This window comes from Trematomus bernacchii, unplaced genomic scaffold (assembly GCF_902827165.1).
Source record: "Trematomus bernacchii unplaced genomic scaffold, fTreBer1.1, whole genome shotgun sequence".
Classification (NCBI taxonomy): domain Eukaryota; kingdom Metazoa; phylum Chordata; class Actinopteri; order Perciformes; family Nototheniidae; genus Trematomus; species Trematomus bernacchii.
The window spans coordinates 119114-377270 of record NW_022987581.1 but is presented as its reverse complement, the minus strand read 5'-3'; the positions used below and the strand labels follow the sequence as shown (position 1 = coordinate 377270).

The 258157-nt window shown below is 40.6% G+C and overlaps 7 protein-coding genes across 22 annotated transcripts; 5 read left to right on the top strand and 2 right to left on the bottom strand.

The window, feature by feature from the left end:
• Nucleotides 1-7833: 7833 nt before the first annotated feature.
• Nucleotides 7834-10544, bottom strand: LOC117479905 (tripartite motif-containing protein 16-like). The gene has a single exon (XM_034127016.1). It carries the CDS (start codon nt 10358-10360, stop codon nt 8690-8692), a length of 1671 nt encoding a protein of 556 aa, XP_033982907.1. The 5' UTR covers nt 10361-10544; the 3' UTR covers nt 7834-8689.
• Nucleotides 10545-39907: 29363 nt separating this feature from the next.
• On the top strand, nt 39908-41773 carry LOC117480022 (retinal cone rhodopsin-sensitive cGMP 3',5'-cyclic phosphodiesterase subunit gamma-like). The gene is made up of 2 exons (XM_034127176.1): nt 39908-40050; nt 41656-41773. The coding sequence occupies exons 1-2, from the start codon at nt 39908-39910 to the stop codon at nt 41771-41773; spliced, it is 261 nt and encodes an 86-aa protein (XP_033983067.1).
• A 5593-nt stretch (nt 41774-47366) lies between these two features.
• On the top strand, nt 47367-58270 carry LOC117480016 (retinoic acid-induced protein 3). 2 transcript variants are annotated; one of them, XR_004555622.1, is made up of 8 exons: nt 47367-47651; nt 50089-50367; nt 51028-51415; nt 53074-53246; nt 54241-54608; nt 54899-54947; nt 56234-56289; nt 57130-58270. XR_004555622.1 is itself a non-coding variant. In XM_034127167.1 (7 exons), exons 2-7 carry the CDS (start codon nt 50162-50164, stop codon nt 57205-57207), a joined length of 1269 nt encoding a protein of 422 aa, XP_033983058.1. In that variant the 5' UTR covers nt 47368-47651; nt 50089-50161; the 3' UTR covers nt 57208-58270. The 2 variants fall into 2 exon arrangements, 1 of the variants encoding a protein (XP_033983058.1); XM_034127167.1 differs by lacking the exon at nt 54899-54947 and having other exon boundaries at nt 47368-47651.
• Nucleotides 58271-65361: 7091 nt separating this feature from the next.
• Nucleotides 65362-133095, bottom strand: LOC117479975 (RNA binding protein fox-1 homolog 2-like). 4 transcript variants are annotated; one of them, XM_034127083.1, is made up of 14 exons: nt 132304-133095; nt 114601-114651; nt 94926-95129; nt 91541-91708; nt 89099-89152; nt 88562-88654; nt 77164-77260; nt 75805-75861; nt 74626-74773; nt 72178-72220; nt 69520-69620; nt 68781-68856; nt 68594-68614; nt 65362-68441 (listed from the first exon to the last, which is right to left on the bottom strand). In XM_034127083.1, the coding sequence occupies exons 1-14, from the start codon at nt 132547-132549 to the stop codon at nt 68397-68399; spliced, it is 1404 nt and encodes a 467-aa protein (XP_033982974.1). In that variant the 5' UTR covers nt 132550-133095; the 3' UTR covers nt 65362-68396. The 4 variants fall into 4 exon arrangements, with proteins under 4 accessions (XP_033982974.1, XP_033982975.1, XP_033982976.1 ...); XM_034127084.1 differs by lacking the exon at nt 68594-68614; XM_034127085.1 differs by lacking the exon at nt 114601-114651.
• A 12638-nt stretch (nt 133096-145733) lies between these two features.
• LOC117479910 (CD81 antigen-like) lies at nt 145734-177426 on the top strand. 3 transcript variants are annotated; one of them, XM_034127022.1, is made up of 11 exons: nt 145734-145804; nt 146330-146408; nt 165491-165523; nt 166041-166119; nt 171506-171608; nt 171699-171796; nt 173308-173382; nt 173474-173575; nt 174143-174238; nt 175983-176066; nt 177101-177426. In XM_034127022.1, exons 4-11 carry the CDS (start codon nt 166054-166056, stop codon nt 177251-177253), a joined length of 777 nt encoding a protein of 258 aa, XP_033982913.1. In that variant the 5' UTR covers nt 145734-145804; nt 146330-146408; nt 165491-165523; nt 166041-166053; the 3' UTR covers nt 177254-177426. The 3 variants fall into 3 exon arrangements, with proteins under 3 accessions (XP_033982913.1, XP_033982914.1, XP_033982912.1); XM_034127023.1 differs by lacking the exons at nt 145734-145804; nt 146330-146408; nt 177101-177426 and adding an exon at nt 176287-176801 and having other exon boundaries at nt 165422-165523; XM_034127021.1 differs by lacking the exons at nt 145734-145804; nt 146330-146408 and having other exon boundaries at nt 165425-165523.
• Nucleotides 177427-188365: 10939 nt separating this feature from the next.
• Nucleotides 188366-239713, top strand: LOC117479983 (CD81 antigen-like). 9 transcript variants are annotated; one of them, XM_034127105.1, is made up of 9 exons: nt 188366-188466; nt 210953-211031; nt 224304-224409; nt 224500-224597; nt 224880-224954; nt 225046-225147; nt 227478-227573; nt 229972-230055; nt 239315-239713. In XM_034127105.1, the coding sequence occupies exons 2-9, from the start codon at nt 210966-210968 to the stop codon at nt 239498-239500; spliced, it is 813 nt and encodes a 270-aa protein (XP_033982996.1). In that variant the 5' UTR covers nt 188366-188466; nt 210953-210965; the 3' UTR covers nt 239501-239713. The 9 variants fall into 9 exon arrangements, with proteins under 9 accessions (XP_033982996.1, XP_033983000.1, XP_033983002.1 ...); XM_034127109.1 differs by lacking the exon at nt 239315-239713 and adding an exon at nt 238035-238153; XM_034127111.1 differs by lacking the exon at nt 239315-239713 and adding an exon at nt 232547-234555.
• A 5469-nt stretch (nt 239714-245182) lies between these two features.
• LOC117479985 (CD9 antigen-like) lies at nt 245183-257387 on the top strand. 2 transcript variants are annotated; one of them, XM_034127113.1, is made up of 9 exons: nt 245183-245291; nt 245534-245612; nt 247069-247174; nt 247266-247363; nt 248118-248192; nt 248284-248385; nt 248708-248803; nt 251627-251710; nt 257014-257387. In XM_034127113.1, exons 2-9 carry the CDS (start codon nt 245547-245549, stop codon nt 257101-257103), a joined length of 717 nt encoding a protein of 238 aa, XP_033983004.1. In that variant the 5' UTR covers nt 245183-245291; nt 245534-245546; the 3' UTR covers nt 257104-257387. The 2 variants fall into 2 exon arrangements, with proteins under 2 accessions (XP_033983004.1, XP_033983003.1); XM_034127112.1 differs by lacking the exon at nt 257014-257387 and adding an exon at nt 256215-256739.
• Nucleotides 257388-258157: the final 770 nt, after the last annotated feature.

Here is a 258157-nt window from a genome sequence, read left to right as displayed (position 1 = left end):
GCTTTTTTTTTACATTTTTCATGTAAAGTTTGTTATTTCATATTTAGGGTCACTTGACAGACTAATTAGGACTTTAATACATCTAGATACTTTGCCATGTCAAATTTTAACTGTCTGTCAGGACGATAGTAAAAGTTATTTATTTCCCGTTGCATGCGGGCACAAGTTACAAGGTTTTATACAACATGTATGTCATGTTATACCGACAGAATGTACCAAGAAAGAGGGTAAGAATGGCTACAAACCGTATCACCACGCAAAGGATGATAAGAGGCTTGTGATTTAAACATTAATGACGTCTTTCGCGGCTAAGCTTGAACATTAGCTAGCTGAGCAGACGCAAGGTTTGCAAACCTTGTCCCAGTTCATAAGAAAGCATGCATCTATTCATTGATGAGAAGTTTGTGATTTCACAAGATAAAAACGTAAATTCTGTCCTCCTGAGCAGTTACTAAAGAAGTAGATGAACGCTTCATTATTTGCACTGATACGGTGGGTGTAGTTCGGTTAAAGAAAATAGTTCCTGTATGAAACCTGGAGATTATCTCAAATACCTGGGTCATGATTTCTTGAAACTTACATTGATTTGAAGTGTTTTTTTTGGCCTTTTTAAACACCATTATACAGAAGTCAGACATTTCTGAACTCTGCACACCAAAACAATCCAGATCAAGTTAGAAGTTTTTAGTACACATAAAATGACACTGCATAACAAACCTCATGGTGTATATCTGAGAGTTATGTAACACCACATCACATTTGGCTCAGGTGGAGTTTCTGTGAATAGCTGTGTGGAAGCAGACCCTCGCCAACAGTAAACAAACCGGAATAAGATCGTGGGATATGCCAGGAATCAGCAGACAGACGGATAAACATCGAGACATGAAGATCAGATAAACCCCGGCCGACAGATAAGACTGAGAGGGGGGAATTCAGGATTTCAGAAAGAGAGAAAGCACATGTTGTTGCATGTTTTTTACGCTGAGGCGGCAGTGATGTGGTCTTATTAGGCTGTAAAGTGAAAAACCACTGAGCAGCGGTTTGGTCCTCTGGTGCAGATATTAAATGTCCAATTTCCTCGAGCAGATACCAACACAAAGGAGGGAAAGAAACATAAACAAGGGTATGCTTTTTTGTTTAGATTTTTAAAGACTTTTCTTAAGCTTGTTTCTAAACTTAGACACAGGCAAGAGGAAAAGGGTGAATGAGAAAAATGCGGAGTGGGTGATTGCATGGAAAGACAGAGTCGAGTAGATATTATTCACCCGTCTCCTCCCAATTTCCTCACTTGTTTGTGAACTCTCTTAAGTCGTTTTTCTGTTGTCCTCATGTCCTCTCTTTACCTCCTTTCCAGTTTGCCTCTGATGCAGTAAACACTTCTGCTTCACTAACTCCGCTTTTAAACGTTTGCCTCATTTGGGCTATTATTGGTACATGCATATTGGCATTTTGGCAAGGGTGTAGAGTGATTATTTCTCAAATGTTGTCGGTGGAACCTCCCATATTGAGTCTATAATAAAACGGTTAGCCCAAATACTTAAATCCTTAAGGGGAATTCCACATTTAAACCCATTGCAACCACTTTGACACTGCCGTCATCACAGCATAACATCAAGGCTTCTAAAACAAAAAAATGCGTTTTCTATATTTTTAATCACGTTTTTTTTCAGTCTGGGACTTTTATGCATTTTTGTGCCACTCAGATTGAAAAAATAGACCACCTATTTTCCTAATTTCATCCTTTTAAAAGTGATTTTGTTTTCACATGATGCCACTGTTTTTATGAATTCTTTTTATGGTGTTTTTTCTATTTTTAACAGTCCAGGATTTGGGTGTCGAATAAGTTTTTTAATTCATTAACGTTTAATTTAGTTTTGACCTTAGAGGACAAAAATGTTCCCTCTCTAAAAGTGCAAAAATACTTAAAACAATTATTTATTTTCCATGTTCATAAGTCCTAATCATCACTACCTTCTATCCATTTATTATTATAAAAATTGTAAAATATACAATTTGAATGTCTTATACCTTTCATAAAAACAGAAGCATAATGTAAACAAACAGGCACGGAAAGGGTTAAACTTCTGAAGATGAATGAATATTTGGCAGCTATGTTCAGAAATGTGACTCAGGGAAAGTGGATCATAATATTTATATAATAACTTTATGGCTGTTTTTTTCACCCAGACACTTTTATCCTCAGGTGACCTTCTTCGGAAGACCGGTTAGTTTCGGTGCAACCAAACTCTTGAGAAATGTTATGAATACATGGAAGAGCGCCAAAATCTTCTTTTTTTTATGAGCACAGAAGAGCGCCAGAAGCCCAGATAACTGATAAATGAAAAACAGAGGGAAGTGGGAAACAGGACGGGGAACGCCCTGAGCATGAGAGGAATAACAGAAAGCACCTGTTCAGCACATGGTCAATACAGGAGCTGGTGCTGATAAAAGGACATTTAAAGGGGACCTATCATGCAAAATGCACTTTTTGATGTCTTTTATACATAAATATGTCTTTTATACATAAATATGTGTCCCCGGTTCTCACGCAGCGTCAGAAAATAAAACCCTCTCTCTTTTCCTCCGTACCCAAATCTCTAAAAACGGGGCTACCACGGAGCTGATCCAGATTTGCGTCCGATATGACGTAATATCGGAAATGTGGACCCACGGCCCAATGCAGAAACAATGCCCGACTGTTTTGGACGTAATATGGTCAGTGTTTACATTAGCATTGCTAACACTCAGAGCTAACCTGTACTGGAGAGCATGTGTGTGAAGAAGCAGGAAATAAAAAGGAACTCACCTTGTGGTATAACCGGCAAGAGAGAAAGCCTTTGAGCTCCATACTGTTTCAGAAATAATCCTTGATAATCCATGATGTGGCGTTTCATCACGGCAGTATTTAGTTTAGACAGTAGCTGCCGGGTCCCGCATGAGATCAGCCCCCACCTTTTTTGTTATCAACTTTTTTTAAGCTTTATACCCCAAATCAGCACTTTTGAAACAGGAAGTGAAATAGAGGGATATGAGGCATGGCTAGAATGGGTGATCTGTTTGGTATTTTGAGCAAAACACTTCATAGACATGTTTTTTATATTCTTATATCTGAGACCTATGCTATTGCCTAAAAATAGCATGATAGGTCCACTTTAAGAAAGGCAGGTAGGAGGGAACAACATGACTATGGAGGGTAAAAAAAATGCAGATTCAGACTTTATAAAGTGTAGCAGGAATAAGTCCTCAGACCCGGGTAAGAGGAGTTAAGTTTCTAAACTGAAGCAGGTGTTGATCAATATCGGCTCGTTAAGAGAAGGAAGAAGTCAGCAGTACACAACTTTAAAATAGAGAGGTGCAGGAATGAGTCCGGAAACCGGCTAACGAGATAGCATTTTACCACTTCCCTTTCCCTCATCTGGAAGTCAATGGTCTTTTGAATGTGTTTTTGGTTAGATGCTTTAAATAAGGTATGTGGTTACAAGCTTAAGAGTTTTTGTTTTTTTTCAACGTTTTGAATGGCTGAAGCTTCTTTGAGTCTTAAAAATGGTGGTTGTTAACATGTGACTAAACATCATCACGCCAAACATTAGCCGCCTTTAGCTTAGGCATTAAAAAATATCATCTGTGGAAGCCGTAGTACTGTAAAAAGCACGACCAATCATTTTAGCCGACCCGGCTAAAATAACTGGATGGCCTACCTGCCTGTCAGCCTTCCATCTGTGCACAAACGTATCCCGTGCCCTCATTGGTCATGTGCGCGTTTGTGTGTGTTGGAGGAGGGGCAGATTTTTTCCGGCTGTGTATTTTCAAATTCTAGCGATCTCGAGCTGGTTTCTCCAAAATTACCTCCCCCACCTTTAATATGTGGAGATTATCCTGCTTTATAAACGGGTGTTTTCTACAGATGTTATTTTCCTGCAATAATCCAAAATCCAATGGAAAAGTCCCATTGCGCCGATGCAATACCAACTTCAGGGTGGGTCTACACAAAATGACATCATCAATGCACCACTCTATTACGCCTAAAAATCATCATAGCAAGAGTCTGTTAAATAAGTGCAGGATATGGAAGGAAATAATGAGCCTTTGGCGGGAGAATGAAAATGAGTGTTGGAAAGTACCAGCATTTCATAAAGAGGCCATGACCACCAACGTGTAAACTATCTGAATAATGTCTGCAATAACATATTTTCTAACCTGTGTGGGCTGCTGTTTCCGTCAGTGGTGGAGCAGGTGTACCTGAACCAGGACAAATACAGACAAACGTCCCATAACAACAACTCCCAAATAAAGTTGACCCATTTTAAAACACTATTTTTATGTCTCATTTCCGCTGTGATTCACTTTTTAGGAACTCTACTGTAAGGAGTGAGTGAGTTAGACAGAAAACACCATGTGAGTGAGGTGAGTTTGGTCAGACATTACTCAGAAGTGTCCTCCTTCTCTCAGCCTCTGATGGCCCTGTTGTCCTGCGGCTGTGAATTTTACCATATGAATGTCAACATGTCATCCTGCAGATTGATGCTGGTTGAAAACGCTGGCATCCTGCAGGACAAATGGACTGTTTTCTTTCTTTGTTTGGTATTGACTGATTTGATCCAAATGTGTGTGATTTGCACGTGAACATGGAGATAATTAAGTTGTGTTTTCTGGTGGGTTTTTTGTTTGCTTGTCAACAAGATCATGGAAAAACTGATGGCCCAGTTTTCATTAAATGTGGTGCAAGGGTGCAACCCCAACCAAAGTAGAACCAATTCATTTTGGGAGCACATCCGAATCACGATGTCGATAAACAACTTGTTTTTCATCTAATGCAAACCGCCTTGGCAAAAGATTTACGATCTCCGTGTTTCCTTCTAGCTATGTTTCATTTTCTGGAGTAATTTGAAGCTAAAATCATTGTTTTTTGTGGGATATTTGCCCATCAATTGTTTTTTCCTTCAGGCGGCTCATATAATATCCCTCACCTTATATCAAAATTCAAGGCACATCAGGGCCAGCCTTACCTCTCTATCAACCCTTAGCCTTTCCTCCATGCATGCTCTGTTCTAGAGAAATTATACAGGACAAAAACGTTAGTGATGAAACATTTACAACAGGCTGTGACCTGAACTTTGTTTTAGGACGGTTACATTCGAGTGGAAGGTTGTAAACCAGAGGCAAGAATGATAGTGCTTATCTGAAAAACACAAGGCAACAGTGGAAAAAGCAAAGACATACAAAACAAAACGTATGCTCTGAACCCAAAACTGACCTTGTAAAACTCATATTTGCAGGATTGCATTTATTGCCAAAATGAATAATATAACATTTTATAAGATATACTTTGGTGCTTTCTGAAGTTAGTTCAAAAGGTCAATACCACTCTAATGTAGCTTGACCAAGGAGCTAACTAACAATGCAAATACTAACCAGACCTCTGCAGTATTTGTAACAGAGCCAGACTAACTGGTTCCTTCTGTTTGCAGTCTTTATGCTAAGCTAACTGTCAGCAGTTCCATATCTACCGTGCTGTAAAAAAAACAAAAAACTGTTGCTAATATTTAGCTCCTTTGTGTGGCCTTTGATCGGAGTGAGGCTAGGTGTTTCCTTTAGTTTGCAGTCGTCATGCTAGGCTAAGCTCACTGTTAATTAGTTTGCAACTAGCTGTACTAAATCTCCTGGAAACTTAACCATATTTTCCTTAAACATAACAATGCAGTGCTAGCCAGGCCTCTGAAGTTTTTACAACAGAGCCAGGTTAGGTATCTCCATCTGTTTGCAGCCTGTATGCTAGGCTAAGCTAAGCTAACTATCATTCGTTTTATATTTACCATGCTGTATCAAAACTCTCTGCAATTTGTTTTTACAAAACTATGGCGTTTAATGTGTTTGTTTTTTAGTCATTCATATTTGCAATTTACCCATCATCCCACAAATGAACAACATTTTCCACTGCTCCTAAAATATAACCACAGCAAGTTTTAAATCTTAACGTCGCTAATGATAAAGAACAGCTGTTCAACACTGGAGACCACTTAATTAAAGCAATTCCTGCTGTTACATGACTGAGTTGAATTATATCTGGTTTGCTAATTCCTCTGGCAGCACTGATGTTTGAGTTGGATTTTGGCTCTTGAGGCACAAATGACTCATATTTAAACACTCCTCGTCCAGAGTCTCTGCAAACAAATCAAGCGAGCTAGCTGCCAAGAATAAACCCTGCAAAGTGTCTCACCTCCTTCCCTCCATTTCATTTAATCTCTCGCTCCTGCAGCCAACCTGTTATTACAGAGAGATCACATAAGTATACAGTATAATTCCAATTAGGAAAGAGCAGTGGCGGTTCTAGAACATTTTACACGGGGTGGCAAAGGGGGGGCAAGAGGTCATAACAGGGTGGCATGGGAGGGCGGACAGTACGTGGTAGTTTATACTGTATATAAAACCTATTTATTGTTAAATCATGCCCTAACACAAGTGTTCTTAATGCACAAGAGAAACAAGGTGTTCAGACAAACAAACTCAAATATAGTATAAAACAGCTCAATACTCACGATACCCTAGAACTCTGTTTACTGTAAGTACAGTAAAAGTACTTAGTTATAATGAAGTACACAAATGACATCACCCATCTCTTCAGAGAGCTAAAGGTGACCTGTGCAGCAACACATTTCAATATGTGTCAATACTAAGAGCCGCTAGATTGTGCTGCTGTGATGGAATATGTATGCAAGAAGAATAAAAACATACCATGTGGTCCAGCTGGAGTCTCCTCTGCCTCCTGATCCCTGCCTCTGTCCCTCTTTCTGACACTTCATCTTTATTCCTCACATACATTTCTTCTTCTTCACTAATGTCTTCATCTCCTCCTCTTCCTCCTGCTCTGACCCTCCTGGTCTCTTCAGTGTGCTGTCTTTTCCTTTTTCCTCTTTCTGTTCATCCTGATCACTTCTCAGATATGTCTTTTTGTTGTTGAATCACTCGAGCTACTCTGGCTTATGCTGCGCGCTTATGCGGCGCAATTAGTGTGGCGCGGCACGGTTTTGCCGCTGCGTGGCTCCACTAGCATGAGGGAGGGGACAGACAGTGATGATGAACACTGCTTTGTTTCAGGAGGAAACTCAGTTATTCAATCAGGAGAGACGGTTTTGATGTAAGAACACATATTTATTGCCAGGAATACACAATGAATGTAATGGAGTTTTGGCGATTAGGCCCCGTTGTGCAGGAGTATCATTCGGGAGGGGAGAACCGATCCGATGAAACCCCCCGGGGTCTAGACCCTGGTGGTGGTGAATGGATGGTTGGGGTCGGTCTGAAGGGGAGTGGCTTAGCTTGACCCTGGTGGTGGTGAATGGATAGTTGGGGTCGGTCTGAAGGGGAGGGGCTTAGCTTGACCCTGGTGGTGGTGAATGGATAGTTGGGGTCGGTCTGAAGGGGAGGGGCTTAGCTTGACCCTGGTGGTGGTGAATGGATGGTTGGGTTCGGTCTGAAGGGGAGGGGCTTAGCTTGACCCTGGATTCAGAGGGACAGGAGGTGAAAAGGGGTGGAGGAGGGTTGCGTCGAGTCACCTGAAATGACAGCGGAGGGGGGAGCAGAGTTAAAAGGGTTAGCGGAGCGCTGTGATAGGCTTGTGAGAATAGAGCGAAGTGATTGGTTAAGCTGGGGAGTGACGCCCCCGATCACTTATTGAGAGGAGAGAGAGTAGTAACATGGAAATAGTAAATGAATGAGTAAAGACGGTCTTCCTGGTTGAACTTGCGCTGAGCTTCATTTAGTCTCAGATCACTTCCACATGTTCTCCATCAGCTTCGTATGGCACCTTGGACATAACACAAGAAGAACATCCTGTTTTTGTTTTTGAAAGACAAACCTTTATTAATTATCCAAACATTTAATTTGATCACACATCCCATCAGTAAAGTCTGTTCAATGATTTCATGATCAGTTTCACTTTATCCACACCATACATGTGTTTCATCTCAGCTATTTCAAACAGAATCATACACGATTTCCTTATTGATTATTATCATGATAAGTTATGTTCTATAAAACATCAGAGCACCCAATTTCTATTTGGACAACAACAACAACAATTAGTCTGCAAAAAAAAGACATGTTATTTCCCAAGCAAAGACTCTAAGCTATTTACAGGAGAATAATAAATGATGTACTTATTGATTATGATCATGACAGTAAGTAATATCATTTTAAATAAACATGTGATGAAATAAGTGTTATAGCCATCTGGGAACTCATCGTTAGTTAATTTGGGCAACAATTACATTTAATCTGTCAAAATAATACATGTGATTATAAATGTCTCTATTGTTTTAGAAAGTGGCCAGAATAAAATGTGTACAATAAAAGAAGCTCTGCTGCTTTCTCTCTGAAGACTCGTGCATTACAAGAGAAACAACAACATGAATCAAAAGAAATATCCAACACATATTTAGAGCAAAGTTTACATATCAGTTCAGGTGAACAAGGATCCTCCTGAGCAGTGACAGCCTCCATGGCTACACAGACACAGGAAGGAGCCGGAAGAAAGTCCAACATCTACAGAACAACTCATGAGAAGATGTTGAAGCACACCCCATAATGTTTGATTGACAGCTGATCTCTGCGCAGTGAAGACATGGACAATCAGCTCTGATGGACACACGGTGAGTTTAAGAAGTAGAAGAGTTCCTCCAATGACTTCAGGCTATTTGAGTTTACAAAACTCAGCAGTGTCTCCAAAATCATAACAAAGCCGAAGACCAGCATGTAGCGGCTGAGTGAATGTGGTCTGGACTCTGTGGAGGAGAGTCATGGTTTTAGAGACGCTGTAGAAGGACAGAATACCTGCTCTGTGATCCAGGTACACTCCTACTCTGGAGGACCGAGGAGCTGAGACACGAGTGTTGATACTGTTGTAACAAAATGAATAACTGTTTTGGTCACAATCTAAGGACCAAGATTTGTCATTGTATCCAAATCCACTTTCCATCCCCCCTGCTCTGCTGATATTCTTGTATGCGACTGCTACACAAACTCTTCCCCCTCTCCGCTCCACCTCCCAGTAACAACGTCCAGTCAGACTCTCTCTACTCAGGACCTGATAACAATCAGTGAATCTGTCTGGGTGACTGGAATAAGACTGATGTTGTTCCATGAATGTTGCTTTTCTGCTCCCCGCAGATAATACCAGCCATGTGTTTGCTGTGTTTGGATCCAGTGTGATCTCCTGTGAATATTGTAAGAACCCAGCTCTGGTGGTGGGCTCTGCTGCTGACAGTAAAACCTCCACCTCAGTCGGTGAGACGTGTGTCCATTCCTCTCTCAGGACGTCCTGTAGTTTGTCTCTGACTGCTGACAGGGCCGCCGTCACGTCCTCAAAGTAGCTCAGAGGACGGATGTTGATGCTGGATGAGTGTGTAGGTTCACTGAGGGCTGACAGTGAGGGGTAGCTGTGCAGAAACTGGTTGTGATCCTCTGTGTGAGACAGCAGCTTCAGCTCAGCGTCTCTCCTCTTCAGCTCAGAGATCTCCTGCTCCAGCTTCTCCTGAAGCTCTTTGACTCGACTCACTTCTCTCTTCTGCTGGGATCTGAGCTGCTGCTTCACATCAGAGCTTCTTTTCTCCATGAGACGGATCAGCTCAGTGAACATCTTCTCACTGTCCTCCACTGCTTTATCAGCAGAGCCATTGACGGCCTCCACCTCCTGCTGAAGCAGCTTCACCTCCTTCTCTCCGTCCTGGATTCTCTGCTGGATGTTTTCTCGACTCCCCTCCAGCTCTTTCTGCCTCTCAGTCCTCTCTGCTGCAGCTGACACTGTGTCGTGGCCTTTGTGTTCGTCCACAGAGCAGAGATAACAGATACACTGCTGATCAGTGCGGCAGAACATCTTCATCACCTCGTCGTGACGAGAGCAGATGTTCTCCTGGAGCTTCTTGGAGGGCTCCACCAGCTTGTGTTTTTTTAATGGACCTACGTCATAATGACGCTGGAGGTGTTTGTCACAGTAAGATGCCAGACACACGAGGCAGGACTTACAGGCTCTCAGTTTCCTCCCAGTGCAGACATCACAGGCCACATCTTCAGCTCCAGCATAGCAGAGATCAGCAGGAGCAGGTGGGGGTCCAGTCTTCTTCAGCTCCTCCACTAAAGCTGCTAGCATGGTGTTTTTCAGCAGGACAGGCCTCGGTGTGAAGCTCTGCCTACACTGAGGGCAGCTGTGGATCTTCTTCTCATCCTCTCCATCCCAGAAGCCTTTAATACACTTCATGCAGTAGCTGTGTCCACAGGTAGTGGTCACCGGATCCTTCAGTAGATCCAGACAGATGGGACAAGATATTAAGGTTTCCCGGTCCAGCTGAACTCCTTTCTGCGCCATTTCACCTCTCAGTAGCAGCGAGTGTGTGAGTTTCACTTCCTGAGAGCTGAAACTAGTGTGACAGGTTATCTGAACAGGATGTGTGTGGGCGGTGAATGTGGCCTATCAGCTCTTGTGCTTTACCCACATGTTGGTTACACCCATCCTCCTCAGTGTGGATCTGAAGGGGAGGAACCAGGAAGTACAGAGTGGAGCTGGCTGTGTCTGCGAGCAGGAAGAAGAGGGAGGGCTTATCAAACTCTGAGTCATTCCAGGACTCTGACCTGTGTTTATTTACACAGAGCCTCGGTTACAACCTGCTCTTCATTTGAAAAGAGCTTTTAGTTGTAAAATAAGTTGGTAAACTTACAAAATCTGAAGGGGGTTAAATACTTGTTTCCTCCACTGTAAATGTGTAGCCTCAATGTCCTGAAATAGCTGATTGATTTAATAGTTGAATGTACAGTAAGTCGTTTTTTACTGTAAGTACTAGTAGTAATTTTGATTGCGTGGGGGGGGGGGCTGTTAGGAGCTATTATATAGAAATCCTTATCCACTAACTATGAACCTGAAAACTATATACGTCCTCTTTAACTGACACCAAAAGTATGATTTGTGGTTGAAACCTTCTTTTAAATCTTTTCTTTTTACCCTCCAACAGATGTGTTTCAATGGAGAAGAAGAAACCTCAGATTCCTTAGAGTCCATCGAGGTGAGTTCCTCCGAGGAGTCGTCTCCCGCTGTGTCCCCTTCCCAGGATCCCCCCCACAGGACCTCATCACAGAGACACCCCTACCTAACGTGATCCAGGAGACTGAACCTCCTTCCTTAGCTACAAACTGCTGAACTTAGCGGAGAAATGCAGAAAAGTGAAATGATTTGAATCAAAATGGTTACAGCTCAAATGCACTGACTTTGTTGAAAGCTTGAAAGTGAAATGTTAAACTGGAAGAGTAGGACAAATAGTGTTGAAGCTTAATATTTCAAAGAAAAGTTGAAAAGGTATAAACAACTACAGTAAATGTGTATTAAAGCAACCCTCCTGTGATATATAGCTATGCGTAAAAATATGTTTCAGTGAGGGAGGGGTCGGACTGAGTGAGGATGAACACTGTGCTTTGTTTCAGGAGGAAAACTCAGTTATAGGTTGCTGTCGAATAGTCCAAAAATCAGCTCCTATCGTCTATCCTTATCGTCTATTCCTTGACCTCTGTGTGAAACGTCACGGGGTTAAGGGATAGTGGATAGGAGATTTCAAAAGGACTTAGGAGAAGAGACTGCGGTGCTTTGAGAATCCGACTGCACTTTCAATATCCGACGTGTTTATGATGCGCCAGCAGACGTCATAAATGTGCGTCTGCTGCTGTGGGGAAACTATGGAAACTAGTTTTCTATACAGCGCGTTAGGAAAATATCACTCGACACCAGGTTGAGAATCAATAATCAGGTACTAATTTATTCTTGCAAGAAGGAGCAGAGTTAAATCACATACAAAGGATATGGTTTAACCCACACACATGGGGTATGTTGCTCAACGGAGCAGGAAAAAACATCAGGCTTATATAGTCCAAAATACAGGAGATAACAACAAAGTCGTAAATTGAGGTGGCGCTAATATCAGCCGCGGGTGTCGGAAAAGCGTCGGGTCATCTGCGATGGGTCACCTGTGACGTCTTCTGGACTTCCTTCACGCCTCATAGAAATTAGATAATGTAGGAGACAACAAGTATGTGTCTGTCTCCTCATAAAGATCAACAACCTGAAATGCCCTGCCTCCTCCTATCATAAAGAGGCCGCTGCAAGGTCGTACACAGTTCAGAGCCACACATGATATCAGTGCATTAAAACAAACCCAAAGAGGACACAACAGTTTTCTCCAACACAGCGGAGTCCACCCCCACTCAAAAAAATACCTTCCCACGCCTCTGCATGCCTATTACAGCTGAATGCGGCGATTACCATTTTGTTCAGCAAAACGCCTCACAAACTGATTAAGATCCAAAACTTTAGTGCGTTTTGATTCAATGCTGAGTCCAGCCAAACTTGACAGTCTCTTCTCTGTCATTGCAGACCGCAAATACCTCATTCCTTCCGTCTACTTGGGTCCAAATCATAGACTGTATATATAAAGCAAAAAGTGCATTTTGCATGATAGGTCCCCTTTAAGCTTTTACTCCACTACATTATGGAAGTACTTTAATACTTGACTAGTTTAATCTGACAGTTTAAGTTACTTTTCAGATTCAGATTATTAGCTTATACAAAATATAAATCATCAATAAATAAACATTAATATATAATTATATGTTCCAAACTGTACGAAAGCATTTACCATTAGCATCCAAGCTAAGCTAACAAGCTAACAGACAGCTAATAGCTTAATTTCCCTCTAAAATCAACTAATAAATAAACATTTAAATATATTTATAGGTGAAAATATCATGATGCAGTATGCAAAGTAATTAAAATAAGAATTAATCACTATCCTGTTATTAAATATATATGATTCAGAAATAGGCCATAAAGCATAACTAGTCCTTTTACTTTTTGTAGTTTAAAGGGGACCTATCATGCAAAATGCACTTTCGTACGTCTTTTATACAGGAATATGTGTCCCCGGTGTTCCAGGGAACTCACCAAGTGTCAGAAAACACAACCCTTTCTATTTTCCTCCATACCCAAATCTCTAAAAACGGGGCTGCAACGGATCTGATAAAAACTGATCCAGATTTGAACACTGTCCTGACGTCAGGACGGTGGCGCTACGGCTATTGGGCCAACTCTCCACCTATCAGGGGAATGTGGGGTTGGGCCACGGCCGGCCATTGCCGCTCGAAAGCGCTGGAGACGCTGTAGTACATATGCCAGGCCTGTAAGTGGCGCTGTAGTCTGCCACAAAAGCAGCGAAGAAGACTTCCCGCGCATGGTTGCCATGGTTGCCCTTCTGTTTATTCTCCACTGTAGCTTTCTTTCTCCCTCCCCGAGCCAAGCGTTTGCTCCCGCTGCTTTAATTCAATGCAATCCCTCCCCGTCAAGGCAAGCACTGTAATTCTCTCCGGTTAGTCCACCAGCAGATGACAAACACCCACCTCTCCGCCTCTTCCAAGGAACGAGGGGATCGTGCGGCAGAGTTTCAGTTTCAGTTTCTTTCGCCGGTCAAGATGTCCGTTAAAGTTCAAATCTTCCGGACAAAATTAGAAAAGTGCCAGTCAAAGGTCTTCTTTGTTATTTATTGAGCTTTAAAACAAATGAATAACGATTCTATATAATAATATAATAAAACACGGAGGACGGAGATCTCCCCCCTCTTCTGACAGCCCAGCAGCTGTTCAGAGCACGCTCCCCTCTCCTGCAGGGGGGCGTGGTCAGCTGCAGCTCACAGAATCAGCCCCTTGCAAAAACAGTGCTGGAAAGAGCAAATGGAGCGAAATGAGGCATGGCTAAAATGCAGGATCTGTTTGGTATTTTGAAAAAAAAACTATATTTATATACTTTATATTGGTATGGCCCTACAATATATTGTTCAAATATAGCATGATAGGTCCACTTTAAGTTAAGGCCAAAACCTTTACTACTTTACTTAGTCGTAAAATATCTTATGTAACCTCATCTTTTGGAGTAAAACTGCTCCACACCAGGGTACAAATATTTCTTTTAAATAAACTGTGTGAACACATTGTCCTGCTAGCGATTAACCTGAGCTAACAAGCTAACGAGTTTGTATAGATACATATTCCTCTGAAATATAATTTGTTGCCAAAAACGTTACTATTTTTATATTTTCGTCAAAGATCTCAGTTCTTCTTCCACCACTTGTGTTTGGCATCGAGGCTCGAGCAGTTAAATCTTTAACATCCACTAAGTAATTTAATTAGGTCTTAAATGTGTTAATAATTGGGGTAAAATCAGGAGATGTAGCACATGTGTTTTTGTGTGTTTTTGTGTGTTTCTGTGTGTTTCTGTGTGTACGTGTTTCTGTGTGTTTCTGTGTGTTTCTGTGTGTACGTGTTTCTGTTCAATCTGCCACTATTTCTCATAAGAGCCCTATCCAACTTTTTCCGTTTTATGTGCAGTTTACTTTGGTGCCCCACTGCTCTCCTGCTGTGCCAAATCTAACAAACTGACCTGCATGGCATGAACCCAGCACCCACCTACTCATGTCAGGAATCTCACACACACACACACACACACACACACACACACACACACACACACACACACACACACACACACACACACACACACACACACACACACACCACACACACACACACACACACACACACACACCACACACACACACACACACACACACACACACACACACACACACACACACACACACACTGCATCTGATAGCTCTCGCAGCCCAAACAAGCAATCAGCGGCGGCGGCGGCTTCTTTATGAGGGCAGACGAGTGCAGCGATATGAGAGCACAATAAAATGCTGTCGGCTGTGGAGGAATTTCCTCCATCAAAGATCCCCAAAATGATTGTTGTTCTCGCCCACAAACACACTAACTGCATCAATCTGTTCATCTGTAAACAAGAATCAACCCGTGCACAGTAACTAACTTTTTTGCAGAGTTCCAAATTCTTGTTCCCTTCTATCTTTCGTCCACAAAAAAGACATCTTTGCCAATCTCTTTCTTTCTGCATCGTTTCCTTTTGGCTATGTTTTCCTGCTGATTATACAACGCCAGAGACAAAGATCTTGGTGGGTTCATTTTGGGATTTCTAAACTTAAACGTCAAAGCAGGGGGTTTGAGCTGACTGTGCAGAGTCAGACTCAGTGTTTAAATGTGATATTTGGTTCAACTGGGTGAACTCCAACATGCAAATCTGCACCTTTGACCTCCTGCAGGCTGTCTTGACAGTGCTGGTGGGTCAAAATGAAGAAAGATATCCTAGCTAATTAGCTGTTTCACACTTTTTCCATCTTTATGAAACATCTTCTGTTGGAGTATAAACTGCTTTATGGACGGGGATGGTTTATGGACGTCAAACCACACACTTTTCCCGTTAGCGATCAAGCTTACAAATTAGATAGCTTTCCATTTTTGTAGAATACATGTAAATCTTTAGATGTCTATAACTATTGCATTTATAGTAACTGTAGAAAGTGAGAGGACACTTACACAGTAACAGTAACTAACAGCCAATAAAGGTATCTTACTCGCTAATCACAAGAGAAATCCCCCAAAACCTTATTAATCTTAATTTTCAATTTCAGATAAGCTGGGCATGACAAAGCGTATCCACCTATCCATAACTACAACAGTCATTAAACATGAAAATGACGTTATTCTATTAACCTTTTTCCAACATTACACACACACACACACACACACACACACACACACACACACACACACACACACACACACACACACACACACACACACACACACACACATACACACACACACACACACACACACACACACACACACACACACACCACACACACACACACACACACACACACACACACACACACACACACACACACACACACACACACACACACACACACACACACACACAGAGACTCCTTGTGCCTTATTATTATTTAGTTGAACCATAGTTGTAATCAATGTTCAACAGCTATGCAATAACATTAAGTTGGAGCCATTACTAGTAAGATTAGCACCCAACAACATAGCAAGACTACATTGTCATTGTGTAACTTTCTTTGGTTTTCCCTCGCTAACACCGTACCGTTATCATGACGTTTCCACTCAAAGGGTGTATATAGTGCCATACTTGAAAACAGCATTTACAAAAAAACATTCCTGATTTTGCTCTTAGTCAAAATACTTCTACTGAAATCTCCGCTTGTTATCTACATACGATAGCTTCTCATCTCTTTGTGTGTTTTTATCCATCGCTCTCTTTTCCATCTCTTTGTGGTTGTCAGTAGCGGTCAGTGTAATCACATGTTTTTCAGCCGGTAACACAAGCAGAGAAACCGACACATCGTCTGAAAGCGAGCAGTGACACGCAGGCAGTCGTTGGTTCGGAGTGACATGCACCCCACGACCCTTTCAGCTTCTCTGAGACTCACATCCTCTCAGCTGTCATCTTATTTTAGCACGTCTTGGAGAGAGAATCGTACAAGAGCTGTATCCTCGAATGACCGAGACAGGATGTGTAACGACAGAGATGGCAAAAGTACACACATCCTTTACTCAAGCAGAAGAAGTACAGATACTCGTGTTTAAAAATACTCTGGTGAAAGTAGAAGTACTGACTAAACTTCTTTACTCAAGTAAAAGTAAAGAGGCTTTGAAATGTACTTAAGTAAAAAGTACCCATAACTAGCAGCTGTTTTAAAGAGTACCTGACCTCCCTTTATATTAATAGAACAATAATGTCATTGTTAGCTAATGAATGTTTCCATGCTGAACAACGGCAACATGACAACGTTTTCATTGGTCCCTCTTCTTTAGAGAAGACCAGGAAATGATGGATACACGGATCGTGTTCAAATCAATAGGCACGCAATGACTCTAAATAATAATGATCACGCCACCAAACACACATTCAAACTAAAGGAACCAGCCTGTTTGGAAAATGTAAGAAGTAGAAAGTACAGGTATTTGGGTTCAACATGTAAGAAGTAGAAAGTACAGGTATTTGTGTTCAACATGTAAGAAGTAGAAAGTACAGGTATTTGGGTTCAAAATGTAAAAAAAAGTCGTGGAGTAAAGTACTGACACCAGAAAAATGTACTTAAGTACAGTAATGAAGTATTTGTACTCCACTACTTCCCACCTCAGTGTAATGATAAGGTTTTTTAATATCCTAATTGCTGAGTAGCTCGTTCCTTATCATTGAGTTGGAGATGAGATCTGGGACCAGAAAAAGTTTAGTTAACTTCAAGGAAAGACCTCAGACACATTTCAGAACGTATACAAATGTGTTTTCAGAGTTAAAGTCTTGAAAGTGACTTGAAATGTATTTATAATAGCTCTGCAAATGTTCTAAAGAAATACAGTTATTGTGCAAGTAGACCTTTCCAAATGCACTGTTTGAGTTCAATCCCTCTGTGGGGTCCTATTAGGCTTTTTGTGGTTTTCCCTCTCCCGTAGTGTGTCTTATCCCAACGTTTCTCCAGAAAATGAGCATATTAGGGCCACTTTAAGTATTAACTTAACTCACGGAGGTTCTCTATGAGATCAATGCAAACCATGTTTTTTCCCAAACCCCTTGTAAAGTTTCTGAGAAAATGTCAGCATGGAAACTTTTTTTTTTGGCTAACCAAAGCATAATTCTCTGGATCTCAAAAATGAAGCCTTGTGGTTCGTTTCGTAGGGTCTTAATTGGCGCCAATTGATTAAATGGTATACACTTCCTGTATCCTAAGTGAGTGTGGCCTAATGTCTTCATATTTGCTTTCGCTAACAACTACATATTTTCAACTAAAAGCCTTATTAGTGGTTATGAAAATGAGTTAGCAAAAACGTTTTCATACCAAGGACCACTTAACCAATAAAAACACACGGACCATCTAACTCCCCAAATATCCAAAAACAAAAGGCCTGCTTACCACTCCAACAGTTTATAACAAATGACAGCCTAATAATGACAGCTTCACTTCTCTATATCGCCTCGTTCACACAATAAATCAACAATAAAAATACAACTACAGATTTTGTTCATATGCGATTTCAAATGATCATAGGTTTTACACCTCATATGAAATGTAGACTACATTTATTACGGAGTTTATGTCCAACAGACTCACAGATCGTTGGCTACTGATGCCCCTTTCACACCAACGCGGTTCCCGTTCTAGCTCCGAAGCTTTTCTGGTTCAGAATGTTTTTTTCTTTTCAGCCCCCGCTTTGTTCACACCGCCCAGAGCCCAAGTGGTGCTGCGTCATTGCGTCATCGTTTGCGTCATGACGTAACCGTTTATATGCCTGCTTCATAAAGCCAAACCGCGCGGAAACCCCTCACATCGACAACAACAACAATGGCCGATTGTATTGAAGCGCTACTCGTTTTGGTTTTGCTCTGTTTGCTTTGTGTGTAAACTGGATAAAACGCGGGCTTTTTGTTGTTGTTCAGGAGGTTGATCCCGCCTCTGCCCCCCCCTCCAACGTAAGCGTGACGTATGCGGTTCTTGCTTCAAGACCGACCAATCTTTTTGGTTTGATTCTGATTTTCGGAGCTTAGAGGCGGCTCCGCTGCGGTGTGAACAGGAAAAACCAGTGCTTTTCAGGCTCTAGCTCCGAACCGGCCCTGGAACCGCATTGGTGTGAAAGGGGCATTAGAGAGATATGCAAAATGCACCGCATTTAGTACGACACAAACCTCCACTGTTGATTTTCAAAATAAAATACAGTAAATCTATGGTTGCAGGCCCAAGTTTAACATGAATTCAACATTAAACACAAGTTAATTATTTACACTGTTCCATTTATTTAGCATTGTTATTATTTTACCAATATACTGACGGACCACTAGGGGTCACTAGGGGTCACTCATGGACCACCAGTGTCAAAGTGTCAAATGTCATTTACTTAGGGCAGTGTTTCAGTGAAACATTAGGGCATTACTTAATGCCCAAAGTAAATGACATTTTCAGTGACAATATAAGACAAAATAATCTAGGCTCACCTTCAATTCTCCCACCGTAGTGAATAGATTCAAGAACTGTAGCTAGCTAGTCTCCTAAAGGGGAGTTCAACTTTCATCAGGCATAGAGATCTGACATGTTTAGGTCATGAAAGGAAACATAAATAATGCTGGCCTTACATTATGAAGTTACTTAACTCAACACACAAAAACTTGATAGCACATTGTCAATCATTGGTTTGTTGTTGTTTTTGTCCTAAGAGGCGTCTGCCCCCTTGTGGTCGTGGATAGAAACTCATTCTGTTGACCAGAAGAAAAACCCAGATTGTATTTAGTTAACCAAATCAATTAGAGGTTAGCGTGGTGGAATATAACATGTCATGGTCTATACCACATGTGTCAAACTCAAGGCCCGGGGGCCAAATCAGGCCCTTGGTGGATATAATTTCGGCCCACAGGATAATTTCTAATTACTATTAGATCTGGCCCGCCGGTATATTGCACGCACACCTTCACTCCATCCTGAGGGTTTCCTCAGCTCAGAGCCTGAGCCCAAACATTGATGAACTTGCACCCAAGATGAGATGCCAAGTATCTGGCTTGAACTAGCATCACAGAGCAGCACACTGAGTTTACATGGATGTTTCCTTCTGCACTTTGTTTCTTGAGACAACAGGGCATGTTTGGTTTGTTCTTTGAGGGAAATAGTTTTGTTGAAGCTGTTGTTGGCCTGTGAAGAAATGTACTCATAAGAAATGACTCTGGAAAATCTGCAGATAGAGCCATAAGAAATGAATGCAACTGATTATTTAATGTTTAATATTGTTTTTATAGGCAATCATTTAAGCTTTGTTAGTTCCAGGTTTAATATGTGCAATAAGTTCATTTCAATAAGTTTTGCAATAATCATTGAACCAGTCCGGCCCTCCACTAGTACCCATTTTTTTTATTTTGGCCCACTGTGTATTTGGGTTTGACACCCCTGGTCTAATAACATATATTAATAACATAACTACACTGTAGCTCTGTACGAATGACAATAAAAGCCTTGAATCTTGAACCTTGAAGCTGAATCAGAGGTTGTATCTGCAGAATGAGACTCATCTGCCCCCTGCAGGAGGGAAACAGTCATTACCAAAAATGCATCGTGGAAGATGAATGCCTCAACAAACACTATGGACTTGTAAAAAGACATGAAAACGTGGATTTTGCATAATAGGTGAGCTTTAACTCAGCTTCTCCCCTTATGTGTGTCTCTTCGTAGTCATTTCTTATGTCTCTTTGCAGTGATATTGTGTCTCGTTTTAGTCATTATGTGTCCTTTTTGTTGTGTCTCTATGTCTGTTTGTAGTATTTTTTTGAACATTGCAGTCTCTTTTAAGTCATTTTTCATGTGTTTGTTGGTATATTTTATGTATCGTGTGTATAAGTTGTTTAGTGTCTTGTTGTGTTATATGTATTCACACAAGTGTTACATACTCTTCAGTTCCCACTATTCTCTGAACTCTCCTCCTAAAGACTCCAGACTGTTAATCTGAGCGTCTCTGGAGCTTTCTGACCTCCCTCTGACTGCAGAGAGCCGCCAGCTAAGACTGGTAATGAGATATTAGTCCTGACAGCAGTAACAGGGGAGCCGTGCAATGTGCTACTGCCTTATCTCCCCCTCTTATCTCCCCCTCTTATCTCCCCCTCTTTTCTCCCCCTCTGTTCTCCTCTCTCTCCAGCACAGCCTGAAGATGTGCCTCCTCTCACACCATCTTTCTTTGCTGCGATGCACCTTTTAAAAGTGAGAGGGAGTGAAGTGAATCATCCACCTGGGCTCCACATGACAGAGTGTATAGGAGACTCAATGTACTGTAGCAGAGTTATGTCTGAGCCTATATATAATGCACATATAACACATTAAAGTCTCCATAGACACATTGATCTAGAAGTTAGAAAGCCAGATGGTAAAGGTTCTGGCATTTTATAATTTTCTACAGCACGTTTTTTGGACGTCATTTCTTCCAGTGTTAGGGCGTTTTGTATTCCTTCTGGTCATTCTGTATCTTTGTCTGGCTCTTATGTACCCCTTTGATTTTGTTTTCTGTCTGTCTTTGGTCAGTTTGTGTCACTTTGAAGACATTTAAGGTCATTTTGTAGTCTATCGTATATACTGTGTATTTGTTGTCATTTTGTGTCTGTCATTTTTGAAGCTGTTGTGTCTCTTTGTATTTTTTACGTGTATCCTTGTGGCCATTTTGTATATATTTGTTGTTGTTGTTGTGTGTGTAGCCATTTTGTGTCTATTTGTAGTCATTTTTTCCTTTATATCTTTGAACAAGTTGCCATGTGTCTCTTCATAGTCATTTCTTATGTCTCTTTGCACTGGTATTGTGTCTCGTTTTAGTCGCGTCCTTTTTGTTGTTGTTTTGTGTCTCTGAGGATATGTTGTGTCTCAGCCGATAGCGTTATATTATGTCTGTGTGTATTCATTTTGTGTCACTTTGCAGTTGTTTTATATCTCTTAAAACTCATATTCCATCTGTTTGTTGGTATATTTTATGTATCTTGTTGTGTGTATACGTTGTTTAGTGTCTCTTTGTGTTAATCTTGTGTATTTGTGTAGTTATTCTGTGTCTGTTTATGCCATGGTCACTTTGCATCTCTTTCACTGACATTTTGCAGATGAAGCAGAACTCTTGAAAAAAGAGGTTGCAGGTACTTACAGTATATTCTGCTGTTCTAATTTAAATCAATACTCGTTTTATTATATGAAACATAGCTTTAATGTATTGTGCAGCTGGAACATGAAGAAAATCATACCAAAAAACAAATGGGATGGATTTGGTTAGCACAGACTCATTCAAAGCAGAGATGTTAAAGTACACACATCCTTTACTCAAGTAGAAGTACAGATACTCGTGTTTAAAAATACTCTGGTAAAAGTAGAAGTACTGACTAAACTTCTTTACTCAAGTCAAAGTAAAGAGGGCTTTGAAATGTACTTCAGTAAAAAGTACCCATAACTAGCAGCTGTTTTAAAGAGTACCTGACCTCCCTTTATATTAATAGAACAATAATGTCATTGTTAGCTAATGAATGTTTCCATGCTGAACAACGGCAACATGACAACGTTTTCATTGGTCCCTCTTCTTTAGAGAAGAGCAGGAAATGATGGATACACGGATCGTGTTCAAATCAATAGGCACGCAATGACTCTAAATAATAATGATCACGCCACCAAACACACATTCAAACTAAAGGAACCAGCCTGTTTGGGAAATGTGAGAAGTAGAAAGTACAGGTATTTGTGTTCAACATGTAAGAAGTAGAAAGTACAGGTATTTGTGTTAGAAATGTAAGAAGTAGAAAGTACAGGTATTTGTGTTCAAAATGTAAGAAGTAGAAAGTACAGGTATTTGTGTTCAACATGTAAGAAGTAGAAAGTACAGGTATTTGTGTTCAAAATGTAAGAAGTAGAAAGTACAGGTATTTGAGTTCAAAATGTAAGAAGTAGAAAGTACAGGTATTTGTGTTCAAAATGTAAGAAGTAGAAAGTACAGGTATTTGTGTTCAACATGTAAGAAGTAGAAAGTACAGGTATTTGAGTTCAAAATGTAAGAAGTAGAAAGTACAGGTATTTGTGTTCAAAATGTAAGAAGTAGAAAGTACAGGTATTTGTGTTCAAATGTAAGAAGTAGAAAGTTCAGGTATTTGTGTTCAAAATGTAAGAAGTAGAAAGTACAGGTATTTGTGTTCAAAATGTAAGAAGTAGAAAGTACAGGTATTTGTGTTCAACATGTAAGAAGTAGAAAGTACAGGTATTTGTGTTCAAAATGTAAGAAGTAGAAAGTACAGGTATTTGAGTTCAACATGTAAGAAGTAGAAAGTACAGGTATTTGTGTTCAAAATGTAAGAAGTAGAAAGTACAGGTATTTGAGTTCAAAATGTAAGAAGTAGAAAGTACAGGTATTTGTGTTCAAAATGTAAGAAGTAGAAAGTACAGGTATTTGTGTTCAAAATGTAAGAAGTAGAAAGTTCAGGTATTTGTGTTCAAAATGTAAGAAGTAGAAAGTACAGGTATTTGTGTTCAAAATGTAAGAAGTAGAAAGTACAGGTATTTGTGTTCAACATGTAAGAAGTAGAAAGTACAGGTATTTGTGTTCAAAATGTAAGAAGTAGAAGTAAAAACTCGTCAGAAAATAAGTAGTGGAGTAAAGTACTGATACCAGAAAAATGTACTTAAGTACAGTAACGAAGTATTTGTACTCCACTACTTCCCTCCTCTGATTATAATAATACTCTCGGACTATTCAGATCATATTTCCTGGTTTCTACGAGGCTTAATGTAGAGTTAGACATGAACGTACCAGCAGACACTAAATGAGCTCTGCAGGTTCAAAGGGTTTGTTTTCAGTTTTGAAAGCTCCTCATGATGTTGATTTGATTATCTAACAGCCTTTCAGAACATATAGGATCTATAACAATGTGTATCCTTCCACTTCCTGTGTTTTAATGACTGCCTAAGAGCAGCAATCACTGCCATCGCATTGTTATATAGTCTCTGTAAAGTATTAATGAGTACATCACTGCACTGTGGCCTGGAAATGGGATGTTTAGCTAGCCTAGGGCTGTCTCCTGCTTGATACACACATGGGACTGAATAATGAAGCAGAACAGATGCGGACAAAGACACAAACATATAAATAAGCAATCATCTCGTTCACTAGCAGTATATTAAGGTGTGTGGCATGGAGAAAAACAGGTTTCAAAGTGTAATAAACCGTGTTTGGTTGCACTAAAACAGGGGTGTCAAACTCAAATACACAGTGGGCCAAAATGAAAAAAATGGTTACTAGTGGAGGGCCGGACTGGTTCAATGTTTATTGCAAAACTTATTGAAATGAACTTATTGCACATATTAAACCTGGAACTAACAAAGCTTAAATGATTGCCTATAAAAACAACATTAAACATTAAATAATCAGTTGCATTCATTTCTTATGGCTCTATCTGCAGCTTCATTTCTTATGATTACATTTTTCCACAGGCCAACAACAGCTTCAAAAAAACTATTTCCCTCAAAGAGAAAACCAAACATGCCCTGTTGCTGTGAGAGAAAAAGTGCAGAAGGAAACATCCATGTAAACTCAATTTGCTGCTCTGTGATGCTAGCTCAAGCCAGATACTTGGCATCTCATCTTGGGTGCAAGTTCATCAATGTTTGGGCTCAGGCTCTGAGCTGAAGAAACCCTCAGGATTGAGTGAAGGTGTGCGTGCAATATACCGGCGGGCCAGATCTAATAGTAATTAGAAATTATCCTGCGGGCCGAAATTAAATCCACCAAGGGCCTGATTTGGCCCCCGGGCCTTGAGTTTTACACATGTGCACTAAAATGTGTTTTTGGCAAATATGTTGATCACTTCTTCAAGCAGATGTCTCCGTTAAAAGCTCTCAGGATGTTTACAGCAGTAAAATTAGTTAATGAATGCTTTTATTGTCAAGGCTGAAGCAATATAAGGCATTGACAGATCAGTGATGAAACACACTAGCTTACTCACTCTTAAAAATCACTACTTTTCATTCCCATCCAGAAATGAATGCAGCATCTATTAGGTCTGCAGGCAGGGAAACATGCACAACATGAATTTAAAGAGAGAAATATAACCTTGTGACACCGCAGAATTTAAAACCACATCACATTAACTCACAGGATTAATTCCCCCTTTGAGGAAACTTCTGCACTGAACTCACTTTTTCTTTCTCCTCAATTCAACCTCTTTAATCTTTTATCTGCTTCCAATCTATCCTCTATCTGTTCTGCCCTTTTGTTCGCACCTTTTTTTACTTTCTTTCCTCCTGGTTGCCTCACAGCTCTTGCAGCAGAGTAAGTCAACTGATTTTCTGAGGCAGTGCAGGAATTTAATTACAGCAAAGCATTCGTTCTCCAGACGTGTTGCTCATGCCAAACCTCAGAGACGTACATTCATCTCTGAGCATGTTACTCCTATTATTCACTCTGTAGTGGGTTAACATAGCAGAAAATACATTGGTATATTTACAAAACATACTGTGCTTAGGTACTATTTGTCAAACACATTTCCATTTTATGTTATACTACATTTTAAAGGAACATATTGTACTGTTTACTCCACTAAATGTATTCAACATGCACAGTCAATACCTCTACATATAAAAAAACGGTTTTATTATAATGTGTTACAAAGCTTGGGAGAATACTCAATTCTGATTGGTCAATTTGGACATTCCAGAATGTTGTTAACACTCGATAACAGACCGTTGCTAAGGATAACTGACTGTTGCTATGGAGAGTCCGCAGAAAGAAGTCTGGTCTATTTAACGTCAGCTGTGGAGTTTGATATCCATCAAAAACAACTTGAAATACTTTTTTGAATATTCATTTTATATTTTTGGAGAGCTCAAAAACTTGTGTTCATAATTTACTTAAATAATACTCTATAAGAAATAAATGTTTTAATTAAAACCTCAGCATAATTTTCTTTGTTTTTAAAGTTATAATATTGGCAATAATATATTTCATATGTTTTACGAGACATAAGGGCAGGAATTCAGAGGGGAAAGTAGCCGTTTTGAGCTCTGCTACTAAAAACTGTGTTTAACGTCATGTATACGTCAAACGCGTCATATTACGTCACATAGGGGAGCAACTTTCTCGAACTCCTTAGTTGGTTTGAGCGGTTGTGATTTAGTGAGCTGGTATTTTTTCGGTAATTTTACATTGCATTTCACCATTTTTAATAATGGTGAGCTATTATTATTATATATTCCCCGGGCGCTGTACAATAGCTGCCCACTGCTCCTAGTACTAGACTCCTGGTACTATGGGTTAAAAGCAGAGGCCACATTTCACTGTGTGTGCTGTGTGCTCTGCATGTGTGACCATTACAGAGGGTTTCATCCCTCCCAATTCTATTCTATTCTATTGTGTTTGTGCAGGTCATCTTGTCCACAGTTTACAGGAAAAGGACAAGAGCTAGCTTTCGTTCCTGGGTGCGTTGTGCGAGGTGCATCCACCCCCCTGCAGCACATACTCTCCACAGCTGAGGCCATGGGCTGGCATTTCCCACACAAGCTAGCATCTATCAAACAAAACGTTTATCAGGAAACCGTATTACATCTCTCTCCCCCCCTTCGCTCCTCTCTCTCTCCCCTCCGGTACAGTGTGGAGTTGCATTAGGTAACGCGAGATACGGCTGATACTTGCGCATTAGTTTCTGTTATGGATCAGTATCAACAGTCCTGCCAGTAATGTTACTATATTATCAATACTACTTTAGTTATAGCCTGATATATGATAGCTAACTTTGCAATGTTGTGATGTGACCGACGTTAGCTAACATTAACTGTAGCTAACGCCGGTCACTCACCAAGACAGCTGCCCAGTTCTCCACTGGTTCTCCTCACACCACAGCTCCATTTCTCTCCGATGGCCGTTATTTCTTCTAATCCTTGGCTGCTCCTGGTCTCTTGGACGCCTAGCAGGCTCATAATTATAAGGTTGTGGTCCGTCATATGCATACGAATATACATTTTCAACCTCTTCGGTGTCAAAACTAGCATTGTGATCCATGTTTATTAATACGTTAGTCCGGCCGCTCTCCCTGATGTGACATCACACGCGGGTGGTCTTTTTTTATGCGGAAGTAAAAATGTCTTACAAAAACGACGCCAGATGTCACTGTCGTGTATATTTATGTATATTTTTGGGAAAATCTAGTACACATCATTTTCCTACACATTTATTCACTGGGGTCTCTAACCTGCAAGTTGCTCTTTAACTAAAAACTTAAAAGTAGCTCCTAATATGCCCAGTATTTGAAGTACCTAAAGTTGGCTCAACATGATTTAAATGTTATATGTATATTTGTAATTGTGAAACAGAATAATATAATATTAAATGACTATATAAAGAGCGATGGTGCATAACGGGTTCTCCTACTTTTGATACTTCAAGCACATTTTTCTGTCATTCTACTTAATTTACATTTTCATTTGTAAGGCTTTTAGTTGAAATAAAGTATATTCAGATTAAAGTATTGCTCCTTGAAGCAGCACTTAGTAAGAGTTACGTTTTATTTGAGATTGTTCTGTATCTTTTTAATGGTTTTAAATGTATGTATGTGTCATTTTATAAAGTGTTTCTGTCACACTGTGTCTTTATGCATTTCATATTCTTTGTAAAGCACTTTAAATTCCCTTGAAATGTTGAAACGTGCTGCATAAATACTTCTTCCACCTCTCTACATGAGTGTGTGTGTGTGTGTGTGTGTGTGCGTGCGTGCGTGCGTGCGTGTGTGCGTGCGTACGTACGTGTGTGCCTGTTACTGCATAAGGTGCATGAATGTCCGTATGTGTACATGTGCGTTTTCAAAAGAGTTCGTGTGTGTGTGTGTGTGTGTGTGTGTGTGTGTGTGCATGATGAGTGTGTGTTTCTGCTCCCTGGTTTGCCTCCGCCTCTATTAATTGCTTCTAATGCCGTTTCTATTGCTCTCAGCCAGCGAGTGTCACCCTCTATCCTCCGCCCTGACTCCTGCGTCATGACAACGTCAGACTTTCTGAATTGGTGACATCCAATTAGTCTCTGCATCCGAGGAGAAAACGCTCACCGCTCCAATCTAATAAGTGTCCCTTAATACCAAGGGAAGCCTTAAAGCCCAGATTACAGCCTAACCCTGTCTTTTTAAATCCACTGTACCTCACTTTCGCTGTTTTGCCTCTGAACCTCTTTCTACACACACCGACTACTATTTTCTCGAAGTGTGAAAGAGTTTTCCAGAAACGCTTCTCCTTGTCAGGTCAAATTTATTCCAAGCAATTACCTCTCTTCTCTTTGAGCACACATTGGCCCTTTTAGCGTCTAAAACCTATGAGTCAAATGTTCCTCAGCATTATGTCAAAACTGTTGCTGCTTGACATGTCCTCAGGGAGAGATCAGTTCAAATGTAAGTAATGTGGAATATCATTAATTTGTTACAGGGTTATAGTCGTGAAAAATGCATGAGATACCCGTGAGCTTTTGAGGAAGACTAATGAAACAACCTTTACTCAAATAATGAGATATTTTAAGCCTGTATAAGAAATACATCCATTCTTACAACCATCTGTCTCCCTGCTTTATAATTAATTTAATCTTAAACTAGAAGAAGTTTCATGAAAAGTAGTTTTTCTGTAAGCCGGCTCACAAACAGAGCAACAAACCAAATGGAAAACATACCCTCCTTTGGTCGAGGCAACAAAGGCAAGAGCAGAGTAATCCTCTTTCTGTCTTAGTTTCTCTCTCAGTTCATCTTTCTTGTGTCTTCTCTCCTCAGTCAGACTCCCTTGTGCTCAATCTTATGTTTTTATAAGCTGTTTTGTGTGTGTATAGAATTAGATTTAAGGCCAAAAGATCAAGAGGAAAATCTGTTTCTCTGCTGATTGTAGGCCTAAACCAGCAATTGAATCATCAAACATCAAAGTCAAGGTCAAGTCTGCACCAGTTTCTCTTTATTTCTTGTATTCTGTGTGAGACTGCGTTCAACTTCCCACAATAACATTCTTTACAATCACCAAGAGAGAAACCAATCATCCGTTTTGTCAAACCTCACATCCGATTGTCCGACGCATTCAGAAAATCCATTACATCTTTGTGCAAACAGTCATTTATGTGGATGGTTTTGAGGCAACAGCACGTTTTTTACCATGAAGAAATGTTCACTTGCTCTCATTCCTGATTCATATAACATCAAAGCCAAGGTCGGGTGTGAACAAATGGTATTCATCTTTTACTGTGCAGCATGAATCTCAATGTTTATTCTTCTCGTTTATATTCTGAGGTTGCAATAATGGCTGCAGGTAAGATACATTTTCCACTGCCTCAACCCTTTTATTTTGCGCAATGTTTTCCCTCCTGCCTCAAATGAAATATGGCATATTAATAACTACAAACCCTCTGACTTGATGCTGCGCATGAAGCTCGCCTCAGTCTTTGAGGTGAAAAAAGAACAGGATTTCACGGCAGAGAGGTCAAAGCTGTGACTCTTTCTTAAAGGGGACCTATCATGCTAAATGCACTTTTGTACGTCTTTTATACATGAATATGTGTCCCCGGTGTTCCAGGGAACTCACCAAGTGTCAGAAAACACAACCCTCTCTATTTTCCTCCATACCCAAATCTCTAAAAAAGGGGCTGCAACGGATCTGATAAAAACTGATCCAGATTTGAACACTTTCCTGACGTCAGGACGGTGGCGCTACGGCTATTGGGCCAACTCCACCAATCAGGAGGAGACAGCTACGGCCATTGCCGTTTGAAAGCGCTGGAGACGCTGTAGTACATATGCCAGGCCTGTAGATGGTGCTGTTCTCACAGAATCTGCCCTTGCAAAAACAGGGGTAAAAATGGTCAAATTGAGCGAAATGAGGCATGGCTAAAATACATGATCTGTTTGGTATTTTGAAAAAAAAAAAAGTATAAATATGCCTTATATAGGTATGGTCCTATACTATATTATTATAATATAGCATGATAGGTCCACTTTAAGGTACAATGCATAAGAAGTAAGATTGCTTTTGAGTTTAAGTACTTTTTGGGGTTTTCCCTTTTCCTGTAGTATATGTTTGTGTGCATGTAAATGGTCTGCAAAGGCTAAAATCCCAAAGTTGGGGTTTCTCACAACATCACTTTGTAACACTCGTGCTTCTATTGGCTAGCGCTCCAACACATTGTACGTGATATAGGCTAAGGGGCGGGACATGGCTTAGCGGTTGACCAATCACAACAGAGCCGGCCAGCTAACCAATCAGAGCAGACTGGGCTCTGGTTTCAGACAGAGGGTGAAAAGAGGTGCTGCAGCACAGGCAGTATGAGAAAAATAAAGAGCTTTTTGAACATTAAAGCTTGTAAACAAGTCACTATATGTCCTCTTTAATAGATGAAACATTTGTGTCCTAAAATGTCACAAAATCACAGACACAACGGCAGCAATTGCAGAATTTCTCACTGAGATAAATAACTGTATTAATGATTTCTATATGATTTGTACCTGAAGGATACTACTGGACAACAATGTATCTGTGATCTAGCAGGAGTGGCTAAAGCGTTCCCTGAAAAAGGTTTTGAGGAATGCCTCATGACGACAAACGATGTAAGCCAAATGAGATTCAGGTCAATCTGCGCTTCAAATAACTTTTGCCAGCGTCTGATTAGCTCAGCACTTCGGCTTCTTTAAGTCTTACATAACACTGAAACACAAAGGAACTGCACTGCAAATAACCCAGGGAGAGAACCAGATGCAAAAACAATGAAAAAGGAAAACTTGTGGATTTATTCCTGCAATGAAAATGAGCTATTTTGCAAGATATCTGTTAAGAAAAGGCCACACATTATTGAAAGCAAAGCAATTCAATGTGCTATCAACACTATGACTTCCACAGACACCAGGGTTTTCTGTGAATGCTAAATCAACAGGACGGAAAGAAATTGGAATGTTCTGAAAGGAAATATAAAGTGTGTAAAAACCTTTTAATCAAATAGAAAATGAATATGTTTACTTCAGGCAAATGCATACATAAAATAAATGTGCTAGTTGCCATGAAAGTGGAAGATTGAGGCTCAAACTGAAGGGTTTGTGCACTTCAAAGCTTAAAGAAGCATGGCAGATAGGAAATGGAAATGCATAATATGTTTGCATGAATGAGTAAAATCATTAGTTGCATTTGAAGTGAATTTCTGTAAGCCATGCCGTGGAATTTCAATCATAAAGGGAGAAGGAGAGGCCTGTGATCGCTGACTGAACTGAAATTAAAATGACTTGTGTAAAACACAAAGCAGGGTTGTTAGGTTTTTAACATATTATATTAATGCAACAACATCAATAATCTCGTTATGAATAATATATTTATGCAGCACATCTGAAAGCAAGTTACAAAGTGCTTCTTTAGCAGGAGATATGCGAAGGCAGATCAAGAAAACTATTCTGTAAAAACAGTAAAAAAAACATAATAGATGGAAATATAGAAGGAGCATCAAGGTCGTTATAAATCTATTTAATCAGATCTGGCAGATGAGACTAAATAAGAAACTTTATAAGTGGCAAATAGGTTTTAATAAGTATTTGAGCAAGTCTTTCTTTCCAACACAGTCTCACGGCATTTCGTGTTATAGTCACGAAATTAATCTATTGATTCGTGTTCACCAACACGATTTCGCCACTTTTTTCGTGTCGCAATGTAAATAATAACAACTTAGAAGGAAAAACAGATAAATAAAAATACAGATTTCAGTATTCTGACACAGAACAATTTAAGAAGCAATGTATTTCTATTGGTAGTATGTTTCGTGCCTGCACCAAATAATAACAAATTAGAAGGAAAAAAAGATGACAACAAATACAGATGTCAGTATTCTGAGGCTCTGAGCCATTTATTTTCCTCACGGACGGCAAGAAAACTCAGACATTATACCATTTTAAAATAAAAGGGATAGGGTTAGGCTTAGGGTAAGATATTGAGTAAGAACATGTTTTTATGAACCACACAGCTTCTGGTCTTCCAAGACCCGACCGGACAAAAAGACGTGTTGCAGGCACGAAACATACTACCAATAGAAATACATTGCATTTAAAATCGTTCTGTGTGACACGAAAAAAATGTGAAAATCGTGTTGGTGAACACGAATCAATAGATTACATTCATTTCGTGACTAATAACACGAAATGCCGTGAGACTGGGTTGTTCTTTCAGTGTTGCAGAGCTCTGACTAAAAAAAGCTTGATTAACCTCCAAATTGAGTCTGTAGGATCAGGAGATGCTGAAATGAACGCTCACTCAGATAACTAAAGCCAGCCAGAGGAGAACAACTCCCATCTAATAGCTGAGAGTAAAAGGCGTGCTGCAGTATTTTAAACTGACCGGAGTCACAGCGGTGTCTCATGTAAAACGAGAGCTCTTAATGAGTGTTTAACCTAAACTGCATTAAATAAAAAACCTTGATGGGGGAAATTAAAAACCCTTTTACAGGCAGCTATTGAGCAGCAGAGAGTATTCATCCAAGCTTTGCACTTGTGCTGCTTGTGAAGTGAATCACTTAGCACAATGAATCCTAATCAGGTGTTAGACTTTTAACTAACAGAAATTCAATAAGATGGCAAAAAGTAATGGCACTTTGAGCTTCACATGCTGTATGAAAAGTGCTATATAAATAAAGCTTTATTATTATAATTATAAATGACAACAAACATTACATTACATTACATGTTACTTGTTAGACGCTTTTATCCAAAGCGACTTACATACTCAATACTGTGGGCAATCCCCACAGGAGCAATTTGGGGTGAAGTGTCTTGCCCAGGGACACAACGACATGCTGACTGCAGTGGGGTTTGAACCTGATCCCAACACCAACGAACTAGTCCACTGCGCCACAGCCTCCTTCAAACATATGTATAACATGACAGCTGGTGTTAGAGGAAGGCTCTTTGAAATCATATGATCAGGCTGGAGAAAGAAAAAGGTTGGGAAGCCTGGACTATAAGTGTAGGAGTGTGCAGTACTGAGGTCAACACTGCTTTTATTATCCCGCCAGCATGTTAAAATGGGATTAGGGAGTGTTTTAGGTCGAGGGTGACCTGCTGTACATCGACTCTGTCAACACTCTTACTGTCCAACAACCATCTGATCTGATATTCAGCAGCAAGCCAGACAGTCTGAGCCTCTATTCATACAGGGCAGACATGTTAGGATATGTGTGGTTCATGCATAACACTATTATTAGACCATGTGCTACTGTAGACACTCTTATATTTTAAAGCTCAGCCCATAAAAGCTTGAACGGTGGCTAAAAAAACGATGTAGTTGCTGTCTTGACTGTGTTTTCATGGTAGTAAAAGTAGCCAAACAATCAATAAAACTCTGCTGTATTTTCTCCAATATGTCCAAACACATGCAGACAGTTGTTAAGAAAGAACAATATTTCTCCTTTCATTATTGAGCAGGGGTGTCAAGATAACGCGGTATTAATGATAAGCCTGACCGTGATATTTAAACAATGATATTTTGATATTGTGTTATATACACTGTGGTGGAACATTACGGGACATAATTCAGTGTGATAAAGTGTGTGTTGCACCACGGACCTGTTAGAGAGTGTACCGCGTGGTTGTTATCATTCTAGCTTGAGTAGCGTGTATGCAAAGTATTCTTCCCTGCTGTAAACTTAAATGGAAAATAAAGTGTGGAGTTCCATACTCAACACGCTGCCTCCGACTCCCATTCATCGGCTCTACACTGGTGACCCTGACGTTTTCGAGATAGTTTCCGAAGACTTAGTGAACATGGCTGATTGCAATGTTTATATTAAACTGCCGGAGTTTTGGGAACATGCCGCTACGGCGTGGTTCGCACACGTGGAGGCACACTTTGCCTGCCGCCAGGTCCGTGACGAGGACCTGAAGTATTTTCACGTGGTGGCGGCGCTGGGGAGCTCCACGTCGTCCAGGTTGGTCGGATTTATCGCAGATCCCCCACGCCATGTCAAATATGAGGCGATTAAAGCCCTTCTCCTTAAGACATTTAGCTTATCTGCTAAGGAGAGGGCTCGGCAGATTTTTGAGATTCAGGGTCTGGGGGACAGCAAGCCGTCCCAGCTCATGGAGAAGATGCTGAATCTGCTGGGGGGGGAAGATCCCCGGATTTTGTTTGTGGAGACGTTCCTGCGCCACTTGCCGCCCGGATTCAGACAGCGCTGGCCAACACGACCATTACTGAACCCCGCGCCCTGGCTGAGGAGGCTGACCGTTTCTTCCTGGCGACCCAGCAGCCCGGTGCAGATGTGCTGGCTGCAACGCTCAGTGCCCCCTCGCCGGTTAGGAGGGCTTGGGGGGAGCAGACCGCGGCAGCTCCAGGCCGGCGTGGGGACACGGGGGAGTGTTTTTACCACGCGCGGTTCGGGGCCAAGGCGAAGAAGTGCATCGCTCCCTGCAGCTACAAGCCTCCGGGAAACGAGAGGGACGGTGCTCGGTAGTGGCCCTGAGCGTTGGCGGCACGAGCAGGCTTCTCTTCGTTAGCGACAGTGTCTCGGGTAGCTGGTTTCTCTGTGACACGGGCGCTCAACGGAGCGTGGTTCCTGCGTCGAGGGAAGACGTCGCTCGGGGGAGGGCACGGACCGCAGTTGACGACGGCTAATGGCATCCCCATCCGCACTTATGGCGTGAGGCCTATGTGTTTATATGTTGGGGGGCAGCGGTTCAACTGGGACTTCGTCACAGAAGACATTTCTTTTCCCACTCCTCGGGCCAGATTTTTTATGTGCTCACGGGCTCCTGGTGAACGTTAAAAACAAACGCTTGGTGGATGCCTTGACGTTTTCCTCCCTCGTGTTTACGCTTGGCAAAGCGGCGTACAGCGGGCTGTCGGGCTCACTGTCAGGTGTGGACAAGTACCTCGGGTTGTTGGCCAAGTTCCCGAACCTGACGCTGCCCACCTTCTCTGCGCCCACCACCAAGCATGGGGTGGAGCACCACGTCACCACTGAGGGACCCCCAGTCTACGCCAGGGCCCGGCGTTTGAACCCTTCCAAACTCGCGGTAGCGAAGGCGGAGTTCTCAACCATGGAACGCCTGGGTATTATCCGCCGGTCTGACAGTCCTTGGGCGTCTCTTCTGCACATCGTCCCCAAGCCTAATGGTGGTTGGCGCCCGTGTGGGGACTACCGCCGCCTCAACGACGCCACGACACCCGACCGCTACCCAGTGCCGCACGTTCAGGACTTTTCGGCGCACCTGGCGGGTAGGCTGGTGTTTTCTAAGGTGGACCTGGTGCGTGGATACCACCAGGTGCCCATGCATCCCCTGGACATTCCCAAAACAGCGGTGATAACGCCATTTGGGTTGTTTGAGTTCCTGCGGATGCCTTTTGGGCTCAAGAACGCCGCTCAAACGTTCCAGCGCCTGATGGATTCGGTGCTGCGGGACTTACCGTTTGTGTTCGTCTACCTGGACGACATACTCGTCGCCAGTAATTTTGAGGAGGAACACCTGTCCCACCTCCGAGCCCTTTTCACGAGGCTCAGCCAACACAGGTTGATAATCAACCCTGCAAAGTCTTTGCAGCGTTTCCTCGCCCGCACACGGCCCGGTCGCTCCGTGAGTTCCTAGGGATGGTGACCTTCTACCACCGTTTCATCGCCCGGGCAAATTTTATAGGCTATTGTGAAAGATCTATTTAGTAGAGTTTTCTTAATTTTGACCATTTCTCCTATCTTACTGTAACCATAAACACCATATTGTAGATGTTTCATACAAACATAACATTCTGGGTTCAACTCACAACCCTAGGGTCCTTTATAATATACCTTTCTAAGAATTTCCACAATGTCCTCTGTCAAATAAATGTGGAAAAGCTACAAAATGCAGCCTATATTCTACCCTTGGTAGCAGTTGCGGGGGAATTGCCCGATAAATGTTTTAATGTAAGTGAATGTTGATGTGTCTGAGGTATTTTCATTTATATACTTAATTCTATCTTTAAGAGAAAGGTTTGTGTTTTTACGGTTTTGAACTTAAACATATAAATTAGTCTTTGAGTTCAGCGTCCAAAGTGACAGTAGAGACTGTGGTTCAGTCCTGTCTAGACCCCTTTTCATTTAAAAAAAGGTGCATTCATACACCGAGAATAGTCACTCATGGTCTCTTTGAGCTTTTTGCAGAGGGGGCAGCAAACCTCCATACATCCAGCATCATCATATGTTCTGTATGCCTGCACTGTTTACTGTATGAAAGCTCAGCTGTAAAAAGAGTATGGTTTCCTCTGAACACACACAGGAATGCATGCTTCATGAAAGAACAGATTTGTCAGGTAAAGTCATACTTAGCTGATGTTTGACATGCTGTAAAATGAGCACACACACATGCACATTTACCCTCTGCGTCATTGCTCTGGCGCTGTTCTATTTTACAAGTCCTTAGTTAATTTAATTAGTGGCATACGCATATACGCACAGACTTAAGAAGTGTAAGCTCAAAAATTGACATATTGACATGCTATAAAGAAGTCAAGTCATTGATACACGGTAGCTAGGTAAAAATAGTATAAATAAAACAATTAAAATAGTTAACTCAAAGTAATAGATCAATGGTAACAAAATAAACCAGGAAAAACTGTTGAAATTGTTAACTTTTCCCAGTACATAGACTACAGGTCTTTGAAGATCTTAGCTAAAAGGAAAGGATACATGCTTCAACTATAAGCTAACAATATAAAACTAAAGTTGACACATGCTTGCTAGCTTAAAAAGTAATAGATAAAACATTAATATTGATAACTCAAAGTAATAGATACATGGATTAAAACATACAGTAGGATAAACACATGGAATTGATAGCTTAAAGTAAACATTGTTAATAAAGCTGAGAAAGTTAATATACGATAGCTAGCTAAAAGTCCAGGCATTGTGATTACTGAGGAATATTTAGCTAATCATCCGCCTTCGTACTTTAAATAGATCACAGATAAAACATGCTTGAGTTAAATGTGTTTATTGTTTAGCACCGTTTCTGGTGGTTAGGGTTATCAACAAACATCATTAGCATGTTAGCATGTTAGCATGGCGTATTAGACTTGTGGTATGATTACATTTATGAAACCAGTGGCGATCCTAGAGTCGGTGGGGGCCCTAGGCAAACATTCACTGGGGGGGCCCTCAAACCAGCTCCCCCCCCCCCCCCCCCCCCCCCCGGGGGGGGGGGGGGGGGGGGGGGGAGCTGGTTTGCAAGGCAACAAAAGTTAAGATGAGAAGCAGCATTTTACAGCGCGCTATGCATGGGGCCGCCTTGAGGGGGTTTCCCGACATGTTGTTGCAGTAAATTAAAGGGTGTTTCATGTTGTCGTTGCTGTGGACCTTCTTAATCTACCTTCTTTGGGGGCCCCCTTCTGGTCCGGGGCCCCTTCAGTTGCCTGCCTTGCCTGTTCGCAAGGAGCGCCCCTGTATGAAACAGGCTGTTCCTCTCACTACAGACGGGTAATCCAGGGTGCAAAGACAGCAGCCTGTGTTGTTAACAAGACTACTTTCTATTAAAGAGGCTTATCCATTGTACTCTGCTTTAGGAGAAGATGCAAATGGTTACTGAAGTTGACAAATGTGCAGCATATGATCAACAACAACAACAACTATAAACCAATGTACAAAACGATTAGAAAATGCTCAGAAATGTACGGTTTCTTTAAGAACAAACTGTCTGTCCTTGTTTTTCTGAAAAACTAAAATACTTCTTATCACCATCAGTGTGAAACTTCTAATTTAACATTATTTGAAGAAAGGATATTATTGTACAAGCTTCCGAAAGGATAGATATTTAACTAGAAAGGCACTTGGAAGAGCTCCACAAAGACGAAATAAAGCTGGTAATATGTGACGCTATACCTGCTATACCCGTGTTTGTTTGGTTGGTTAATTTAAGCATTCTTTAATTAAATCCCCCAATGACGTTACTACCAATCAGCGCTCTGTGTTGTGGCGTCAGAACTTGTCCCGCTTCAAAACAACTTAATCCTCGATCCTCCCTTAGATTCACATGTTCCACACGCAGGTTCATTACAGCGAAACTTTCAGTGTCATTATTTCACCACAGTTTAGATATTCTGACCAGGCGAGGAACATTTAATATTATCCTAAATGTTAACAACACATAATTTTGGCAATTAAATATGGGCTTTTTCAGTCATCTCTTCCAAAGAAATAGTACGTAGGTAGGAAGTTTTAAGGCAACTTGACCTGCTGTTTGTTCAGATTCCTCATAAACTCCAGGTCTAGTTGTTCTGACCAGGCGAGGTACCTTCTATATTATACTAGATGTTAACACCTTGTCATTTTGGCAATTAAATGTGGGTTATTTTATTCATAATCAAGTGGGTAGGAAGTGTGAGGCAACTTGACCTGCTGTTTGTTCAGATTCCTCATAAACTCAAGGTCGAGATGCATTTGAATTTGCTTTTCTACTTACATACCTGGTGTAACTCAGTTTGAATCACTGGCCCTCCCAAATTGGTGCCAACTAAAAGTATAGGACTGTTTTTTAAGGATAGGAAGGTATTTACTTGTAAAATAACGTATACTGAAAGCTTAAAGATAATGGAAAATGTAATGTTTTGGGAAGAAAGACGACACCTACTCTTTTTGGTGTTAAAATACCATCATTTTCACCCCCAACGATGTCCTAAAGCCAAAGACCTGATCAAACTAATTATTTTCCAAAACACTTTTACAGTATTGAACCTACAATGTCTTCTAACTCAATCAAAGCTTCAACATATATACCAGAAAGAAGACGTGGCGTGTATTCACGTTCGTTTTGTTTGTTTTCTTGGTCACAGTTAATCCATATATCTATATCTATACCAGTAATAATCTAATCCCACACGTGGAAAACAGCTTCTCACATGGACTTGAGACACAACAAGCAGATCGTTGCCTCTCAAAGCTGGAGCAGGCGTGCTGAGGTTTAAGAGGAATTAGCCAGATCCTAGCAGATTAATCTTTGACATTCTCTTCTCAGTAAATTGGGTGACGTGAACAAGGACAGACTCTGGGATGGAGGAGGGGAGGTGTGAGAGGTTTTCTAGATTTTTCGGGGGGGGCCCATGTGACTGGAAAGAGGAGGATGTTGGGATTAGAGAAGATATAAAAGCACAACACAGGACTGCGCACGTCAATAACTCAAAATAGAGAATAGAGAAGCTGATCGGCGGTGGCCTCTTGGGATATCTGTGACAACAGGTGAGAGAAAACTTACTCAGGATATTGAGAGTCCAATTAGACATCAGATGAGGATGAATAAGAGTTTAACAAATGGGGAATGGCTAAAACTGTAATAACTTGAATGCAAACTGTAAAGAAGAGAAGAATGACTTAAGACTGTCTTGGCTGGCAATATGGTTTGATGTTGGACTTTAAATGGCTTAACGTGGATTGAAAACTGTTGGTTGGAGTATAGATAAAGTCAAGTTTACATGTGCAATTGAAACAAACAAAGAAAGGCAGTAGTACAAAGTTGAAGTCGGTGACAGGTGTGTGTTTTTTCTAATACCCTCGCGTAAAGAGGATTAACATTAAGGGGTTTGTTAAGAGCTTTTTTTTGTTTTCCTTATTGTGTCTCCACGCAGAATCATTGGAAGATAAATCCTCAATCTAGATCTGTTACTGCTAATGCAACCAATGCTTCTGTTTCAACTTGGGTTGGTTTTCCATCACGGACACATTGCTTTAAGGGGATTATCAGGGTCGGACGTCAAAGGAAGGGGGAAATTGTGGAGCTCAGTCAGGATCCTGCTAATGATCGGGTGGGAGATGAGGACAAGAGGGTCAGAGAGGAAGGACTTGCTCCAGATATTGGTAGCTTCGTGATACATTCAGCCGCAAAAGATGTGAACGTTTGCTTATGATCAAGTTTCAAGATTCAAGGCTTTTATTGTCATGATGTGTACAGTGTAGTTATGACAATGAACATCTTAGGTCACAGGCTCCTCCAACAGTGCAACACAATAAAACAGATAAAATAGTGCAAGTAAATAGAATAAAATAGAATATAATAGAAACAGAATATGATAGAAACTGTGCAGAATAGTCTAGTAATTGGAATATTGATATATGTGAGTTGCAAACAGATGAATGTTATGTATGTTCTTGTGACTTTATTAGCAAGTGTTATAAGTACCAAACATCATCAGGGTGTCTAAGTTGAAAAGGCTGAGGTCCGAATGCATATTCGTGATTTCTGAGAAGGGCAATTTGCCGTCTGCGCCATCAGAGCGGGATTAAAGCTAATCTGGCTGTAGGAACTAATCTATGTAATCTCCGCTGATTAGCATTGAAAGCTGGGAGGAAACAGGATTAGCAGAGGGCATCAGAGGGGGGGGGGTAGATGTAGAGTAAATGTCAGTGTGGTGACCCTTGCCTTCTGTCTTTTCAGAGACCCTCAGCAGAAATGAACAGCGCCCCCCCTGCAGGAAGTGCTCTGACCCCTGGGAGCACAACGGGCCCCACCACGCCCAAAAAGGGACCCCCCAAATTCAAGCAAAGGCAGACGCGTACATTCAAGAGCAAGGCACCAAAGCCAGGCCAGAAAGGGTAAGAGAAACAACTCATATTGAAAGTCAAAGTCAACTTTATTGTCAATCTTACAATTTGTGTGTACAGAGAGATCGAAATGCCGTTTCCTACAATCCCGAATACAAAAACAAATATATATAAAAATATGTATATACCTATATATACACAATCAAAGACACATTTATACATATGCACACATTAAGACCTAAATAAAAGCACAACAATCAGTATATACAAAATAACAGTCAAAATATTCAAAATATTCAACACAATACAGTAAATGCAACCAAATCAAGGCAAGTTTATTTATGTAGCCCCATTAAATGCTTTTGTAGTGACCACCATGATATCCATTTGTTTTAGTCTTTAGTCTGTGATTCACTGAGCTGACTGATGAAAAGTCGCTTGTTGTTTAGAGAAAAAATTAAATAAATGTCCAGATGCGATTGAAAAGTAAAATATGCTTGTTTATTCCAAAAAGGCAGTGGAAAATAAATAAATAAAGGTTTTCAAACAAACTTTTTCTCATATAAACTGATACTTCAAATAGCAGCTAGCAGCAGTATTTAAAGGTCACCTATTATGCAAAATCCACTTCTTCATGTCTCTTCTACATCAACATGTGTCCCCTCTTCTTCATGTCTTTTCTACATCAACATGTGTCCCCTCTTCTTCATGTCTCTTCTACATCAACATGTGTCCCCTCTTCTTCATGTCTCTTCTACATCAACATGTGTCCCCTCTTCTTCATGTTTCTTCTACATCAACATGTGTCCCCTCTTCTTCATGTCTCTTCTACATCAACATGTGTCCCCTCTTCTTCATGTCTCTTCTACATCAACATGTGTCCCCTCTTCTTCATGTCTCTTCTACATCAACATGTGTCCCCTCTTCTTCATGTCTCTTCTACATCAACATGTGTCCCCTCTTCTTCATGTCTCTTCTACATCACCATGTGTCCCCTCTTCTTCATGTCTCTTCTACATCAACATGTGTCCCCTCTTCTTCATGTCTCTTCTACATCAACATGTGTCCCCTCTTCTTCATGTCTCTTCTACATCAACATGTGTCCCCTCTTCTTCATGTCTCTTCTACATCAACATGTGTCCCCTCTTCTTCATGTCTCTTCTACATCAACATGTGTCCCCTCTGTGTGAAGAGACTCTGAAAGTTTCAGGAACAAAGATTCTCTCTCTTTTTGTCCTGATCCATTTATATAAAAACCTGTCTGAAAATGAGCTGATCAGATTTTGGCCACTTTGTGATGTCATAACGATGTGTTGGCTTGTGTAACCATTAGCCAATCACCAACCAAGGTAACCCCCCCCCCCACCTTATCACCTGAATCTCCTCCTAGAGCACCATTGTGTTCTTTTTAACCAAATATCTCTCGAGGGGCGTGGGGAGGGGCTCCTTATTTTCATCTAAAGTAACAGACAGAGAATCAGCACTTTGGAAACAGGGCTGAAACAGAGGGGATTATGGGATGCTGCAATGATCTGTTTGGTGTTTCAGCCAATCAGAGACATGTTCTGTATATATCTGAGACCTGTCATATATTGATGAAAAACAGTATAATAGGGGACCTTTAACTCACCTTCCTGCTTGTGTCCTGTCCTCCAGATTTGGCGATGATATCCCCGGCATGGAGGGTCTCGGCACAGACATCACGGTGGTTTGCCCATGGGAAGCCTTCGGCGACATGGAGCTCAGCGACTTGGCCAAATACGGCATCATCTAAACCTGCTGCCTTCCTCTCCTTCCTGCACCTTTCCTCCGTCTAATCCCCCCCTCCCGGCTCGGCACGCCGCGATAAGGCTGCCCGAGAAACCCCCTAATGCCCTCTCGTCTAACTACCTCATGCTTCGCTCCACTAAGTGGATAGAAAAGCATAAATATGAAGTTATTTTTCTATTATTACATGATACTGTTTATATTATATATATATATATACTTGAAATGAGAAGACGAGAAAAACCACCTCCACCTCCGTTATTCCCCTCATCCATCTTTGATAGTCCTTTCCTTTCCTTTCCACCTCTCCCCCTTCGATACTCCTCACCCACGGCAATGGACGCAAACAAAACACTAGTCATTACTAAAGTGTATTTGCTTCTAGCTGTCTATAAAAATGTAAATATTTTGTTCTCAGCATTTTGACCTCGTACTTCCATCCTACCTTTTGTACTTCCTCCTAGCTTTTAATTTGCGTTGTATTTTGTACTCCTTGTGAACACAAGGTTACTGTGAACACCAGGGGATGCAAGGAGAGCGTGCAATATTGCTGTAACGGTGAAAACTACAAAGTGTTTTTCACTTGATCATGGAGGATTAACTCCCTTTTATCCCAAGTCTATCTCCTTGCTGCTATCTGTCCCTCTCCTTAGAGCAAACAAAAGCATGTCCTGTTTGTTTTGTGCTCCAAGCACAACACCACACATAATGTACTGTGAACAGTCCTGATAGTAGATAGTAAAATGAGAATATTTTAATTAATCTTGTTGTCTGTGTCTTTTATTTCTGGAACACCTCACAATGCTGGAAGGTGTTAAACATATCAAACTATCATGACTACAAATGACTAACAAGGGCCTTGGATCAGAAACAAAATGACTCTCATTCCCGGCAGTCTTCTAACTCAAATTGATGACATTTCCTTCTGTGTCTCCTGACCACAATGATGTCTGAGTACATCTCATAATAATTACCGCTCACTTTAAGGCTTCCTGACATCAACCCACTCCGACAAGGCTCTCTGTTGGAAAAGGAAAACAACAAGAAATGATATCAACAGTTCTTTATCATCTCACATAGAACAATAAATGATCTGGTAGCAAGTGTAAGATCCATCTCACAGATCAAACCCCTGATTGTTGTCATACAGTAAGTTCTGGGACCACCGCATCACAGACATTATTAATCGTATTTTTATATAGACTCATATAATCCTTTTCTACTGTATTTTAACGAGAGTCTCCAGCTACGCTAACAGCAACAACCGAGCTAAAAGCTAACAGCAGCATGCTAGCATCCTCACAGAGACAATGCTAACATGTTTACCATTTTAGTTTAGCATGTTATTAGCTCCTAACACAGTGGAGAGTTGATGGGTGAGTCTTGAGTTTTCCAGTGTAGGTAGACACACCCTTTTTGAATGATATCAACCCAAAACATGGGGGTTAGCAGTGGATATGAGCGTTGTATACATGGTTCAGAAGAGGCCTTATACACCTATGAGTATGATCATAATGCCTTTATCATATATTCACATGGTGGCTCTCCTTTACATAAGGCAGTGATATCTAGCAGCTGTAGTTTAATGAAGAGGTCCGCTGACGAAACATAGAGATTGATAAATTACGCTTAGGGTTTGTGGGTGAAAGCGGGAAGGAATGATGAATGAGTCAAACAAAAGACTTAACTGACGTATCTTATGTGGCGTACTTTAACCCAATCCATGATCTTTTAACTAAAACTAGCCATGTAGATTTGGCTTGTAACTGAAAACTGAAACCTAATGAAACTGCCACCCTGTCATAACGTTCATAATGCACTTACTTCCCTATTGGTTAGTTTAGTTTGCCCTTTCTGAAGTTTTTAAGTAGTACTTCTAATGTCCTTTAATAGGGAAATGCATCAAACCTGCAATAACTCCAATGGCCAACAGGGGGTGACACAACTAGTCTGGGAAAGAAATACAGATTGTAGAGAAGTCTATGAGTAAGACACTGGGGGTGTTTCTCAATCGCGAGTAAAGCTGCTTCCGAGCCACTATTTCAAGCATACTACGTCATCGAGTGCCGCCGAAGTACTGTTCCAATCTCCAGTATACTTGGAAATCTACCGAGCCCGGCGTACTCCGTTTGGAGAAATATCGAGTGTGCACATGAGTAGACTTCGCGGCCTTAAAATCCCCACAATGCTTTGCGCACGGACCAATTTCCCCAAATCTGTGGCGGAAGATGTAAGGCGGGGCCTCTCATATGACGCACACCGCGATTGAGAAACACCCAGGGTGTTTCTCAATCTCGAGTACGCTTGCTTGGTAGCACATGTCTGCCGAGCATCTTGCTTCAGAAGCGAGGCAAGAATACTTCCTGGCATTCGGAAAACGAAGAGTGGAACACGCTAGCAAGTGTGCAGGTGTGCGTCATATGAGAGGCCCCGCCTTACATCTTCCGCCACAGATTTGGGGAAATTGGTCCGTGCGCAAAGCATTGTGGGGATTTTAAGACCACGGAGTCTACTCATGTGCAGCCTCGATATTTCTCCAAACGGAGTACGCCGGGCTCGGTAGATTTCCAAGTATACTGGAGATTGGAACAGTCCTTCGGCGGCACTCGATGACGTAGTATGCTTGAAATAGTGGCTCTGAAGCAGCTTTACTCGCGATTGAGAAACACCCACTCTTTCACTCGTGATTTATAACCTCAGTTAACATTTCCTGGATAACGTTATGGTCTTAATTTCTTAACACTACCATATAGCTTCTGTCAGTCTATGAAAAAGACACTGGGTGTTTCTCAATGTCGAGGAAGGCTGCTCCAGAGCCACTATTTCAAGCATACTACGTCATCGAGTGCCGCCGAAGGACTGTTCCAATCTCCAGCATACTTGGAATTCTACCGAGGCCGACGTACTTCGTAGCGAGAAATTTCGAAGGCTGCACATGTGTAGACTCCGCAGTCTTAAAATCCCCACAATGCTTTGCGCACGGACCAATTTCCAAATCTTTGGCAGAAATAGCGCTCCATTTAAGGCGGGGCCTCGCATATGACGCACACCTGCACACCTGTTAGCCTGTTCCACCATTCTTTGTTTTCTGAGGCTAGGAAGGCTTTTTGCCTCGCTTCTGAAGCAACTGACTCGGAAGACATGTGCTACCAAGCAAGCGTCCTCGACATTGAGAAACACCCACCCTTTCACTCAGGATTTATAACCTCAGTTAACATTTCCTGGATGACTTTATGGTCTTAATTTCTTAACACTACCATATAGCTTCTGTCAACATCCTTTCTATGCTTGCCATGTTTCCATTTAGATACTTTTAGCCTCATTTTGAAGTATCCCAGTAGAAGTGTATTCACTCTGAATCAGTTGATTAATACGCCAATAATCATAGTCAATTTCATAGTAGTCAAAACAACTTCTAATGTCCTTTAATAGGGAAATGCATCCAACCTGCAATACTTCCAATGGCCAACAGGGGGCGACTCAACTAGTCTGGGAAAGAAATACAGATTGTAGAGAAGTCTATGAGTAAAACACTCTTTCTCCTGATTTATAACCTCAGTTAACATTTCCTGGATGACTTTATGGTCTTAATTTCTTAACACTACCATATAGCTTCTATCAACATCCTTTGTAGCTTCTGTCAGTATCCCAGTATAAGTTTATTCACACTGAACCAGTTGATTAAGATGCCAATAATTCAATTTTCTTCCAAATGTGTACTTCAAATTCACTTAACATTGAATGAATTGGCTACTGTTGTCCTGTGGGATTGCTATGGTTTCTCTTTAAACATTATGACCCCCTATCATCACTGTCTGAGAATCTGAGCACCAACGCTTCACTTCTTTCCATTTCAGCCCGACATGATGACAGTTATTGTGAAACTTCAAATACATGACGTCATGCTTAAATTCCTCTGGGATTAGGCAACACATAAGGGAGGAGACTCTAAACTTAAAATATTTACTACATAGATATTTGTATATACTGTACACACATGCATCCATGCTGCTCCTACATATTGATGATTAAAAGAGATACAATTATGTTTCACATGACAAAGGGACGCTACAGTTGAAGAATGACTTAAGATCCAACCGAACACACCCTATTAACTCTGTGCTTGTACGGGCACGAGTGGAGGATTTTACGTATGGGCTTGTTGAGGACAACAGTTGAAAGAAATCTCTTCTTCCTGACGCAACTCCTCCCCGAGGCTGAATCACAGATCCCAAATGTTGTTGCTGTGGTATTGCAGTAACTAAGGTGACGGCAGATTCTGTTTCTGCACCCAAAGGAGACTGGGATGAGTAATCTGGACTCTCACCTGCAGGTTTGGGGAGTTACGGATTACATGTAACTGGATTAGGTAGACAAGATACAAAAATAAGTTACTGTATTCCCTTACAGTTACATTCAAAACATCAGATTACCGTTGTATTTCTAAGAAAAAGGGGATTACTTGCAGGATTACAAGCGAAAATCTATTTGTTACAGGTAGACGTACTGAAAGGTCTGAAAGCCTACTTTTTATTCTTTAGTTAAAAAATCTATACATATATAATTTATTTCGCTTTTAATACATGTTTCAAACCAAAACAGCCTTTGTAAACTTGACTATTTTGTAGACCTAGCCTTCAATTCCACACATTTTTAAATAAAATATCCAGTTTTCTTACATTATTGTTGTTTTACATAATACACTTAAGTAAAAAACACTTTATTGTTATTTATTTTCTCTTGTATTTATTTGCATTGCATTTAATCGTCAGGTAATCCAAAAGTAACGTAAAGTAATCAGGTTACATTCCTTTTATTTTAGATTAGATTACTGATTACATTTCTAAACGTGCAACTAGTAATTGTAGCCTAATTTATATACTATCCTATAAACTACATACAACAACGATTTTTATATGGGATGTGTTTCTGCTACTGTAGTATGAGAATATATTTCTGTAGTATTTCAGTTTTTATAGAACATGTATGAACACACTGCTGCATCATCTATCTGTCTGTCTGTCTGTCTGTCTGTCTGTCTGTCTGTCTGTCTGTCTGCCTGCCTGTCTGTCTGTCTGTCTGTCTGTCTGTCTGTCTGTCTGTCTGTCTGTCTATCCATCTATCCAAGTTTTAAAGTATCCCTCCCAACACTGCTCACCTGAACTCCATAACAACCAGTAGGATCTCACCTGTTATGATTAAGTGTTTCACGTTAATATTTCCTACTCGACACACTCTGGTTATCAAAATCAGGGATGCAAATTCTGATGGGAAATGGATTTATAGCTAGGGAGGGGTGAAATCTCCTGTGTGTTAGTGTGTATCATCAGCTCCAGGTGTGTGAGCCCCACCTTTATTCTGAGGGAGGGAGGACACACACACACACACACACACACACACACACACACACACACACACACACACACACACACACACACACACACACACACACACACACACACACACACACACACACACACACACACACACACACACACACACACACACACACACACACACACACACACACACACACACACACACACACACACACACACACACACACACACACACACACACACACACACACACACACACACAGACAGAGACAGAGACAGAGACAGAGACAGGAAAGCTATGAGTAGGGATGCAGGTTTCTCTGCTTTTTGCCCAACCTGTTGATGCAACACACAACCTTTTCTCCCAGTGGCTTCACACTCGATTCGTCATCTTCGAGCTCTCACTGTTAACCATCGGGCCTGCGGAGATATGGGAACATTATCGGGATAGGAGGCGCATTTAGCAGCTGTTTATTCACACACTTTCAGAGAAACTTTGAAGACTTTTGGAAGTAGATTTTTCTAAGTGTTTCCAAGTGTTAAAAGGTAAGTTTCCCTGTTTGTTTTTTTAAAGGATATTAAAGGTTTGGTCCTGCTTTGGAGATGGCATCTTATTGTCAAGTGTAGATAGTTTAAGCCAACAAACATCAACAACAATTGTCCTTATAGTACCGAATAACCAAATATCTGCACACGAATATGTCTTATAACAGCTATGGCTAATAATCTTTTTAAGCCATCGCTTTACAAGTCTGTACCTTATGGTAACATCTCTGCATTTTACATATTAAGGCGAGAGTAAGGGTAACATAATGAGGGTCATATTTACAGAGAGACAATCCCACTAAAGGTCATCTTTGATTCTCTGACGCTGAAACAAAGGCTCTGTTTCAGGCTTGGAGGAAGTGACAATCAGATGTGAATATCTCTCACTTGAATCTATGAATCACAACGCCCTGCTGCAGTGTTATGAGCTGATGCAGCAGAAAAGTTATACCTTTCATGTCTACTTCATTGTCCCAGCCTCACCTCCATGTTGCATTTATTTATTTTTGCTTGTTTCTCACACACTCACACACTCCTCTGCCTTGTTCTGGCATGTTTGTAAGCTTCTCCTCCAGCGTTGTTACGTCTCAAGCTGTCAAGCCACTCTCCCTTTGTTTTCTCCACACTGTGACCTCTGTGTTATCCTGTCTTACATTTCATCTCGCTTGTTTTTTTTACTTGTCACTCAACGAGCTGGGAATGTGCTGGAAGGCAAATATAAATAACATTTCTGCAAAACGTACTTATGGTCCCAAAAGTCTCCAACAATGTTAAAACCTAAAGAAATCTGTCTTTCTTATCAAGATAATGGTTCTGTTTCCTTTGGACGCCTGTTATTGCAATGCTTTCCCTTTGCACATGCTTCAGTGTTGTGGTTGTCGGACAGAAGTTGTTATAAATTGACTTGTCATCCAGTTTAAAGCCACAATTTAATGCTAAAATTAAGAAATCGTGGTCGTTTTTTTACTTTTATTTAATCTCAATTGAACTTAAAGGTGGGGTAGGTAATTCACTTCAGAAACACTTTTTGTTATATTCCATGGAATGCTCTTAACATCCCGATAGCAATGAATACATGAAATGCTTTGACAATAAATATATACAAATATTTCATCTGTGGAAGCCGTGGCGCTGTAAAAAGCACGACCAATCATCTGAGCCGGCCCGGCTAAAATAACTGGATGGCCTACCTGCCTGTCAGCCTTCCATCTGTGCACAAACTTATCTCGTGCCCTCATTGGTCATGTGCGCGTTCGTGTGTGTTGGAGGAGGGGCTCTGTAAGGAAGTCTGAAGGAAGGGGCAGATTTTTTTCGGTTGTGTATTTTCAAATTCTAGCGCACTCGAGCTGGTTTATCCATTCTTACCGACCCTACCTTTAAGTTATTAGAGAAACAAGGCTAGCAACTTTAGCGTTAGCGTCGGAGAAACACGCTAGAAGTTGCTTTTTTTCAGTCTTATTACAAATTGTTTATTACCACGTCTGTGTGTAGCGGAGAGGAAGAGATCTCTTTCGATAATTTACCCCCATAACAACCTTCTTGTTGTTCTTCATGTCTGTATCTTACATTTTTCTAAGAGTAACAAGCTAAGCTAACGTTAGCTGTTAGCTTGCAGCCCCTCATATGTCTGCCAAAACAGCCTTGAAGCAAGACTGATTTTTAACATGTTTGGTGTTTTAACCGTCTTATATCACCTAGTACAATTATTTTAGAGAACCTTTGTAGATAAGGTTAACACCTCCTAAACAAAGAACAATGAAGGAAATTAAACCGGGGGAAAGCCAACGAGCAATTTAGGGAATGACGTTGAACTTCACGACTCCACCCAACTTTCTCTTTTGTTTTGGTTTTAATTGAGGTAAAGCTAATGGCAGAAAGTTACATATTGTGCTTTAAAGGGGACCTATCATGCAAAATGCACTTTTGTACGTCTTTTATACATGAATATGTGTCCCCGGTGTTCCAGGGAACTCACCAAGTGTCAGAAAACACAACCCTCTCTATTTTCCTCCATACCCAAATCTCTAAAAAAGGGGCTGCAACGGATCTGATCAAAACTGATCCAGATTTGAACACTGTCCTGACGTCAGGACGGTGGCGCTACGGCTATTGGGCCAACTCCACCAATCAGGAGGAGACAGCCACGGCCATTGCCGTTAGAAAGCGCTGGAGACGCTGTAGTACATATGCCAGGCCTGTAGATGGTGCTGTTCTCACAGAATCAACCCTTGCAAAAACAGGGGTAAAAAAAGTGCAAATTGAGCGAAATGAGGCATGGCTAAAATGCATGATCTGTTTGGTATTTTGAAAAAGAAAAAGTATAAATATGCCTTATATAGGTATGGTCGTACACTATATTATTAAAATATAGCATGATAGGTCCACTTTAAAGGTAACTTTCATTTAATGTTGAAATATGTTGTGGTTTTTGTTCCAGGGGGAAACATCTTCCAACTCTAAGGACACGTAAAACCAAAGACTGAATCCCTGAGTGGATTACTAAACTGAACATGGCCTTTTCATCCGAGAAGCACAAATCCCTCTTCCCCCTCGTCCTCTTCCTCCTAGTCTTCGTCTCTCTCACCTGTTTATGCCAGTCGGCCAACACCAGCTCCTCGAATACAACCAACAAAATCCAAACCACTTCCTCTCCGTCCTCAAATGGCACCCTGAAGAGAATACCTGGCTGCAAAACAGGGCTGAACCCCATCTATAGGTAAGACTCTCACAACATTGGATAAAGGGTCTCAAAACGTACCTGTTCTCTCTTGCTTTCAACCTATAATCCTGCACTCCTACCCCCCTTCTTCTACTTATAGCTCAGGACTGTTTTTGTTGTTATTTGTTCTCTTATTTAAAGGGTCATTGAGCCCTGGGAAAAGCGCTTTATAAATACGATACGTTAATACTGTATTGTCAGATCAAGTTTGGCATTTTTTTTGCATCACAGCAGCTCCATTTGCAACATCGATAAGGACAGATATTAAAACATGACACGATCAACCGAAGAGAAACTTGCTCAAGACCCTTTAACGTACATGTTATTATTATTATCTAACAAAGTCAACTTTATTGTCAATCTTTCAGTTTGTGTGTACAGACAGAGAGATCGAAATACCGTTTTCCACAATCCCGAATACAAAACAAATATATATAAAAATATGTATACAAATATGTATATCCTATATATATATACACAATCAAAGACACATTTATACATATGCACACATTAAGATAAAAACACAACAATCAATATATACAAAATAACAGTCACTTCAATATCTTTGGGAAATGTACATTGACTTTTACTTTGTATACATTGATTGTTGTGCTTTTAGTTATGTCTTAAAATATGATGTGTTATGTTTTACTCCAGGTACCTGTGTGACCGGCGGGCAGCGTGGGGCATCGTGCTGGAGACCCTGGCCTCGTCTGGCTTCCTGTTCAGCATCGCTCTGTTCCTCGGCCTCCTCCTCTGGTCCCTCTGGCTCTGTGTCTCCTTCAAGGACCAGCGCAGCAGCATCGGAGGAACCGTGTTCTCCATGTCTCTGTTCCTGCTCGCCACCGCCGGGATCTTCGCCATCACCTTCTCCTTCATCATCAGAAACACCTCTCAGACCTGCCCCACCAGACTCTTCCTCTTCAGCATCTTCTTCTCCCTCGCCTTCTCCTGTTTGCTGGCTCGATGCCTCGCTTTATTGGGTTTTGCAGCAGCTCGAGGATGGGGGGAACCGGCCCTCGCTTTGGGACTCTTCACCGTCCAGGTCAGTGGTGTAAAGAGCAGAGATGGCAAAAGTACACACATCCTTTAGTCAAGTAGAAGTACAGATACTCGTGTTTAAAAATACTCTGGTAAAAGTAGAAGTACTGACTAAACTTCTTTACTCAAGTAAAAGTAAAGAAGAATGGGCTTTGAAATGTACTTAAGTAAAAAGTACCCATAACTACCATCTGTTTTAAAGAGTACCTGACATCCCTTTATATTAATAGAACAATAATGTCATTGTTAGCTAATGAATGTTTCCATGCTGAACAACGGCAACATGACAACGTTTTCATTGGTCCCTCTTCTTTAGAGAAGACCAGGAAATGATGGATACACGGATCGTGTTCAAATCAATAGGCACGCAATGACTCTAAATAATAATGATCACGCCACCAAACACACATTCAAACGTAAGTATTGATACAAGTCACATTTGATATGGAGCTGACGTTCAACATTACTCAATTAATCCCACTATCAGTCAGAAAATGTGTCTGAAATGGACCAAGCTGCATAATAAGTACTTTTACTTTTGGTACTTTAAAGGGGACCTATCATGCAAAATGCACTTTTGTACGTTTTTTATACATGAATATGTGTCCCCGGTGTTCCAGGGAACTCACCAAGTGTCAGAAAACACAACCCTCTCTATTTTCCTCCATACCCAAATCTCTAAAAAAGGGGCTGCAACGGATCTGATAAAAACTGATCCAGATTTGAACACTGTCCTGACGTCAGGACGGTGGCGCTACGGCTATTGGGCCAACTCCACCAATCAGGAGGAGACAGCCACGGCCATTGCCGTTCGAAAGCGCTGGAGACGCTGTAGTACATATGCCAGGCCTGTAGATGGTGCTGTTCTCACAGAATCTGCCCTTGCAAAAACAGAGCTAAACATTTTCAAATTGAGCGAAATGAGGCATGGCTAAAATGCATGATCTGTTTGGTATTTTGAAAAAAAAAAAGTATAAATATGCCTTATATAGGTATGGTTCTACACTATATTATTAAAATATAGCATGATAGGTCCACTTTAAGTACATTTTGAAGCTAATTATTTTCTACTTTTACTTCAGTACAGTTTTGAATGCAGGACTTTTACTGTAACAGAGTATTCCTACACTCTAGTACTTCTACTTTTACTCAAGTACAAGATCTGAGTACTTCTACATTTACTCAAGTACAAGATCTGAATAGATTTGGGTCAATGCATCCCAAGCCCAGGAGTGTTATTCTGTTCATCAATCTCCTATAAAGTTTTGTTGCTCACAGTGAAAGAGTGCTTCTTGGTTGGTCTGTAATCAAAGGGTTGCAACACTTTCTCTCCATTCAATAAAGTCAGAGTGAAGCATCCTCTGTGCTCCAGTCAATCCTCTCAGTAAACACAGAGCTGATCCCAGATCTAAAGCACGCTGAAGGCTCTTTGAGCAGGTTTTCTCTCACTGATCGTGCCGTTATGTTAAATGTTTGTTGTGTTTCATGTATTGTGTCTTGATATTTGTCTGTTGATGTTACACATGGAGTTGCTCTGATGCAAGGAGCATTTCAGACTTGATCTGACCATTAAAGTATTATCATATCGTATCGTACCTCCTGTTCAGTGTTTCATCTCGTTAACGTACAAGATCTGAGTTTCTTCTCCCACTTCTTGTCCAGGTTATCATCTCTACTCAGTGGCTGATCCTAGTCTTAGTTCGGGACAAGAAGCCGTGCGAGTACAGCCAGGAGGAGTTCGTCATGATGCAGATCTACGTCATGTGTATCCTGGTCATCAGCTTGATCCTCTCCCTTCACTTCCTGTGTCAATCCTGCAACACGTACACCTACAGGTTTAAATATCCTAATTCTGGGTGGTTTTAAAGGTCAAAGATGGGTTTGGGTAACAGTAAAACAGGGAACATGTGTTGTCTGGGGATGCACAATGATTGAAAGAGAAGGATGAAAGGAATATAAAAAGGTTAGAAAACTGTAAAAATAACTATAATTTCACAGGAAGACTAGGGGTAGAGGAATGTGAGAATTTGGTTAGGGGTATTGAACAAATATCTGGAACAAACTCCCAGAAACCTGCAGATCCGCTGCAACTCTGAGTACTTTTAAATCCAGCCTGAAGACTTTTCTTGTTGCCGCTGCTTTTAATTGAACTATTCACATCTCACACTGCACTGTAACTTTTATCCATGTACCTGTGTTATTCATGTTTTATTATCTTTGCTTTTTCTAATGTGTTTTATGCTCTTAAAGGTCACCTATTATGCAAAATCCATATGCATCAACATGTGTCCCCTCTGTGGAAAGAGACTCTGAAAGTTTCAGGAACAAAGATTCTCTCTCTTTTTGTCCTGATCCATTTATATAAAAACCTGTCTGAAAATGAGCTGATCAGATTTTGGCCACTTTGTGATGTCATAACGATGTTTTGGCTTGAGTAACCATTAGCCAATCACCAACCAAGGTAACCCCCCCCCCCCCCACCTTATCACCTGAATCTCCTCCTAGAGCACCACATTGAGTTCTTTTTAACCAAATCTCTCTCAGAGGGGCGTGGGGAGGGGCTCCTTATTTTCATCTAAAGTAACAGACAGAGAATCAGCACTTTGGAAACAGGGCTGAAACAGAGGGGATTATGGGTAATGCTGCAATGATCTGTTTGGTGTTTGGAGCCAAACACTTCAGAGACAGGTTTTGTATATATCTGAGAGCTATAATATATTGATGAAAAACAGTATAATAGGGGACCTTTAATGTCTTTCATTTTGTAAAGCACTTTGAATTGCCTTATGTTGAAAAGTGCTATAAAAATAAACTTCCTTTGCCTTACAGTTACACCGGTGCCGTCCGCCAGCACAGTCGATTTCACGCCACGTTGCTTTTCCTCACGCTGCTGGTTTCCGCCTGTATCTGGGTGGTGTGGATCACGATGTTGGTCAGAGGGAATCCAGAGTTGGACCGTAGGCCTCGATGGGACGACCCGGTGATTTGCATCGCTTTGGTGGCAAACGGTTGGGTGCTTCTGATGGGCTACGGCTTGTCCCAGATCGCCTTCTTCTGCCGAGGGGAGGCCAAGTCCAAGGACCTCCCTCTGAGCTTTGCAGGATGGACCAGTCCCAGCGCTGATATTCCAGGATTGAACAGCCCCAAGGAAGGGAATGAGAACGGGAGCTTTGAGAGCGATAGTGAGACCAGAAGAGGTGAGAAACTGAGTGGTGCTTAGGAGTATAAAAGGTGGTGAGGTAAGCTAAGGGGCATTTAAAAAGGTGAAGGTTGCAACAAACACATTTTCTCTTGTTGCGTTTCTATAATTTGAGGTAAAGTTAACAGCGTTTATTAACAAGATGGCACGATAAGTCTGCAAAAGTACTGGGCCGTACTCTTACCTCAAATTATAGAAACGCAACCATAATTTTCAATTTGGTTAAATAAAATGTCAGAAAAATAGGACGCAATGCTCATCACACCTTCACCTTTCTTGTTTGGTCAGAACTAATGTCTTGGAACAGATTCGAAGTATCGGAAGCGTCCTGATTTCTGTGAGTAGTTTGAGTAGACTCTTGTTAAATGCAGGTAAACAACAAAGACTTTAAAAGCAAAGACTATGTGCCTCTTTCTTAACTGTGGTTACTCCTATGTAATAAAAGCAAACGATAAAACCTGAGTTAGCCACCTGACTCCCAAGTTTGCTAACGCTAGCTCACATTATAGCCACCATAAACTAGTAGTGTTCAGAAAAGACCAAGTTAGGGTGAAGCTACAAAACCCTTAACTTATGCAATGGTTTTTAACAATTATGAATTCAACTTTTCATATAGAACAGGCACGAAATTGGCCTTTTTTTTCTCACTTTAGTTGTGATTTGAGGGGCTTTTAGTCAAATAACAACACGGCTAAATGTAGAGATCCAATGCTTCTTTACGAGCAAACAGGACAGCAAGATCTTTTATAAGTTGACTAACATTGTCCACCACTATTACTCATACAAGACCAAGTTAGGCTGTAGCAACACAGCTCTTAAATTACACAATATGTTTTAATGCTTGAATTTCACTTTCCATTTGTAAAGGGTAAGAAAACAAGTTTGTATTTCTTTGTTACCAGTTTTGCTTTAAGGGGCTTTTAGTCAAATAACAACACAGACATATGTATAAAATAATATGTTACCCTACAAGCAAGCAGCACAGCAAGATGTATTTGAAGTGTGCTATGCTAAGCTAACATTAGCCACCATAAGCTAGTGGTCATAGGGGACCAATTTGAAGAAAACGCCCAAATTATGCTTGTGTTTTAATGCTTATGAGTTCAACTTTTTTATGTATTACGGGAAAAAATAGCTATCATTATGGTTGCCATTCAATTATACTACTTAATGTCGAAATGCTATGCTAACCTACATACAAACAGCACAGCAGGATCTATCTGAAGGATGCTAAGGTAAGCTAACATAAGACACAAGCTACCTAGCCCTTAGCTATCAGTCATACGAAACCAAGTTAGGCTGTAGCAACAAAACCACTAAATTATGCAATGGTGTTTTGATACTTATACATTCAACTTTTCATTTATTAGGAGGAAAATAATGGTATTTATTTTGTGTTTGGTGTCGAATAACACAGCTGAATGTAAAAATCTTATGCTACTCTAAGAGAAATATTCACTGACAGCTGAGATATTACTCCAAGTCAGAATGAATATGGAGCGGACGTCCACGTTACTAAATGACTCCCATTATCAGTCATCCCAGCTCTCACTGCGAGCCTTTATGATGAACAGTTTATAATGAAGTGATAATTAGTGAACTGTATCGTGTGTTTCTCCGCAGGCAGGAGGACGGAGCAGTCGCTGAGATCTCCCTACGAGTCGGGATACTCCATGACAGTGAGTAATAAAACCGTTAGGATTAACAATCTCTCTTCACACACTCTGCAATTAGACCGCCGTGACCTTTCACTACTGTCAGAGAGGGCAAAAGTACTCACATCCTTTACTCAAGTAGAAGTACAGATAGCCTTCTCGTGTTTAAAAATACTCTGGTGAAAGTAGAAGTACTGACTAAACTTCTTTACTCAAGTAAAAGTAAAGAGGGCTTTGAAATGTACTTAAGTAAAAAGTACCCATAACTAGCAGCTGTTTTAAAGAGTACCTGACCTCCCTTTATATTAATAGAACAATAATGTCATTGTTAGCTAATGAATGTTTCCATGCTGAACAACGGCAACATGACAACGTTTTCATTGGTCCCTCTTCTTTAGAGAAGACCAGGAAATGATGGATACACGGATCGTGTTCAAATCAATAGGCACGCAATGACTCTAAATAATAATGATCACGCCACCAAACACACATTCAAACTAAAGGAACCAGCCTGTTTGGAAAATGTAAGAAGTAGAAAGTACAGGTATTTGGGTTCAACATGTAAGAAGTAGAAAGTACAGGTATTTGGGTTCAACATGTAAGAAGTAGAAAGTACAGGTATTTGTGTTCAACATGTAAGAAGTAGAAAGTACAGGTATTTGGGTTCCAAATGTAAGAAGTAGAAAGTACAGGTATTTGTGTTCAAAATGTAAGAAGTCAAAGTAAAAAGTCATCAGAAAAATAAGTAGTGGAGTAAAGTACTGATACCAGAAGAATGTACAGTAACGAAGGGTGAATGAAAGCACAGTTTATCAAAAGGCATTAACGGCACTGACGTGATGAATGTGTGTTTCCATGTTTCAGGACATCGACCCCGACAAGGACTACACCATCCCTCGCCCGAAGACCACCAACTACCTGGAACCTTATGATGAATATTGATTGAAATAATTGTCTGGTTCCGACACACACACATGAACATAAACTGATGTATACCAAAGACAACGCCAAGCCCAAACTCGTGCACTGATCTGTGCTTAAAGGGATACTTTAACCCCCTAAAAAAATCATTTAGATATCAATTACTCACCGAATGTTTTCTTGAATTCTTAAAAAAAGTTTTTCTTGCATGCCGACAAAAAATCTTAAAACACAGAAGTTGTGATGAAGTGAAGTAAATGGTCCAACAACAACAACAACTGCATGAAAACACGATTTACAAATGTTTGCACAATTTTCATTGTCTAAATCAAGTCATATTTATCCAAATATATGCTAATTATTTCATCAAACACATGCATTTTTTCCAAAATCTTACTTTGTGGCACACAAGAAAACACGAATATGTCTTCAAGAGTTCAAGGTAACACCGGTGTGACTTAATGATCTATTTAACGACATATTTTAATTTTTTGGGGGACGTATTCCTTTAATGTACAAAAAAAATAGTTTTTCTACATTTCATTTTCTTGTGCAAATGTAAATATTTGTCATTTAGTGTTTTAAGAAACTTTACTTTATAAATGTGTCAATATGTAAAACCCTCCGTCCCGAAAAGAAGAAAGAGACTCGAACAGAATGACTCATCTGCCCGAGTATCATCATGGAGGAGCGATGGGTTCAGCTCACGGGAAATCCATCACCAAATGCTTTGTGATGGTGTGTGTGTGTGTGTGTGTGTGTGTGTGTGTGTGTGTGTGTGTGTGTGTGTGTGTGTGTTGCTCTCAGAGTGTATATAAAAGCCCTGAGGTGATGGAGGAGGCGTGGAACTGCCACTCTGAAGGTGCCAAACTGCAGAGGAGAGGAAGGATGAAAGTATGGAGCGGGATTAGATGAGAGGAGACAGGAGGAGACAGTGCCATCAGTGATTAACATCTTCATATTCAAAGTTACTTTACAGTCGCTGGGTTTTGTTTCAGAAAACAATGTTCATAAATGACACAAAGTGGGTGTCTTTAGAGACTTTCTACACATGCTCAATAAAAGGGTTTATCCATAAAAGTTGTGTTAGCCTCTTCGTCTTTCTCAGGCAGATTATCGAATGTATTCTGACATATTCTGTATATTTTACATTGTATATTCTATGGATATGGATCTTTCAAAGACTCAAAGGATGTATTGACATTTGCACATTAGCTAAGGTGTAGTTTTAGACATAACAATTTGCAATATAATGCAGAATAAATTAAACTACTTAGGTAATTCACTTCAGAAACACTTTTTGTTATATTCCATGGAATGCTCTTAACATCCCGATAGCAATGAATATATTAAATGCTTTGACAATAAATACATTAAAACAATTCATCTGTGGAAGCCGTGGTGCTGTAAAAAGCACGACCAATCATCTGAGCCGGCCCGGCTAAAATAACTGGATGGCCTACCTGCCTGTCAGCCTTCCATCTGTGCACAAACTTATCTCGTGCCCTCATTGGTCATGTGCGCGTTCGTGTGTGTTGGAGGAGGGGCTCTATAATGCTGTGTTCACACCGGACGCGATGCGACGTTTGGGGGCGGCGCGATTACATGTAAAGTCAATGCAGAGACGTGGACAGACGCGAATTCGCTCCGACGGCGCGCATGAAGCGGTGGACGCAGCGCGAATCACACGATTGAGGCGATTGAACGGTGCCGCGTTAAACGCGAGAGTTCAATTTTCTCGAAGTGGGTGTGACGCTGTCTATCTGAAGAGAAATGTTCGTCTTATATTTTGTGCCAAATGTTTTATTTTTCTTGGTTTGCTTTTTCATACAGTGTGTGTGTACGTGTGCTTGCTCACTTGAGTGATTTGAATAAGGAAGTCTGAAGGAAGGGGCAGATTTTTTCCGGTTGCGTACTTTCAAATTCTAGCGCACTCGAGCTGGTTTCTCCATTCTTACCTACCCTACCTTTAAGAAGAAATACAAATGGAATAGTAGACACTGTTGCACTATTGGCTCCAATTTTCGACAATTCATCAATAAATTGTGGAAATGTTTTGGTATTTCATTTACTGTAGACACATGAAAAAAACAAAAAATGTAAGATGACAAGGGTGTGATTTAATGATGCATAAAAACCCATATAAAACACCACAGGAAAGGGAAAACTCCAAAAAGCACAATTGGGCCACTTTATGCAGCAGAGGTGCAGTACCGCATTTCTAACCACCAGGGGGCAGTGTTTAGACACACTCAGACAAAAACTACCCGGAAATGTAAACTGTAAGAAAGGAAAACATCTGATCTATATAGTCAGAATAATACTATACAACACAAATTGCCTTGGGTATAATTTTCACACAAAATCAATCGACAGAGAAAGGTTCCACCACTTATTTCCCCCCCGCGGTGCCCTGTAGTGACTCCACCGCCTACAAAAAGGTCAATCCCTCACTTCAATAGATCCACCCACCCTCTTCTATCAGACGGCCTTCAATCTATTCTTCCAATTAACTCAACTTCAATTACTCAGAGAGAGCGCATGCCATCAAATTGCCAATTGGCCTCTTGTGCATTCGAGCAATTAGCAGGATATGAGTTTTCCCGCCTCATTCAACCCATTTACGGCCATTAACTCCAGATGCAATTAAAGATTGTTCCAGATTGTGTTTGACCCCCCCCCCCCCACACACACACACACCACCCAACATCACCCTTGGCAACAGTGGTGTAAAGCAGAGGTGGGAAGTAGTGGAGTACAAATACTTCGTTACTGTACTTAAGTACATGTTTCTGGTATCAGTACTTTACTCCACTACTTATTTTTCTGACGACTTTTTACTTTTACTTCTTACATTTTGAACCCAAATACCTGTACTTTCTACTTCTTACATTTTGAACACAAATACCTGTACTTTCTACTTCTTACATTTTGAACCCAAATACCTGTACTTTCTACTTCTTACATGTTGAACACAAATACCTGTACTTTCTACTTCTTACATGTTGAACACAAATACCTGTACTTTCTACTTCTTACATGTTGAACACAAATACCTGTACTTTCTACTTCTTACATGTTGAACACAAATACCTGTACTTTCTACTTCTTACATTTTGAACACAAATACCTGTACTTTCTACTTCTTACATGTTGAACACAAATACCTGTACTTTCTACTTCTCACATTTTCCAAACAGGCTGGTTCCTTTAGTTTGAATGTGTGTTTGGTGGCGTGATCATTATTATTTAGAGTCATTGCGTGCCTATTGATTTGAACACGATCCGTGTATCCATCATTTCCTGGTCTTCTCTAAAGAAGAGGGACCAATGAAAACGTTGTCATGTTGCCGTTGTTCAGCATGGAAACATTCATTAGCTAACAATGACATTATTGTTCTATTAATATAAAGGGAGGTCAGGTACTCTTTAAAACAGCTGGTAGTTACGGGTACTTTTTACTTAAAGGTCCCATGTCATGGCCATTTCTACTGATCATAATTCCATTGTTGAGGTCTACTAGAATAGATTTATATTGTTTAATTTTCCAAACTCACATTGGTTTCTCATACAGCATCTCTGTATAGTATGTGTATTCACTCTCTGTCCTAAACGGCTTGTTGGAGCTCCTGCCCCCCCCCCCCCTTCCCTATGATCCCAGTGGCCGTCTGCGAGACAGCGAGACACAGCGAAACCCAGCCCGAACACACACACACACACACACACACACCCGCAGCCTGGCTGGGAGTTTGTGTGTGTGCTCACACACAGACTCACAGCCTTACTTTTACTTGAGTAAAGAAGTTTAGTCAGTACTTCTAGTTTCACCAGAGTATTTTTAAACACAAGTATCTGTACTTCTACTTGAGTAAAGGATGTGTGTACTTTTGCCATCTCTGGTGTAAAGTAACTATAGTTTTACTCAAGTACTGTACTTAAATATACTTTGAGGTACTTCTTCTTTACTTAAATGGTGTACTTTTACTCCACTACATGTATTTAATACCTTTAGTTACTTCACAGATGTGGATGAATGATGTGAAATCTAATCAAGTGTTAAATCAGACTTTAGTTCCACCTGGAGTAAATCCACAAGCTACCCTGCAGTATACAAAGTCATTCAAACTAGCTGCACCTTTACCAGCTTTGAGAACACTTTCATGATCAATCATTATAAAACATATTATATATATTATTCTGAAATGGACCAATCTGCACAATGACTACTTTCACTGTCGCTACTTTCACTATATTTTGATGATAATACTTTTCTACTTTTACTTGAGGAACATTTTGAATGCAGGACTTTTACTGTAACAGAGTATTCCTACACTCTGGTACTTCTACTTTTAATGTAGTACAAGATCTGTGTACTTCTAATTTTACTCAAGATCTGAGGAGTGTTATTCTGATCAATCTCCTGTAAAGTGTTGTGCTCACAGTGAAAGAGTGCTTCTTGGTTGTTCTCTAATCAAAGGGTTGCAACACTTTCTCTCACCTCCTGTTTCAGTGTTTCCTCTCGTTTGAGAGTGCATTCAGACGCCCTTTCTCGGCCTCTGATTGGATAACCTTGTTTCACCCAAACGCTGGAAAGAAAAATGATAAGCCGTACACAATCGTGGGAAGGAAATGCCTAAATGGTTACCAGCTGCTGAATCTAAGGGAGTGTGCTTTATCACCTCCTGATGTGCAAGGGCTCTGCTCACATGTTGAGGAGGACGGCTCACTCCAGAGTAAAATAAATATATGTTCCTTAGTGCTGTGTTGGAGGTAGAGTCGTCTCCAATATAAAGATAGCGGATGGTTTCTGGTGCTCAAAGCAACAACAATATGCATTCACAGCAATGCCTCTTTCCAAAAAGCATGACTCCGTAACTCAAGATAAAACCGCTTGTCGTGAGCAGCTTCCTGGAGGAACTACTTTCTTTCTTTGTTGTTTGTTTTACTCCTGTTTTGGTAACACTTTATATTAAGGTACACAAATTCACCATCAACTAGTTGTTAATTAACATGCATATTAGCAGTATATTGGCTCTTTATTAGTCATTATAAAACACTTATTAATGCCTTATTCTACATGACCATATTCTACAAGTAATAAGTAATTAGTTGAGTTTTTCCTCAATAACCGTCTAATTAGTGCTTATTTATTGCAAGTAAGGAAGTTGTTGTTCATGAGTTTTGGTCTTAATCTGCTCAATATGGGCCTAATAAGGAAGTAGTACCACACGAATAGTAATTATCCCATAATAACACTTAACAAATAGGATCTGTTCTTATGTTCTTAACAAGACATGAAACTATAAGTGTTATTTGTGTCAAAATAACTCAAAATGTGGTATTTCTAACTCAGAACAAGTTCCTTATTTTAAAGTCTTGTTCATAACCAATAAGCTAGCAGTTTGTCTCTAATATGTTAATTAACAACTAGTTGATGGTGAATAAGTGTACCTTAAAGGTGGGGTAGGTAAGTTTGAGAAACCGGCTCGAGATCGCTAGAATTTGAAAATACACAACCGGAGAAAATCTCCCACTTCCTTACAGGGCCCCTCCTCCAACACACACGAACGCGCACATGACCAATGAGGGCACGAGATAAGTTTGTGCACAGATGGAAGGCTGACAGGCAGGTAGGCCATCCAGTTATTTTAGCCGGGCCGGCTCAGATGATTGGTCGTGCTTTTTACAGTACTATAGCTTCCACAGATGACATTTTTTTATGGATTTATTTTCAAAGCACTTCAGATATTCATTGCTATCGGGATGTTAAGAGCATTCCATGGAATATAACAAAAAGTGTATCTCGAGCCGGTTTCTCAAACTTACCTACCCTACCTTTAATATAAAGTGTTAACCCTTGTTTTTGTGCATGTGCCATACGACCTCTGCAGCTCATCCAGAATGCAGCGGTTCGTCTGGTCTTCAACCTTCCTAAATTCTCCCACGCCGCTCCTCCGCTCGCTTCACTGGCTTCCAGTAACTGCTAGAATCCGCTTCAAGACACTGGTACTAGCGTACCATGCTGTGAATGGATCTGGCCCTTCCTACATCCAGGACATGGTTAAACCATACACCCCAGCACGTGCACTCCGCTCTGCATCGGCCAAACGGCTCGCTGCACCCGCACTGCGAGGGGGACCCAAGTTCCCATCAGCAAAAACACGTGGGTTTGCTATCCTGGCTCCAAAATGGTGGAATGAGCTCCCCATTGACATCAGGACAGCAGAAAGCTTACACACCTTCCGGCGCAGACTGAAAACCCATCTCTTTCGACTCCACTTCGAGCAATAAAATTACTAACTTATATACTAATAAAGGACTGGCTTATCTAAAACTAGTTGAGTAGCACTTGAAATGTTTTGTCTCTATGAAACCTGATGTACTTATATGATTCTGTTTTCTTCTAGTTTGTATCTTCTTGGTCGAATGCACTTATTGTAAGTCGCTTTGGATAAAAGCGTCAGCTAAATCCAATGTAATGTAATGTAATATTTTTTCTGTAAAGCAACCTTGGGTCCACTGAAAGGCGCTATATAAATATAAGTTATTATTTTCTACCAAACTACACCTTGGAAACGTATCCCCACATTCAGCAGTAATAGAAAAGACAAATCCCACAATAATGATGAATCCCACAAGAGGAGATTCAATGTTTTTAGAGTATACAGTACACCTGAAATACAGACATGCACAAACGCTTGCATTTACAGAGAGGTGTCAGAGCGAAGGAACTCTTGGTTTGGCTCACCAAGTGTTTTTTTGGTCTGTTTTGCCCCATGCGTGGACTTGAAACAGTGACCATTTGATCCAAAGCCAAGCCCCAACATTCAGAGCCATCACCACATGGTTTAGTTTGGTAGAAAGACAATGTTTCCTACATTAAACTGCTGACAAAAGTGTCTTTTAGATGTCATCGAACCAGTTACCATCCGAAACCAAGTTCAAACTAAGCAAATGCCTCCATGTAGTTTGTAGTTTGATAAATAGTCTCTACTGCAAATGCTCATGGATTCTTTTCTCGAGTAGCAGGATCATCATTTCTGGAAAGAGTAATTGCTTTACAGATTTGCAAATGTTTTTTTATGGCGCTTCAAGCATCATAAGTTAAAGGTCCCATGTCATTTCTACTGATCATATTTCCATTGTTGAGGTCTACTAGAATAGATTTAAATTGTGCAATTTTCCAAACTCACATTGGTTTCTCATACAGCATCTCTGTATAGTATGTGTATTCACTCTCTGTCCTAAACGGCTTGTTGGAGCTCCTGCCCCCCCTCCCTGTGAGCCCAGTGTGCTCTGATTGGTCGGGACGTTGCGAGGCTCGTTGCTGCGAGGAGCGGACAGGTTTCCGGGTCGGCGATACAGCGAGAACAAGCGAAACTCATCCTGAGCACACACAAACACTCACAGCCGAAGTAAAAACAATAAGTGTGGCTTGATATTGAGTAAGAAAAAGGTTGATAACGCTGTGAGCATGGGTCTGCGGAGAGCATTTCTCCGCGATCCCAACTCGTCTATTACCAGCGTTCAGGGAGCTCTATGCAAGTCAATGGGGACTCCCTGTTAGTTAGCCAAGGGATCCTGGTGTGTGAGGTGCTCCGCGGATTGGTCCATTTGGGCCAATCCGGTCATTTGTTGTTGATTTGGGTGTTCACACGTCACAGAACCCAGGAAGCAAACAATGGAAAATGAGAAATCTCCAACGAGGCGTTCTGGGGCAGCATAGACAGGTCTTTTCTGTGTTAGAGTTTTACTCGCTACAGGGTGTACTTTGAGGGGTTTTGACTCTGCACACCGTTTACATGCAGAAAAACCTTCATAACACACAAGGGGACGGGTAATAACCAGAAAAGCATGACATGGGACCTTTAAGGGCCATCTAGTTTCATTATATTGGAGCGATGGCAGACATCTCCAACACTCGACAACTCGCACCAAAACAATCAAAATGGATGACTAACACTACAGGTAAGAGGAAAAATATGCATTTGTGTTTTTAGGGCAAATCCTCCCTTTAAACCTGATAAAGGTATATAAGTATAGTTTAGGTGTGTCCTTGAGCAAGACACTTCCCCCTAAATTATCCACAGTATTCGATGTATTACACGTCTTATGCAATTCAAAGCGCTCAAATTAATAATTATTAAGCATATAGAAGTAATAAGTATTCCCAGACCAATTTAAAAACCAAACAGTTTATTTATTATATACATTCAATAATAATGGAGAGAATAAACAGAAGGCAGACACAAGGATGGCAAAATGAACATACATGTCACTTATTTAAAAAAAATAATCACTTGGATAAATGAGCTTTTAAGAGCATGTGACATTACAAAAAAAAAATCCACATGCAGTTCAAAGTCATTTATGAAATCCCTGTACAAAAACACCTCCCACTGTTCGACTCGAGGGTCAGAGGAGAACTTTGTCCCAGCATGCACCTCTGCAGCAAATCAGATTTACTACCGTTAAGAGTTAGCATCGCAAGGGCTCCCTCGACAAAAAGCCAATGGGATTTTTTATTAGCTTTTGAAATATTGCAGACATTAAAATCAGTGGCAAACACCTTTTCTATGATGCTTTGTTCAGCATGATAATATCCGTATTATACCGCCAATTTTATGATTTTTGAAATGTAGCAAAAAGCTAACGCTAGGCTATAAGTGAACACGGTTGCATGACACCGCTAAGCTAATGGCGGCTAATGTTGTTTTTCTTTGCCACTTGCTAGCAACTGATGTTTTTAGAACACCTAAAAGCTTTGGATATTTACTCGTGGGGTATTTACTGACATATTTGATGTAGAAGAACAATACGTGAGAGTTTTGTAAGCCAACGTGAGGCTATAAAGGAATTACATGACTTCACGTCACCACCGCTAAGCTAAAGGTGGCTAACGTTCAGCCCGATGTTGCTTAGTCGTCTTTTTTAGCTACGTGTTGAACAAATGATGAAAACATATTCAGTTTGTGTTAACCAGACCTTATTTTAGGCGTCTAAGCAAAAATAAATTCTAATTGAGTTTGATAAGAGGGAACCCGTGTTAAAATGCTAACTCATTCCTGGTTTTAGGACTCATTCCTGCACCACAGTGGCTGCTCGATGCACCAGAAAGGTGGCGCTAGCTTTGTTTCACCAGCGTCTTCTTTTCATCTCAAAGCCAAATGATCATTAGGTGATTTTACTGTCGGTATAAAAGAGAACCACGGGGGGTCCGCACCTCCCAAATTAAACTGGTGATTACAAACCGAGGCACAGAGCAGCCGTAACCCGGAGTATTGAAGCAAATCAACTTCCTTTCCTCCCTGGACCTTTTACTCCTCGCATCAACATCCTCCTCTTGCTCTGTAAACACCCCCCCCCCCGTCCTCCTCTCCTCCAGCACTATGATTTTGAATTCATGCACATAATGAAAACAGGATTCTGACTTCCTCTCTCACAAAAGCATGCATAGCAACACTTCTGATAATACTTGTAAGGAATAATAAAAGACCCAAAAAAGAACAAGAGGTAATGCTCGTCGAAAATACTCATTGGACCTACTGCACACAATCATACAAAAAAACTCCTCGCAATGAAATAAAAAAAACCAATAGACAGCAGGGGACGTTTGTTGTCCTGTCAGCTGATGATTAATGGCTCTCACCTTCACAATAACCCTAGGCTCTTTCCTCTTTTTCTGGACGTTTTTGGACGATTTATTTCGCCGTAATTTGGCCCTTACGGCAAAAACACAATCCATAATATCTGTCTTTCTGCATATCCCTCATGACTCCATCTGCTCTGATTTCCCTTGTCTAGGCAATAAATGAGTGGTCCGAATTTGTTTTTGTGGGTCAAAAGTCCCAAATCCTGCACCTGCTGCTGCTAACATGACATTTCCCAGGGTGCTGTACTTAAAACTATATATATAACAAAATAATAGGCACAAAGAAACACAAACAAAACTAGGAAATACATCAGGACCAAAATAAAAAATGTTTGCTTATTTCAGAATAAAAATCTTTGGAACCAATAATAGCAACAAAGTGAGAGTATATGGAGAAACATACAAACTCCGCGGACCCGAAACAATCCCAGAGTAATAATGACGGATTTAAAAATGACAAATCATGGTGTCTTTAAGAATGTTGAGTATAAATATCAGACTCCTGTTCTGTTCGATCTCTGCGTCTCCAATTTCTAATTCTTCACTAAACCCTTCTCTGATTGGCCAGGAGGGATGATGAGCTTCCCGAAATGTAGCTGTGTTTTCCCGCTTTTAAATCGGCTAATGGTTTTCGATGAGCGTTCATTTGCAGGAATGTTTCATGATGGGTTTTTTTTTGAAGAAGAAGAAGAAGAAGAAGAAGAAGAAGCGCTATGAGGAGAAAATCGAGGACGAGCCTTTAGAGAAGAGGCGGGGAAAAAAGGACGGAGATACAGGATCCCGTCTTAGTGTTGTTGGTTAAATGAGTAGAACAGGATGTCTCTGTGGCTGTTTTATATACTTATCAAATGGCAGCAAAAATAAGTAAATTAAGAGTGAGGTAATGCAGAAAATAAAAGTCATATTTATCGTCTTTTTCCTTGTCGTTTTCTTAACATGATTGTAAATTCAAGGGGAAAGTAGTGAGCAAAAACGATAGTAAATTCTCATGCCGTGTAGAGTGGTTTCTGTCAGTCAAATGCTCCCAGGTCCTTCCGGATAAATGCACAAAAAAATCATAATAATTCCTACATTTTCTTTATTTCACCATGATGATCTTCTCTGCTGCACAACAGGGGGCTTTAACGTAAGAGTACCTTTTAGAGTAGCGTCTTGTTGAAATGTAGAAGATACCGTATGCTTAAAGTGTGGATATATGAGCTCCTATAGGGATGTTGGATATACTGTCAGAGAGGGAAAAAGATGTGAAGTCTCACTCTTTCCAGGTCCCGTAGTGTAGTAAAAAAACGTCCGAAATCACGCCCTGTAGTTCAAAGTCGCAGGGTTGTTGTTTTTTTTTCGTGGCAGGTTTGTTTTTCCAGGACAGAGAGTTTGATGATGTGGCACAATGACCTCTGTCGCCACAAAATGACAAAAAAAAACACATGAGTTGTCACTATTGTCCGCCTGCAGGAGAGTGGAGGGGAGCTGCTGCCAAACAAAGAGCTGGAAAAAGGGTTTTTTTTGGGAGCGATGTGAAATTCCTCGGATGTGATTTGTGTTTTTTTTATTTTTTTTTTTAGTACGGAGCAAACCTACTGTATCCTGCCCGGTATAAACTGGCCTGGAAGAGACAAAAAGAAACAACACGTCAATAAACAATGAAGTAACAGCGCTGCATTATTCTATAAAATGTACTCTAAACAGGTAGCATTCAAATCAACAAAAGATGCATTTAATGAGACAAATGTGCACTTTTTTTTTGTTTTAACTCACTTGCAATGTGAGTGCAATGTCCTGTTGAGGACACACAAAAAAGAAAGGCCTATGGTGGATCCAAACATAACTTAACATGTGCAGACCCCATGCATCCACTTGCATTACCCTCAAAATACAGAGGGTGCCGTGCATCTTAAAAGTATAAATAGTGTGTTTTGTGCAGAGTGTTTGTCAGTTAACTCACCATTGCTCCGACTCCATAAGCAGCGGCGGCTGGATTTAAACCGTGGTACGGGTCTGTAGTGTACACTCGACCGTAACTAGGGAACAACAGACAGGAAGTTACACATTTTGGGCCAAAGTACTGATCATGTTTTTATTTTCTTCATTGTTTTGCAAGTATGCATGTATATATACAAGGCAACAGGACAGGTTTAAATAAACTGGGCTTTTTATTTACCCAAAAATCCAAAGAAAACATCATAAACCAATAATTTCTAATAACTAAGCCTATAAAAGAGGTCAACAGAAAATACCTCAAATAAACATGGCATCAACTTAACAGGTGTAAACTCAACAAACTGACCTGCTACAATGACAAACCAAGGAACCTATATAGTGGCTTGGCCAAACCAAGTTGAAACCAAGGGATAATTAATAGTAACAGAAAAGGAAACTGACAAAACCCAAACCCCCCCCATGGAAGCATTTGAGTTTGTTTTTAATTGGCTCTCCTCTTTTCCTGATTCATGACAGAATTGTGATCTTTTTAAACTCATTTCCAGTCAACATAATGTGGGCGGATTCAAAGGTCTGGACCCAGGCAACCATCAGAGTCCAAATGTAATTGGAAAGAGGAAATCTAATCGAAGGAGAAATGTGGAGAAGTCTCGACGAAAGTGACCTGGTGAACACAAGTGTAGATGGAAACTTTAACCAAGGTGTGTGTGTGTGTGTGTGTGTGTGTGTGTGTGTGTCCTCACCTGTCACTGTAGGCGGCGGCTGCAGCGGTTGCCCCGGTTACGGCGGCCGGCTGGGCGTAGCGGTAGGCGGCGGCCGCGGCAGCAGCAGCAGGATAACCTCCCTAAACACACACACAGAAAGTTAAGAGTTAATAATGTGTGTGTGTGTGTGTGTGTGTGTGTGTGTGGAGGAGACACCTGGGCTAAGGTGTGCGGATGATGGGGCGCCGTATAGAGGTGGAATATACTGACATCTCATTCTAAGAAATATTAGAGATATGGAAATATTTGTGACTTTTTATAGAATGTAATGAATTCTCGAGATATTACACCATAATGACTGTATGTTTTTACTCTGTGTGATATCTCATGCACAATGCAAAGGTTAACGTTTAGAAAGTAATATAGTTATGCAGTTATAGGCGATAGAAACTTGTATTAAATACAAAAACGTCGAATAGGGTCGAAGCTTCTTTCTTAACCTGGCTAAGCTTCTTTTGTCGTCTTTTCATTGTGTTTTAAAGCCTTAGAAAAATACATATTTGAAAGATTCTAGACATGTTTTAATCCTACAAAATATTCAGTTTTAATACACATGTGTTGGCTTTTATTCTTTAAAAAACCCAACGTGATCTCTCATTGAAAAAATGATGCTAACCTAACCAAATGAACGCCATCACGGCACCGCTCTAAAACAAAAATGTTAATATTTTCCTCAATTTTCAGGGAGATAACGTTATAAAAAAGTAGCTGAATTTTAATAAATGTACATTCTAGTACAGCCCTTAGTAAAAAAAATACATATATATGTATGACGTATTAACGCCCAAAACCTGTTTATCATACATATAGACTAGATTATATACATTCACAAAACCAATTCAGTGTCAGTATATTGCATTTCTATATGGGGGGGGGGGGGGGGGTTTATCAGAGAGACAGAGGGAGGAAATTGAACTGTCGGGGTCGCGTTAGATTGTATTATTATTACTAAAGGGAGAAAAAGGGGGAGGTAAATCAGGGGGAGACACAGTTGAGAGCGTAGAGAAAACTCAATGTAATTACAGGACATGTCGAGAGAAGGACACATTTATGACATTTGTTGTTATTGTTATTTGAAATGGATTTCAGGGAAAAAGAGAGGAAAATGTGGGGGAGAGGACACACACACACACACACACACACACACACACACACACACACACACACACACACACACACACACACACACACACACACACACACACACACACACACACACACACACACACACACACACACACACACACACACACACACACACACACACACACACACACACACACACACCCCACACACACCACACACACACACAACACACACAACACACACCACCCACACACACACACACACACACACACACCACACACACACACCACACACACACCACACACACACACACGCGCGTTTGGAGCAGAGAAGCCAGCGTTCATAGAGACAGGTGTTATTAACAGAGAGCGAGAGCAAGGGATCTCTGGGTAATAGTTGGATCAGGTGTCGCTGCATGCTTCAGTTGTATCCAGGGATTCATTCAGGAAAGAGACCTGTGTTCTCAGAGTATTCAGTATCTCACATACAGAGCTAAGCTAACCTCTCTGATCAATTGTTTCAAACATGTTTAAAGAGATGATGTCAGGGGCTGATTGTTGTACTATAAACATCTTGGGGTCTAATTTAAAACAAAAAATATTGACAATTTGTATTCCTTTCTTTGTGTGTGAAATATAGGGGGCATTTGTCATTGGGAACTGTCACATCTTTCTCTACGCAATAATTGTGACTAAAACTATTTGATAATGATATTATTGCAATATCTATAGAAACCAGAAATCACGGATCTTACAGGTTAAGGCTTAAGTTACATTTGGATCATATTAAGACGTTGCAGATGTTTAAAAACCACTCTAAATGTATTTAATTTGACATGTTACACCGCTATCTGATTCTGCGGGACGTTATTACACCTCTCACTGTCATTTTTGGCCCAAAAGAGAACAAAATAAGATGTTTCTCTAAAAGAATCCGACCAGACAAACTAGTAGGGGGAAATGTGCACACTGTAGTTGAGTTAGTAGAAGAAGACAGAAAGTAGTGAGCTATGAAAACCAACATGAACTCAAAGCAGTGGTCATTGTGTTTAATAAAAAGACAACATGTTCCAGATCAGAAGAGATGGTTTATCAGAGGAGGGGGAACAGGAAGAAGAAACACACTGTGGGGGACCCTACCTGAGGCAACCTGGGACTAAGGACTGAGTCCTGAAACACTAGTCTATAGAGAGAACAGAAACAGCTGTTGTCAACCTGGATACACACACACACACTCATACGCTCTCACACACACACTCATACGCTCACACACACACGTTCGTACGCTCACACACACACACACACTCATACGCTCTCACACACACACGTTCGTACGCTCACACACACACATTCGTACGCTCACACACACACACATTCGTACGAGCTGCGTTGAAATGACATAAGAAGGTGTGTTTACATGTTTGCAGGCAGCTCTGACTGGACACACACGTGCAGAATCAACCCCCAGAGGGAAAGAAAAAGCAGGAGAAAGCTGTGAGGGGGGGGGGGGGGAGATAGAGAGGGAGTGTCGGTGGGAGGTGAGTTTACTTACATATAAGTCTGCAGCGCCGTAAAACCCATCCTGATACACCACACTGAGAGAGGAGGAAGAGCAGGAGAGAGTGGAGGAAGAGGAGGGTGCAAATGGAGTGGTGCACAGTCCCGAAAAACCAGAGTGGAGGAAGGTCACACAGCAACATCATTATAAAGAGAGAGAGGGGGGGAGAGAGAGGGGAGACAGAGAGAGAAACGTTATTTCACACCCATGCAGCATGCAGAGGAAATACAGCTCCCACTTGAGCTCCATTACTGAAATAAAACATGGTGCATAAAGCTGGTTGTGGAGTCGTAAGAGAGACTTAATAAAGACTACATATGTAAGAAACAGTTAAATTAATGTGGAAAAATAAAAAGAATTAAATGGAAATATATATATAAATAAAATAAAATAAATAAAATAACAAAAATTATAATAATACAACAAATAATAATTAAAATAAATAAATATAAGAATAAAACATGTGAAAATATATACATTTTTATACATAAAAAAACATACAAATTAAAAATGTGGAAATATAAACACAACAAAATATGATATACAAATTACAATTTAATTTTAAGCATTTTTCATTTATATTCACATTTATTTCCTTATACTAATATTTATATATTTTTGCAAATAAATGATGATATAAACGTTTTTCTATGTATTTATTTATTTGTAATTCTTTATTATTAAAAGGCAAAAGCAAAAACGTATAAAATAAAGGCTTAAAGAATACATTTTATTATGTAAAAACAAATAATCCCAAAAATCAAACTAAATATTTTAGCTTAGAAATGTAATTTATGAGAATTTAAAAGGGGAACTTCTTTATTTATTTACATATTTATTATTTCCACATGTGTTTTCCTCATCTTCTACAGATGTCTTCTTTGTAAAGGGCACTCCTGTGACTCCATAGGTAACAGATTAATGTCCTTGAGCTGAAGTGCCACCATAAAGGTCCCCTATTGTACTGTTTTTCATCAATATATTATAGGTCTCAGATATATCCAGAGCCTGTCTCTGATTGGCTGAAACACCAAACAGATCATTGCAGCATCCCATAATCCCCTCTGTTTCAGCCCTGTTTCCAAAGTGCTGATTCTCTGTCTGTTACTTTAGATGAAAATAAGGAGCCCCTCCCCACGCCCCTCTGAGAGAGATTTGGTTACAAAGAACTCAATGGTGCTCTAGGAGGAGATTCAGGTGATAAGGGGGGGGGGGGGGTTACCTTGGTTGCTGATTGGCTAATGGTTACACAAGCCAAAACATCGTTATGACATCATAAAGTGGCCAAAATCTGATCAGCTCATTTTCAGACAGGTTTTTATATATATATATTCAGGACAAAAAGAGAGAGAATCTTTGTTCCTGAAACTTTCAGAGTCTCTACACAGAGGGGACACATGTTGATGTAGAAGAGACATGAACAGGTGGATTTTGCACAATAGGTGACCTTTAAAGCTGCTTTGATGCTCTTATGAAATCTCAGAGGTGTGCTTTGGTTTCTAGTGGAGCAGATATGGAGCGGGTATTTCATCTTGTTCAGTTTCATTTGAAACATCATCATCATCATCATCATAGTAAGAAAGGCCATTAACCAATCAATTCTGCTTTGATCTGAGCAGTCACGAGTCGACCCCATTAGCCAATCATCACAGCACGGCAACAACATGCACAGTGCACACACTGATGGACAAAACACACACGTTAACGGGGAACGTGGAATAACTCTGTGACTGCTTCTGCATAATGGCTCGATGTGCTTTGTGTCTGTTTATGCTAATCTGCTGATGGCTTGGTATCTGCGGGTTTTTATTCAAATGAAGCTCGATTGGTGCAATCCCATCAGAGCTGAAGAGCTTATGAACTGAGTGACAGGGGGAAGGGATGTGAAGTGTGAATGATGTGTGAGCACGAGCCGCTGTATTAAACAGAGAGCGGGGGAACGATTCTGTGAAGTGGTATTCATGGGGTGTTCCTCAATAGATTTACAGGCCACTGAACAAAACAATTGACTTCTAGTACTTCTCAAATGTGTTAAAACACTCAGAGCAGATATAGGGCAGCTCCAAATGTGTGCGACGTCAATAACTCTCATAGTTCTGATTTCACCATCGGCGGCTAAAACACACTTTCAATTGTGCATTTCAGAATTATTATCTTTATCAATACTAACACAGATTTGTACATATTTATTGCCGTTATATATTATTATAAATTTGCCCATTTTACTTTAATTTTATTCTATTTTGTTATCTTTTTATTTCACATTTTTACTTAATTTCTTAAGATTTTATCCATTTAAAAAAAATATTGTATAACATTTTTTTCACATTTTTACTTAACTGCCTTGTTTCTAATAATATTTAAATGTTATCTTATTCTTTATCCTTTTATAGCACATTTTATGACATTTTTTATATTTATTTAAAGCACGTCTGTTCTCACCCAGGGTATGTAGGCATGGCGGGTTGAGGCACGGCGGCTCGCACAGCGCTGTAGACAGGTCGGCCGCGGCCTCTCAGGTGAGCCCCGCGAAACGCTGCTGCTGCTGTGGTGGCTGCTGCCGCTGCTGAAGAGTAGGGGAACCCTGGGACTGAAGGGGGAGGGGGAGAGAGAGAGAGAGAGAGAGAGAGAAAAGCAGGTGATTTAGAGAAGAAGGGAGATAGTGTGGATGGAAAAAATAGGGGGAGAAACATGCTAATAAGGCATTGATACCAGAAGCTGCATTGTTGCTTTCTGGGACCTTTATTTTGAAAATTAAGCTTAAGCCTGAGCCTTCTCAAAGTATAAAGTTACTCTAGTCTAGGGGACTTTTATTTTAAAAAATAAGCTTAAACCTGAGCTTCCTCAAAGTATAAAGTTACTCTATGGGACTTTTATTTTGAAAAATAAGCTTAAACCTGAGCTTCCTCAAAATATAAAGTTACTCTATGGGGCTTTTATTTTGAAAAATAAGCTTAAGCCTGAGCCTCCTCAAAGTATAAAGTTACTCTAGTCTAGGGGACTGTTATTTTGAAAAATATGACTTTTCCTGATCTTCCAGCAAGGATACCATACAACCATGGGGCTTTTGTTTTGAAAAGCATTCATTTTTCTGAGCTTCCTGTTAAGACACAGCCATCTATTGGGATTTTTATTTTGAAAACATGCAACTTGCTGAGCTTCCATGAAGGATATAGTAACTTTATGTGAATTTTATTTTGAAAAACACGTCTCTTTCTGAGCTTCGCGAAAGGATAGTAACTCTATGGGGCTTTTACTCTGAAAAACACGTCACTTTCTGGTAAAAAAAATCCCTTTTAAACTTCCTGTAGTAATACAGTAACTTAGTTTTTTGGTTTCCTGAGCTTTCTATAAGGAAACAGGACCTTTATTTTGAAGGTGTGATAGGAAAGGGCACTGCTGACTCTACAGAATAATAGACTGTGTGTCGTTTGGCAGTCACACAGAATTAAGGAGAAAAGGGAGAAGGGGAATAATCCAATTGCTGCCTTGAGGCCTTGATATCAATAAAAGTGTCAGAGAGGAGAAATGTTCGGCAAGCAGAGCATTAATATAAATTAAAGATTGGAATGTGATTAAAATGTAAAGTAGGCAGTGGAGACAGAGAGAGTTAGTAGTTACCTGCGTAGATCTCAGGTGCGTACATGGCTCCCATCATAGGACTCAATTTCCACCCCGCTGACATTCACAAAGAGAGAGCATCGTTAAAATGGGCAGTTTGGAAAGAGCACAGTATTTATCATTTACACACACTTTTCTCTACACCTACAATGCAGTTTTTTTTGGCCCTTTTTCGTTGGTTTTCATAGTTCACCAGCTATTTAAAAAGCCAGTTTAATCACGGCGACAGAAGAGGAGATACGGGATGAGCGCCTCAGAGCAGCGATGCTTTAAAATATGGATTTTGATTGAGGCTGAGCGCTTCCTCTTCTTCATTACACAGATTCCCTCAGCCACACTGACTCTGAAGCTCTTCCCATGTGAAGCAGCACAGATGGTATGAAAAGCAGGGAGGCACGGGTAGTATTGGCAAGATGATATTTGAACCCCTCTTTTTAGCATTTCTAAGCAACATTTCATTAAGATTTTACATTGTATTCGAAGTGAAACTAGCTGAATAAAACTGTATTAATACTAACTATAGCTAAATAGGGGGACTTTAAGACATGATTCTGACCATTTTTAATACAATACATGTCAGTGAAGTCAATATCTATCACTGAATGAAGAAGAACAATGGTCAATTAGTGAATAACACATTGCAATATAATACAGGTTGCCCATATCCAACTTCTTAGCAAGATAATCGACTTCACTTTCAATAAAACTACAATAGTTTGTTAATATTTTCCCAAATAGAACTGCAGTGCTGCACGAAAACTCTTAAGACTAGATCTGACAGTAAATTATCATAGTATCGTATTGGAAATGAACATTTGAAGCAATAGATCTGGATAATCTGAGCTCAATTTGAGAGTAAACTGTCGTCATGGCTGGTAGGTGGTGTTAAAAATAATAAAATCTAAAATAAACTCCTTGATATTGTGTTTGCTGACGGCCTTACATAATGTGGTCTGCAGCTGCGGGAGGAAACACTGATTGTGTGTTTTTCATCCGCCTCTCGCTGTGAACCTGATGCTGTTTGGATTACGTGTGTGTGTGTGTGTGTGTGTGTGTGTGTGTGTGTGTGTGTGTGTCCTAGCATTACTATACTTGTGGGGACCTAAATCTGTTTACACAGTCACGTGTGGGGACTCGCCTCCCTTATGGGGACATAATGGAGGTCCCCATGAGTGGAATTATTCATTTTAGGGTGAAGACTTGGTTAGGGTTAGGGTTAGGCATGTGTTGGTTATGGTTAAGGTTAGGATAAGTCTCCAGGAAATGCATGTAAGTCAATGTAATGTCCCCTGAAGTGATGTATACATAGTATGTGTGTGTGTGTGCGTGTGTGTGTGTGTGCATGCGTGCGTGCGTTACCGTTGCCGTAGGGCAGCGCGCTCAGGGCCGCCTCTCCGTTAGGAAACGGGCTGACCATTTTCTTGTTGGTCATCACCCGGGCTGTGGCATTGTTCACCTGAAGGAGGAACGGACGGTTAAAGACCAGAAAACTCAACAAATAAAAACTAAATAACGCAAAGGGCTAGATCACGAGGCTGATGTGTGTGTGTGTTTTTTAAAAGTCATAATATATTAACCGTGTTTGCTAACATGTGCTCGTAGTGTGATTGTCTTTATTTTGTATATTTCTTGGCACACTCACGTATTTATTGTTGTTATTATTGTACAATACTTTTATAAACATATTTTTATTATATTTTATCTGTTATTCCACATTTTAATTGTTAACTTGTATGTTTATGTTAATATTATTATATTTTATTGCACTTTTCACTTGAATAAATATTATTATTATATTTTTAGTTTATTCCACATTTTACTGAACATTTTTACTTTGCTTCTTATTTTTATAAATATATAGTTAATGTATTTGATTTGATCAGTTATAGTAGAGTTACATTTGAACTTATGTTTTAATTTATATATTATTTTGGTCAATTTTATAATTTTATTCTATATTATTGCACATTTCATTTTTGAGTTTTTTTTCTTTTAAATACATTTTTGTATTTTATTTTGTTCTAAAAAACAGCAACTGTCACAAAACCCTAATTTTCCCCATTTCCCATCAGTTGTATGATAAACCTGTTCCTATATAAACCTATAAAGCAGAATATGTAATTTTTTAAAAAGACACATGTAACATCTAAGATGGCTGCTAGCTCGTTTGTTGTTCTGTGTTTGTGTGTTAAAGTGGGTCGGGCGGTTAGGGGGGATTTTTAGTCCTCATGCAATTAAGAAGCGAGTTGCCCATCAGAGATTTGATGATTCATTGTGGGCAGATATGAATGTGGCCATGGGGGACTTTGGTTATATTGCGGCCGTAAATTGCAGCAAAAGAAACGACGCTGTACTTGTATTATTTTGCATGCTCAGGTGTTTTATTTATATTTGATTTTTTAGGTGCGTGTGCGTCTTCTCCGCCTGACATTTCAGTCTAATGCTCGGGCTTTCAATCCAAGATGGCTGATAATCTCCTCTCTGAGCTTCAAAGGCTCCCTTGATCTTCCTTTGATGGGTTTTAAGAGAAGGAGATTGTAGCTCTGTGTAAAAAGCCATACTGTCGCGGTGTTGAAGCTCCACATCTGAGTGAGGCGAGAGATTAATGACCTTTTTGGCTCGATGAGGGGAGAGTGTGTGAGAGAAGGACTGAGGAATGAGAACACACACACACACACACACACACACACACACACACACACACACACACACACACACACACACACACACACACACACACACACACACACACACACACACACACACACACTACTACTAAAGAGGACTCTTTAAAGTAGAGACACTACATACTGATATACACCTGAACATCAGCAGGAGAGGACTCTTTAAAGTAGAGACACTACATACTGATATGAACCTGAACATCAGCAGGAGAGGACTCTTTAAAGTAGAGACACTACATACTGATATACACCTGAACATCAGCAGGAGAGGACTCTTTAAAGTAGAGACACTACATACTGATATACACCTGAAAATGAGCATTATATGACCCCTTTAATAACAAAAAATAAGCACACACACACACACACACACACACACACACACACACACACACACACACACACACACACACACACACACACACACACACACACACACACACACACACACACACACACACACACACACACACACACACACACACACACACACACACACACACACACACACACACACACACACACACACACACACACACACACACACACCACACACACCCACACACACACACACACACACACACACACACACACACACACACACACACACACACACACACACACACACACACACACACACACACACACCATTAAGGAGACCATTAAGGCATCGACTGCAATTCGCACCGGCTCCCTCGGTGAGTCATGTTCTTTATCTGCAGAGCTCCATTCACATGGAAATGAGGTTTACCTCATTTTTCCCTCATTGCAAATGACAAGGTCAGTGGCAAATGATTCAATTAGCTTAGCATGGTTAGCTATCTGACACGACTGTCCGCGGGTGTCTGAGTGGAGACATTTGGAAATGGAAATGTGTGTAATTAATCAAATTAATGATTATTTGTGTCAATGGGAAATGATGTCAAGGCTCATTAAAAGTTTTCGATTGACTGGTAACTTTTAGGAGTTTAGCCAGAGATGATTTACAACAGAATATGCACATTAGTAGCAGCACCATTGGTACAACAATGGTAAACACTTCCTGTGTACTAATGAATGTATGTTTTATTTTGCTAGCTTAGCATATTAACACAGCTAACAAACATGTTTAGCAATAGGAAAATGAGTTACCTAGGGTTTTTCGCTAACATTAGCTTGAAATTATGACAGTTTTATGTTAACATATATTATTTAGCTAGCATTAGATATGTAAACAGCTAACAAACCTATTTTAGCATTGGGAAAATTAGTTAGCTTGAGTGTTTTCGGAGGTTAGCTGACGTTAGCTTAAATAGTTTCCAGTTTTAAGTGAATGTCATATTTTATTTGAGCTAGCATTAAATATTTACACAGCTATTTGGTCAGCTAGGATGTTGGAGGTTTGATTTGTGTTGCCAGATCTTGTAAGAGTTGTTTGTAAAAGAATAAATAAGACAAATTGATCAATAATAAAGTATGTTTTCTTCTGATTTGACGGTCTGAGAAAAGGCCATTTTAGTGTCAGTATTTTCGGAGGATTTATGGCTTTTCATAAATGTGTGTACCTCTGTTTGTGTTATTTTGCAATCAATGAAATACGGTCGACAGGATCACATGCAAATCAACAGAATATGGAAGGCAGATCTCAAAGTGTTAATAATTAATAAAACATTCAGCCCCTCTCATCCCAATTTAACCCTCCCAAATCCAGCCTGAATCATAAACCGGGACAAAATGAAGTCACATTTCCATATGAAACCAAACTTGTGGGGTTTACATACCTAAAAAGAAATATTCCAAAAATAAAAAAATACAAAGGGAGAGAAAGAGGGGGTGCAAAAACATTTTTTTGGACAAAATTAATAATCGTATAACACAGAAATTACACGCAGCCAAATATGGGCGCAACACATGACCAAGAGTGAGTAACAAACCAAAAAAAGTAAAAAATTCAGCCAATCAGCAAGCGTCGGATGCAGCATAGAGACCAATCAAAACGATCGCAGCACTCCCACATCGAACACATACGAGACAAAGATGGGACAGGTAAGTTAAGAGGAAGGGATGCAGGTGAGAAGTAAAGAGACAGAGCCAGTCCATATACAAAAAAAAAACAGGAGAACATAAAGATGGAGTGAAGAGAAAAAAGGTACATGAGCAACACAAAAAAATAACAATTACTGTTTAAAAAAAATAACATATATCCCAAGGTGCATCATTCAAATAAAGCAATTAGATTTGGTGACCATTCTCCTGAAATCTCATTGTATGTGGTGGGTTGAGAAACAGAGCACCAAAGGATGGAGGGAACAGAGAAGAGTGAGAGATAAGAGAGAGAGAGAGAAAGAGTGAGAGAGCAATCCTCATTCCCAAAAAAGGAGAGAAATCAAATAAACATGAGACACTTTGCCAGGCATTATAACTGTGTGTCACAAACTAAGGACCAGAACACTACGACTACCACTACGACTACTAGTACACAGACAATCCACTACAAGAAAAACCAAACCAAAAAGAGAAAAAACAAACAAAATGGCAGCATAATAAGAGACCCAAACACAGTACGGTAAACCCCATATCGGTTTAGAAATGCATATGGTTACACAACACTGGCAACACTGATTTGACCACATTTGGAGCAGCGTAGTTTATTTTTTAAAGCTGTAAATGAACTCAAAAATTCAAATTTACGAGATAAATTTAGGTGTTTTTATCCTACTAAACGTACCCCTTTAATCTCAGAGAATATCCACATTTCTTTCTTGTCAATGTATGATATCTACTTGGAGCAGAATGTACAATTAATTTGCAAAGATACTGCTAAATAAGAATAGGACTGATATTTAAAAAGTCTTTGTCTAATGGTGTATTAAAGCCAATATTTTTAAGACCCTGGGAGGAAGAGAGTTTAGTGAAAAACATCTGAAATTTACAAGACAAAAAGGGATATTCTCATAATTTTTTCTTGTACATTTACCACTTCAAGTGTATCCATGATTTTTCTCACTTAAATGTCCAATATTTATCTGAAGGATTCTTAAATTAGGCTACCTAAAATTGCCTTAATCAACTGCCTCCAAGTCAAAACGGGATATTCTGTATCTGCAATACGGTTAGCCCGGATGCTAGCTAGCTACATGTCGTACATTAGCAACATTAGCTCAAAGCTTCATACTTAAACCTTTGATATCTTTTCTTTTTGCCCATTGGCTATTATTGGCCAACATATACACTAAGCTTAAAGCAGGCAGGTCAATAAAATAATACAAATTCAAAACCAGAGCAGCGTTATTTGCCCTGAAGCTCAGGCGCCTGCATTCACTCAAAGCAAATCGTAGGAAGCAACAAGGAGCAAAAGCTTCATTTCAATTTCTGTTGATTGTTTTTTTGTTTGTTTTGGTTATTGTTATTAATCAAGAAAATGAAGACTAGATATACACATTGGAGTCCAAATGGAGAATTAATCAGATGGATTGTGGATAGCCGTGTCATTGCATAGAGGAGGGTGATTACATTCGGTCATTCCCAGTGAGGTGTTAATGACATGGTGTGAGGGAGGGAGGGAGGGAGGGAGGGAGGGCATGTGGAGATAATATTACCGCTAAAATAATCGTTGAAAGACGCTGTGTCTGTTTGTGGTGCTGTGTGTACTCGTAAAATAACCTAAACAATAATATCTATCTGTCAACAGGTCACTATACTGACTAATATTGCAAATACTGTACAAACTACTTTATTAAATGCCCATTTTTTTTAGGGGTAGGGTGGGAAAAGGGAGGGGAGGGGTCAGTTCAGTGATAGATGTTTGTACACAACTTACCGTTGCCGTAGAAACAGCGAGTGGTTACCGTGGAGACTGACAACAACACACAGAAGTCGTCAGGGAAACAGAAAAAATATAATAAATAAAGGAACAAATAATCCTATAGGAACAAAAGAAACCTAAACGATATCTCCCCCCCCTTTCCCAACTGCTTTTTCTCATCGTGAAATAAAAACCCTGGTAGCAGCAGTGTTACAGCTCAGAATGGAGTATAAGAGGAAGAAGAGGAAGAGGAGGAAGAAAGAGGAAGGAAAAGGAGAGAGAGGATGCTAGCTCCCGATGACTAACCGAGCTCAGAGCATCATTAAAAACGATCAGAGCAGCGACAGGAAGTTATTCGGTGCTCAAGAGACGGAAAAGGAGAATGGAAATGTGGGGCAACCTCATCTTTAAATCAAATCTAGCCTAGTGAATGCACTGAGAAGCAGCGAATTGGAACACTTCCAAGAGAAGTGAGAAGAAACAAATTCACAACCCAACACCCTTCTTATTAACAGCAGTATTTAGCTAAAAGGGCCCTGTTATGCTAATTTCCAGGTTCATATATATAGCCGCTTTCACAACAAGTACTTTGCCGCACTTAGTACCCAGCACTTAGTGCCCCCATGGAACTAAAGAGCCGATCGCGTTCAGAACGGAATAAGTTCCCTGAGGGAGGATTAGTCAAATGAAGCCGCTGACGTCACTTCTTCTTCTGCTGCTTTGGGTTTACTGGCAGGCCGCAAACAACTTCACGCGTATACTGCCACCAGAAGTCCCCGGCCGGAAGTCCCCGGAGTTGGGGACTGGCTTCAGTAGAAGCTGCTGGGACTCCCAGCAGCTTCTACTGAAGCCTTCAGAGTAAATCGCCAGAACGCCGACACCTCCTGATCTCCACCGCTCCCATGTTTTCTTTTGTGTTGCCATAAGTTATTCTCTCTCCGTTGGTGCGCGGGGCTAATGCTAATGCTAATAATGCTAAAGCCAGCAAATACAATGGCGGCTTCAAAAAACTTTTCAGTTTTACGGGGCGTGGTTTGCAATTCGCCCAGCCAATCAGAAATTTGTACTTTTTTCTCCCCAGGAAAGTACCACCTCTCTAGCAGGCACTGAAAATGGGGGTAAAAGTTTTCATGAACCAAGTTCTCTTTTTGGTGTGAACGCAAAATTCCAGGAACTATCGGAACTAAACGGGAAAAGTACGGGTAAAAGTACTCCGGTGTGAAAGCGCCTTATATGTAGTGCCTCTCCTGTACTGTGACATGTCTCCATGCTTTAATGTTCAAAAAGCTCTTTATTTTTCTCATACTGTCTGTGCTGCAGCACCTCTTTTCACCCTCTGTCTGAAACCAGAGCCCAGTCTGCTCTGATTGGTTAGCTGGCCGGCTCTGTTGTGATTGGTCAACCGCTTAGAGAGGTCCCGACCCGTAGCCAATCACGTACAATGTGTTGGAGCGCTAGCCAATAGGAGCGTGGCGTGTGTGGGAGAGAAACTTCCTCTGGAGGGAATTTAGAGATTATAGCCTTTGCAGACCATTTACATGCACACAAACCTACATAACTACAGGAAAGGAAAACCCCCCAAAAAGCATAAAAGGGCCTCTTTAAACTTGGGCAATAAATGACTCATTCTTGTGTGGCTAGGTTAGGCCAGAAGAGAAGAGCCCATGTTCAAAAAAGTACATTTAATTATCTGTTGTGAACCGAGTGGCAGATCTTTCCTTAAAGTGTTTAGCAGTCAGTCACCACAAAATAACATACTGAAAGTTGTTTGATAGTCAAACAATAAATTAAGATGTAAAATAAACACATGACGATAAATGGAAACAGAATAAGGCAGGTAGAGATGATGGCAAAAAAGAAGTACTTTCAAATAAAACACGAAAGGACAGAAAGACAAACTTGACTGGCAACAAGAGATGAAGAGAAAGAGAAGACGACACACAGAGAGGGTTGGAAAGGGCAAAGTGCAAACTCTCTTTCCCCTTTTCGTTCAAACCGTTTCTACATTTCCACTCGAAGCAAACACACATGGATACGCGCACATTTCATTCATGAATCGATCCAAATCATGCAGTAAAAAAGAAAGTTTCGATAACAAAAACAGAACCAGTCCAATCCAAAGCCAAGGGAAGAAGAAGAATAGGAGGGGGGGGGGGGGGGGGGGTTTATGACATCGGGACACACGGAAGCTGGTAAGCCTTCAATTTAGGCTATCACCCATCCAACAACTCACAAACAGCTGAACAAAATCGCCCAAAGAGTGTATGGAAATGGTTGATTTAGGACCCAAAGTGAGCTGAGGCCAACAGTGTACCATTCAGGAGTGTGAGATGGTTGGTAAAACATGCAGAAACCCAGGCAAAAACATCTTCGTATCCTCTTCATCGCACAAATCCATGCACTGGTGACGCTCTTTATTCCCCCCTTTGCATGCAGAGCACTTATATTCTGCTTTTAAATAAGTCTGACTAAAACTCTGCGCTCGGAGGAACAGTCACTTCCTGTCACACTCGAGCCACACAACCTTAAGAGTTTGTGAACAGGAGTCTTTAAGGGTTCAGCATGGTCTCTTTGCCCGACAAAGCTCCTTATCCTTTGAGGACGTATTGGAGGTCTTTGACGTTGAGTAATTGCTTGGCTTTTGTCCATGCCGTGGCAATACTACACAGAATTTTGCAATAATCTACAGCAAGCAGAGCAGAAAGCTCTCCGGAAGGTCGATGCAAAACGAGGTAGACCTTTTGTGCAGCGCTGGTTGTTTGGTGCCGATTAATAATAAAAAAGACCAGGGTTTACGGCTTTATTTATTATGTCTTGCATCCCCAGAGACAATGGAACTATTATTGCGGTAGGTAATTACTTCTGCCAAGGAAGTTATATTTTCGGCACGGTTTGTTTTTCTGCTTGTCTGTCAGGAGGATTACTAGGAAAACAGTGGGTTCGATTTTGATGAAACTTGGTGGAAGGGTGAAGCATGGGCCGAGGAAGAACCCATTACAATTTGGAGCTGATCCCAATAAGAACAAATGATGTTTCACTTTCATTAACATTGGGAGGAAGCAGCATTAATAAGGTGTCCGAATAATCGTAAAAATGTGTTCTAGACTTGGACAAGCGAACGTCCACTAACGTTGGAAAAACATATTAAAACCTATCAGCGCATTGTTCAAACACACCTTCTTTGTAGTGTCCATTTTGTTTGCACATTATGATTTAAAGCCCTTGAACAAACCAAAGTCGTGAGAACAGCTTCCAAACTCGGGGACATTTGACCATCTGGGGAGCATCATTCGCCCTGGTGGAAGTTCGCAATATCCAAATACCATTCTAGTTGCATTTATTACAGTAAATCGAGAACATCTAGACCTTTCCAGTCATTTATGGAGAAACGACAAAACAATGTTAGTTAATTAGACCACCAGCTGATAAGAGCTGTGGGGAATTTTCAATGGGATGCAATTGTCAGCAAAAAGTCCAATTGGCGCAACCATTGACTGCTTTGTTTTTTTACTAATTGAGGTCTGTGGTTGCACAAATGAGACCATGCAAGAACCCGTAATGCACTTCCTCTACAGCCAGTATCTGTAGCATAGGAATGAAGCTATGTATCATTAGCTGGGATGTCCTAACAGTCAAAGTAACACAAGTCAATGACAGCCAAAATGTGAGGAGATGTAATGAGTGAGAGCAGCTTCACCATTTGAATGTTAGAGCATACGCACAATCATATGAGTGGGTGGAGATGCCTTTATATATAGACCTGCAGGGGTCTATATATAGAATGAATGGTGATGAGATGGGGTAGAGAAGCAGGTAGAGACAAAGTGTAGTTGAGCCACTTACATGGATACATTGGAAGCACACAGGAAACCTGACTTCTTCAAAGCGCAGAGTTTTAATCCAGACAAAGAGAAGGACATTATGCACAAAAAGTCCCTTTCTATTTCATGACATGCAGGCTGCTGAGCTGTGAGAATAAGTACCAACCGACTCCCATTGGCATGCACAGAGAATGAGAAGTGTCAGCACTCAAGTTGAGTTTTCTTTTTATAAATCATTCCCCATACAACTCTCTCTAAAAGCGAGGTCTCAGCCTTTTTCCAGTGAAGAGTGAAGACTAGAAGGCACCCAGGTGCAACTGAATTCATGCCAACTGAACAAATCCCATCACCAATTTAACAAATGGACACACGGATAAACATGCAAGAAAATACATCCAGCTGTGTCACATATTTCCATGATAAAATACCGACCATGCAGCCTACGTCGACTAATCTCATGCCAGTGAACTTCACAGTCACACACAATAACCATTATATACAGTACGCTTTAATTTCAGAGTTTTCTGAATTATTATAGCTCTCATAATTCAACATAACTCTGAAATGAAACGAGCAATTCAAGCGAGAGTTACAACATCTGCCAGAAAGCAGAACCGCCACATGGCCTTGCCTCAAATAGAAATGTTTTTTCTCCTCTGTTGAAAGAATGTATAAACACTGATCCAGTGCCAGCCTTTTGTCTCCTCAAGCCCATGCACCATAAACAGACAGAAAGAGACTCTGCCTCCATGCTACACCGCTAGTGGAGGTACAACATGCAACGTGACGCCTGAAAACAAAGACAAACTGCTTCATGATTAATCCCAGTGACTGATATATCATGCAAAACGTGTGGAGGGAAACAGAGAGTAATGCCAGGGAGGATATATGTTGTGTGTGAGACTGATGCAGTGTGAATCAACTCCATCAGTATCCATCAAGCTTGCTGATTGGCTGAGGGCGGAGGGAGATGTTGAACCAGAGGATGCAGGTGGCTGTATTTCATTCACGACCACAGTAAAAAAAAAGAAGCTTCATCCGTCATGCAGGAACTGACTCATACACACACTGACACACACACACACACACACACCACGTTGAAATCACCACAGTAAGCCCATGCAAAAATCCTGGCTTACAGCGACGTTGGTCACAGACCCAAAACTGGCTGATTGACACTCCCAAAAAACTCACATGCTTCAGTAAAAAATCAATGTTTAGGAAACCTTAACATACATGGATTCTACATACGAAAAAAAATCAGCTTGGTGCGTTCACACCGGACGCAAAGCGGAGATTCGCGGCTTTCAGTTGTGTTTACTCGTGTCACTCAAACAAAATGCGCTGGCGTGGAGGCGGGGCTTATCTACATGTAGATCCCATCAACACTACCTACCTAAGGACTGCAGATGGAAATGAGCCATTAGCTATAATCTGGCATAATTCATCTCTTCTGTTTTTTGAGATTAATGTATTTGTATGCATGGTCCTTGTTGAAATAAATACATAATATTACAACAAAATGAACATAATTTGCCTCGATTTTATTGTAATAATAGTATCAAAAAGATAGGCGAAAAACTCGGATTGGTTCGATCAGGCTAGGCTAAGCTAACATGTGGCTACTCCGTACAGACTCAAAATAGAAGCGACTGTATTCGACCATAGCCAGTCTGTGGTTTGTAGATTTATAAACACAGATACACGACTGCTGCTTTATCTTTCTGATTCAACAACGTCAGCGACAGCAGGGAGAGATTCTCTCCGCTAATTGGCTTTATTTAATTTGAATGAAGCTGAATGATGAACAAATGATTGCTTCGTTAGCGCTGCCCGGAACGAATGTGCGTCTATCCGCGTCCCTGCATTGACTTGACATGTAATCGCGACGCTCAAAAACATTCGCTTCGTGTCCGATGTGAACGCACCTAAAGAATCCAGACTTGTGAACATGCGCCGTGATTCCCAGCATGCGGCTGTTGCAGAGCCAGAAGCTTGTCACAACCACTTAGCACCGGGAGAGAGAGGGGAACACAGAAGGATTTCTACTCTAAGGAAAAGGGGTGAAATAAAGACGGCAATCTGCCATGCATCATCCTTCCACTGCGTTCCTCTCCGAGCCCTCCGGTGCCCACACATCATTCACATGTTGCGATAAAAAAACATCAGTGTGGCTACGAGTCGAGTGAGAGGGGAAGAAAAGCTTAATGTGAAAAATAAAATCTGCAGAGGAAAAGTACCCAGCATGCCTTATGTAGTGTTCTTGCACCCCCACCACAAAAACAAAAAGGAAACAAAGTCTTTTAATAAAAAAAAAAAAATGGGTCCAGGGAGTGGGAAACCAGTGGGCCGCATCAGAGCATATCACTACAGGGAGGATGGGAGCTAGCTAGCAGTCAGTGATCAAGCAGAATTACGAGAAGATAGAAGAGAGGAAGAAGGAGGAGGGAGAGAGGGAGGAAAATTACCTCAATCTTACGACCTTCCACCAACGTGCCGTGGAGCTTTTCCCGGGCTCTCTCTGCGTCCACGCCGGTCTCAAACGTCACGAAGCCGAAACCCTGCGGAACATAAACGATCGTGTTGGTGGTGAGGAAGTCAATCTAGTCACGTAAGATCAATTGTTTTGGCACGTAGGTTCAAAACCGGCCTCAAACGCGTCGTATCTTTTAAGATTCTGAATAGTCATCAAAAAACTATATTAAAGAACGTTTTGATTTATACAAAAGAAGATTTGATGGACAATTATCCCACACCCCAAGTGGAAGTTGTGTTAAACATGAAGTGGTTTTGTTGCAGAAAATCACAATAAACACCAGTTATACTGTGATTTTGTTAATTAACACAACAATATTCCTATAAAATGGCAAAAAAACACTAAAATACTCTCAAAAAAGAGCTGTTTTTGTGTAAAAGTATTACAAAGTGTGAAATACATGTACAGCTAACATCGAGTCAGAACTGTTGAGTAGTTTCAGGGAATAAAACATCATCAGTGCACTTACCTTTGAGCCCCTCTCATTGAAAATAATCTCTACATCCAGAATCTTCCCGTATTGCTGCAAACACATCAAAAGGGAAGACGTTAGCAAACAAGTATAAGCAGAGAAAACAGTCCATAACATCTTTGAGTTGTGGAAGATATCTTGTGACAGTGTGTGAGTTACAACACAAGGTGTCACTGTTACACAACTGCACACATTGCAATGAGTTTCCTTCCATGTCTTTGCATTGAAACAGAGATTTACCCCTACATGTAGCAAGAAGACATACTCTGTTACTTAAGTAAAATGTACTAAAATAGAAAATATGAATATTCCCATCAGCATTTCTTAAAAGTGATGCCTTTGGTGGCAGTGGCTCAGTCAGTAGGGGCTTGGACTGGGAGCTGTAGGGTCGCCGGTTCAAGTCCCCGACCAGACCTTAAATATGGAGTGTGGACTGCTACTTGGAGAGGTCCCATTTCACCTCCTGCCCTGCCGTGGTGCCCTTGAGCAAGGCACCGGACACCCCCCTTCCCCCCTCACTCCCATTGCTCCCCGGGCTCTGTACCAGACTCCTGGGACCAGACTCCTGGGACCAGACTCCTGGGACCAGACTCCTGGGACCAGACTCCTGGGACCAGACTCCTGGGACCAGACTCCTGGGACTAGACTCCTGGGACTAGACTCCTGGGACTAGACTCCTGGGACTAGACTCCTGGGACTAGACTCCTGGGACTAGACTCCTGGGCTAGACTCCTGGGCTAGACTCCTGGGGCTAGACTCCTGGGGCTAGACTCCTGGGGCTAGACTCCTGGGGCTAGACTCCTGGGGCTAGACTCCTGGTGCTAGACTCCTGGTGCTAGACTCCTGGCGCTAGACTCCTGGCACTAGACTCCTGGCACTAGACTCCTGGGACTAGACTCCTGGGACTAGACTCCTGGGACTAGACTCCTGGGACTAGACTCCTGGGACTAGACTCCTGGGACTAGACTCCTGGGACTAGACTCCTGGGACTAGACTCCTGGGACTAGACTCCTGGGACTAGACTCCTGGGACTAGACTCCTGGGGCTAGACTCCTGGGGCTAGACTCCTGGGGCTAGACTCCTGGGGCTAGACTCCTGGGGCTAGACTCCTGGTGCTAGACTCCTGGTGCTAGACTCCTGGTGCTAGACTCCTGGTGCTAGACTCCTGGCGCTAGACTCCTGGCACTAGACTCCTGGTACTAGACTCCTGGTACTAGACTCCTGGCACTAGACTAGACTCCTGGTACCAGACTCCTGGTACTAGACTCCTGGTACTAGACTCCTGGTACTAGACTAGACTCCTGGTACTAGACTAGACTCCTGGTACTAGACTAGACTCCTGGTACTAGACTAGACTCCTGGTACTAGACTAGACTCCTGGTACTAGACTCCTGGTACTAGACTAGACTCCTGGTACTAGACTCCTGGTACTAGACTCCTGGTACTAGACTCCTGGTACTAGACTAGACTCCTGGTACTAGACTAGACTCCTGGTACTAGACTAGACTCCTGGTACTAGACTAGACTCCTGGTACTAGACTCCTGGTACTAGACTCCTGGTACTAGACTCCTGGCACTAGACTCCTGGCACTAGACTCCTGGCACTAGACTAGACTTCTGGCGCTAGACTCCTGGCGCTAGACTCCTGGCGCTAGACTCCTGGCGCTAGACTCCTGGCACTAGACTCCTGGCACTAGACTCCTGGCACTAGACTCCTGGCACTAGACTCCTGGCACTAGACTCCTGGCACTAGACTCCTGGCACTAGACTCCTGGCACTAGACTCCTGGCACTAGACTCCTGGCACTAGACTCCTGGCACTAGACTCCTGGTACTAGACTAGACTCCTGGCACTAGACTCCTGGTACTAGACTAGACTCCTGGCACTAGACTCCTGGTACTAGACTAGACTCCTGGCACTAGACTCCTGGTACTAGGATGGGTTAAACGCAGAGAACAAATGTCACTGTGTGTGCTGTGTGCTCTGCATGTGAGACCATTAAAGAGGGGTTTCATCCCTCCCAATTCTCTCTCTCTATTCTCTTGAATGCAGTTCATAACATTTGTAATCTCATAAAACAAAGAAATGCAACAAATTATCCCAAGATTGGTGATAAGTGAACCAATAAACGTAATAAAACATGAACAATTAGTTGATTATCCGAGATTTTACGTCTATTTTCTACCAGAAAACTGCGCATAACTCGACTGATATTGTCCCACTCATGCTAACACAAATGCTAACACACATAGCAGGCAGTTGTCCCCTTAAAGCAGCAACAAAACACCCATGAGAGTCTCTCCTTTGTGGTAGTTTGATTACATCGTCTGTCATTAAACCCCCTCGTGAGCAGGTGGTCCCGCGGGGCGTCGAGACTAATTTATTGTCGCCATAAAAAATAAAATAAAAGAGGCCCCACAACATTCTCCACTTTCTTACCCCAAACATCTGCCTGAGGTCGGGGTCCCGGAAGCGGAAAGGGATGTTTGAGACGTGGAGGCGTTTGGGGGTCCCTTTGGCCTCCGAGGGGTCTCCCACAGATCCGCCTGAATCTCCTGATCCACACTGCACCCCCGCCTCACCCTGAGACACCTCCTCCGTCTTACCCTGTAGGGGGGAGAGAGGGAGAGCACATTTTAATGTATTAAACACATTTATTATCAGCCTTATCCTGCATAATAAATTAATAATACATAATTAATCTCAACTTTTTCAATTTTTCTGGGTTTTTTGGTGGTTTTTTTCTTGTTTTTGTTTTTTTAAATAAATATTCTAGTTCATGTTCAAAAAGTATATTATTTATTGTCTTGTAAAGAAAACATGTTATTCTTGCTTTTGTTTAAAATGCTATTGTATAGATGTCGTAGTTGTACAAAGCTTTGGCAATACTGTATGTCATTACGGTTTTGCCAATAAAGCTATTTGAATGTAATTGAATTGAGTATGGCTTGTGCTAATTATTTTAGCGAGTCAAAGCTATTGTACACCTTCTTTTTAATGTAACCCTAATGGATATGATGCAGAATTTACGAGTACACAATGCAGAAAAGCTATTAGCGTACAGTCTTGATATCATCTTGTAATAAAATTATCATTTCCACTGCATCTTAAAAGGAAATGTGATTATGGAGCCAGCTCTGTGAGCCTGTACTTAGGTGCAGTATTTACAGCTGTGTCACCATGCTAACATGCTAACAAAGACAACGCTAACATGCTTTTGATAAGTAAGTAGCATGGTTATCAAATGTGACCTGCTCCATCGAAATCAGTCGCATTGACCCGCAGACACAGTTTGAGTTGTATACACTGTTGGAAAGAGGAGATTCATAGCTTTCTAATGATATCAGGATGGTTGTTGTACTCCAAATATTAAGCAAAATATGTCACATTATATAATGACTAACACTGAGTCATCATTTTGAGAAAAAGGCCTTTAAAGTTTCCTCCTCTCTGGAATCCATCGATCTGATTGGTTATTAGCAAATGATCAAAATACTACGGAGGGAAGATATTTTAGTTTGGATTACTGGTCTGGGGGAAGCTTGCGAGTGCGTGTGTGTATGTATACGTGTGTTTGTGTATTTTTGCGTTTGTGTGTTTCCCGGGGAAAACGATCACGAGAAACACCGGCTGTTGTTATGCCTGCTGTGACGTTAAGTTACTCCGTTCTCCGCTTGTAATTATCCCGTTCTCCGCTTCATAGTTGTATTTATCATCTAAATTTGCCGAAACAAGTTTAATATTCTGAAAGCCAAGACTTTGTTTAATTGAAATCAGATGAAAACAAACTGTAACGGACCCTGCCGTGTTATCTATGATTACTATACGCCTTACATTCATAATGTCAGCGGGAGGGAGGGGGGGGCGGCACTGCGGAACAGCAGAGTGCGGGTGAGAGCTGTCATCTTCCCTTTACAAGCTTCAAACATGTATTTATCGTGTGGTTTTGGAAATAAAAGTTTCATATTCTGAAAGCCAAGACTTTGTTTATTTAAAATCAAACAAAACACCCGAACCCCGAAAAACTATTTTGTTTATTTTTTAAATGAGCCGTTGCGACTTCCGACTGATTTCGATAGAGCGGGTCACAAATGTATGTGGCCCAAAATCACACGCTGCACATTTGTATCGGAGATGTTACAGTTTTTCTGAAGATCAACAAAACATAAATGACACATAAAAAACATTTAAAACAAAACTATGTTTACAATCTTAGTTTGACTTATTAGCATGCTAACAATTAAAGCAATTAAAAGTGGTGGCGTGAATTTGCCCTCCCCAGAGCAAATAGCTCTCGTAAGCCAGGATTTATTGCATTAGTGAAGCACTGAAACTGCAATATTACTGAATACAAATATTACTTTATTTCACACAAAAATAAAAACATAACGTCCCATGAAGACTTTTCTTTTTGCCGCTGCTTTTAATTGAACTATTCACATCTCACACTGCACTGTAACTTTTATTCATGTACCTGTGTTATTCATGTTTTATTATCTTTACTTTTTAATGTTTCTAATGTGTTTTATGCTCTTAAAGGTGGGGTATGTAAGTTTAAGAAACCGGCTCGAGATACACTTTTTGTTATATTCCATGGAATGCTCTTAACATCCCGATAGCAATGAATATCTGAAGTGCTTTGACAAAATCCATAAAAAAATGTCATCTGTGGAAGCTGTAGTACTGTAAAAAGCACGACCAATCATTTTAGCCGACCCGGCTAAAATGATTGGATGGCCTACCTGCCTGTCAGCCTTCCATCTGTGCACAAACTTATCTCGTGCCCTCATTGGTCATGTGCGCGTTCGTGTGTGTTGGAGGAGGGGCTCTGTAAGGAAGTGGCAGATTTTCTCCGGTTGTGTATTTTCAAATTCTAGCGCACTCGAGCTGGTTTCTCAAACTTACATACCCTACCTTTAATGTCTTTCATTTTTGCAAAGCACTTTGTGCCTTGTGTTGAAAAGTGCTATATAAATAAACTTGCCTTGCACCTGACAGTTATCAAAACTACGTCTTAAAGGTCCCCTATTATACTGTTTTTCATCAATATATTATAGGTCTCAGATATATACAGAAGCTGTCTCTGATTGGCTGAAACACCAAACAGATCATTGCAGCATCCCATAATACCCTCTGTTTCAGCCCTGTTTCAAAAGTGCTGATTCTGCTGATTGGCTAATGGTTACACAAGCCAAAACATCGTTATGACATCATAAAGTGGCCAAAATCTGATCAGCTCATTTTCAGACAGGTTTTTATAGAAATGGATCAGGACAAAAAGAGAGGGGGTCTTTTTTCCTGAAACTTTCAGAGTCTCTTTCCACAGAGGGGACACATGGTGATGTAGAAGAGAAATGAAGAAGAGGGGACACATGTTGATGTAGAAGAGACATGAAGAAGAGGGGACACATGTTGATGTAGAAGAGACATGAAGAAGAGGGGACACATGTTGATGTAGAAGAGACATGAAGAAGAGGGGACACATGTTGATGTAGAAGAGACATGAAGAAGAGGGGACACATGTTGATGAAGAAGAGACATGAAGAAGAGGGGACACATGTTGATGTAGAAGAGACATGAAGAAGAGGGGACACATGTTGATGTAGAAGAGACATGAAGAAGAGGGGACACATGTTGATGTAGAAGAGACATGAAGAAGAGGGGACACATGTTGATGTAGAAGAGACATGAAGAAGAGGGGACACATGTTGATGTAGAAGAGACATGAAGAAGAGGGGACACATGTTGATGTAGAAGAGACATGAAGAAGAGGGGACACATGTTGATGAACAAGTGGATTTTGCATAAAAGTCTTCATGCTTACGTTGTTGTTGTTGGGGGAGGCAGAGGGGCTGCCTACGATGGCCCCGGCCCCCACCTCTGCTGGGCTTTGGACCCCGGCAGCGAACATGGCCGCGGGGACAAACTCTGCGCCTGGCAGCCCGTTCTGAGGAGGGGGGGGAGGGGGGAACGCTGCGAAAGGAGGGGCCACCAATCCCTCCTGTCCTCCTGTCGAATCCTGAGCGCCCTGAAGGAGAGAGGGGGGGACAAGTTAACATATGGGAGCAGTGCTTATAGGTAAGGTGCGTTTATGGCTCTGGCTTTTATTTCTACTTGAGATGTGTGTGATGTGTTCTGTTGTTATGTTTGTTCCTCTCGGGACTCCACGTGGTCTGTGTTTTGTTTTTAGGTGGACCTTACATTTCTGCCTCATGTGGTTATTGTATTCATGTTTCTAACTTTTGTTCTTTCTTGTGAAGCACTTTGTGAAATCTATTTCTGTGAAAGGTGCTATAATGAATAAACGTATTATTATTATTTATATAGCACATTTTCAGACACAGAGGCAATTCAAAGTGATTTAAATCATCATTAACACTTCATAAGTGTGTTAATAACTTCTTATTTATTTGTTTATTTTTATTTATTTTTTTTTAATAACAAATGTATTTCTTTAAGAAAATACAAAAATATATATATACCGTATATGTTAATAATTTAGTTTTTGTAGTGTAGTGTTTTTAGCCTCGACTTAAAATAACTCAGCGTTGGTGAAGAGCGTCCTGAAGGGGGAGAAAAGAGGGGGTTTAAATCCTGCCTCATTCAGAAAAGAGGGGGTTTAAATCCTGCCTCTCCCCCCCTCCCCCCTCCCCCCTCTCCCCCCATATCTCTCACAGCCATGAGTTTTCAGCCGACCATGAAATATTTACAGAAAACACATCTATTATTAAGACGGAGAAAATTCGATACACGCTTTGAGATACAAAGATGCTTACATGGTTCGAACGGGAGATAAAAACACTAACTGTGCCTCGTCACCCGTGACATGTTTACCACTGCTGCATTGTGGGAAACATGTTCCTGTTTATTTGTAGGATTTCTATTAGACTCCATCTATAATTCAGATTCCCTGCGTTCAGCCCTCAGGATCTGTTTCTGTCCGCACCGTTACAACTGTATCAGCAGCAGGATCATCTGCAGAGGCTGCCCTGAAGCACACACACCTTATCTTGCGTGTGTGTGTGTGCGTGTGCATGTGCGTGTGCGTGTGCGTGTGCGTGTGTGTGTGTGCGTGCAATGTTGCTCGCTTCAATCACTGCACACACTCAAAGGCATCTTGGACCTAACCAAGTCTGTTTGCATCAAAGCGTTAGATCGGAACATGTTCATTATTGTATTGATGTGTTTTATGTATATTTTATCAGTTATTTTCTGCACAATAATCAATAATTTATATTGTTATTGATTTTAAGAAAGGGGTTAAGAAATGGGACTGGGAGGGGGGGGGTTGTTTATGTTGAATTTGTGCAAAAATGCTTGTATTTTTTTCACTTGTAAAGAAAGTAATTTTCCTTTGTTCCACAACAATTTATTCCAAATGTATATGTTCGAAGATGTAATTAGATCTCGATATATAGTATGTGTGTTTATTCCTAGTCTTATCATTTCTATTGTAAAATGCCATGTCTTTTTATGCTGCTGCACCACAAACATGTCCCAAATTGGGATCAATAAAGTTCTTCTTATCTTATCTTAAGGAAAAGGCAAGTTTATTTATATAGCTCCTTTCAGCACAAGGCAATTCAAAAATGACATTAAGAGCATTGCTTTGTCAATACTGATGTCATTATAGTCATGCCGATGTAGCTTTGTGAACTGAACTTAAATTGAAACGAACAAGAGAAAAACGAAGTAAGGTTTAAAAGAACAAACAGCGAGGTCAAGACACACATCTTCTCCCATCAGAGCTCTAACGGGTTGAATATGGGCCGGGTGAAGCCGGGAGACAGGCGGTCTCCAGACGGCCTTTTTAATTAGACAGAATAAGTGCGATGCCGCAAAGCAAACCCTCCTCTTCCTCTAATCCTACAGCCCGACTGCTCACTCTCCTCCTGCAGAGAAACCGCCAGCTGAGGCTAAAAATCCCATCTGCAACACAGACAGCTTCTGGGGTCTGCGCCCAAAAGATAAAGCAGAAAAGAAATCTGGTAAACTCGGCCGCTGACACTTTTTATTGCGGCGAGGATGAATGTACGTTATGGAGGAATGTGTGAAAGCGGGGCATCTGCTACGGTTTCTGACGGGAAGCATCAAAAAGGCTGCTCAAAGGGAGACGGTAACACGTTGAAATTCATTGGTGAGGCATTAGCCAACAGGGCATAGAGTATATATAAGTGTTCTTGTTAGGACATGTGGGCTTTAAGCGTGCACTAGCCTGTACTCAAAGGGTGTGTCCCTTATGCAAAGTATAGCCCGGGGGTTATTTACGTACACACACATTCATACCCAAAATGCTGGGTAAAAGCAGAGGTGGGAAGTATTGGAGTACAAATACTTTGTTACTGTACTTAAATACATTTTTCTGGTATCAGTACTTTACTCCACTACTTATTATTCTGACGACTTTTTGAACACAAATACCTGTACTTTCTACTTCTTACATGTTGAACACAAATACCTGTACTTTCTACTTCTTACATGTTGAACCCAAATACCTGTACTTTCTACTTCTTACATGTTGAACTCAAATACCTGTACTTTCTACTTCTTACATGTTGAACACAAATACCTGTACTTTCTACTTCTTACATGTTGAACCCAAATACCTGTACTTTCTACTTCTTACATTTTGAACATAAATACCTGTACTTTCTACTTCTTACACTTTGAACACAAATACCTGTACTTTCTACTTCTTACATGTTGAACTCAAATACCTGTACTTTCTACTTCTTACATGTTGAACACAAATACCTGTACTTTCTACTTCTTACATGTTGAACCCAAATACCTGTACTTTCTACTTCTTACATGTTGAACTCAAATACCTGTACTTTCTACTTCTTACATGTTGAACACAAATACCTGTACTTTCTACTTCTTACATGTTGAACCCAAATACCTGTACTTTCTACTTCTCACATTTTGAACATAAATACCTGTACTTTCTACTTCTTACACTTTGAACACAAATACCTGTACTTTCTACTTCTTACATGTTGAACTCAAATACCTGTACTTTCTACTTCTTACATGTTGAACACAAATACCTGTACTTTCTACTTCTTACATTTTGAACACAAATACCTGTACTTTCTACTTCTTACATGTTGAACACAAATACCTGTACTTTCTACTTCTTACATGTTGAACACAAATACCTGTACTTTCTACTTCTTACATTTCCCAAACAGGCTGGTTCCTTTAGTTTGAATGTGTGTTTGGTGGCGTGATCATTATTATTTAGAGTCATTGCGTGCCTATTGATTTGAACACGATCCGTGTATCCATCATTTCCTGGTCTTCTCTAAAGAAGAGGGACCAATGAAAACGTTGTCATGTTGCCGTTGTTCAGCATGGAAACATTCATTAGCTAACAATGACATTATTGTTCTATTAATATAAAGGGAGGTCAGGTACTCTTTAAAACAGCTGCTAGTTATGGGTACTTTTTACTGAAGTACATTTCAAAGCCCTCTTTACTTTGACTTGAGTAAAGAAGTTTAGTCAGTACTTCTACTTTCACCAGAGTATTTCTAAACACGAGTATCTGTACTTCTACTAGAGTGAAGGATGTGTGTACTTTTGCCATCTCTCGGTAAAGGGATAAAAAACGGAGTATTTAGAGAAGGTTACAGTTGATTACACAAGGAGGGATTGAGACTTCATCATGTACAAACAAGAGTGCTAATTCATGATTTAAGTCTCACATAAACAGAGTCAAAGAGGGTTTGTTTTAATTTGATAAATAAATCAAATGTACTGGACTGGGTCTCCATGACCTAGGGATGCACCGATGTTCATGTTTTCACTTTATTAAAGCTTTTATCGAGGTTTACAAATGACGCTTTGAATGTCTTCTGTCACATTTTATAACTTTTGTAAAATTGTTGAGAAAAATCCTCAATTTCTTTGTAATCCACTTTTTTACTTTGATGAATAAAACTCATTGCGTGCCATTCTTTTGCTGTTTTTTAAAAATCTGAACACTAACAAATATTTTTTGGGGCAGAGTAGTTAGTTGGAAGTGATTATCTATCTTTTCTCAATATTTTGACATTTATTGGAGAAGTTTTAACTGCAGACAGAATAACTACTAAAGCCACAAAAAAGCTTTGCCGCATTTAATATGTTGAAAAAAACCTCATATCAACATTATGAGTGAAACTTAAAACATTGCTGTACAGCCATTAACGTACATACTTCAGAATATATACGTTACAAATATTTACAAAAACCCGGGCACACTATATCTCAATATATAACATGTATTTTATAATATTTACAGTGGTGTATTAGTATTATTAAGATATAATAGCTGGATTGCACACTTGTAAAGGATTTGGCTGCTGCTGATGAAGTCCTATTATCATCCTGTGCTCTTCAGAATATGCTTAATGGCGCCAGAGAAGCAGCTCATGGCTCATACAAGCTATTTTGTTTATTCTATTCCAAGGTTCCTAGCTGAAGAAAAAAAACTGCCATGTCTGAGCCAACTGGACTAGATGTCACAACACAATGCTCCCACATGATGTGCAAAACACATATAGAGACTGGAGGCAGTCCAGAAAAAACTGTGAGGGGCTAAACACGGGAGAAGCCCTGTGATACACAAGAATGATTCAATTTCAATGATGGTATGTGCTTTATCTCTTCTGCTTCTTGGGGGTTTCCCTTATGTGCATGCTAATGGTCTTCAGAGGCTAAAATCCCAAAGTTAGGGTTAGACTCCTTTGTTTACTTCCGTATCAAAATGAAATCACTATAGGCGCTTTCACACCGGAGTATTTTTCCCAGTATAGTTCTGATATAGTTCCGAAAATGTGCGTTCACACCAAAAAAATCCGGAACTAGAACTTAGTTCATGAGAACCTTTTCACGCCCTTTTCAGTCCCTGCTAGAGAGCAGGTACTTTCCTGGGAGAAAAAGGTTCCCATTTCTGATTGGCTGGGCGGATTGCAAACCACGCCCCGTAAAGCTGCCATTTTATTTTCCTCGCATTAGTATTATTAGCATTAGCCCAGCGCACAAACGGAGAGAGACTAACTTATGGCAACACAAAAGAAAACATGGGAGCGGTGGAGATGAGGAGGTGTCGGCGTTTCTGGCGATTTACTCGGAAGGCTTCAGTAGAAGCTGCTGGGAGTCCCAGCAGCTTCTACTGAAGACAGTCCCCAACTCCGGGGACTTCCGGCCGGGGACTCCGGGTGGCAGTATACGCCGTGAAGTTGTTTGCGGCCTGCCAGTAAACCCAAAGCAGAAGAAGAAGAAGAAGAAGTGACGTCAGCGGCTTCATTTCCCTAATCCTCCCTCAGGGAACTTATTCCGGTGTGAACGCGATCGGCTCTTTAGTTCATCAGAACTAAAGGGTTCTGATGAACTAAGTACGGCAAAGTACTTGGTGTGAAATCGCCTTATGTAACACTCGCGCTTCTATTGGCTAGTGCTCCAACACATTGTACGTGATAGGCTAAGGGGCGGGACATCTCTAAGCAGTTGACCAATCACAACAGAGCCGGCCAGCTAACCAATCAGAGCAGAGGGTGAAAAGAGGTGCTGCAGCACAGACAGTATGAGAAGAATAAAGAGCTTTTTGAACATTAAAGCATGGAGACATGTCACAGTAGAGACACCAACTACTAATAACAACAACCTTAAATGAGCATAAAAGGGCCCCTTTAAGTGTCTTAAATATAAACCATCGACCTAGAACTTCATTATCATTTAAGGGGGTTTTCTTTACCTAATCAAGTATTAACGATAATGATTTTTTGCTAGGGTAACTATAGTAACTGACAGTGGGTCGGGTGAATTTATGAACTAATAAACAGGCAGGCGGATGGAAGTCGTCAGTTGATAAAAAAAGCAGAAGATAAAACCCCGTTAAATCCACACTGGCATTCCTGACCCGCTGACTGAGGAGCAGCACGGCCATACATGGCAGCATCATATAGTCCAGAAGAGAGGGGGGAGAAAGGAAAAAAGAAATAATGGAAAAAGAAATGGGTAGGGGGGGGGGTTTAACTGGAGGGGGATTATGGGAAATCATGACACGGTGCATTAGAGTATCTGGTGCAAACTTTCCACAGATAAGAACAAGGGGGGGCTAACATGAGATAAAAAGCGAGAATTTTTTTCAATCTGATACAAATAAATAGGACCATCTGGAGGGATACCTATTCATCCATACACTCTCCCCCACAGGCAGCAGTTGTGTTACCTGAGACACCATATGTTTTTGATGATGAGGGGGAGGATGGGAGGCCCTTTTTTTTCACTGCAAACCTTTTCAAGCGTGTCTGTCTGCAGCCTCTAACCACGCAGAGTGAAGCAGACACTAACCTGCTACTGAAACTCATCAAATATGCAAATTCATAACAATTCATCTATCCATTTAGCATCTGCAAAGTTGCCTGTGTAAGTGTAGGAAAAAAAGACTCTTTTACAGCTTCTTCTCCCTCTTTTCTTCCCCTCCCCCCTCTTCTTGCCTGCCACGCTTGATGAAAGCCAGAGGGAGACATATTTTTTTTTTTAATACCCTTTTAAAAACCACACACACCCTCCGCTCAAGTCATTTAAAGATTTTTCTACAGCACTGAAATGTCAATCAAACGTAGGCCGCCGCCCACCTCCTTATATGGTCGCCTCTGTAGAGAAGCTGCTGTCTCTGCTTCCTGACTTTGAGCCAATCAGATTACACAGAGGCTGCTCCTTGGATATATGTCGATAAAGTGGTGCAGGGATGCCGTATTATGTAGGCCAGCCTGGGAGTTCAAATCAAAAGGGCTGCCTCAGCAAAAAGCCAATGAGATTTTTCCACTGGATCTCAGAATACTGCAGAAGAAAATAAGATCTGTGGCTAATGAACGTTTACGATACTAATACATTTTGTTCAGCAGGATAATCTCAACATATTGACACCACTTTTGTGATTTTTAGAGCGTTAATGCAATGTCCAGAGGTAAAAAGCTAATGTGGGGCTATAAAGGAACTACAGCACGGTCACATGACTTCACGTCACCACCGCTAAGCTAAAGGCGGCTAATGTTGGGCTATAAAGGAACTACAGCACGGTCACATGACTTCACGTCACCACCGCTAAGCTAAAGGTGGCTAATGTTGGGCTATAAAGGAACTACAGCACGGTCACATGACTTCACGTCACCACCGCTAAGCTAAAGGCGGCTAATGTTGGGCTATAAAGGAACTACAGCACGGTCACATGACTTCACGTCACCACCGCTAAGCTAAAGGTGGCTAATGTTGGGCTATAAAGGAACTACAGCACGGTCACATGACTTCACGTCACCACCGCTAAGCTAAAGGTGGCTAATGTTGGGCTATAAAGGAACTACAGCACGGTCACATGACTTCACGTCACCACCGCTAAGCTAAAGGCGGCTAATGTTGGGCTATAAAGGAACTACAGCACGGTCACATGACTTCACGTCACCACCGCTAAGCTAAAGGTGGCTAATGTTGGGCGAGATGACGTTAGCAACCTCTGTTTTTAAGATGCATAGAATCTTCAGACATTCACTAGTGGGGAATTTACGGACGTATTTTTATGTCGTAAAACAAAAATGTTAAATCTCTATAGCGTGTGGTATCAACAGACCATATTTCAGACATCTAATAAAGAAAACAGTGAATTCAAGACGACTGGATGTGCTAAAATGCTAACTAATTTCCTGGTTTTAGGACTCATTCCTGCACCACTTTATAACCGATTGTTATTAGGCAAGAAACATTTAAATGAGACCTCTATTGAAGCTCCTATTTAACCTTAAGGCAAAAACAATGCTGTCTGTCAGTGTCAGTCGCTCGGAGTCTGACGGTGCTGACGTCTGTGACACACAGCTCGTCTGTTTGTGACAGATCAGATAATCATTACCATCATCAGCGTCATAATGATAATCTCACTGACAGGACTTTCTCTGACAATACAACAACTGTAAAATAAACTAATATGCACAAATCAGATTAGTTTTTCTTTGCACAAACTACAACAGACGAAAACATATTGACACATTCAGTTATTACAATTAAAAACAAGGATTGTGTTCTTGTTGTTTTTTCGGTTTCAACATGGCTTGCTGGTGCAATAACAGAACAACAAAAGAACAAAAGAACAACAGCGCTTGCAAGGCTGTTATTGTTCTGGCTTTCCCCCACAGCTGCTCATAAAAAGACCACCCACTGTTTGTCAAACAACACAAGATATAGAAATTCTCTCAGTCTGTTACACAACTATGACTATTTTTGTGTTATTTTCTGTCATTTTAAGACCGATTTATTGTCTTATTGAGAAAATAATCAGCTGATGATTTGATAATTGATTTTAGGAGTAACTGGAATTAGTTTGCTAAGTTTTATATATATATATATATATATATATATATATATATATACACACACATATAAATAGCATATGTTGTATACATTTTGTAGGCTGGCATATCAAAAGTACTCCGATTACAATCAATTAGGAACCTGAAAAGTAGCATTACCCCCTTAAATATGAAGACTGTTTCTAATAAATGATGAGAAACTCAGACCAAACACACGAGACCTTCCTCTCAGCCAGACATCATCCAGAGGCATGATGATTCAGAGTCAGAGCTACCTCTGCAGCACTTATAACGCTAGCCATCTTTACATTGCTCATACCTAACCACTGATTGACATTCACACTTAAAGTGCAGTATGTAAACTGCAGTATGTCATTCAGGGCAAATAGAGGGGTAAAGGGGAAATGACGCCTTTGACAGGAAACTATATCAAATGCAACGCTACCTTGGATAAAATCACATCTCTTTCTCTGTGTTGAACGTTGTTGGAGACATGTAGGATGCACATATAGGATGTGGGAATAGGACTTACTAAACAGGAATTTACCCGACCATCACATCCAACACAAAAGTAGGATGAGCATTAGGGAAAGAATATTCAATTCTATTTTTTTTTTTACTAATATTGCGATTGTTTTTTGATATAAAATGTGTTGAAAAATATATCAGAATGAACATAGTGTGATTTTCTAAGAGGATTTGCATCAACAATCATTTCTTATTAAGCCACAGAATATTGTTTGTAGGAGTGGACTTCCCAGCAGCTCCAAAATACCAATTTTCAACAATTTTACATATTTTGCTTTTACCAAATATTATGCTTGCTATGTTTTGGATAATGCATTCGTCCGTGTTGCAATTACGAGAGCATTTGAATAAATGGTGCACCCTAATGAGCTTTATCCCCCTGACACCGAGGATCCATAAAACCAATACTAAAAGACAACAAAGAGACATATTGAATAATGTTATACGCATGTTGCAGTGCAGGACCCATGAGAATAATTCAGTACATTCCCATGTTGCTAATTCTGAGCATACGCAGCAAGATGGGGATTTTTTTTTCACGACATCTGCAGAAACGGATCAATTTAAACCCCAGCAGCACGGAGAGAGTGCTGCAGTGTCAGCTGAGGCTACGCTGTCAGCAGCAACAACACCATGCAGCGGAGCGGACATAAAAGATGCTGCAGACATTAACTGCACCTATACGTGTGCATTGCATCGCTAGAAATGCGTCTTTCTTCATGTTCAGTGGATCAAGGAGGTTCTAAACTATGTGAAGTTGTTAATAAAATATGGAGCCCGTTTATATCTTTCATAGACACTCTGGATATTATGCGTAACAGATCAGATGAGTCCTTTTGGTTCATATTATTCTTATTGTAAGAATATTTTAGCTTACAGTTTTCCCTTATTATTATTTATTTAATAATTGTGTTTCTTCCCTGACGTTGAGGCAGGATGGGGATGGGATGTTTAAAATAGAAAACTGAAATTGAGCATTATGTTTCTGTCCCTTTCTTATTCTGTAATTGTATATGTTGTACTTTTAATGCTCAATAAAATATATATATATATATATTAAAAAATATATAAGAAATGCGTCTTTCTGTGTGATTGTACGTGTGCTTTGCTGTGAGGTAACAGCACTGCGTTCAGCCCTGGGCGGCGGCAGTTAGAGGAGCATTAGTGTCGGACAATATCATCACGGCTGTATGAGCAGAGAGAAAACATTTAACCCTGAGGTGGAGCGGTGCCACGCAATGCATTAAGGCACCAATAGTGAGGTGTCTGCACTTTGGTTTAGTGCTTAATCTGTGCTTAGACTGTGGTTCAGTCCATTCCTAATGTAAGAGCTGCTACTCACAAGAAAACCTCCGTAAGTCCATGGAAGAAGCTAAAGGAAGTGGTGCAGGAATTAGTTCGCATTTTAGCCCTTTCTGTTCCATCTTCTCAAAGTCAATGATTTTAGAAATGAGCTTTTGGTTAGGTGTCTGAAATCTGAGGTCTGTGCTGAAGAGATTTTTACATTTTGTTCTACGACATAAAATAAGTCAGTAAATCGTCTTAAGTGTTAGTGTCTAAATGAGACGACAACTACAACGTGCATAACATTAGCCACATTTAGCTTAGCTGTGGTGACATGAACCAATGTGACCGTGATGTAGTTTATTTGTACACTAAATGCTTAACTCTGGCGATTGCATTCATACTACTTTTCTAATTATTGAAGCATAAATCAAATCACCAGAAGTAAAAGCTAATGTTAGGCTTTGAACACACCACCTCTGAGCAAAAGGTGGCCAATGCTAGCTTAACGGTTTACGCTTCAACAATGATATACGTGTTTTTAATATGCAGAGATTACCCTGTTGATGAAAATGTGGAAGTATATTAAACGTGTGTTAGCCACGTATCTTAATTTCTGCGATATTCCAGTTCTTGCAACTTCTGGGTCTGCCTAAAGAAATACATCACCTCTGCAGCACTCGATGCGCAGTTGGCAGTGTAAATCCTCTTGTTTTAACCTGACACAGCAAAACCAACAGGTACCTGTCAACATGTTATGAGAGGCAGCTGTACAACTCGGTCCCTTTCTCATGAGCTACACTCTCACACACACACACACACACACTGAACCCTGAGGGGGACGCACTTGGGTGTGGATCCCTTGTAAATTCCTTGAAGGCCTGTTGTCGTACGCTGGCTAACCAAGCAGTGTTGTTGAGATAATATGGGAGGTGTAGATATAGGCAGCCTAAGCACTCAGATGCTACTCGCTGCATTGCAAACCACTCAGTGTAAAAGCGGTAAGGATTGACTCCTTTCCTCGAGGGCTCAAAGCTAAGCAGGTGGGTTAAAGGGATGATGCGACACCTCTGGACCTCCGAAGATACACTGAGAGAATCAGCGAGAGGGGGGATAAAACGCGCTGAATGTGCACATGTGTCATCAGCAAATCAGGAACGTTTTAAGGGAAAGGAACGTTTGCAAAATCACCACATCAACAGGCTATAATCAATCTGCACAATGACGTAGATACACATCTTGTAACAACCAACATTTAACACAATATATATGTTGATGTATTAACCTGCCCTAATTCAAAGAAAGAATCATTACTAGCTTGACACGGGACATCATTGTTTAATTGACAAAGTGCAGAAATCCCTCTGTCTGGTTGCAGATGCAGAGATTGCTTACTTGCCTACATTGAGGAGGTTCTATCCACAGTGGAAATTAAAATACAGATAAGGAACCTGGTACCAAAAGTGCGTCAAGTGAAGTGAGGCACAAAGAGTAAACAGCGACTCTTATCTGAACGTTAAAGTACAGTATGGAGAGTTGTCACCCAAAACAGTGGACTGTAAAGGTTTACGTATACAATGAGCCTGGTGGTGTTTCACCTTTAAAGTGCATTCCCACATGGAACCAACACCCCTTTACACCCGTCTATTTACTACCATCAACCTCCATTTAGCGTCATTTCCTTTCAAGAGCACTCATCTGTTTACCCTAAACCGGCAGGGGGAAGAACAAATGGTAGGGGGAGGAGAGGAAGAGTTCGACAACCTCTACTACACAATGTTAAAGCAGGTATCTGTTTTAAATGTTGTTAAAGGACATGTGCAAATGCATGAAGAGGGTCTGTTACCAAAAGACTGTTGTAGCTGTGTGTTCATCAACAGCAGCTCTGTGTATCTGTTGTGCTAAAAGAAAGGGGGGTCAAAAAGTACTCCTGGCAACAACTGCTGTGTGTGTGTGTGTGTGTGTGTGTGTGTGTGTGTGTGTGTGTGTGTGTGTGTGTGTGTGCTGAAACAACTGTGCCTTGGCACCTGTCTCCCTCAATCCGCAGACAGATGAAATTTGAACTGCACGGACAGCTTGGATGACAACGTGGAATCGCTCGGCAGAACCTCGGCCTCCTCGCCCTTCTGTGTGCACTTGACGTAACATGACACACGCACAGCCATGTGGAATATAACATGACACATGTGTGCAGTCGAGCAGTACGGGATGTACATGCATGTCAACTCAGGGGAGGAGTTTGCCATCTGGTGTCTGAATGCACCTCCATAAAATCAAAGCAAGCGAGGCCCCCTGAAGGCCCAGAGGAACCCAGGCACAGAGAGGAGAACATGCTAGAACAGAGCCGGAGAACCTCAGGCTGTGTCTTAGATAAAGTAGCACAGACACACCCACTGTATGATAAGAGAAGCCTGGCACATTTTAACTGTACATCATAAATCAAAACTCATCTTTTAGAACGGTGTGTTGTTTTTATGAACGCTAGCATGTTAAGTCTCTGAAAAGCACTCTATACGTTTTTGGTGCAGGGATGATTGTAGGCTAACCTGGATGTTAGCATCGCTATGGTTCCCTCGACAGAAAACCAATTGGCTATCTCCATTGGATTTTGCAATTTTGCAGAAATAATAAAGTCTGTGGCAAACACATTTGATGATACTTACACGTTAAATATAAACGTATACATAAATGCAATCTCCAGTAGTAAAAAGTGAACGTTAAGCTATTAAGGAACAACATCACGGTCACATCCGTTACGCTAAAGGCGGCTAACGCTCAGCGTGATGACATTTGGTATTTACTGACGTTAAAAGTCAAAATATGGTAAGCTTGTGATGAACACAGATTTGTTCCTGCCCCATTCAAAAAATATTGGATTTGAGATAAATGAACCAGAAGTGGTAAATGCTAACTCATTTCCATGATTTAGGACTCATTCCTGCACCACTCCAAATGGTGCAGTGTTAAGTAACTGTTTTTTATAGAGTGACATGAATGTTGACATCAGCATACTACTCAACAGACACCTCTCTCTGACACAAGTGGCAGCATGTTGCTAAAATACAGAGCGGTATCTACATCAAGGAATTATTCAAAACACACGAGTACAAAGGGTTAAAAAAACGAAAAGTGAAAGCTGCAGGGACAAGCCCCGCTGTTTCTCTGATGCTCGGCCAAAAAAAAAAAAAAAAAGGCCTCACCTGGGCCAAGTCACAGCAAACCCCCTTTAAAAAACAGGCCATAATATAATATAAACACCAGCAATTACAGGTCCAATCAAGACAACGCCACGACATCGTTAACCACCGTTTGTTTATCTTGCGACACGTGCACGGTTTGACGTAAAGAAGCGGTGAACTTACCGGTAGCATTGCTTGGTAGTACAGCCCCATCATGGTCTGATCTAGAGGAACAACTGCTGCCCAGCTCTCCCCTTCCCTCTCGTTTTCTCCTCCTCCTCTCCCCCGCTCTAAGACCATGAGCCGACGATGGCTTCAGTCCACGTCTGTCTCACACATTCAAATTCTCCCTCGTTTCCACTCCCCTCTTCCTCCCTTTTCGGTGTCCCTTCTTGCACTCCTCGTCCAGCCTGTCACTTGTTTTTTTTTTTCTTCCTCTGATCTCCCTCGGGCCTTTTCCGTCTTTCTTTCTCTCTGACAGCTTCTCTTTGCTCTGTCACTCACACACTTCGCCTTGCTGCTTCTTCCTCTTGTTCCCGCCCACCTTTTAAAAAAAAACTTTCCCTCCCTCGCTCACTCACTCACTCAGTCCCTCCTTGTTATATATCATCCATCCCCTAAATCAGAAAGATGTTGTTTCCTTTCAAACAAGAGAGAAAAGGGAAGCAAGTAGAATCTTCAATCAGCGGATACAGGAACAAGTCTCTCCTTTGTAGATATCATCCATCCCTAAAATTAGAAAGATGTCTTCAAAAACCCCTCGAGAGAAAGAGAAAAAGGGAACCAGGAAGGAAGGAGAATCTTCTATCCACGAGTGCATGAACAAGTCCCTACATCATCCATCCCTAAATCAGAAAGATGTCTTCAGAATCCCTCCAGAGAGAGAGAGGAAGGAGAATCTTCTATCCACAGGAACAAGAAGGCGACCCCCACTGCATTGCAGCGTTTTTTTGATGATTTATTTATTGCAGCTCCAAAAAAGCAGCAGTAGGTAGGTAGGCCAGTCTGTAGCCAAGCTAGGTAGCTAGAGCTGCGTGGGTAGCCTGCTAGATCTCCCTGCTTGCACACCACAAAGATAGAAGAAGTCGCCCGGATACTAAACCTCAACATGCACATGAATTTCGCTGCATTGCGCCCTTTTTTTTTTTTTTTCAAACTGGCTCAGTTCCTCGCTTCTTCCCACCACTGGTATTGTTATAGGCGGCGCTTAATTGGCTGAGATGAGAGTGCAGTTCCTTGCGCCGCATTTTCATATGGGGGAGGGACTGAACTCTGCATGGGGGGGGAGGAAGGAAGGAAGGAAGGAAAAAACCATGATGCCAAGCTTTCAGACATCTGCTGAGGCTGGCGAGAACTGATTCCAGAGGGATGGTAGGGTAAGTGATTGGAGAGAGAGAGAGGGGGGGGGGGGGGGGGGGGGGGGGGGGGGAAAGGGGGTAAAACAGAAAAGAAGCAATATGCTGGGACGGTGGATGCTAGCGAGAGATAACAGGATAAATAGATAAAGGGCCGGGTGAAAGAGAAGAGAGGCAGGGATGACGGGATTAGGGGCTGTAAGTGAGGAGGATGAGAGGATGAATAGGGGATGATCTGAGGATTAAACACACACACTGTGATAAACACACACACATAATGTACACAGAGATGTGATCGTATTCAGGCGGCTGCACTGTGGCTGGCACTCAAACAAAAGGAGCTATATATACACAACACACACTCATCAGTTCAAACAGAGGCCTGACACACACACACACACACACACACATGTTTTTATAAAGGAGTAATCCACAAGACTTTTAGGAGGGTTGCAGTTTGCTATGTGAGAGTTATGACCGGAAGTAAGCAGCGCTGCACCGATTAGCGTTCGAATTAAACTTTAGCATGAATGTCTTTGTGATGACTCAAACTCACTGCATGTATTGTGATATACTCGTTTTTACATTTGTATTATTGTTAGAGTTTGAACAGTGTGCACATTTATACTTTACCTAATATGTTTAAATAGATATTTCTATTCTTTTTTTAATTGCTACAATCAAAATTCTACAAAAACAGTTTTTGAAGTAAAAGTAAAATTCATATTTTATTTTTATTTATTTATAGTTAATACGTATTTTTATATTAATTATTTTGAAACATTTCTTATTAATTTACCGGTACTTCCTATTTTTTTTTATAAATATCTACATTTTATTTGATTGTATCTTTTATTGGACATTTTGTACGCTAACTTTATTGTTCACTTAAAGTGGACCTATTATGCTATATTGGAAAAATATATTGTAGGGCCATACCTATACAAAACTGGTCTGTGAAGTTTTGTGCTTAACATACCAAACAGATCCCCCATTGTAGCCATGCCTCATACTGCTCAAACCCCTCTTTTGCAGCCCTGTAGAGAAACACGGATTTTGGGTCCTTAGCTTGAAAAAAAAGAAAAAAGAGGAGGCGGAGCTAATGCCTGATCAGAATTCTACCGGAGATAAAGTTAAATTCTGCTGTGATAAAACGCCATCCTGTTCTAAACCACATCAAGGATTATTTCTGAAACAGTATGGAGCTCAAATGCCTTTTCTCTTGCAGGTTTTTCACAAGGTGAGTTCCTTTTTTTATTTCCTGCTTTTTAAACACATGTGCTCTCCAGTACAGGTTAGCGCTGAGTGTTAGCGAGGCTTGCTAATGTAAACAAAGACGAGATTACGTCCAAAACACGTCAGGCATTGTTTCTGATAGCAACTCTGTGGCTCCCCCGCCGATTTGACGTCAGATCGACAGCAAATCTGTATCCGCTCGTTCTACCCCCGTTTTTAAAAGATGTGGGTACGGAGGAAAAGAGAAAGGGTTTTATTTTCTGACGCTGCGTGTGTTCCCCGACACATATTTATGTACAAAAGACATCAAAAAGTACATTTTGCATGATAGGTCCCCTTTAAGTGTGAAGCTTCTAGGTTTGTTTGTTGTTGACACGGATCATTTGTGTGACCTAAACAGCAGGAAGCTGACTTTAATGGCCCCAGGGGTCAGAGTGGACACACACACACACACACACACACACACACACACACACACACACACACACACACACACACACACACACACACACACACACACACACACACACACACACACACACACACCACACACACACACACACACACACCACACACACACACACACACACACACACACACACACACACACACACACACACACACACACACACACACACACACACACACACACACACACACACACACACACACACACACACACACACACACACACACACACACACACACACACACACACACACACACCTCCCTCTCTAAAGTGTACAGCAGCAGCAGGGACCCCCATGCGCCTGTCACCACTTAACACACTCATATTGACACAGGCAGACCTACAGGCAGCTCAAACATGCGCACGTAACACCAGACGGGCATTACCGAGACAAATGTGCTGCAGCCAGGCTGGGCTAGCCCCTGCTTTGCATGAAAACCAGCAGCCAGTGTTCGGGAGACTCCCCGTGTGTGAGCTCAGAGCAGAATACATTATCAGGGACGACTTTGAAATCTTTTATTAAACGAATGCTGCAGCGTTTGAATTGACCAGATGAGTTAAGATGTACTGTTCTCTGACCAGGTTTCTGTCTTACAGGTGAAACTGAACCTGTTTTATATGTTCCATGTCCTCTTGGACTTAAAATCACACTGTACAAATATATTCAATTCAATATTCCATCCCTCACATACTTATGGATATATAATAACGTATACTATATTTTGTTTTTGTTAATTTGTAAATTCAACATGTATATTTTCTACTTTTTTTTAAATTTGTATTGTTCAATGCCATGTCTTTTATGCTGCTGCAACACAAACAATTCCCAGATTGGGATCAATAAAGTACTATCTTATCTTATCTTATATATGTTGCTCTGTTGGAGGAGCCTGTGACTTAAGATGTTCATTGCCATGTCTACACTGTAGCTAATGTGCCAATGACAATAAAGCTTTGAATCTTGAAAATAGGCAGGACTGTATGTCGTGTTTTGATGTCAGGGGCGTCCCATTTCACATATCTCAAGGCTTTCATTGTCATAGCTACAGTGTAGTTATGACAATGAAAATCTTAGGTCACAGGCTCCTCCCACAGAGCAACACAATAAAACAGATAATAGTGCAAGTAAATACTATCAAATAGAATATAATAGAAACAGTGCAGAATAGTCTATATACAAGTAATTGGAATATTGATATATGTGAGTTGCAAACAGACTGTTAAACACCTGAACCTTTGAAAGAACATCCACAACATTCATCTGATGGCCTGTGGGATGAAATATCTCCATTCTTTCTCATGATTGTACTCCTGACTGTTTTTTTAATAGATACATGCAGCGTCCGTCTCCCTCTTGGAGATCTGTATTCCCAAGAAAGGAGATAGAGGATGTAATCAAAAAAACATGAGGGGTTGTAAGAATCTCCCTTGTTGTGATTTGGGGGGAACAGACCAACACTCCCCTCCTGTGGCACTACCAGAGAGCTACACACACACGCTCTCAGATACACACACAACACACACGCTCTCAGATACACACACAACACACACGCTCTCAGATACACAACACACAAACACAACACACACGCTCTCAGATACACACACACAACACACAACACACACGCTCTCAGATACACACACACACAACACACAACACACACGCTCTCAGATACACACACACACAACACACAACACACACGCTCTCAGATACACACACACACAACACACAACACACACGCTCTCAGATACACACACACACAACACACACGCTCTCAGATACACACACACACACACGCTCTCAGATACACACACATAACACACAACACACACGCTCTCAGATACACACACACAACACAACACACACACTCTCAGATACACACACACACTCTCAGATACACACACACACACACACACACACACACACAACACACACACACACACACACACACACACACACCACACACACACACACACACCCACACACACACACACACCACACACACACACACACACACACACACACACACCACACACACACAACACACACACACACCCACACACACACACACACACACACACAACACACACCACACATCACACACACACACACCACACACCACACACACACACACACACACACACACTACACACACACACACCACACACACACACACACACACCACACACACACACACACACACACACACACACACACACACACACACACACACACACACAGCTCACTGTGCTCTGCTGCTCGGAGGTAGATAAGGCAAGAGTCAGCTGCACACATACGGCGCTCATTACTCACGGCAATATGCAGGCAGAGAATGAGAGAGAGGGGGGGTAGAGCGTGTATTGTGCAAACAGACGGAGTGTGCAGGGCTTAGCTTAAAGAAGGTGATAGCCTAATTTCTCTTCCTCAGGGTCAGGCGTTTGATAGAAAAGCTCAGTCGCTACCAGTTCTCCTTTCATCAATTCTTCTAACTGATATCTTTTATTCGCTACCAAAAGGGTGAAGCAGAAAAGAAAAATAATGATGTCGGGTGTAACGGAGCGGTTTTAGAAATAGATGGAAGACAGATGGTTTCTAAAAGTATCCAGGTTTTAAATTTGGACAGAAAATGTCACTTGATTTTGAAGGAACCACTGATTTCTTTTTTGTATTCTTCGTTTATTCCCCTGGTTAAACACTGGCTCAGAATATTTCATATAATATTATTTTTATCCGAAGGGAATTTGTTTTCAAATGCTCCATTTAAGAATTAAATAAGAAAAATAAGAATAAATGAATAAAATATTACAAATAGAATTGTAATATCTATATGTAAATATAATAATTTTGAATAATAATGTGTAAATTAATAAATCCAAATTGACGAAGTAAAAGTAAAAATGTGGACATTTAGAGTGATTCCCCCACAAAGAAAAATAAATACAAATATGTATAAAAAAGTAAGTAAATAATAGTTATAGTAATACTTTTTTAATGTGTATATTAGAGGTTTCTATAGCGTTTCTGAAGTGACTCGAGGCTTCCGTTTGATTTTTAATTTTTCGCGACGGAGGGTTTAGCGAGCCGTCACTAATCTCTTACCTGACTGTGAGGTGGGTATCCATGGTAACCGGGGTTTAGCGGCTCGTCGTTCTGCAAGAGGAGAAGAAGAGAGCGGTGTGAGAGGTTTTTATAAAGAAGACGAGTGTATGCTGCACGAGACGGTCCAGAAACGTTTACATGTCGGGGGGGAAATGCACTCTCAGACGCAGCTTGATTTGTCCTTATTCCTAAAAGACTATTAACAAATATTCCTACTAAGCTTTTTAAAAGGTCAATGAATGAATATATATACCTGTTTACCTATATACCCTACAATACATACATGCCTTTAAACTCACTCAAGCTTTCAAACTCTGTTTCTGTTCTGATTTTATGTAACGCGTCTTTGAGCATAGAGAGGCGAAGTCCCTCCCTTTCCGGTGGAGCTCCATGGGACCTTATTTCGGAAAAAGTATATATTGAAGTCAATGGAGAGAGAAAAGTTATCTTTCGATTCCGTTTGAATTGAGCCACGAATTACACATATGATGTTTGTCAATTTAAAAGATAATTTTGCAAGTCAAGAAAATACAAATGTGTCGTAAAACTGTGAAGTAACACTTTTTGTGTGTGAAACCGCTCAATGAACTACATCTCCCGTCTCGCACCACACACCAAGACGGCCGTCACGTTGGCACATTTCACTTCTTTCTTTCAGAATGAGGCGGAAAGTATTAAAAGAGGTGAAAATCACTCCAAGTCTGGGCATGTTGAGAGCTGCACATACACACAAGGGGAGTTAGTCGGTTCCGTAAGAGCCAGCATGCAGGACCGGGACTCTGGGATTTGTAGTCTTTCTAGTTGCGTATTTTTCATAGTCTTATATTTCAACAGTTTTACGACAAAATGTGACTTTTTTCACATGGAAATTATTTTTAAAGATTGACAAACATCATATGTGTAATTCATGGCACAATTCAAACGGGATCGAAAGATAATCTTTCTCTCCCCATTGACTTCAATACATACTTTTTTGGTCACCGGAAAGGGAGGGACTTCATTATTATGATTATAAATATGTATATTTGACCTATTCCTCCAACTTACTTACATCATTATGTCGAATGCACTTTATGTCCTTTTCTGTCATGTTATAATTATAGTGTGTTGCATTGTTGACCGATTGTCAAGGCAAACCCTCTTAATCTATTGCGCATATGACAATAAAACCCTTTGAATGCTTTGAATAATAAACTTTAAATGACGCTTAGTTACACAATAAAGTCTAAAACAAGAGCAAAAAGTCACTCCCCTGAAGGAAAAAGACCTCGGAGTAAATTAAATTACCCGTAGTCTGTGTGGATGCCGTGACTGCTGAACCACTACAAGAGTTTTAATATCCAGACCTAGTAACCAATCAGAATCCACTACAGAGGGCGACCCCCCCCCCCCACATCTCATCGACCCTGCCCCAGAAACCAGTGTTGTGGTTAATTGCTCTGTAATTACTTTTAATTAGATTATTTCTGTCTCTCTCTCTTCTAACTATTATTTTCTCTCCTCCGTGTCATTGCTGCCCCGGCAAGAGCGGCGGCCATTGTTTGGAGTTAGGTGAAGGGGAAAGACAAAAGGAAGGGGGGAGGAGGAGGAGGAGGAGGGGAACAATGGAGGAAAGTTAACGAAACTATGATATTTTGACAGCAGAGAAAGAGAGGGAGGGGAGAGGGAGCGAGAGGGAGCGAGAGAGAGAGAGAGAGAGAGAGAGAGAGAGAGAGAGAGAGAGAGAGAGAGAGAGTAGAGAGAGAGATAGATCTAGATAGAGAGATGTAGAGATAAGAGAGAGAGAGAGAGAGAGAGAGAGAGAGAGAGAGAGAGAGAGAGAGCTATCAGAGAAATACAGATTAGGAACTGTTTACATGAGACCTAAAAGCAAAGAGAACAGCAAGGGACAGAAGGACAACACTTTTGGAAGGAAGTCACAAAGAAAAGGGCCAAAGAAGTAAAGAAGAGAGAAGCTAACGTGGCTAACAGCTAATGACAGTAGTTGAGAAGTGTGAAGGCTACAAGAAGCTAAGCTAGTGACACAAAAGGCTTCAGACAAAGAATGAAAGACACCGAACTCCAACAAATGCTTCCTCCCAATCTAAATAACCCGTAGAATAATAAAGTCAACGATTTGATATCCACCAGAAGTTTAAGTATGATCTCAAATGTCCTAAACGTAGCCCTGTGCTAGCTTAAAGTAGCCATAGAGGAGAGCAACATGACGTCACTTCCTGGTGAAATAGCGGCCTCGCCCACTTTCCAGTGAACACAAGGCATCGGCATTCTGATGCTAATAACACTAATGCTAATAACACTGATAAGGCTTAAGTCAATCGTCCAATTAAACAGCTGTAATGTTAAAAGTCAAAGAGGTGAATACTGCATTGACATTTACAAAACACTGAAGAGCCACTCGATCACCGGCAGACTGACAGGTTATTGATCCTCTGTTGATTTAAATTCAATCCATAAATCGACGCCCATCATCGATCTCCAATGACATTGTTTAATTGCCTTCCCGTCCGACCATCTTAATTGGCTCCTTGTAGAAAGCCCAATAAGACCGCATTATTATTTATCTTTTTATGTGATTAGCGAAAACTTCTCAATCTGTATTTACCGCCCTATAAATGAGAGTGACTGCTTTCACCCAAAAAGGGGCCCGGCCATGAGGTAGAGGTGAAGTACCCGGATGGACTGCTCTCATCTATAGGGAGCAGCAGAGAGCCGTTAAGAGGGCCATCATGACTCCTCAAAATGCAATGGGACAGTTCAGTTCCCTTTGTCCGAAACGATCGAGCAGAAGACAAAAATGCAGAGGCGAGAAAAGCGAGTAAACGCAATCAAACGTGTCTCTGTCGGCAGATATAAGCCACACAGTGAGTGTATATATTTGTATACACATTCAAACATATTTATTTGACTTAAAACCATTCAGTTTAATATGTAATGTTCCATCTGTCACATACTTATGTATATACAATACCTTCATTTGTAATTCAACATGTATATTTTATGTCTTCTCCTGAATGTTGCACGTCTCTTGTTTGTTTGTTTGTATTTTTGATGGCACTTTAAAACAAAAATAAATAGCTCTACTCATCTCATTGTACCTGTATAATGACAAGAAAGGATTCTATTCTTATTCAGAAGAAGGCCTGGTTATAACTGACAGAGAGATGACACCGTAGTGTAGCCTGCCGGCGTTCCTCGCAGAAAACATGACCGCCTGGTGAGACTCATGCTTTCTCCCCTCCAGTCTCACAAGGGAAAAAGGGGGGAGGGAGTAAAAGAGAAAGATGCATGTGTGTTTTTTTTTTAAATGGGGGATGGGGTGGCAGTCCCTTCAAGCTGCTTATATTTTCATTCTAGCGGAAAGAAATATCTTAAATCTGCCTGATTCAGCAAACAGCTTGAGAGTGGGCCGTCGTAATGAGAGCATTTGGCTTCTGAAGAGTGTCAACAGAGTTAACCTCTTGACCCTGACCCTCTGGAGCTAAACCCCCGCGGAAATCACTTCCTGATCGCCAGCCGACGGAGGGTGAGGGTCCGAGACGGAGGGTCACGCTGACACACTGTTTACAGACTAACAGCAATTAAAACGGGGCTAGGTTTAGCGACACAAAGTCTTTGTTGCCTCATCAAGAAAACCACGACCCCACTGAATCACACTCTTCCTCCTCAGACACTAAATTGTGTCTAAAGAGGTCATATTCTGCTCATTTTCAGGTGTATATCAGTATGTAGTGTCTCTACTGGGACATGTCTCCATGCTTTGATGTTCAAAAAGCTCTTTTTCTCATACTGCCTGTGCTGCAGCACCTCTTTGTTTCCTTCTTTGCGCTGTTGTGATTGGTCAAAAAGTTGTCCCGACCCTTAAGGGGCCTACACACCAAACTGACACCAAAGAACACGTCCCGACGGACCCGACTGTCGCACTGGAACACACCACAAAGACTTCAGCCGACGGCCAAGTAGCACGTACGAACTCCGCATGCGTGAGTGGCAATAACTCTCCTTACCAGCAGGCGGCGGTAGTGTGTATTCGTCATTCAAAAGAGGCAACAACCGGAAGACAGACTGCGTGATACACCGAGAGAAGAAGAACAGACTGCGTGATAGAAACAAACAACAAATAGCGTGTGCGTTCCATTTTCCCTCTACAGCGAGAAGCTCATGGGGCTTTCCCGAACCTGTGTCGAGAGCTGGAGTGAAATGAAACCTCAGATTTGCCTTCTTAATAGTTTGTTTGGGTCCCTCACTTCCGTTTCGCTTCTCATGCACTGATTCGCTAAGCTGAACAGCCAATCAGAGTGATTTATTTGGCCGACGGCCTTTAGCCGACAGCCTCCCGATTCAACATGTTGAATCGGGAGGCTGAAGGTGTCGGCACGGCCAAAAAGACGCGACGGGGCGGGACACACCAATCTGAGTAGGGCGATAGGACGCTCATCGACGGCTGAAAATCGGCTTGGTGTGTAAGGACCTTAAGTCTATCACGTACAATGTGTTGGAGCGCTAGCCAATAGAAGCGTGAGTGTTACATAGTGATGTCAAAGTAAACAAAGGAGTCCAATGGAGGCGTTTCGGGCAGAGGGGGAGTTGGTGGGTTTGATCCTTTGCAGACGACATATCAAATATTATATAAAACTGTAATAATGAGCCTTTGAAAAATAAATTCAAAGTTATATGCAGCTATTTGGGGGCAGCGCTATTTTACAACATTATGCACTTAAGCCAATTCCTTTTTTGTGTGGAAACCAATTGGCAAAGAAACCTGATTCTAAGAAACTTGGACATGTGTATTCTTATAGCAAAAACAGATGTGAGGATGACGTGCGGACGAATGAGGGAGTGTCTAGACGGAGCAGAGTGAAAGAACGAGGTTAAAACAATGTAAAGAATAAGTACAAATGGTAAAGTTATTTTCTTTTGATGCAATAAGTTTTGACTCCATGTGTGTATTTGCGTCCAGACCCTTCAGGGCCGTCCTCTTTTTTTTACCCTCGTCTGAAAACAGCCTTTTCTTTGTCTCCACTCTCCACTTCCTGTTTCATCTGGAACCAATTTCCCCCCTCGTGCCTCGTCCCCAGGGGGAACACTCTCCTTGGTGCGCCGCAATTACAGGAGGGGTGGGGGGTTGGGGGGGGGGGATGGATGGACAGGCTTATATTCAGCGAAGTACTGAGTGTGTTAAAAAGGTTCAGCAGATGGAAAGGTAGAAGGAGACGGGAGTTTAGAGCAGGATCCTTGGGCAAAGTCAACGAGACAAGTCTTCCTATTTTATGTCGAACTGAGTTGCATGTTGGGAGTTTCCGACACTCGCTGCATTTCAATAGAATTTAAAGCACCAAAATGTAGAGTTTTGACATCAAGGCCAACAAATCAGCTATGAAAGTGTGTCTAAATATACAAATATGAATGTTTATCTAGCACATTTCAGACACAAGGGCAATTCAAAGTGCTTTACACAATAGAAAACGAATCATAAAAGGTAGTTCTATTGAAATCTAAAACGGCAAAAAGGTTTAAGCCTTAAAAACTCAGCGTTAGAGCAGACGTCAGATGTTCTGGAAGTTTTCGGTGCATAACAACTACTAGCTGCTACTTTCACGACAAAGTACGTACTGTAGCAGGTGATTAAAGTGTTTTAAATCAGCGTTTCTGTCGCATTTGAAGGCAGAGTAAAGGCGGTGGATTTACTGCAAAAACTGGGAGGGAAACTGTAAAAACAAAAACCCAAAATTATACCCAGACGGTGAAATGATAGAGTGGTTCCACAGTGGATAAAGTGGAAGGAAAGAACGGGAGAAAGAGGAGGGGTTTACGTAGAAGAAGTAGAGGGAGGAGGAGGAGGGTAAGCAACATCTGGAATCAATCTGTCAGTAAGTAGAGAAGAAGGAGGGAGGAGGAGGAGGAGGAGGGAGGAAGAGGAAGGGTGGATGGATGGGGGAAGGACAAGAAGAGAAAGAAATACAATAAAAAAAATGAAAGCAAAGACAGACGAGGCGGTGGGGAGGAATGTGGGGAACAGGACGACCAAAGCCAAGAGAAAGGGAGCGAAATAAAAAAGCAAACGGAGACAATGAGTCATAAGCGAGGAATGCCATGTGATTTATATTTTCTTAACGGGGTGGGGGAGGGGATCGGGGGGTCTGAACTTGATACCTAGTTTTCAGAGAGACTCGTGTTTACCCAAACTAAAAGCACACATTCCCCGACCCCATGGCACTGCTTTTTTAAAAGTGACTTACATGCCTTGAAACGTGTACAAAAGGCACCCATTTATGCCTGCCATGAGTCTACTTTTTGTAATGGAAACTGAACATGGCATGCAGCACTAAGCCTGCAAGTTTCCATTAAGTTAATTCCATATAGTTTGGGAGCCTTTGAAGGCGCCGGCGGGCTGACGGTGAGGGTTTCAGACGGTGAGGCTAAAAGCACAGAAAAGCAGTCACACACACACACGTACATAAACACACACACACTGTATATGTCGCAGACTTGGCGGAGGGTAAAAAAAACCTGAAAGGGCGTCGCTCTTGTTTATTTTCAGTGTGTGTGTGTGTGTGTGTGTGTGTGTGTGTGTGTGTGTGTGTGTGTGTGTGTGTGTGTGTGTGTGTGTGTGTGTGTGTGTAACTAACTTGCTATTTTAGGAGAAGGGAAGAAAGTTGCCGGAGCAAACGGGTAAGAGAAGGAGAGGGAAAAAAAGAGGCAGCAGAGAGGGAGAGGAAGGCCAAATGACATGAGGTCAACAGATGGTGAGGGGAAGGGGGGAGAAAGGGGGAGAAAGAGGGGGGGAGCTGGGTAATTAAGGGGGCTGCTGCAGGCATCCAGTGGACCCTAACAGCCTGAGGAGGGGGACTGGGGGCTAATATATCATGAATCCTATCACCAAATGGAGGAAAGGTAACACCTGCTGCCACCCAGGCCGCACCAAAAAGACCCAAATCCTGCAAAAGCATTACAGAAGTTATCTTTTAGTCTTATACTGTTAATATTTACATTAATTATGTGACTGCTATGTTTCCTGTAGTTATTGAATTGCTCTTTTTACTGGACTGTTACAGTTTTATTATTATTGTGCTGCTGTGTTTATTGGATTTTTCTAACTCTGGCACATCAATTTCCTTTGGGATGTATAAAGTCCTATCTTATCATATCTTACATTACATTTCATTACATGTCACTTGTTAGACGCTTTTATCCAAAGCGACTTACATACTCAATACTGTGGGCAATCCCCACAGGAGCAATTTGGGGTGAAGTGTCTCAGGGACACAACGACATGCTGACTGCAGTGGGGTTTGAACCTGTGACCCCCTGATCCCAACACCTAAACAACCCACTGCACCACACGCCTCCATCTTATATTAACGATGGGTTTCTATAACAACTCAACCAATCACAAATGTTTACATTGACTTCTATTTGTTAAGTTAATTATGTGTGTTTCTAGTCAATGGATTCAGAAAAGTAATCGCGTATCTGACAAAACGTTTAAAATAACAGTATTTATTTATATAATAAAATAACACCTGATAGCAGTCACATGGTTTATCAATGCTTAGAGTACAACATATAGTATGGACTGAACCCGAATCTCTCCAGTACTATTTCTTATAAACAATGCCAATACAAGATTAAGAGTCTTTTACAAACAGGGTACACACACTTGTGCTAAACCCAATTCTAATACTGACTTTCAACAGTTCAGCTTACCATTAATAAGCATTTTGACAATAAAAAAAAAATACTTTATGGTCCTTGGTTAATCTTTAAAAAGGATTTCATAAATGGTTACAGTAAATTTCATTGTTTTGTATTTTCTGTTATTTTATTTGTATTTCCGCCACTGAACATGACTTTAAAGGTGTGGGTATGTAATTTTGGAGAAACCAGCTCGAGATGCGTAGAATTTGAAAATACACAACCGGAGAAAATCTGCCACTTCCTTACAGAGCCCCTCCTCCAACACACACGAACGCGCACATGACCAATGAGGGCACGAGATAAGTTTGTGCACAGATGGAAGGCTGACAGGCAGGTAGGCCATCCAGTTATTTTAGCCGGGCCGGCTAAGATGATTGGTCGTACTTTTTACAGTACTACGGCTTCCACAGATGACATTTTTTTATGGATTTTTTGTCAAAGCACTTCAGATATTCATTGCTATCGGGATGTTAAGAGCATTCCATGGAATATAACAACAAGTGTATCTCGAGCCGGTTTCTCAAACTTACCTACCCCACCTTTAAGTTCTTACCTACCTTAATCATTTTTGAAACTTGTTTATCATAAAGTTAGTAAGTTATTACGCCATAAGATCTGAGGTCTTTTATCAAAAACGATGTAATCGGATAACTCACAGGTGAGCTATTCGTTTAATTAGCTTAGCACTGCCTTCCCTCTTTAACTAACTCCGTTTTCTTGTAACTTGACTGTTAATATGAATATCTAATTAGCATAATAATGACAAAAAAACGCTAAACAAAAGGAGGGATGGAGATCTAAGAGCCAGAATCAGGCCAAACTACTTTTAACATCCTCGCTAACATCCAAACATCTGAGACCCAATCATCCGTCATGTTCACACGACATTTTTGGCAATCTTTTATTATCAGCAGCCACAAAACTCAGATGAGTCAATAAATCACTAAAGAGGGAGGGGGGGGGGGGGGGGGGGAATGGAGATGAAAAGTGGTAATGAGGATCAAACGGAGCTTCTATAAAATGCAGAAAGTGATGCGGAGGGAATGAGCAGAACAGGCCGAAAGGCACGGGACACAGAGTGATGGATGTGGAAGTGATACGCTCCCAAAAAGGTATCAAAGCCATAATGATGAGGTTGGAAATGACAAATGCAATAGAGATGGGGCGATGTAACGACAGGGAAAGAAAACTCAAAAGAGGGAAAAGGGGGAGAGAGAGCGAAGATTAATTGCAGTTTGCTCTCACGCTGAAGGCTTATTCCACAGAACCATTTTCAGAGCGAAATGTAGCCACAGAATGGGAAAGCTACACCAAGCAATTTACTTGTTGTTGGCATTTATGTCCTTCTCTAAAAGAGTGGGAGTTAGACACCTCTGATGGGATACAAGTTTTTCCAATCGGACGGCAACATAACACGTGGCCCGAGGGCTTTTCGCTGGGTGGATTTATTGATGGCTTCTCTCTGACTGCTAATAACAACAGATGACCTGCAGGAGTGTGCAGGACTGTTTACATTCCTCTCTGCTTCGGCTGCATTGTGTTAGAAAGTTTCTGGAAAATAACAATACTGTTGCAAACGTGGATTGCAGAGTTAAGTCACTTCTTAAAGGCTGCAACGAATGGTTCACAGCTTCTTTTATAGAGTTGCGTTTGAAATCTACAGCAACTTTCCAATTGAGTGGAGCGGAAATGCGTCAGCCTTTTAGCTGCGTTCCTTCTCAAAGTCTCAAAGTCAAAGGTTTTTTTTATGTGTTTTGGGTTAGATGCCTGAAATGAAGCTGACGGGATTTTTACGGTTTGTTCCACGACATAAAATAAGTCAGTAAAAACCCCACTGGTGAATGTCTGAAGCTTATGTGTGTCTTAAAAACGGGAGAATGATAACAAGTGTCCAAATGAGACGACTAAACGCCATTACGATGAACATTAGCCCCCTTTAGCTTAGCGGTGGTGAGTTAAGTCATGTGACCGTGATGCCGTTTCTTTATAGAAATGTGCAGGAATGAGTCCTTAAACTCAGAAATTACTTAACATTTAGCTCTTCCGGTTTCCTTGGTCTCAAAGTCACCTTTTTAGGGTCATGTGACCATGCTGTAGTTCCTTTATAGCCCAACATTAGCCTTCTTTAGCTTAGCGGTGGTGACGTGAAGTCATGTGACCGTGCTGTAGTTCCTTTATAGCCCAACATTAGCCGCCTTTAGCTTAGCGGTGGTGACGTGAAGTCATGTGACCGTGCTGTAGTTCCTTTATAGCCCAACATTAGCCGCCTTTAGCTTAGCGGTGGTGACGTGAAGTCATGTGACCGTGCTGTAGTTCCTTTATAGCCCAACATTAGCCGCCTTTAGCTTAGCGGTGGTGACGTGAAGTCATGTGACCGTGCTGTAGTTCCTTTATAGCCCAACATTAGCCGCCTTTAGCTTAGCGGTGGTGACGTGAAGTCATGTGACCGTGCTGTAGTTCCTTTATAGCCCAACATTAGCCGCCTTTAGCTTAGCGGTGGTGACCTGAAGTCATGTGACCGTGCTGTAGTTCCTTTATAGCCCAACATTAGCCGCCTTTAGCTTAGCGGTGGTGACCTGAAGTCATGTGACCGTACTGTAGTTCCTTTATAGCCCAACATTAGCCGCCTTTAGCTTAGCGGTGGTGATGTCAAGTCATGTGACCGTACTGTAGTTCCTTTATAGCCCAACATTAGCCGCCTTTAGCTTAGTGATGGTGACATGAAGTCATGTGACCGTGCTGTAGTTCCTTTATAGCCTGACGTTAGCTTTTTACTTCTGGAGATTGCATTTACGCTTCAACAATCAATCATGAGGAGATTATCCTTCTGAACAAAACGTGTAAGTACCATAAATGTTTGTTCACCAAAAGCCAATGGAAAGATCCCATTGGCTTTTTGTCTAGTGAGCCCTTGTGATGCAAACAAATACATCACCCCTGCACCACTATTACACCACCACTATCAGACATGTCTTCTGAACTTTGAAAACAAAGAAACAAACTTGTTAAACCCAGGAATATTTCACAACTGAATTTTTCATTATTCATGACCCGGTGGCAGCTGTGACAACACGGCGATCACAGCTGACCCCATGTGAGGGAAACACTGAATTGACATTTCGCTGTGCGTGTGGGAGGAGATGGAAGCACATGTGACAGTTTGGGGGCAGCCATGGGGAGGGAGGGGGAGTAAAAGCATGTCAGGAGGGAGGAGGAGGGGGGAGAGGTGACATGATGACCATAAAGGGAGAGCTAACATGGGAGTGTCATGTTAGGGAGCTGGCTTAGAGAGAGAGAGATAGAGGAGGTTTAGACGAGGAGATGAGAGAGAGAGAGAGAGAGAGAGAGAAGAGAGAGAGGAGAGAGAGAGAGAGAGAGAGAGAGAGAGAGAGAGAGAGAGAGAGGGTCTATTTCTTATTTTCATGAAGGGTGCTTCTTCCATTTGTCTGTTTACTTACAGCGGTGGGAGAAGATATCTTACTTAAGTAAAAGTAGAGACAATATCTGTTTTTTTTATTGCACATATTTCATATCATTCTATTTCAATGTAAATACTGCTTTATTTTACTATATTTTCTTATTTTTAATGTTTTTTTAAATAGTTCTCTTTCTGTGTTTTTTTATTTTTTATTTTAATTTTATGTACGCACCACGACACCAAGTCAAATTCCTCGTACGTGTCAACCTACCTGGTAAAAAACCCGTTTCTGATTCTGATAACAAGTAAAAGTGTACTTAAGTGCAAAAGTATCTGCATCAAAATATACTTAAAAGTACCAAAAGGAAAAGCGCAATGGCCCATTTCAGAGTCATATATATTAAATGACTTGATTTGGATTATTTATGCTTTAATGTGTTCATCCCAGCTGTTGAGAAAGAGCTCATTTGAATGAGTTTATAAACCGCTGATGGATATTTTAACCTATATTATATGTCATTGTTGATTTCTATTTTCTTGAAGGGTGCTTTTTAAATGTGTCTGTTTACTTACAGTGGTGGGAGAAGATATCTTACTTCAGTAAAAGTAGAGATAACAAATAGTACTCTGTTACAAGTGAAAGTCCTGCATTCAAAATTGTACTTAAGTGCAAAAGTAGCGGCATTAATTATACTTAAAAGTACCAAAAGTAAAAGTGCTTGTTATGTGTAATGGCCCATTTCAGAGTCATATATATTAAATTACTTGATTTTGATTATTTATGCCTTAATGTGTTCATCCCAGCTGTTAAGAAAAAGCTAATTTTAATGACTTTTTAAACGGCTGATGGATATTTTTAACCTATATTATATGTGATTGTTTATTTCTTAGTGGATTTCTTTTTTATGTTATCAAAAAACAAAAATATTAAGGTGAATTACGTCGACTTTAAGCACAGTACTTCATTACATTTCCCCACTGTTATTCCTTTTTTGCACAATAAAGCATGTTGACTGTAACTGAACACCGTGTCCACAGGAAGAAGACACAGAACACACGAGTTGAGCAATCTGTGTGTGAGGAATTATTAGCTTATCGTTGCCGGTTCAAAAGTCAAGGGTGAGTCCTCCGCTCAAAGTTTAACAGCGAGAGCTAGCTAGTATCGTGTACGAACCTCTGTAGTAAATATTAACACACCTTAGTACAAGCTTTGCCCCTCAGCAGAAATATTAACAATCTGCAGGTGTTTCTCTCCTTTCTGTGAATAATGCAGGCGGCTAACTTCTGAAGGACACTCAGATTATTAGACTTCAGTTGGACAGGTTACTGTGCTGATATACAACTTATCAGCAGCTATGAGTAAAAGCAGCATTAGCCTTTTATCTCGCTGTAGGAGAGACAATGATAATAATTTTGAGGTCACTTTGCAAAGTCAATAACATGCCAAAAATAGTGATAAATGCCTCCTTTAAAAAAAGACCAAACTGACGATTTGAAGTTTTTATTTCCACATTCTTAACTTCTTGTGTTTATATGTATTCACTGAATGATGTTACTATTTAAACAAGATATCCCAGTGAATTACGTTTTGTACACTTAACTGTACAAATATTTAACATTTTGGTTGCAATTGACTTTTACCTTACTTAAGGGAGACCTAAATATCTTTATAAAAACTAAATAACCCAATGTATATGTTTTAATATACAATTACAATGTGCACATTTGTACTATAAAAATGTGTATTCAATTTCTCTTCATCCTACATTTTTATTTCACCCCATTTTTTGCAAATGTTTCCTTAAACTTCTCATGTTTTTATAAATTACTTTATTTTAAAGTAACTGTCACAAACTGAATTTTCCTCCTTCATGAATTTCGTATTTTAATACTGAAAAGTATTAGTTAAAAGTCGGCCTCAAAACATTTTCATTTGCAACCACTGGACTAAAATGACGGATTACATTTTCTCATTTCGTTACTTGGTAGAAAAATAAGTTTTCTTAAGTGTCCAACAGAAACAAGCACAGCTTAAATGTATTGGAAAGTGATTATGTTGAGCTTTTCTGAAACCCAAACTCACTCCTGGTATAATAATCTCAGTGATCTGTCCGCTCATATCAACCCACGCTGAGCCCCCCCCCCCCCCCCCTCCCCTCTGGCCCGTTAAAGCGATCAGTGCTTAATGCCCTCTCCGAAATGAGCTTTGATCTCGTTAGCGCGACACAAAGCCTCTTTACTGCCAACGATAGGACAAATCGGCTCTGAGAGAGAGAGAGGGAGTTATCAACTGTACACAGAGTGGACCGCACCGCTGCCTCCGGGGGAAGAAGCATCCATACTACAGAGAGACGGGTCAAAAGAAAGAAAGATAGGAGGAGGAGACGAGGAAGGAAAACAAGAGATGACACAGAGGTGGATCTGGGGGGGGGGAGTGACAGAAGCATTGAAATCGAAAGAAGCTCAATATTTCTTAAAGGGGCCGTATGATGATCATTATCAGGATGATATTAGTGATCAGTATGTAGTGTCTCTACTTTAAAGAGTCCTCTCCTGCTGATGTTCAGGTGTATATCAGTATGTAGTGTCTCTACTTTAAAGAGTCCTCTCCTGCTGATGTTCAGGTGTATATCAGTATGTAGTGTCTCTACTTTAAAGAGTCCTCTCCTGCTGATGTTCAGGTGTATATCAGTATGTAGTGTCTCTACTTTAAAGAGTCCTCTCCTGCTGATGTTCAGGTGTATATCAGTATGTAGTGTCTCTACTTTAAAGAGTCCTCTCCTGCTGATGTTCAGGTGTATATCAGTATGTAGTGTCTCTACTTTAAAGAGTCCTCTCCTGCTGATGTTCAGGTGTATATCAGTATGTAGTGTCTCTACTTTAAAGAGTCCTCTCCTGCTGATGTTCAGGTGTATATCAGTATGTAGTGTCTCTACTTTAAAGAGTCCTCTCCTGCTGATGTTCAGGTGTATATCAGTATGTAGTGTCTCTACTTTAAAGAGTCCTCTCCTGCTGATGTTCAGGTGTATATCAGTATGTAGTGTCTCTACTTTAAAGAGTCCTCTCCTGCTGATGTTCAGGTGTATATCAGTATGTAGTGTCTCTACTTTAAAGAGTCCTCTCCTGCTGATGTTCAGGTGTATATCAGTATGTAGTGTCTCTACTTTAAAGAGTCCTCTCCTGCTGATGTTCAGGTGTATATCAGTATGTAGTGTCTCTACTTTAAAGAGTCCTCTCCTGCTGATGTTCAGGTGTATATCAGTATGTAGTGTCTCTACTGGGACATGTCTCCATGCTTTAAAGTTCAAAAAGCTCTTTATTTTTCTCATACTGTCTGTGCTGCAGCACCTCTTTTCACCCTCTGTCTGAAACCAGAGCCCAGTCTGCTCTGATTGGTTAGCTAGCCGGCTCTGTTGTGATTGGTCAACTGCTTAGATATGTCCCGCATCCTTAGCCTACCACGTACGTACAATGTGTTGGAGCACTAGCAAATAGGTGCGTGACTGTTACATAGTGATGTCATTATGGTCCAAAACGTTAAGGATTTAAGCCTTCGCAGCCCATTTACATGTCAAATAAAACTATATAACTCACCACATGAAAGGAGACCTACAAATAGTATACTACAAACTTAACAAAAGAACATTTTTTTTGGTACAGGCCCTCTTTAAAAATGACCATTTAAACATATTTTTAAGATGAATGCAAAAATGATCAATCCTTCCAAATTCGTAATCAAGATATCTGTCTTAAAATCGCAATCAGCATTTTTTCACCACATCTTTCAGCTCTATGTGAGTGGATTGAAAAAGAGGAAGATAATCAAAGATGGCACGAGAGGGGGGGGGGGAGAGAGAGATGGGACAGTACAGAGAAAGAGTGGAAAGGGGGGGGGGGGGGGTCTATATCACTAAAAAGGAGTCAATTAGCAATCTGGAAAAACGCTTGGGGGAGAAATCAGAGGACAGCTAGAGGGTACTGGGGTGGGGGTGTGTGTGTGTGTGTGTGTGTGTGTTGGAGGGGGGGGGGGGTCTGCGGTTTGTATGAGGCACGAGCAACTAAAGGGGGAGGAGGCTGCACTCTCATTTATTATTACAGTCCTGATTTACAGTCAGAGAGGAAGGTCGGCAATCTACTGCCTGCAGCTCTCAATGGGGATAGTATGGTAATAGGAGTGGAGTGGGAATGAGTCCTAGAACACGGGAATGAGTTAGCATGTTAGCACTTCATAAAGTTAACCTGTCACAAAGTCAAATGTTTTTTTAAATGTGTTTTTCGTGAACTGCCTGAAATAGAATCTGTGGTTAACACAAGCGGAAGATATTTCACATTTTGTTCTACAATAACAAAAGCCTATTTTTCTACAATATTCCAAAATGCCAATTGGCTTTTTGTCAAGAGAGCGCTTGCAAAACTACCTTCAAAAACATACATCATCCCTGCACCTCTGTATTGTTGCGTTGCATTAAACTATAAGGAGCATCCCATTTACATGACATGTTATTTAGCTTTTGATTCTATCCAAAGCGACTTATTTAAATGCCTCCGGGAGCAACTTGGGGTCAAGTATTTCGCCCGAGGACACTTCAACATATGGGGATCAAACCACAAAAACTCTCATTGTTAGTAAACAATACCCCAAGCCACAATCGCCCCAGAAACCACATCCCCTGAACTCCTCTTCCTCACCTCGAGCAAAGCAGCGAGACATTTCCATGTGACTACCGCGACTGCATTAGCCCTCAATGTCATTTTCTATTTTATTTACCCTTTTGCCTTAAGTGTTATTCCACCATTCATCATTCAGAGCCTATCTCTCTCCCCCCCAGTCAACTGATGGTGTCATTTCCCCCATCCATCACTTCCCTCTCCCCGTTTATCACGCTCCCTGATGGATGCAAAGTAATCCTTCTGATTCCCTTTTCTTGTCCCCTATCTCCTTGCTTCCATCCTTCATTCCTCCTCACATTAATCCATCAAGCCCGCCACATATTCCTGGTATTTTCTCTCTACTATACTTAGTGCTGCAAAATGAATCAAATCTTTATCCAAATCACAGTTAGTGCAGTATTTTGTAAATGCTAAATATTTGAAAATATCTGAATGAAGTATTGTGGAGCTGCAGAGAAGCCCTAGTAGTCTACAGACTTGTTTAAGACAGATTCTCTTCACACCATGATATTTTTTAATACATTTCTTGATAAGAAATATCGATATTATATTGATAATTTCAATAACTCCTAATATCCCGAATGAAATCACAAATGCAATATCCATTAACATCCTCACAATTTCTTATTTTTCCCCAATCCAGCAGCCCTACATATTATCCCTCAAGGCCATATGTCTGAGTCCCTTTCTTTTCCATAGTAAACCCAAATATGGTCGTCTTTGTCCTGCACCTCCTCCCCCCTTTTCTCTTATGTGCATCACCTTCCATCCATCAACTCTCCCCCCATCTCCCTGCACAATCCTCCCCCTCATATTTCCACCCTGACCCCCCGATGCCCAGCGATCAATACGACTGATGGGCAGCGAGATCCCTCCCCGTGCCACGCTGCTCATCGTCACATCATCTTTGCTGGCGGGCTGTAACCTTTCCCCATCATCAGCATCCATCCCAAAGCTGAGCATTATACCAGGGACCCTTTTTTTTGTGTGTCATTGCAGTAGGTCAGCCTCACAGCCAATTAAAAGCATTTCCCCAGTTCCCTCTGGATTCAATTACCTGCAGATGACCTCAAACCGTGCCCTTCCTCTACTGTAAGCGCCGTTTTCCCTGCACTAAAAACACCAAACGTCAGCTAAAATGTCCCCCCCCCCTCGTGCTGCTGGATTATGGACACTTGAAAGCATGTGTAGGTGTAGGAATGATGCGCGCCGTGTGAGGAATAAAAAGTGGTGGATCCAGTCAACGGGTTTACTGTAATACACACAGATTAGTACGGTGGAGGCGGTTGACGCTGCCTCAGCAGTCGAGTCATGAAAGCAGGGGAGACCTGTGTTAAGGAGGGCCCCCCTAGAGCCCCCTTCCCCAAAAAAGGCTCTGTTCTTTGTCTTTCACATGGGGTGACCCCTCCCCCAATCCATGTCTGCCTCTCTTTTTAACACCTAGCGACAATCAAGGAAGGAAGGGGGGGGCGATAGGTAGATAGATTCAAAGGCAGTGTGAATTATCATCACAAGTCTGGGTGATTTCATACATAAGAATGAAAGAAAAACACCAAGGGAAGGAGAGGGCTTACTTTCTGGAAGACATGCATGATGAATGGTCTGTCATGGCAATGGAGCCTGTATCATATTACCTTTGTCTGGCTTCTAGCAGCTGCAGCCTCACACTTTGTACGTGTGTTGTTCAAAATCTATCACAATTAAAGGATTTTCCATTTGCTGCAATGATGCATGATTACGTTGTTGATGAGTGGGGGGAAAGAAAAGGAGTTGGGGGGGGGCTGTCAAAACATTATCATCACTCCCATGCTGATGCCTGGGAACAAAAGCTTTGACTGAAGAAGGAGAAAGGGGAGGGTAGAGGATACTTTGGTGGAATAAATGCACACATGGAAGCTTAATAATTGCACTCTTACCTGCCCAATGTCGACCACAGTGGTGCCGTCTATCCTGGGTCTTTTGCACTCCGCACCGGGTAGGTCCGTCAGGGCAGCCGCTGTCTGGGCGTCGGGCTCAGGGTCTCCTCGCTTCATCCCCCGGACAGAAGCTCCCGGACCCCCGGTCGTGTTAGCGAGGGTCCCGGCTGCTGTATCAATGTCTCTCTCCATTACCCCCCGACTAACGGGCAGCATTATAGAAGCAACGTCGGTCGACATTAACATTGGACGGCAAGACAGTCCTCCAGTCAAAAAACAAACAAACGTGTATTTCTATACCTTGATATAATCACAATGGATCCCCCTAATTTACATCAATAATAATAAGCAGCTGGTTCTTCTTTTTTTTAATTCCCAACTTCAATGCTGAACATTATGACTGGCGCATTAAGTAGAAAAAAGAGTTTAAATTAAAAAAACGACGTGACCTATTTTTGAATATATGATCACACGTCTTACTCTTGGATGCCTGACAAGCTAATTAGCTAGCTAACTAGCATGCTAGCATTACATTCCGCTAGCTCCCTTTATAAATGTAGCACCGTTGCCAAAGATAGAAAACGTTGGGAATTAGCTTAGCGGGATACTTCTCCTTAAGCGAAGCAAAGCAGTCGTTTTTCCTCCTCTTCGTCGATCAATTAATGTGTGTTTTTGTTAGTAATAAACCCCTCTGTTGTTCCTTGGTCTCCAGTCCCTTCTTATCGCACCGTGGTCTGCTCTGGATGTGTCTTCTTGGCTGCGGACGGACACCGTTTCCTCTGCTCTCTGAGTCCCCGGTTGGTTGTGTGAGGGAGCCCCGGTGAGCTGGTCCAGGGTCAGTTTGTCTGCGGAGGCTCTGAGCAGAGAGGCGGGCGGTGAGAGGAGGCGGGCTGATCTGAGGTCTGTGTTTCCTCCGTCTCCTTCTCCTGCTTTTTTTTCCACGATTCCCAGAGAGACGCCCCCCTCCTCCTCCTTTATTCTCACGTATTTCAAAATGTTAGTATTTTTCTGTTCATAACACAGCCATTTCATATTTTAAAACTATAAATAATTAATAAATAAAACAACACAGACGAAAATGAACAAATTCAATGAAAAATAAATAAAAATTGGTAAGAAAGTAAACAAAATAAAAGCTAGTTTTTTTCTACAGGTCTAAATAAGATATAGGGGAATATAATAAGTATGTCAAATGCAAAAGTAGAGGACATTTTTTTTACATTTTCCACGCAGTTTAGGGTGATTCTCAATTTTAGAAATAATTTTAGGAGACTCTAATTTATTAAAACAAATTTGACAACACTTAACATATTCAGGTCTTTCTTCATATGGCCTAATTTAAAGCATATATGTAACTTTTATATGCATTTTTGTCAGGCAAAAGCACATATTTAATTGTAAATACAATAATACAATATGACTCCTGCGTGTTTATACATTTAACAAAAGCACAATAGTTTAGTAATAATTATATAAGCGTTTAATTAGGTATATACATATGAAGAAAACTCTTGACCTATTCAGGTTAACGTCCTTTTACATAGCCAAGTACATTACTAGATTTGATGTGATAATAGAAAGCAGATGTAGATAACCAAACGTTTTTGATGAAGAAATCAAATCACAAATCAAAAGAGTCTGCAGTCTCTGAATGTGATTTCTCTGAAGAGAAGATTTACAGCAGCCTTGTTTTTAATGTGTTTGCGCCCCCTGGTGGGTTTTACACGACATAGCGTCTGAAGTGAAGGGGATTTCCATCTTGAAGGTTGAGAAGCTGTGATGAATTTCAAACAAAAGCAACACAAATCAAATACAGCTGCTGTTGTGTTGCAATATTTACAGTGGAAAACCTAAAATAACTTAAAGAGGGGGAGGATACTTAAAAAGAGGAACGGTAATTGTGTCTTCGTGGTCACACACACACACACACACACACACACACACACACACACACACACACACACACACACACACACACACACACACACACACACACACACATTGTGAAGTAGAGGTGTCTTACAGTTTTTGAAGTGCACTGCAGTAAAGCAAGGCAGGTTTATTTCCATAGCACATTTCAACGAGGCAATTCAAAATGCTTTACAAAAATAAATATTAAGACATAGTGCAACAGAAACACATTATAAAATTCATTAAAAACAGTAATTTATTGTTGTAGTTGTATAGGATTTCCCGTTCCATCGGCCTACATCCTGGTAACATAGATGAATATTGTGCAGACACGGTTTTACAGTTTGCTAGATAATTTAATTACCCGGAGTCTCTGCTGGCACGTTGTGTTTTCTCATGACAGCTCATGTGTTAACTCTGTTTTCTGGGAAACACCCACTCGATCAAAGAGCATTAATAAGGTGTGATGGTGACCTGTGTCCTGTGTTCATCGCACCAACACACTGCTGGAGAAACACACCTCTTAAGTGTTCACACCTACAGGAGATATGAATAGCTGTAGGGGAAAAATACAAGTGTTTTACAAGTCTATACTTTCTAAAAACATAAATACCATTCCATGTATTTTGGCATTTACATTTCATATAGTTTTGCCAGCTCTTTATTTACTTAAAGGGGACCTATCATGCTATATTTGAATAATATAGTGTAGGACCATACCTATATAAGGCATATTTATACTTTTTTTTTTTCAAAATACCAAACAGATCATGCATTTTAGCCATGCCTCATTTTGCTCAATTTGACATTTTTTAGCTCTGTTTTTGCAAGGGCAGATTCAGTGAGAGCAGCACCATCTACAGGCCTGGCATATGTACTACAGCGTCTCCAGGGCTTTCGAACGGCAATGGCCGTGGCTGTCTCCTCCTGATTGGTGGAGTTGGCCCAATAGCCGTAGCGCCACTGTCCTGACGTCAGGACAGTGTTCAAATCTGGATCAGTTTTGATCAGATCCGTTGCAGCCCCTTTTTTAGAGATTTGGGTATGGAGGAAAATAGAGAGGGTTGTGTTTTCTGACACTTGGTGAGTTCCCTGGAACACCGGGGACACATATTCATGTATAAAAGACGTACAAAAGTGCATTTTGCATGATAGGTCCACTTTAACACTTGTGTGGTGTTCATATTTGTGTTACTCAGCCAGTGTTCGTGGGTCTGGTGGACCCGCTGCCTTTTTGGGCTTCAATTCAACACAATCAAACTATTTTATGTTAAAATACTCAACAGATGTTTACTTCATCCCAATTACAAGCAATATAAACAGCATATGGTTAATATTTGCCCTTTTACATTTGTTAGATCACATTAATTAATTAAAGCGCTACTTGTTTTTTGCCCGCTGACCGGCTGGTCCTGTGGCTCGTCTTTTTTTGGTAACTAGCTGATGCTCAATCTCATCCTCTTCTTCAAAGTCACTGTCAGACTCTGAATTCTCAGAAATGTGATCCTCACATTCTGAAACACCTTCCTCTTCCTCTACATTAGGGCCGGACTGGTTCAATGTTTATTGCAGAATTTATTGAAATGAACTTATTGCACATATTAAACCTGGAACTAACAAAGCTTAATTTATTGCCTATAAAAACAACATTAAACATTAAATAATCAGTTGCATTCATTTCTTATGGCTCTATCTGAAGCTTTTCCAGAGTCATTTCTTATGATTACATTTTTCCACAGGCCAACAACAGCTTCAAAAAAACTATTTCCCTCAAAGAGAAAACCAAACATGCCCTGTTGTCTCAAGAAACAAAGTGCAGAAGGAAACATCCGTGTAAACTCAGTGTGCTGCTCTGTGATGCTAGTTCAAGCCAGATACTTGGCATCTCATCTTGGGTGCAAGTTCATCAATGTTTGGGGTCAGGCTCTGAGCTGAGGAGACCCTCAGGATTGAGTGAAGGTGTGCGTGCAATATACCGGCGGGCCAGATCTAATAGTAATTCAACTAATTAAAATTGTTTAGCCTTAAATATTGAAGTAGCAAAGGGTCAACAGCTCATGGTGGTGGGCTGCTACAGACCCCCCTCAGCTGTCAGGGACTCTTTATCTTCATTGGCAAAACTTTTATCTCAACTTGACTACAAGGCAATAGTGCTGCTTGGTGATTTTAATTGGGACTGGTTAACTTCTGTGTCAGAGGATTTTAAAAACCTTTGTATCTCTCTGAATGTTACTCAGATTATAGACAGTCCTACTCGCCCTAACATTAAGTCCCCAAATAAATCCTCCTTAATTGATCTCATTTTAACTAATGTTCCCCATAAATACTTATCTGTGGGAGTATTTGCAAATGATCTGAGTGATCACTGTGTTGTAGCCACAATTAGGGACACAAAAGTCCAAAAGGTTAAACCTCGCATTATCAGTAAGAGAGACAAAAAACATTTTGTGGAGCAGGGTTTTGTTCATGATCTGTTTGATTTTGATTGGGGAAAAATCGATCTGTGTGCTGATGTAGAAACTGCATGGTCTTATTTTTATCTTGGTTTTATGGAAATTATAGATAGACATGCACCCTTTGCGTAAATTTAGAGTGAAGGGACGAGACAATCCTTGGTTTTCTGCTGAACTGTCTAGTCTCCTACATGAGAGAAACAAGGCCTGGGCAAAGGCTAGGAAATCTGGCTCAGAGGTAGAATGGCTACGCTTTAGGCAGCTAAGAAATAGCTTCACATCACAAATAAAAAGTGCTAAGTCTAAGTATTATCTGTCAGTTACCACAAAGAACCTGAATAATCCTGGAAAATTTTGGAAAGCCATAAAATCGATATCCACCGGTGAAATCCGTAATGAGCTACCTCCGTGCATTACCACAGCATCTGGCACTATATCGGACAGGGCCACTATGTTAAATTGTTTTAATGAGCATTTTGTGTCCTGTGGCTCTCTGTTTGATTCTGTGACTAACTCTGCTTCTGTGAACACCACAGTCTGTGATTCGGAAAAACGTGTTTTGGAAAACCCTTTTAGTTTTACTCCTTTTACTGTTGATGTTGTTCGTGAAGCTTTAACTAAGTTAGATCCTAAGAAACCGGCTGGCCCGGACAACGTGGAACCTTTCTTTTTAAAGATAGCTGCAGATTTTATTGCTCCACCTCTCACTACTCTTTTTAACCTCTCCCTCAGCACAAATACAATTCCAAAATTGTGGAAGTCAGCGTATGTTATGGAGCTAATTTCCTGCCATAACTCCACAAACAAACTAAACAGGTTTTACAAATGCCTCATGATTCACTAACAAACACAATGTGGTTTGCAAATACAAAACACCATCTACAAACTAATGAATTTAGTTTTGCAAAGAAAAAACGTATCTATCAAAAAAACACATAACATTTTTCTAATAAATCATGTTTCAGAGACAAATTCAGCATAGGTTTTACAAGTACACAACTTTTTTTTACAAGTGCACAAATTTGTTTTACAACTACAACACTTTGTTTTACAACTACAAAACTTTTTTTTACAAGTACAAAACTTTTTCTTCTCACGGCGGAATATTACTGCCAAAAGTCACGTGAGTGAGTCACGTGACTTTTGGCAGTAATATTCCGCCGTGGCTGGCTCATGCACAGTCACACATGCTCACTCACACATGCTACACGGCAGCAGGGGGTGCTACTGAGTCCATTGGGAAGACGGGAGGTTGAGCAGAGCATGGAACAGCCCTTGCCAGTCTGATGACAGGTGTTTCTCGCGATCCAGCGATCTGGGTCAGTGTTATAGTGATAATATTATAAACAAGGTGAATTTAGCGATCACAACGAAAACAGCCAAGACACATATTGAGCCCAGAAAATAAATGTTATTATGGGCTGTAAATATAATAAGCCTTTGTCTAAAATGGACAACATTGTAACTAAGGAGATTTAAACTATATATACAGCCAGGGGACGTTCGGGACGAATCCCGATGGGCCAGTACTGAAGTGGGCCGGTCGGATAAGTCACTGCTCACCCCCCCCCCCCCCCCCCGTCGACAATTTCCTCGCGGTATTTACTTGCGGCACCACCGAGGTGGGCCGCTTACTTGCGGTACCGAGGTGGGCCGGCGGTACCGAAGTGGGCCGGTCGAGAGTCCCGGGCTGATTTGTAGTCCCAGTCCGCCCCTGTATACAGCGATTCTGCACTCGGTCAATCAGCTGCTTTTCATTTGTATTCCTGCTATATTCAATGAGTGATACAAATATTTTTTACCACAAGTTCTTAATAAAACTGACACTGTTGGACTTGGTACTAGTTGACTGCAACCAGAAATAAAATGAAGTACTTTACTGTGTACTTTGTGAGTAATCCTCTGTCAGAGTCCCCTCCATAGTACATAATGCATGTTTTTTGCTATCTTTGATGAATGATAAAAATAAAATGTTACCATTAGTTCTTAATGAAATTGATACGGTTTGACTTTGTATTAGTAAGCCTACTACTAACAATACATTGAAGTACTTTTACTGTGTATTTTTTGAGAAATACTCTGTGAAAGTCCCCTCCTGTGAACAAAATCAAGCCACTTCTGCTAAGTTTGATGAGGGAATTCTTTTTTGTTGCCATTAGTTCTTCGTGAGATTGATCCTGTTGGACTCAGTACTACTGAAACTACCCCCACAAGTACTATGAAGTACTTATTGTGTACTTTTCCAGTAATCCTCTGTCAATGTCCCCTCCTGAGTACAAGAATGCATGTTTTTCTTTTAATAAGCGTTAAAAAACATTTCTTCCTGAGACTGATATTGTTGGAAAGAGGATGGTAGACATGATATCAGCAATACTTCCAGTCAGTACTCCGGCAGCAGCATTTTCACACCTTGGAAAGTCTTTAGAGTCTGGCCTGGAATGGATAGCTGGTCAAAAATATCCTTCAGCAAAGTAACACACTCTGTCACATGGTTGCCCTCTTATGATGCTGCTGTCTTTTAATATATAATTATTCCTCTGCCGCTAGTTCGTTCCTCGCAGATTCTTCAGTCTCATCAGCCTCATCCTTCCATCAGTCCCAGTTAACGCCTCCAGCCCACTTCCAGTATCTGACTCCATATGATATTGTCCTGATGCTGTAAGGGTGATGCCCCATGATCACAAAATGACCCCTCTAGAGTGCCAAGGACCTCATATTATGTCTGTCGTTAATGTTACATCACCCATTAAATCACCCAAAAAATATTTTTTTCCCTCATCAAACTTAGAAGAAGTGGCTTGATTTTGTTCTCAGGAGGGGACTTTGACAGAGTATTTCTCAAAAAATACACAGTAAAAGTACTTCAATGTATTGTTAGTAGTAGGCTTACTAATACAAAGTCAAACCGTATCAATTTCATTAAGAACTAATGGTAACATTTTATTTTTGGGTCATTCCAGAATTGGAGGACATTTCATGTCCCCCATATAAAAAATCTAATAATCCATGCCCAAAAAGCTAAGACATGCACTTGTTGTGTTAAATATACTTGTATTGAGACAAGATGCATATAAAGTTGTAGAAAAAGTGGTTTCAAAATATTATTTAAAATATCAAATAGCTCTCGAACACCCCCTAAAATTGCCCTTTTCTCTTGTCCCAGCTTCTTGGTGACCAACTTGCATGTCAACTATAACATTTAAAATAGGGTTTTTATTTACTTTTTTGGTATTATTCTATTGATATATGTGTCTTGTAATGGTAAAATCAATTTGTTAAATCATAAACACATTTTAAATAACAGTAATTTTGCACAGAAGGTGCAACATGCGCGCAACCCTACCGAAACCTTTTTAGCTTGGCAGAGGAAGTGAAAAAACTGTTTGTCGCATGACACAGTGGAAAGGACATCAGCAAGCCATGTGCTACTACCATGGGTAGACCAAAACTAAGTCCTCTCTTTTATTTGTAATATATTTCCAATCTTGTCACTCTTGAAGGAGTGTGGCACTCATACAAACGCAACCCTGTTACTCAAATTATGAGACAAAAACAAATGAATTTCAAATGTATCTTTCTTTTGTTAAATATATATAAATATAAATATAATATAAAGTGTGTCCATTCCTTGACAATAGCATTACATTGTGCAGCTAGCATTAATTCCTGAGGTAAAAGCTAAAATTAGCATTGATTTTCAACCCTGTTACTTGCAACCCTGTTACTATAATTAGAGTAACAGGGTTAATTCTTCATTGGAAAATATACATTTGATGCCTTAGCTGGGCAAATCACTTTTTTTTATGGTTTATTATCTGTTTTTCCTAAATACATAACAAAAAATAATAAAATGAAAGGTTCATTTTTCAAAAATGTTGGTGTCTAAATTGTCCTCCAATTCTGGAATGACCCTTTTATCATTCATCAAAGATAGCAAAAAACATGCATTATGTACTATGGAGGGGACTCTGACAGAGGATTACTCACAAAGTACACAGTAAAGTACTTCATTTTATTTCTGGTAGCAGTCAACTAGTACCGAGTCCAACAGTATCAGTTTTATTAAGAACTTGTGGTAAAAAATATTTGTATCACTCATTGAATATAGCAGGAATAAAAATGGAAAGCAGCTGATTGACCGAGTGCAGATTCGCTGTATACAGGGGCGGACTGGGACTACAAATCAGCCCGGGACTCTCGACCGGCCCACTTCGGTACCGCCGGCCCACCTCGGTACCGCAAGTAAGCGGCCCACCTCGGTGGTGCCGCAAGTAAATACCGCGAGGAAATTGTCGACGGGGGTGAGCAGTGATTTATCCGACCGGCCCACTTCAGTACCGGCCCATCGGGATTCGTCCCGAACGTCCCCTGGCTGTATATATAGTTTAAATCTCCTTAGTTACAATGTTGTCCATTTTAGACAAAGGCTTATTATATTTACAGCCCCTAATAACATTTATTTTCTGGGCTCAATATGTGTCTTGGCTGTTTTCGTTGTGATCCTAAATTCACCTTGTTTATAATATTATCACTATAACACTGACCCAGATCGCTGGATCGCGAGAAACATCTGTCATCAGACTGGCAAGGGCTGTTCCATGCTCTGCTCAACCTCCCGTCTTCCCAATGGACTCAGTAGCACCCCCTGCTGCCGTGTAGCATGTGTGAGTGAGCATGTGTGACTGTGTATGAGCCAGCAACGGCGGAATATTACTGCCAAAAGTCACGTGACTCACTCACGTGACTTTTGGCAGTAATATTCCGCCGTGAGAAGAAAAAGTTTTGTACTTGTAAAAAAAAGTTTGTAGTTGTAAAACAAAGTGTTGTAGTTGTAAAACAAATTTGTGCACTTGTAAAAAAAAGTTGTGTACTTGTAAAACCTAAGCTGAATTTGTCTCTGAAACATGATTTATTAGAAAAATGTTATGTGTTTGTTTGATAGATACGTTTTTTCTTTGCAAAACTAAATTCATTAGTTTGTAGATGGTGTTTTGTATTTGCAAACCACATTGTGTTTGTTAGTGAATCATAAGGCATTTGTAAAACCTGTAGTTTGTTTGTGGAGTTATGGCAGGAAATTAGCTCCATAGTATGTCCTGCCTTTGCTGAAAGGAGGGGAGGCAACTGTTTTAAATAATTATAGGCCCATCTCTAAATTATCAGTTCTGGCTAAGGTTCTTGAACGCCTAGTGAGTGAGCAGGTAAAGGTGTTTTTATGTACAAATGACATCCTGTCTAAACATCAGTCAGGCTTCAGAAAGCAACATAGCACCATCACTGCGACAATGAAAGTGGTGAATGATGTGGCGAGTATTTTAGATAATAAGCAGAGCTGTGCAGCTCTATTTATTGACCTTTCCAAAGCGTTTGATACCGTCGATCATCGCATCTTAAAGCAGAGGCTACTCAGTATTGGCATATCCAGTCATGCAGTGGGGTGGTTTGTGAACTACCTCTCTGAAAGGTCCCAATGTGTTCATTTTGATGGGCTGTCTTCTGAGTGGTTAAACATTACTAATGGTGTTCCTCAAGGTTCTGTTTTAGGTCCACTTTTATTCTCCATCTACATCAATAGTTTAGGTGAAAATGTCGATGGAGCAACCTTACATTTTTATGCGGACGATACCGTTATGTACTGCGCACGTCCCTCCATTAAGGAGGCTGTTGTTGAATTGCAAGCTGCTTTTAACATTATTCAGACTCAGCTCTCTGAACTAAAGCTTCTTTTAAATGTTGATAAAACCAAGGTAATGCTCTTTTCAAAAGCTAAAAAGACACCAGAGCCTGTTTTAGATATTTTAACTACGCAAGGAATAAAACTTGAAGTGGTTGTCTGTTACAAATACCTTGGTATCTGGCTTGATGATTGTCTCACTTTTAAACGTCATGTCAATAACCTGCTTAAAAAACTGAGGGTTAGGCTAGGTTTCTTCTACAGGAACAAGTCCTGTTTCTCGCTCGAGGCCAGAAAAAGGCTAGTCACTGTGACCTTTTTACCTGTGCTGGACTATGGTGATTTGATTTATATGAATGCACCTGCCAATTGCCTGGTCAAGTTAGATGCTGCGTATCACAGTGCACTGAGATTTGTGACAAACTGTAAAGCATTAACCCATCACTGTACCCTGTATGCAAGGGCTGGTCTGCCTTCACTAACTGTACGGAGGCTCAGTCACTGGTACATTTTTATATATAAAGCCATGTTAGGGAAACTTCCATCCTACATCTGCTCCCTGATCTCACGGCGAATTGTAAGTGGCTATTGCCTGAGATCGCATGCTGTGGTTTTATTAAATGTGCCAACTGCTAGGACTGTCTTAGGGAAGATAGCATTTAGATGCGCAGCTCCACTGTCCTGGAATAGTCTGCAATTAAAATGGAAACTGAGCAATCTGGTGCCACTAAATGTTTTTAAAGCTCGGTTGGATGCTACTCAATCGGAAGCTGTTGGTACCTGTGCATGTGGATAGTATGTAAATTGTAATCCCTGTAATGCTACTGTATGATGTCCTTTTGTTGTTCTGTTATGTTTTTAATGTTTCATGTGGAACCTACTTGAGCAGGTCTCCCTTGAAAAAGAGATCAATGATCTCAATGGGATACAACCTGGATAAATAAAGGTTTGAAATGAAATGAAATGAAACATTATCCTGCGGGCCGAAATTAAATCCACCACGGGCCTGATTTGGCCCCCGGGCCTTGAGTTTGACACATGTGCTCTACATCATCATTAAATGGTTCTCTCTCTTCCAAAATAATTTGCAAGGCCCTCTGAGCATCTTTTGGCCATCTTGATCAGTTGTGATAAGGACCCAAACTGGCGAAGCTTTATTTATTGTGTCTCGCCCCAAATGTACAGCTTGGATAGAGTGTGAAAAAAAATAAAGATTGGTTCACGCAAAACATAATGCAGGAATGTGAGAGCAGACAGGTGTCCGTGCTTGAATTCATCAACAATGTTGCAACCTTGTGCGGGAATGACACACATACACACACACACACACACACACACACACACACACACACACACACACACACACACACACACACACACACACACACACACACACACACACACACACACACACACACACACACACACACACACACACACACACACACACACACACACACACACACACACACACAGCAGAGTCATAGTACACCAGGATGCACTGCACTCTTAATGACCACAATGTGTCAAACCCTGATTTGATCACAGGGACCCTTCATGCAAATATTTTCCTCCTGGCGTAGAGGATTTTCACATTTGCCATTGGCTCATACAATAACAAGGAACCACACGGAATTCTTTTTAAAAATGTAAATGAATATGCAACAACACAACCTCTGTTTGTAGCATTTCCTCTACCATGTGGCTTGAAAAACACACATTACCCTGCATTAGAGAGACAGAGAATATATGAAACGGAACAATACTAAAGTTGTGAAATTAAGTATATTTAGGTCATATTCTGCTCTTTTCAGGTTCATATTAGTATGTAGTGTCTCTACTGTGACATGTTTCCATGCTTTAATGTTCAATGGGGGCATTAGACCATTTACATGCACTACAACCTATATAACACACTACAGGTTAGTGAAACCCCCAAAAAGTATAATAGGGACTCTGTAAGTCAAATATATGTATGTTTATACCCCCCCTACACGTTTATATTACATACAGGATGTTTGGGTCCACTGGACCCGGGGCTAACAAAAGTGTAGACATTGTGTGTGTGTGTGTGTGTGTGTGTGTGTGTGTGTGTGTGTGTGTGTGTGTGTGTGTGTGTGTGTGTGTGTGTGTGTGTGTGTGTGTTTTTCAATCATTCAATCACTAGCTTGACACGGGACATCATTGTTTAATTGACAAAGTGCAGAAATCCCTCTGTTTGGTTGCAGATGCAGAGATTGCTTACTTGCCTACATTGAGGAAGTTCTATCCACAGTGGAAATTAAAATACAGATAAGGAACCTGGTACCAAAAGTGCGTCAAGTGAAGTGAGGCACAAAGAGTAAACAACAACTCTTATCTGAACGTTAAAGTACAGTATGGAGAGTTGTCACCCAAAACAGTGGACTGTAAAGGTTTACGTATACAATGAGCCTGGTAGTGCATTCCCACATGGAACCAACACCCCTTTACACCCGTCTATTTACTACCATCATCCTCCATTTGGCGTCATTTCCTTTCAAGAGCACTAATCTGTTTACCCTAAACCGGCAGGGGGAAGAACAAATGGTAGGGGGAGGACAGGAATAGTTCGACAACCTCTACTACACAATGTTAAAGCAGGTATCTGTTTTAAATGTTGTTAAAGGACATGTGCAAATGCATGAAGAGGGTCTGTTACCAAAAGACTGTTGTAGCTGTGTGTTCATCAACAGCAGCTCTGTGTATCTGTTGTGCTAAAAGAAAGGGGGGTCAAAAAGTACTCCTGGCAACAACTGCTGTGTGTGTGTGTGTGTGTGTGTGTGTGTGTGTGTGTGTGTGTATATGTGTGTGTGTGTGAAATATTGAACGAAAGGGGGAGGAAGAGATGTCATTACCTGTCCTTTGTTTCCAATTTTGTTATGTATGATTACATTTCACATTTACACCAATTAAAAAATATCCACTACTAGTTTTTCATTTATTATTCTGCATTATAAATGATTGCAGTTGAAATGCAATGGGTGTTTGAATCCCTGAGATATTTGTGTAAATTAAATACAAAATCAAAAAATAAAAGAAATAACAATAATAGAAAAAGTAAATGCATAAAAGTGCTAGGGCTTGTTTTAAACATGTAAATCAAATATTTCTATAAAACAGACCAATTAAGTTGTATTCTTATTTATTTATAGTAGGAAAAAACTCTTAAAATACACAAAATCAACATTCACTTTCATTCACCGAGATCTAATTTCCTTAACTTTCACTCTAACCATCATGTTCATATAGCCCCGCCCACTTTGTACGCCACCGCCTGCTTATAGGTGGTCTCTCGTCCGTCAATCCTTTCATCCAATCGAATGAGAAGGGGTGGGACATGACGTTGGGGTATTAAATAAAGGCACGCTGTGTCGACTGTGTTAATCCTGTTGTGTTTTCTGTCTGATAGCAGCAAGGATTAAAGTCGTCAAAAGATATCCAGGTATTTATAACATTTTAAAGCTTATGTCGTTTTTTTGGCTGCATTACTTTGATATATTAACAAGATAAAACGCTGTTGTAATGATTTAAACGTGTTAAAAGGTCAAATGTAACACTAAATGGTTGTTATTTGTATGTATATGTGTGTTTGTTATATAGGCAAGGCAAGACAAGGCAAGGCAAGGCAAGGCAAGGCAAGGCAAGGCAAGGCAAGGCAAGGCAAGGCAAGGCAAGGCAAGGCAAGGCAAGGCAAGGCAAGGCAAGGCAAGGCAAGGCAAGGCAAGGCAAGGCAAGGCAAGGCAAGGCAAGGCAAGGCAAGGCAAGGCAAGGCAAGGCAAGGCAAGGCAAGGCAAGGTGCTTTACAAAAATGGAAGACATTCAGAAAATGGCATTTAAAATCAGTCATTAAAAAGAAAAGATAATAAAATAAACATTAAAAGAAAAAATACATGGATAAATGGTAGAAGCTTGCATTAGAAAATATATGCATAAGTGAGGAAATAATGTGGTTTTCTTGTATTTACAGTAAAATAAGCATCATGGCTCTGGACGGAAGTGGCCTCCTCTGCAAATACACACTGTTAATGTTCAACCTCATCTTTGCGGTAAGTGTGTTAATAATTATGCTACTTCCTATTTTAATTCTTCCCTTTTTTTGTTTACTTTATAGTGTTCTGTGCAACGCTGTGAAAAACTAATGGTCCGAAGGTCGTGTTAAAGTTGTTGGTGTGGTTGAGGTGGCGCACTTTAGGTTTCGTTCCTGTGAATACCAGCTTCCTGAGAATTTCACTTCCTGAGTTTTCTCTATTGTTGCAGGTGTTATCTGTGGTCACATCCAGGAAGGAGAAAGGAAAACAAAATCTTTAAAAATAGGGGTCTCCAAACTTTTCCCCCCGAGGGCCACATAAAGAAACCTATACTAATGGCTGGGCCCCTCACTACAAGTTCATTTAGTAAAAGCAATCAAATGTAGGTCAATTATGCCTGATGATTGAATAAGCCCCAAAGACCCCGTCGGCGGGTCCTTTTTTTTTTTCACAAAAAAAAAATAAATAAATAAATTATTTTTTATTTTTTTATTAATATTTTTTATTTTTATTTTTTTTCTTTGGATGGAATGAATACCTATGGTGATAATTCAATGTAATACACCATTTTTATAGTCTGGTACCTGAAAAAGGTCAAATGGCACTGATGGAACGAGATGTACCCAAATGTGCCGAAAGCATATTCCGCCTGGAACTTTCTTTTTCTAAACCTCTCTAAAAAGGTCAAATTTCACTTGTTTTGCCTCAATCTTGATACAGGGTACTTATTATATGTTATAGTTTGGATTCCTGAAGCTTATAGTCTACCATCCCATCATTCAAGGGTGGTTTTCACTATAAGTAATGTTTTTTCTTTAGGCGGAGGTAAGAATTTACCTTTTTTTGCTATGTTCCATCTGAATTTACTCTGACTGAGAAAAATCTATATTGATTCTGACACTTCTACATCCAACTCACAGATGTAACCTTGCTTTGATAAAAGAAATTATTCATATAACCCTTTTAGAAGTTAAGTTGTAGTCATTTGTTTTGGGCATGTCATTTTCGAGTGTGAAACCTGAAAAACAGGCTCGGGGCTTAACAGGTTAATAAGTGTGTTGTTGATGACGATTGAAAACAGAATGAGTAGTGATCCCCGTGTAAACAGAATGGCTGAAGTTTGTAAACTAGAAGACATTTTGGATATCGTTCATTCTGGCAGTACTATTCCGGGTCATTGGGAAACGATTGTAAACGAAACATTTAAAGTGGTACTGGAATCTTCATTTCCCGAAACATTCTGTTACATTAACGAAGAAATGAAACAAACACCAAAAGTGTATCATGTGCTCGCATTGTATGCTCTGTTTGTAGATGTAATGCATCTTTGTGTCAAAAACAGCATACACATGAATACTTTGGCCGAAGTGCAAAAACTCCATTATAATATTTCCCTTCATCTGGGGGATTCTGTGCTGGAGAAGATCCGGGGGATGTTGCAATCAGTATAAATGTATTACTGATTCCTATGGGGTGAAAACAATAAATTGTAAATATGAAATTCTGCAAATAAAAAAGTGTTTTTTTACATTTTAAAAAACTGTTGTCTTCAAATCATAGTATAGTATTTCCTACATATCATTTAAAAAAAGAGTCACAGTGTAGAATGTCTGAACATTTATTTTTAAAAGTACTAGTATAGTATGTTAAAAGTATCTTGAAAAAAAGTCCAAGTATAGTATGTTGTTAAGAATTATATTATATAGTTTGTCTGCAATGTCAGTATAGGATCTCTAAAAAAAAAAAAAAAAAAGTCATAGTATAGTTTGACAAAAAGATGTGTTGAAATGGTTTTGAATAAACATTATTTAAATTATTATTTAAAAAAGTAAAATTGTATCAAGTGCATCAGACAACTCAAATTACTCCATTTGAACCATATTATAAATAAGTAAAGAATGGTCATAGTATATAGCAGGGCTGTTTAATAGTTTTCGGTGTTTCTGTGTGTCGTTGTTTCAGTGTTTTGTGCTTCTGTGTTTTTGTGTGTCAGTGTTTTTTTAGTGTTTCAGTATTTCAGTGTTTCAGTGTTTCAGTGTTTCAGTGTTTCAGTGTTTCAGTGTTTCAGTGTTTTGTGCTTCTGTGTTTTTGTGTGTCAGTGTTTTCAGTGTTTCAGTATTGCAGTGTTTCAGTGTTTCAGTGTTTCAGTGTTTTGTGTGTCAGTGTGTCAGTGTGTCAGTGTTTCAGTGTTTCAGTGTTTCAGTGTTTTGTGTGTCAGTGTTTCAGTGTGTCAGTGTTTGTGTGTCAGTGTTTCAGTTTGTCAGTGTTTCAGTGTTTCAGTATTTCAGTGTTTCAGTGTTTTGTGTTTCAGTGTTTCAGTGTTTTAGTGTTTCAGTGTTTTGTGTGACAGTGTTTCAGTGTTTCAGTGTTTCAGTGTTTTGTGTGTCAGTGTGTCAGTGTTTACAGCCTTTCTTTGCTCTGATCAATCCCCAGGGATCCTCCTCTGGAAGGAATATAGCAGGATGAGAGAAAAACATACTTTAACATACTATACTAGTACTTTTAAAAATAAATGTTCGGACATTCTACACTGTGACTCTTTTTTTAAATGATATGTAGGAAATACTATACTGTGCCACAGAATTCCACTATAGTACTTCAAATCTGTATTAGTGCCAATGCTGTGCCACAGCATTCCACTATAGTACTTCAATTTCTTTATTCTTCCCCTTAAAATTATTAGTGCGAATGCTGTTTACAGCATTCCACTATAGTACTTCAATTTCTTTATTCTTCCCCTTATTATTAGTGCGAATGCTGTGCCACAGCATTCCACTATAGTACTTCAATTTCTTTATTCTTCCCCTTAAACTTATTATTATTATTATTTCAACCATACTTTGGCTCTCCATAACTTCAGCTTACTTTCAGCTACAGAAACCATTCAAATATCAAACTATTCAGCCTGTTCAGGAATCGATGGGAAACCTTCAACTTTTTAAAAATATTTTATACTTTTTGAAATATTCAGCTTTTTAAACTCTTTTTTTAACATGGAAGTCAATGGGAGATGCCTTCAAATCCTCTTTTCCTACACCTTGCGCCAAATGCTTCTCCTTCCTGATAATTTCAGCTAGACACTTCATTCTAACTTTCAAATGATCACAATACTTTCAGCTATAAAACTTGTTATTCAGATTCTTCATATCTTTTACACATTTTGAGATAATTAACTTTGTTTGGAGCTTGGTAAAGAGGCTTTCTTCAGATTTTAACATTAGTGTGGATGGAGCAGCTCGTTAAGTCTAGAGTGCTTTGATCTCAAAACAGAGTGCAGCAGTGCTCCCCCAAAAATGTTTTAAACTTGCCATAATTCCCAAACCCTACACTCCTCAGACATATTTTTTCATGAAAAATGTAGGAAAACCTCTCCTAGGTTGGAAAATTAAAAAAAATTAAGAAGAAATATTAAACGAAATGCCTCTTGCGGGCATGAAGAGACAAAAAGTCCAGCTAGCTCCCAATTGATTCCCATGTTAAATCTTTCCGGAACTTTCTTCAGAACAGAGAGAAGTACACTTTAGACAAACTGCTCCCATCTCCACATTTTACACACAAAACCAAAAAAAACAACATATATCAGTTCATTGGGGTTCCTTGATGCTCACGGTCTGGTAATTTTTTGATAGGAGCCATGGTTTTTGAACAGGTGGCAAAATTGTCAGATACAAACCTCAATGCATTCTTAATGGGACTCAGTGCTGCAGTGGGTAAATTGTCATAAGTCGTCACCATGGTAACCTTTCATCTCTGGGTTTACACACACAGGTGTTTGTAAACATTCATCTCTCTCTCTCTCTCTCTCTCTCTCTCTCTCTCTCTCTCTCTCTCTCTCTCTCTCTCTCTCTCTCTCGGCAAAATTGTCAGATATACTCCTCAATGCATTCTTATGGGACTCAGTGCTGCAGTTGGTTGTCTTTGATCTCTGGACACACACACAGGTGTTATGATTGGGTGTTATTAGTAGGTGCTCAGGACACTGACACACTGTACTTTAACAGACTGTCTCAGCCTATTATTTTCTGTCCGATGGAGACTTCATACTACTTACATCTGATATTTAACTCCTTCAGCCTAATTTCAGCTGCAGAAACCATTCAACTATTCAGCTATTTCAGGACATTGAGGCTATCAATGTTGTTGTTTATACCTTTTTTAAACCTTTTCTTTTAAATATTAAGCTTCTTCACAATTTTTCTTACTCTGCAATGCATTTGAGCTGTAACAATTTTGATTCAAATCATTTCACTTTTCTGCATTTCTCCGCTAAGTTCAGCAACACACATACTTGTTTTTTGTAGCTACAAGCAGCATCTAATCAGAGCAGACACGCCCACAGACAGACAGACAGACTTGCATGTCATATCTTTATTTAACTCCTTCAGCCTAATTCCAGCTGCAGGAACCATTCAAATATCAAACTATTCAGCCTTTTCAACACATGATGGGAAACTTTCAAATTTTTCAAAATATGTTATACTTTTTAAAATATTCAGCTTTTTAAAGTCTTTTTTTAACATGGAAGTCATTGCAATGCATTTGAGCTGCAACAATTTGATTCAAATCATTTCACTTTTCTGCATTTCTCTGCTAAGTTCAGCAACACACTGACTTGGTCTCTGTAGTTAAAAGTAGCTACCATTCAGCTAATAACATATTCAGCTTTTTCTGCATTTTCAGCTAAATTCAGCCACAAATGTTCACAGTTTACAGCATTCGCACGCATTTTCTGCAGGAAATGCATTTTCTAGTTCTTCCCCTTAATATTATTATTATTTCACCAATATTTTGGCTCCATAACTTCAGCTTACTTTCAGCTACAGAAACCATTCAAATATCAAACTATTCAGCCTGTTCAGGAATCGATGGGAAACCTTCAACTTTTTAAAAATATTTCATACTTTTTGAAATATTCAGCTTTTTAAACTCTTTTTTTTAACATTGAAGTCAATGGGAGATGCCTTCAAATCCTCTTTTCCTACACTTTGCGCCAAATGCTACTCCTTCCACATACTTTCAGCTAGACACTTCATTCCAACTTTCAAATGATCACAACACCTTCAGCTATTCGAAAATTATTTTTGATATCTTTTACACTTTTTGAGATAATTAACTTTGTTTGGAGCTTGGTAAAGAGGCTTTCTTCAGATTTTAACATTAGTGTGGATGGAGCAGCTCGTTAAGTCTAGAGTGCTTTGATCTCAAAACAGAGTGCAGCAGTTCTTCAAATTCTCCCCCAAAAATGTTTTAAACTTGCCATAATTCCCAAACCCTACACTCCTCAGACATATGTGTTCATGAAAACCGTAGGAAAACCTCTCCTAGGTTGGAAAATAAAAAATAATTAAGAAAAAATATTAAACAAAATGCCTCTTGAGGGCATGAAGAGACAAAAAGTCCACCTAGCTCCCAATTGATTACCATGTTAAATCTTTCCGGAACTTTCTTCAGAACAGAGAGAAGTACACTTTAGACAAACTGCTCCCATCTCCACATTTTACACACAAAACCAAAAAAAAACACATATATCAGTTCATTGGGGTTCCCTGATGCTCACGGTCTGGTATTTTTTTTATAGGAGCCATAGTATTTGAACAGGTGGCAAAATTGTCAGATATAATCCTCAATGCATTCTTAATGGGACTCAGTGCTGCAGTTGGTAAATCGTCATAAGTCGTCACCAGAGTTGGGTGTAACGCGTTACAAAGTAACGCGTTACTGTAATAATATTACTTTTGTCGGTAACGGAGTAGTGTAACGCGTTACTTTTATAATTCAGTAATCACACTACAGTTACTAACATTGCCCCGACACGCGTTACTTCGTTACTTTTATAAAATCAGTCATAATCACACTGACAGACAAGAGGGGTTTCCGCCGCAGGTTTATATGTACGTAATCTGCACGACTTGCGCGTCCACATCTCAGCGTGCAGTGCTGCATAAACATGGCAGAGTCAGCGATACATTTCGAGGGGTGGAGGTATGCCCATTATTTTGAGTTCGTCTGAAGAATAGACAGGAATGTGACGGTGAGGTGCAAACTGTGTCCAGGCCAGAAGCTGTTATACACTGCTGCAAACACCACGTCAAACCTCAACAAACACCTGCAAAGAACACATGCTAAGGTGAAGCTAATAGCTAAGGACCGGACCCCCGAACCCAGAGTGAGGATGTTGTGAGTGCGCCGCCGCAGACTCCGAAGCGGCACAAATTAGAATTTGGAGGACCGGTAACCAAAGCAGAGATGGACAGGCTTGTAGCATCCTTCATAGTAGAGGTAATGTTGCCCATTTGCACAGTGGAATCACCATCGCATCGTTCAGAGATATACTGCGCAAAATACAGATAGCAGGAGACAGAGGACAGCCATAGTCAGAGCTATCTGGATCAGTCTTATGCGACAATGGAAACTGAACTAAAGAGAACATTTGAAACTTTAGCAGTCTGCGTGATCTGCCTGTAGGGAGGGGCGGGCCGGCCCTGCGAGTAAAGTAACGAGTAAAGTAACGAGTAAAGTAACGAGTAAAGTAACGAGTTACTTTATGTAGAGAGTAACGAAGTAGTGTAATATATTACTTTTTTTTAAAGTAATATGTAATATGTAATATATTACTTTTTTTTAGTAACGACCCCATCTCTGGTCGTCACCATGGTAACCTTTGATCTCTGGGTAAACATTCATTCACTACTACTTACATTTAATGTCTTTATTTAACTCCTTCAGCCTAATTTCAGCTGCAGGAACCATTCAAATATCAAACTATTCAGCCTTTTCAGCACATGATGGGAAACTTTCAACTTTTTCAAAATATGTTACACTTTTTAAAATATTCAGCTTTTTAAAGTCTTTTTTTAACATGGAAGTCATTGTAATGCATTTGAGCTGTAACAATTCACACACTCTCTCTCTCTCTCTCTCTCTCTCTCTCTCTCTCTCTCTCACAGACAGACAGACAGACACACACTCTCTCTCTCTCTCTCTCTCACACACACACACACTCTCCCTCTCTCTCACAGACACATCAAGAGAAGAGAGAGCGCGATCAAGAGAAGTGAGAGAGGGTGATAGAAGAGTGATAGGGTGATCAAGAGAAGAGAGAGGGCGATCAAGAGGAGAGAGAGAGGGCGATCAAGAGAAGAGAGAGAGGGCGATCAAGAGGAGAGAGAGAGAGGGCGATCAAGAGGAGACAGAGAGGGCGATCAAGAGAAGAGAGAGAGGGCGATCAAGAGAAGAGAGAGAGGGTGATCAAGAGGAGAGAGAGAGGGTGATCAAGAGGAGAGAGAGTGGGCGATCAAGAGGAGAGAGAGTGGGCGATCAAGAGGAGAGAGAGAGGGCGATCAAGAGGAGACAGAGAGGGCGATCAAGAGAAGAGAGAGAGGGCGATCAAGAGGAGAGAGAGAGGGCGATCAAGAGGAGACAGAGAGGGTGATCAAGAGAAGAGAGAGAGGGCGATCAAGAGGAGAAAGAGAGAGAGGGCGATCAAGAGGAGAGAGAGAGGGCGATCAAGAGAAGAGAGAGGGCGATCAAGAGAAGAGAGAGAGAAGAGAGAGAGGGCGATCAAGAGAAGAGAGAGAGGGCGATCAAGAGAAGAGAGAGAGGGCAATCAAGAGGAGAGAGAGAGGGTGACAGAAGAGTGAGAGGGTGATCAAGAGAAGAGAGAGAGGGCGATCAAGAGGAGAGAGAGAGAGGGCGATCAAGAGGAGAGAGAGAGGGCGATCAAGAGAAGAGAGAGAGGGCGAGCAAGAGAAGAGAGAGAGAAGAGAGAGAGGGCGATCAAGAGAAGAGAGAGGGCGATCAAGAGAAGAGAGAGAGGGCGATCAAGAGGAGAGAGAGAGGGCGATCAAGAGAAGAGAGAGAGGGCGATCAAGAGAAGAGAGAGAGGGCGATCAAGAGGAGAGAGAGAGGGCGATCAAGAGAAGAGAGAGGGCGATCAAGAGAGAGAGGGCGAGCAAGAGAAGAGAGAGAGAAGAGAGAGAGGGCGATCAAGAGAAGAGAGAGAGGGCGATAGAAGATTGAGAGGGGGATCAAGAGAAGAGAGAGGGCGATCAAGAGAAGAGAGAGAGTAATGTAACCTCCTAATGTAATGTATAACTACTATGAAAATGTTCAAAAAGTGCTCAAACTTCACATGTGTGCTAACAGTCCAGCCGTGAAGACATCTACGGGACAGTTTTGAGATTTCTTAAAATGCCGTTGCCATGGCAACACAATGCTCACCATGAAACAGGGTTTTCTCATAACTTCAGTGAAAATGCTCGAAATGGCCCAAAACTTCACAGGTTTGGTAACGATGCAGCCATCAACACATCTAAGCGTATTATGGGGTGTCATCAAATGCCGTTGCCATGGCGACAGATAATTAACCATCAAGTTAGTTCAAAAGTTTGTAGTTCAAATATTCTGCTGCTTTCCCAAGCCTTTTTACTTTCTTTTCTCATCTTAATACAAATTCATTCACTACTACTTACATCTGATATTTAACTCCTTCAGCCTATTTTCAGCTGCAGAAACCATTCAACTATTACATTATTCAGCTATTTCAGGACATCAAGGCTATACATGTTTAAACCTTTTCTTTTAAATATTAAGCTTTTTCTGCATTTTTGTAGCTAAAAGCAGCTACCATTCAGCTAATAACATATTCAGCTTTTTCTGCATTTTCAGCTAAATTCAGCCACAAATGTTCACAGTTTACAGCATTCGCACGCATTTTCTGCAGGAAATGCATTTTCTAGTTAGTCTTCTTCTTCTCCATCCAGCTCGGCATGGATCTTTTCAAGTCTCTCCTTGAGGCGTCTGCAGTTTTTGAGATTGTACAGAAAAGCCTCCGAAGCGCCTTGGATCCTCCATTCAGCTGTGTAAATGTTTTTTATCATTAAGACTCTGGTCAATCACTGTAATGAAGTCGGCAAGCCAAAGTCTTTTCATTAACGCGTTGTAATTGTTTCTGAAGAAATATTCTGGAATGTCATTCAGACAATCGTGTTGCCTCTGGCCGGGGTGACTGACTCGGCATCCATTGCAGATTTTTTCTCTGTACCGATGCAGCACCCTCTCCAGAATATCAACCACCTCCGATTTCACTATATTCATAAACAGAGACGTCTTGGCCCCAGGAGTAACATCAGCAGCAGTAGTACTGCAAGATTTGGGTGTCCACAATGGTGGTGATGATAGTAGTCCAGGAGTTTGTTCCTGGCTGCAACTCGCAGGGGGGAGACTTGGTTTTTCTCAGATCCCTGGCTAGTTTTCAACGGTCGTCTTAGTGGGGTCCTTCGTTTTAGATGATTTGCTGAGTGGGGGGTGGACTTATTGCGTTGAGTGTGGGGTGGACTTATTGCGTTGAGTGGGGGGATTCATCTGTAGAATTGAGAGTTTTTAGAAAGTTCTTTAAGCGTTGTAGCTTTTTCATCTATCATTTTCAATCAAGCAGCAAGAGGTCAAATTTAAGAATAAGTAATAGTTTGTCACAATTTTACGGAAAAAGTCAGAGCGCGATGTCGCATCTTAAAGACAGCTTGAACTGGATAGATGGTTAGTCTTTTTTCAAACATACCATACGTTCTGCATGTTAGTATATTAGGCCAATCGGGTTAGGCCCTACTGCCCCACTCCCTCAATAGGGAAGTCACGCTTTGGGAAGAGGTGTTTAATTTCACAGATCTGACTTGATTGTTGTTGTGATGGCTGAAGGAAGAGGGACGGGGGAGGGAAATTCAGAGGGTGAAGAAGCAGAAAGATAACTTGTTTTGTAAAACGGACAGCACGTCAGTTTCAGGAAAGATGACACCGGTTTTATGCATGACATGCCAAATATCCTGAAGCCCTACAGAAAAAGGTACAAGTATATTGTGTTGAAAATATTGCAAAAAGTCGTAATATTGTATAATGTATTAGTTGCATGTTGTATTTTGATAAAAATCACTGTGTAGGTTTTCAAAAATATAATGGAAAAAGGAGAGAAAAACTATGTTGAAAAATATGAAAAAAGTAATGTTGTGTTAAAATAACATGAAAGAAATCAAAGTAAAGCATCTAAAAACATATATTTAAAAAAAAGTTATGTTAGTCAAGTCAAGTTATCAAAACCGCGTTGTTTCATCGAAACAGTGTTAAAATCACAAACTCTCCATTTAGAGTTTGATTCTCATTTCATTACAAATTAATGAATATTTTACCAAGTTATAAAGTTTTGCATCCATTAAAGTGTAACTATAAGTATCTTTGTAGGAGAAAAAACAAAAATCATTTAAGTTATTTCCAGAAAACTGGATTGTCTTACTAGAAAATGCCTTTAAGAGTCACAGTCTTAAAGAAAATCTGTTCAGAAAAAAGTACTACCTTAACTTTTTGTAACTCTTTCTCATAAAAAAGTCCCCTTGATCTCTTCTCCATCATAATTTTTGAGTTTGTAAACAGATGGTTGACGAGGTATGCGTTCGGACGCCGTAAATAATTCGTCGGTATAACTCTGTTCATATTTTTTATCAAAGACCCCTCTCGCCTTGGAAATTCTTACAAGTTCCCCCTCCTCAAAGTTCATTTTCGTAGCACCTTTCCCCTACTGATGCCAGTGACCCCCCTTTGTATGCTAATTACCCCTTTGTTCGAGGTGTTATCACATGTAGGTGTGTTCAGTTAAACACTGAGATTTTCAACATACTACTCTACAAAATGATTTTTTCATATTCTTTTGACAAACTATACTTGACTTTTTTACGGAAAATCATGACAAACTTTAATGTGACTTATTCTTAAATTTGCCATACTAAAGTAAGACTTGAAAATACTATATCGTTGTTTTTTAAATTATATTTCAACATATAAAACAGAACTTTTGTTTGTGTTAACATAACATTGACTGGCTTTTCCTTGATCATTTCAACATGAAATACTATGAGTTTTTTTTTAGTTTTTTTTTTAATGATATTTTAATATAGCATATTGGCGGAGATAATATTTACGGGCCCTTTGAGTAGAATGTTAAAAAGTAAGCTAGTCCCAGACTGTAGGGCCCACTCCTTAGGTTGGCTCCACTTAGGTTAAATTACTTTAGTTAAAATGAGGACATTCTAAATATGGTTAAAGTGGAGTAATTTGAGTTGTCTGATGCACACAAGCCTGTTTTTTTTGTTTGTTTGCACTGCTGTGTGCACTTAAATTGATGTTGATGGTTAAATTAGTTATTGGTTCAAATGTACTGAGTTCTGAACATGTCATCTAAATGTAGAAATGCCTTGGGCATATGGTTCTTGTTTCAAAAACAATGCAGCATTTTATTTATTTGTTTGTCCTGCTTTTACAACATACAGTATAAGCACTCCTATGTTGTTGTTGTAGTACTTTAGCGTATCTGTAGCTATTAACATGATTGCTCATATTTCAAGCCATATTATTCCTGACCCCTTATTTTGGATCAGTTTTCATCAACCAGCCACTATTCAAAACCGCATACATACATCTGTTTTTTCCCCCTCACAACACGCCTTTTCAGAATTTTAAAAACCCTAAATCTAATTTAGAGAGGACAAATAAAAGTAGTAGGTGACTTTTTTATAGATCAAGGCTAATTAGATTGACAACAAAGGGTCTGAGAGTCTCACAGTCTTGTCCTCACAACAGTGTAAAATAAATTTGATGCAGCAGTGAGCCAGAGTCATTGCAGTTCATTATGTGTTTGAATATATCAAAATGTTCTAAGAAATGTTTTAAAGCACCCAGGACTCTCATTTTTGCCAAGACATGACTTAATACACAATGCAAGTTTTAAAGCTTTTGCCTGGAAGTAGCAGATTAAGTGATTTAATGGTGGAGCAGGATTGTTAAGAAACCCAATTCCTTACAAAGTACTTTATATTCTACCAAGAAAACGACTTCCTTACAAAGTACTATTCTATCAGTTGTAAAGTGTTGCACACTTCAAAGTGTATCTAAAAGTATCCTAGTAACACAAACAAAAGCAAGGAAGAAAAAAGAAAAAATCAGTAAAGTCATCTAACAAAACATATATTTAAAAAAGTAATGTTAGTCAAGTCAAGTTATCAAAACGGCATTGTTTCATCGAAACAGTGTTAAAATCACAAACTCTCCATTTAGAGTTTGATTCTTTAAGAATCTCAATTCATTACAAATTAATGAATATTTGACCAAGTTATAAAGTTTTGCATCCATTAAAGTGTAACTATAAGTATCTTTGTAGGAGAAAAAACAAAAATCATTTAAGTTATTTCCAGAAAACTGGATTGTCTTACTAAAATCCCAAAGTGCCTTTAAGAGTCACAGTCTTAAAGAAAATCTGTTTGTCTTAGTGGGGGTCCTTAGTTTTGGATGATTTGCTGATTGGGGTGGGACTTATTGCATTGAATGTCTGTATATTCAAAAATATAATGGACACAGGAGAGAAAAAACAAATATCACAGTATGTTGAAAAATATGAAAAAAGTAATGTGTTAAAATAACATGAAAGAAATCAAAAGTAAAGCATCTAAAAACATATATTTAAAAAAAAGTAATGTTAGTCAAGTCAAGTTATCAAAACTGCATTGTTTCATCGAAACAGTGTTAAAATCACAAACTCTCCATTCAGAGTTTGATTCTTGAAGAAAACTCAATTCATTACAAATGAATGAATATTTTACCAAGTTATAAAGTTTCCCATACATAAACGTGTATCTTACAGTTCCTTTGTGAGAGAATTACGCACAAATCTGTCATATCAAAACATTCTATTGCAGTATTTTATCTGTTTTATGTGCACTGTTGGAGGAGCCTGTGACCTATGTTTTTCATTGACATATCTACACTGTAGCTAATGGGCATATGCCATAAAGCCTTGAAACTTGAAACTTAAAATGATCAGAAACTGCATTGTCTCACTGAAAACAGCTCTAAAGAAAACCCAATTCCATACAAAGTACTTAACTTTCTACCAGTTGTAAAGTGTTGCTCACTTCAAAAGTGTATCTAAAAAGTATCTTAGTAACAAAAACAAAAGCATTAATGTTAACAACGCCTCAAAGGGCGGACTCCTGAGTTCCGTAACGCCCCCCTACCATGGCACTTGGACTATTTACATCATCCAGGGCTCAACACCAGTAAATACACCTCTCTTTATCCGCTCTCCAAGCCTCCAAGGGCGGACTCCTGAGTTCCGTAATGTCCCCCTAACATGACACTTAGATTATTTTCATCATCCAGGGCTCAACACCAGTAAATGTAGCCTCATGTAACTTCATATAGGGATTCATTAATAGTTGTGTGAAGTAATTAAACATTACAAAATACAATATCAGGGGGTCATTAACATATTTTAAATTATTATTTTTCTCTCAGAGAGACTTTGTTGTAGTTAGTAAAGTAATTAAACATTAGTTCACAAGCCATACAACTTAAGAGAACATCCTTAGTTAACACAAATCATATTAAAACGAATCTAATTTAGAGAGGACAATAAAAGTTTTAGGTGACTTAGTGAGTGAAAATTAATGGCTGATAGCAAAATTAGGAGGTGACGGGCAGGGGGGAGGGGAGGGGTGGGAGGGGGTGTGAGGGGAGACAGTCTCACACATCCAGACTCCATTTTCATGAAGAGCCTCTGACGGAGGGTCTGAACCCGGGCACAGATACTGCATCCGTTTCTTGACTGGCGCTCCCGACTGTCACAGGCGTCTCGCTGATTAAACCCATATCAATGCGTCTCTTTGCCATTTTCTTTTTGAAAGTTTAGGTGACTTGGTGAGTTGAAATGAGTGGCTTTTTATTTAGTTTGCACAGATTTCTTTTTTTACCTAGCTCCACCCCCACCTCTATCAGGAAGGGGTGAGAGGGGGACGGGGTGCGAGGGGGATGGGGTGCGAGACATGTTACAACACCTCACCACCCTCACATCAAAGGACAGACATCAAAGGGCTAATTAGATTGACATCAAAGGCTTATAACACGTCGGTGTGATATCACACCTACATGTTACAACACCTCACCACCCTCACATCAAAGGACAGACATCAAAGGGTAATTAGATTAGACAACAAAGGGCAGACATCAAAGGCTAATTAGATTAGACAACAAAGGATCTACTACAAGGGGGAATATCACACCTACATGTTACAACACCTCACCCCTCACATCAAAGGACTGACATCAAAGGGTAATTAGATTAGACAACAAAGGGCAGACATCAAAGGCTAATTAGATTAGACAACAAAGGATCTACTACAATGGGGAATATCACACCTACATGTTACACCACCTCACCCCTCACATCACACCTATCTGTGATATCACACCTACACGCGATAACACCTCGAACAAAGGGGCTCATTAGCATATCAAAGGAGGTCATTAGCATAAGTAGTAGTAGGTGTGACCTGTCACAGCACCTGTCACTTTTTATGCATACTAATGTGATGGAAGGGGTATTTGTATAACTACTGAAGTCCAAAATGCTTGATCGTCACGTGGTTAAGGGAGAGTCAATAGTTCCCCGGAAGTTTGTGGCGGGACATATGAATGCATGATTACCGGAGATAGAACTACGATTTTTGGTAATAAGTAGTGAATAAAGGTCTTGATTTGCAATATTTATACAACATACCGATATGTGTATGTATTTACATCAATATGTTTTAAAAAATAAATAGAATCTGCTAATATTTATGGATAATATTAGGAATAGTGTGAACAGCTAGTTTACTTGTTAACATATACATGTTAGGCTGTTGCCTTGGTTAAAGAGCCTGTTGCTGTTGTGTATTGCTTTGAATTATTTAAAACAAATATTATCTTTTTAAACAGGTATGGTAGTCAGGTGCATCACTTCCTAATGTTTATTGATATATTTAGAGGGAGGGGATGGCAAGGAATGCTTCAAAATTTAGATTAGATTAATTTCTACCATTTTTTTAATTCATGGTGGTTTCAGTAATCCCATGGTACTTGAGGACATAAGTAATCTAAATGACTAATGTCATCTTTATGACTTTCAGAAAGGACAGGAGACCAACAGGTGACTATCAATGGACTAGCAGCAACATGATTATGACGTTAAAAGTGTTGTTTTAGGAACATCCATTGTAAATACATGGAATTCAATAAACATTGAATAGCATGTCATGCAGTTTGTCTGTGCCTTTTCCTCCGTGTTGTCTTGGCATATAGTCTCCACCATGGTTTGCTGTGCTGCCTGGGGATGCTCCAATCGCTCCGAGAAAGGAGTAAGAATCAGAATGTATGGCTTCCCCACTGACACAGAGAGGAGGAAAAAATGGCTAGCTCAAGTCAGCAGGAGCAATTTAACAATCAAAACAGACAGCCGCAACAAAATATGTGAGGTAATCATATTCAAACACTGCATTTGCACTTTTTCACAAAACGAAGACCACACCATTGGGAAGCTTAATGTTTGGTTTAATACAAATAACAGGGAAAGGCTTGAAAAACTCTGAGAGTTGAGACTCAGGGTGCAGGGTGAGGGTCTCAGTGCAGGTATTCAGGCTCTATTGAATCCCCTCTGGTTCTTGTACTGAAAGAGGGAGAAACAGACAGGAGAAAGGGTTATACACACCTATATAGCACACCTATTGGATGGGAAATTGCCTTGGGGAGATAAGGTGTGGTCTTTGTTTCCAACTGAAGTTATGGAACTTTATTATTTGTGAGTTTAACAAAGTATGACAAATGGCATCAGTAATGGATGTGATATGAATTTGTATAAAGTTGTCTCACATTCTTGGTCGTATTTTACGTACAGTATGTAATGAGTGTATACATGTCCAGTAAGTCCTCCACCTGTAACATCACTGCCCCTCCACCTGCCAGCACCCAGCCAACATCCCTGCTCCTCCACCTGTAACATCCCTGCTCCTCCACCTGTAACATCACTGCCCCTCCACCTGCCATACAGTAGGTTACTAATATACACTAACAAGATTACTTATATAATACAGTGATAGAATACATGTTTAGTATGCTTACTTATATACAACAGTAGTATTACATTTACCTTGTGTTTTCACTCTCACTTTGCCATCATTTCAAAATCAGCTGAGCTGCAACATAATACAGACAGGTAATAATCAACAGAATACACTAAAAACACTCACCCATAAATTACGTTTTTGTTTACTGTTTGGAAGTCTCAAATATGCGCTCTAAATTAATATCAATAGTGATGTATCACACAAATAGCTCTCTTCCTTATTATTGTGTAACGTTAACTTTATTATACTAGTTTGTAGGCCTACTCCAAAATGGAGATCGTAATTTCTCCACCTCCACTCCACATCACACGTGCCCCAATGTTATATTTAACTAATATTATATTCCTCCACCCCACAAAAAAATTACGTTTAGAAGCCCTTTTTCTCTAATTCCACAACGTTGGATGAAATAACATTAGGAGAACGGATTAATAGCTGTTCATGGTTAACGTGTGTTGCTAACTTTATCCGGTATCCTAGCCTAATCTGTTATCATTAAACGTTCCCTAAATCTACTGATTTAGGGATAATCCACTAACATCCTTTAATACACATGTTCATTTGACTCAGATGTGCTGATAATATCCGCAATATAAATCTTTAAACGTCTTCTTACCTTTAAAAGTCCATCACGAACGGTCTATTATGCTGCAACTCTACTGTGTTGCTGGCCGCAATAGTTCCCCGGAAGTCAGCGGCAAGCTAACTTCCGGGGAACTATTGACGGCTCCACGATCCGCCATTGCTGTAAAAAAACTGGTCCATTGGAGTGAACGGAGATGTCGTAACTCTTCTATTATACGGCTCTGCTTCATCCCAATTACAAGCAATATAAACAGTCTATGTGGTTAATATTTGCCCTTTTACATTTGTTAGATCACATTAATGAATTAAAGCCCTACTTGTTTTTTGCCCGCTGACCGGCTGGTCCTGTGGCTCGTCTTTTTTTTGTAACTAGCTGATGCTCAATCTCATCCTCTTCTTCAAAGTCACTGTCAGACTCTGAATTCTCAGAAATGTGATCCTCACATTCTGAAACACCTTCCTCTTCCTCTACATTAGGGGTGTCAAACTCAAATACAAAGTGGGCCAAAATAAAAAAATGGGTACTAGTCGAGGGCCGGACTGGTTCAATGTTTATTGCAGAACTTATTGAAATGAACTTATTGCACATATTAAACCTGGAACTAACAAAGCCTAAATTATTGCCTATAAAAACAACATTAAACATTAAAGTGGACCTATCATGCTATATTATAATAATATAGTGTAGGACCATACCTATATAAGGCATATTTATACTTTTTTTTTTTCAAAATACCAAACAGATCATGCATTTTAGCCATGCCTCATTTAGCTCAATTTGAAAAATGTTATCCCTGTTTTAGCAAGGGCAGATTCTGTGAGAACAGCACCATCTACAGGCCTGGCATATGTACTACAGCGTCTCCAGCGCTTTCGAACGGCAATGGCCGGGGCTGTCTCCTCCTGATTGGTGGAGTTGCCCAATAGCCGTAGCGCCACCGTCCTGACGTCAGGACAGTGTTCAAATCTGGATCAGTTTTTATCAGATCCGTTGCAGCCCCTTTTTTAGAGATTTGGGTATGGAGGAAAATAGAGAGAGTTGTGTTTTCTGACACTTGGTGAATTCCCTGGAACACTGGGGACACATATTCATCTATAAAAGACGTACAAAAGTGCATTTTGCATGATAGGTCCCCTTTAAATAATCAGTTGCATTTATTTCTTATGGCTCTATCTGCTGCTTTTCCGGAGTCATTTCTTATGATTACATTTTTCCACAGGCCAACAACAGCTTCAACAAAACTATTTCACTCAAAGAACAAACCAAACATGCCCTGTTGCTGTGAGAGAAAAAGTGCAGAAGGAAACATCCATTTAAACTCAGTGTGCTGCTCTGTGATGCTAGTTCAAGCCAGATACTTGGCATCTCATCTTGAGTGCAAGTTCATCAATGTTTGGGCTCAGGCTCTGAGCTGAGGAGCTCCTCAGGACTAAGTGAAGGTGTGCGTGCAATATACCGGCAGGCCAGATCTAATAGTAATTAGAAATTATCCTGCGGGCCGAAATTAAATCCACCACGGGCCTGATTTGGCCCCCGGGCCTTGAGTTGGACACATGTGCTCTACATCATCATCAAATGGTTCTCTCTCTTCCAAAATAATTTGCAAGGCCCTCTGAGCATCTTTTGGCCATCTTGATCAGTTGTGATAAGGACCCAAACTGGCGAAGCTTTATTTATTGTGTCTCGCCCCAAATGTACAGCTTGGATAGAGTGTGAAAAAAAATAAAGATTGGTTCACGCAAAACATAATGCAGGAATGTGAGAGCAGACAGGTGTCCGTGCTTGAATTCATCAACAATGTTGCAACCTTGTGCGGGAATGGCAGGGGCAGAAACACAAAGTCTCACACACACACACACACACACACACACACACACACACACACACACACACACACACACACACACACACACACACACACACACACACACACACCAGGATGCACTGCACTCTTATAATGACCACAATGTGTCTAACCCTGATTTGATCTTGATTACATACAGGATGTTTGGATGTTTGAACCTGGGGCTAACAAAAGTGTAGACAGTGTGTGTGTGTGTGTGTGTGTGTGTGTGTGTGTGTGTGTGTGTGTGTGTGTGTGTGTGTGTGTGTGTGTGTGTGTGTGTGTGTGTGTGTGTGTGTGTGTGTGTGTGTGTGTGTGTGTGTGTGTGTGTGTGTGTGTGTGTGTGTGTGTGTGTGTGTGTGAGAAATATTGAACGAAAGGGGGAGGAAGAGATGTCATTACCTGTCCTTTGTTTCCAATTTTGTTATGTATGATTATACATTTCACATTTACACCAATTAAAAAATATCCACTACTAGTTTTTCATTTATTATTCTGCATTATAAATGATTGCAGTTGAAATGCAATGGGTGTTTGAATCCCTGTGATATTTGTGTAAATTATAGGTTGTCTCTCGTCCGTCAATCCTTTCATCCAATCGAATGAGAAGGGGCGGGACATGACGTTGGGGTATTAAATAAAGGCACGCTGCGTCTCCTGTGTTAATCCTGTTGTGTTTTCTGTCTGATAGCAGCAAGGATTAAAGTCGTCAAAAGATATCCAGGTATTTATAACATTTTAAAGCTTATGTCGTTTTTTTGGCTGCATTACTTTGATATATTTACAAGATAAAACGCTGTTGTAATGATTTAAACGTGTTAAAAGGTAAAATGTAACACTAAATGGTTGTTATTTGTATGTATAAGCCTGTGACATAAGATTTTCAACTACATAATTACTCTCTAGCTATGTCAGATTGACAATAAAGAACCTTGAACCTTGAACCTATATGTGTGTGTTTGTTATATAGGCAAGGCAAGGCAAGGCAAGGCAAGGCAAGGCAAGGCAAGGCAAGGCAAGGCAAGGCAAGTTTATTTATATAGCACCTTTCAACACAAGGCAATTCAAAGTGCTTTACAAAAATGGAAGACATTCAGAAAATGGCATTTAAAATCAGTCATTAAAAAGAAAAGATAATAAAATAAACATTAAAAGAAAAAATACATGGATAAATGGTAGAAGCTTGCATTAGAAAATATATGCATAAGTGAGGAAATAATGTGGTTTTCTTGTATTTACAGTAAAATAAGCATCATGGCTCTGGACGGAAGTGGCCTCCTCTGCAAATACACGCTGTTCATTTTCAACCTCATCTTTGCAGTAAGTGGTTTAATAATTATGCTACTTCCTATCTTAATTCTTCCCTTTTTTTGTTTACTTTATAGTGTTCTGTGCAACGCTGTGAAAAACTAATGGTTTGTAGGTGTTTCCGAAGGTCGTGTTAAAGTTGTTGGTGTGGTTGAGGTGGCGCACTTTAGGTTTCGTACCTGCGAATACCAGCTTCCTGAGAATTTCTCTTCCTGAGTTTTCTCTATTGTTGCAGGTATTATCTGTGGTCACATCCAGGAAGGAGAAAGGAAAACAACATCTTTAAAAATAGGGGTCTCCAAACTTTTCCCCCCGAGGGCCACATAAAGAAACCTATACTAATGGCTGGGCCCCTCACTACAAGTTCATTTAGTAAAATCAATCAAATGTAGGTCAATTATGCCTGATGATTGAATAAGCCCCAAAGACCCCGTCGGCTGGTCCTTTTTTTTTTTCACAAAAAAAAAAAAAAAAATGTATTTTTAATTTTTTAATTTTGTATTAATTGTTTTCATTTTCATTTTTTTTCTTTGGATGGAATGAATACCTATGGTGATAATTCAATGTAATACACCATTTTTATAGTCTAGTACCTGAAAAAGGTCAAATGGCACTGATGGAACCAGATGTACCCAAATGTGCCGAAAGCTTATTCCGCCTGGAATTTTTTTTTGCTAAACCTCTCTAAAAAGGTCAAATGTCACTTGTTTTGCCTCAATCTTGATACAGGGTACTTATTATATGTTATAGTTTGGATTCCTAAAGCTTTTAGTCTACCATCCCACCATTCAAGGGTGGTTTTCACTATAAGTAATGTTTTTTCTTTAGGCGGAGGTAAGAATTTACCTTTTTTTGCTATGTTCCATCTGAATTTACTCTGACTGAGAAAAATCTATATTGATTCTGACACTTCTACATCCAACTCACAGATGTAACCTTGCTTTGATAAAAGAAATTATTCATATAACCCTTTTACAAGTTAAGTTGTAGTCATTTGTTTTGGGCATGTCATTTTCGAGCCTGAAACCTGAAAAACAGGCTCGGGGCTTAACAGGTTAAGAAACAAACAGCCTACATCAGTGTTGGCAGCTCATTCCTTAAAACAGAAGCCTCAGATTGCTCATAATAAAGGGAAATATGAAGGGCCTATTTCAAGCTTGTTATCTGAATAAGTTATTGGGCTTTTTCTTTTGAATCAACTAAGATTTGTTAGAAGATGTTTTCAACTTTAATTGAATGATTCTATTGGAAAAGTGGGCTTGGTCACACATGACAAAAAATACTTGTTTTTATTTTACCTTTATGTTGAATTGACCTTTTAAGGAAATTCAGTAGCAAATATCCACTTTTTTTTTACATGAAGGTTTATGTACAAATTCACTTAAAAATTAACAATGATAAATAATATGAAAGGGCAGGTTACGAAATCCTATACATAAACCCCATAATATGCATACACCTAACTTCCTAACCCTAACCCTTGGAGTTAATAAAGATATTAATGATAACAAATATATTATTGCTCTTTTTTACTCATATCTATATCACTTTTACTTTCTTTTTTACATTTTTAAATTCCACTGGTGTAATATGAAAAATAACATAGCGATTAAGCATGGTATTCTCTGTTTTGCACAATTATTCATATAAATTCAGATCTAATTGTGTCACCCTTTGGCTAGAAGCTGGGCCCAGCAGTCAAAACAAGATCTCAGTACTTTTATTTAGTTTTTCTGTCTCTGCTATCATGTTGCCCTGTGGTTGTTAATATTTTGTGGTTTGACAGTTGTTAGTGTTACATGAAACCTTTTATACCACACAGCGTGAACAAACCCGAAAATACATCAGCGTCCGAAACCATAAATCTGAATGTGAAACCGTGTGAAGCTTTGTGTCTGATGCACATTCACACTATGGTTATTAGGGCCCGAGCACGAGAGCGCTAGGACCCAACGGCGTCCTAGCACGAAGTGCGAGGAACCTATTGTTATTGTAGGAATTATTATACGGCTGCCGTTTCCTCTTTTTGAGGGCTTTAGGATGCGCCAAAAGTTGTATAATTTTGCACGGACGCCAGGACCGGTTAAAAATTTGACATTCTGGAGTCAATGGGTTCAAATCAAGCGACAAACTCTGGGGAAGAGCCGGGACGCCAATACGGAAGTGCCACAAACTGCAGTGCATATATTGGCCGATAGGCGATGACTGCAGAAAGGAGCAATTTCCATAGACCCCCATGTTAAAATGCCCAATTTCATAGCCCTGGATGCAATAAATATTATTATGTATATAGTTAGATTCCACCTTCATGATTATGAATCTGTGAGTGAATTGTTTTCTAACGCATTTTATTTATATTAGGTCTTAAAGTTTTTGCATAAATTAGGGCGTGGTCACATTGAGTGACAGCTCTGTCAAGTGACTGCTGCTGTTAGCTTCTTGTCTCTCTGCTAGCTGCTCCGTGAAGCTACAGGGACTCTGCCTGCTCAGTTCATCCAGGGAACACAACTTGACCCCGGCCGTGTTTGTTTGTTCTTCATGCTTATATATCGGACTATTGTGACTCGCTCTGCGGTTAAAACAGACGGTGCATGAATGCCGTTTTGCGGTAAGTGAAATTCGAGTACTTTATTTATGTGTTTATGATTTCAATCAGCTACGTAACGAATGTTAAGGCTTGGGTTTGCGTGTAAGCGAGTGGTAGCTACATCGGTGCTAACGATGCTAATTTTAGCCTCCAAGTTAACTTAAAACCATAGACTGTATATATAAAGGTTAAAACGAAATAGACAAGTGTTAAGCGTTAAGTGGGATAATACTGTAGAACAAAAGGCTTCTGTTTGAGGTTGATAAAATAAGGTCATCCTTGTAACTTAGAGAGATATTTTATTATGTAGGTAGGAACTGTATGCATCGCTAAGGTTAATTTAAATTGGCTATGCTCAAGTATGTAGACAAGCTAACGTCGATGTAGTGTATGTGAAATCAACCTCACAATAAGATGTGTGTATATTACAATTATTAATGTCATATTTCAAGATGATTACTTAGATATTACAATATGGTTGGTTGAGCTGGAGTTCATTATTGAGCTTACACGTTAACGTCACAGTCATCTGAAGAACAAACCCAAACCTTGTTGTTTTTATTAATTGCATTACCAAATTGGTATCAAATAAACAGTAAGCATTGGTAACACAACTTCCAAAGTTACAGTAAAATAAAATAAAAAGGACCCTGACTCGGGCAATATACAATCCAACATGTTCAACAGAAGATAATAAGTTATATTGTCTGTACACATGGTTCTTTACATGTATATCTGTTTGTTTAAAGTGTCCAGGTGATGCAGACAGGCTGGACCAGAGAGTGAGAGACAGCACTGGACTCCTCACAGCAGTGAACTTCAGCACAGGTACAAATACTCTTTTTTCATACTGTACAAAGAATCAAGAAAGATATTGGTTTAAATAAATGAAATATTGACTTTAATACACTGATATACATTCCATTAAACAATACTAAATACTAGATCACCTACACATCAGTGAAGTTGAGGGTTTTTTCCATGCAAAGGGTTACATTTAGATGTTAACAAGCAATATGACTGTCAGCTTTCTAATTTAATGTATTGAAGGCAAAGATATATAACGCATAGTGACAACTGCTATTTATCTCTCAATATTGTCTGTAAAAACGTGGTAAAAGTTATTCTTTCAGTGAGACAACAGAGCAAGCTTCTTTTAATAACAGTTAAATATTATTTTGATAATAAAATAAATGTCAATGTTGATGAATTTCATACTGTTCATTCATAATCTGATTGTCTTAGTAGCTCACTGTTGAAATAAAAAAAAACATTACAATTACAAAATAATTATATCTACAGCCCCTAAACACAAACACACCTCTTTCATAAATAACACACTTGTTCTGCAATAATATGTTTTATGTTTCCTGTAATTTTTGTTAGGAAAGGACATGCCTGAAAGACACGATTCAGCATCTCCTCTTTCTCCGAGGGTCAAGAAAAACATCCAATAGGAAAATTAAAAGCTGATGTTATGAGATTTTAAGACCAGTACAGGACATTCACTAAGAAACTATTTTTATTGTGAAAACACAGTCAGCTGATCGAATGCACCTATTTCCACATCTACACTCCATCAGCTGATTATTTCTATTTGCCTCACTTTATGAGCTTCACAACATGTACCTTGTACCGCAGAGTTTGCAACGCAAATAAATGGGGCCAATCTTCAGTCGGATGTGAATGTGTAATCTAACATTTTCAGTAAGAATAATGGACAAAAGGAGTGCAAATACAAATTCAATTTATTGAAATGTGAACCAAAAGTGAATCAAACATGTTTTAAATAAAAAGCACATATGGACAGAAGGTGTAAACCTATTAAATGTATAAGTAAACACATTTAGTCAAATAAAGTGACAGACTAGGCCTGATCAGGTGGTATCAGCTATGCATGGGCTCCTCCATCAGGTCTGATCCTCCTCGCTGAGGAAAGACCCTCAGTCCTCTCCGGCCAAACCAACAGACAGGACGTCCCTCCGGCCATATCCAATGTGATGCTAACTTGGGAAGAAAATAGTTGCTAGCTCAATTGGGGAGGTCGTAAGCTAACAGAGAATGTACCATGTTTGACGATTTACATGTCAGACCTGCCTGTCTGCCTGGCGCATCAACACACACACACACACACACACACACACACACACACACACGTTTGCAGGCCTGTTGACTGTTAGTCCAGCAACACCCTCTGCTGGCGGCACATTCGATTACAACAGACACCTATACACTCCACAACACACACCTACTCACTGTACAAAACACACAGCTCCTAAAGCATATAATATATATCAGGCTACAGCCATTGTACATTTTATTATGTGAAGCACTATATGGTTTCATGAAAAATATCTAGTGTTTATTTGTAGATATCTACTAAAGCATACAAATAAAGTGTGTAATGTAGGCCTGTTACATATATTATTGACTGATATATATTATACACACTGTTCTGCTTTCTGCACTGACCTCAGCAGCTGTTCTCACTGTAAACATCGCGTCACAATGAAAGCAGTTGTATAAAAAAAAGAATAGCCTAAGGGAGATGTGATTAGTGAGTAAACAAACGGTAAAGGGCAGAAAGTCTGATGCACATTTGATCATCTTAAATAACTCATAATCACAACGGGAACAGTTTGCAGAGCTGTGCTTCGTTAACATAAGTCCAGCCATGCGTCACGCCTCTTTTAAACATCACTGTTAGCTGTTACCCTCGGTTATAGCTCCTCCAGAGACACTCCTCTCTCCTCTCTCCTCTACATCAGTGTACCCAGTTTTAATTCTTTGTGTTTTTCTGTGGTTGTGCAGCTGGTGGGGTTTGTGTTCCTGGGTCTGGGCCTGTGGCTGAGGTTCAGCGATGGCACCAGAGTATTCTATGAATTCGATGACTTCTCAAGTACATTCAATATGGGTCAGTACATATGTGGCATGATTTCTCCAGAATAAACATATTGTGTGTCTGAAACATATTTAATCACAGATCTTTATATATTTTTTTAAGCGGTGACTGTCCTGATTATCACGGGCTTGGTGATGCTGATCGTCGTCGTGTTTGGAGTCTACAGCGCCTGCAACGAGAAACGATGCGCTCTGCTAACGGTGAGACTTCTTAACACAGTGACTTCTGTGTATACAGCCATTTTATGTGATTGCAAAAGCCTGCCTTACACAACTGGCTTACTGTAACTAGTGCAGAACTCACTTTTAGATATGTTGTTTCCTTTGTCTAATATGCAAACATAACAACCTGAAAAGGAGCATTATTTTCTCAGTTTCCTTTTGAGAAAGTTCCACATGCGAGCGAGGAACGGAGAATGTATAAATATTAGGGCTGTCAATAACGTTAATAACGCGTTAACGCAAAAAAACTTAACGCCACTAATTATTTGAACGCGATTAACGCATGTGTATTTTTTGTCCTCGGCCGCCCCGTAGTTTCAGAGCGCATTGAGATTAAAATACCATCTACAAGCTGATGCTGACAGCCCCGCTCCTGCCGCCCGCTTGTGGCAAGGCAAGGCAAGTTTATTTATATAGCACCTTTCAACACAAGGCAATTCAAAGTGCTTTACAAAAAATGAAAGACATTAAGAAAATGGCATTTAAAATCAGTTATTAAAAAGAAAAGATAATAAAATAAACATTAAAAGAAAAATACATGGATAAAAGTTACAGTGCAGTTTAAGATGTGAATAGTTCAATTAAAAGCGGCGACTAAAAGAAAAGTCTTCAGCCTGCAGACCACACTTCCACGCTCACCGGCAGGCCCGGACTGGCCATCGGGAGGACCGGGAGGGTGTGTGTATGTGTGGTGCGAGCGAGGCACACCTTACGTGTTGTTGTTGTTGTTAGCATCTGGTGCTAGCTAGCTGCGCTAACGGATATAAGGAGCTGTTTCAATGAAAACAGAGGAGCGACATTTCGCCGACAACTGCGCCGAGCACTTGACTTTATGCAGGTAGCCAGACAGTGGGACATTGTACGAATAGTCAGCACACTCAGCACGGATAGTGCGCGCAACATGATTGCAGCGTCCAGGCAGCTCCCGTTCGAGCATATATGCCTTGAGCTGCACATAGCTCCAACGATCCATCACAGTGTCTCCACATTCTCACACACACACACACACACACACACACACACACACACACACACACACACACACACACACACACACACACACACACACACACACACACACACTTTGTATTGTATTATTGTATGAGAGAGGTTCCAGGTTGAATAGAATATTTATAATGTTCAGGTTGTTGTGTTTAATATTCATGAGAATATTTGTAATGGTCAGAGGTTGTTGTGTTTAATATTCATGAGAATATTTGTCATTGTTCAAATGATAATAAACAAACATATAAAGCATATTTGTCCACTCATATGTTGATAAGAGTATTACAAACTTGAAAAATATCCCTCTAAGGTACATTTAGAACAGATAAAAAATGTGCGATTAATTTGCGATTAATCGCGATTAACTATGGACAATCATGCGATTAATCGCGATTAAATATTTTAATCGACTGACAGCCCTAATAAATATCCTTCAGTTTCTCAAGAAATCAGCTGGGTTTACTTTCTGCTTCCTCTCTGTGTAGTTTTCAGCACTGGTGACCATCCTGGCAGTTGCTGTGGTTGTTTTTGGAGTGATTGCTAATTCCAGGAAAGTTGAGGTAAGATGGAACGAAAACAAACAAGAGAAGAATAAATGTTTAAAATGAAAATACTTTATGTATGTTCATGAAATTGTGTTTTATTTTTCAGATTGGATTTAGCATTGCGGACTTCTACTATAGCATATATTCGCTGTGTGTGGCTAACAGCGACCCAGTTCTTGCTGTCACTCTCACATTCATCCAAAAACTGGTAAGCACTTTATTTCCTTCTTCCATTTGTTAAATGGAAGAAGATTACAACTTTAATTCAAAATTGTTGTTTGTCTTATATTGTTTCAGACTTGAGATGGCAACATGAATTACTCACACCGAACCAGAGTGTTTTTAATATAATATAAAATAAAAGACAGCATGAAATAAATGATTCGAATTGAATAAATTGTGTAAATACATAAATGAACCAACATTTTATTCAAATAATTGATTTGAAAAATAATTTAATTTAATTTAAGTGCTACTTAACTAATAAATAACCCCAAAAAAACACATGTTATCAATAAAAACTCTCCAAACATATAACTAAAATGAGTATTTAATAATATCTTTGGAGTCAGTTTTTATTCTAAAAAATCTCTTAATTCATTGTCTTATTTATATAATTGAAAATGTGTTTAAATGAGAGTAGATTTGCTTATTACTCATGTCTTTATTTACTTCCACATTGATTATATAATGTGAGATGTAAAATATGTGGTTGTGATTCTTATTTATTTAATTGTCAGTGTTTTAAATCTCCCTTCATCTCGTTCCTCTGTAGCTTCACTGCTGTGGAGCGACCGGGATACCGTCGTTAGACTTTGCCAAGGAAACCTGTCCCGACCCAGACTCCTTTTCAGATCCCTTCACGATGGATGTAAGTTAATGCCACTTAGCATTTTACTGTCGTACTTTAGCCAGCATGCTAATGTACTATGCCAAATCCAAGCTTATATGTGTCCAGTATTGTATGAATTTGAGTTACGATATTTTTTAAAGACACTTACAATGTGGGTTTACTGTCGATTAATCACTAGTCGACTAATAAAGTCTTAATCAAGCAATTTTTCATTCATCGAACATCATTTTACCTCTTCTTTCATTTTTATTTTTTTGTATTTCAACGTTTATTATCATGATTTAGCCTGTTAGCAATTAAATATGACAACACAAAGTTAGTATATCCGTCCAGTATCGTTTGATTTGAGTTATGATGTGTTCACTTAAGACAGTATTACAATGTTGGTTAACCTGTATTTGAAACGGACAAATAAATAAAAATATATAATATTCGACACGTTTACTAACATAGTTTAGCCTGTTAGCATGCTAGCAGTTAACTATGACAAAACTAAGTTTGTATATCCCTCCAGTATTGTGTAGGATTTTTAGTTAGTATGTGTTCACTTAACCTGTTAAACCCCATAACGCATCATCTGCAGGAAACAGCGTCTGAGGGCTTCTTAATATTTAATAAACTATGAATGTTTCATATCCGGCAGTGGCTCAGTCAGTAGGGGCTTGGACTGGGAGCCGTAGGGTCGCTGGTTCAAGTCCCCGACCAGACCTAAATATGGAGTGTGGACTTCTACTTGGAGAGGTCCCAGTTCACCTCCTGCCCTGCCGTGGTGCCCTTGAGCAAGGCACCGGACACCCCCCTTCCCCCCCCACTCCCATTGCTCCCCGGGCGCTGTACAATAGCTGCCCACTGCTCCTAGTACTAGACTCCTTGTACTAGGATGGGTTAAAAGCAGAGGCCAAATTTCACTGTGTGTGCTGTGTGCTCTGCATGTGTGACCATTAAAGAGGGTTTCATCCCTCCCTATTCTATTCTATTCTATTCTTCTATCCATGTAACGGGGAGAAACTCAGCTAACTGATGATATGAACAATTTTTAGCAAAAGAAAACACAAGACTAACGCTGAGCCTCTGAATTAGCCCTGAGCGAAAAAATGCTAACACCGTTAGCACAGAACTCACGGTATAAAACCCTTATTACTTATCGTAAATGCAAATCCAACCCATCGATTAGCATCGTGAGATTACACAGATTTAACACAAAAATTAACATCTATTTTTCATATTTTCCTTCTAATATTCGCCACGTTGTTAGCATGCTAGCAGTTAACTGTGATAAAAGTTTGTATGTCTTTCAAGTATCGTTTGATTTTGAGTTATTATTGTTCACTAAAAGACACTTACAATGTAGGTGTTTGAAACGGATACAAAAAACACCCCTTCCCTCCTTCTCTTAGAATATTTACCACATTTAGTATCTTTGTTGCTAGCTTATTTTAAACTGTTAGCATGCTAGCAGTTAGCTATTTTTTACGAAACTAAGTTTGTTTATCTGTTCAGTGTTGTAAGATTTTTTAAGACACTATAACATGTGGGTTTACATGTCTGACAAAAAATAAACCTATTCTTTCCCTCTTTTTCTTAGATTATTTGCCACATTTAATATCTTAGTTAGCCTATCTTAGCCTGTTAGCAGGCTAGCAATTATCTCTCCAGTGTTGTAGGATTTTGAGTTAAGATTTGTTTTAACTTTAGAAATTAGTACATTCTAGGTTTATATGTGTTAAACCGACAATAATTCCCTTTTTTCTTGGTGCTACAGGCTTGTCCTGGGGTGATTGTTGATGTCTTCATCAACAAAGCACCGCTGGTGATGGGCCTGTTCGTCGGAACTGGAGTTATTTTGGTAAGAGTAGTGAATCTTGTATATCTTGTTGAAAAAAACAGCTCCATTCACTTTCAACATTCTTCATTTTGTCGTCTCTCATTGTTCATAAAGTTATTACTTGTGGTCTAACCCCTATGACCTCCTTTCTCTCTTTTAAAAAAAACTCCTCCCCCTGTCTTGATTCCAACTAATATTTCCTTAACCTTTTTTCACTCTCTTCATCACTGCTTCCCAAAAGCTCCTGGCTTTGATTTGCAGCTCAATCCTTGCTAAAAAGCTCAAGACCCCATCCTCTCCTCAGTACATCATCCTGACTTAGTCTCCACCATCTCAGCTTGAATATATCCCCACCTCCACCTCCATTTCCTACTCGTACCCCGAACAGAAGCCGGTGGTCTTCACACCTCTGACTGTGGCCAACATCCCCATAGTTATAACTTAGAGAGCACTTTTACCACAATGCTCGGGCATAGAGGATACAGATCTGGGTTTATTTTCACATTCACATTACTTCATGTTCATCTCTTCTGTGCATGCTCACTGTGGGGTCTCTTCAGCTCCCTTTAAAGGAAAAATCCACCCTTAAAGGCACAAATATAACGGCACTTAAGTTATTGGATCTTTTATGTTGTTTTACGTTTTTATTCCATTAGATAATGGAAAAATGCTTATCTGCAAATATTTTCCAAGCACTACTAAAGAAGGGGAATGAGAAATATTTAAGCAAAAGAGCAATTATTTTTCAATACATTTTTTTTAAATGTGTTATTATTTAAATACTGCACATATTTAAGAACCTTAATTTGTTTTTAAGCGTGTTTATCTATGGTCAAAAAATACATATATCCAGGGTTGGATTTTTCCTTAAAGTGTCTTCATATCTCATTTTGCCTTCCACACAAGTCTCTTTGTGTGGCTGCATGCTAATTGCTAGCCTGGGCTGGTACCTGTCTTACATCAAAACTCATTCTGTGGCTGGTGTGACCCGGGTGAGGAAGCCTGGCTCTTATTCCCATCCCTCCTCTTCACCTCCCTCTGTGTCTGAATGACAGGTTGTTGCCCTGGTCTGCAGCATTGTCCTCCTGACACTGACCAAGAGAGAGCAGCAGGAGATCACTGCGCGATACAACCCTCCAACAGGAAGTTATCAAACCCTCCAACCAATTTTGTCCTGCAAATCCCTCGTCGGCTGGACGAGCTACTAACGTTAAGCTACGAGTGGCTACTAACGTTAGCTGCTGTCTACTTCTCCTCCCAGCTCGATCATCTGCCATGCTGTGGATCTTTCTGTGTTTCTGGCTCTTTCCCCATCTCTGGTCGGCAGGTCCAGGGACGTGTACACACAGAGTGGCGAAGTCACGCCCATCTACTTCCGGTCCATGGGACCTTATTTCGGAAAAATAATGTATTGAAGTCAATGGAGAGAGAAAACTTATCTTTCGATCCCGTTTGAATTGTGCCATGAATTACACATATGATGTTTGTCAATCTTAAAAAATAATTTCCATGTCAAAAAAGTCACAGTTTGTCGTAAAACTGTTGAAATATAAGACTATGAAAAATACGCAACTAGAAAGACTACAAATCCCAGAGTCGCGTAAGTGATGTCACAATTGTTTTTCTCCACTAAGAGATAGCTAAGATCAGCGCCATATAGATAGAATCTATCTATATGGCGCTGGCTAAGATAAGATAACTTTAACAAGATGCCTGTGTGCTTAGTACCAGGTTGTTATCATACCAGCAATGGGTCTTGCTCGTTATTTCGCTTCCCGTCTGATGAAAGGACCAGGAGTGGCTTGATCAAGTTAGATACCTAGCTAGTAGCTAGCACGTTAGTTAGCATTACAGCCTTGTCATTTTTATTAGCCTTAACATGAAGTAACATTAAGTAACCCAAAATGTTAAACAGTAGTAGTCATATTTCATGAACCCTTTGAAGAGTACTGTCACCGGTGTGATCATTCTATAATACACCATTTAAGCCCGGGGGAGAAATGCTAACGCTAACGCTAGCTTCGGCGATTGGCGATCTTTTCTAAGTAAGTAAGTAAGTAAGTAAAGCTTTATTTATATAGCACCCTTCACAACACGAATGTACAAAGTGCTTTACAGTACAGTACACAATTCACAGTACAACTAAAATGTAGAATAAAAGGCATAAAAAGGCATAAAACAACAGCAGGTAATACATAGGATAAAACACCAATAAAAGACAGCTACTAACTCACCTCCTCCGATGCCCCAAAGGCCTGACGGAAGAGGTGGGTCTTTAACTGCCCCCTAAAAATCTCTACTGAGGCAGAGGCTCTAATGGCGCGTTTCCACTACAGCCCGCAGCCCGGTTTAAGAGGGCTGTGACGTCAGCGGCCCATCTTTGGTTGCGTTTCCACTTGGCCTAGTACCGGCCGGCGGGTCCTAATTCACAGTTTTTCTGGCCTCATAAAATCGTGGGGCCAGGGCCAGAGACAACGAGGCTGAGTCGGGCTGAGTATGCTAAACTAGAGAGAGCGTTGCTGGCAAGGGGGCAACAACTACAACAAGATGGACATATTTGACCGTGATTTAATTGTAATACACGTTTCAAAATGATGCCGAAGTAACAACATACTGATACCGGTTAGTAAAAACCATGAATTAATGCTTTGTCAAGTCTGCAGACAGACGGCAGGGGAAAAACCTTTTAAAATGCTTGTTTTCTAAATGGAGATTGGCTAAGCTAACGCAGTATATGATCCGACCGTCCACACTCACAACAACGGCCTATACAGACATAAATAAAGCAGCGACTGTATTCACCATGACACAGGCAGTCTGTGGTTTGTACTTGTTTAACTTTTGTCTAGTTTCTGAACATATATGAGGAGCTGTGAGCTCTGAGTGCTAACAGCTAACGGCTGTGTTGTTTTTCTGGGGTCCTCTGAAGATCACGTCACGGCTCCGCCTACACTGCGTTACTATAGATACTGCCCCAGTTCCTAAACTGTAATGGAAATGCGCCATAAAGTGAGCCAGTCCTAACGAGGCCGAGCCATACCGAGCGGGGCCGAGCGAGGCCGTGTAGTGGAAACGCGGCATTAGTGTCTGGGGGAGTTTGTTCCAGAGCCTTGGGGCCACCACCTCAAAGGCACGGTCCCCCTTGGTTTTTAGCCTGGTTCGGGGCACCCTTAGGAGGCCTTGCTCAGAGGACCTCAGGGCCCGAGTTGTGCTATGAGGGAGGATCAGGTCATTAATGTAGGCTGGGGCTTGGCCATGGACAGCTCTATAAGTGAAGACCAAAACCTTGAATTGGGTTCTGAGATGGACAGGGAGCCAGTGCAGGGCAGAAAGGATCGGAGTGATGTGGCATGTTTTTTTGGACCGAGTGAGTAATCTTCTACTTCATGCTATCTGCACAAATGGTTGAAATTAAAAAGACCAGGCAGTTCAGAGAGAATCAAAGGAAGGCAGGCAGGCAGCTTTGCATGACTTTCTTCAGGACGTGTTTCATTGTGGTGATAGTGAGGGTAGTCAATCGTTTTGTTGACAAGACAGTAGTGACGGCCATCTTGGTGACGTGTGTTGTTGACCAGAGATGTAGTTCATTGAGCGTTTCACACAAACAAATGTGTTACTTCACAGTTTTACGAATTTTGTTTTTTTTTGACTTGCAAAATTATCTTTTAAATTGACAAACATCATATGTGTAATTCGTGGCACAATTAAAACGGGATCGAAAGATAATCTTTCTCTCTCCATTGACTTCAATACATAATTTTTCCGAAATAAGGTCCCATGGAGGTCCACCGGAAGGGGAGGGACTTCGCCACTCTATATGGTCCTTCTCAGGTCGATTAAATGGAATCCTTGCGTCCCTCACTTGCGTCGTTTCCCTGCATTTAGTCCCTCCCACCAGGGAAGCATGAAGAGACGCAAGGAAACCACGAGAAGCAGGGAAATGAGTTTTAAGAGCAATGGGACGTCCTTTCCTCCGGAGCGTCACGTGAAGCGACGTCCGTTTGTGATGACGCCGCACAGCTGTTCGTCTGACAGCAGCTCTGTCCCCGTTATTTTCACAAACACCCCCGCCTCTGTTAGTACACATTTACTGACACAAACATTTGTATCATCTGTTGTAGACCCAAATACATTAAATAAAATAAGAACTCATTCTCAAAAAAGATAAACGCCATTCTTAAAATGTATAAACGAACAATAGTTGGATTAATATTGATTAGAGTGCACAATAGAAATAAAATAATAAGAAAAAGAGATATGTTATCTATCAAAACCTTATACACTCTATGATCAAAACCCAGTTAGATTAACATTCATTGTTGCACACTTTGTTTGTGTGGATATGTAGCAAATTAACATGTTAAATAGCACTTAATGACTGACTGAATGGAAATGACAATAAATGAAAATGTAAAACGAAAAAGCGATCATGAAAATGTTTCCAATAAATGAATAAAATGCTTTTTGACCACTTTGTTGTTCAGATATATCACATATTTGTAACTGAATGATGCCTTCATTGAAACAAAACACAGTATAAACTGAGGAGTGAGTCCCGTGAGTTTCATGTGTTTTCTTCACTCCGCTGGGAAACTCTGCTCTCATGTCAAGAAGCATCAGATGCATCGTCCAATCAGTGAGTGATACACAGTAAGGGGGGCGGGGAGAGTATCTGAGGATTTCACCGGAGGATGGTCTGGTGCAGCGCCATATATGCCCCTTTCACACCGGCGCTTTTCCAGCTCCTGCTCGGAGCTGGAGCTGGAAAAGCGCCTGTTTTTCCTGTTCACACCGCAGCGGCGCGTCATAGCTCCGGAATGCGGTTCACTTCCAGCTCCAAAAAATTGTCGGTCCAGAGGCAAGAGCTTCGGAGCTATGACGCGGCGTCGCTTACGTCTCTTACGTCGAGGCGTGCAGGAAACCTTACTTTGACCATCCGTTCGCTGTTATTGATCATTGTGGAGATACATGGGCTGTACAGGTTGTCATGTCCGACAAGTAGAATCATAATGAAAAATACGCCGGTAAAATGTGCCTGTAGAAAACGGCTTAGCAAGTAGTCAGTTTAGCTTCGGTTGCTATGCTAACATCACCCATGTTATACCAGAGAAACTTTCATAACAGCGTTGTGATGCCAAACAGCGTCAATTCAGACTGACACACATTCACTTAAGGGGAACTGGGGATATGTATCAGCTGCTTGTGTGACAGTCAGACAGTGAATACTTTAGAGCCGTGTGAGCTAACCCGGAGCTAACGGGAGAATAAACTCCCGTTGAAGTGCAGCCAGCACTGCAGCGGTCGGTAAATGCCGCTGAAACACATTAATAAACAATGAACCACGGCACTCTGGAGAAAAGTATAAGGTTGGAGAAGTCGTTATTTAATTTAATCTGGCTTCGTATGATTAAAAGCAACACGATCATCGACCCGACGCAGTCCCCGGCCCGTTGTTGTTGTGGGAGAAAATCAGCGACGTAAACTGTGACGTCATGACGCAGCAGCGGCAGCTCTGGGCAGTGTGAACAGAGCGGGAGCTGAAAAGGGAAACCGGAGCTGAACCAGAAAAGCTCTCGCTAGGAGCTAGAAAGGGAAAAGCGCTGGTGTGAAAACCCCAATAGAGAGTAGAGATGGCAAATCCGGATCCTTTTACGGACTCAGGGTCTTCTGAGTCAGTCATTGAAGAGATCCGGATCATACAAGTCATTTGAGTCATATGAGTCAGCATCACCAAGACCGTAGAAATCCTATCGGTGAAACCGAAAAGTTGATGCATTTCACGAGCATATTATTATTCCATATATTTTGAATATATATATATATATATATATATATATTTGTATATATATATAATATCTGCATTTATATTTTCTATTTCGACATGTATATTTTATATTTTATATTTTATTTTATTTTTCTTTCTATTCTTGTATATTTTGTAGTTTTGTTTTATTGTAAAATGCCTTTTATGCTGCTGTAACAACAACAACTTCCCAATTTGGGATCAATAAAGTACTATCTATCTATTAAACTGACGTTATATTAACCTCCGCTACACAGTGTATTTTGCTTTAATAAAAAATGTTGATCACAAAAAAAAGGGTTATTTTGCGATTTGGCAAATCTGAGTCTGCTGTTGACTCGTGCATGAGGACGAGTCTGCTGGATCTCTGGATCTGCTGCTATATACGGCTCCGAGTCCGCACGAGTCTGCTCTGCTGTGTGTTGCACAGTGAGTCAGGATTTGCGAATCTGAGTCTGCTGTGGACTCGTGCATGACGACGAGTCTGCTGGATCTCTGGATCTGCTGCTATATGGTTACGGCTCCGAGTCCGCACGAGTCTGCTCTGCTGTGTGTTGCAGCGAGTCAGGATTTGCGAATCTGCAAATCTGCGAATCTGCGAATCTGCGAGTCTGCTGTTGACTCGTGCATAATATAGCGCGGGAGCCGGGTGCTGGAGGAGGGGCTATGCTCGTGCACATGACGAGTATGGATCGCTGGATCTGCTATGCTATTACGATTAGGAGCCGTCGGCTCCTCTGAGTCCCCACGAGTCTGTTAACATATACATGTTAGGCTGTTGCCTTGGTTAAAGAGCCTGTTGCTGTTGTGTATTGCTTTGAATTATTTAAAACAAATATTATCTTCTTAAACAGGTATGGTAGTCAGGTGCATCACTTCCTAATGTTTATTGATATATTTAGAGGGAGGGGATAGTAAGGAATGCTTCAAAATTTAGATTAGATTAATTTCTACCATTTTTTTAATTCATGGTGGTTTCAGTAATCCCATGGTACTTGAGGACATAAATAATCTAAATCAGGGGTTCCCAACCTTTATTGTGCCAAGGACCGGTAGATACATTAAAAAAAAATCGCGGACCGGTTGTCAATTTTAACTGATTTTAATATTTACTCACCACCAGCAGGTAGCAACAGAGGCTAATTGTATGTAACAGCCTGAACAAATACTATAACAATATGCATCCAAAACATATTAACAAAGTTTAAAAAGAACCGGTGTTGTTTTTTGGGTTTTTCGGAAAACCAAAAAAACGACGTTATTCAGTTTTTAAACCAAAACGAGAAAACAGATAAATCAACGTTTTGGTTTTGTTTGTATGATTTACGGATAATCCAGTGAATGCTGGGAAAACGAGGAGAAGGCGCATTATGAAGGAGATGTCCGGTCGCCAGGGGTGTGTGTGTGTGTGTTGTGTGTGGTGTGTGTGTGTGTGTGTGTGTGACACTGGCATTTGTTTTCAGAAGATATTATGATAGTGTCGTTCGTTCCGGTGCACTCCCGACAGCATAGCACTACATCGAGATTAAGATTAAACTAATTTATTTTGGGAACAGCCGCATATATGCCGGTGTCGGACAGACACAAACACACCGAACACACAGAGCTGAGCTGAGCAGAGCTGAGCAGAGCACACACACATCATGCGCCTTGGTGACTGACTGGACATCTCCTTCATAAAACTAATAAAAGGGGGAGTAATCGGGCAGTTCGATGTGTGTAGATGTGTGTGTGGTTAACACGTAGCAGCCTGCAGTCACTCTTAAACTGTTCTGATTAAGTTAAACACAGCGAAGGCGGTGCGTAAAAAGGCACAGCTCTTTACCGAGTACGTCCCGCTGCCTCCTGATGCTGCAGCCATTTCATGAAGTGAAGGAGGGTTTCCTTCTATAAAACAGCTGCGGGCAGCAGATACCGTGAGAGTCCCAGACATTAATTCATAGATCAAGGCAGACTGGTTTACTCTCCTGTTTTGCCAATCTGGTGCTTAAACAAATAGCTCCACACCCCTGGCCGACATGTCCTTAAAATGAAGTCCGAGTTTGAAATATATCTCAAATAATGTATGCACCACCATTTCCCCACATAAACATAACAGTCTGCAATCAAACGGTTGTCTCCTGTGCGCTCCTCTTCCTACTTGGCGCACCGGTACGCTCGTGCGCACAAGAGGCTGAGACCTTAGGCTGAGCCGTCGAATCCCTCGGAACATCATAAAAGCCATTTTCAACCGTTTTCTGGTGAAAGATTAACTAGCTACTGGATGAAATAATATGACTGGTGGCATAGGTGCGAAAATTTATATTATGATAAAATATTTTTATATATTTATAATTCTGCAAATATTACGATAAACTCACAGCTATTTCGCGGCCCGGCAGTAACACCTCCGCGGCACGGTACCGGTCCGCGGACCGGGGGTTGGGAACCCCTGATCTAAATGACTAATGTCATCGTTATGACTTTCAGAAAGGACAGGAGACCAACAGGTGACTATCAATGGACTAGCAGCAACATGATTATGACGTTAAAAGTGTTGTTTTAGGAACATCCATTGTAAATACATGGAATTCAATAAACATTGAATAGCATGTCATGCAGTTTGTCTGTGCCTTTTCCTCCGTGTTGTCCTGGCATATAGTCTCCACCATGGTTTGCTGTGCTGCCTGGGGATGCTCCAATCGCTCCGAGAAAGGAGTAAGAATCAGAATGTACGGCTTCCCCACTGACACAGAGAGGAGGAAAAAATGGCTAGCTCAAGTCAGCAGGAGCAATTTAACAATCAAAACAGACAGCCGCAACAAAATATGTGAGGTAATCATATTCAAACACTGCATTTGCACTTTTTCACAAAACGAAGACCACACCATTGGGAAGCTTAATGTTTGGTTTAATACAAATAACAGGGAAAGGCTTGAAAAAACTCTGAGAGTTGAGACTCAGGGTGCAGGGTGAGGGTCTCAGTGCAGGTATTCAGGCTCTATTGAATCCCCTCTGGTTCTTGTGCTGAAAGAGGGAGAAACAGACAGGAGAAAGGGTTATACACACCTATATAGCACACCTATTGGATGGGAAATTGCCTTGGGGAGATAAGGTGTGGTCTTTGTTTCCATCTGAAGTTATGGAACTTTATTATTTGTGAGTTTAACAAAGTATGACAAATGGCATCAGTAATGGATGTGATATGAATTTGTATAAAGTTGTCTCACATTCTTGGTCGTATTTTACGTACAGTATGTAATGAGTGTATACATGTCCAGTAAGTCCTCCACCTGTAACATCACTGCCCCTCCACCTGCCAGCACCCAGCCAACATCCCTGCTCCTCCACCTGTAACATCACTGCCCCTCCACCTGCCAGCACCCAGCCAACATCCCTGCTCCTCCACCTGTAACATCACTGCTCCTCCACCTGCCAGCACCCAGCCAACATCCCTGCTCCTCCACCTGTAACATCCCTGCTCCTCCACCTGTAACATCACTGCCCCTCCACCTGCCATACAGTAGGTTACTAATATACACTAACAAGATTACTTATATAATACAGTGATAGAATACATTTTTAGTATGCTTACTTATATACAACAGTAGTATTACATTTACCTTGTGTTTTCACTCTCACTTTGCCATCATTTCAAAATCAGCTGAGCTGCAACATAATACAGACAGGTAATAATCAACAGAATACACTAAAAAACACTCACCCATAAATTACGTTTTTGTTTACTGTTTGGAAGTCTCAAATATGCACTCTAAATTAATATCAATAGCGATGTATCACACAAATAGCTCTCTTCTTTATTATTGTGTAACGTTAACTTTATTATACTAGTTTGTAGGCCTACTCCAAAATGGAGATCGTAATTTCTCCACCTCCACTCATTACAATCACACGTGCCCCAATGTTATATTTAACTAATATTATATTCCTCCACCCCACAAAAAAATCACGTTTAGAAGCCCTTTTTCTCTAATTCCACAACGTTGGATGAAATAACATTAGGAGAACGGATTAATAGCTGTTCATGGTTAACGTGTGTTGCTAACTTTATCCGGTATCCTAGCCTAATCTGTTATCATTAAACGTTCCCTAAATCTACTGATTTAGGGATAATCCACTAACATCCTTTAATACACATGTTCATTTGACTCAGATGTGCTGATAATATCCGCAATATAAATCTTTAAACGTCTTCTTACCTTTAAAAGTCCATCACGAACGGTCTATTATGCTGCAACTCTACTGTGTTGCTGGCCGCAATAGTTCCCCGGAAGTCAGCGGCAAGCTAACTTCCGGGGAACTATTGACGGCTCCACGATCCGCCATTGCTGTAAAAAAACTGGTCCATTGGAGTGAACGGAGATGTCGTAACTCTTCTATTATACGGCTCTGCTTCATCCCAATTACAAGCAATATAAACAGTCTATGTGGTTAATATTTGCCCTTTTACATTTGTTAGATCACATGAATGAATTAAAGCGCTACTTGTTTTTTGCCCGCTGACCGGCTGGTCCTGTGGCTCGTCTTTTTTTTGTAACTAGCTGATGCTCAATCTCATCCTCTTCTTCAAAGTCACTGTCAGACTCTGAATTCTCAGAAATGTGATCCTCACATTCTGAAACACCTTCCTCTTCCTCTACATTAGGGGTGTCAAACTCAAATACACAGTGGGCCAAAATAAAAAAATGGGTACTAGTCGAGGGCCGGACTGGTTCAATGTTTATTGCAGAACTTATTGAAATGAACTTATTGCACATATTAAACCTGGAACTAACAAAGCCTAAATTATTGCCTATAAAAACAACATTAAACATTAAAGTGGACCTATCATGCTATATTATAATAATATAGTGTAGGACCATACCTATATAAGGCATATTTATACTTTTTTTTTTTCAAAATACCAAACAGATCATGCATTTTAGCCATGCCTCATTTTGCTCAATTTGACATTTTTTATCCCTGTTTTAGCAAGGGCAGATTCTGTGAGAACAGCACCATCTACAGGCCTGGCATATGTACTACAGCGTCTCCAGCGCTTTCGAACGGCAATGGCCGTGGCTGTCTCCTCCTGATTGGTGGAGTTGGCCCAATAGCCGTAGCGCCACCGTCCTGACGTCAGGACAGTGTTCAAATCTGAATCAGTTTTTATCAGATCCGTTGCAGCCCCTTTTTTAGAGATTTGGGTATGGAGGAAAATAGAGAGAGTTGTGTTTTCTGACACTTGGTGAGTTCCCTGGAACACTGGGGACACATATTCATGTATAAAAGACGTACAAAAGTGCATTTTGCATGATAGGTCCCCTTTAAATAATCAGTTGCATTTATTTCTTATGGCTCTATCTGCTGCTTTTCCGGAGTCATTTCTTATGATTACATTTTTCCACAGGCCAACAACAGCTTCAACAAAACTATTTCACTCAAAGAACAAACCAAACATGCCCTGTTGCTGTGAGAGAAAAAGTGCAGAAGGAAACATCCATTGAAACTCAGTGTGCTGCTCTGTGATGCTAGTTCAAGCCAGATACTTGGCATCTCATCTTGGGTGCAAGTTCATCAATGTTTGGGCTCAGGCTCTGAGCTGAGGAAACCCTCAGGATTGAGTGAAGTGCAATATACCGGCGGGCCAGATCTAATAGTAATTAGAAATTATCCTGCGGGCCGAAATTAAATCCACCACGGGCCTGATTTGGCCCCCGGGCCTTGAGTTTGACACATGTGCTCTACATCATCATCAAATGGTTCTCTCTCTTCCAAAATAATTTGCAAGGCCCTCTGAGCATCTTTTGGCCATCTTGATCAGTTGTGATAAGGACCAAAACTGGCGAAGCTTTATTTATTGTGTCTCGCCCCAAATGTACAGCTTGGATAGAGTGTGAAAAAAAATAAAGATTGGTTCACGCAAAACATAATGCAGGAATGTGAGAGCAGACAGGTGTCCGTGCTTGAATTCATCAACAATGTTGCAACCTTGTGCGGGAATGGCAGGGGCAGAAACACAAAAGTCTCACACACACACACACACACACACACACACACACACACACACACACACACACACACCACACAACCACACACACACACACACACACACACACACACACACCAGGATGCACTGCTCTCTTACAATGACCACAATGTGTCAAACCCTGATTTGATCTTAAATTACATACAGGATGTTTGGGTCCACTGGACCCGGGGCTAATAAAAGTGTAGACATTGTGTGTGTGTGTGTGTGTGTGTGTGTGTGTGTGTGTGTGTGTGTGTGTGTGTGTGTGTGTGTGTGTGTGTGTGTGTGTGTGTGTGTGTGTGTGTGTGACCTCACCTGACGCTGTTGGCGGCGGCTGCAGCGGTTGCCCCGGTTACGGCGGGATCACCGAGATCTAATTTCCTTAACTTTAACTCTAACCGTCATGTTCATATAGCCCCGCCTACTTTTTACGCCACCGCCTGCTTATAGGTTGTCTCTCGTCCGTCAATCCTTTCATCCAATCGAATGAGAAGGGGCGGGACATGACGTTGGGGTATTAAATAAAGGCACGCTGTGTTGACTGTGTTAATCCTGTTGTGTTTTCTGTCTGATAGCAGCAAGGATTAAAGTCGTCAAAAGATATCCAGGTATTTATAACATTTCAAGCTCATGCCGTTTTTTTGGCTGCATTACTTTGATATATTAACAAGATAAAACGCTGTTGTAATGATTTAAACGTGTTAAAACGTAATATGGCATCTAGACGTAAAATGTAACACTAAATGGTTGTTATTTGTATGTATATGTGTGTGTTTGTTATATAGGTAGAAGCTTGCATTAGAAAATATATGCATAAGTGAGGAAATAATCTGGTTTTCTTGTATTTACAGTAAAATAAGCATCATGGCTCTGGACGGAAGTGGCCTCCTCTGCAAATACACGCTGTTAATGTTCAACCTCATATTTGCGGTAAGTGTGTTAATAATTATTTAATTCTTCCCTTTTTTTGTTGTTTACTTTATAGTGTTCTGTGCCATACTGTGAAAAACTAATGGTTTGTCGGTGTTTCCGAAGGTCGTGTTAAAGTTGTTGGTGTGGTTGAGGTGGCGCACTTTAGGTTTCGTTTCTGCGAATACCAGCTTCCTGAGAATTTCTCTTCCTGAGTTTTCTCTATTGTTGCAGGTATTATCTGTGGTCACATCCAGGAAGGAGAAAGGAAAACAACATCTTTAAAAATAGGGGTCTCCAAAGTTTTCCCCCCCGAGGGCCACATACTGTAAAGAAACCTATACTAATGGCTGGGCCCCTCACTACAAGTTCATTTAGTAAAATCAATCAAATGTAGGTCAATTATGCCTGATGATTGAATAAGCCCCAAAGACCCCGTCGGCGGGGTCCTTTTTTTTCACAAAAAAAAAATATATATATATATATATATATATTAGGGCTGTCAGTCGATTAAAATATTTAATCGCGATTAATCGCATGATTGTCCATAGTTAATCGCGATTAATCGCAAATTAATCGCACATTTTTTATCTGTTCTAAATGTACCTAGAGGGATATCTTTCAAGTTTTTAATACTCTTATCAACATATGAGTGGACAAATATGCTTTATATGTTTGTTTATTATCATTTGAACAATGACAAATATTCTCATGAATATTAAACACAACAACCTCTGAACATTACAAATATTCGCCTCAATTCAACCTGGAACCTCTCTCATACAATAATACTGTGTGTGTGTGTGTGTGTGTGTGTGTGTGTGTGTGTGTGTGTGTGTGTGTGTGTGTGTGTGTGTGTGTGTGGTGTGTGTGTGTGTGTGTGTGTTGTGTGTGTGTGTGTGTGTGTGTGTGTGTGTGTGGAGACACTGTGATGGATCGTTGAGCTATGTGCAGCTCAAGGCATATATGCTCGAATGGGAGCTGCCTGGACGCTGCAATAATGTTGCGCGTACTATCCGTGCTGAGTGTGCTGACTTTTCGTACAATGTCACACTGTCTGGCTACCTGCATAAAGTCAAGTGCTCTGCGCAGTTGTCGGCGAAATGTCATTGAAACGGCTCCTTATATCCGTTAGCGCAGCTAGCTAGCACCAGATGCTAACAACAACAACAACATGTAAGGTGTGCCTCGCTCGCGCGAGTCGCGCCACACATACACACTCCCTCCCGGTCCTCCCGATGGCCAGTCCGGGCCTGCCAGTGAGCGTGGAAGTGTGGTCTGCCACAAGCGGGCGGCAGGAGCGGGGCTGTCAGCATCAGCTTGTCGATGGTATTTTACACTCGATGCGCTCTGAAACTACGGCGGCCGAGGACAAAAAATACACATGCGTTAATCGCGTTAAAATAATTAGTGGCGTTCATTTTTTTTTTGCGTTAACGCGTTATTAACGCGTTAACTTGACAGCCCTAATATATATATATATATTAGGGCCGTCAAGTTAACGCGTTAAAAACGCGTTAACGCAAAAAAAATTAACTGGCAGGCCCGGACTGGCCATCGGGAGGACCGGGAGGGAGTGTGTATGTGTGGCGCGACTCGCGCGAGCGAGGCACACCTACGTGTTGTTGTTAGCATCTGGTGCTAGCTAGCTGCGCTAACGGATATAAGGAGCTGTTTCAATGACATTTCGCCGACAACTGCGCCGAGCACTTGACTTTATGCAGGTAGCCAGACAGTGGGACATTGTACGAAAAGTCAGCGCAACATTATTGCAGCGTCCAGGCAGCTCCCATTCGAGCATATATGCCTTGAGCTGCACATAGCTCAACGATCCATCACAGTGTCTCCACACACACACACACACACACACACACACACACACACACACACACACACACACACACACACACACACACACACACACACACACACACACACACACACACACACACACACACACACACACAGTATTATTGTATGAGAGAGGTTCCAGGTTGAATTGAGGCGAATATTTGTAATGTTCAGGTTGTTGTGTTTAATATTCATGAGAATATTTGTCATTGTTCAAATGATAATAAACAAACATATAAAGCATATTTGTCCACTCATATGTTGATAAGTGTATTAAAAACTTGAAAGATATCCCTCTAAGGTACATTTAGAACAGATAAAAAATGTGCGATTAATTTGCGATTAATCGCGATTAACTATGGACTATCATGCGATTAATCGCGATTAAATATTTTAATCGACTGACAGCCCTAATATATATATATATATATATATATATTTTTCTTTTTTTTTTTTTTTTTTTTTCTTTGGATGGAATGAATACCTATGGTGATAATTCAATGTAATACACAATTTTTATAGTCTGGTACCTGAAAAAGGTCAAATGGCACTGATGGAACGAGATGTACCCAAATGTTGCCGAAAGCTTATTCCGCCTGGAACCTTTTTTTGCTAAACCTCTCTAAAAAGGTCAAATGTCACTTGTTTTGCCTCAATCTTGATACAAGGTACTTATTATATGTTATAGTTTGGATTCCTAAAGCTTATAGTCTACCATCCCATCATTCAAGGGTGGTTTTCACTATAAGTAATGTTTTTTCTTTAGGCGGAGGTAAGAATTTACATTTTTTTACTATGTTCCATCTGAATTTACTCTGACTGAGAAAAATCTATATTGATTCTGACACTTCTACATCCAACTCACAGATGTAACCTTGCTTTGATAAAATAAATTATTCATATAACCCTTTTACAAGTTAAGTTGTCATTTGTTTTGGGCATGTCATTTTCGAGCCTGAAACCTGAAAAACAGGCTCGGGGCTTAACAGGTTAAGAAACAAACAGCCTACATCAGTGTTGGCAGCTCATTCCTTAAAACAGAAGCCTCAGATTGCTCATAATAAAGGGAAATGAAGGGCCTATTTCAAGCTTGTTATCTGAATAAGTTATTGGGCTTTTTCTTTTGAATCAACTAAGATTTGTTCGAAGATGTTTTCAACTTTAATTGAATGATTCTATTGGAAAAGTGGGCTTGGTCAAACATGACAAAAAATACTTGTTTTTATTTTACCTTTATGTTGAATTGACCTTTTAAGGAAATTCAGTAGCAAATATCCACTTTTTTTTTTTACATGAAGGTTTATGTACAAATTCACTTCAAAATTAACAATGATAAATAATATGAAAGGGCAGGTTACGAAATCCTATACATAAACCCCATAATATGCATACACCTAACTTCCTAACCCTAACCCTTGGAGTTAATAAAGATATTAATGATAAAAAATATATTATTGCTCTTTTTTACTCATATCTATATCACTTTTACTTTCTTTTTTACATTTTTAAATTCCACTGGTGTAATATGAAAAATAACATAGCGATTAAGCATGGTATTCTCTGTTTTGCACAATTATTCATATAAATTCAGATCTAATTGTGTCACCCTTTGGCTAGAAGCTGGGCCCAGCAGTCAAAACAAGATCTCAGTACTTTTATTTTGTTTTTCTGTCTCTGCTATCATGTTGCCCTGTGGTTGTGAATATTTTGTGGTTTGACAGTTGTTAGTGTTACATGAAACCTTTTATACCACACAGCGTGAACAAACCCGAAAATACATCAGCGTCCGAAACCATAAATCTGAATGTGAAACCGTGTGAAGCTTCGTGTCTGATGCACATTCACACTATGGTTATTAGGGCCCGAGCACGAGAGCGCTAGGACCCAACGGCGTCCTAGCACGAAGTGCGAGGAACCTATTGTTATTGTAGGAATTATTATACGGCTGCCGTTTCCTGTTTTTGAGGGCATTAGGATGCGCCAAAAGTTGTATAATTTTGCACGGACGCCGAGACCGGTGAAAAATGTGACATTCTGGAGTCAATGGGTTCAAATTGACCAACATGCTCGCTAGTGCCACCTAGGAAAATCCCATTTCGGAAACATTTACAAAGTCGCACCGTAAGTCCGAATGACCTGACATTTTGCACACTTATCCGTCTCGACCTGCTCTACAAATAATCCTCTTGGACCCCTACGCTCCGCCTACTTTAATTTTATTTAATTAGCATAATGTTAAAAACAGTGAAATGTTAACTTAAATTTCAATTTATTGTTTTTCAACACCAAACTTAGTGTACAGCATCGGTGGAGTGTCAGACACATTACCGTAGGAAATGAGCATGTTCAGTCGAAAAATATGGCCGCCATTAATCAAAACGTATTCGCAAAAAGGCGGGGCTTAGAAATAAATACTCATACTCATCAACAATGTATCGAAATATCACAGATTTTGGTGGATAGGTTCAGTCTGTCTTGGGGAATTGGCACACCAAAGCGTTTTCATTTTGGACAATAGGGGGCGTCAAAAACACCAAAAATGTATAACTCAAAAACTTGTTTAAAACAGCTCAGTAGCGCCCCCTATTGTGTGGTAGTCACATATAGTTTCTCCGAACTTCACGAATCTTGGCACAGACATTCCTCATGGAATTGCGGACATATTTCTAATTTGCTTCCATTAGCCCCGCCCCCCAGAAAGTCGGCCGTTTTGAAAAATGTGCGTTTTTCATGCATTTTAATCACATTTTTGCGAACTCCTCCTAGGGAAATTATCGAAAAAATTCCAATCCAGGACAAGTTCAGCCCATATCCAATGTGATGCTAACTTGGGAAGAAAATAGTTGCTAGCTCAATTGGGGAGGTCGTAAGCTAAAAGAGAATGTACCATTTTTGACGATTTACATGTCAGACCTGCCTGTCTGCCTGGCGCATCAACACACACACACACACACACACACACACACACACACACACACACACACACACACACACACACACACACACACACGTTTGCAAGGCTGTTGACTGTTAGTCCAGCAACGCCCTCTGCTGGCGGCACATTCGATTACAACAGACACCGATACACTCCACAACACACACCTACTCACTGTACAAAACACACAGCTCCTAAAGCATATAATATATATCAGGCTACAGCCATTGTACATTTTATTATGTGAAGCACTATATGGTTTCATGAAAAATATCTAGTGTTTATTTGTAGATATCTACTAAAGCATACAAATAAAGTGTGTAATGTAGGCCTGTTACATATATTATTGACTGATATATATTATACACACTGTTCTGCTTTCTGCACTGACCTCAGCAGCTGTTCTCACTGTAAACATCGCGTCACAATGAAAGCAGTTGTATAAAAAAAAGAATAGCCTAAGGGAGATGTGATTAGTGAGTAAACAAACGGTAAAGGGCAGAAAGTCTGATGCACATTTGATCATCTTAAATAATTCATAATCACAACGGGAACAGTTTGCAGAGCTGTGCTTCGTTAACATAAGTCCAGCCATGCGTCACGCCTCTTTTAAACATCACTGTTGGCTGTTACCCTCGGTTATAGCTCCTCCAGAGACACTCCTCTCTCCTCTCTCCTCTACATCAGTGTACCCAGTTTTAATTCTTTGTGTTTTTCTGTGGTTGTGCAGCTGGTGGGGTTTGTGTTCCTGGGTCTGGGCCTGTGGCTGAGGTTCAGCGATGGCACCCGAGTATTCTATGAATTCGATGACTTCTCAAGTACATTCGATATGGGTCAGTACATATGTGGCATGATTTCTCCAGAATAAACATATTGTGTGTCTGAAGCATATTTAATCACAGATCTTTATATATGTTTTTAAGCGGTGACTGTCCTGATTATCACGGGCTTGGTGATGCTGATCGTCGTCGTGTTTGGAGTCTACGGCGCCTGCAACGAGAAACGATGCACTCTGCTAACGGTGAGACTTCTTAACACAGTGACTTCTGTGTATACAGCCATTTTATGTGATTGCAAAAGCCTGCCTTACACAACTGGCTTACTGTAACTAGTGCAGAACTCACTTTTAGATATGTGGTTTCCTTTGTCTAATATGCAAACATAACAACCTGAAAAGGAGCATTATTTTCTCAGTTTCCTATTGAGAAAGTTCCACATGCGAGCGAGGAACGGAGAATGTATAAATATTAGGGCTGTCAAGTTAACGCGTTAATAACGCGTTAACGCAAAAAAAAAAATGAACGCCACTAATTATTTTAACGCGATTAACGCATGTGTATTTTTTGTCCTCGGCCGCCCCGTAGTTTCAGAGCACATTGAGTTTAAAATACCATCTACAAGCTGATGCTGACAGCCCCGCTCCTGCCGCCCGCTTGTGGCAGACCACACTTCCACGCTCACCGGCAGGTAGGGATGGGTATCGTTAAGGTTTTAACGGTACTACTACTTTTATCGATACCGCTTATCGGTCCGGTCTTTTAACGGTACTCTTATCGGTTCTTTTGGAGAGAAAAATGAGGTAAACTAACTATATGTTGTATGTCAGGGACGACGGATGGAAATTAGCTCAAAGCTAAAATCCGGCATATTTACACTTGAAGCTAGGGTGACCAGATGTCCCGCTTTGCGCGGGACTGCACAGCATTTTCACGACTTTTGGTGCGTCCCGCAAATTGAGACGATGTCCCGCATATTTCATTTTGATTGGCCAAAACGCTTTTCTGCCATTATGATTATGTTTTAAACGGCATTATGTAAGTTGCGCTGACAGGCGACAGAGGTCCACAGTGTACCCCCCCCCCGTTGACAGTTCATGCGTCAACATTACATTTACATGTCCCACATTGTCCCACACAAATATACTCTCTGTCCCACTTGTGGCTTTCTGTCACCTGGTCACCCTACTTGAAGCATTATTTGTCTAAAGTGTTCATTAATGTGCATTGTCCTATCCCTATTCAAATAAACGATTAAATGAAAATTAACAAATTGTGAACAAAACTAACATTGCTTTTTATTTAAATGAAATGCATAATATTTCACATCAACAGAAACAACAAAGTTTTAACAAATCATATTAAATAATCTGATGACAGAACTGTGAACAGAATGGCTGAAACTTTAACAAACTAAATAACTCAGTTCCCTCTAATCATTAACCCATGTTTGAATCATTGAGTTAGCTCCGTGTGTTGCTGCTAGCATACATAATATACCTGACATGGAAACGTTACTCGTGGATGGGGCTACAGAGCTACTAGAGAGACAGTCGAACCCGGTGCATTTCTCCGTCTGAACGTGGTGCACTTTTGCAAGATGTTTAGACAAATTGCTCGTGTTACCGCCCTGACATGCTAAACTCTTATTGCACTTTAGGCAACGAGCGAGACGGGTAAAGTTTAACCACACCTCGGAGCGCGTTCTCTCCGCCATCTCCTCCGTGTGTGTGTGTGTGTTGCTGCATGTAGCAGCTGCGTGTGTGTAAACTGCCCCGCCCCCTCGCAAGCAGGCGGGGGAGAGAGATCTCTCGTCTGGATTGGAGAGATCGAAAATACTAAAAATGACGCATTTTGCAGTCTTTTTGCGTATTAGAAACGGAGTTGGCGACACTAAAACTGCAATATAATGTTTGTGTAGCAATAATACACATGACATATTTTTTAGATGTCTCCAGTACCGATAAAAAGACTGATAACGTCGGAGCTTAACGGTACCACGGTCTTTAATAATTCAGCCCCGGGGCCCGTTTAATACCGGGGCTCGGTACCCATCCCTACCGGCAGGCCCGGACTGGCCATCGGGAGGACCCGGAGGGTGTGTGTATGTGTGGCGCGAGCGAGGCACACCTTACGTGTTGTTGTTGTTGTTGTTAGCATCTGGTGCTAGCTAGCTGCGCTAACGGATATAAGGAGCTGTTTTCAATGAAAACAGAGGAGCGACATTTCGCCGACAACTGCACCGAGCACTTGACTTTATGCAGGTAGCCAGACAGTGGGACATTGTACGAAAAGTCAGCACACTCAGCACGGATAGTGCGCGCAACATGATTGCAGCGTCCAGGCAGCTCCCGTTCGAGCATATATGCCTTGAGCTGCACATAGCTCCAACGATCCATCACAGTGTCTCCACATTCACACACACACACACACACACACACACACACACACACACACACACACACACACACACACACACACACACACACACACACACACACACACTTTGTATTGTATTAATGTATGAGAGAGGTTCCAGGTTGAATTGAGGCGAAGATTTGTAATGTTCAGGTTGTTGTGTTTAATATTCATGAGAATATTTGTCATTGTTCAAATGATAATAAACAAACATATAAAGCATATGTGTCCACTCATATGTTGATAAGAGTATTAAAAACTTGAAAAATATCCCTCTAAGGTACATTTAGAACAGATAAAAACTGTGCGATTAATTTGCGATTAATCGCGATTAACTATGGACAATCATGCGATTAATCGCGATTAAATATTTTAATCGACTGACAGCCCTAATAAAAATCCTTCAGTTTCTCAAGAAATCAGCTGGGTTTACTTTCCGCTTCCTCTCTGTGTAGTTTTCGGTCCTGGTGACCATCTTGGCAGTTGCTGTGGTTGTTTTTGGTGTGATTGCTAATTCCAGGAAAGTCGAGGTAAGATGGAACAAAAACAAACAAGAGAAAAATAAATGTTTAAAATGAAAATACTTTATGTATGTTCATGAAATTGTGTTTTATTTTTCAGATTGGATTTAGCATTGCGGACTTCTACTATAGCATATATTCGCTGTGTGTGGCTAACAGCGACCCAGTTCTTGCTGTCACTCTCACATTCATCCAAAAACTGGTAAGCACTTTATTTCCTTCTTCCATTTGTTAAATGGAAGAAGATTACAACTTTAATTCAAAATTGTTGTTTGTCTTATATTGTTTCAGACTTGAAATGGCAACATGAATTACTCCTTACACCGAACCAGAGTGTTTTTAATATAAAATAAAAGACAGCATGAAATAAATTATTCGAATTGAATAAATTGTGTAAATACATAAATGAACCAACATTTTCTTCAAATAATTGATTTGAAAAATAATTTAATTTAATTTAAAAGTGCTACTTAACTAATAAATAACCCCAAAAAAACACATGTTATCAATAAAAACTCTCCAAACATATAACTAAAATGAGTATTTAATAATATCTTTGGAGTCAGTTTTTATTCTAAAAAATCTCTTAATTCATTGTCTTATTTATATAATTGAAAATGTGTTTAAATTAGAGTAGATTTGCTTATTACTCATGTCTTTATTTACTTCCACATTGATTATATAATGTGAGATGTAAAATATGTGGTTGTGATTCTTATTTATTTAATTGTCAGTGTTTTAAATCTCCCTTCATCTCGTTCCTCTGTAGCTTCACTGCTGTGGAGCGACCGGGATACCGTCGTTAGACTTTGCTAAGGAAACCTGTCCCGACCCAGACTCCTTTTCAGATCCCTTCACGATGGATGTAAGTTAATGCCACTTAGCATTTTACTGTCGTACTTTAGCCAGCATGCTAATGTACTATGCCAAATCCAAGCTTATATGTGTCCAGTATTGTATGAATTTGAGTTACGATATTTTTTAAAGACACTTACAATGTGGGTTTACTGTCGATTAATCACTAGTCGACTAATAAAGTCTTAATCAAGCAATTCTTCAGTCGTCGAACATCATTTTACCTCTTCTTTCATTTTTATCTTTTTATATTTCAACGTTTATTATCATGATTTAGCCTGTTAGCAATTAAATATGACAACACAAAGTTAGTATACCCGTCCAGTATCGTTTGATTTGAGTTATGATGTGTTCACTTAAGACAGTATTACAATGTTGGTTAACCTGTATTTGAAACGGACAAATAAATAAAAAAATATAATATTCGACACGTTTACTAACATAGTTTAGCCTGTTAGCATGCTAGCAGTTAACTATGACAAAACTAAGTTTGTATATCCCTCCAGTATTGTGTAGGATTTTTAGTTAGTATGTGTTCACTTAACCTGTTAAACCCCATCCCCGGCGGGGGGGAAAACGCATCATCCGCAGGAAACAGCATCTGAGGGCTTCTTAATATTTAATAAACTATGAATGTTTCATATCCATGTAACGGGGAGAAACTCAGCTAACTGATGATATGAACAATTTTTAGCAAAAGAAAACACAAGACTAACGCTGAGCCTCTGAATTAGCCCTGAGCGAAAAAATGCTAACACCGTTAGCACAGAACTCACGGTATAAAACCCTTATTACTTATCGTAAATGCAAATCCAACCCATCGATTAGCATCGTGAGATTACACAGATTTAACACTATTACAATGTAGGTTTACGTGTTTGTAAACTGACCAAAAATTAACATCTATTTTCCTTCTAATATTCGCCACGTTGTTAGCATGCTAGCAGTTAACTGTGACAAAAGTTTGTATATCTTTCAAGTATCGTTTGATTTTGAGTTATTATTTGTTCACTAAAAGACACTTACAATGTAGGTGTTTGAAACGGATACAAAAAACACGCCTTTCCTCCTTCTCTTAGAATATTTACCACATTTAGTATCTTTGTTGCGAGCTTATTTTAAACTGTTAGCATGCTAGCAGTTAGCTATTACGAAACTAAGTTTGTTTATCTGTTCAGTGTTGTAAGATTTTTTAAGACACTATAACATGTGGGTTTACATGTCTGACAACAAATAAACCTATTCTTTCCCTCTTTTTCTTAGATTATTTGCCACATTTAATATCTTAGTTAGCCTATCTTAGCCTGTTAGCAGGCTAGCAATTATCTCTCCAGTGTTGTAGGATTTTGAGTTAAGATCTGTATTAACTTTAGAAATTAGTACATTCTAGGTTTATATGTGTTAAACCGACAATAATTCCCTTTTTTCTTGGTGTTACAGGCTTGTCCTGGGGTGATTGTTGATGTCTTCATCAACAAAGCACCGCTGGTGATGGGCCTGTTCGTCGGAACTGGAGTTATTTTGGTAAGAGTAGTGAGTCTTGTATATCTTGTTGAAAAAAACAGCCCCAGATAGCAAAAAAGTGTTGGCCTAGATTCGGCCCACACAAAACACCTTCATCCGGCCCATATACCGCATGGAATGATGGCACTTGGGCGCTCCGCTCCTGTTTGCCAGATCTGGGCCACAAGCAAGCCATAGCAATGCCACATGTCAACCAAAAACGAACCACATAAACCAGAACTGGCCCTTATCTGGGCCACAGTTGGTTTTCATTCTGGCCCAGATCCGGCCCACATTCCATATCCTTATCTGGCCCAAATACTGCATGGAGTGATGGCACTGGGGCGTTCCACTCGTTGGCCAGAACTGGCCCTAATCTGGGCCACAGTTAGTTTTTATTCCGGCCCACATTCCGTATCCTCATCCGGCCCAAATGCGGCATGGAATTATGGCACTTTGACGGTCGGGTGATGTTTACCAGATCTGTGCCACAAGCAGGTCAAAGCATGGCCACATGTCTGCCAAGAATGAACCAAATAAACCAGACCTAGCCCTAAAAAGCCATTAAAACTTTGGTGACTCAGTAACTGAATATCAATGGCACTATGGATTCTGCAACAGCAATATTCAACATACAGTAAATACAAATTTCAAAATGGCCTCCCAAAAGTTGCATCAATAAATGTTCAAATAAGTTACAACAGATGAACCAAACGTTTTTTTAATGATTGTATCATAATTTATTAATAGTGGTGATGAACTAGCCACTGCGTCATTACATTTTAGCCTTATATCCATTTCGGAAAGGGGAATAAACATGGTCCAGTCCATGTTTCCCCCGCGCGTCGGGCCGCTGATGTGTTGGTAATATTTTGGCAAGACCTTCTTCATGTTGGCGGTGTTGAAATCTCCGGCCACAACGAACGCCGCATCTGGCCGTGAAGTCTCGGTTTGATCAATAATCCCAAACAGCTGATCGAGTGCCGTGTTGTTGTCGGCGAGCGACTGCGGGGGGATATACACTGCTGTTATCACAACAGATGTGAATTCCCTCGGCAGATGAAAAGCCCGGCATGTGATCATGAGATGCTCTAGATGAGCGGAACAGTCCGAAGAAATAATCTTCACATCTGAGCACCAGTTGTTATTAGTCATTACACACACACCGCCTCCCTTACTTTTCCCCGAGTTAGCAGTCCGGTCCTGACGAAAAATAGAGAATCCATCAGGAACAATGGCGGAGTCCGGGATAGCGGGTTGAGCCAAGTCTCAGTGAGAATTAACACGTTACAGTTCTTAATGTCCCGTTGAAAAGCAATCCGGCTTCTGAGTTCATCTAGCTTATTTTCAATGGATTGAACATTAGCCAGTAGAATACTCGGAAGAGGGGGTCGGTTCTCTCGTTTCCTCAGTCTGACCAGCAGCCCGGCCCGGCACCCACGCTTTGTCTTCTTCTTGCGTCTCTCAGGTAGAACAGCAACAGGTAGCCATGGCGAATCTCCATTGTCTGTCGGAGGGTTATTGTCCACGAAGTTTCGCAATTGAAGAAGTTCCTCTCTGCTATATTGTATGGCAGAGTAGGTGCGGTCGGCTTGCATGTTGCGAACCATGTTAAAAGTAAAACGGCAAAAGTAAAATAAATATGTACAAAATACGAAAATGGGCAAAGTTGGAGAGGAGCACAGAGACGATGCGGCCATCTTCAACGGCGCATCACACAACATCCACACAAATACACGTCACATCTGTCTCCAGAGCGGCTCAGTGAGCTAACCCTAGATTAATGTTTCTCTTTACTTACTAAGAATAAGAAAAGTCTCAGTAAAATAAGTTTGATACTTTTGTAAGTGATTATGAATTCATATTAAATTAATTATTATTAATATTTCACAAATATGCAGAAAGTTCTGGAAAGTGTATAATTTATTGCAAACTTTCTCTTCATATATGAAATCATATATGAAATCAATCATATCAAATCAACAAACTCTTATAAGAGTTTGTTGATTTGATTTGTTTTAACGGGTAAATACACACATGTCAAGAGTTCAAGGTTCAAGGTTCTTTATTGTCAATCTGACATAGCTACAGAGTAATTATGCAGTTGAAAATCTTATGTCACAGGCTTCTCCAACAATGCAACATAATAACATAACATAATAACAATAAGAGCAAGAGCAATACAAAAATAATAATAGTTATAAAAATGAAATAAAGTTATGATGTGGAATAGTGCAGTATGAGTCTATATACAAGTTATTGGAATGATATATATATATTAGGTATTAGATACATACTACTGAGTAGCAGTTGAATGTTTGAAGTTGTTTCAACAGTTCAATTTTTTAACAGTCTCACTGCCCGCGGGAAGAAACTGTCTCCGAATCTTCTTGTCCTTGCCAGGATGCTGCGATAACGTCTGCCAGACGGCAACAGAAAGAACAGTTTGTGGCTGGGGTGATGGGGGTCTTTGATAATCCGTAGTGATTTCTTCCTGAGCCGCTGGGAGTAAAGGTCCTCCATGGATGGCAGCTCCGTCCTGGTGATGTGCTGTGCAGTTTTCACCACCCTCTGTAAAGCCTTACGATCGAGGTCGGTGCAGCTGCCGTACCAGGCCGTCATGCTGCCAGTGAGGATACTCTCTATCGTGCACCTGTAGAAGTTGCAGAGTATCCTGGAATCCATTTTGAACCTCCTCAACCTGCGGAGGAAGAAGAGCCGCTGTCGAGCTTTCTTGGTGATGGTGGTGGTGTGAAGAGACCATGTCAGGTCCTCAGTGATGTGGACCCCAAGGAACCTGAAGCTTTTGACTCTCTCCACCGTAGTCCCATTGATGGCGATGGGGGGCGTGTCCCTCTCCCTGCTGCTTCCTGTAGTCCACAATCAGCTCCTTTGTTTTGCTGATGTTGAGATGGAGGTTGTTCTCCTGGCACCAAGATGTCAGGTTTTCGACCTCCTCTCTGTACGCCGTCTCGTCATCGTCTGTGATCTGGCCGATGACGGTCGTGTCATCAGCAAACTTCACGATGGTGTTGGAGCTGTGTGTGGCCACGCAGTCGTGGGTGAACAGGGAGTAGAGGAGAGGGCTGAGCACGCAGCCTTGAGGGGCACCGGTGTTGAGAATCAGGGTGGAGGATGTGATATTTCCCACCCGCACTGCCTGGGGTCTGCCCGTCAGGAAGTTCAGGATCCAGTCACAGAGGGCGCTGTTGAGCCCGAGGTCTCTGAGCTTGATGGCCAGCTTGGAGGGCACAATGGTGTTGAATGCTGAACTGTAGTCAATGAACAGCATTCTCACATATGTGTTCCTGTTCTTCGGGTCCAGGTGTGAGAGGGCAGTGTGGAGGGTGAGGGCTATGGCGTCGTCTGTGGACCTGTTTGCTCTGTAGGCAAACTGCAGGGGGTCCAGAGATTCAGGGAGGGAGGAGGTGATGAATAATTTGACTAACCGCTCAAAGCACTTCATTATGATGGAGGTGAGTGCTACTGGGCGGTAGTCGTTGGGGCAGGTGATGATTGTCTTTTTGGGGACAGGAATGATGGTGGAGTGTTTAAGACATGTGGGGACTACAGACTGCAGCAGGGACCTGTTGAAGATGTCTGTGAACACCTCTGCCAGCTGAACTGCACACACCCTGAGAACACGGCCAGGGATGCCATCAGGTCCAGGAGCCTTGTGTGGGTTAACCCTTTTAAAGGATTTACACACATCTGCCCTATTTAAAACAAAAGGGCAGTGTAGCTCCTGGTCCCTCTGTACCTCCACAGCCTGGCTCCTCTCAAAGCGTGCAAAAAAACTGTTTAGCTCATCTGGGAGAGATGCGCACGCAGACACTCCCGCAGCACCCCCCGCTGCTCCTTTGTAGTCAGTCATTGTCCTTAGTCCCGCCCACATATTCCTAGTGTTACAGCCTTTGAAGTCAGATTCCACCTTGTCTTTGTACTGTCTCTTTGCATTTTTTATTGCTCTCCGGAGATCATACCTAGACTTCCTGTACTCCTCCAAATCTCCCGCTGTGTGCGCGAGAGTGCGCACTTTCAGTTTGCCGCGCACCTCACCGTTTACCCAGGGCTTTTGATTTGGGAATGTCCGTACAGAAACCTTCGGTACCACGTCATCGATGCATTTCCCAATGTAGCAGATGACAGTGTCCGTGTGTGTGTTGATGTTATTGTCCTCAAACACACTCCAATCCGTGGATGCAAAGCAATCCTGCAGTGCTGAATCTGACTCCTCGCTCCATCGTTGTACTGTCCTTGTTATCGGTCTGTCCCTTTTAAGTTTCTGCTTGTACGCAGGCAACAACAGTAGTGAGATATGGTCTGATTTGCCGAAGGGAGGGCGAGGGAGAGCCTTATATCCATTCCGGAAAGGGGAATAAACATGGTCCAGTATGTTTCCCCCGCGCGTCGGGAAGTTGATGTGTTGGTAATATTTTGGCAAAACCTTCTTCATGTTGGCGGTGTTGAAATCTCCGGCCACAACGAACGCCGCATCTGGCCGTGAAGTCTCGGTTTTATCAATAAACCCAAACAGCTGATCGAGTGCCGTGTTGTTGTCGGCGAGTGGCTGCGGCGGGATATACACTGCTGTTATCACAACAGATGTGAATTCCCTCGGCAGATGGAAGGCCCGACATGAGATCATGAGGTGCTCTAGCTGTGCGGAACAGTCCGATGAAATAATCTTCACATCTGAGCACCAGTTGTTGTTAGTCATTACACACACACCGCCTCCCTTACTTTTCCCCGAGTTTGCAGTCCGGTCCTGACGAAAAATAGAGAATCCGTCAGGGACAATAGCGGAGTCCGGGATAGCGGGGTTGAGCCAAGTCTCAGTGAGAATTAACACGTTACAGTTCTTAATGTCCCGTTGAAAAGCAATCCGGCTTCTGAGTTCATCTAGCTTATTTTCAATGGATTGAACATTAGCCAGAAGAATACTCGGAAGAGGGGGCCGATTCTCACGTTTCCTCAGTCTGACCAGCAACCCGGCCCGGCATCCCCGCTTTGTCTTCTTCTTGCGTCTCTCAGGTAGAACAGCAACAGGTAGCCATGGTGAATCTCCATTGTCTGTCGGAGGGTTAATATTGTCCACGAAGTTTCGCAATTGGAAAAGTTCCTCTCTGCTATATTGTATGGCAGAGTAGGTGCGGTCGGCTAGCATGTTGCGAACCATGTTAAAAGTAAAACGGCAAAAGTAAAAGAAATATGTACAAAATACGAAAATGGGCAAAGTTGGAGAGGAGCACAAAGACGATGCGGCCATCGTCACCGGCGTATCTCAAGTTCTCTTTATAGTCGTTCTATAATTGTATAAATGCAACAAACTTTAGTTTTTGTACATATAGTATAAAGTATAGTGTAGTATAAATATGTTTTGCAGCTCCAGACAACATGTATTTGATGGAAGTGAGGGCAGATTGGCTCTTAAGATAGTAAAGGTTGCTGACCCCTACCCTAACCCTATCTCGGATCACACGGCAGTCCAATCCACAATTTATACTATATGTCACATGTAGGCCTTTTCAGGCTCACATCTAGATTAGCCTGTGCCAAAAGTGTTGCATCCTCGCCAAAAGTGTGCCGTATATTTACCAAAAGTGGCCCAGATATGTTTTAAGATAACCGGGCCACATTTGCTGCATCAGTTGTTGGCCACTTCAGGCTCATATCAAGATTTGCCGGTACCAATTGTGCTGCATCCTTACCACAAGTGGCCCACGTCTGTTTTTTAATATTTGGGCCATATTTTTCATGTCAAATGTGGGCCACTTTAGGCTCACACTCTGATTAGCCAGTGCTGACTGTGCCGCATCTTTGCCTAAACTGGCCCAGATATGTTTTAAGATAACTGGGCCACATTTGCTTCATCATATATGGGCCACTTTTGGTTTACACCCAGATTAGCCTTTGTCCATTCTGCCACATCTTTGCCAAAGGTGGCCCACAGTTGTTTTGTGATATTTGGGCCACATTCACCATTTCCCACATGGGCCACTTTAGGGTGACATCCAGATTACACATTGCAGGAGCACCGCATCTTTGCCAAAAAAGGCCCACATTTGCTTTGGGATATGTGGGCCATATTTGCTATTTTACAAGTGGGCCACTTTAGGCACACATCCATTTGGTCCGGGCCAGAAGAAGGCGAGCAGTGCCGCATCATTGCCTGAAGTGGGCCACATCCGCTTGCTATCTGGGGCTCCATTCACTTTCAACATGCTTCATTTTGTCGTCTCTCATTGTTCATAAAGTTATTACTTGTGGTCTAACCCCTATGACCTCCTTTCTCTCTTGTAAAAAAAACTCCTCCCCCTGTCCTCATTCAAACTAATATTTCCCTAACCTTTTTTCACTCTCTTCATCACTGCTTCCCAAAAGCTCCTGGCTTTGATTTGCAGCTCAATCCTTGCTAAAAAGCTCAAGACCCCATCCTCTCCTCAGTACATCATCCTGACTTAGCCTCCACCATCTCAGCTTGAATATATCCCCACCTCCACCTCCATTTCCTACTCGTACCCCGAACAGAAGCCGGTGGTCTTCACACCTCTGACTGTGGCCAACATCCCCATAGTTATAACTTAGAGAGCACTTTTACCACAATGCTCGGGCATAGAGGATACAGATCTGGGTTTATTTTCACATTCACATTACTTCATGTTCATCTCTTCTGTGCATGCTCACTGTGGGGTCTCTTCAGCTCCCTTTAAAGGAAAAATCCACCCTTAAAGGCACAAATATAACGGCACTTAAGTTATTGGATCTTTTATGTTGTTTTACGTTTTTATTCCATTAGATAATGGAAAAATGCTTATCTGCAAATATTTTCCAAGCACTACTAAAGAAGGGGAATGAGAAATATTTAAGCAAAAGAGCAATTATTTTTCAATACATTTTTTTTTTAAATGTGTTATTATTTAAATACTGCACATATTTAAGAACCTTAATTTGTTTTTAAGCATGTTTATCTATGGTCAAAAAATACATATATCCAGGGTTGGATTTTTCCTTAAAGTGTCTTCATATCTCTCATATCATTTTGCCTTCCACACAAGTCTCTTTGTGTGGCTGCATGCTAATTGCTAGCCTGGGCTGGTACCTGTCTTACATCAAAACTCATTCTGTGGCTGGTGTGACCCGGGTGAGGAAGACTGGCTCTTATTCCCATCCCTCCTCTTCACCTCTCCTCCTCCCTCTGTGTCTGAATGACAGGTTGTTGCCCTGGTCTGCAGCATTGTCCTCCTGACACTGACCAAGAGAGAGCAGCAGGAGATCACTGCGCGATACAACCCTCCAACAGGAAGTTATCAAACCCTCCAACCAATTTTGTCCTGCAAATCCCTCGTCGGCTGGACGAGCTACTAACGTTAAGCTACGAGTGGCTACTAACGTTAGCTGCTGTCTACTTCTCCTCCCAGCTCGATCATCTGCCATGCTGTGGATCTTTCTGTGTTTCTGGCTCTTTCCCCATCTCTGGTCGGCAGGTCCAGGGACGTGTACACATAGACATCGAAGTGGGCTTTAGCCCCTGCCCTTTTTCTTCCTCCAGAGAAAGTTATGTTTTTAAATATTTATTTTTGCTGCTGTTTGCGCACAGTGTCCCTTTCCAAAAAATATATATTGATTGAATAAAAAATAAAAATATCAGGTCGGGAGATTAGACTGTCAAGTTCCGATGCTCTCTCTACCCTCCCTCCCTCCACGTCTCGCGCACAGCGGTGCGGACAGTCATCGGCAGTCACCTCAGACAGACAGGTAGCAGCACCTCCCACCTCACAGTCCCATGTTATGCCGGCTTTTCTTGGCTTGTTTGAAGGTGAGTGGTGATGAACAAATGACTAAACTGCCAGTGCCTCTAGCTTACAGAGCTTAGCCAAAAGCCAAAAACCAAATTGTTAACTAAGGTGGTGGCTAATGGATAAGTTAGCTCATGGGCGTAGGCTAATGTACTGTACTTAAAGGGAGACACTACAGGTGAATACAGTAAAATGTGTATCTAATAACGTCATCACAATCGCCACATTGATATGCAAATTAGACGTTACATATAGCCTAATCAAATTGCGCCAATTTGCATGCAGTTACCAAGGCATTGCAGGAGAAAAGGAGAAAAAATAAATAAAAAATACATATCACCTCACAACTTCCCCAGATAGTCAAGTCAGTATTTTCCCCTGAAATGTTATGTTTAAATGCAGATTAGCTTAAAATCTATAGATGAATTCAGACAGGTAGTAAAACGAACATCATTTATATGTGTTTTTTGGAAGTTTTCTTTCCATTAGTGAAAGAAAACATTGAAGCAAAATAGACCAAAATGTACAAGTACATGAAAAAACGATATTTTTGCCTGTAATGTCCTTAAACAGTAACTTCATAATTCTGATTGTTGTCTGCTCTTGTGCGTAGTGTTAGTTGAATTATGTTGAGTATTAAACAATTGCGTGAGTGTGAGGGTATTAAAATAAATGTGTCAGTAAGTCTTTTATAAATTATTATGGGAAGTGCCCTTTTTCTCACTTGAGCTCCTGCCCCCCCCAAAATGTCTGTGCACGTCCGCAGGTCCGTGGCAAACACAAACAGCTACCAACTCTGCATCTGTCCTCCTGACCCTCAAGCACTTGATGTAAAAATCCATTAGCTCATTTAGACCTGAATAATTAGCACAACAAGGTGAAAAAGTAATCTTTATAATGCAAAAGATGCTGACAAAGACTATGTAACATTTGTAAACATATATTTAAATTATTATGACAAATATGTAAAATTAGACAATACATTTAAAAGCACAAGTATACAGACAGGACGTCACAATTAAATAAAAACATATGTTAAATAAAAAAATTAACTGAAAAAGAAGTGACGAATGAATGCAAAATCCAGGATTCGACAACCCAACCATCAAAATACGGAGCGAAAAGTGTAACCACAAGAGTCAAGACATGAGCTAGACCTACTACTAAACGACTCACAGTATAAGTCTGAAAATTACCATTAAAAAAACGCTAAAATCACAAAAAAATCGAGAGGGACAACATAGAATAGCGGACTATACGTTTCATTTTCAAATGCGCGTTCCCGTGACAAGGGGTGCATTTCACGGCGGAGGTGCATGATTTTGCACAACACCATATGACGCTGAAGTACTCCATCACGCAGCTGCTCGAGTTAAGACATTACAGCACTCCAACCTGTATCTCAGCACAGTCAACACATGATCATTTTAATGTTTCCACCACAATATTCACATTTGTATTCCTTCATGCTCTTGCAATCTAATTGTTGTGATCAAATGCATCAAGTGTCTTGTTTAGTATTTCTTGTCCTTCTCTTTGTCTTTGCCCTGTAGTTTTTGCACTATACGTTTTCTAATAAATATTCCATTCGGGGCTTTTCCCCTTTTCTTCATCAAGACTTGTGTTTCTGTTATTTCCATGAAACAAAACCAGAGTGCAGGCAGTATGGGAAAAATAAAGAGCTTTTTGAACATTAAAGCATGGAGACATGTCACAGTAGAGACACTACATACTGATATACACCTGAACATCAGCAGGAGAGGACTCTTTAAAGTAGAGACACTACATACTGATATACACCTGGACATCAGCAGGAGAGAACTCTTTAAAGTAGAGACACTACATACTGATATACACCTGGACATCAGCAGGAGAGAACTCTTTAAAGTAGAGACACTACATACTGATATACACCTGAACATCAGCAGGAGAGAACTCTTTAAAGTAGAGACACTACATACTGATATACACCTGAACATCAGCAGGAGAGGACTCTTTAAAGTAGAGACACTACATACTGATATACACCTGAACATCAGCAGGAGAGGACTCTTTAAAGTAGAGACACTACATACTGATATACACCTGAACATCAGCAGGAGAGGACTCTTTAAAGTAGAGACACTACATACTGATATACACCTGAACATCAGCAGGAGAGGACTCTTTAAAGTAGAGACACTACATACTAATATGAACCTGAAAATGAGCAGAATATGACCTCTTTAAGTACAGTATTTGAGTAAATATACTTAATTTCACAACTTTAGTTTTGTTCCGTTTCATATATTCTCTGTCTCTCTAATGCAGGGTAATGTGTGTTTTTCAAGACACATGGTGGAGGAAATGCTACAAACAGAGGTTGTGTTGTTGCATATTCATTTACATTTTTTTACAGGAGCAGAATTGGGTGTGGTTCATTATAATTGTATGAGCCAAAGCCAAATGTACAATTTGTTTAATCGTTTATTTGAACTGGGACAATGCACATTAATTAACATTTTAAACAAAATAATGCTTTCAAATGTAAATGAGCCGGATTTTAGCTTTGAGCTAATGTCCATCCGTAGACTCTGCTGTGTGTGTGTGTGTGTGTGTGTGTGTGTGTGTGTGTGTGTGTGTGTGTGTGTGTGTGTGTGTGTGTGTGTGTGTGAGTGTGTGTGTGTGTGTGTGTGTGTGTGTGTGTGTGTGTGTGTGTGTGAAATTGAAAGAAAGGGGATATGTCACTACCTGTCCTTTGTTTCCAATTTTGTTATGTATGATTATACATTTCACATTTACACCAATTAAAAAATATCCACTACTACAGTAGTTTTTCATTTATTATTCTGCATTATAAATGATTGCAGTTGAAATGCAATGGGTGTTTGAATCCCTGTGATATTTGTGGAAATAAAAAAATAAAAATAACAATAACAGAAAAAGTAAATGCATAAAAGTGCTAGGGCTTTTTTTGTAAATCAAATATTTCTATAATACAGAACAATTAAGATGTATTCTTATTTATTTATAGTCTTAAAATGCACAAAATCAACATTCACTTTCATTCAGTGAGATCTCATTTCCTTAACTTTCACTCTTACCGTCATGTTCATATAGCCCCGCCTACTTTGTACGCCTACGCCTGCTTATAGGTTGTCTCTCATGTCCGTCACTCCTTTCAGCCAATCGAATGAGAAGGGGCGGGACATGACGCACGTCGGGGTATTAAAAAAAAGGCACGCTGCGTCTCCTGTGTTAATCCTATTGTGTTTTCTGTCTGATAGCAGCAAGGATTAAAGGCGTCAAAAGATATCCAGGTATTTATAACATTTTAAAGTTTATGTCGTTTTTTTGGCTGCATTACTTTGATATATTAACAGGAAAAAGCAATGATTTAAACATATTAAAACTGGTGTAATATGGCATTTACACGTAAAATATAAGTGGTTGTTATTTCTATGTGTGTATTTGTTTAATAGGTAGAAGCTTGCATTAGAAAAGGTATGCATAAATCAGGAAATAATTTGCTTTTCTTGTATTTTCAGTAAAATAAGCATCATGGCTCTGGATGATTGTGGCCGTCTCTGCAAATATACGTTGTTTATTTTCAACCTCATCTTTGCAGTAAGTGTGTTAAAAATGATGTCCTTCCTATTTTTTTACTTTATTGTGTTCTGAAGTTTTAACGCTGTGAAAAACTAATGGTTGTAGGTTTTTCTGAATGTGTTAGGAGGGTAACATAGACACTTGGAGTTCATCTCAATTGAATATTTCACCTCCTCCTTTCCGAGAGATACGAGGAAGAGACGCGAGGACAGAGGAGTCCTCAGGTATGAGTTGGGATGTCCTCGTTGCTCGTTCACTCCAGTGTCACCATAAACAACGCCCTTTACTTCTGGTGCGCGCAGTTTTATCACCTGTCACTGGACTTCCCTCCACATAAATCCCTTCAAACCTGGTATTTAGTTTTCTCATTGAAATGATTTCGTCCATCTCTTCCATTCATCTCTTTTATTATAGTTTTCTATTTATTATTTTCGGTCCTGTACAAAATTCAAAATTCAAAAGCTTTTATTGTCATTGTACAGAATACAACGAGATGTATAGTTACTGCTCCAGCGAGTGCTTTAAAAACAGACATATTAAAACACAGATTAAAAGGTCTGACAGTTACGACCAGCAAGTAGTGCACACAGCTTCGGATCGTCATGTAGATGAGCAGGATTAATAAATAAATAAATAAATGAATAAAATAGAATTATGATAAAATATATATGATAAATGTATTTGTTTTTCCAGGTATAACATTTCATTTAAGTTATAATTATAATCATAACAATAATAATAATTGATGGATTCATTTCATTATGGTAGGCTATTTGAGCTTGTTTCAGATCAACTTCTGTATTGGATGTTGTTATTTAATTTGTCCTACAGAAGAGAGACACAAATCACTAAAATATTTATTAGTTATGCTACCCGTATTTGTATATATCCTAAATGTTTGACTTTCTGTGGGTGTACCGCATGCATCAAAAACCATAAGTAGAACTGTAAGTTATTTATTTTATAATCAAACATTATTATTGAGTTCTGTTTGCAGCGGGGTAAAAAGGCTTTAAAAAGGCTCCCGTGTATGAATCTCACCATAGACATTAATGTCTAAAAAGCGATTTTTAATTAATGTCTATGGTGCTATTTTCAACCCGGTATCACGGCAAGACGTGAACATGTGACGATCTACCATGCTGGGAGACGTGAATATATCACGGTTTCGTCCCTTCAAACGTGACAGTTACACGGTATTGTTATCATGGCCCAACCAGTGGAGAAATACCCGGAAGTGCCTAGCAAATGGTCTACCGCGCCTATTGGTCGGTTTTTATTGTCAAAATTAGATGTTTTTAATTTATTTTTTAATCGTCACACTCGATTTTGCCGATTTTCTTGTTGCCCTAGCTGGTCGACACCTCTTTTAGCAGAAACAAAGGCTACATTAATGTATTAAATCGATGTTAATCCATGTGTGTGGAGGTGAGGATGTGGAATTAACGGACGTGACGTTGTGCGATTGCGTTGCCAGGCAACGCAATTTACAAACTCTTCAACTACAACCCTAATTATATTTTAAAACATTTTAGACAGCCTCACGAAATACTTTAATGTAAATTAAAATGTAAATGTGAAGGAATGTGTGTAATGTGGTGATTGACATTATTCACCCACGGATCTATGGGTTGGGGGTATTATTCCGCACGGACATTTTAGTTAACCGGACTCCTGTTGATGTGAAATCCGAAAACATTTAAAAAAAATAAAATAATACTTTATTCCGAGTTTGCTTGCTTTTCTCTTTGGAGGTCATCACATAACGACATTGTAATACACGGTTTGGCTGCATTAAATATGACACATCTGCCGTAGTTCTGTATTTATAGAGCCCTGATGAGAAGACTTCTGGACAAACAGGAAGCACTGCCGCCAAAACTGAAAACGTGACGTGGATCATAAATATATCCGCAATTAAACAACATCTTACATTTATTTTCACACAATACGTCTCCTTGCAGTATCAATAATAATTCGGCTGACTTTTATATTTGATCCAATTGGTAGATAGGCTGTATTTACACCATAACGGTGCACAGTTGATAGAAAGGCACATCTAGTGGTTAAAGCACGTTATTGAATTTGATTATTTGATTATTTTTCACAAAAATGAAACCATCAATAGCAGAGACAGAATTAACTGTCATTAGTAAACCACCCAAAAAAAAAGATCATAAATGGTTTTGTTTTATAATATATATTTTAAGGATAATAATAGCAATGTAACACTGTCTATGACACTTACTGTATAACACTGATTTGAAAAACATACAGAAAAAACTAATTCACTGCCCTTAATAAAGTATTTAATACATTTCAGGTGTGCTGTTTTGTTTAGATCATTGACATCTGGAGCTCTTTTAATGTCCTTTTTGATTATTGTTACACCAGGTCTTGTCAAAACCTTTATTCCATATTCAATATCCATTACTAAACAAAACAGCAATTCTACTCCACTACAATTCAGAGGTTAACCTGGTATTTTTACTCCACTACATTTATTTTAGTTACTTTGCAGATTCTGATTAATGATGTGAAATATAAACAACCCTTAAATCAGGCTTTAGTTACACCTGAGTAAAATTCAGGGAAAGGTGATTGTCAAGTGCCAACAATCAGGAGAGATATTTGATAGTTGCTGCTTGAGAAGACTAAACATTTATCTGCAGATCCCTATAAAGTATATTCATTACTCGTTATTCTCTACTAATAGTTCATTAAAGACTGTATATAATGGCTATTTTGCATATCCCTTTCAAGATTTCAAGATTTTCTAAGGATCATTGACATATCATATACACAACTAATTCAATAACGTGCTTTAACCACTAGGCGGTGCACACAGCCATAATAACTTTGTATTATTAGTGTAGGACACTTGTGTATGTATAATATCTGAAGATGTGTAGTTTTATTCATGTTTTCACATAAATGTACAGGATATTGCTATATTATTTCACATGTTTTACTTATAATATCTGATTTGTAAAACATCACAGACAGAAAGGTATATCTGTCATTTAACAGTAAGCTATTGAAATTCTGAATCCATAGATGTGTCTCCCATCACCCAAATCCCCTGACTATTCTCTCAACTCAGTATTTACATTCTTATATTCAAAGAAAATCAGTAATATCTTTAAAAACGACAAGTCCTTTTATATCAGCTGTGCACCGTTATGGTGTATAACGTATTTTTTTTCGGATTTCACATCAACAGTAAGTCCGTTTAACTAAAATGTCCGTGCGGAACAATACCCCCAACCCATAGATCCGTGGGTGAATAATGTCAATCACCACATTACACACACCCCTTCACATTTACATTTTAATTTACATTAAAGTATTTCGTGAGGCTGTCTAAAATGTTTTAAAGCTCCCATGTCATGCTTTTCCGGTTATTACCCGTCCCCTTGTGTGTTATGAAGGTTTTTATGCATGTAAACGGTGTGCAGAGTCAAAACCCTCAAAGTACACCCTGTAGCGAGTAAAACTCTAACACAGAAAATACCTCCCCAAAACGCCTCGTTGGAGATACGTCACTGCCCATTTGATTCTTCCGGGTACCGCCTGATGTCATGCGGTACCCGGAACGAAATGGACCAATCCCGAAGAGCTATGGCCACACCAGCAGCGGCGTGTTCCTCCTCCAGAGGTTCGAAGAACCGGCATTTCACAGACGAAAGCTTCCAAAACATTGCCCAGTTTGAGGCCGGATATGCACAGCTTGTTTGGACCGTTTGGAGCAGGGGAAGATCTGGGTATACAACCTGTAAGTTTGCATTGTTATTTGTGTATTTATCAAACAAGACTGTTTAAATGTGTAAACTGTGTTGGACTGCTAAGCCATTGACACAGTGCTAACTGTGCTAACTAAGTTGCTAGAGTTTCCATATATCAACTCTAATATCAGCAGATGGCCTTGCATACATGTATCTCATAGCAGGAGAATGTCTGCATTCACACACAAAATACCTATTGACAGTATACTCCGGGTGATTTGCCGGTCAGTCGCGAAACATAATTACATTATAGCTGGCGTAGCGATCTAACACACGGAGCTAGAGCTAGTTTTGGTCAGAAAAACATTTTTGTGATGCTACGTTGCTAGCGTTTAAATATATCAACTACAATGTCAGCAGATGGCCTTACATGTTTGTCATGGCAGGAGAATGTCTGCAGTCACACACACGGAATACTCATACAGTATACTGTACTGTGATTTACCGTACATTGTGACCGTACATATACTGCATGTAGCTAACGAGGCTAGCTGTATGCTAGCGCAAAACAATGTATTCATGCAAGTTACATTGTATGGTAGCAGAATACCCGTATACGATTGCAATTATAAACACGTTATTGCTAGCCTAATATGAACCACTAGCTTTTGTTCATAGTAGTTTTATTACACTGCATTATAGTTGCCTTTCCTCCAAGCTAACGTTCATATCGTGTTAGCTACCAAGGTAAACAAAGCTAGGTTAGCATATTAGCAGGAAAGCTGTTCATTACACAACTACTACTAACGAATCTAAAACAACTAAGTTTCTCTAATATTTTGTGATTTGCATTTGATTTCGTCCAGCCAGATCCTGGCGGACAATCCATGACGTGCTAAAAGGCACTTCTACTACTACTGAGGCGCAGGGTTGCCAACTTTGGGTACCTGGCTGGAGTGAGATTTTGATATCATGGGTTTAATTCGGTTTAATTACACATATGCGCACGAAATGACTGCTATCGTGTCAGCAGCGGGACCTTAGCATATATATAGGATATATATACAATATATACAAATACACAATAATGGACACAGACTATAAAGTGCACACAGTTTCATTCACTAATGAAAGTCAAACATGTTTGTTTCCACTGTTTTATTGTGTGCCTGTCGCGATAAGCAATTAATTGACTTATCGTACGATAAATAAAAATGAACTCGATAATTTTTATGACCTCGATAAATTGCCATTTACATGAGGATGTGACTAGCAGTTTGAAAGGATGTACTTGAATTATTATTATATATTATCATTATGTCAGTGGTCTACAACGGTGCCGACAATATTATCGTTTATCGCAATAATTTCCGGGAAAATGTATCCAACAAAATTAATTATCGTGAGAGGCCTATACATGAAACACACACACACAAACAAATCTACAGACTTACTCCAAACTGCCAAATATTAATTAACACACTCTCACTCTCATATACTCTTTGACTCTATTTTGGCCTAGTAGAACAAATAAGACTTTTACTTTGTTATAATTTCTACTGGATCTTAGATCTGCGCATGCGCAATACGGGTCGGCAGTTGCGGCTCCAGAGTATTTTTGTTGGGTAATCTATGGTAGGGCTAACCCATACAGTGTTGGGGCTCAAGTCAGTATTTGCAATGTAATTACATACACGCTCCCCCCGACAGTGAAACGCCATGCGTGAGGTTTAGATTATTTCCCTGTCTCAATCCAAATTGAACTGTATGTAATAAAAAGGCACATTTGTCTTGTAGTAAATAAAAAGGGCGACCTGGAGCCAATCCTGCAATTTCCCCACAGGTGAAAGAGTTGACATGCTGAAGACCCAACCCCTGCAGGGGGGTCTGGGGGGATTCTTCCCCAGGAGATTTTTTGAAATACTAACATAAAATACACATTCTGATACTCTCTTGAGAAGAAAAATAAATAAATCTATTACTACACATTTAAAAAAATAAATGCCATTTTTGTTTTGTGTTACTTTGTTCTGAAAGCTGAACCTGCTGCTCCTCACAGAGAGAAGAGGGAAGAGGCTGTGTGAATTACTTTACATTGTGGATAAGGGTGGATAGCCCCCATTGTTCTGTGTGTCAAAATGAAAGACAGCCCACACACCTATCAATCATCAAACCGTGGGGTCTTATTTACGTGTTGATTTCTATCAACACGTAATGTTGTATCGATGTATAGAGATGTACTACCGCAAAAGTATTCTCCGTCGGGACTTCCTGCAACAACACCACGCCGTTATCGTGATTCTGATTGGCCAGAAGACATTATCAAAGATGTTCTATTGAGAAGACGATCACTACGTGACAAAAGTTTTCAAAACCGTTTCTAGTCTTCGGTATTCTTGTTTTTGGCGTGAGAATAGTTTGGGCAGCGTGAGAGCGTGAGATTGAGAGTGAAAGCGTGTGTCACACGCCAGATGCGTGAGAGTTGGCAACCCTGCTGAGGCGTCGTGCTAAAAGGCACCGCACCGACTGTGCGCAGGCAAGATGCAAGGAGGAGGAATGGATGATATACCGTGTATATATGTATATTTATGTTCATTTTGTACATTTCTAAAAATAAAGTTTAATGGAAATACTTAGTAGGCCTATCCTTTCTTCCCTGAATTCATATATAGCAAACCATGATTTGATTTCTCATCAAACAGTAGTAGTTTATAACGGGTAAAAATAACTTACTCTTTGTTATGAGCGGCTCGTAGGCCACAAAGACAAGGAGACATACACGAGTTTACAAAACCACGGCACATTTATTGTGATAAATGCAGAGATAGGTGGTTGAGAGGATCGCAGATGCCCCTTTCACACCAACGCAACTCCGGTTCAAGCTCCGTGCTAGAGCTTTTCTGGTTCAGAACCGGTTCTTCGGTTTAGCGCCGGCTCTTTTCACACCGCTCAGAGCCCGACTGGTGCTGCCGCTGCTGCGTCATGACGTCACAGTTTACGTCGCTGAGTTTCTCCCCAACGCCGGAGCTCACCTCACAACAACGGGCCGGGGACTGCGTTGCTTTTAATCATACGAAGCCAGATTAAATTAAATAACGACTTCTCCAACCTTATACTTTTCTCCAGAGTGCCGTGGTTCATTGTTTATTAATGTGTTTCAGCGGCATTTACCGACCGCTGCAGTGCTGGCCGGCTGCTCTTCAACGGGAGTGTATTCTCCCGTTAGCTCCGGGTTAGCTCACACGGCTCTAAAGTATTCACTGTCTGACTGTCACACAAGCAGCTGATACATATCCCCAGTTCCCCTTAAGTGAATGTGTGTCAGTCTGAATTGACGCTGTTTGGTGTCAGTCTGAATTGACGCTGTTTGGCATCACAACGCTGTTATGAAAGTTTCTCTGGTATAACATGGGTGATGTTAGCATAGCAACCGAAGCTAAACTGACTACTTGCTAAGCAGTATTCTACAGGCACTTTTTACCGACGTATTTTTCATTATGATTCTACTTGTGATAGTCGGACATGACAACCTGTGCAGCCCATGTATTGATTCCATCCGATAGCTGCTATAATAACACACAAAACGTCTGCCTGCTCTCCACAATGATCAATAACAGAGAACGGATGGTCAAAGTAAGGTACAAATAAACAGAATCACACGAAGCCTGGTTAGTGTTGCCTGACTTTATAAAGTGTGTTTTTTTTAACAAGTGTGTGGTTGCGTTCTAGTCACTTTGCTCAGCACTACTGCTTGTTACAACTTTTATTTGCCGTACTCGCCTTAAGTGTTAGCTCAGGTTAATCTCGCCCCCCTCCGACGTAAGCGTGACGTATGCGGTTCTTGCTTCTAGACGGACAACTTTTTGGTGCTCGAAACGAACCGGATTCCGGAGCTATGACGCTGCTCCGCTGCGGTGTGAACAGGAAAACCCGGTGCTTTTCAAGCACCAGCACCGAACCGGCCCTGAAACACCGTTGGTGTGAAAGGGGTAAGAGTTAGTCTTCCTGCAGCCGCTTTGGAGAGAGACTGGGGCCGTAGTGTCCGGAGGTGTCCGTGATCGTGCTGATTAGCCTCTTCAGCTCCACCCCATCGTAAGACAAAGGCCCTGGGGCCGTCACACTCTTCTATAACAACAGTTAAAAATATATATGTATATAAAATATACGGCTGTGCCGACGCCATGATAAGACTGATGTTACGCTGAGAGCAGCCGGGAAAAGCACTGTTAGACATGGGCGCAGCCTCTCTGGTGGTTGACTAATCAGAACGAGTGGCCGAGCTGACCAATCGGAGCACACTAGGCTCACAGGGAGGGGGGGGGCAAGAGCTCCAACGAGTCGTTTAGTGGAGAAAGTGAATACTGCTGAATACACATGCTTGACAGAGATGCTGTATGCGAAACCAATGTGAGTTTGGAAAATTGCACAGTATAAATCTATTTTAGTATACCTCAACAATGTAATTATGATCAGTGGAAATGGCCATGACATGGGCCCTTTAAAATATAATTAGGGTTGTAGTTGAAGAGTTTGTAAATTGGGTTGCCTGGCAACGCAATCGCACAACGTCACGTCCGTTAATTCCACATCCTCACCTCCACACACATGGATTAACATCGATTTAATACATTAATGTAGCCTTTGTTTCTGCTAAAAGAGGTGTCGACCAGCTAGGGCAACAAGAAAATCGGCGAAATCAAGTGTGATGATTAAAAAATAAATTAAAAACATCTAATTTTGACAATAAAAACCGACCAATAGGCACGGTAGACCATTTGCTTGGCACTTCCGGGTATTTCTCCACTGTTTGGGCCATGTTAACAATACCGTGTAACTGTCACGTTTGAAGGGACGAAAGCGTGATATATTCACGTCTCCCAGCATGGTAGATCATCACATGTTCACGTCTTGCCGTGATACCGGGTTGGCTATTTTATGCAACATTGCATGGTGGCTAAATATACTGTCTATGCCTGCTGTCCATTCAAACGAAGTAGACTGGATATAAACTCCCCAAACAGGCGAAAACCTACCAGTTTCACCCACTGTCTCTACCACCTCCCTCCATGCCTGGCTCCTCCGGTTTGTATCCCGGTAGGTGAACAGGGACTGAAAGCACCGGGTGATTCCCTACCGCTACGATTATTTTCTCCTACATTTTTTGGCATATGAGGAAATGAACTGCGGTCTGGCTCTCCCAGCATACACGCGGTTTGATTGGCTAGCGCTTGTACTGGCAGATTTGCATACGCGGGATTTGATTGGCTGACGCCTCCGCCTCTGCTTCAAAAGTAGAACATTGCTCTACTTTTGCAGCGAGCACTGCGAGAAAAGCTACGCTTTGCTCCCAGAATGCAGTTCGGCGAATCGTGACGTCACCCCATTCAAAGTGAATGGGCAGAAGCGTTGAACCGTCAACGCACGCCGCCGTGTGTAGGGGCCGTAAGAACAGCTGCAGTGAGCAGAGGCTGAGCAGCTGGGGGCGGAGCTCTGATGCGCGAGTGGTGAAAATACTTCCGCTTAGTCTGCTCTCGTGTATCCTCGCTCTCTTCTCCTCTGGAAGCCTTCTCCCTCCCTCCCCCCTCCTTGACTCCTCCGTGTGCATTTAAGCGATTGGGACGTCCTTCAACATGGCGTGTCTTGATCGATTTCCGGGGAGGAGAGAGGAGTCGAGGAGAGACACTAGAGGTTTCTCAATACTCTAATTTCCCCTCCTCGACTCCTCGACTCCTCGGTCCTCCGGTAGTGACCCGGAAATGAATTTCAGCGCGCCATGTTGAAGGACATCTAATTTCTCTAAATGCACATCGAGGACCGAGCATCGAGCATCGAGGAGGCTCTCTGGAGGAGCTCTAACCGAGGAGACTGTGGGTGTTTCTCAATCGCGAGTACGCTTGCTTGGTAGCACATGTCTGCTGAGCATCTTGCTTCAGAAGCGAGTCAAGAATACTTCCTGGCATTCGGAAAACGAAGAGTGGAACACGCTAGCAAGTGTGCAGGTGTGCGTCATATGAGAGGCCCCGCCTTACATCTTCCGCCACAGATTTGGGGAAATTGGTCCGTGCGCAAAGCATTGTGGGGATTTTAAGACCGCGGAGTCTACTCATGTGCAGCCTCGATATTTCTCCAAACGGAGTACGCCGGGCTCGGTAGATTTCCAAGTATGCTGGAGATTGGAACAGTACTTCGGCGGCACTCGATGACGTAGTATGCTTGAAATAGTGGCTCTGAAGCAGCTTTACTCGCGATTGAGAAACACCCACTGATGGGTCCTCCACGGCTCCTCCGCGGATGCATTTCCGGGAACGGTGGAGACGTTACGCACGGCCGGACTTATCTCAGCCAATGACAGCTCTGCATGCCTGGATATTATTTTAGTAACTGTTCTCATCGCGACGCAATGTTTACAGTGAGAACAGCTGTGAGGTCCGTGCAGAAAGCAGAGCAGTGTGTAAAATATATATCACAGGCCTACATTACTCTCTGTATTTGTATGCTGTAGTTTAGTAGATATCTCTACAAACAAAGAGTCAATATTTTTCTAAGACCATTTAGTGCTTCACATAATAAAATACACAACGGCTGTAGCCTGATTATGCTTTCGGAGCTGTAGGTGTGTGTAGTACAATGTGTAGGTGTGTGTGTTGTACAGTGTGTAGGTGCGTGTTGTACAGTGCGTAGATGCGGCGGACAGACGGGTCTCAGTTGGTTTGGTGTCCTATGCTTATTTTTAATACTTGTAAATACAACTTTTGGCCCGTAATTTCACTTCCCCATTTCAGCGACCAGAGAGAGGGGGGGATATATCCAGTCTCTGATTGTGTTACGTTATTATGAGAGTTCTCTCATACTTGTTTGATTCTGAAATTGTATATATTTATATAAATATATGTGTGTGAGTGTGTATATGTCCGCATCTGTAGCCTGTTATTGTCTCATCATATTGCACTGTCAATGAATTAAAAGTAAATATAAGTCGTCATGAACACATCTGTCCATCAGACAGAGTGCTGCTGTGCCACCTGTCATCATTAATGGACGTCTCTTTAAAATGACCGCTCAGAGGAGAAGAGTTCTCATTTCTCTAACCGCCTGCTGCTTCCCCTCCTCTCTCCTCGGTTCCCCTCCTCAGTCCTCCGCTCGCATCTCCTGTGGGCGGCACTAAGTCTCGAGGATAGGAGTCGAGGAGGGGAAATTAGAGTATTGAGAAAACTCTACTGAGATGAACCTTTGGACTCAAATGCACGACTCAAAAGAAAGTTCGCTGTTCGAAAGGTCTTTACTTAAAGGTCACCTATCATGCTATTTTTAGGCAATAGCATAGGTCTCAGATAATATATAAAAATATATAAAAAACATGTCTATAGTGTTTTGCTCAAAATACCAAACAGATCACCCATTCTGGCTCTATTTCACTTCCTGTTACAAAAATGCTGGTTCTGGGCATAAAGCTTTAAAAAAAATGTTATATCATCGCCATATCATGTTCCAAACCACTTCAAGGATTATTTCTGAAACAGTATGAAGCTCAAATACTTTTTCTCTCTCAGGTTATACCACAAGGTGAGTTCCTTTTTATATCCTGCTTCTTACACATGCTCTCTCCAGTACAGGTTAGCTCTGAGTGTTAGCGATGCTTGCTAATGTAAACAAAGACGATATTACATCCAACACAGTCGGGCATTGTTTCTGATAGCAACGTTTCTGATAGGGCTGTGGGCATACTTGCCAACCCTGAGACCTCAGAAATCGGGAGCATTTCCAAAACCACCGTGGGGGGGGGTGGGGTGCTAGTGGATCGCCGGAGCTGTATTAGATGCTTATTGTAGTTGTAAGTGCACTGCCTTGCGGCCTGTAGCACCATATGTGTGGGCTGGACCTGTATTTTACAGGAAAGGAGTGAGCAGAGGGTAGAATTGTCTATTCTTGTTCTGTTTGCTGTGACTATCTTCCTCACCCTCTCAGACTTTCAGTTGCGCACGCTACGCTACCATGGAAACCAAACAATGGTGTAGCTGTATTAAAGTCCGAGTGGAAACAGTCCTGAGTAAATCTGATTTTGTCAGAAATCGGGAGAAATGCGGGAGAAATATGACCCCGGGAGGAAACCGGGAGAGGGCAATGAAATCAGGAGTCTCCCGCGAAAATCGGGAGGGTTGGCAAGTATGGCTGTGGGTCCGCATTGCCGATATGACGTCAAATCGGACGCAAATCTGGATCAGCTCCGTTGTTCCCCCGTTTTTAGAGATTTGGGTACGGAGGAAAAGAGAGAGGGTTTTATTTTCTGACGCTGCGTGAGTTCCCTGACACACCGGGGACACATATTCATGTGTAAAAGACACCAAAAAGTGCATTTTGCATGATAGGTCCCCTTTAAGATAAAGATAAAGTAAAAAAAAAAATCACTCATGATGTAGAAAAGCAAACTGCAAACATGGGAACTAAATAAACTTGACTATGAATACTAGCAACAAAAGTCTCTTGGCGTGAGAAGCTGGCTCTCTTGTTGGCACAAGGCACAAGACGAACTGGCACAGGATAAAGGGAGACGAGGACTATATAAATGAGGTAATGGGACACAGGTGGCCACAATCAAGGGAGGGGCTGACAATCACACGGGGAGGAAGACACACGAGGGCAGGAGAGCTCTGAAACGAGAGAGAAAGGTAAGTACAAAATAAATCAGGAAGTGCAGTGAAAGGACTAGACAGGTGAACAAAGAGACTTGACTAAACATAAATCTAACCTGAACTAAACATGAAACAAATAACATGAACCTGATTAACTAAACATGACATGAATAAATTAGCAGACATGACGGGATGTTACAGAATGTCGTGTTAAAGTTGTTGGTGTGGTTAATGTATTTAAAGATCAAATGTTGCCTTGTGTTTGTGAGTATTTTGTGGTTTGACTGGTGTTCGTGTGCCTCTACGTCCCTGTTGGTTTCATTCTGCACTTTTACATGATCAATCAATCAATCAATCAATGTTTATTTATATAGCCCAATATCACAAATGTTACATTTGTCTCAGTGGACTTCACAGTTTGTACAGAATATCAGTATGACAATACGACACCCTCTGTCCTTAGACCCTCACATCGTACAAGGAAAAACTTCCAGAGAAAAACCCACAGTTTAAAGGGGAACATGGGAGAAACCTCAGGGAGAGCAACAGAGGAGGGATCCCTCTCCCAGGATGGACAGACGTGCAATAGATGCCGTGTGTAAATTGAAAAGATAATACATTTACAACATAGGTAGTCCAAATGTTTGGAAATGCATGTATCTATAATAATAAGATGAATCCACGAGAATATCCATCCAGGACTTATGATCCAGGACCACAGCAACAGGCAGAGCCACGACTCAGGATCCCAGCGTAGATAGACACCAAAAAGAAATGTGGGGAGTCATGACACCTCTTATACCACACAGCGTGAACAAACCCGAAAATACAGCAGCGACCGAAACCATAAATCTGAATGTGAAACCGTGTGAAGATTCGAGTCTGATGCACATTCACACTGTGGTTATTCTTTGTGTTTTTCTGTGGTTGTGCAGCTGGTGGGATTTGTGTTCCTGGGTCTGGGCCTGTGGCTGAGGTTCAGCGATGGCACCAGAGCTTTCTTTGAAATTGAAGACTTCAACTCAAGTACATTCGTTATTGGTCAGTACATATGTGACATGACTTCTCCAGAATAAACATATTGTGTGTCTGAAACATATTTACTCACAGATCTTTATATATTTTTTTAAGCGGTGACTGTCCTGATTATCACGGGCTTGGTGATGCTGATCGTCGTCGTGTTTGGAGTCTACGGCGCCTGCAACGAGAAACGATGCGCTCTGCTAACGGTGAGACTTCTTAACACAGTGACTTCTGTGTATACAGCCATTTTATGTGATTGCAAAAGCCTGCCTTACACAACTGGCTTACTGTAACTAGTGCAGAACTCACTTTTAGATATGTGGTTTCCTTTGTCTAATATGCAAACATAACAACCTGAAAAGGAGCATTATTTTCTCAGTTTCCTATTGAGAAAGTTCCACATGCGAGCGAGGAACGGAGAATGTATAAATATCCTTCAGTTTCTCAAGAAATCAGCTGCGTTTACTTTCCGCTTCCTCTCTGTGTAGTTTTTGGTCCTGGTGACCATCCTGGCAGGAGCTGTGATTGTTTTTGGAGTGATTGCTTATTCCAGCAAAGAGGAGGTAAGATGGAAGGAAAACAAACAAGAGAAGAATAAATGTTTAAAATGAAAATACTTTATGTGTGTTCATGAAATTGTGTTTTATTTTTCAGATTGGATTGAGAATTGCAGAGTTCTACTCTAGCATATATGTGCTGTATGTGGCTAACAGCGACCCAGTTCTTGCTGTCACTCTCACATTCATCCAAAAACTGGTAAGCACTTTATTTCCTTCTTCCATTTGTTAAATGGAAGAAGATTACAACTTTAATTCAAAATTGTTGTTTGTCTTATATTGTTTCAGACTTGAAATGGCAACATGAATTACTCACACCGAACCAGAGTGTTTTTAATACAATGTAAAATAAAAGACAGTATGAAATAGATGATTAAAATGTAATAACCTATAATAACTAACCTCCTTTTCCCCTCTCTCTCCAAGTGAGGTTCTTAACCTCATTACCTCTGCCCGTCCTACCACTTGTCCTCTGGACCCTATCCCATCAAACCTCCTTCAAACTATCGCTCCTGATATTCTACCGTTTCTCACCCATTTCATCAACACTTCTCTAACTTCTGGTCACTTTCCAAACAGTCTCAAGGAGGCAAGAGTAAACCCTCTCCTAAAGAAACCCACTCTCAACCCGTCTGATGTTATAAACTACAGGCCTGTCTCTCTCCTCCCGTTCCTGTCTAAAACACTTGAACGCGCTGTCTTTAAACAACTCTCCCGTTATCTCCATCAGAACAACCTTCTTGATCCGCACCAGTCTGGTTTCAAGGCAGGTCACTCCACAGAAACTGCTCTCCTCGCTGTCTCTGAGGAACTGCACACGGCTAAAGCAGCCTCCCTCTCCTCTGTCATCATCCTTTTGGACCTGTCAGCTGCATTCGACACGGTGAATCATCAGATCCTCCTTCGCACTCTCCAAGAACTTGAAGTTTCGGCCTCTGCACTTACCCTCCTCACCTCATGCCTCAAAGACTGCACCTACAGGGTAACTTGGAGAGGGTCCGAGTCTGACCCTTGTCAATTAACTACAGGGGTCCCTCAGGGCTCTGTCTTTGGTCCCCTCCTCTTCTCTCTGTACACAAACTCGCTCGGATCGGTCATTAGCCCGCATGGTTTTTCATTCCGTTGCTACGCTGAGGACACCCAATTAATTCGGTCTTTTCCCCGTTCTGAAACCCAGGTCGTCGCACGCATCTCTGCTTGTCTAGCAGACATCTCTCGGTGGATGTCTGCTCACCACCTCAAGCTCAAGCTTGACAAGACTGAGCTCCTTTTTCTTCCGGGAAAAGAGTGTCCCACTCTTGACCTAACAATCAACATCGGCCCCTCTGTTGTTTCCCCGACTCAGACTGCAAGGAATCTGGGTGTGACCCTAGATAACAAACTGTCCTTCACTGCAAACATCGCTGCTACAACCCGCTGCTGCCGATACACGCTTTACAACATCAGGAGATACGTCCCCATCTGACCCAGAAAGCGACGCAATTTCTGGTCCAGGCTCTCGTCATCTCATGCCTAGACTACTGCAACTCCCTCCTGGCTGGTCTACCTGTATGTGCAGTCCGACCTCTGCAGCTCATCCAGAATGCAGCGGCTCGTCTGGTCTTCAACCTTCCTAAATTCTCCCACACCGCTCCTCCGCTCGCTTCACTGGCTTCCAGTAACTGCTAGAATCCACTTCAAGACACTGGTACTTGCGTACCATGCTGCGAATGGATCTGGCCCTTCCTACATCCAGGACATGGTTAAACCATACACCCCAGCACGTGCACTTCGCTCTGCATCGGCCAAACGGCTCGCTGCACCCGCACTATGAGGGGGACCCAAGTTCCCATCAGCAAAAACACGTGGGTTTGCTATCCTGGCTCCAAAATGGTGGAATGAGCTCCCCATTGACATCAGGACAGCAGAAAGCTTACACATCTTCCGGCGCAGACTGAAAACTCATCTCTTTCGACTCCACTTCGAGCAATAAAATGACTAACAAAGCACTTATATACTAATAAAGGACTGGCTTATCTAAAGCCAGTTGAGTAGCACTTGAAATGTTTTGGCTCTATGAAACCTGATGTACTTATATGATTCTGTTTTCTTCTAGTTTGTATCTTCTTGGTCGAATGCACTTATTGTAAGTCGCTTTGGATAAAAGCGTCAGCTAAATGCAATGTAATGTAATGTAATAAATTGTGTAAATACACAAATGAACCATATAAAAATAATTTAATTTAATCTAAAAGTGCTACTTAACTAATAAATAACCCCCCAAAAAACACATGTTATCAATAAAAACTCTCCAAAAATATAACAAAAATTAGTATCTAATAATATATTTTTATTCGAAAAAACCTCTTAATTCATTGCCTTATTTATATATTTGAAAATGTGTCCAAATGACAGTAGATTTGCTTATTACTCAAGTCTTTATTTACTTCCACATTGATTATATAATGTGAGATGTAAAATATGTGGTTGTGATTCTTATTTATTTAATTGTCAGTGTTTTAAATCTCCCTTCATCTCGTTCCTCTGTAGCTTCACTGCTGTGGAGCGACCGGGATACCGTCGTTAGACTTTGCTAAGGAAACCTGTCCCGACCCAGACACCATTTGGGAACACATCAAGATGGATGTAAGTTAATGCCACTTAGCAGTTTACTGTCGTAATTTAGCCTGTTAGCATGCTAATTTACTATGACAAATCCATGCTTATGTGTCCAGTATTGTATGAATTTGAGTTACGACATAAAGACACTTACAATGTGAGTTAACTTGTGTTTAGTTAAGCCCCAAAGACCCCGCCGGCGGGGCTTTTCTTTTTTTTTTCACAACACTGTGTCTCAGGGCTTCTTAATATTTAAAAAACTATGAATGTGTCATACCATCCAAACGGGAAGAAACTCAGCTAACTGATGATACAAACAATTTTCACCGAAACAAAACACAAGTCTCACAAGAAGGGTCTAAATGAGCCCTGAGCGAGAACATGCTAACGCACTTAGCACAGATCTCTAGCTATACCGATCGATATACTTATCGGATCTGCACAAAAAAGCTTAGCTAACAAGCTGACATTCCACAGATTCTAGAAGTATAAGTATCATCACTGAGCGATCAGATCTCGCGACAGGGGAAGCAAATACAGACAGCACACAACGTAGCTTTAGGTAGCAAAACATGGAGATATGCTCACCTTTTGCTGTTATTCTGATCAAAAGTTGTGTTCAATGGCATTAAAACGAGAAAAACTTGGCTGAAGGTTAATCCATAGGTTAATCCAATGTGTCTGTCACTTTGAACAAATTATTGATAATCCATAATTCCATTTTTATATCAAAAACTGAGTTTTCATATTAGCTGCTAATGATAGCTTATGACAGCTTCCTGTTTTGGCTTCGCGTCACTCTCACTCCTTATTTGGTAACGTGTGTGTGTATGTGGAACTTCCCCTTGATTCTATTGGCTCTAGCGGTTAAAAAGAGATGTCAATCATCAAAATCGACCAAGGGGGGGCCAGAGATAGGTCAAATCCACCCAAATGAGTTTTTTTTTTTTTTTCTATGTTCAATCTAAATTTACTTTAAAATAAAAAAATTCTATATTGATTCTTACTTTTCTACATCCAACTCACAGGTTTATCATTACTTTGAGAAAAAAGATTATTAATTTACCCCTTTTAGAAGTGAAGTTATGGTCATTTGTTCTGAGACCTGGAAAACAGGCTCTGGGCTTAACAGGTTAAAACTAACAAAAAATAAACACCCTTTTACCTCTTCTTTAATTTTTATCTTTTTATATTTCAGCGTTTATTATCATGATTTAGCCTGTTAGCAATTAAATATGACAACACAAAGTTAGTATATCTGCCCGGTATCATTTGATTTTAGTTATTATATATGTTCACTTAAAGGGGACCTATCATGCAAAATGCACTTTTGTACATCTTTTATACATGAATATGTGTCCCCGGTGTTCCAGGGAACTCACCAAGTGTCAGAAAACACAACCCTCTCTATTTTCCTCCATACCCAAATCTCTAAAAACGGGGCTGCAACGGATCTGATAAAAACTGATCCAGATTTGAACAGTTCTCTGACGTCAGGAACGAGGAGCTCCGCCTATATGGCCAACTATCCACCTATCAGGGGAATGAGAGGTTGCCGTGGCATGGTAACAGCATGGTAACAGCATGGTAACATGACGCTCATGCCTCGCCCCCCTCCTTTGCAGGGGGGCGTGGTCAGCTGCAGCTCATGCAAAGACAGGGCTGGAGGAGAGCAACATAGAGCAAAATGAGGCATGGCTAAAATGCATGATCTGTTTGGTATTTTGAAAAAAAAAATTCACAGACATGTTTTATATGGCCCTACAATATATTATTCAAATATAGCATGATAGGTCCACTTTAAGACAGTATTGCAATGTTGGTTAACCTGTATTTGAAACGGACAAATAAATAAACACCTTTTTTCATATAATATTCGACACGTTTACTAACATAGTTTAGCCTGTTAGCATGCTTGCAGTTAACTATGACAAAACTAAGTTTGTATATCCCTCCAGTATTGTAGGATTTTGAGTTATTATGTGTTCACTTAAAACACTATTACAATGTAGGTTTACGTGTGTGTAAGCTGACCAAAAATTAACATCTATTTTTCATATTTTCCTTCTAATATTTGCCACGTTTACTATAATAATTATTCTTGTTAGCATGCTAGCAGTTAACTGTGACAAATCGTTTGATTTTGAGTTATTATATGTTCACTTAAAGACACTTAAAATGTATGTTTACGTGTGTTTGCAACGGATACAAAAAACACCCCTTTCCTCCTTCTCTTAGAATATTTACCACATTTAGTCTCTTTGTTGCTAGCCTATCTTAGACTGTTAGCATGCGAGCAATTAACTATTATCTCTCCAGTGTTGTGGGATTTTGAGTTACGATCTGTATTAACTTTAGAAATATGTACATTCTAGGTTTATATGTGTTGAACCGACAATAATTCCCTTTTTTCTTGGTGCTACAGGCTTGTCCTGGGGTGATTGTTGATGTCTTCAACAGAAATGCACCGGTGGTGTTGGGCGTGTTCGTCGGAACTGGAGTTATTTTGGTAAGCAGATGTGTTGCATGCTTCAAAATGTAAATGCAGTAAATACATTGCTAAAATAGACTGGTGAATAACATTTACCCAAAAAATGTAAATATATATTAGTGATGGGAATTATGGCTCTTTGAAGGGAGCCGGATCTTATGGCTCCGTTCCTTTCAAAGAGCCGTTCAAAAGAGCCGTTCAAAAGAGCCGTTTTTTCAAAGGGGGCGGGGTTACTAGGTTTATCTGCGAAATAATCACCAGGATAATGATTGACTGTATTGCCAGACCTAATGTCAAAAATCTGCATTGTAAACATGACACAAGGTGGCGCCATATCCATGTCATTCATGTCAGTGAATGACATGGATGATGACATGGATACTTTGAATTGACCCTCTGTATGTGTTAAGTAAATAAAGTTGCCTTGCCTTGAATGAAATTCACGCAAGTCTTAATATTAGATACCGTGTTTTTAAGTGGCGATGGAGATTATTTGTTGACCCTGCTTTAAAGGATATTTTGCCTTTACAAATGGTGCGCTTTATCACTGCCTGGGTTTTGGTTGAAGTGCATCCAAATGCTGCTGCGCTTTCAAGTTTGGCTCATTTTCCATCCGAAAAACACGTTGTCTACCTGTCCTGTACCACTTGTTATGACTTCTCTCTCTCGCGTATTCCCTTAAGACCCACCCCACCTCACTCCTCGTGCTGAAACCTACCAAACAGAGTAGGGGCGGGTCTTCACAGAATACGTTTGGGGAACAAAATCAAGCTTTTTAAGGGGAGTGGATTTTGGCAGGCAGTGAGTGCGGACCAACGATTGAACGATAAAAAGAACGGCTCTCACCAAGTAGGACTCGGTTCCCCTCGTTCGTACCAAAGAGCCGTTCAAAAGAATCGGCTCGTTCTTGACCGACACATCACTAATATATATCATCTTTGTTTTTGTATTTACTGTAGTCACATGTTTACTTAAAAAATATGTTACCTAATACAGTTAAGCACAAAGGACAAAAATATGCAAATGACAGCAGAGTGTACTCTACCTTAAAAAATTAATATAAAGGCTTTTTGTTTATTTATTATTAAAGCAATTATCAAACAATTACATATTATAATTTTCGCCACGTTTACTGTCTCAGTTTAGCCTGTTAGCATGCTAGCACTTAACTATGACATGAATCGGTTTATTTGCGAAGACTGCAGTTACAAGAGAAATAAAATAATTACTAATAAATATTTAAATTAACCTTTGATTGGACCGTCTAAGAACCCTGAAATAACCGTACTTTTACTGCATACAGGATATCTTAAATGATAATTGTATGTCGATGTTTCTTTTTTATTCGACTTATGTTCTGTAATAGCATAACATCTGAATCTGCAAAGTAACTAAAGCTGTTGAACAGTTCCTCAAAATTGTACACAGGTACAGTACCTTAATGTATTTTATAACAGTCCACTACTGCACTCTACACTTCACACAAAACAGTATAACGAGTATCTAGCATTGAGTTAGCATTAGCTGTTACGCAATTAGCAAATTGTGGGGACAATAAAGAGTAGTGAGTCTTGTATATCTTGTTGAAAAAAACAGCTCCATTCACTTTCAACATGCTTCATTTTGTCGTCTCTTATTGTTCATAAAGTTATTACTTGTGATCTCTAACCCCTATGACCTCCTTTCTCTCTTTTAAAGAAAACTCCTCCCCCTGTCTTGATTCAAACTAATATTTCCCTAACCTTTTTTCACTCTCTTCATCACTGCTTCCCAAAAGTTCCTGGCTTTGATTTGCAGCTCAATCCTTACTAAAAAGCTCAAGACCCCATCCACTCCTCAGTACATCATCCGGACTCAGCCTCCACCATCTCAGCTTGAATATATCCCCACCTCCACCTCCACGTACTACTCGTACCCCGAACAGAAGCCGGTGGTCTTGAACCTTCTGACTGTGGCCAACAACCCAGTGGTTATAACTTAGAGTGGGTTTTTCACTTTTACCACAACGCTCGGGCATAGAGGATACAGATCTGGGTTTATTTTCACATTCACATTACTTCATGTTTATCTCTTCTGTGCATGCTCACTGTGGGGTCTCTTCAGCTTCTTTTAAAGGAAAAATTCACCCTTAAAGGCTCAAATATAACGGCACTTAAGTTATTGGATCTTTTATGTTGTTTTACGTTTTTATTCCATTAGATAATGGAAAAATGCTTATCTGCAAATATTTTCCAAGCACTACTAAAGAAGGGGAATGAGAAATATTTAAGCAAAAGAGCAATTATTTTTCAATAAGTGTTTTTTTAATTTTTTAATTATATAAATACTGCACATATTTACCCAAAAAACCTGGTGCTGATGGAGCTGATCTGAACAATAACAAGCCCATCTCCAACCTATCCTTCATCTCCAAAACTCTTGAAAGAGTGGTCGCCAGTCAACTTCAGTCCCACCTCGACACAAACAACCTCCATGAACCATTCCAATCCGGTTTCCGCCCAAAACACAGTTCTGAAACAGCCCTCGTCAAAATCACAAACGATCTCCTCCGTGCGGCTGACTCTGGACTGCTCACCATCCTCATCCTCCTCGACCTCACATCTGCGTTTGACACCATCTCCCACCCACTGCTCCTCAAACGTCTGGCAGACATTGGGATCACTGGTGCTGCACTCTCCTGGTTTACATCCTACCTTACAGACAGAAAACAGTATATACAACTCAATAATCACAAGTCCAGCTGCTCCACTGTTTCACATGGTGTCCCCCAGGGGTCAGATTTGGGTCCACTCCTCTTCATCATTTACCTCCTCCCCCTTGGCCCCATCCTCCATGAGGTCCAATTTCACTTTTATGCTGATGACACACAGGTCTACATATCCACCAAACCCAATGCTGCCCTGCCCCCCACCTCGCTCACCACCTGCCTCCAGGACATCAGGAGCAGGATGAGCCGTAACTTCCTCAAGCTCAACGGGAGCAAAACTGAGGCCCTGTTTGTTGGCTCCAAATCCACCCTCTTCAAAGCTCCACCCACCTCTGCCCCAGACCTAATCATAGACGGTTTCCCTGTCCCATACTCTACCCAGGTCAAGAGCCTTGGTGTCATTATGGACTGCTCCCTCTCATTTGCACCCCACATATAAAACATCACCCGGACTGCATTCTTTCATATACGAAACATCTCCAGACTCCGCCCATCCCTTTCTCAATCCAGTACTGAAGTCCTGGTTCATGCATTCGTCACATCCCGTATTGACTACTGTAATACCATCTTCTCAGGTCTTCCCATCAAACTCCTCAATAAACTCCAAATCATTGAAAACTCTGCTGTCCGGATCATGACCCGCACCAAATTCTCTGACCACATCACCCCCATCTGGCCCCCACCTATCTGGCTGGCCTCCTACACCCCCTCTCGCTCCCTCCACTCCTCCTCTGCTGGCCTGCTAACTGTCCCGACCCCACGCCTAGTCACAATGGGGGCTCGGGCTTTTAGCTGCACTGCTCCCAAACTATGGAACCCTCTCCCCCTTCACATCCGACAGTCTGACACAATCACCACATTCAAGTCCCTCCTTAAAACCCACCTGTTCAGATCAGCCTACTCACTGTAGTACTACATGTCTCCTGTTTCCCTACATGTTCCCGGTTACGGTCCTTTTGTACTGTCTTAAACCTTTCCTTATAATATTTTATGAATTGTAAGGTGTCCTTGGGTGCTTTGAAAGGCACCTCTAAATAGAATGAATTATTATTTATTATTTATTATTATTATTCTTCATCATCGTGGACATAGATAATGTGACACATCCGTTTAATAACAAACTGTGAGGAAGAGCAGGGATACTGTAGGATGAGATAACATTTTTTTTAGCCATGTTTATCGTAATAAGCATCGTCTTTTTTCCTCTAATGCTTTTTACGTTTTTGTGGAAGCGTTAAATACAAACTGAACCACTGGAAATATTGTTTTTAAATTAATAATTTATGCATAAATGAGAAAGGGATCATGTTCTGTAAAATCAATTTAGATGATATGAAATGTTTACGTAAGGTCGGGTCGTATATGTCCCTGTCGACACCTTAAAGTGGGAATTGTTTTGCAATAGATGGGATTTTTCCATAGTTTTGCATTCCATAACATTTATTTTTTACGTGATTGTGCATCATGAGGACCACAGGATTCAACTTAAATAAAGTAAAGGACCTTTTTGAGTGTGACATCGGTCGTCAGGTACTGACTTAAGAGGCTGTTAATCTTACTGTATAAACTAAGTGTATATGCTGCCTTCCTGTAAACACTGCTTTGGTTCAAAGGTAAACACCACGACATTAATGAACATTATATTCACATTTTGTATTCCTTCAAGTGCCTGCAAACAAATTTTTGTGATCAAATGCATCAAGTGTCTTGTTTAGTATTGCTTGTCCTTCTCTTTGTCTTTGCTCTGTAGTTGTTGCACTATATACATTTTCTAATAAATATTCCATAGTGGGCTTTTCCCCTTTTCTTCATCAAGACTTGTGTGTTTCTGTTATTTCCATGAAACAAAACCAGAGTGCAGGTGTATAAAAGTGTTTATTTCATTGCTCACACGTCACTGTCAGGACCTGTGAGGGAAAAACAGAAGTAAGTGTCGTGATAAGAGTCCTCGAGACATTTTTACCCACATATATTCGTTGGTTATCACATATTTGATTTTTCTATAGTCTTGAATTGTGCTTCAGAAAGGCATGTTTGTAAAGCCCTTTGGAATGATGCAATACTAAGTGAAACATAATTACTTAAAGGTGGGGTAGGTAAGTTTGAGAAACCGGCTCGAGATACACTTTTTGTTATATTCCATGGAATGCTCTTAACATCCCGATAGCAATGAATATCTTAAGTGCTTTGACAAAAAAATCCATAAAAAAATGTCATCTGTGGAAGCCGTAGTACTGTAAAAAGCACGACCAATCATTTTAGCCGGCCCGGCTAAAATAACTGGATGGCCTACCTGCCTGTCAGCTTTCCATCTGTGCACAAACTTATCTCGTGCCCTCATTGGTCATGTGCGCGTTCGTGTGTGTTGGAGGAGGGGCTCTGTAAGGAAGTGGCAGATTTGTTCCGGCTGTGTATTTTCAAATTCTAGCGCACTCGAGCTGGTTTCTCCAAAATTACCTACCACACCTTTAATTGGGTAATGAGAATGCAAGCAGACACAGACAAGAAACAAGTGACATCACTATGTAACACTCAAGCTTCTATTGGTTATCGCTGCAACACATTGTACGTGATAGGCTAAGGGGCGGGACATCTCTAAGAGGTTGACCAATCACAACAGAGCCGGCCAGCTAACCAATCAGAGCAGACTGGGCTCTGGTTTCAGACAGAGGGTGAAAAGAGGTGCTGCAGCCAGTGGCGTTTCTATATGTACAAAAGTGGTGGGGCACAAAAAACTTAGATGTTTATATTATTATATATAAGCTTCTGGTGCTTTTTTAAACACGTAAACAAATAGCTGGCTATCCATGGTTCCGATAGGATAGAGCAGGGGTCGGCAACCCCTGGCACGCGTGCCAGCATTGGCACGCGGCACCGTAGCCAGTGGCACACTAGGAATAAGTCGAATAAGTGTGCAAAATATTTAAATTGTATTTTCGGATCCTGAACGAGACCGCCGCCAGAGCGCGTCTCCCCGTTACCTGCAGAAGGAAGCCATGCACGCAACGCAGCCCCGCTCTCTTTAACTCCAGGTGACTTTCTGCCGCTTTCCTCCGTGGTGCAGTGCTGATCGTTTCACCACGGAAGAAAGCACTTCACAAATTGCAGTACCCATAAGGAGCTTTACAAATGTCGCAGTTTTTGCGTGGCTGTGTGTGTCTTTAGTTGAAAGCCCAGTGGCGATCTGCTCATCTCTCATTGAAATAATATGCTACAAAGGGGCGGACTGGCCATCTGTGTGTTGAACTTTCCTGTCGGCTCCCAGACCGTAGTCGAGGAGGGCAGAAGCAACGAGCTTCAGGTTCAATAACCCACTTTAGCTTAAATGACTGGAGAGAGGCGAGCTCTTCTTGAGAGGCCGTTGCATTTATTTAGCTGTTCTTCTGTTTCACAAAATACATCACAGACCTCTGTTTTTCTGCTGCCTCGTTTCACTTCCAGAAACATACTCACACGCACACGCCAAACCCCTCTCTCTCTCTCTTAAAGGGACAGTGATCTCATCTCACTCTGCATGACCCTAATATCATAACATGTGTGTTCTGGAGAATCACAGAACGGACGATCGTCCTTATTATTATGCCGTTTAAAACAATTATTTAAATGTGGTTGTTAAATTCGGTATCATGTAAGTTGCGCTGACAGGTCCACACACTGCGTCCCCGCAGCGAGGCCCCCCCGCCCTCCTGTTGATAGATCACGAGCGTCAAGCTCCTCAACATCCCCCCCCCCCCCCCTTGATAATTCTCGATCGTTGGCACGCTGATAATTTTTTTTTTTTTAAATGGCACTTCATATCAAAAAGGTTGCCGACCCCTGGGATAGAGAGAGGGGGACGGGTGTCGCTCAAGTCAATGGGACTCCCTGATAGTTGAAAATCGACGCTAAAGGGCCCCGCACTGCGTTGATAGTGACGCTAAGGGATCCTGACATATAGGACGAGTTGGGAGTGAGAATGTGTTGGACAGTGACGAGAGAACTCATTTCCGGCAGCGAGAGCTGCGTCCCTAGCAACCATGTTACTATGAAAACGCCGACACGGGAAATACTGTTCTCACGCCGAGAGATGACGATAACTTCACATGGATACTGGCCAATGTAAAACCTCTTTAGTAACATACGTAGTACATATACATTTGCTTGACTAGAACTGAAAAAATCTTCGTATTCTCCACAAAAATGTGTGTTATAGTGAACCAAAAGTCGTGATAGAGGCTTGCTTGTCAACATCCGGGTATTTCTGCACTGGTGGGCCATGTTAACAATACCGTGTCACAATATCAATCGATCCAGCAGAGCAATAGCCTGTAGGCAAAACACAGAAGATCAACAAAAGATATGACATAAAATGAACTTACCAAAGCTGAAGTAGATGGTCAACTTCATTCATTTTCTTTCCGTTTTACTGATTGTTATCGCTATACGCTGCTCTCTCTCGTCTCCTCTTCGTTCACAACTACTATTTTCGCGGCACACGTACTTACAGCCAATCAACTCTGAATTATGTGAGATGACGTTTTGGTGGGGATGGCAACACAGTCCCCCCTGGTGGTTATTTTTTTTGCCGCACACATTGAATAGAAAAAGACTCTGAGCATGCGCAGTGTAGTTTTTACAGTACACGTTCATTTTGACAGCAGAGAGAGGGGCTAGACCGCGGCTTGCCCCTCATCGCTCAACACAGCTCAATAGGCACACTGTGGACACTAATTAGAAGAACGCAGACTAAAACAGCAATGTACAGACGAATCAGATGACTAAACATGTATTTGTTTTGCATTCCTTTGGAATTATTATTTTAATTACTTTCTGCTGACACTAGATGGTGCTGTGCCCCACCTGCCCCTAATGACCAGTCGCCACTGCCTGCAGCACAGGCAGTATGAGAAAAATAAAGAGCTTTTTGAACATTAAAGCATGGAGACATGTCACAGAGTAGAGACACTAAAGACAAATATGAACCTGAAATGAGCAGAATATGACCTCTTTAAGTCCAGTATTTGAGTAGATCTACTTCATTCAACTTTTTGTTCCGTTTCATATATTATCTGTCTCTCTGATGGTGAATAATGTGTGTGTTTCAAGACACATGGTAGAGGATTTTTTTTTACATTTTTACAGGTACAGAATTACGTATGGTTTATTATTATTGTATGAGCCAAAGGCATATATGAAAATCATCAAAGCCAGGAGGAACATATTTGCATGAAGGTCCCTGAGATGTCACAAGTTAGACACATTTATTGTTGTTTGTTTGGTTTGGCTCATGTTAACTCTCCTGTCATTTCAGATCCCGCCTTTCTCCAGGCTCTTGTAATTAGAGATGGCAAATCCGGATCCTTTTACGGACTCAGGGTCTTCTGAGTCAGTCATTGAAGAGATCCGGATCATACGAGTCATTTGAGTCATATGAGTCAGCATCACCAAGACCGTAGAAATCCTATCGGTGAAACCGAAAAGTTGATGCATTTCACGAGCATATTATTATTCCATATATTTTGAATATATATATATATTTGTATATATATATATATAATATCTGCATGTATATTTTCTATTTCGACATGTATATTTTATATTTTATTTTATTTTTCTTTCTATTCTTGTATATTTTGTAGTTTTGTTTTATTGTAAAATGCCTTTTATGCTGCTGTAACAACAATTTCCCAATTTGGGATCAATAAAGTACTATCTATCTATCTATCTATTAAACTGACGTTATATTAACCTCCGCTACACAGTGTATTTTGCTTTAATAAAAAATGTTGATCACAAAAAAAAGGGTTATTTTGCGATTTGGCGAATCTGAGTCTGCTGTTGACTCGTGCATGAGGACGAGTCTGCTGGATCTCTGGATCAGCTGCTATATGGTTACGGCTCCGAGTCCGCACGAGTCTGATCCGCTGTGTGTTGCAGCGAGTCAGGATTTGCGAATCTGCGAGTCTGCGAATCTGCGAGTCTGCGAGTCTGCGAGTCTGCTGTTGATAGCGCGGGAGCCGGGTGCTGGAGGAGGGGCTATGCTCGTGCACATGACGAGTATGGATCTCTGGATCTGCTATGCTATTACGGTTAGGAGCCGTCGGCTCCTCTGAGTCCCCACGAGTCTGCAGGAAGTTTCACTGATCCGCGTCCCCTCCCCTGAGCCAAACGATCACTTCTGGCAGGCAGCTATCCTGTATACTTGCTAAAGGGTAGGTAGATGGACTGGGGTACGTTGTAATGTGATTTTACATGTTATAAAGAGAGTAGCGAGTGACGCAATTTATAGTTTTAATTTGTACGTCACACCAAGTGTGGGACTCAAGGACTCGGGTTAATGGAGAGGGGAGACTCGTCACGACCAGCTCATTTCTAGGATCCGGGTTAATGATCCGGATGAATCAGGACTCGCCCATCTCTACTTGTAATCAGCTCACTTCCCTCACCTGGCCTCCCCAGTCCTTCCCCTCACCTGTTACTCATTCCCTCATTACTCCACAGTACTTATACCACCTCACTATCTCTTGTCCTTTGCCAGATTGTCTTGTCTTTTCTGCCAAGCTCTCCAGTATTTGTTACTCTCTATCCTAGATTCTTGTCCTGCCCGGTTTTGACCCCTGCCTGCCATATTCGGATCTCGTGTTCCTGCCTGCCCCCTGTCTGGTTTTTGTTGCCTATCTGATGGATTTCCTGGTTCTGACCCTGCCTGTCCCAGACCTGAATAAACTGAACGTTGTTAAAAACTGGTTTTATCTGAGTCGTGCTATTGGGTTCTGATCTGTACCTGTGACCGTGACATGAGATAAAATCAGGGTTTGACAGACAAAAAAACATTGTGTCAGATGTCATTACCTGTCCAATTTTGTTATGTATGATTATATATTTCACATTTACATCAATTAAAAAATATCCACTACTAGTTTTTCATTTATTATTCTTGCATTATAAATTATTGCAGTTGAAATACAATGGGTGTTTGAATCCCTGAGATATTTGTGTAAATTAAATACAAAATCAAACAGACAAGACATCAACAAAATAAATAACAATAAAAGAAAAAGTAAATGCAGAAAAGTGCTATGGCTTGTTTAAAATATGTAAATCAAATCTTTCTATAATACAGAACAATTAAGTTGTATTCTTATTTATTTATAGTAGGAAAAAAACTCTTAAAATACACAAAATCAACATTTACTTTCTTTCCATGAGATCCCATTTCCTTAACTTTCACTATAGAGAGGTGAAGTCCCTCCCTTTCCGGGGGAGCTCCATGGGACCTTATTTCGGAAAAAGTATATATTGAAGTCAATGGCGAGAGAAAGATTATCTTTCGATTCCGTTTGAATTGTGCCACGAATTACACATATGATGTTTGTCAATTTAAAAGATAATTTTGCAAGTCAAAAAAATTAAAATGTGTCGTAAAACTGTGAAGTAACGCTTTTTTTGTGTGAAACCGCTCAATGAACTACATCTCCCGTCTCGCACCACACACCAAGACGGCCGTCACGTTGGCACATTTCACTTCTTTCTTTCAGAATGAGGCGGAAAGTATTAAAAGAGGTGAAAATCACTCCAAGTCTGGGCATGTTGAGAGCTGTACATACACACAAGGGGAGTTAGTCGGTTCCTAAGAGCCAGCATGCGGGGCCGGGATTCTGGGATTTGTAGTCTTTCTAGTTGCGTATTTTTCATAGTCTTATATTTCAACAGTTTTAAGGCAAACTGTGACTTTTTTGACATGGAAATGATTTTTTAAGATTGACAAACATCATACTGTATGTGTAAAGGCCCAGACACACCAGGCCGAAATCGTCCGTCTTCGGTTGTCTGACGACGAAGCATGCCCTGTCGCCCAAAGTCAATTTGGTGTGTCCCCGAACCCTCGGCCGTGACACGCCTTATTTGGCCTTTCACGGTCAACATGTTGAATCGGCCGTGTGTCGGACACAAGCTATCGGGCCAAGAAACCACTCTGATCAGCTGTTCAGCTAGCAAATGAGAAGCGAAACGGAAGTGAGGGACGTAAACAAACGATTTAAGAAGGCACAGGACAGCAGCTAAACCCCAGCAGGTGATACTTAAAGACATCAAACATAGCCCTTAAATGTCCTCTCTTACCTCCCACACATAGCAGGGACATCTCTGATATCGGCGGGAGCGTCCCCGGCTGTCCTCTGCTGAGAGCTCCGTGATTTGTTTGGTCAAGTCCGGTTTTTCATCTCATCGGTTTATTTGTCAGTATAAAGTTGCAGGATTAGTCTCAAGTACCTCAACATTGTCCTTAAGTACAGTGTCTAAGTAAATGAGATACTGTCTACTGCTGTTCATTTACCTATTGTGAGTCGCCTCGGATAAAAGCATCACATGGAAATGTAAATTTAGCAAGAAGTGGCCATTATTACATTACATACATTACTACATTGCTGACTCAATAAACTACACACCCGCCAGAACACTGCGATCATCAGATGCAGGTCTATTAACTGTGATTTTATAGTATGTCTGCACTTTATGTGCTCATTTCATCATTCATGTATTTTATATTCTACTAAAACTGAATCTAACCATAAACAAGGTGGCCTGTTGGGATATATATATATAATATCTGCATTATTTTATCCCACTTTGTGCTTTGCTCTTGCTGCTTGTTTTACACTGATTGTATGTCTTATTTCTTACTGATGTAAAGCACTTTGATCTGTAATCCCCTGTATGAAAGGTGTTATACAAATAAAGTGTTTATTATTATTCAGATGGATGTTTCTGCCCCTCTGTTAATTCTCCCATTATCCTCCTCAATCTGCCTAGAAGTATTGTAATGTTGTAGCTGTTACTATAACCAATACTAATGCTAGGGCTGCAACTGACAGTTATGTAGGCACATTGTTATTGTTTCTTATCGCTGTGTGATTAAAAGAATAAACACAAATAGCAGGAACTTTATTACGTTTTTTGTTTATATCACAGTCTGTTCTTCTTCTCTGTCTTCCGGTTGTTGCCTCTTTTGAATGACGAATACACACTACCGCCGCCTGCTGGTAAGGAGAGTTATTGCCACTCACGCATGCGCAGTTCGTACGTGCTCGGCTGAAGTCTTTGCGGTGTGTTCCAGTGCGACACATGGCCAAGACGCAGGAGAACACGGCGACGCAACAGTCGGTGTCGGCGTCGGCGAGTTCTCTGGTGACTGCTTGGTGTGTCAGGGCCTTAATTCATGGCACAATTAAAACGGGATTGAAAGATACGTTTTCTCTCTCTATTGACTTCAATACATAATTTTTCCGAAATAAGGTCCCATAGACCGGAAGTAGATGGGCGTGACTTCGCCTCTCTATAGAGGCCCCCCCCTTCCGGTGGACCTCCATGGGACCTTATTTCGGAAAAAGTATGTATTGAAGTCAATGGAGAGAGAACGATTATCTTTCGATCCCATTTGAATTGTTCCACGAATTACACATATGATGTTTGTCAATTTAAAAGATAATTTTGCAAGTCAAAAAGAATAAAAATGTGTCGTAAAACTGTGAAGTAACACTTTTTTTGTGTGAAACGCTCAATGAACTACATCTCTGGTCTCGCACAACAACACACGTCACCAAGATGGCCGTCACTACTGTCTTGCCAAAAAAGGGATTGACTACCCTCACTATCACCCTCTCACCCTGACCCTCACCCTCACTATCACCCTCTCACCCTGACCCTCACCCTGACCCTCACCCTGACCCTCACCCTCACCCTCACTATCACCACAATGAAACACGTCCAGAAGAATGTCATGTAAAGCTGCCTGCCTGCCTGCCTTCCTTTGATTCTCTCTGAACTGCATGATCTTTTTAATGTTTAATGTCAACCATTTGTGCAGATAGCATGAAGTAGAAAAGATCGCCGATGCTAATGTAGCGTTAGCATTAGCATTTCTCCCCTGGGCTTAAATGGTGTATTATAGAATGATCCAACACAGTCTCACGGCATTTCGTGTTATAGTCACGAAATTAATCTATTGATTCGTGTTCACCAACACGATTTCGCCATTTTTTTCGTGTCACACAGAACGATTTTAGAAGCAATGTATTTATATTGGTAGTATGTTTCGTGCCTGCACCAAATAATAACAAATTAGAAGGAAAAAAAGATGACATAAAATACAGATGTCAGTATTCTGAGGCTCTGAGCCCCATTTCTTTTCCTCACTGACGGCAAAAAAACTCAGACATTATACAATTTAAAATAAAAGGGATAGGGTTAGGCTTAGGGTAAGATATTGAGTAAGAACATGTTTTTATGAACCACACAGCTTCTGGTCTTCCAAGCATACTTGCCAACCTTGAGACCTCAGAAATCGGGAGAGATTAAAAACCACCGCGCCGGGGGGGGGGTTGCTAGTGGATCGCCGGAGCTGTTAGAACAGGAGCCTCGCAGCGGGGAAACTGACTTTTAAAGATGAAAAGAACATCTACACATTATTGTAGTTGTAAGTGCAATGCCTTGCTGCCTGTAGCACCATCCTTGATGAGGACCAGGAAAGGAGTGAGCAGAGGGTAAAGTTGTCCATTCTTGTTCTGTGACTATCTTCCTCACCATGCTGAACATCCTCTCAGACTTTCAGTTGCGCGCGCTACTAAAGAGATGCGCTACCATGGAAACCAAACAATGGTGTAGCTGTATTAAAGTCCTCAGTGGAAACAGTCGTGAGTAAATCTGATTTAGTCAGAAATCGGGAGAAATGCGGGAGAAATATGACCCCGGGAGGAAACCGGGAGAGGGCAGTGAAATCGGGAGTCTCCCGCGAAAATCGGGAGGGTTGGCAAGTATGCTTCCAAGACCCGACCGGACAAAAAGACGTGTTGCAGGCACGAAACATACTACCAATAGAAATACATTGCATTTAAAATCGTTCTGTGTGACACGAAAAAAAGGTGAAAATCGTGTTGGTGAACACGAATCAATAGATTAAATTAATTTCGAAACACGAAATGCCGTGAGACTGGGTTGAATGATCACACCGGTGTGACAGTACACTTCAAAGGGTTCACGAAATATGACTACTACTCTTACTGTTTAACATTTTGGGTTACTTAATGTTACTTCATGTTAAGGCTAATAAAAATGACAAGGCTGTAATGCTAACTAACGTGCTTGCTACTAGCTAGGTAGCTAACTTGATCCAGCCACTCCTGGTCCTTTCATCAGACGGGAAGCGAAAGAACGAGCAAGACCCATTGCTGGTATGATAACAACCTGGTACTAAGCACACAGGCATCTTGTTAAAGTTATCTTATCTTAGCCAGCGCCATATAGATAGATTCTATCTATATGGCGCTGATCTTAGCTATCTCTTAGTGGAGGAAAACAATTGTGACATCAGTTATGACATCACTTACGCGACTCTGGGATTTGTAGTCTTTCTAGTTGCGTATTTTTCATAGTCTTATATTTCAACAGTTTTACAACAAACTGTGACTTTTTTGACATGGAAATTATTTTTTAAGATTGACAAACATCATATGTGTAATTCATGGCACAATTCAAACGGGATCGAAAGATACGTTTTCTCTCTCCATTGAGAGAAAACCATAATTTTTCCGAAATAGAGAGGCGAAGTCCCGCCCATCTACTTCCGACCCATGGGACCTTATTTTGGAAAAATTATGTATTGAAGTCAATGGGGAGAGAAAGATTATCTTTCGATCCCGTTTGAATTGTGCCACGAATTACACATATGATGTTTGTCAATCTTAACAAATAATTTCCATGTCAAAAAAGTCACAGTTTGTCGTAAAACTGTTGAAATATAAGACTATGAAAAATACGCTACTAGAAAGACTACAAATCCCAGAGTCGCGTAAGTGATGTCATTAACAATACACTCGTGTTACTCACTGAAACCTTGTAAAGCCGGTCCCGCATGCTGGCTCTTACGGAACCGACTAACTCCCCTTGTGTGTATGTACAGCTCTCAACATGCCCAGACTTGTAGTGATGTTCACCTCTTTTAATACTTTCTGCCTCATTCTGAAAGAAAGAAGTGAAATGTGTCAACGTGACGGCCGTCTTGGTGTGTGGTGCGAGACGGGAGATTTAGTTCATTGAGCGGTTTCACACAAAAAAAGTGTTACTTCACAGTTTTACGATACATTTTTTTTTTTTGACTTGTAAAATTATCTTTTAAATTGACAAACATCATATGTGTAATTCGTGGCACAATACAAACGGGATCGAAAGATAATCTTTCTCTCTCCATTGACATACTTTTTCCGAAATAAGGTCCCATGGAGCTCAACCGGAAGGGGAGGGACTTCGCCTCTCTTTAAGGTCCCATGGACCGGAAGTAGATGGGCGTGACTTCGCCACTCCATAACCGTTATGTTCATATAGCCCCGCCTACTTTGTACGCCACCGCCTGCTTATAGGTTGTCTCTCGTCCGTCAATCCTTTCATCCAATCGAATGAGAAGGGGCGGGACATGACGGGGTATTAATTAAAGGCACCCTGCGTCTCCTGTGTTAATCCTGTTGTGTTTTCTGTCTAATAGCCGCAAGGATTAAAGTCGTCAAAAGATATCCAGGTATTTATAACATTTTAAAGCTCATGCCGTTTTTTTGGCTGCATTACTTTGATATTAACAAGATAAAACGCTGTTGTAATGATTTAAACGTGTTAAAACGTAATATGGCATCTAGACGTAAAATGTAACACTAAATGGTTGTTATTTGTATGTATATGTGTGTGTTTGTTATATAGGTAGAAGCTTGCATTAGAAAATATATGCATAAGTGAGGAAATAATGTGGTTTTCTTGTATTTACAGTAAAATAAGCATCATGGCTCTGGACGGATGTGGCCTCCTCTGCAAATACACGCTGTTAATTTTCAACCTCATCTTTGCAGTAAGTGGTTTAATAATTATGATACTTCCTATTTTAATTCTTCCCTTTTTTGTTTACTTTATAGTGTTCTGTGCAAGTTTTAACGCTGTGAATAACTAATGGTTTGTAAGTGTTTCTGAGGTTGTGTTAAAGTTGTTGGTGTGCGCTGGCACACTTTAGGTTTCGTTTCTGCGGAATACATCCATGGGAATACCAGCTTCCTGAGACTTTCATTTCCTGAGTTCTCTATTATGACAGGTGTCACCACCCGATCTGCAGCCCTGCCCTATCTGCAGTGCGCATGTGCGAGATGGTCCGCCATATTGCACAACTCCGTACGGCAACCCAACTAGGACACTTGACACAGTGGCATTTGGCAAAGCACACAAAGAAAACTCCGAAAACCGAGCGAGATGAGTTATTGTTATTACAACGTGACTTAACTATTATTTAACAACTATTTTTATTGGGTTCTTTTATTTGGGGTTAAGTACATTGTAAGAATAAGTGAGAAATGGATTTAACTTCTGTTAGACAGCTATCATACTGAATACATATTTACTGTGAATGTATGCAAAAATGTATAGCACATAGCTGTCTAACAGAAGTTAAATCCATTTCTCACTTATTCTTACAATGTACTTAACCCCAAATAAAAGAACCCAATAAAAATAGTTGTTAAATAATAGTGAAGTCACGTTGTAATAACAATGTGTTTATATCTACGGTGACAGCAGGTATGGCGCCTCTGTGTGGTCACATACAGGAAGGAGAAAGGAAAACAAAATATTTTAAAACAGGGGTGTCCAAACATTTTCCCCCGAGGGGTAATTATACTTTACATGAAGGTTTATGTACAAATTAACTGTATATTAATAACACATTTAGGAATTAAATAAAAACTGTGCACAAAACGACAATAAAACTGTTTACATGTGTTAACCACAATATAAACATTAGTGTATTGGTATTAATAAAGATATTAATGATAAAAAAATAGATTATTGATCTTTTTTATTCATATCTATATCCCTAGTCAAGTATTTTTTTAATTACTTTTTTACATTTTTGAATTCCACTGCTGTAATATGTAAAATAACATAGCGATTAAGCATGGTATTCTCTGTTTTGCACAATTATTCATATCAATTCAGATCTAATTGTGTCACGGTTTGGCTAGAAGCTGGGCCCAGCAGTCAGAACAAGATCTCAGTACTTTTATTTTGTTTTTCTCTGCTATCATGTTGCCTTGTGGTTGTGAGTATTTTGTGGTTTGACTGGTGTTAGTGTGCCTCTCCGTCCCTGTTGGTTTCATTCTGCACTTTTACATGACACCTCTTATACCACACAGCGTGAACAAACCCGAAAATACATCAGCGTCCGAAACCATAAATCTGAATGTGAAACCGTGTGAAGCTTCGTGTCTGATGCACATTCACACTGTGGTTATTCTTTGTGTTTTTCTGTGGTTGTGCAGCTGGTGGGGTTTGTGTTCCTGGGTCTGGGCCTGTGGCTGAGGTTCAGCGATAGCACCAGAGCTATCTTTGAATTCGAGGCCCTCGACTCAAGTGCATTCGTTATTGGTCAGTACATATGTGGCATGATTTCACCAGAATAAACATATTGTGTGTCTGAAACATGTTTAATCACAGATCTTTATATCTTTTTTTTAAGCGGTGACTATCCTGATTATCACGGGCTCGGTGATGCTGATCGTGGTCGTGTTTGGAGACTACGGCGCCTGCAGCGAGAAACGATGCGCTCTGCAAATAGTGAGACTTCTGTGTATACAGCCATATAGAATATACAGCCATTTTATGTGATTGCAAAAGCCTGCCTTACACAACTGGCTTTCTGTAACTAGTGCAGAACTCACTGTGAGATATGTTGTTTGCTTTGTCTAATATGCAAACATAACAACCTGAAAATGAGCATCATTTTTCCTCTTAAGTGTTAAGTTTAAAGGTGGGGTAGGTACTTTTGAGAAACCGGCTCGAGATACACTTTTTGTTATATTCCATGGAATGCTCTTAACATCCCGATAGCAATGAATATCTGAAGTGCTTTGACAAAAAATCCATTAAAAAATGTCATCTGTGGAAGCCGTGGCGCTGTAAAAAGCACGACCAATCATTTTAGCTGGCCCGGCTAAAATAACTGGATGGCCTACCTGCCTGTCAGCCTTCCATCTGTGCACAAACTTATCTCGTGCCCTCATTGGTCATGTGCGCGTTCGTGTGTGTTGGAGGAGGGGCTCTGTAAGGAAGTGGCAGATTTTTTCCGGCTGTGTATTTTCAAATTCTAGCGCACTCGAGCTGGTTTCTCCAAAATTACCCACCCCACCTTTAAAGGTCACCTATTATGCAAAATCCACTTTTTCATGTCTTTTCTACATCAACATGTGTCCCCTCTGTGGAAAGAGATTCTGAAAGTTCCACATGCGAGCGAGGAACAGAGAATGTATAAATATCCTTCAGTTTTCCCAAGAAATCGACTGGGTTTACTAACGGCTTCCTCTCTGTGTAGTTTTCAGCACTGGTGGCCATCCTGGGAATTACTGTGGTTGTTTTGGGAGTGATTAATAGTTCCAGGTCAGACGAGGTAAGATGGAAGGAAAACAAACAAGAGAAGAATAAATGTTTAAAATGAAAATACTTTATGTATGTTCATGAAATTGCGTTTTATTTTTCAGATTGGATTGAGCATGGGGGAGTTCTACTCTAGCATATATTTGCTGTATGTGGCTAACAGCGACCCAGTTCTTGCTGTCACTCTCACATTCATCCAAAAACTGGTAAGCACTTTATTTCCTTCTTGGAATGAAGAATGGAAGAAGATTTAAAAGTGCAACTTTGCTATTAAAAATAAATAAAAAATACATATGTAATCACTAAAAACTCTCAAAAAATATAACTAAAATGAGTGTCTAATAATACATTTTGAGCCTTATTTATATATTTGAAAATGTGTTTAAATGAGAGTAGATTTGCTTATTACTCGTGTCTTTATTTACTTCCACATTGATTATATAATGTGAGATGTAAAATATGTGGTTGTGATTCTTATTTATTTAATTGTCAGTGTTTTAAATCTCCCTTCATCTCGTTCCTCTGTAGCTTCACTGCTGTGGAGCGACCGGGATTACGTCGTTAGACTTTGCCAAGGAAACCTGTCCCAAACCAGACACCATTTGGGAACACATCAAGATGGATGTAAGTTAATGCCAATTAGCATTTTACTGTCGTACTTTAGCCTGTTAGCATGCTAATGAACTATGACAAATCCAAGCTTGTATATGTGTCCAGTATTGTATGACTTTGAGTTACGATATTTTAAGTAATTTTATTTAAAGACACTTACAATGTGGGTTTACTTGTGTTTAAAACAAACAAAAAATGAGGACTGCCCCTAATAGTCGAATAATCACTAGTCGACTAATAAAGTCTTAATCGAGCAATTTTTCATTAGTCGATTAGTTTAAAAAAAGATATGTTATATTAAAAAAAAGAGCTCCGTGCGCTGCATGTGCTATGACGCGTCACCTGGAAACCCTCAGACTTCATTCAGAGCGGAGCCTGGTGATAAAGTTAATTTGGTGAGGCAGGAAATTTAAAGTGTGGATCTTTCTGAGCGAGTAAAGGACGAGTCCCACAAGGTGACATGCAAACTACGACGCGTAAAAGTCTCCTCCATACCCACCATCAGAGCGCAGCTTCCTGAATGCCGGCTTCATAACAAAACACGGAGCTTAATTATCGCGACAACGTGTTTTACTTTCTCAGACTCGGAGGAAAACAGCAGCAGTGAGTCAGCCTAACTTTGTATCAACATATATAGACCTATAATATATCAACATTCTGACCTCAGAAAACGATGGGATTTTTGCCGATGCTCATATTTTCAGTGTTTCCGTTTCCTCTGTAATATTTATTGGCTTTTTTATATTCAGATATGAATAATAGAAACTAGAACTAAATGTTCCATGTGTGTCCTCGCTGCTTGTTCATACACACAATAAGGGCGGTGGTGGCGAAGTCCATAGAGACTTGGCTTGGCAACTGGAAGGTCACCAGTTCAACTTCCGGAAAGACCAAGTGCTACCGAGGTGTCCCTGAGCAAGGCACCGTTCCCTACACTGCTCCCCGGGCGCCGTACATAATGGCAGCCCACTGCTCCTAACACTAGGATGGGTCAAATGCAGAGAAACCATTTCGTTACATAGTACCTGTACTACGTAATGACAATAAGTTGAATCTTATCTTATCTTATAAGAATCCTTACCGGAGCTTCTGCTGTTAGAACCGCTGCATCCATGCGCTGTGACTCTCAGGCGCTCTCTACATTTATTTTATATTTCAAAGGTTCATTATTACAGTTTTATTTTATATTTTATGTGAAGCACATCGTCCACTGAAACCATTTTGGGTGAAAAAAATATATATATTAATAATCATAATGTATCGTAAACGTGGGACGATTAGAAAAATCTTTAGTCGAGGGCAGCCCTACAAAAAGTTAACACCCTTTTCCGGCAGTGGCTCAGTCAGTAGGGGCTTGGACTGGGAGCTGTAGGGTCGCCAGTTCAAGTCCCCGACCAGACATACAAATGGAGTGTGGACTGCTACTTGGAGAGGTCCCAGTTCACCTCCTGCCCTGCCGTGGTGCCCTTGAGCAAGGCACCGGACATTGCCCTTCGATCCCATTGCTCCCCGGGCGCTGTACAATAGCTGCCCACTGCTCCTAGTACTAGACTCCTGGTAATAGGATGGGTTAAATGCAGAGAACAAATGTCACTGTGTGTGCTGTGTGCTCTACATGTGTGACCATTAAAGAGGGTTTCATCCCTCCCCAATATATATATACCTCTTCTTTCATTTTAATTTCTTTACAATTCAACGTTTATTATCATGATTTAGCCTGTTAACAACTAAATATGACAACAAAAAGTTAGTATATCTGTCCAGTATCGTTTGATTTTAGTTATTATATGTTCACTTAAGACAGTATTACAATGTAGGTTAACCTGTATTTGAAACGGACAAATAAATAAACACCTTTTTTCATATAATATTCAACACGTTTACTAACATAGTTTAGCCTGTTAGCATGCTAGCAGTTAACTATGACAAAACTAAGTTTGTATATCTCTCCAGTATTGTAGGATTTTGTGTTATGTGTTCACTTAAAACACTATTACAATGTAGGTTTACGTGTTTGTAAACTGACCAAAAATTAACATCTATTTTTCATATTTTCCTTCTAATATTCGCCACGTTTACTATCATAATTATTCTTGTTAGCATGCTAGCAGTTAACTGTGACAAAACTAAGTCTGTATATCTTTCAAGTATCGTTTGATTTTGAGTTATTATGTGATCACTTAAAGACACTTACAATGTAGGTTTCCGTGTGTTTGAACCAGACAAAAAACACCCCTTTCCTCCTTCTCTTAGAATATTTACCACATTTAGTATCTTTGTTGCTAGCCTATCTGAGACTGTTAGCATGCTAGCAGTTAGCTATTACGAAACTAAGTTTATATATCCCTCCAGCATTGTAGGATTTTGAGTTATTATGTGTTGACTTAATACTATTACAATGTATGTTTACGTGTGTTTGAAACAGACAAAAAAAAACACCCCTTTAGTCTCTTTGTTACTAGCCTATCTTAGACTGTTAGCATGCTAGCAGTTAGCTATTATGAAACTTCATTTGTTTATCTGTTCAATGTTGTAGGATTTTGAGTTATCTTTTTTTAAGACACTATAACATGTGGGTTTACATGTCTGACACAAAATAAACCTATTCTTTCCCTCTTTTTCTTAGATTATTTGCCACATTTAGTATTTTAGTTGCTAGCCTATCTTAGCCTGTTAGCATGCTAGCAGTTAAATATAACAAAACTAATGTTGTTTATCTCTCCAGTGTTGTAGGATTTTGAGTCACGATCTGTATTCGCTTTTGAAATTAGTTCCTTCTAGGTTTATATGTGTTTAAAACTGACAATAATCCCCTTTTTTCTTGGTGCTATACAGGCTTGTCCTGGGGTGATTATTAATGTCTTCAACGACAAAGCACCGCTGGTGATGGGCCTGTTCGTCGGAACTGGAGTTTTTCTGGTAAGAGCAGATGTGTTGCATGCTTCAAAATTGAAATGCAGTAAATAGATTTGTTTCAGCTAAAATAGGACGGTGAACAAAATGTACCCATTTTTGTATTTACTGTATAGTCACATGTTTACTTTAAAAATGAGTTGCCTAAAACAGTTAAGCACACATATATAAATGACAGCACAGTGTACTCTACCTTCAATTCAAATTCACACTAATGGTTTTTGTTTATTTATAACTAAAGAACATATCAATTACATAATATAATTTTTGCCACGTTTACTGTCTCAGTTTAGCCTGTTAGCATGCTAGCACTTACTATGACCTGAATCGGTATATTTGCGAAGACTGCAGTTACAAGAGAAATAAAATAATTTCTAATACATATTTAAATTAACCTTTGATTGGACCATCCAAGAACCCTAAAATAACCTTACTTTTACTGCATACAGGATATCTTAAATAATAATACTTCACGCAAAACAGTATAACAATTAAAACTATTTAGCATTGAGTTAGCATTAGCTGTTACAAAAGTGGTGGGGCACAAAAAACTTAGATGTCTATATATAAGCTTCTGCAGTGAGGTTCATGGCTGGTGAGGCACTGGCACTGACTCTTCAGGTTTACAAATATTATATTTTGACCTAAACCAAAATATAATATTATTTTCAAAAGCTTTTTTTGTCTGATGCTTCGATTAATTTTAAACAGACAGTTCAACAAAAGGATACCCAAAAAATGTAATTTTATCATTTAAATATTGAATTGTTCTCTCTTAGTAAGATCCCATTTTCAAAAAATTGCGGTCTTACCTTGACTTGAAGATGAAGTCCATTTGTCTATCCTTCTGGACAAAAAATTCTATAACTTTTTTGTAAAAGTCCTCCTTATGTTCTTGTAGTTTCAAAAGTCTATCATAAATCTAATCGATAGATTTATGATTCGAAAATTATAAAAGTAGGGTAGACATGTGGATGTTATCCGGCTGAACAAAACGTGCATTTATCTAACAGGTACGTTTCCCACAGATCTTATTTCGAGCTATTTTCTAAAATTCTATGGAGAAACCTCATTGCTTTTTTGCAGCTTACTTCCTGGTTTTAGGACGCGTCACTGCAGCTCTCTCGTCTCCTCTTCACACACCACACTTTTCGCGGCACACGTACTTACAGCCAATCAGCTCTGAATGATGTGAGATGACGTATGGTGGGGATGGCAGCTCTGTGCCCCTATAGAGTGGCGAAGTCCCTCCCCTTCCGGTTGAGCCCCATGGGACCTTATTTCGGAAAAGTTATGCATTGAAGTCAATGGAGAGAGAAAGATTATCTTTCGATCCCGTTTGAATTGTGCCACGAATTACACATATGATGTTTGTCAATTTAAAAGATAATTTTGCAAGTTAAAAAAAAAAAAATGTGGCGTAAAACTGTGAAGTAACACATTTGTTTGTGTGAAACGCTCAATGAACTACATCTCTGATCAACAACACACATCACCAAGATGGCCGTCACTACTGTCTTGTCAACAAAACGATTGACTATCCTCACTATCACCACAATGAAACACGTCCTGAAGAATGTCATGCAAAGCTGCCTGCCTGCCTTCCTTTGATTCTCTCTGAACTGCCTGGTCGTTTTAATGTTTAATGTCAACCATTTGTGCAGATAGCACAGGGTTGCCAACTTTGGGTACCTGGCTGGAGTGAGATTTTGATATCATGGGTTTAATTCGGTTTAATTACACATATGCGCACAAAATGACTGCTATCGTGTCAGCAGCGGGACCTTAGCATATAGGATATATATACAATATATACAAATACACAATAATGGATACAGACTATAAAGGGCACACAGTTTCATTCACTAATGAAAGTCAAACATGTTTGTTTCCACTGTTTTATTGTGTGCCTGTCGCGATAAGCCATTAATTGACTTATCGTACGATAAATAAAAATGAACTTGATAACTTTTCTGACCTCGATAAATTGCCATTTACATGAGGATGTGACTAGCAGTTTGAAAGGATGTACTTGAATTATTATTATATATTATCATTATGTCAGTGGTCTAAAATGGTCATACAACGGTGCCGTATATTATCGTTTATCGCAATAATTTCCGGGAAAATTTATCCAACAAAATTAATTATCGTGAGAGGCCTATACATGAAACACACACACACAAACAAATCTACAGACTTACTCCAAACTGCCAAATATATAAATTAACACACTCTCACTCTCATATACTCATACAATCATTTCTACTGGATCTTAGATCTGCGCATGCACAATACGGGTCGGCAGTTGCGGCTCCAGAGTATTTTTGTTGGGTAATCTATGGTAGGGCTAACCCATACAGTGGTGGGGCTCAAGTCAGTATTTGCAATGTAATTACATACACGCTCCCCCCGACAGTGAAACGCCACGCGTGAGGTTTAGATTATTTCCCTGTCTCAATCCAAATTGAACTGTATGAAATAAAAAGGCACATTTGTCTTGTAGTAAATAAAAAGGACGACCTGGAGCCAATCCTGCAATTTCCCCACAGGTGGAAGAGTTGACGTGCTGAAAACCCAACCCCTGCAGGGGGGTCTGGGGGGATTCTCCCCCAGGAGATTTTTTTAAATACTAACATAAAATACACATTCTGGTACTCTCTTGAGAAGAAAAATAAATACATCTATTACTACATGACATATTTAAAAAAATGAATGCCATTTTAGTTTTTTGTTACTTTGTTCTGAAAGCTGAACCTGCTGCTCCTCACAGAGAGAAGAGGGAAGAGGCTGTGTGAATTACTTTACATTGTGGATAAGGGTGGCTAGCCCCCATTGTTCTGTGTGTCAAAATGAAAGACAGCCCACACACCTATCAATCATCAAACCCTGGGGTCTTATTTCATTACGTGTTGATTTATATCAACACGAATGTTGTATCGATGTATAGAGATGTACTACCGCAAAAGTATTCTCCGTCGGGACTTCCTGCAGCAACACCACGCCGTTATCGTGATTCTGATTGGCCAGAAGACATTATCAAAGATGTTCTATTGAGAAGACGATCACTACGTGACAAAAGTTTTCAAAACCGTTTCTAGTCTTCGGTATTCTTGTTTTTGGCATGAGAATAGTTTGGGCAGCGTGAGAGCGTGAGATTGAGAGTGAAAGCGTGTGTCACACGCCAGATGCGTGAGAGTTGGCAACCCTGAGATAGCATGAAGTAGAGAAGATCGCCGATGCTAACGTTAGCGTTAGCATTTCTCCCCCGGGCTTAAATGGTGTATTATAGAATGATCACACCGGTGACAGTACTATTCAAAGGGTTCACGAAATATGACTACTACTCTTACTGTTTAACATTTTGGGTTACTTAATGTTACTTCATGTTAAGGCTAATAAAAATGACAAGGCTGTAATGCTAACTAACGTGCTAGCTACTAGCTAGGTAGCTAACTTGATCAAGCCACTCCTGGTCCTTTCATCAGACGGGAAGCAAAAGAACGAGCAAGACCCATTGCTGGTATGATAACAACCTGGTACTAAGCACACAGGCATCTTGTTAACGTTATCTTATCTTAGCCAGCGCCATATAGATAGATTATATCTATATTGCGCTGATCTTAGGTATCTGAATGCTGGAGGAAAACAATTGTGACATCACTTACGCGACTCTGGGATTTGTAGTCTTTCTAGTTACGTATTTTTCATAGTCTTATATTTCAACAGTTTTACGACAAACTGTGACTTTTTTGACATGGAAATGATTTTTTAAGATTGACAAACATCATATGTGTAATTCATGGCACAATTAAAACGGGATCGAAAGATAAGTTTTCTCTCCCCATTGACTTCAATGCATAATTTTTCCGAAATAAGGTCCCATTACCCGGAAGTATGTGGGCGTGACTTCGCCACTCTATGGTCTTTTGTTTTTTGCCACACACATTACATTGAAAAATACTCTGAGCATGCGCAGTGTAGTTTTTACAGTCACCGTTCACTTTGACAGTGAAAGGGTGGGGCATGATCAGGTTTTGTCCCACATGGCTCAAAACGGCACTGTAGACACTAATTAGAAGAACACAGACTAAAACAGCAATGTACAGACGAATCAGATGATTAAACATGACCTTAAAATATATTTTATATATTTTTTAATTTCTTTTTTTGCATCTCTTTGCATTTTTTGTAATCATTATGTGTAATACTTTCTGCTGACACTAGGTGGGGCTGTGCCCCACCTGCCCCTAATGACCAGTCGCCACTGGCTGTTACACAATTAGCTAATTGTGGGGACAATAAAGAGTAGTGAGTCTTGTATAACAGCTCCATACATTTTCAACATGCTTCATTTTGTTGTCTCTCATTGTTCATAAAGTTATTGCTTGTAGTCTAACCCCTATGCCCTCCTTTCTCTCTTAAAAAAAAAAAAACTCCTCCCCCTGTCTTGATTCAAACAATAATTTTCACAACATTTTTCACTCTCTTCATCACTGCTCCCCAAAAGCTCCTGGCTTTGATTTGCAGCTCAACCCTTTCTAAAAAGCTCATTAACTCATCCACTCCTCAGTACATGATCCTGACTCAGCCTCCACCATCTCACCTTGAATATATCCCCACCTCCACCTCCATTTCTTACTCTTTCCCCAACCAGCCGGTGGTCTTCACCCCTCTGACTGTGGCCAACATCCCCATAGTTATAACTTAGAGAGCACTTTTACCACAATGCTCGGGCATAGAGGATACAGATCTGGGTTTATTTCCACATTCACATTACTTCATGTTCATCTCTTCTGTGCATGCTCACTGTGGGGTCTCTTCAGCTCCCTTTAAAGGAAAAATCCACCCTTAAGTAAGTAAAATGTATTTATAAAGCGCTTTTCCCAGACATAGTCACAAAGTGCTTGACAAAGCATTAAAACATCATACGAATCATGAAAGCTTAAATGAACACAACAAAGCCACGTGTTAAGAAGTGCTAAAAACACAATACACAATAAAAACACAATAAAAACAGTTGCATCAAAAAAAATATAATTTCAACCTCAGTTTTTTATTTCTAATCTGCCTGTATTAAAAAAATACATTTATAAAGGGTTGGATTTTTCCTTAAAGTGTCTTCATATCTCATTTTGCCTTCCACACAAACGTCTCTTTTTGTAGCTGCATGCTAATTGTTAGCCTGGGCTGGTACCTGTCTTACATCGAAACTCATTCTGTGGCTGGTGTGACCCGGGTCAGGAAGCCTGGCTCTTATTCCCATCCCTCCTCTTCACCTCCCCTCCTCCCTCTTGTCTGAATGACAGGTTGTTGCCCTGGTCTGCAGCATTGTCCTGCTGACAAAGATCAAGAGAGAGCAGCAGGAGATCACTGCGCGATACACAACCGTGTACTAACAACAGGAGTTCAACCCTCATCAGCACTGGATTTCAAGCTTGAAAAATGTTACAAACATGTGTCTCTGTGGCTCAACTCCAAACTGATCCCAACACACTCTCCCCACTTCGACTCTGTTTCCAAAACCCTCCAACAGGGAGTTATCAAACCCTCCAACAGGAAGTTATTAAACCCTCCAACAGGGAGTTATTAAACCCTCCAACAGGAAGTTATTAAACCCTCCAACAGGAAGTTATCAAACCCCCCAACAGGGAGTTATTAAACCCTCCAACAGGAAGTTATCAAACCCTCCAACAGGAAGTTATCAAACCCCCCAACAGGAAGTTATTAAACCCTCCAACAGGAAGTTATCAAACCCTCCAACAGGAAGTTATTAAACCCCCCAACAGGGAGTTATTAAACCCTCCAACAGGAAGTTATTAAACCCTCCAACAGGGAGTTATCAAACCCTCCAACAGGAAGTTATTAAACCCTCCAACAGGGAGTTATTAAACCCTCCAACAGGGAGTTATCAAACCCTCCAACAGGAAGTTATTAAACCCTCCAACAGGGAGTTATTAAACCCCCCAACAGGGAGTTATCAAACCCTCTAACAGGGAGTTATCAAACCCTCCAACAGGGAGTTATTAAACCCCCCAACAGGGAGTTATCAAACCCTCCAACAGGGAGTTATCAAACCCCCCAACAGGGAGTTATCAAACCCTCCAACAACAAATTATTAAACCCTTCGACGGGAAGTTATCAAACCCTCCAGCAGGAAGTTATCAAACCTTTCGACAGGAAGTTATCAAACCCCCCAACAGGAAGTTATTAAACCCTCCAACAGGAAGTTATCAAACCCTTCGACAGGAAGTTATCAAACCCTCCAACAGGAAGTTATCAAACCCTTCGACAATTATCAATATTTTATTGTGCCCTTTTCTTTTGTATTTTCATGCAGTGGAATGGATGTTGAGTATAATGATCAATTATTAATCTATCTATGAACGGACAGGCCTCTTCATCATCGTGGACATACGATAAATAATGTGACACATCCGTTTAATAACAAAC

Bases quoted from the DNA above. Each gene is read 5' to 3' on its own strand.
- LOC117479905 (XM_034127016.1), bottom strand. From the start codon at position 10,360: ATGGCGCAGAAAGGAGTTCAGCTGGACCGGGAAACCTTAATATCTTGT.
- LOC117480022 (XM_034127176.1), top strand. From the start codon at position 39,908: ATGAACAGCGCCCCCCCTGCAGGAAGTGCTCTGACCCCTGGGAGCACA. The intron at 40,051-41,655 runs GTAAGAGAAACA...CCTGTCCTCCAG, and splicing joins CCAAAGCCAGGCCAGAAAGG to ATTTGGCGATGATATCCCCG.
- LOC117480016 (XM_034127167.1), top strand. From the start codon at position 50,162: ATGGCCTTTTCATCCGAGAAGCACAAATCCCTCTTCCCCCTCGTCCTC. The intron at 54,609-56,233 runs GTGAGAAACTGA...GTTTCTCCGCAG, and splicing joins CGATAGTGAGACCAGAAGAG to GCAGGAGGACGGAGCAGTCG. The intron at 56,290-57,129 runs GTGAGTAATAAA...TCCATGTTTCAG, and splicing joins AGTCGGGATACTCCATGACA to GACATCGACCCCGACAAGGA.
- LOC117479975 (XM_034127083.1), bottom strand. From the start codon at position 132,549: ATGTTAATGTCGACCGACGTTGCTTCTATAATGCTGCCCGTTAGTCGG. The intron at 89,153-91,540 runs GTAAGAAAGTGG...ATGTGTTTGCAG, and splicing joins ACCTCAGGCAGATGTTTGGG to CAATACGGGAAGATTCTGGA. The intron at 68,615-68,780 runs GTGAGTTAACTG...TGTCCTCAACAG, and splicing joins CTTATGGAGTCGGAGCAATG to GACATTGCACTCACATTGCA.
- LOC117479910 (XM_034127022.1), top strand. From the start codon at position 166,054: ATGGCTCTGGACGGAAGTGGCCTCCTCTGCAAATACACGCTGTTCATT. The intron at 166,120-171,505 runs GTAAGTGGTTTA...GTGGTTGTGCAG, and splicing joins TTTTCAACCTCATCTTTGCA to CTGGTGGGGTTTGTGTTCCT. The intron at 173,576-174,142 runs GTAAGCACTTTA...GTTCCTCTGTAG, and splicing joins TCACATTCATCCAAAAACTG to CTTCACTGCTGTGGAGCGAC.
- LOC117479983 (XM_034127103.1), top strand. From the start codon at position 210,966: ATGGCTCTGGATGATTGTGGCCGTCTCTGCAAATATACGTTGTTTATT. The intron at 225,148-227,477 runs GTAAGCACTTTA...GTTCCTCTGTAG, and splicing joins TCACATTCATCCAAAAACTG to CTTCACTGCTGTGGAGCGAC. The intron at 227,574-229,971 runs GTAAGTTAATGC...TTGGTGCTACAG, and splicing joins GGGAACACATCAAGATGGAT to GCTTGTCCTGGGGTGATTGT.
- LOC117479985 (XM_034127112.1), top strand. From the start codon at position 245,547: ATGGCTCTGGACGGATGTGGCCTCCTCTGCAAATACACGCTGTTAATT. The intron at 245,613-247,068 runs GTAAGTGGTTTA...GTGGTTGTGCAG, and splicing joins TTTTCAACCTCATCTTTGCA to CTGGTGGGGTTTGTGTTCCT. The intron at 248,193-248,283 runs GTAAGATGGAAG...TTTATTTTTCAG, and splicing joins ATAGTTCCAGGTCAGACGAG to ATTGGATTGAGCATGGGGGA.